Here is a 263384-nt window from a genome sequence, read left to right as displayed (position 1 = left end):
TATGGACAAAAATAAATTATTCACCATTTTTTAATGTTCAAACTATGTCTTACATGAAGTTATTTGGAATTAAGTTTTACTTTGCAGGTTTTTCCACCACTTACAACCGTCAGTTACTCTTAGCCACCAACGATTATGCTAACTTATATAGATAAATTTATTAAACCTAACTCAAAATACATTTGAAAGATATCTTTTCTTCTTTTCATGCTAGCAAAACATTTCTCATCTCGTTCTCATCTCTGTGTGTCTGAGTGATCACATATACGTGTTTGTGTGTACCATTTTCTGAAGCAGACCATTTGTTAAGGGACATATTAAAGCTTTTATAATTTAGATGATGAAGGATAAATTGGTCTTCCTCAGTAAAGAACACTATGCCCATACATTGTTTGGTCCCAGATTTGAAAGTCCCCTGGTTGCCCTAGGCTGTAGGGTTTGTACCTCGTGGTACTTGAACATGTAAGCCCTCCGGATTCTGAGAAGACAAAGATGCTGCACTGGCAAGAATTCTCTCTTGTTTGCATTAGGGGTCTCTGTATGGTCTAATGGGACTGGGACCAATTTACATTTTGCCTGTTGATTAAGGAGATGCATGTGAAAACCTGAGTTAATGGTCATCAAATTTCTGATTAATTACAGTGATTATTGTATTAATAGAATGGTCTCCTTAACCTGAGACAAAAGAATTCTCTGAATCAAAAGCTAAACTGATTTTGCATCAGAAATGTCCTGGCTTCCTTCAAGTACTATTTCAGGTTTTTAAGTTGATACTCTAATATTCTGGTTTCACTCAGAATTGCAACCACAAAAATCAAAGAAAGATGAGGCAGAGTCAATTCTGCCTGATTGGGAGTCAGAATGGAATTCTTATGTAGATTAGACTCCAGTTTTAATTTTGGTTCTACCACTTATTACCCAGGAAATATCATACTTAACTTTTTTTAGCCTCAGTTTTCTCATCTGTAAAATGGCAATAAACATGGTTTAATCTTATTAGGATTAAATAAGATATGTACATATATAAGGTACTCTCTCACCATCCTGCTAGGCACAAAGTAGGCTCTGAAAGAAAAGCTTTTGATAGAGTTATTGCCACCCTTTTGCAGATACCTCCTTAGAGTAGAAGCTATATCAAAACATGAGGGAGATATGAAAGGAGGCTATAGAACAATGCTGTCCAACAGAACTTTCTGCAATGATAAAAATGTTCTCTACTTGTGGTAGCTACCAGTCATATGAGAACCAAGGAATTCATTTCTTAAAATCTAATTTTAATTAGTTTAAGATTTAAAGCCACCGATGTGACTGGGCCACCATACCATATTGAACAGAACAACTCTAGAATTTAAAAAGATATCAACGAAGAATTAGACAAAATATTATGGCTCTGGTAACACAGAAAGAATGAGTCTCTCAGATTAGATAAAATACTAAAATGGGGAAGTCCCTAATAGGAGAAGAGACACACTAACATTTATGACATATAGGTATATACATATTTTTAGTTAAAGACAATTTTAAGAGCAGTTCTATGTTTACAGCAAAATTGAGAGGAAGATACAGAGACACGCCGCGTGTTCCTGCCCCTAATGTGCACGGCCTGCCCATCGTCACAGTCCCCACCACAGTGGCACACTTGTTACAGTCAGTGAATTTACATGGGCACATCATTGTCACCCAGAGGCCATAGTTTACATTAGGGTTCACTCATGGTGTGATACATTCTACTGGTCTGGACAAATGTATAATAACATGTATCCACCATTACAGTTTCATGCAGAGTGGTTTCACTGCCCTAAAAATCCCGTTTTCCTCCTTTATTCATTCTTCCATCCTTCTCTCCCTTCTCTGGCAGTCACTGACCTTCATACTGTCTCCATAGTTTTCCAGCATATGTAGTTGGAATCATTCAGTATGTAGCCTTTTCAGATTGGCCTCCTTCCCTTGGCAAAATGCACTTAAGTTTCCTCCATGTCTTGTCATGGAACAAGCCTATATTGAACAACATATTTTATGTAATGTATTATGCTGCAATGCTGTAGGAAGGTAAATTAGAATTATAACATCCAGGAAAGGTGTTCCAAAGTATAATCACATAATTTATTAATATCACATATATTTCCTTTGAAATATATTCACATATTTTAAAATAATACTGAGTGCAATTTTAGTATTAGTGAAATCTGAGCCTTCTTCTAAAACAGAAATAACTCCAGACGGTGGATTCAGTGGTGACTTCATCTTATGGACCACATTTAATTGAGAATTAACTAATTCAATAATTTCCGGAGCCCTTGGGTGCAGGATATGCTAGGATGAATCATACAGACACAGGGAAGAACAAACCAGGAAGAAGAATCCATCCGGGGGAAGGCCTTGTACTAGGACTGAAAACTGCATGGCTGGAGTAGAAAGAGGGACACAGAAGGGAGTTCAAGGGGAAGAGGGGTGTGTGAGGGCTAAATCTTGCAGAATTGTTTAGGCCAGAAAAAAGGATCTGGACTCTCTTCTTAGAGCAAGTGAAAGCCATTGCAAAGTTTTAAGTTGGGGTTGGAAGGGGATGATCACAAGATCAGACTTTGGACTTTAATGAATCTGATGGTTGGAAATAAAACAAACAAATGGAAACCTGTCTAGGGAGAAGCATGAAAACCCACCTGTAGAATCAGAGGGCAACTAAGTAATATAATATGCAAGGTCTTCCAAGAATAAAGTAGATTTTCATCGTGTTCCATGACACAGTCAGAAGGATATTTTCAAAAGTCAGATCCAGCCAGGCGTGGTGGCTCACGCCTGTAATCCTAGCACTCTGGGAGGCCAAGGCGAGAGGATCACTCAAGGTCAGGAGTTCGAGACCAGCCTGAGCAAGAACGAGACGGTCTCTACTAAAAATATTAATAGAAAAATTAGCCAGGCGTAGTAGCAGATGCCTGTAGTCCTAACTACTTGGGAGGCTGAGGCAGGAGGATCAATCACTTGAGCCCAGGAGTCTGAGGTTGCAGTGAGATATGATGACACCACAGCACTCTACCAGGAGTGACAGGGTGAGACTCTGTCTCAAAAACAAACAAACCTACAACGGCCTCTAAGTGTTCAAGTGAAAGGAAGAGCTGCACATCTCTCATTTTAAATCAAAAGCTAGAAATGATTAAGCTTAGTGAGGAAGGCATGTCAAAATCTGAGATAGGTTGAATGCTAGTCTTTTTGCACCAAATGGTTAGCCAAGTTATGGATACAAAGGAAAAGTTCTTGTAGGAAGTTAAAAGTGCTAATCCAGTAATCACACAAATGATAAGAGGACAAAACAGGCTTGCTGATGATATGAAAACAATTTTAGTGGTCTGGATAGAAGATCATACCAGCTATAATATTCTTTTTAAGCCAAAGCCTAATCCAGAGCAAGGCTGTAACTGTCTTCAATTCTATGAAGACTGAGAGAGGTGAGGAAGCTGCAGAGGAAAAGTTGGAAGCTGGCAGAGGTTGGTTCTTGAGGCTTAAAGAAAGAAACCATCTCCATAACAAAAGGGTACAAGATGAAGCAGCAAGTGCTAATGGAGAAGCTGCAGCAAGTTATCCAATCTAGCTGGGTAATCAATGAAGGTGGCTACACTAAGCAACAGATTTGCAGTGTAGGTGAAACAGCCTTCTATTGGAAGAAGATCTCATCTAGGACTTAGCTAAAGAGAAGTCAATACCTGGCCTCAAATCTTCAAAGGACAGGCTGATTTTCTTCTTAGGAGTTAGTGAAGCTGGGGTTTTTAAGTTGAAGCCAATGCTCATTTACCATTCTGAAAATCCTAGGGCAATTAAGAATTATGCTAAATCCACTCTGCCTGTGCTATCTAAATGAACAACAAAGTTGGGGTGAAAGCACATCTGTTTACAGCATAGCTTATTGAATATTTTAAGCCCACTGTTGAGACCTACTGCTCAAACAAAAGGGTTCCTTTCAAAATATTAGTGCTCCTTAATAATGTACCTGGTCACCCAAGATTTCTGATGGAGATGTACAAGGAGATTAATGTTGTTTTCCTGTCTACTAATGCAACATCTATTCTGCAGCCCATGGACCAAGGAGTAATTTGGATGTTCAAATCTTGCTATTTAAGAAATACGTTTCATAAGGCCATAGCTGCCATAGACAGTGATTGCTCTGATGGATCTGACCAAAGTAAGTTTTATATGCACTCGAAGCCAAAAAATGCATGTGACTTGCTTTATTGCAGTATTTGTTTTATTGTAGTGGTCTGGAACCAAACCCACAATATCTCTGAGGCATGCCTGTATGTTTTTCCTTAATGTTTATCTCTTCCCCTCTGGAATGTAAGCTGCATGAGGGCAGGGACTTTGATGTGTTCTCTGCTGTATCCTCTGCACCTGTATGTGTTCAATAATTATTTATTGAATGAATGAACAGATGAATGAATGAAGAATGGACTTGATGACCTCTCAAATTTCTTCCTCAGCTCACCAACTGTAGTTTGGATACCCAGAACCAGGACCAGCACTTCATGTTCTGCTACTTTGTACAAAAGCTTCCTGGCTCCCTCCCTTGGGGCAAGTTCCAAGTACTGTGGCCAATCTCTCCCATCTTTGATGTCCTTCCCCACTTCAAGTGTCTACAAGGAGCTGTGCCAACCCTTCATCCAGGATCAACTCTTTCTGGTGCCAACTACCTTCTCCCTCACTCTTGTGCTTTACCAGAGGATGAGAAAGCAGGCCAGGACTGCTGGGAGCCATGGGGGCTGCAGCTCAACTGCAGAGCTTTGGAACTGCTCCGTGGATGCACACAGGGCAGCTGCTGCCTGATCATAAAATTGTCCCCCCAGATGCTGCATAGACTTCGTCCCCACCATATGAGCACAGACTGCCAGTCCTGTGGATAAATGCCCCCTACAACCAATAAGGCTGTAGCACAGGGGTGCCGACTGCATTCGACTCACCTCATAAGTTATTTATTGGTTTTTTATGTTGGAGGAAGAAGCAAGAAAATGGAATTTTTAGTCTGTCTCAAAACACCAGTTATCTTTTTGGGGGAGGGAGGGAGCCCAATGTCTAGAAAAGAGCGTGGATCAGGAGTCAGAGGTGAGGGTTTGAACGCCAGTGTGTGAGTCGGTATGTGCCCCAGCCTTGGGCAAGTCACCAGACTTCTCCTGGCTCCAGTTTCCCTCCTGTACATAGGAATTACAACTCTCACTGCTCACTGCTCAGGGATCTTGCAGGGTTCATGGAACAAAACAGGTGCACACTTTGTGAACTATCTAACACTGTTCCTACGCAGAAACTGTTATGAACAGAACTACCATGGTGGCATTTCTCAAATGCCTAATGAAATGAAAGTGCGATCTCTCTTCACCCAGCAATGAAAGTTCAACAGAGGTCAGGAAAGGAGCCTTTCTGCATTTTTGGACTTTGCATTTCTATGGAAACCATCAGCACGCTACCTATTATCTGTAGAGAGAGAGTCACTTACGGATGTGTTTTTATGGCACGAACAAACTGACTACCTTTAGTCACTTAAATTACCTTAATAAACAAAAAACTATGGATTCACACAATTGTGGTAACTAGTTAAAATTATAGCTCTAAAAATAATTTACTTTTAAAAAAGGATTACTTTGTGTGTGTGTGTGTGTGTGTGTGTGTGTGTATACACATATGCTCATTTGGAATAAGTGTGCATCCAGAAATGCTTTAAAACTATACTCTATATAATTTTAACCTAAGCAAACTTCAAGGTTAATTAAGATTGACATGTTAGAATACAATGCTACAAAAGAAAATGTCATTGTCCTTGTTGAAGAGTATCAGCAAAACAGTACCCTCGTGTTCATTTGTCATTTGCAAGCATGACATTACTGTATGTATAGAGAGAAGTGATGAGAATTGTCTACTGTTTCTGGGAAAAAGAGTAAGTAGGCATTGGTAAAATCTCAGATGAAAACCCTACAGCAAGTAGAATTAAATGATCTGTATGTCTCTTCCCCACATTAAAAAGCCTTGAGAGTTATCCAAGAAAAAAATCTAAAATTGCCCTGGGTGGTTGATTCTGAGAATTAGGTAAACATGCCGCGCTGCATGACATTATAATGAAGTCTTCTTACTGCGCCCCAGAGTTCAGTTTCCAAAGGGTTCTCATCCAGTTTGGGACTGAGCCATGGCCTTGGCATCTTTATTCATACACTTCGTGACTCAGTAGTTCCTTCTGCAGGATGGGAATGGGGAGGAGGGTGGAATCCTGCCTACCATGTAGGCCTTGCTTACAGTATGCCTGGGGTAACAGATTTGGTGAAACTAATTCAGTTGAAACTAAATTGCTAAAATAAGGGCCTGAGTTTGTAAATTTCCGATGTCTGTGCCGTCCCTGCCTACGTATCATGGAACTCTAACCCGGCACTCTCTGCTGAAACCCGCTCCGTGTCTGCAGGATTTCTAAGAAAGGAAGGGAGCGATGACTTTCTCCTGTTTTGCTGGCCAAGTTTGCTGTGGTTGGGAGGGGACTTGTGTGTATCTACCTGGCATTTCTGCCTGTGTCGCTTCAGGAGCTGAAAACGCCGCCATGTAAGCCGGCACCTTCGCTCCTGGTTGCTCAGGTGTTTGGAAGCCTGGAGACTCCATTACCTCCCATGCACGGTTTAATCATGCAGTTTGTGAAGCCTGTGAAATGGAATATCCACATTACATAAATTGCAATAATCAGTTCTTGATAGATTTCTGCAAAATGTTTGTTAATAACTTCCTTCAGTGTCCTGAGACATTTTACAAAGAATCAGTGTTTCAGAGTGAAAGAAAAATGAGATAGTTATCTATACTATTTCTCCATTCTAGTATTGCATGTGGTTGGATACCAACCAGATTTCTAACAGGGTTTAAAATGTCAGCCAGAATGTACGGAATATATAGCAGAGGCTCAGATTAAATTTCCTTTGGTTTTTATTTAGATAAGCTGGGTTTGGGGTTAGCTTGTGGGGAGGGAGGGAGGGAGGAGTCACTGGCTCTAATAATATAATTCATTGCCCTTAGTAAATCTTTTCTTCCTTTTCCCTTTGATTTGTTCCTTTCTGTGCCTTTTATGATATCCGCCAGAGAGTTGGGCAATATTCAACTCTATTATAAAAAACATCTTTTTTGAAGTTCTTTTAGGAAAAAATACCGTGAAAAGAAATTAGCCATAGAATCACATACATTTATCCATACCGTGAGAAAATACAAAGGAAGCAACTCGAGCAATTCCTTCGTACTCTCCCTAAATTGCACACACGCGCGGAGTCCCCAGTGAAAATGAATTTGCTTGGCCGCCACCCAAGCAGCATTACTTTGTTTGAAATTCAAATAGACAGGGATGTTTTCTGTTTGGTGAAAACAATTTCTACTCTTAAGTTGCAAACAGAGCTACTCAATTCACATGTCACCCGCAGACACATCTGAGTACACCTAGAAACCCTGCATAGTCAGCCCAGCATGGCCAGAAGCCCGGGATTTGGGGACATGTCTTGGGTCCTTGTTTATGGCCAAAAAAGCTCCTCCGAGCTCTCTACCCCCGTCTCCGCTGACCTTGCGGAAGCAGAGCCGCACTGGTGAGGCTCTGTGACTTTTTTTTAAACAATGGCTGTTGGCAATGTCCAGGTTCCCTCTTCTTCTGCTACAGAGACTTTCTTAGTGTCACCAGCCCAGCTCTGCGCCCTCCGTACGGACTCCAGGATGGAAATCCTGCCAATGGGAAGGAGTTCCTGTTTCCTCAGCTCAGGATAGAGAATCGCCATGATCGTGCTCTTCGAACCCCTTTTATATACATGGCTTAATTACAGGGATGGAATTTTAGATGTGGTTGAGGTGCCGTGACTTCGCTGCCGCACATAAACCATTACAGTTTATTATTTAGTTCATGAGAATAAAGCGACTGTAGACACACAGGGCTGGGCGGGCACTGAAGGGAAGTCTCCCGCCTGAAACGTGCATAGCTGTCTTTCAAAGACAGTGTTTGTCTCTCTCTACCAAACTCATAAAAACTATAAATGAGCAAAAAACTGGACACATTTTTGAAAACGAGAGCTTTTGCTCTGCACTGCCCATCCCTGTGGCCCTCCTTGGAGAAACGAGGAGCCAGGGACCAAATGTTCTCAGCATTCCTTCCTTTGGTGGAAGACTTTACCTAAAGATAATTTGCTCCAATCTCTTTATTCTAAAGATGGGGGAACAGAGGCCCAGAAAGTTTCAAGGAAGTACAGGTGCTTGGGGAAGAAGGGAGACTGGGCAAGGTTTTACACGCACCATTGTAAGCCATTCCATACTCACCTTTGGAGTGTCATCCTCGTGCTACAGTAATATTTGCCTTTTTTCTACTCTGTTGCACAAGGTGCAGGTAGACGGGCTATACCTCCCCAGAGACTGTAGAATATTTCTGCACTTTGACAGAGGCTGTGGCCAGGAGAGAAGTAGTATAGGGCAGTGGTTTTCAAGTACTTTCACAAGCGTCCACAGTAAGAAATATATTTCATATCGTGACGCAGTTCCTAAATGACATGGCTATGGTAGTGTACCAATAAAGTCCATAGAAAAATGCTCACCCTTACTATTGCAGTGAATTCTGCTCTGTTTCATTTCAGAAAACACAATTTGTGACCGACTGAATGGATCCCATGTGCCTTTTATGAATGGGACCGGATTCTGTGGCTTACTTCATGGGCTGTACCTGGCTTGCCTTGTCATGCTCTTCCTGCCCCAGCTACAGCCAAATTGTTTCTTAATGTGGGACCCAGCTACACGCTGTGCAACAGTTCACTGGGAGCATTGTTGGTTGGTATTGTGTGCTAGTGGAGGACTTTCCCATGGGAATGAACGTTAGTATTTTCCAGGACAGCAGGTGCTCCTTGAGGACCGAGCTTGTACGGCCTCTTTCAAGCTGCTGAATTATCTTTTGGGTCCCCTCCCCACTTCCCTACCCAAATAGGATCAATCAATAAATAGTTGCAGACCAACCTGTTCTACTCCATGACCTTGGGCAAGCTGCTTAAACTCTTTGATCCTCAGTCCTCTGATTTATAAAATGAAAAAAAAAATAGTTCTACCTCACAAGGCTGTTGTGAAAAAGAAATGATATGTTAAATGTGAAACGGCCTACTCAACTTTAAAGTATGTTAGGTTATAATTATAATTTTACCTATCACACTACAGACCATGACACAGTAGAATTAAATGTACAAATAACAAAGAGAACTGGAGCTCTGGGCCAGTTCCTGATGATTCAACCTTCTGGTATTTAATAAACTAACAAACACATTAACACATTCTAAAAGTTGATCATTAAGTCTGTTAGCATCTGTATAAAGTTCTATGTTGCTACTTAACCAGCCACTTTAAAACGTATTGCCTTAAATCCAGAGAGACAGAAAGTAGAACAGCGGTTCCGGGGGCTGCGAAAAGGGGGAATGAGGAACTCTCGGTTGACGGGGACAGCGTGTCGGGGTGGGATGATGAGACGTTCTGGAGGTGGACGGTGCTGACGGCTGCACAACACTGTGAATGTGCTTAATGCCACTGAACTGCGCACTTAAAAATGGTTGAAATGGTAAATGCTATGTTGTGTATATTTCACCACGATAGAAAAGAAACAGTGACCTAGAACCATGGCCTTTTTAGAGTCAGAATTTTGACCAGGGCTTATCTCTGCGCCATGCGGTGCTGTCTCCGGGGCAGTTCAACTGGGACTGGAGCGTCCAAGATGGCCTCATTTGCCACACTGGCGCTGGCTCTGGACTGGGGCACCTCTGTTCTGCTCTGCGTGGCCTCTCAGCCTCCAAGGTGTCTCTCTACACGTGGCCTCTCTCTACAGCTGGACAGCCTGGACTTCTTTCCAAGGCTGCTGGGTTCTCAGAGAGAAAGCAGAGCTCCAGACCGCTTACGGCCCGGGCCTGCAGTCCCAGAAAGTGGCCTGCGTCACATCTGGCTGGCGCAGGCAAGTCGTTATGCCGGCACAGACCCGAGGCGGGAGGGGTGTAGTTCCTTTAGGACCACTTTGTGTCAATCTACTGCAGCCCATGGGCCAATTTCTTCGCGTTTCTCCATGTTCTGCCTTGCCTTGAATTCTGTTCTAGTGCTATCAATAGACTAACGTCACAGCATCATAGTTACAAGGATGGACTTTGGTCCCAGGCTTCAAATCTTGGCCCTGCCATTTGTTGACTGTGAGATCTTTGGCAAGTTTTCACCGTCTCTGTTTCAGTTTTCTTACCTGTAAAACGCGGATGGCAAGAGCATTTATGTCATTGTGTTGCTGTGAATATCAAATGAGTGAATATGAACAAAAAACTTAGTAACGGTGCCTGGCACAAAGTAAGAACTACATAAGCATTCACTGTTGTTGTTATTATTGTTATAATAGACAAAAGAAGCGGTCTGGTGGAGAATATTTAGAACTGAATAAGACAGAAAGGCTGGAAACTTGCTTGGGTACAGAGGACCTCCCTGCCTCACAGTTCTCACTTACATCTAAATCCCTGGCTGACATTTAAGCTTCTGTCCTTTTGTTCTGCCCGCAGGAGACACGGAGAACAGCGAATCAACATCTCTCCGTAACAATCTTCTGAACACCTGAAGGCAGCTGTGCGAGCTTAAAGGTCTGCGGAGGCCAATCTGTACATAGGTGGTCGAGTTGATGATGTGTCCAAACGCATGTAAATCTGTGCCTGGGTACAGCTGCTGGGCTAGACAGGCACCTTATGCTTCTCCTCACCCCATTAGGAAGCTGGAGCACCAGCTCTTGTTTTCCCTGGATGCATTTAGGGAGTGAGTCTCCTGTTGTTCAGAGCATAAGACTAGAATAGGTTTCTGAGGAGGAGGACGATGCAAGCAGGGGCTGAGAGATGCCATGTGTGTGGCACGCAGCTCACTCAGGAAACAATGGTGTTGAACAGTTAATTAGCACCTATTGTTTATGACAGTGAGTTTTCTGAACTCATCAGGGGCCCTATTGCCTAATCCAGTGGGCATGTTTCAATCCTCAGCTTCCTGGACAGCCCTGTAGCCTTTGCCATCCTCTCTTATTAACATACTGGAGTGAAGCAAGACCTTGTGGTGCATTCGAGTGTCAGACTCAGAACGCCTGGATCCAAGTCCTGGCTCTGCCCTTACCAGCTACATGGCCTTGAGCAGGTTACTTAACTTCTTAGTTTCTTCATCTTTATCCTCATCTATGAAATGGGATTTATAAGAGTACATTGTTATAGGGGTGTTTGAAATTTTTTAAAAAGCTTTTTTGTTGTTTGTTTTGTAAATATCTTAGCACAGAGGGGAGATGTAGTAAAAATTTAAAAAAAGAATTTTTTTTTTTTTTGAGACAGGCTCTTGCTCTGTCTGTCACCTTGGGTAGAGTGCCATGGTGTCATCATAGCTCACTGCAACCTCAAACTCCTGGGCTCAAGCGATCCTCCTGCCTCAGCCTCCTGAATAGCTGGGACTACAGGCACACACTGCCACATGCAGCTAAATTTTTTCTATTTTTAGCAGAGAAGAGGTCTTGCTCTTTCTCAGGTTGGTCTTGGACTCCTGACCTCAAGCAATCCTCCTGCCTTGGCCTCCCGGTTTGCCACCACACTTAGCCCAAAATATTTTTTAAAGACTTTTCTCCATTGACTTCTGAAACAGTTGGCACTTCTCTTGCCTATTGGAGCACTCCTTCTATTCCTCTTTTGCCAACCTTCTTTCATTCATCCATGAAAAGCTGGTGGTTCCCCCAGGAGTCTATCTTTGATCCTCCACTCTTCTCATTTTCTGTAACTTTCCTATGTGATTTGTGTCCTTGGTTTTAATTATCATCTACACACTTATGCCTTCCAAACCTTTATCGCTAGGCTTTTTTCTTTGTAGATCCATTTATCTGGGTGGTCTAAGGTTCCTTAAATTCAAAAGGACTTCCACTCCAGCTATGATGGCATAGTAATTGGTACCAGACTAGTCATCCCACCATTTAAAAAAAAATCACTAAACTGGACAAAATACATGAGTCAATTATTTCAGGAATTGGCCAAGAGACACTACAAGTCTGTGGTCCCTAAAGGAAGAGACACTCTTCTTTTGTGAGCCCCAGATCACTCTGGCTCTTTGTCTGGGGGCAATTTCCTGACCAAAAAGAAATGAGCTCAAATCCAAGCAGAAAAAGTAGATCTGCTGAGCTAAGGAGGCAGAGCTCAGAGTCTGGGGCAGCTGAGCAGCCAGAATCTGCAGGGTAGGACCCAGGAGAAAGCAGCTTTGCAGAGACCCCCAAAAATCTTCATGGGGGTCTACTATGAGCACTGAGCTAAGAGCTGGGTTGCACATGGATGAGGTGAGATTATCCAAGGATTACCAGATACCAGCTTCAGCGGGATTGAAAGCTGAGCCAGAGACGTTAAAGTTCAAGCAGCAATGGGGAACACTGGTGTCATGGCTTAGCCTGAGTGGAAACATTAACACTTTCCTGATAACATTCCAGTCATCCAGTTGGGACACTAGAAAGATCACATCCTAAAAGTAAGGACCATGTTCTAGAGCAGTATTTCTCGAATTGTTTCCCCAGATCAGCAGTATCAACATCACCTGAAAATTTGTTAGACACACTATTGGAAATGCAAGTTCAAGGGCCCTACTTCAGACGTAATGAATCAGAAACTTTGGGGAAGAAGCCCTGAAATTTGTTTTTTAATAAGCTCTTCAAATGATTCTGGTACAAACTAAAGTTTAACCACTGCTCTGGAGAAAGGCCTACTCTAGACTTGCCCTAAGAAAGCCTAAAGCCAAGTTTTGACAAAATCCACAAGGGAAACAGAGTTTGAAGGTTAAACATACTAAGTTAGAAGGACTTGGAAAAATATCTTGAATTTTCCAAAGATTTACCCTACAAAGTAAAAAAAAAAAAAAAAAAATCTACACAAATTCAAAGTGACGGGCAATAATTGACCGGCCTACTAGAACAAAAATAAAAACTCTTCAAAGGAAGATAACAGAATCCAAAATCCAGAATTTCTGTACTGTATTACCTATAGTGTCTAATATTACAACAAAAAGTTACTAGACAGGCCAAAAAAAAAAAAAAAACCATAGAAAACCAAAAGTAGTCAATAGAAATTGATCCTAAGATTACTCAGATGCTAGACTTAATAGACAAAGATATTAAAGCAACTATTAAAAAGAGAGTCAAAGACTTAAAGGACAATATGTAAATATGTTTACAATAAAGGAAGGTATGATCTTAATGAGTAAATAGATAGTGAACCTCAGCAGAGAAATAGAAATTATAAAAAAGAAGCAAATGCATACTCTAGAATTAAAAAGCAAAACACAATGACAAAGTTCACTGGAGAGGCTTAACAGCAGATAGAAGATGGCAAAAGTATGAGTCAGTGAATCCAGAGATCAACCAATATGATTATCCCATTTGAAGAACAGAGAAAAAAGATTGAAGAAAAATGAATAGAGCCTCAGAGACATGTAGGACAATATCAGACATAGGTGACTGAAGTCCCAAAAGAAAACAGTGAGAATGGGGCAGAAAAATAATGAAGTCATGACCAAAAATTTGCCAAAGTTGGTAAAAATAACTTAAGTTGTTGACAAATCCAAGAAGCTCAGTGAACCCCAAGCAACATAAATACAAAGAAAACCCATACCTTGGCCCATCCTCATTAGATTGCCAAAAAAATTTTTAATTTAATTTTTAAAAAATAAAGAGGAAATTTTGAAAACAGAGAAAAATGATACATTACATACAGGGCAACAACATGGTTTTTAAAGCCAAATTACCTTCTCACTCCCGAATTTGCTCTGCATTCCCTATTCTCCATTTGATTTTTCACTAGCCATTTGATTTTCCAAGTCAGAAAACTGGACATTTTCCTGGATTCCCATTTGTCCTCTATTCTTATATAATCATCCAATAGATCCCTTTAATTCTACTTTGTAAAAGTCACTAAACTAGTCCATGTGTTCATTTCTATTTCCTCTACATTAAGTCAGGCTTTTACTAGCCAGGCTAGGAAAGCTTAGCTTCAAGAATCAGACTGCGTGGGTTTGAATTTTGGCTTTACCACTTACTAGATGCAACTCTGGATGCATTCTGTGACTTCTCTAAGCCTTAGTTTCCCAATCTGAAGAATAAGAATAATAATCATAATAAACTTATCTATGGTTTATTTTGTGGAAATTTTATTTTATTTTATTGGTGTAGAACATTTGTGTATTTCTTTTTCCGTGAAACATTCCAAGTTTAGGTCAGTGGGAAATAATTTTCATCAAAGAATCGTACACTTTCTTCCCATATATTCTGCTTGGTACTAGAAAATGACTTTGTGAGCCATTCCACCCTTACAAGTAAAATATTACAAAATATTTCTAGGAAAATATTAAAAATAACTCAAACACAAAAGGCAAGGTGAAATGACCTGGTTTTTCAGAAATCTCAACTCCAGTGCCCACAGCATGCTAGAAGAGAGTCAAAATAAGTAAGCAACTAAGATGCCCCTCAGTGGCAAAATACTGTGCCCGCTTCATCTTTGGCATAAGCCAATTACTGGCATGAGCCAATTATGTACTTAATGCCTATTTACTGAAAGAATGAATAAATTAATATTATAGAAATTCTGTTTCTAATATGATTCATTAATTAGGACATGCCAATCTGGTCAAAGTTTCCCATTTTTCTCCTTAAACACAACAGAACCTAAAAATAGAAAAGATTTTCAAAATAGAAGCAGTATGCACTAAGGTAATTTGTAGTTCAATATTTTTGATTCTGAAAATTCCAGTACTAACCCCGAAATTCAGTAATACAGTTGTGACATAAGGGTGGCATAACGTACTAAGTAGGCATAATAATTATTACATAAAATGTTTATTTTTTGACATTTTGACTACCTGAGATACTTACACGACAATATTTTTGATGCAACAAAAAGGCAAAACACCATGAATAGGAACATTCCTCAGGAATATATGTCTAATTAGTACCCTTTTTACAATCTGTGGTTTTAATAGCCTTGAACATCTTAAACTATGATCATTTTTCTGGAGGGATTGCTACTCTTTCCATGGCAGATTTGTACTGTTCCTTTAATCTGCAGCTTTCTAGACAGCTCTTCAACTTCTCTTTTGCTAAGAATGATGCCTTTTTCAGCTGAGTTCTCAGAGCCTTTTACCTCCACTTCCATCATCAGATCCATAATCATTATAAAGGGTACCACCTGAGATTTTTTCCAACAAAACCTTCCCTTTGTCAGTCAAAAATTTCATTGCTATGGACCATACTGACTTCTAGAACCTGTAGATTGCCCACTGCTACCAAACTAGCATAATTCTACAAGGCTGAGAGAATCTGATAGCAAAATTTCTAAGTAAGAGAACTCCAAAATCCTAATAAATATATTCACAAAGATTTATAAGGATCAGCTAAGGCAAGGTTTGAGGGTAAGAAGGCATGCAATAATTATTATAATAAGAAAAGAAATCTCGAAATCTGGGTATGAATCAACCCACATATACCATATGTAGTAGATAGAGGCCAGGGGCCCAGGGTGACTAGGAGAATGTACCCACGTAGGAAACTGTGCAGGTTAAGGCTTCAGAAGAAAGAAAATCGGCCGGGTGAGGTGGCTCAGGCCTGTAATCCTAGCACTTTGGGAGGCTGAGGTGGGAGTATCGCTTGGGGCCAGGAGTTCCAGACCAGCCACCAGCCTGAGCAAGAGCAAGACGACTCTACAAAAAAAAAAAAAAAAAAGAAAGAAAACAAAACAAAAAAGAAAAGAAAGAAAGAAAGAAAGGAAAGAAAAGAAGAGGAAAAACACAAAAATTAGCCGGGTGTGGTGGCAAGTGCCTGTAGTCCCAGCTACTCCGAAGGCAGAGGAGGGAAGATCGCTTGAGCCCAGGAATTTGAGGTATGATGACGCCACTGCACTCTAGCCCAGGCGACAGAGCGAGACCCTGTGTCAAAAAGAAAAAAAAAAGTCCGGGCATGGTGGCTCACGCCTGTAATCCTAGCACTCTGGGAGGCCGAGGCAGGTGGATTGCTCGAGGTCAGGAGTTTGAGACCAGCCTGAGCAAGAGCGAGACCCCATCTCTACTGAAAATAGAAAGAAATTATCTGGACAACTAAAAAAATATATAGAAAAAATTAGCCAGGCATGGTAGCGCATGCCTGTAGTCTCAGCTACTCGGGAGGCTGAGGCAGGAGGATCGCTTGAGCCCAGGAGTTTGAGGTTGCTATAAGCTAGACTGACACCAAGGCACTCTAGCCAGGGCAACAGAGCAAGACTCCGTCTCAAAAAAAAAAGAAAAAAAAGAAAATGAAAATGATGGCTAATCAAGAAGTATAGCTCCCAGTAAAGGAAGGGCATGACTCAGCGCTCAAAAACCTCTCAGAAAAAACTGGCACCACCCACGTGGGCTAGTCCTGAGACCTGGGAGTAGCTAGTTGGTAACTGCAGTTAGCAGAGGGGAGGAAAGAGAAAGGCAGAAATTCAGTTCTGGAAGGCAAAGACACCTCCAAAACTGCTTATTTCTTCCTATACAACAAGGAGAGAGGGTTTTTTTTTACCCTCCCAAGACAAAAATGGTTTCAGCAAATAGTGATTTTAAAAAGAAAACTTAGGGCTGGGTGCAGTGGCTCACGCCTGTAATCCTAGCACTCTGGGAGGCCGAGGTAGAAGGATCACTTGAGCTCAGGAGTTTGAGACCAGCCTGAGCAAGGACAAGACCCCGTCTCTACTAAAAATAGAAAACTGGCTGTGGTGGTGCACACGTGTAGTCCCAGCTACTCGGGAGGCTGAGGCAGGAGGATCGCTTGAGTCCAGGAGTTTGAGGTTGCTGTGAGCTAGGCTGACGCCACAGCACTCTAGCCCAGGCAACAGAGTGAGATTCCGTCTCAAAAAAAAATAAAAGAAAAAGAAAACTTAAAATTCCATTTAAGAAAGAGTTAGAGCAACAGCACAGCCATGTTGACATTGGTTGGAAAAACTTATATGATATGGTAATTGCCCCTACATTTTAGGTTTCAATAGCCTGCGGAATTATCCTGAGATTAGTCCGAGGTTTAGCATATTGTGTCTGTGAAAATGCACGCCCCTAGTTGAAAATCGGCTTGGAGCACAGGCTATTTTTTAACCGTGGCAGCTTGGGTCCAAGTAGCCACCTCTTTCAAGTGCCTTTGACTGCCACAAGAGTGGAGAGAATGTGGCAATTTAAAATTTAATGATCATAAAACATTATAAAACAGAGATTTCTGTTTTTCCTTTTATAAAGGAACTAAATGAATAGATAGGAGGGAAAGATAAAAGAAATGCCGTTTCTCAGGTCAGTTCTTAGATTAAATCTGAAACGGTGAACATAGGGATTTTTTATTGTTCACAAGGAAATATACTTTAGATAGAGACCACATCAGATCACGTAACAGACTGAAATCTTATTGGCAAGGTACTCCCGACATTGGTCAATCCAGATTGACACTGTGGTTGTTGGTCTTCTATTTTCTAAACTTGTTTCAGGTAATAGACCAGAGGACCTGATCAGTCTTTGTTATTTTCAGATGAAAACGAATGAACAAGAACAGAAATGATGGGCTCTGTGGAATTATATGTTGGTATTAACTCGGGGTTCAGAGATTGGAATGTCTCTGTTCTCCGCTTTGGGCGCTGCTCCACCTGCTGGCTCTGCGGCAGGTTGAAACGTCGGTCCATCTACCCACCTGAAAACCTAAGTAACTTCTTCCAATTTTAAAAAAGGATGATGAAAGTCCGTCTTTGTTTTAATAATTACCTGAAAACAGCAGTTTCTCCCAAAGGCAAAGTATGCTTCCATTGTTTCAGAGAAAGTCTGGAACACCAAAAGCTAGAACCATTGGATTAGCTTGGGAATCTGGAATTCTCTGTGAGAGAGCTAAGCCTCATTGCATTTTTTCTTTTCTTTTCTTTAATTTTTTAATAAAAAAGACAAGAGGTATAAGAAAATCCATCTTCAAAATATACTTGAAAAACACTGTGCCTTAAGAGCGTGCCAACATAAAGACTCAGCAAATCTGGGAGACTGAATTAACAGCTCTATGGGGTGGTTTCCATGGCTGGTTGGTAATGCTCCTGAACTCAGAGGGTATTTGTTTCTCTGACTCATCTGGGTCGAGCAGAGGGCAATGTATAGGGTAGGGGTGGAGGCATGTAGCTGTTAATGCCATATTCTAAAATTATTATTTTGGTTACATGGACATGCCTAAATAAAAGAGAAAAATTAAAAGATTATTGTTGATTTTATATACTTTTAATCATAATGCACAGTTCATCTTAAAATTTCAAAGAATTTTAAAGCAGGGTGTGAAACTTTTATATTGATTAAACAGATGCATTGGTTAAAATGGATCACAAACTGCATGAGGACCGTTGGAGTCCCTCATTTAAACTACTTTTAACAAAATTAGATTTCAGGTGCACATCAGGAAAGTGGACATATTTGTCTGGTCATTGTTAGTCTAGAATTTCTGGCCAGGCGAGGTGGCTCAAGCCTGTCATCCTAGCACTCTAAGAGGCTGAAGTGGGAGGATCACTTGAGCACTGGAGTCCAAAACCAGCCTGAGCAAAAGTGAGAGCTCTTCTCCACTAAAAATATAAAAATTAAGCAGGTGTGGTGGCGCATGCCTGTAGTCCCAGCTACTCAGGAGGCTGAGGCAAGAGGATCACTTGAACCCAGAAATTTGAGGCTGCAGTGAGCTATGATGATGCACTCTACCCAGGTGAAAGAATGAGACTCTGTCTCAAAAAAAAAGAAAAGAAAAGGAAAGAAAAAATACAATCTCTATACAGGAGGAGCTTACTGGGAACAATTTGATTGAAAGGAAAGGGTTGGAGATTCAGCTTGAACCAACATGTTTCCCCTCAGTATTGTATGTGAGTGAATGCTATGGGTGTTTCACCATAACTCCCAGACTGCAGCTCAGTGGTCCAGACTCCCTCTACGTGCTGGCGCACTCATCCTCCACCTGCTGAGAGTGTACGCTGCTCGTGACCCAAACCTGCTCCCTTCTACTGGAAACTGCCCTCAATTGATCCCAGGAGTCAACTCACTCAGAAGATTACATCTTCCCATGAGGTGAAGGCATGCTCAAAAACTCACTCAAACTCTGTACTTTTTCCATACTAGTTGGCTAGGGCTGCTATAACAATATACCGTACGCAGTCTGGGTGGCTTAAACAATAGAAATTTATTTTCTCACAATTCTGGAGGCTAGAAGTGTAAGATCAAGGTGTCATTGGGTTTGGTTTCTCCTGAGGCCTCTCTCCTTGGCTTGCAGGTGGAGCTTTCTTACTGTGTCCTCACATGGCTTTTTCTCTGTGCCTGTGCATCCCTGGCGTCTCTTCATCTTCTTCCAAGAACACCAGTCAAAGTGGATGAAGGCCCCACCCTATGACCTCATTTAACCTTAATTACCTCTGTGAAGGCCCTGTCTTCAAATACAGTCACATTGATTGGGGGTTGGAGCGCCAACATATGAATTTGTCAGGGGGCACGATTCAGTCCATAACACACACTGTACCTGTTTTTGTCCTCTGTAGGACTTAAAAACTGCCATTAGCCAAAAGTACAAGAATCTCGCCAGGCTGGGTACCTTGTAAAGTAGATAGGGTTATATGATTTGGGTAACTCAGAGCTGCCTCAGCTTGGACACCAAATAAGCACTGATCCCAGAAACTTCACACTTCCCAGGAATAGCTACTGGCAGATTTAAGTATTGCTAGTCAACTAGCTACTCATTTTGAAGTCTAACCAGCAGGGAATTCCATGATTAAGCACGTCAAGGCTGCTGTATGAAATTTTTTACATCTGTGGCATCATCCCTATAGAGTATGTTCAAGATCAAATTAAAACAGTTCATTCACCTGTTTTTTTGTCATCCGCATTAGAACAAAGCAAGCAGATCCTGCATGCATGGCTGGCTTCAAAATAATTCTCCCTCTAAATGACGTGATGTTAGTCCTCATGAGTTAGATGCCATCGTCGCAGGGGAAAAGGGAGAGAGGTAGGAAGAGTTATATGCCATTTAATGAAGACTGGAATCTGAACGAAATCTTTTCTGAAAAAGAAAAGAAAGAAAAAACATTCAGACTTAGGGTTTTATCAAACTTCCAACCAAATTCATTAAAGATTCAAAACAAATACAGTGTATGAACTCTCAGCTCGAAGGCAAATTTTTCAAGAACTGATAAGCCCTTGCCAACAAGGCTGAGGAACAAAAACCTCTAACCTATAGCTATGTATAATTCCAATGTGTCAGATCTATAATTCAAACCTTACTACTTTTTAAAAAGTGCATTTTTATCTGGGCTTGCAGTTGCTGTACTCTCTAATTATGTGCCAAAACAGACAGAATTGTTCCTATTCTGATTTATAAAATCACTTTTACAGCATTGAATGCTGTTAATTATCACATGAATAATAAAGTACAAATAAAATATAAATATTGTGAAGTATAATATTACCAGGAATGAGTAGTAGCAAGCATTAGTCCAGGGAAGGAAACCTCTTTCCCTCACTAAGGGTGCTGGTGCCCCCTGGCTCCCCCCAGCCAAGGCTACATGCTGCTTCTCAGCAAGGGACCGTCAGAGCTAGAGGTGCTGTGTTGTTGAGCGCAGGTAGATGGGTACTCACTGACTCCAGCATTTTCCTGGTTGATTCTGCACTGTTAACTGGCAATGCTCAGGCAATGTGGTGTTTTGGCCGCTCTGGCTTTTGAACCTGTTGTACCTGTTGAGAGCCATCTTTGGAATAAAGGGAACAAAACTCCTTGATCAAAAATAGCAAGCACCATTTCCATGTCCCAGTGCCATGTGAACCTTAGGGGAATTGACATTAAACATCCAGAGCCGAAGGTATATTGTTTGCATGTGGTAGATCTTTCTAGTCTTTGCTAAATCTCATCCTCATGAAGCCTCTGCAGTCTTGCATTGACAGTGAGCCTGTTACCACAGAGAATGGGGCAGAAGCCAGATTTCGTTAGCTTTTGCCTCACAGAATGCTGCTTTCCAGAGGACTATTTGTCTGTACTGTTGTGATTATGAATAAGAACAGCCCTAATATTTCTGCTAGTAGATTTGCTAGTAAATGCATCCCCCCAGAGGGTCAAAGGCAAGCTTAATGTCTATGGCAAAGATAAGAACTTTGGACAACATAGTGAAGGGGTGAGAAAACAGGCACTCATATATTGTTGGAGGGAGTATAAATTGATACAACCTCCATGGAAGGCAATTTGGCAATAAGTGTCAAACCATACATACAATTTGACCCAGCAATTCCACTTCTAGAAATTTATCATGCAGATATACTACAGATCTGCAAAATGACCTGTATATAAGGGCACAAATCACAGTATTTTTTGTGATAAAAAAGCTTGGAAGCTATATGTCCATCAACAGAGGACTGGTTAAATAAAGGCTGTACACCCATACAGTGGAATACTTTACAGCCATTAAAGACAATGAGGCCACTCTCTTTGTGCGAATGAGGAAGAGTCTCCAAGAGACATTGCTAAGTGAAGAAAAGCATGGCGCAGAATAGAATAGAATGTTACCATTTGTGTTAAATATATATGTGTGAAAATGGTCTATACGTTATATTAACATATACATATTCATAGTAGAGTATCTTCCAGACTATCTCTGGAAGATGCGTAAGAGACTAATATTAATGAATGCTTCTGGGAGCCCGGTGTCTGCATGCCTTGGGTGGGAGGAAAACTTATTTTTTATTGTTCATCCTTTTGTATCCTTTTGAATTTTATAGAATGCATGAATTTTGCCAATTCAAAAAGGAAATACATAAAATATAATTTGAAAACCCATACCACTTCTTACAAGAGAGTAGGTTAGGCTAGGGAAGCAGAGAAAAGCCTTAAGTGACTCACTTTTGCTACACCTTAGCAGTGCTAATGAAAGTGGTAATGATTTGCCTAACAAACATTTATATAGCACTTCTATGCACCAGGCGCTGTTGTAAGCACTTTATTATTATTTAATTCAATCCTCACAGCAATTGTATGAAGTAGGTGCTCTACAGATGAGGAAACTGGGACACAGAGAGATTAAGTAACTTGCCCACTGTCACACAGATAGAAAGTGGCAGAGACAGGATTCGAACCCTAGCAGTGCGGCTCCAGAGTTATGCTCCTTATGGATGCTGTGTTGCTCCTCACAAATGGGAAAATTATGGCCTTGATCATCTTTAGTATAGTCAACAAAAATAGTCATATTCTGAAATTAATTCCGACTCCCACTGTACCGCACGTCCTTTTATTTTTTCTGGGCCTTCATACAAGGTGATAGAACTTGAGTAAATTCCCAGAATTCAGTTGGTACCTTAGTCCATTTGGGCTGCTGGAACAAAATGCTTTACAGACAGGGTACTGTGTAAACAGCAGAGACTTAGTGCTCACAGTTGAGCAGTGTGGGAAGTCCCGATCCAGCGCAGCAGGTGGGGTGTCGGGACGGCCAGCTCTCTCCTGCAAAGGCGGCACTGCCTGCCACCTCCTCGCAGGGCAGAAGGGATGAGGCAGTTCCCCTCGATCTCTTTTATAAGGGGGCTAATCCCATTCAGGGGGACAGAGTCCTCATGACTTAACCACTTCCCAAAAAACCCACCTCTTAATATCACCACAATGGGGATTAGATTTCAACATGAATTTTGGAGGGACACAAACATTCAGTCCACAGCAGCACCAGCCCCACAAAAGCCAAGCTCCAAGTCCGGTGTTGATGGACTCTACCAAAGGACATGGGCAGGAAGAGGAAGAAGCAGCCTTGCCAAAATGATTTGATAAGGGAGAGAAAAATCATGTATTCAGAGAAAAAAGGAAGAATTTAATCCTTGTCTTGTTAAATTAGGTCAAATAGAATTTCCAAATGAAGTCGTCAATAAGTGCTCAATAGAAGCAGAGTACTTGTTATGTCTGAAATGCTGTTTTAACATCTGTAAATATAAGAAAGATAATAATCGGTATTTACCAGAGACAGTTGGGAGTCTGGTCTTATAACTGGATTCCCTGACTGCTCAGATACTTACCTGCTCCCCACACCAAAGAAGCCCTTATGTGTAACAGTAGCTGAGTTGATGGTCTACTATTTTACACTTACACACTCTCTCTAATTTTCAAGAAAGTTCTGTAAGAAAGGCATTGCATTTGTGGTAGGCAAAATCTCTGAAGGGGCCCCCAAGGTGTTGCACCTTAGTCTCTGGGATCTGTGCGTATGATGAGGTTTCGCTGCAGGGGTCAGAGCATGTTCTACGGTACAGTTAACACAGTTCACCGTAGGAAAGGGAGCTTATCTGGGTGAACCCGATCTGAATACGTGAGCATTTGAAGGCAGAGAGCGTTCTCTGGCTGAAAGCAGAAGTCAGAGATATTCAGAGTGAGAGAGGGACTCCACGTGCAATTGCTAGTGTGAGGTTACAGGGTCATGGAGAGGACTGTGGGCGGCCTCACAGCGCTGACAGCCAGCAAAGAGCCAGCGACCTCAGCCCTACGACTGTAAGGACCTGGATTCTGCTGATAACAGGAATGACCCTGAGCTCTAGAGGAGAACACAGGCAGCCGATACCTTGATTTCAGCCTTGCAAGACTCTGAGCAGAGAACCCAGTTAGGCCATCTGGAACCTCTGGCCGGCAGGGCTGGGAGGCCAGGCCGAGCGCTGTGACCCTCTGGGTGCGAGCTAATGAGTCACACGGGAAACCAGTGCAGCACGGTGCCCCTTTCTACAGACGGGGAAGCGGGGGCTCAGAGAAGTTCGGTAAATTGGTTAACACCCTCTCAGGAAGGTGGTGAGGGCGGGATTTGTCGGCGGCAGACAGACCTCCCCACGCCGCTGGTCTGTGACAGCAGCCAAACCAGAGCCACAGGCGGGAGGAAGAGGAGAGCGCTCTCTGCCAGGGGAAAGGCTGACTCAGAGTCCACTTGCTTTTAGAAGCCAGCAGGAAGCTACCGGCTGCACAGTGGCTTGAGTCTGCGATGATCCCCGTCTGCGGGAGCGGCCGCGCACCTGCCGGTGGAGACGGTCAGCCCGTCCTCTCTCGGCGACCGGCACCAGCTGTCCGGTTTCCAGCCAGGGGGCTGATGGACCGACACAGAGTGGCGTTGGAACGGCAAGGAGCAGTGGGGGGAGGAGAAACACACAGACCGAAACACACACACAAACGCACTCAGTAAGACCCCTCTCTCTAATGCCTCGCTTGGTAAACGTGAGGCCTCATAAAGACATGGCAGCTTCTAAAGAGTTTCAAAGAACAGTAACTATCAGGATCTGGTTCCAGCTCCCTCTGTGACCTTTCCTTGTCTTTCCAGCTCACTCCACTCCTACCACAGGGCCTCGGGACTCTCCCTTGAATATGCTAAGCCCTGTCCCGCCTTGGGCCATGGTGTCTCTGTTCCCGGGCATCGAACAGTCTTCCCCTAGTTCCTGCACTTAACTCACTCAAATCTCTATTCAAATAGCATCTTACTGAGTGTCTTTCCCTGACTGTCCCATTCACAGCGGTGCTGTTTTCTGCCTGTCACGATCACTTTATGTTGCTTTATTCTTCTTCATGGCACTTTGGCCACCCAATATGCCTTAGATATGAAAGTACAGCTATTTGTTTGTTTGTCATCGACTCCTGAGCAAGAATGTAAGCTCTAGGAGGGCAGAGACGCTTGTTCTGTTTCACTGTTGCTGTGTCCTCAGTGTCCAGAGCAATCTATGGCACATAAATTGTACATGGTAGGGGCTCAAATGTTTATTGAGTGGGTAAATGAATCAGGAGCAAAAGTACTGTATCTGTTTAAATAACTTGTCACTCCTGAGCTATCTCTGCACCTAGTTTTTTTTTTCTTTCTCTTTCTTTTTTGGTAGTATTTGCTAATGGGTCCAATATGGAAAAGATACTTGATTACATGGTTGTACAAAGTCTAGAATAAATTAAAAACTGGAGATAGGCCGGGTGCGGTGGCTCACGCCTGTAATCCTAGCACTCTGGGAGGCCGAGACGGGAGGATCACTCGAGGTCAGGAGTTCGAGACCAGCCTGAGCAAGAGCAAGACCCCGTCTCTACTAAAAATAGAAAGAAATGATATGGACAACTAAAAATATATATAGAAAAAATTAGCTGGGCATGGTGGCACGTGCCTGTGGTCCCAGCTACTCGGGAGGCTGAGGCAGGAGGATCGCTTGAGCCTAGGAGTTGGAGGTTGCTGTGAGCTAGGCTGACGCCACGGCACTCACTCTAGCCCAGGCAACAGAGTGAGACTCTGTCTCAAAAAAAAAAAAAGAAAAAAACTGGAGATAGTGTGGTATAAAAAACAAAAAGGCAAGTCTTTCCTTGTCTTTCAATAAATGTATGACCTTGGAGAAATCGTTTATTTCCCTTGGCTCCAGATCTCTTATCTTTTAAATGGAGATATATACCGATAGGGTCCTGTTTAAAGGGGCTAGAGCAGATGGGGTCTGGAGATTTCTTTCTACACTAAGATCCTTTGAAATTAGAACTCAGTTGGTAAGGAGCAGGGAAATGTTGGGTTTGGCCGTATGTTAAATGTAAACTGAGTGTGTAACTTAGGGCAAGTCATTTGACCTCTCTAGGCCTCCAGACAACTAACCCACAATTTCTTTGACTCCTCTCCAAGGTCGGGTCTCAGTCTACCTGCAGGGATTGGAGGGAGCCACGTTGCCCAGGTGTCCTGGTGTTTTCAAGGCCTTAATCTCTGTCCCTTCAGCCTCACCACATGTTGTTTGGTGAGGCTCGAGGCTAAAAAGTAGGTTCAGTAAGTATTTTCTGACCACTTGTTATGTGCTGTGTGCTGGGGACACCACAGAGAACAGGGTAGACAGGGTCTCTGGACGCTCACACTCTAGGGACAGGAAACGGACAACAAACAGGTACATGGAAAAGAAATCCAGACTAGTGTGATAATGCAATATAATAAACAATATATTATATATTTGGCCTTTGTCCTCAGTTGTGGCCTAGAGCTCCTAAAACCCTTGCGGGCAAGTGCACAGAGGCGAAGGCCGGAGAGGGCGGTCCACCCAGCGAGAGCGCAGGGGCTCCACAGCCCTGTCCGTGCCTTGCCTAGGCAGCTTTTCCGCGAGGCTATTCCCGAGTGTCGCCTTTATAATAGACTGGTAACAGTAAATGACATGCTTTTCTGAGTTCTGCAGGCCATTCTAGCAAATTGTGGAACCCGAGGAGAGGTTGTGAGAACCCCTGATTTATAGCCGGTTGGTCAGAAGTATAGAAAGCCAGATTTGTGACTGGCATCCGAGATAGGAACTGTCTCTTGGAACTAGGCCCTTATCCTACGGGGTCTGTGCTAACTGCAGATGGTTCATGTCACGATTGAGTTAAATTGTGGGACACCCAGCTTTTGTCTGCAGAGAATTGGAGAATTGCTTTGTGTGGAAAAACCACCTGGTTTTCCTGATATTTGGTGTCAGAAGTATTCTGTGAGAGTATAGAAAAAAGGGTGGCCTTTTTCCCCTGCTTTTAACTAGTGACAGGTGCTAGGAAGGAAACAGAAGAATGCTATCGTAGAGACGAGTGGACAGGAACTACTGGCTTTGCTGGGATCAGGGAAGTCCCTTCTGGAGCATTTAAGCTGAGCTTTAAAGGATGGGAAAAATCCAGCCATGGGGGGCATTCCAGGCGAAGGAAAGGCCAGCATGACCGTGAGGGCCGTGAGCGCGGGAAAGGCCAGCGTGCAGCTGGGTGGTGACTGAGTGGACAGTGGCGTGACATGAGGCCATGAGGCAGACAGGAGCCCCTTCATGTGAGCGAGGCTTGAGGGGCCATGGCGAGGGTGAGCAATTGTCCCGGTTTGCCCAGAACAGAGAGATTCTTGGGATGTGGGACTTTAAGTGCTAAAATTGAGAAAGTTCTGGGTGCAACAGGCTGAGTTAGTCACCCTAGCCATGGAAGGACTTGTGCTTTACTCTGTCTGCAGTAGGCAGTCACCCAAAGGTTTTAAGTAGGAAATGATACGAAGTGAATTTGTTTTTAAAAGTCACTCTGGCTGGGTGCAGTTGCTCACACATGTAATCTGGAGGCTGAGGCTAGAGGATTGCTTGAGGGTGGGAGTTCAAGACCAGCCTGGGCAACATAGTGAGACTCTGTTTCTACAAAAAAATAAAAGAATTAGCCCGGCCTGGTATTGCACACCAGTAGTTCCAGCTACTCAGGAGGCTGAGGTGGGTGGGCCCCTTGAGTCCAGGAGTTCGAGGCTGCAGTGAGCTATGATCTCGTCGCTGCACTCTAGCCAGGGAACAGAGCAAGACTCATCTCTAAATAATAATAATTATTATTATAGTAATAATAATAACAAATAAAGGTTATTCTGGCTTTTGTGTGATGAATGCTTAGGAGAGGAGCAAGATGGAAAAGGGGAGGGCCCATTAGCCAATGACTGCACTCTTCTGTGTAAGGCAGGTTGGGGTGAGACCAAAGATGAGAGGATGTGAATGGCTACAAGACATATTTTGGAAGTAGAATGGACAGGACTTGGGAATGTGTGAGAGGAAGGCAAAGGAGTTAAAGATGACATTTGGGCTCTAGTGTTACTGACTAGGTAATTGGTTTTGCCAATAGTGGGAAATCCAAGGAGGACGTGGGGTGGAAGTCCCAGGTAGGCAGGGATGGAGGTATCTAGAGTTCCACTGGGAGGAAAATGTGATACTCAGAGTGAAGACACTCTATTGTTTGTGTTCAAAGTATTTTGTAAGCAGTATCTAATTAGTTCTCATAATGGTTGTTATGAGCTGTTAATTACCTGAATCCCATTTTACAGCTCTGGAGAAGAGCAAGTGTCAGTGATTTGCCTAAGGCTACAGCAAATTATAGAATTAACAGCCACAGCAATTAATTGCTGGTAGTCTTATGCTCTGCCAATCTTTTAAGAGAGTAACTCTTGGTTAGGATGAGTAAATTTGGGGAGAGTAAGGCATAGATTTTGAGTTCAATAGACCTAGGGTCATGTTTTGGCTTTGCTTTTTATTACTTATGCGACATGGGCACATATATAATAAGAATATTCCTGAGTCTCAGTTTCTTGTGTATGAAATAGTAATTCTTATCATAGAGAGTCAAATGCTAAACATGTTCTTACTTTCTGTTGGATCCTCTGCTTAGAAATAATTTTGCCCAGAAAACTATCATTCCATTAGAGACAACTTCTCTGATCAACCTGTAATAAATTAACAGCAGCCACCCCTGCCGAAAGACACTCTCCACTCCACTTTAACCTTGTTTGATTTCTCTATATAGCACTCATTACCATCTAATCTATCATATATCCATTTTCAAAAGATCAGGGATTTGGTTTTATTCCCTGCTGTATTTCCTGCATCCACAGCAATGCCTGGCACATGTGAGTGCACAATAATATTTGTTGATTGAATGAATAAATTAAATGAAATTATGCATATAAAATACTTGGCACAATATCTGCTCATGGTAGGAATTCAATAATTGTTATCAGTTACTATATCAGAATAGGAATTGGACGACATATTTAATTTTACGTAGTCCTTACCTAAGACACTATGTCAACGGTGCCTTAGTGCTGGCTTGGGCAGCACATGTGCCAACACTGGAGCGACACGGAGAAGGGTCGCATGGCCCCTCCGCAAGGATGAGACACAAATTTGTGAAGCGTTCCATATTTTTTTAAAAAAAGGCAATGCTTCTTTACATATTTATATTAAAAATAAATCCTTAGACTATTCTTGAAAGTATATTTACCAGTATTTACCAGGTTTGTACTTCATTTAGTTCATGTACAGAAAGATAGTCTTTGTTATTCCTTGGTAATTCTCGTCACCATTTTGTGGATAACAGTCACGAGGCCATGAGAACAAACCACCTAATGTACAATCTCACGAACAGTGTATGCATGACCACTTAATGAATATATGTGGCATATAGTTAACACATGGGCCTCACTGTTCTTATTTTTTCTTGTCTCATATGTTCATTAGAGTATAAATTTTCCTTTACACGTATTATTTATTTTATGTTTACACTGTTGTTGTTGGCCTACTACTCCATGATAAAATTTCTAGGCCCTGTTCAAATCAACATTGCACAGAAGTAATAAAAATGACTTTTCATCTGAGCTGCTACCCCAGCTGTATTTTAAAGTAGTTCTGTCTCTCTTACAGACTTCAAATAATAAAGTGCACTGAAATGTTGGCTAACGTGTATGAAATGTTTCATAGGGCATCATTACAGAGATATCAAAATAACCTTCCTGAGGTTATTAACAGTGTTTGCAATGGTTATTCTGGAAAGTAGACATATGACCTTGCAGTGGAGAAACCTTAACCAGGCAATCAGGACGAATGTCACCCGGAAATGATGCACCAAGGACACATCACTTGTGCGGTGCTCCTGCCAGAAAGACAAACTTCAGTCTAATCACGAGTAAACATCAGACAAACCCAAATTGTGAGACATTCTATGAAATAATTAGCTGGTACTGAGCAATAGTGTCAAGGTCATGAAAGAAATGCAAAGACTGAGCAACTGTTGCGGATCAGAGGAAACTAAGAAGACACAAAATAAATGCAACGTAGGAGTCTATGTTGGATCCTGGACATTAATGGAAAACTGGTGAAATTCAAATAAGGGTTACTGCTTAGCTAACAGACTTGTATTTATGTTAACTTCCTGGCTTTAATATTTGTACTATAGCTATATAAGATGTTGACATTACGGGAAGGTGGGTGAACGGTAGTCATGAGCTCTCTGTGCTATTTTTACTATACTTTTCTATAAGTCTACAATTATCTAAAAATAGAAAGTCAAACAAACAAAAAGAACTCTGTGTCTGACTTTAAAGCCTTCACTCCTGACCACCAGAATACACTTTGAATGCTGGGTCCGCGCTGCATAGGCATTTGATGACTGGCTTCTGGAACTGCATCGTAAGACACCTGCCTGGTGTCCCAGAGCTAGGTCCTGTGCTTAGGGTACCAGGAAATAAATAAATAGGAAAAAGAATAAGAAATAGTTCAGCTACAATGAACCTATCCAGTTTTTCAATCTGAAAACCATTAGAAAGAACGTTAGCATTCATACAATAGCTAGTATTTATGTGGCATTTACTATGTGCCAGGCACTTCTTTAAGCATCTTACACATTTTAACATATTTTGATTCTGAAACCAGCACTCAGTTAAAGAAAATTAAAAAAAAAAAATTTAACGCATTTAATCCTCACACCAACTCTCTGAGGGTAGGTAGACATCATTATCCCTGCTCTATAGATGAAGAAACCGAGGCACAGATTTGAAGTGATCTGTGTCAGGTCGCAAGATGGGGGAGCCAGGACGCAAACCCAAGCAGACGGGTGCTGCAGGGTCTGCGCACTTGTTCAGGGTGCTACACTGCCCTGCACACAGGCCTCCTGTTCGCTGGAAATGCTGTGCTGGATTACCTACGGGTAGGCGAGCACCAGCATCTGTCAGGGTGCAGGGTCTTTAGGCCCAAAATCACTGTGTCTGATGGTGATCTGGTGAGCGGCTCCGACCCGCCCTGCCAGGGCCCTGCCCCTGTCGAGGGCTGAGACCTTGGCGGGGCTGTTCACCGGCCTACCTTTGCCCCAGAAACCTGGACAGAAAAGATTCCCTTTCCAAGCTCAGGGCTCAGTTCTCTATTTTAGGAGTGGGTTTCTTTTTCTGTAAACAAAACCCAAGCCAACTGTATTCTACATAATCAGTGGATTTTGCAAAGCAGGGATTCCAGCTCCCCTCTGATGTTATCAGAACTAAACATGCAAACCAACAGGCTCCTAAAACTATGGGTAAGTCAATTCAATCAGAAAAACAGAAAATACACTACTGTCATGACAGCCAGAGCCGGTGCAGGAAAGCTAAACTTCTATTCATAAAGTCTCGTTTATTTAGAAAAAGAAAAAGTCGGATGCCATCAGGTTGGGATTTGTGTTCCCTGCACTGAAGAGTACAGAGCCCTCGTCCACTCGGGCGGCTAAGCCGTCATTTCACTCTGAACACAAAGAACTGTTGCTCTGCACACCCCTCCCTCTCATTAGCTCTTGCAAAAAGGGGTGAAGAATTGAACACGAGAGGTCCTTGGCTGTGGGCCAAGTGCTCAGAATTACTTATTTTATTTTGGTGAAGGAAACAGAGGATAAGAGGGCCATGTCTAATAGCCTGTTTCTTCACGGGCCCCTAATTTAGGTGCAAGTCAATAACAATCATGCACTCTGCTTTCTGAGAGCACTACGAGGTGCTTCCAAGAGACCCACATTGCAATTGCTCGTCTGAGCCAGTGACGGGCTAGTGACAGCCAGCCTGGGGGGTGGGGGCAGAGGGGCCCATCTGTAGTGCTGGCCGATTTCCGTAGGGGACCTACTTTCCCGCTGGCTGGCTTCTAAGCTCCTCATCTGACATCACTGAAGGAGGAGTTGGGGAAAGGTGCGAAGTAGCACACCGTTTCTATTATTTCCACCCTTCAAATACAATCAAGGTCAATAACCTTGAAAACATAGATAACAGTAAACTGTAATAAGATAATGAGGAAGTGATTGTTTTGAATATTTATTACTCTATTTTAAATGTAATGTGTTTAATTGTAAGTCCATATAATTTATCGTTAATAATGGCTGTGTTTAACAGCAGTCTCACCAACTTTCTGGAAGGGTAGCCGCAGCGCCTGCACGCCGCCGGCTGAGCCCGGAGCAGCCGCTGTGCGCCCCGGGCCTGTCGCTGCAAAGTGGAGCTCACCTTCCCGCGCTGTGAGAAGAGCTATTTTCGCATTCCATTCCCTATTACAGTCTGTAGGATACCTAATTCAAGTGTCTGATTTTACAAATGAGGAAAGTCAGTCTCAGAAGAGTTCAGTAATAATAATACTGATCGACGTTCGTTAAACTCCTGCTCTTTCAGTTCTGCTGGTGGTATAAAGATTGGGAAAAAATGTCCTTTTGTGGCTGGTTCATTGTTCTCATTCCTGTTTTATCTATGGAAAAATAAAAGTTCTGAAGAGTTGGCCACTTGGTTAAATGAGTCAAGTGATCTGCAATGAACTTGGGCTTCTCATAGGCTTTCCAAGGTGCCATTAAGAAGAGACAAATCTCCAGATCTGGGAAAAAGTGATTGTCACAAAAACTAATGCCTTTTGTTTCCTTTCTTAAATGGAAGAGATGCTCTATACATTAATAATAGGGTGGTTTGTATATATCATAATAACTTAAAAGTGCTTTTAAAAACACATTCACAGAGTATGTCCAAGGATGCTCATTGTGTTGTTTCTAAAAGCAAAAAAGCAACTCTGGGAGGCCAAGGCGGGAGGATTGCTTGAGCTCAGGAGTTCGAGACCAGTCTGAGTGAGAATGAGACTCTGTCTCTACTAAAAATAGAGAAAATTAGCTGCGCATTGTGGCACGCGCCTGTAGTCCCAGCTACTAGGGAGGCCGAGGAAGGATCGCTTGAGCCCAGGAGTCTGAGGTTGCTGTGAGCTAGGCTGATGCCATGGCACTCTAGCCCAGGTAACAGAGTAAGACTCTCTTAAAAATAAATAAATAAATAAATAAATACATATAAAAATAAAACCAAACAAGTAGAAACAATATAAATACCCATCAGGAGGGATACTGGTCAATAAATTTTGGCCATTCCAAAAATGGAATATTAACAGCCTTTATAAAGAATGAGGCAGACTCAAAAGCACATACAGAAACAAGTGACATCTTTAAGTTAAATTGTAACAGAAAAAAGCAGGGCAGAAAAGTGTGATACTGTGTCACCATGTATGCACAAGGAGAAGAGAAAGGGGCAAGGTGCATGTGCATATATGCTGTCTCTCTGCTGCTTATCTCTGCAAGGGTTAACACACAACACACACAGGCACACACCCAACAGTTACCCCTAGGGGCCTGGGGGATTGGAGTGGAAGGGAGACGGCATTTTTACAGCATAGCATTTTATATTGTTTGTCCTTTATCCATGTGCATACGTTACCTGTTCAAATATAACTTTAAAAAATCACTTTCACATACATTATCTTTTTCCATCTTCATTATGACCTCATGCTATAGGTTGGGCAGATTTTATTCTTCCCAGTTAGGGATGAGGAAATGGAAGCCCACAGCAAAGTGACTGGCTCAGTGTTACCAGCAAGTTAAGTGGCCAAGGCCAGGTCGAGACAGCCTGTGTTGTCAGGGGGGTGGGAGTATACTCCAGATTATCTCATTCTTAGTCCTGACCTGTGCTTTTTCCGCCTGAGGGTTAACCATTGACTAATAAACAAGGGAAGTTATCTAAATCAGTCCTGGAGTAGTTACAAGCACAGCCTCTGGAACCAGGTGGCCTGGGCATGAATCTGGGCCTTTCACTTATTGCTGTGTGACTGGGGATTACTTCTTAACCTTTCTGTGGCTCAGATTTCACTGATGTAAAATGGGCTTAATAGTATGAGACTCTAGGTTGTTTTGTGAGGGTTAAATGTGTTTATACTGGTAAAGAGCATTTAAATAGTTCCTGGCACAGAGTTTATTATAGAAATAAGTGTTAAATCAATAAATATACACCAGTGCCCTTTTGGTAGCTTAGGCATCATCGTTTACCCAAAAGCAGCTTCTTTTCTTGACTTTGTGTTTCCAAGCTGCCTCCTGTTCATTCTTTGAGAGCAAAGACTATGGCTTCATCATTTTTATATATTCCACCATACCTGGCACAGAGCCTTGTTGTATACAGTAGGCACACTATAAATAGTATTTAGACTCTAGACCCAAATATGCTGCTTGAATTCTTGGAAAACACTGCCCCAGTGTTCCCTGTCATTGGCAATCAGGGCTTTTAGAACTGTTTTTCTGGTAGTAAAATATAAATTTAAAAATTTACCATTTTAATGTGGTTTTTTGAGACAGGGTCTGACTATGTTGCCCAGGCTGGTCTCAAACTCGGGGCTCAAGCAATTCTCTCACCTCAGCCTCCCTAGTAGCTGGGATTATAGGCATGCACCACCACACCTGGCCCATTTTCATGATTTTTAAATGTACATTTAAGTACATCCTCAATGTTGTGCAGCCATCACCACCATCCATTTTAGAATTATTTTAAAAGGATACTAACAATAGTTGATACTTGTTTGTTTACTGAAGAGGTAACATTTGCAAATGGCAAAAGCATAAACAGTCTGTGAGGGTTTACAGAAAAAGAAACTCTTCCCGTCCCAGACATTTAGCCCTCCCATTTCTCCTCTCCAAAGACAACTGCTAATCATTTCTGTATATCTTTGTGTGGGGTGAGAACACAGACACTAGAGCTATCGAGCCTCGGTTTAAATCCTGGCTCCACCACTGACTAGCTGTGTGGCCTCAGGCAACCCACTCAGTCTCTCTGTGTCTCTGGAAGGTAGGGACAATGACAGTACCAACCTCCTAGGGTTGTTGTAAAGATTCGTAAGTTGATATGTGTAAAGTGCCTTAATTGTGCACATAGAAAGTATTATCTACTTCCTATGAATAATATTCTGGGGTTATTATTCTGCCAAATACCGTGGTGCATACAAATGTGATATGAAAATCTGTACCTGTCGAAGCAAAAAATTAATGTGGGAGCACAGAAGGAGGAAATGGCACGAGGCAGCATCATACGCTAAGAGATCACTGGATGGAAAGTAGGAGATTCATGTTCGGCCTGTGCCTCTAATGAGTTTTCTGCCCTTCACACTTTCTTTGTTGTCTCACCTGTGAAATGGGAACATTAGACCAGATGAGTTCCAAGGTCCCTTTCACATTTACCAGTCTGTGCCTGTCTCTCGCAGGTTTGAAAAGTGCCAAGACTTTTTACGGGAACTTAAGAAATTGGTGTCATTAGCAGAGAGGGAGGAGGGCTCCTCAAACAGCTGCTGATACTTTGGGTGACCGAGACTCCCAGGGTGACTGTGCCACCTGCCTGAGTCGTCTGGTTTCCCACATCCTCCTTTAAAGGCGCTGTGCCCCGTCCCTCCACACTAAGATTCAATTGCAGGTTAACGTGGGCCAGTTCTAAAAACCCAAAGGGATTCTTTTTTTGTCCCTGGTAACTCAAAGGGACAGTTTGCTACCTATTTTATTCTGATCACAATCCAGAATTATTGCACTGATAGATCAGTGAATCTTTTGCCTGATTTGTTGATGAGGTAAAATTTGTAAGCTAGTAATCTGGTTATTTTCTGATAGGCTTGGCCAGATGGCACTTTCAGTGACAAAACTGTTCAGACAGAGAGGTTTCACTATGTTCTATACTTTGCACTGTTTCTCATATATCTACATTTCTGCACGTGCAAACTTTTTTCTGGCCCAGAAACACAGACATTCAATGATGCAAACTGATGAGGGGAGCTCCTAGTGTCAGCCTGGGATCATCATCTAAGTCCTGTTTGATTAGACACTGAAATACCCTTATATATATATATATATCCTGTTTGAGTACTTTCATTATGAGCATTTAAAAATTCACCATTACTTTTATTGTTATTCCTGCATTATTACCATTATTGATTTATTACTAATGAGCATTGGGCCAGGTGTAGTGGCTCATGCCTGTAATCCCAGTGCTTTGGGAGGCCAAGGCAGGAGGATCACTAAAGGCCAGGAGTTTGAGACCAGCCTGGACAACATAGTGAGATTCTGTCTCCACAAAAAATTTAAAAAATTAGCCAGGCATGGTGGCATACACCTGTAGTCCCAGCCACTCACGAGGCTGAAGCAGAAGGATCACTTAAGCCCAGGAGTTCAAGGCTGCAGCGAGCTACAATCTGCACCACTGCACTTTAGCCTGGGCAGCAGAGTGGTACTCTGCCTCTAAAAAAAAAAGAAAGAAAGACAGAAAATAATATTGTACAGAACATTTATACATTGCCATTCACAAAGTGTGTTTTAAAATATTGCCTTATTTGATCTATACTATTATCCTTTTGGGAAGTATGGGAGGGTAGATGAGAGAATAAGCTTCAGAGTTTTACCAAATTGGGTTCGAATCCCAGCTCTGCCCTTTCTAACTGTTCCTCAGACTTGGTGAGCCTCAGTGTCCTCATCTGTAAAACGGGGCCGGTAACATCTAATTCATACGGCTGCGGGTGGCTGCAGAGACAACCCAGAGCCCGGCTCAGTCCTAGCACATAAAGCAGCCCAGAATGGTAGTTATTTCTACTGTTGTTCTCATTGTTCTCCTTTCCTACACGAGGAAACTGGGGCTCAAGAGACGAAGAGATTTATCTGGGGTTGTTTTTGCCATGGTAATAAAGCCATGATTCAAATGTAGGTCTTCTGGATTCCAAACCTGCCTGAGCGCTTTCCACAGTACATCGCTGTCGTCCGAAAGGACTCTCGGTGCACTGAAGATGCCTAGCATTGTTATTTAACTTGTTAACAAGATATTTGCTGTTTTTAAAGAAATTTTATGTGCTATTTTCCTTATTTCTCTTTACTTCTTGATAGTTTTTTTCTTCTTCTTCTTTCTCTTTCATTTAATAGAACTCAAGTGAGGGAGTTTGAAATGCATAGCAATAAAAACAGTTCTTGGATGGCTTTCTCACTCATTGTCTTTTAGCCAAACAGCTTGAAATTGCTTTCAACTGCCCACCTCTTTGACAGCCTCTGCAGAGTCCCTGAGATACCTGGAGCTGAGAGTCCTCTTCATTGTCATCTAGCACAGCTTCTTCACCAAACAGAGGAGAGTACAGAGGGTAAAGTTACCGCAGTAAATTCAAATTAGTGAAGGGAAAACTAAAGAGGGAGCCGGAACTAGAACCCACACGTGCAGGATTGCAGTCTGGATTTCTTCTTCTCTTTGCTCTTCAATGAGAGTTATCCCTCCTCTACACTTTAACTAAAATGAATGTACATTATCTTCCTAATCCCATGCGATGGATTCAAGGATCATCTTAAATATCAGTGAGTTACACAATTGTGACACTTGAGACGTAGCAGTCATGAGACCAGCTAGGCTTCTTTGGCAATCACAGCTTTCACGATGGGAGTCTCCTCCCAATGTTTTTGTTCTGGTCTTGGGGCGGTAGCAAGAGGTTTTCTCGTGACATACCTAAGCCTTCCTGCTTTGGGCTGAACTGAAAGTAGGGCAGGACTTGCCAATCCCACGGTATTTCAGTGTCTCTGTCGGGTCCTCACCAAGACTAGGAAGCACGAACATTTAAATCCCATGCTCGCAGGCACCTTTCCTCCCTCCCTTCTTCCTTCTTTCCTTTCTTCCTTTTTAGGCCAAGAACACTGGCAAACCCAAATTTAGAGATTTTCCAAAAGTGAGGCCTCTGTAAACTTGATCCTCTAAAAGATCCTTTCTTCCTTCTTTCTCCCACAGCCGTCGTGCCTGCCTCACGACGCAGCCGAGGGCAGCGAATCTACACGCAAATGCGCAGAGGAGGAAAACAGCCTCTGTGCACAGAGTGTAATTTATTTATTTTTAAAATCGTTTTTATTTTATTTTCTAGAGATGAGGGTCTCACTATGTTGCCTAGGCTGGCCTCAAACTCCTGGGCTCAGGTGATCCTCCTGCCTCAGCCTCCAGAGTAGCTGGGACCACCAGTGTGTGCCAGCGTGGCTGGGGGCTGTGCACAGGTGTCTGAGTTAGGAGGATGCCTATTCTGAGCACATGACCTAAGTCAAACAGTGATGGTCACCTTGTGTTTTGAACGATGTACAACTTATTTTCAAACTCTTCTTGTCATTTAGACCTGGATTCCATTCCTTACTAGCTGGGAGACCTTGAGCAAGTCATGTAGCCTCCCTGAGCTCCTGCGTTCCCATCTGTACAATAGCTACAGTAGCTCAAAGGGCCGAGACAGAAATAAACAGGTGCGACCTGCCGGCCCTAGGGCGGCGAGTAACAAATGCTAACGCCTCTTGCCTCCTCCCCCTTCTTGTCCTCCTGCTCAAACCCTTCTTGGTTCTTTTCTCATTTCCACTAACAGCATGGCCAAACTCGAGTTCATTTTGCTACGGCAACCCCCCATTTCTCACACTCCAGCCTGTTTAGCTCATTTCCACTTCGACCCAGCAGGGAAGCCCAACTTGCCTTCTCCTGGCTCTGGGATTTATGTTTCTGTTGGTTTGTTTGAAGTCTAACATTGCAGGGGATCGGCCTGCATCTTCCATTCCTGCTAACCTGGGTTCTTCAGATGGGATCAGGTCCTCTTTGGCAGCAAAATTTTAAAATAACACCTCAGGCAAAGCACAGAAAGTCAACTGAAACCAGCTTTCCCAGAAGACCAGCTGCCTGCTCACTCGGCAGTCTGGGATTCCTCCATGGGATTGCATCTTCTTTTGGGCTATTTTTCTTATTTAGCTCTAGGTTTACTACCCAGAGCTGTTTTTTGCTTTCACCTTGTGATAAAAACTACAAAGATAGGGGGACTGATGGCACCCTTGAGATGCCTTAGGCTCATGGGCAGCAGTTTTCACGGGGCCATTTAGCTGGATTTGCACCAGCCCTCAGGCCTCTCACTTTCACACCCTTGGAATTTACTCCTTGGATTCCGGAAGGCCTAGGCAAGTCTGCTTGGAGATTTGCCCTGCATTGAAAGGGAGCCCCTTCTCTGCAGTAAGACCGCAGTCAGAGTCAGCCCTGTGGGAGGAGCGGGGAGAGGTTTCCTAACCACTTCTCAAGGCACAAAAAGAATTCCCCTTGGCCCAGAGCTGCTGGATTGGGAACATGGTTTCCAACTTCATGCTGTGTACCTAAGGATTATTTTATAGCCAGGAAATCACAGCAGAGGGGTCATTAATTCATTCACCACATATTTACTGGGCATCTACTCAGTACAAGGTACTCTGCTAGGGCCTTGGTTTACAAAGATGAGTAAGTCATAGTTCCTAGTGGGCAAAGTCAAATATGCCTACACAGAATTACAGTGTTGTGTGATTTGCATCCTAAGACAGGTCTGTGTTAAGGTCCAGGGATCTCAGAGGAAAGAGACCCTCACACTGCAGATGGTGGAACGTGGGGGACAAAAGATGACATCACAGAGGGGGTGACTGTCTGCAGAGATTTCAAGAAGGAGGAGCTCAGCCATGGGTGACAAGCTGTGTGAGGGCTGCGGGTGGGGAGGAAGAAGAAAGTGTTTGGTGTGTTAACAAGACAGTTGCCACTGCAGGCGATGGGCACTCAGCCCTGCCAGGCAGCGCGGGGAGTCAGTGTAGGGCGAGTCTGGGAGTCGTCCCAACAGAAGAGCAAAGAAGTCGAGTGGGGGAGTTGCCTCCAGGGCTACATCCCGCATGCCCTTCCTCGAGTGTTCCTACAGCCAAAGAAAAGCCACAGAAAGAGAGCTGCAGAGACTCGTGGCAGCTTTGCACGTGCGTGTGCATGTCACTGCAGCTAGATGCGGGCGAGGCCCTCCCAGCATCCGCCGCGTGGACCAAAGGCCATGAGACAGGAGAAGCGCCCTGCAAATGATGGGTCGCTCACTAAGGTGGCAAGAGACAAAAACTGAAAGGCAAGTGGGAACCAAACTGTGTGCCTTGGTGAGGAGCTGAGTCCTTATTGGTTAGGGGATGGGCGACGCTGAGTGCCATGGTCAGACGAGCCAGGTGCCATGTAAACATGCAGGCTGTCACCTGGGAGGGCAGAGTGACACGCAGACACTGGCTTTGCCAGCACACTGGGTGGATGAACTGGCAGCCCTTACGGGGACCTGGGCAAACCATTCCTTCTTCCGTACTCCCAGGCGAAGCAGGGCCCTCATGCCATTGTAATAACTAGCTGTGCACGCCTGTGCTTACCCGACCCGACCACCAGTCTGTGGACTGTGCTTTCACTCACCATCCCGACCCCAACTCCAGCTCAGCATCTGGCGCAGGGCAAGGACTCGGAAAGTATCTGGGTGGTGGATGACTATTTTGGTTTATCCTCATAGCTCCGTGCAGAGCTATTACTGTGCTTGTAACAGGATTATCATTAACCCACAAGGTCACTAGATTGTCTTGTGTATGCATTTTGGAAGTGGTCTAGAAGAGGCGGTGCCGACAGGATGCTCTGAAGCACCTGTAAGCCCAGAGCTGATCACGGAAGCTGCCTCCTTCCCCCGCGCAGCTCCAGCAAGGCCTCAGTGGAACTTTGCCTAACTGTCTCTTCCATGGAAGACATTTTGCTGCAGTCCCGATGTCATCAGAGGAGCCTGGACTTTCCCTCTGGCCTCAGCCAACTAAGTGGCCAAGCGCTCTCTTTCTTCCTGGTTTGAACAACAGTTGCTTCCGGTTGCCAACCAGAAAAAGAGGCCATCACTGTCATTCAACAAGAGAACAGTCTTCTAAAGTGGCTGTGTGACCTTTTCAGAAAATCCCCATGGAAAGGGGAAATATCCTGATGGTAAACAGGAGGAAAATAGAAACAACCCAGTCACCAAAATCGTTTCTGGAATAGGGCTCCGCGCCCCGTGATTCGGACACAGAGCCCACGGCGGGGGACAGCTAACAGGATCCTGCTGCCATGGGTGGAGCCCGCACAGAACCTGCGGGGCCGTTCGACCCAGCCCTCCGGCGCAGGCACGACCAAACTGAGTTCATTAAACAGCTATACTTCAAAAATTTTAGGAAAGGAGTTGTTTTGTCTTTTCCTAGAGGGATAGAAAAATATTTACAGATAAGAAGCCCTTCCTAGGAATAATAGAATTTATTTTCTGGAAACTCATTTTATAGCTGAGGAAACTAAAGCAGAGCCAGTACTAAAATATACTGTCCCCTGACCCCAGTTCAGAAACGTCCTTCACTCATTCATCAAGCATTGCTTGAGTGCCCCCACATGGACCTCCCCGGGAGCCCAGCAAGACTGTCTGCACCACCACATTGCACAGAAATATTTGCATTTAATTAACTATAAGCAACTGCCACGGCTGCTACAATAAAGGCATGTTCGAATGCATCTTGAAATCTCACCAAGGGTCTTTCTGGTTGTAAAACATGGGCGCTAGTATGTTGCAAATGCTCCTTCTCCTTCTACCTCCTGCTTCCCACCCTCATGTCCATTAAGAAATGAATTCACTGGGGACATACTTCATGACAATTGTGTAAATCCCTGAATTTTACTGTAAAAACAGAAAATGCTGAATTGAATCAGGTGCTTAAAAGAAGGAAGCATAAAGAAAAAAGAAAATCTACTTGTCCAGGTTGGTTGTAAAGAACCACAAGGAAACACCTAATATTTTTGGGCGGAGGTGTCATATGAGTCACTGGCACATGGACAGTTGTCATTGCCAAAGTAACCAGGTGAGGTTAGAATGTAATTTTATTTGAGCAATACTGTGTCAACGGCGCCTTGAAAGAAAGATGCCAGTAGACGATACTGGTTCTTACCATTCTAAAAAGAAAAAAATGTTGTGTCTTACCGAAGTTAAGAACGGAGATACTACCACGAAGGTAGCTTTCTGAACAGTAAGACACGAGGGGGAAATGCCCTCTGGGACAGACAGGTAAGTGTGTGAATTGCAGTAACTGCCCCATTGCTGTGTCATGACTCTTTATTCCAGAATTGGGCTTGAAGGCGCGGGGCAAAGATGCATTGCAGTCAAAGTGCCACTGAGAGTCTGGAAACGAATCTCCCGCTCCCTCCTGGTTGGCAGCGACCTGGCCTCAACCGCCTGCTCCCAAGCTGGCTGCTGTAGAGAACCTGTCCCGGCCAGTTCACGGGATGCCCCGCTCTCCTACCCACGAAGTGCCACCCTCTCCATGCACCCCTGCTTTGACTGATGGCCATATGAAGCTCGAAACCTTAGAAGTAGTTGCCTTCTCTCTTTTTCTCACTGCCACCCACCCACTTCTTCCTCACCACATTCCACTGGTCATCAAATTCTTTCAGTTCTCTTTATTCAACATATCAGGCAGAGTTCAATTAGAGTAAACAGAAACCACTGCAGCTGTTTTAAACAGAAAGAGATTTATTTACAAATGCAGTTGGGTGCTTACTCGATTGTTGGAAGAGCAGGCTCTTGGATGGACCTTTGGGTATGCTGTCCATAGTGACACTGCAGAATTGGCCTGCCAGGGAGCTGCAGCATCCGCCCCAGCCAGGAAGGTGGGGAATCGGAAAACCACCACTGGAGCCACTGTGTTCACGGACACGCCACTCTCATTACAACCTAAGATCAGAAAGCCACCACTGCCTCATCTGCAACAGAGCCGTGCTATGTCTGATATCACAGATCCACAACAGCAAAAGATGGGTGTCCTGTGCCCTGTCTCTCCACACCCACAAAGCTAGAGCAACACACTGGGATGTTGCTGCAGGAACATTTTGTATGCTTATGACTGTACTTGTTGGAAGAAACAGACAAAACACCGGAAACCTGGCCTCTCCCTCACTTTGACCTTCCAAATCTTGCAAAATGGGTCCTCTTGTCAGAACTTACATTACATTTGGAATTTTAGCTGCAAGGGAGTCTGGAAAAGGTAGCTTCTAGCTTTCTAGCCTCTTAGTACAGGAAGGCACACTGAAAGGAGAGTGGAATGAGGCCATCTGCTCTGTCTACCACGTTCACCGTCTCCTGAACAGCCTCTTCCCTGTGGACCTTGTCATCTCCCACCTGAACCACTGCAATTTCCTCATAACCAGTCTCTCTGCTTCCAAGTTCTTTCTTCCTTAATCTATTCTCTGTGTTGTGCTTGAGTTTTCTTTCTAAAACACACCCTTGATTATGCCACTCTTCTGCCCAAAATCTTGTCACCTGTAAGAATAAAGACCATTCTCCTTTCAAAGCTCTTAACCATCTGGCCTAACCCACCTTACCAGCTGCAAATCCTGACACTGCACCACACCCCTTACAATGGCCCATAAGCCTCATGAGGCTGTGCACAATCTGGCCCCATTATCTTCCTACCTCATTTCTGACCTCTCTCCTCTCATCCCTCCACCCCAGCTGCACCAGCCTTCTAGCTGTCCGTGAGCGCACCACGCACACCCCTGCTCTGCCTGGAGTGCACTTCCACCGGGCGTCCGCATTAATCCAGCCCTCACTGTCTTCAGCTCCTCCTAATGTCACCTTCTCAAGGATGTGTTCCAAGACCACCTTTAAAATATTGCAACCAGCCTCAGCTTTTATTTTCTTCTCCATTTTGTTTTCTCTTCCCTTCTCTGCTCTACTTTTCTCCTTAGTACTTACCATCATCAAACATGCTTTATATTTTACTAATTAACTTTTAGTCTGTCTGCCCCCACTAGAAGTAAGCTCCACGAGGACAGGATTTGTGTGTTTGTTCACTGTGTTTTCCTGAGGTCTAGAACAGTGACTGGGACGTGGTAGGTGTTCAGTAAACAGTTATGGAATGAATGGTCATCTCTACTCCAAATCTTCTTGAGTCTCCTATCTCAACCCCAATATCTGACTCTTACCCTAATACCATGACTCTTATGTCCAAATATATCTTGAATCATCTCTTCTGCATCTACTTTGCCACTATCCTGGACTCTATCAGATACACCAATCTGACCTCAGCTCTCCCTGTTTAAACCCTTCTGAACTCTCTAGTATGACAGACACTTTTCCTCATGACACTTTTCCCCTTGTTTATTTCTCAATTTTAAGCTTTGTGCAGTGGCAGTATCATAGCCAATGAGGTTTACCTGAGGCGCAATTATTGCTAATTGAAAACTGTTTCTCAATTGTATTTCATACTATTGCCATCCAACCTTTCAACCATAGAAAACTTGCTTCACACCCCTGAATCTGCCATTTCTCTTATTCCTTGGTAATTTTTGTTCACCTGAAATGCACTTCTCCTCCTATTTACCTGGCTAACTCCTAGACAACCTTCAAGCCTCTCAGCTCTGACGTCATCTCTCCTAGACGGGCCCTTTAAGTCTAAGTTAGAATCCATAACTACTCGCACAACATCCTGGGCCTACACACTGGCCATTGGCTGGTTGCTTACCTGTCTTCATGGGATATGAGTTCCTTGAGGGTAGGAACCATGGCTCATTTATTTTTCTGTCTTCAACATGATGCACAGAACCTGGCACATAGTAGATACTTGATAAATGTCTGTGGGATAAAACAATAGGTGAATGGTTAGATGAATAATCATAATAGTAAATACTTGGATGAGGCTTAGAATGGTCTGGTGCTGTTCTCAGCACCCCACTTAAATAGTAACGCATGAAATTTCTTAATACTCTTAATGAAGTGGTTACTGCCCAAGAGTCTAAAAGCCCCAGTGGCCAAGTTAATTGCCCACAGTCACACAGAAAGTGCCAGAGACAAGATTCAGACTCAGGCATCTGGCTCCAGGCTGTGGGGTTTTGGGGGTTTTTGGCCTTTATTGTTTCTAATTGACACATAATAATTGCACATATTTATGGGGTATATATAGTGTGATATTTTGATACATGTATACAATGCATACTAATCAAATTGGGGTAATTTGCTTACCTATCACCTCAAACATTCATCACTTCTTTGTGTTGGGGCAGACTGTCTCCTTAGCTACTATGCTTATACTGGTGATGATTGGATGGTGGATACAAAGGTATTCCAAGTAGACAAAAAATAGAGGCAAAGGTGAAAATGTTCACATTATTTTGTGTGGCTTTTATGGTCAGTAAATTTGGCCACACCTGCAATTAATTCTGTCCTAGAAAATACTCATTCCCTACAGTATATTTCAAATTAAAACCTTAACCATGTTTTTGAAAACATACCTTTTTCTTTTGAAGCAGAGTCTCACTCTGTTGCCCGGGTGAGTGCCGTGGCATCAGCCTCGCTCACAGCAACCTCAAACTCCTGGGCTCAAGCGATCCTCCTGCCTCAGCCTCTCAGGTAGCTGGGACTACATGCATGCACCACCACACTCAGCTAATTTTTTCTATTTTTTAATAGAGACGGGGTCTCACTCTTGCTCAGGCTGATCTTCAACTCCTGAGCTCAAGCAATCCTTCCGCCTTGGCCTCCCAGAGTGCTAGGATTACAGGTGAAAACACACTTTCAAATCATTCTCAAATGTGTCCTTAAACCTCAGATCCTAGATGAGCTAGACCCTGCCTCCTTGACCTCTGAATATTGAGATCCTAACACTTAAATGTATACCCACATTCACTTATTCATTCAACAGACACTCACTGAGTGCCTACAATGTGCCAGGCAGTGTTCTTGACACTAACAGTATTGCTACTACAACACACACACACACACACACACACACACACACACACACACACACACACACATAATCCAATCATAGGTATGTTTTGGTGAGGTCACAGAGTGTCATGGTTAGGATCACAAGCTCAGGAGCCAGACCGCGTGTGTCAAACCCCAGCTCTGCCACTTTCTATTAACAGTTGTGGGACTTCAGCAGGGCCACTCACCTGGTCTCTTCATTAAAAAAATGGGTATAACAACAACAGTCTCTATCTCACGGAGGGGCTGTGAGGATTATACAGCTAATACATAGAAAGTGGGTGTGGCACGGTGTCTGGCAAATACACTTAATAAATGCTAGCAATTTTACATTGGCAATCTTTTCTGATAGGTTATTGCTGAATGGTTGAGCTTCTTATGTGGTTCTCTTTTCCATTGCAAGATAAAAAGAAATCTGGAGATCTTCTCTGGTGGGAAATAAGTCTTAAAGGGATATGGAGGAATTAACAGCATTTGTTGCCATAACGAAACCATTTCTTGCTCTTGAGCTGGTCTTTAGGGGCCCACGGTTTACGCCAGTGCGCCCTGCATGTCAGCAGGGCAGGCTTCGGCAGAGCTATTTGTGCAAGAACGAAGGTCAAGGGCTCCTTGTATTGAAGGCCTTTCTCAAAATGAAGGATTTGGCTTCTGAGATTAATGTTCGCAGTGAACCCCTGCTATACTTAATTCCCTTTTCTGTGAACTCAGTACATTTTTAAAATTCAGTCAGGGGCCCTGCTATGGTGTGGCTTGGAAACTGCAAACCCTGACAGAGTTCTGAGTGGGCCCCCTTGTCTTGTGGGCCAACGGCTGCGTTCTAGGGTGAGCCACTGGGCTAAATCTTTTGGATTAAAAAGTGCCCAGAATAACATATGTCTTACATTTGCACATGTTAGATCCAGTCGGAATTCAATATAAAGATTGAAAATGAAAAGATTTTTTTAAGAAAAGGCTTCTATGGGTGTGGCCACCATCCAGGGAAAAGGCAGGCTGTAGAAACTGTGGGGAGGAGAGGTCTCTCTGGGTCAAGTTGTATGTTCTGGATTAAAATGGGGTTTATTTTCAGAATAATTTCTGTTGGGAAAAATATCATCAGCCTCAACAGAAAGCTCGGCTTCAGTGATGTTATCCCATCCAGCAATAATTTTTCTGTTTCAGGTAAAGTTAGGAGGAAGGAGGGAAACAGGTAGACAGTAAAACCCTTGAGAAGATATTACCCGTATTCCCATTGTAAGATGGTACTTAAAAGGTCAGCTCTCATAAGCAATTAATAACTGATGCCTCCCCCAATAAAAAGTCAGTTGTTTATCATAATGTCACCTCTGTCATCAAACATTCTTTTTTTCTTCTTCTTTTAAGATGGGTCTCACTCTTGCTCAGGTCTCGAACTCCTGAGCTCAGCTATCCTCCCACCTCAGCCTCCCAGAATGCTAGGGTCACAGGTATGAGCCACTGAGCCCGGCCTTCATCAAGCATTCTTATACAGAGAAATAATAATAAGGCATTAATAACAACCAGTTATACAGCAATTACCATGTCCCAGGCATTGTTTTAAGCTCTTCACATTTATTTACTACACATTTATGCCTCATATGTACCATTTTAGTACATGGTCTTTGATCTTTAAGGAAAATAACTAACACACTCACAGCACCTGGAGCACAATGCTTTTATGTGTGTCATCTCATTGAACCTTCACAGTGATTCTACAGTTAGGAGCTGTCATTGGCAGCAAACTGAGGCTTAGAGACTTAGGTGACTTGCCCATGAGCCTACAACTGCCCAGATGCAAACTTTGACCAACCCAGCTTCCAGCCCACACGCTTTATCTTGCTGTTCCCTGTCAAGCTAAAAGCTTATTCCGCAGCGTCTGTGCGATTCACTTCTCACAGGGCACAGACATTTGATGGGGTTCTTTTGGGTCTGCATGTCTCCAAAATGAGAAGTGTGCACACACTTTGGTCGGAATCTCCTGGCCCTTTCCCCATAATTAAGAGTTAAAACAATCTTTTGGAACTCCTTGATTCTGTTCCCTAACTGGGTATTGCAAGAATGGCCATGGTTCCAGTAGTATAGAATAGTGAAAAGCAGAAAACAAACAAACAAACAAACAAACAAACAAACACATCTGGCACTGCAACTTATTAGCTTGAAACAACTGCTGAGAACCTCACTTTCTTAATCTGAGCAATGGGGTGATACAAATGATTTGTGTCTTACCCATATTTACCGCACACAGTTGTGATGATCAAAGGTCATAATTAATATGTCACTGGAAATGCTGTGTACACGCGTTATCACTATGTTGTGGTTCTTTACAAAGGTCGGAGGCTGCCTGTCTTGATGAGGGTGTATTTGATCTAAGACTTAAATATGGGAAAGACAATTCTTTGTGAGCTGTAGAGTAGGTTTTTTTTCAGGTACAAAAGGAAATACCATTTTTTCAATACCTTCTATGTGCCAGGAATCATGCTGAGATTCTAGCTTTCATTTAACTCTTGTAGAAGTAGAGAGTGAGAGGTGTTATTACTTTATAAATGAAGAAACTGAAGCTCAGAGTGGTTGAGCAATTCGTCCAGCATCACATAGGTCAGGGATAAAATTAAGATGCAAACTCAACTCTATGGGAAACTAATTTCCGTGCCCTTTGCATTCATGCCACAATATTATCTCTCAGGCAGAAGGGAAAAAAGGAAGCAGAAAGCAAAAAGCAGAGTCTGGAAAACTAACATGTCCCAGAAGAAGGGAGATTGCCTGACAATTAAAACGATGATAATAATAATAATTTAAAAACAGGCATCAAAGTCAGTCCCAAAAAAGAAATAATGAAAGTTCACATTTCTTTTGCCATAGCCTACCACTTAAAAAAAAAAAAATCTGTTTTATTTTTGCTGTGTTCCTGGGGAGGGCAGTTGGAAATAGTTAAGAATAAGAATATACCTATTTCACAGGTACTGGTGGGCAAAACTGAGGAAGAAGGAGCAGAAGTGCCTGGCAACATTTGGGAGAAGGTAACTGACTTATACCTGCCATGAAGACTGGCTTCCTGGCACCTGGGCCTCCTCAGTAGCAAACCTCCCCGACTCCAGCTCCAGTTCACCTGGAGTCACTGACCTGCACACTTTCAAACTCATTTTATTATTCCTGCTTGTTATTCCCCAAGGCTTTGGTCCAGTGCTTCCTATGGAAAAACCTGTTCTGAGGTAGAAAAATCTGTGTGCCAGGGAATGTCCCCTCTTGAATCCTTTAGATTCTCTGACAGTGAGGCTCATGAGGTCACAATCCAGATACTTCTGGAAAAGAAAAGAAAAATTCAGGCCGGGCACAGTGGCTCATGTCTGTAATCCTAGCACTCTGGGAGGCCGAGGTGGGAGGATCGCTTGAGGTCAGGAGTTCAAGACCAGCCTGAGTGAGACCCTGTCTCTACTAAAAAAAAAAATAGAAAGAAATTAGCTGGACAACTAAAAATATACAGAAAAAATTAGCCAGGCATGGTGGTGCACGCTTGTAGTCCCAGCTACTCGGGAGGCTGAGGCAGGAGGATCACTTGAGCCCAGGAGTTTGAGGTTGCTGTGAGCTAGGCTGACGCCACGGCACTCTAGCTGGGGTAACAGAGCGAGACTCTCTCTGCAAAAAAAAAAAAAGAAAAGAAAAAGAAAAAGAAGAATTCATGCTAATAAGTAGCTGGGTTTTCAAGTTGTCTTAAGACTGTGGAGCACTTGTTCATGCCTGGCAGTGTCAACTCTTAGGTATGGTGAGAGAACCTAAGAGACTTCTCACTGCCTGCTGTTCACAGCACATGCCGACTTGTATCCACATGGAATGAATCTCAAACTCAGAAAATGTTCGATAAGTCTGGGTTAAATTTTGCCTCATAGGAAGATAGAAGCTCAAAAGGATTTAAAATTTTTCATAATTCTTTGCTTATTTTAAGGAATCATCTTTCCTAAAGGTGGCAAATGATGCTTTTAAATTGAACTGCGCATCCGTCCTGGCTTCACTACTCAATGAAACCTTGGACTAATGACGTCACCTCTGTGACCTCAGTGTTTTCCTCTGCAAAATGGGGATAAAATAGCTCACAGATCAGTTTGTAAGGGTCAGATAAGGTGAGGTGGGGAAAAGTGATCCATAAAGTGCAAAGGGCCTCCTTAACGTAAAGGGATTATGGTTTCCTTCTTTAAATGTAAAGTTAAACGGAAGATAAAAGTGGTGGAGGCACTGGTCACATTTTAGCCTTCAATAATCACTTTTTAATATTTATGAGGAATTTAAAAATTACTCCCCCTATTTCATACTGCTTCTCAAATGGCAATGGTCAGTATTTGTCCAGCACAGTCTAGGATGAGGAACGCTGCGGGGTTAGATGTCAGGTCAAGTGCTGAATCCAGTGAGAACTGGGCACACAGTCGACTGCCGGGTAGGAGTTTGCTTGCTGTTAGGAAGCTCCATGGAATGTGCAGGCAAATTCATCTCCATGTCTTTTGTCAATCTTGTAATTGTTTACAGAGACGAAATTCAGTTGGACATCCCTGTATAGGGACTTTATTTTCCACTGTATTCAAGACTGTCCACAATAAATGGAAACTGTTTGCAAAAGTCCCATATTAGAATCTTCCAGAAACTGAGGCTGGGGGGGAATTAAACATCTTGCTTACAGCCTCACAAGTAGTGAGTGGCCCTGCTGGGTCCCGAGCCCACGTCTAACATGACCACCCTCTCTCCTCTTCAGAAAATAGCCATACTATAAATAACAACAAGGGCAGCTAACAACGTGTGCCAGGCACTGTTCCAAGCTCTTTTTGTTAACTTATTTACCAGCAAAAGAACATTTTTGGAACATTCCTTGATTAAAGTTGCCCAATGAAAAACACTTTTCCCCCTCAGTTGAATGACAGTGCAACCCGAAATCACAAGTCCGTTTTAGGTTCCTGGTGGTGCCCGCTTCCTCTTCTAGTTTGTTCGGTCGCAGAGCTCGGTTCCCGCCGGCCGGTTCCGCGCCCACGGCCAGGCTCGGGCCCGCACGCACAGGTAACGCGCAGGGCGGGGACGGGCGGGGGTCACAGCCGAGTCCCCAGCTCAGGCAAGGTGAACAGAGGGCTGGGCTGCGGTTTCCTCATGCAGTGCCTTTTTGTTCCCTTTCTAGAAACCAGCTGCAACTCTGGGTCAGAGCACATTAAAATGAGCCGCTTCTGACCCGGCAGCGCCCGGGCCCTGCTGTGAAGGCCCCGCGAAGGTCAGGGCTCCTTCCCGCGCCGGCCCGGCCCTGCTGTGCCCCGGTAGGGACACTCTGGGGGGGGCCCGGTAGGGACACGCTGGGGGGGCCCCGGGTAGGGACACTCGGGGGGAGGGCCGGGTAGGGACACTCTGGGAGGGCCCCGGGTAGGGACACGCTGGGGGGGCCCGGTAGGGACACTCGGGGGGAGGGCCGGGTAGGGACACTCTGGGAGGGCCCCGGGTAGGGACACTCTGGGAGGGCCCCGGGTAGGGACACGCTGGGGGGGCCCCGGGTAGGGACACGCTGGGAGGGCCCCGGGTAGGGACACACTGGGGGGGCCCGGTAGGGACACGCTGGGAGGGCCCCGGGTAGGGACACGCTGGGAGGGCCCCGGGTAGGGACACGCTGGGGGGGCCCCGGGTAGGGACACGCTGGGGGGGGCCCGGGTAGGGACACACTGGGGGGGCCCGGTAGGGACACGCTGGGAGGGCCCCGGGTAGGGACACGCTGGGAGGGCCCCGGGTAGGGACACGCTGGGAGGGCCCCGGGTAGGGACACACTGGGGGGGCCCGGTAGGGACACGCTGGGAGGGCCCCGGGTAGGGACACGCTGGGAGGGCCCCGGGTAGGGACACGCTGGGAGGGCCCCGGGTAGGGACACGCTGGGGGGGCCCGGTAGGGACACTCTGGCGGGGGCCCCGGGTAGGGACACGCTGGGGGGGGCCCGGGTAGGGACACTCTGGCGGGGGCCCCGGGTAGGGACACGCTGGGGGGGCCCCGGGTAGGGACACGCTGGGGGGGCCCCTTCCGCCGGGCCCGCCGCGGGCCCCCGAGACCCCACCTGGTGCACGGCCCCTTTCCCGGGGGACGCGGGCGGCGGGGGCGGCGCGCTCGGCTCGTGACTCAGCGGCAGGTTCCTCGTTCCTCAAACACGGTTCCGGCTCGGGCTCTCCGGACAGCCCGAGGGGCCGGACGTCTGGCTCGGGCCGATGTCCTCAGGTGGAGCAGGTGCCACTTGTGGATGTCTGGAAGGGGTGTGACTTTTTGAGCGGGGAGAGAAGTCCGGCTGGTGAAGACCCCAAACTTCTCCCGTCAGGGCCGATTTTCCCCTTTTTGTAACCGTCAGCGAAGGTATCTGCGCTCCCAGAACAACAGGAATGTTGCCCTGGCCTCCAGCCAGGGAGGCTCCGCGAGCTGGGTAAGGTTTCAGGGCCGACCTACGGGAAGTTGCCGGGGTTGGGAGCAGAAATCTGGTTTGGTGAGTTTGCGGGGGGAGCAGACCGCGACGACCTGGCCGCTGTGAGCGGGCGGCGCGCGGGGAGGGCGGACCCGACGGTGCGCAGCCGGGCCCCTCCGGCCGCCGGTCCCTCGCGGGGTGGGTCGCGCTGTCCGGTCCCGCCGCGGCCGGCGTGCGGCCGCGGGAGCGGGCGGCCTTCTGGTCACCGCCCACTTCGGAACGCGCAGCCCGGCCCGGGAGACGCCGGGGTCTGCGGGGTCCCGGAGTTTGCTCTGTGCGGGGGCCCAAGGCTGAGAAATGCGGACCGGCCGCGACTCTCGGAACCTGCGACCGAAAACGATCTGTTGCTTTAAGCGGCGCGGCGGGGAGTAGCCGGACGCTCCTCGGCCGGGTGCGCCTTAAATAGAGGCGGCGGCGGGGCGGTCGCAGGTTACTCCCCAGCCGCGTCGGAGCCTGCGGGGCTGTGAGTGGTGGCAGTTTCTGAAGTGGGCGCCTCCAGAGACCTAACAAAGGTAGGGTGGCTTTTGGTAACCCTTCTAACTACCGTCCCTTAATCTTACTTTTGGGTCCCAATTTTGAAAAATATGTATTTTTTTATCTTTCTTCTCTCTTTATCCCTATCTCCCTCATTCTACCACCCTTTTCCTGATTCTAGTATATTTAGTGGGAAATAAGGGGTTTATAAAAAGATTTTAAAAGCGTCAGTTTCTGGAAAAGCAGATAGTCGTATACAGTCAGCTTCATTCACGTGTCCTTGTAGCGATGGATCTTTTTCCATAAAAGAAACAGATTCTTTTTTCACCCTTGAAAACACATGATGGGGCTGCCCGGAGGCGCAGGTGACTCCAGCTCAGATCATTCCGGAGAGATGGAGGAAGCGTCGCGGCGAGGCCGCCTCATTTAAGTGCAAACCGAGGCGGAGGGGGGTCTTCCTGCAGTGATTGACCTCTGAACGTAGCGCTCTGCGGAGGTTTCCTTGTTTCTAGTTAAAAATTCAACCTGTAGAAAAGGATAGGAATGGTGAACTCTGACATCTGACGAATCAGCAGTCACCGGATATTTAAGAAATCAGATAAAATAAATGGAAGTGGAATTTTTAAAATAAATGACTCATTTTTTAATTAGGTAAAAGTTCGACTACTCTTGGGTACTGACTCAAGGCATTTGGGGCTGGGGCTTCTTTCTGGAGGCTTCTCAGCGTGGTGAGATAGACAGATACCATCCTCGAGGTACTTGCTTACAGGCCGTTACTGACTTGAACGAAAAATCAAGCAATTTTTTGTTTCTAGTGGTATTTTCACGACTCACTCAGTTTTCATTAGCAGCAATATGGATTAAAAGTGTATTCTTTAAAAGTTTTAAGGCAGAGTCATACGAATTTTTCAGGGGAGGGAAAGCAAAGTGTTGACAATTCAACATGAAGGGGTTGCTGAAGTTTTGAGCACAAAAGGTTGGCAATTAGACCCAGAGCGTTGGAGAATTGCAGGTGCGGATTCTAAAAGGTGAAAGGTTTGTCAGTGACATGAAACACCACCTCCAGACAAACCAAGGTACTGAGATAGCACTTTGTGGGGGTTTGTGTTGCTATTAAACAATAATCTTTGTAAGACTGATGATCTGAAGTCTGGAGGGGGGAGAACCAAAACCAACTCAGTTTGAAAGGAAAACAGGAGGAAGAAAGGAAAGGAGATAGTTTGGGTTTTTGTATTTTTTCTTGTCTACCTTACCCTTCACCTTGTTCTGATATACACACCGTTGGCCTCTTTGACTGATTCACTACAGGGCACTGGGAGGATGGGGAATCAGAAATTTCACAAGCCCCTACCTTCATCATTAACTTTCAGTATGTGTCAAATGAAGAAATAATTTGATAAAAACAAAGCCTCTAGCTTAACTCTGCTGTCCTTTTCCTGACTAGGCTATATACATAAATCCATCAGGTCAAAAGTCTTTTCTGACTCTTGGTATTCTGAATATCAGTCAAATTTTAGAGATTTATTTTCCTTTTGGTTATTGCATTTTCAGAACTTCGTCATATTGAGAATTCATCATCATCATTTTACACCAATCTCTATAGTTCTAATAGTCAGCATATTGATTTTTGATTCCCCACTGTGCTGCTCTAGACTAAATTTTGAAAGGATTCTGCAAGCAGTTGGTGATACTGAGGATGAAATAAAGACAGAAAACAAGGGAGCTACATGCTTCTGGACACGTGTTCTCTACACTTGCTCTAACTAGTGTTTCAGACTACTCACATTTTTCCCTCACATGATAAAAACATTCCGATTGGACTATTTGGTTTGCCAATCTAACCTGTTCTTGGTAATGATTTCCAAAAAAATTAGGTTAAAGTAGATGTAATTATTTTCTTGCAAAATGATTGGATTTGCTTTCCAATTTCTGCACTGAAGCTCAAGATTAAATCATGTCCCAAATGATTAAACTTTGACTGCTATAGAAAAGTATCTGCCTTTTTTTCCAGACAGGTTTCCACTGCCACATTTTAAGTCCCTAATTTTCCAGGGAAGGCAGGGGAGTGGGTACTGGGATACTGGTGAGAGGAGGGAGGTTTTCTTAAAATTGGACCCAGGCTCAAGTGAAACTGTAATTAAGTTATCCCAGATGATACATAATCTTAGAAAAAACTTACTGTGAAGAGGGCTTAAGTTTGGGATTCATGGGACTTAGAAAAAGGATACATTTTGCATGAATGTTGAATTTGTTTGCCGAACTTTTATGATATTACAGTGAGGACAACCTGAACTGCTGTCACGATGCTTCCAAGTTAAAGGTTACATTGCAACGTTTCAGCTACTGGCCTGATTAGGAGACATATGTTTCCTCTTGAAAGCAGTCTCTGTGTCTTATGAGATGCTGATTTTCTGGCTTAATATCGTAAGAGGTGTGTATTTGTCAAATACACAGACACTTTGCCACCCACTCAGAATTATGACCGCAAAGAACAATTGGGTAGAGATTTTCAATAATGGCAATGCAGAGATGACTTGGGTTCCAAGATTGGAGGCCTTTGGAACCTCCAGAGAACTGTCATTTAAATGATTTAGTTGTTGCTCAGTGCCACCTCAAGGTTGTAGGAGACTTGCTGGAGGGACTCAGGGGAACTGGCACCCTGCCATTTTCTGTGTGTGGCCCTGAATCATCCTGTCAGTAAAACACTCTTGAGATAGTCTGAGCTCGATTTCTAATTGTTTCTGTTTCTCCCAAAGTCGCTTCCCCTTCTGTTCTCTCGGCATCTGCGTGGGTGGTGGGAGAGGAGGTGTGTGCGAGGGAGGGGCATCCTCTCCTGGAGTCAGTGAACACCTCCTTTTAACAATCTCTTATCTTTTGCTCCGAAACAGTTGTGGGAAAGGAAACACTTTCATTTTCCAATGAAAGTAGAAAGGGAGAGGGTATGGAGGAATAAATGGCCAAGCAACCGGTGAATTCTGGAAGTGTTAGTAGTGTGAAATTTACCAAAACTGCTCTCATGGAGGTTACCAGTTGCCCTCAAACGACTACAGATGAAGTGGCATACCGCAGTAGACACTAGTTTGAATGAATTCAAGACATCATCTCTTGGTACAACCAAAAGTAAACTGATTACAAAAGGCACAAGCCCTTCAACCACAGTCCCACTCTCTGCGTTTCCTCTTTCTGCAGGGGTCTAAGGACACCTGAAAAACGAAATCACGGCTCAGTTTACGTAACTTACCTATGTAATGTGAGCATTCATTTTTGTTGTTGTGAATCTTCATTTTTGTCATCACTGGAACTTAGTTTATGTAAAAAACGATTTGTGCATGGCTTTAGATGTATATAGTTTATATGTTTGTAAAATACAAAACACACAAGCAGATAGCATAGAAGTGATTGACTGTAGTAGCTCTTTTGGTACATTCTATCAGAGGTTTTAGCGCTGTGTCATTTTAAGAAATCAAAAGCACAATCTCTACTTTTCTGAAGGCCATTTGAGAGAGATGGCATTAGGAGAAGACAAAGTGCTAGGGTAACCCTGAAAATGCTTTGTGTTTTGGGAAAATGTCAATCCTTTGAGCTCAGCAGATTCCTGGTTCTACAAAATACACACTGTATAGATTACAGTTAGTCACATTAATCAAGAAAACAAAATCCAGTCTTCCAAATCATGCTATTTCTCTGTGGGGGTGCTGTATGTTTGTGGTTCTTATGAATGTGGTGGCCCAGCACCAAGACCACAGTAGGGTCCCGGTGGCTGTGTATTGAATGAAAGGGGAGTTACTGACAGCTTTAGCCTCCTGATTGTGCTTTGCTTCGGCTAAAAGTCAACTTGGCTCATATTCCCTGAGTATCCACCAACTGGGGTGGAAGACAGCCTGTTCCCAAAAGCTATGGACAATCTACACATGGGTGAGCGAGAGTTAACTGCAGGTACCAGTGGGCAGTGGGGGGTGCGCAATGAATGTGGGCCATTGTGCAACCAAAGCAGGAACAGGACGCCTGCACCTGACCAAGGAAATGCCAGCCTATAAAAATTATAATAAAAAGTATCAACCTTTCAGAGCACTGAGACCTGGCTCAAGCATTTTTGTAAAGCATTTCATGTGCCAGAAGAAAAAGAAAAAGTACTAAAGTTCTTAATAAAACAGAAAGGATTTTTTTTCGAGTGTTCCTGCTCTCTTAGATCAGTTTGAGTCCCGTTCTGAAAATCTGTATTTGAGCCTTTCGACATTCGTGTTTCAAAAAGTAGGGTTCCGTGTCGATGAGGATAATGGCACTGTGACTTTTGAAAAAAATGGCTTAAATAATCTTTCTTTTTGTTTGTTGTCATTTAGTTTTTAAAATAATAATATGGTTCTCGGTACACCAAGCCCTTTCCAAGATTAGGCCCATCTTAGTAGCCTTCTCAAGACAAAGTTGCCTTTGTGTGACTACAACTGGGAGGATTGGGTGACACAGACAACTCGACGGGGCACTGCAACTTATTGTGAACAGAAAATTCAATGGCCTGATGTTTTTGTTTGTTTTTGTTTTATATTCTACCAGCTGATACCCATGAAATATTTCTCCATGCAGATCTTACTATTTTAGACTTGCCCCGGGAAGGTGTGGTGGTCGTGGAGGTACCCCTGCGTTTAGTTAGACTGTGAAAGGCGAAAGCTGCAACATGCTGACACAGGGGAAAATCGGCCCCAGGAGCCAGCTTGTTCTCAGGGTAATCAGCAAAGTTTGCTCCCATGTGGAGAGAAAGAAAAGTAGTTTAGTAAGAGTGAAGATGAAGATTTGGGGGAAGAGGATGACTATTCAGACTAAATTTAAACTCCATACAGAGTGGCTAAGGGCATAGACTGCCTTGGTTCCATTCTTGGCTCTGCCACTTATTTCATGTGACTTTAGACAGGTTAATTAATCGCTCTGTGACTCAGTTTCCCCAACTTTAAAATGCCTACCTCACAGAGTTGTTAATAAGGATTAAATACATTAATCTATTGTATGTAAAGAGTTTAGAACATTGCCCGAACATAGTCTCTGATATGGTGTGTAGTCAACATGACATGCATCATACTTGAATGCATTTCAGAGTTTGAATTCTTTTTGTTTTTTTTTTTGAGACAGAGTCTTGCTCTGTTGCCCAAGCTAGAGTGCCGTGGCGTCAGCCTAGCTCACAGCAAACTCAAACTCCTGGGCTCAAGCGATCCTCCTGCCTCAGCCTCCTGAGTAGCTGGGACTACAGGCATGCGCCACCATGGCCGGCTAATTTTTTCTCTATATATTTTTAGTTGGCCTGCTAATTTCTTTCTATTTTTAGTAGAGACGGGGTCTCGCTCTTGCTCAGGCTGGTCTCGAACTCCTGACCTTGAGTGATCCACCCACCTCAGCCTCCCAGAGGGCTAGGATTACAGGCGTGAGCCACCGCGCCCGGCCTAGAGTTTGAATTCTTATCCCACTGCCCTACTCTCTGTACTTTCCCTGGTGGCCTTTTCTGTTGGTTGGGGCACACTGTGGAGATGGCTGATGTAAAGTACAAGTTTTCTGTGTACAAGAAAGTAATACATCAAACGTATATAGTTCCTATTATGACTTTTATTGGTTAGTATTTAACTAGTCATAACCATAATATATAATATGAGATTTTTCTCAATTGAGTGCTCAATAAATAATTTCTTTGCCCAAATATATTACCACCTAAAATAATGGCATTTTTTAATTCCATGGATGTGTATTATACATCATATTTATTTAGATAAGGTTTTAAATTTTTTCCACAAGTATTTTACCAAAATTGTTGGCTAGAGGATGTATGGTGGAGCTATAGTAAACACAGGCAGGAATGAGCAGAACAGAAGCCCCATCCGCAGCCGAGCCTCTGAAGTCTGAAAGCCTGGCAAGGCTGGGGAGGGGGACAGAGGGAAGGGGAGAATTGTCACAGTGCTCAGGTGTGAGTCACCTATTGTTTAGAAGTGTATACCTCTTTTCTGCTCTTTAATGTTCTTTAAAAGGCTCAGACTTGCTAATAGGCAACCATGAGGAGGAAAAAAATGCATTTTCTCATAATTAAAGCTTATTAGATAATTATTAGAAGGAACTTATTAGATAATTACTAGGAGGAAAAGTACATTTTTCTCAAAATGAGGGCGTGTGAAGAGCCTGGTGCAGTGGTGTATGCCAGCTACTTGGGAGGCTAAGGCAGGAGGATCTCTTGAGCCTAAGAGTTTGAGGCTGCAATGTGCTGCGATTGTGCCTGTGAATAGCCACTGCACTGCAGCCTGGGCAACATAGTGAGACCCCATTTCTAAAAAAAAAAAAGTATTAGGGAGCATGAACAAAGAAAACCAAGAGAGGAAGGACAGTATCAGGTAAATACAGGGCAGTGAGCTACAACAGTGTGGTTTTTCTGGCAGGCTGGGGCTGGTGGTGTAGTCTTAGTTAAAGAAAAGAGATAAGAAAGGAACGGTGGCTGAAGTACTGAGAGAATTGCCTCCGGTGAAATACTATTTGCAGAGCAAAGGGAATCAGATAACAATTTAGCCCTTCCCACTTGGTGCAAACAATCTTTTGGCCCAGGGACCTCCTTTGCTTTTTGCCCTGCTTTGTGGGTTCCAGGATCCACCTCAAGGTATAGGTGGATTTGCCAGTGAGTAAACAGAAACTGCCAGCTCAGAAGGTACTAAGGAGCCCAGCTTGGAAGCTAGGAGTCACTTCCCCAGTGGGGACTGGAGGAGGCACACAGCCCCTGGACTTAAATGGCGACACCCCTGTTTTCACACACACACCGGTCACGTGTGAAGGGTCTTGCCCTGTCCCTGTTGGCTAGCGCTAGTCACGAAATAGTGTGGGGGGGGCAGAATCTGCTTATCTGCTCCCCCGCCTGCACCTTGGCCCTGAGCGCCCACCCCATGCACTCTGTTCTTGGCCCAGTATCCAGAGTGACTCTTTTAAAACAGTAGTCACAGCATGTCAGTCCCCTGCCGAAAACTGTCCAGTGCCTCTCCATCTCAAAAGCCAGGGAGGCACTGTATTTCCAGCCCCATGACCTCCTTCTCCTACACATCATCATATCTCACAGCAACCTCAGACTCCTGGGCTCAAGCGATCCTCCTGCCTCAGCCTCCCCAGTAGCTGGGACTACAGGCATGCGCCACCATGCCCAGCTAATTTTTTAATTTTTTGTTTTTGTAGAGGTAGGATCTTGCTATGTTGCCCACACTCATACTTGCTTTCTTGATGTGATGTGCCAGGCACATTCAGGCCACAGGACCTTTGCACTGGCTGCTCCCTCTCACTGAACCATCTTCTCCAAATATCTGCATGGTTCACTCCTTCACCTCCTTCGAGTCTTTTGCCTCCCCCTGTTTAAAACAGCAGTTCCTCCTTCCTGCTGACACTATCTCCCTACCCTGTGCCCCCTCCAGCCCCTGTTTGTCGCTCTTGAGCATGCTATATAATTGTATGATTTGTTTTCTGTCTCTCCTCAATTAGAACATCTGCTTCATCTATTGATGTATCCCAAGCACATTAGAGCAGCATCTGCCACAGAGTAAGTGCTCAATAAATATTTGTTGAATGAATGAATAAAACACACAGGCTAAAAACATTACAAGCATGACTGAAAGTGTACTGTAATGTTTTACTCAAAATACAACCACAAACACACCTTTCTGAATAAGTATGGATTTTCTTCCAGATCTCTCCTAGGAAGCCGCCATGTTTTCTGTGGTTTCATTATTTTCTGTGCCACAGGAGCCCTTGATGGAGGCCGATGACTAAGTAAGTAACGTGCAAGGCAGGGCTGAGTGTGGGGATGTCGCAATCGTTTTGTTTCAGCACTTCCCCATTTCAGAACTTCCCTGTTTCCAAATCAAAGCCTTCTCTTTGGCAATCTTCTTGTGATTTCCATCTAAATCATACAGCCCTCTGTTTTAAACCAGTTTTGTGAATTGCATGCCTTACAGATAATTACACTTGACTAACTTATGGTGATTATATTGCTTATCACTTTTTTATTGTCATTTAATTATAATTAACGTTTGTTCTGAAAATAACTGTAAAGACAAGTTTTCTTAACTATCTCTTTTGACCTTTGAGACTTTGCCAATGGCTAACTGCTGCAGCAGGACTCCTTCTGGATTGCTCTTGCTTGTGGAGCTCGGTTAGGTGCTTTGCCTTGACCTGGCTTGAGACGAGTGCTAGCTAGTGTCACCGTCTGAGTCTCTAGTATTTCCCCAGAAACTTTGTTCAAAACCTTGATCTTGCCTTTTACTGAGTGGCAAAACAATTCTCTGATCTGTCGTGCTTGTGTGCTAGCCCTGGCTGAGTTCTCTCCTTTGGACAATTACCTTGGTTTGCCAAAGTTGCTTTACTTGGCCTCTGTGTGTTCACCTGCCTTATTTATTCGAAACTTTCTGAAAAAGACTTTCTCAATTGCTGGTAGAATGATGTGGCTTTGGGACCCCAGAACCACTCTTGAAGGTAGTATACACTCCAGGAAGGTTTTTTGCAGTCAAAAAAAAAAAAAAAAAAGGCAAGAATATATAAACTCTGCAGAGAGTAGACGAAGAGCCTGGACCTAGTTATTTTTGACTATTGTTGATCATGGCTTATGACCCATTTATTCATTTATTTGGATTTTTGGTCTTTTTTTTGCTTCTAAGTTAATTTGGAAGCCATCATCACAATTGATTGTAACTGAGTAATTTGTTGAGAAGTTAAAAAAACACACACACAAGATATACCTGATAAACAAAGAGCTAATATTCTTAGTTCTTTTTGCAAATCATTTTATTCCTTGCTGTATGTACTGAATGGGACATTAGAAATTAATTGTATATAAATGTCAAATTAGACTTGTTTTTAGTAATAAACTATGTAGAGGGAGCTGGCGGTAATTATTTACCAAAATATAGAACTGGTTAATATGAATTAAACTGGTTTAAACTAGACACATTGAAAGAACTTATTTTTCCTGTGTAGACACAGAATTGCTTGTTATTTTTGGAGCAGCTGCTAGGTGCCAGACACTAAGCACTAGATACGCAGTGGTGGATAAAGCTTCTCTGCCCTCATGGGGCTTTCTCTGGTGAGTGAAGTGCTTTAAATGCTCTGCAGGCACCAGCGGGTGCAGACAATAATAGAGGGGAATCTCTTGGCTGGGGCAGGGAAGGGTCCTCTGGGGCGGGGGTGCTGGACAGGAAGCTGAGTGTCCCTGCTAGCTGGAGCAGCATTTGCAAGGTCCTAGGGCTGGGAGATCTTGGCATGGAGAGGGACTGGGAGGAAGCGGGTATTGCTGCGCTGCAGGGAGGTGGGCAGTACGTAGGCTTGTGGGTGTCGCCGAGACTCAGAGCATGTAGGTCCCATAAGACCCTGGAAAAGAGTTTTTGCATTTTGTTAATCCAAGCCTAAGGGAAAGTTATTATAGAGAACCTGCTTGTTAAAAGATAACTCTGACTGCTGAGTGGAGGCTGGCTTGGAGGGAGGCCGCCGCAGCACACAAAGCAAGACAACAGGAGCTTCCTTTGAGAGTGGCCGTGGAGGTGGAGAGAGCAGTGGACCACCTGTGCTTTCTTCTGTGCACTCAGAAGAACTCGGTGCCTCTGCTACGGCCGAGTTCAGGCCTGGCCAGGGGTCACCAATGGCGGCAGAAGTAGCAAGAGGTGGTGATGGCCTGATGTTGGGGTGGGAGAGAGGACTGGGCTTCCTGCTTGTGTTGCTGGCTGCAGTGGCGGGACCTGGGGGAGAACAAGTCTGGGAGGGGGAGGGGGACCAAGAGCTCAGTCTGGGGTGTGTTTGTTGAGATGCCTGTGAAACATCCCAAGGAGATGTTGGAAGTTTCCCTCTTGTATCCGGCGCCTCCAGCAAGAGCAGGCGGCATGCCAGAGCCCGGCCTTCTCTAGGCAGCTATTCTGTATTTCAGTATTTTCTCCTTCTCACTATGTCCGGATTTGCAAACATAAAGTGTGCGACCTTTACTTATGTCATAAATGACACTAATTGAGCATCTACTATGTATGAGAAACTGTTCATGGGAAAGTGGGTTAAGGGGCAAACAAAAAAAAAAAAGTATAGTTCTAGTCAAGAATCTTCTAATTCAAATTAATCATATGTATTTACTAAAATTTAATACTTATATATTTAATAAGTAATCTATATAGTAACACAAAATATTTTATATATTAAATATTGCATTTTATATATACTTGATAGTGAATATATTTAGTGTATATTTAATATATTCAGTATGTATTATTTTATATATATTCAGTATATGTATATACTTAATTTACAATATTGAATAACATTTATTTATTTATTTGTTATTTTCTGGGTTTCTTTAAGGAATTAACTTTCTATCTTATTTTTAAATTGACATATAATGATTGTACATATTTATGAGGTACATAATGATGTTTCCTTACATACAATGTATCAGATAAGATCAGATCAGGGTAGTTAGTATATCCACCGTCTTGAACATTTATCATTTATTTATGTTGGGAATATTCAATATCCTCCTTCTAGCTAATTGAAACTGTGTGATATATTATTGCTAGTTATAGTCATCCTATAGTGGTACAGAACACTGGAACCTATTCCTCCTAGCTGTTAATAGCTGTAATTTTGTAGCCTTTAACAAATTTTCTCCCTATTCCCTCCTCCCCTCCCCAACATATATATTTAATAATGAAAACTAAGTGTAGGCCGGGCGCGGTGGCTCACGCCTGTAATCCTAGCACTCTGGGAGGCCGAGGCCAGCGGATCGCTTGAGCTCAGGAGTTCGAGACCAGCCTGAGCAAGAGCGAGACCCCATCTCTACTAAAAATAGAAAGAAATGATCTGGACAGCTAAAAATATATAGAAAAAAATTAGCCGGGCATGGTGGCACATGCCTGTAGTCCCAGCTACCCGGGAGGCTGAGGCAGGAGGATCGCTTGAGCCCAGGAGTTTGAGGTTGCTGTGAGCGAGGCTGACGCCACAGCACTCACTCTAGCCCCGGCAAGAGAGTGAGACTGTGTCTCAAAAAAAAAAAAAAAAGGAAAAAAAGAAAACTAAATGTAAATCATTGCATGAACAGAGAGATTCACCCACCATTACAAAAGATGAAAGAAAATATTATAGGATGAAACAATAGAATTCCTCATGAGTTACAACCACTTAGAGGCATGCAAATTTATGCCATAAATATTGACACTATAAAAATAGATATATTTAGAACATGCTAATATATTTCTTTTCTCTTCCTTACCTAACTTTACAAAGGGTCTGCTGCGCTTCTGCATATTATGTGGGTGGAACTTGACAGCTGATACAGACATACTTTAAACCACATTATGAAAGGCTGATTTGTATCTCTAGCAAACTGGGGTTTTGAGCTTCTGGAGCGTAAAGCAAGCACAGGGGATATGATGGTGACCAACGTACTGGCCTTTTAGTACTTACAGTAATGGAAGCTTTATCTGTTTATTTTTAGTACCAAAATTGCAAGTCACCCCTACTTTTTTAGGGATTACTCTAAAAAAAATGATTGAGCATATACTTCCAAATTCATAGGAATAAAATTCTATATGTTGATCTGAAGCAATGGAAAATTTTGGTCCAAAAAAGTCATAAAGCATTAGGGTTGGGTGGAGGCAGAAGAGGCTGTGAGGGACAGTGTTTCGCAGTCATGGCTACAGAAACTGTCAGAGGCTTCAGTGTTTGATTCTGGGGTGTCAACAGCAGTGGAGCCCATGAGGTGTCATCAAATTTATTATTACTTAATTGAGCCACAGATGGTGCAGTTTTGGTGTTGCGTAAGATGGGTCAGTTTCCAAAAGAATATGTGGTGCCTGAAAGGCTTCCCATACATGGAAATTCCATTTGGAATGAGAAATATGCTTCAGTCCGGAGCTGCCGTGAGGTGTACCTGCGGCAACCACAGAGAGAGGAGGCTGTGTGCAATTGTTAAGTAGCTATCTGTAACAAAATGTTTGATTGAATGTTAAAAAGAGAAAATAATAATGACTAACATTTACTGAGCACCTACTGATGCCACACTGAATTTTATTTAATCAGCAAAACCACCCCTGAGAAGCAGGTCCTACTATTAAGCTCATTTGACAGATGTGTCAGTAACTTGTCCAGGGTAAATGGTGGAAGATTAGGGAAGGGGTGGGGGGGTGGCCACCTGGCATTAAGTCACAGGAAGAAAATGCTAGGTTAAACCGCTGTGCCAAATCTTACAAAGTTCTCACCGACTTTATTTTTGACTGCTAAATCCCATCTGAGATAATGAATTTTGCCGGTACATAGGGTGATTCTAGAACAGTGGTTCTTCACTGGGGGGTGGATTTTGTTTCCCAGCAGGCATTTGGCAATGTCTGGAGACATTTTTGATTGTCCCTGTCTGAGCGGTGGTGGGAGGGTGGAGCGCCACTGGTATCTAGCTGTTAGAGGGCAGGGACGCTGCTGAACAGGGTGCAGCACCCCGGAGAGTCACTCACAACAGAGAATTTTCTGGACCAAAATGTCAATAGTGCCAAGGTTGAGAAACCCCATTCTAGACTTTGCTCTCTGCCGCCCTACTGTACGACACACCTTGGACATTGTTCCTTTCTTCAGTTTTTAGCACCGATCTCTCTTCTGATGACGATTCAGGGTCGGAGAAGGAATTTGAGGGAGAAGTTCCCTGCCACAGTTCAATCGAAGTCCGTTCTTAGGATGTGAGTGCTCATCAGCAGTCTGCTAGAAGAGTCCTCCAGTAGCAGTTTCTTTTACTCTTTGCAGTGGCTTCAGTCACTTCTCTGTTTCCTTCTCAGGTTCTAAGAATTTTTCCTTAGGAACTACTGATGTCACTAAAATACTCCCAGAGTTTTTTATACTTTTGGGGGGGGAGCTTCTTGGTGTTTATAAATTTCTGACAGAGGTGGGCTTTGAGAAAGTTTGTTAGTAGAATCTTTTCAGACCTAAAGATGCCCAAAGTTTAAAGTTTTAGGTTGGGCTAAAATGAAGTCGTTTTGTACTTTATCAAGTCTGTATCTTAACTTCATTTAAAATGAAAAATCCTTGTACAGTGCTTTTGACTTTATGGAGCAAGAAGTAAATGAACGCACACTGGTATATAGCTGCATTGCCAGCAACTCTGGGAAAATAACAAACATTCAGTGATGGCTAGAAATGAACTCCATTACTAGGCTGACATTTTCCTTTGAAGAAGTTTTTAGTCAATATTGAATGTCCGGTAGATTTGAGGAAGAAAGATAAATGTGTTTGCAGTTGTTTCTGGCTGAGGGAAGCCTAGTTTACCTAGTTTCCATAAGAAATTAATTACAACCAAAGAAAACAAACAAACAAAAAACCACAGGGGATGGAGATCATAGGTAAATGAGGGTCCCTTTGAAAATCGACATGTGTTCCAGGTTTGACTTCCTTGTAGTGGGAATAAAATGCAGCTGAATGAGCTCTCATTTTTATGTGCACAAAATACTGTTAGATTTGATAAATGGGAAAGCATTTATCAGCTAAGACACTGGGAAATTCTCTAATGAGCGTTTGTGTTATGCCAGGTCATTTAAGGTCACAAAGGCTCTACAAATGCCCTGTCGGGTCAAAGTAAAGAACTGTCCATCCTAGTTTCTGCCTCTCACAGGCTTCAGTGAATATGAACAAAATCATAGCATCACTCACTATGCTTCCTGAATGTCAGTTAGATATGGACCCTAAATACCATTATCTTTCCACACCCACATGTGCGGATCCATGATCAGTAAATTCATTCAAATTCCCCAGGAAGTTCTTGTTAAAGCAGTACTTACTTTTCTTCCCTCCAAAAGCTAACTTTCAGGCTTTGCTTCTTTTTTTTTTTTTTTTTTTTTGAGACAGAGTCTCGCTGTGTTGCCCGGGCTAGAGTGAGTGCCGTGGCGTCAGCCTAGCTCACAGCAACCTCAAACTCCTGGGCTCAAGTGATCCTCCTGCCTCAGCCTCCCCAGTAGCTGGGACTACAGGCATGCGCCACCATGCCCAGCTAATTTTTTCTATATATATATTTTAGTTGCCCAGATAATTTCTTTGTATTTTTAGTAGAGACGGGGTCTCGCTTTTGCTAAGGCTGGTCTTGAACTCCTGACCTCGAGCGATCCTCCTGCCTCAGCCTCCCAGAGTGCTAGGATTACAGGCGTGAGCCACCACATCCCGCCCCAGGCTTTGCTTCTTGAGGTAGCTAATTTACCCTCACTCTGACTCTCTAGACTCTTCATTCTTTTTCTTTTTCTTTTTTTTCTGGAAACAGGGTCTTGCTCTGTTGCCCAGGCTGAAGTGTAGTAACCTGATTATAGCGCACTGTAACTTTGAACTCCTAGGCTCGAGTGACCCCCCCCTCATTCTTCCAAGGAGCTAGGACTACAGATGAGTGCCGCCGTGCTCGGCTTCTTTTCTTTCTGGAGACAGGGTCTTGCTCTGTTGCCCTGGATGAAGTGCAGTGGTGCAGTGGCATGATCATAACTCACTACAACCTCAAACTTCTGGCCTTGAGTGATCTTCCTGCCTCAGCCTCCCCAGTAGCTAGGACTACCGGCACATGCCACCATGCCTGGCTAATTTTTAAAATTTTTTTTGTAGAGACAGGGTCTTGCTATGCCCAGGCTGTTCTCAAACTCCTGGCCTCAAGCCATCCTCTCACCTCTGCCTCCCAAAGCACTGGGATTGCAGGTGTGAGTCACTGGGCCTGGCCACCCTTCATTCTTTTGGCATTTGAAATCTATTCCATCTCAAGTCTTTATCCTTCTTTTCTAAAGAGGCATGAGTTTTGTGTGGAAGGCCAGGCACCCAACGCTTGATTATTTTAGTTGCTCCTCCCATGTATCTTAGTGAAGATCTTTTATTTATATATGTATATATATGTATATATATATATATGCTCACATACATAAATAAAATATAAATATTATCAATAACTTGATAAGATGTGATAGACAAATTGTCCCAATTAATCTAAGATGCTCTGTGGTTTTGTCTAAGTCTTGAATAATATTTTCAAGTTTGCTTCCAAAACTCTTCTTGAAGTTTCTATTTTGGGTTTTTTTTTTGTTTTTTTTTTTTTGCCTTTTGGGTAGTAATAACTCCAGCCATTTTTTCATTGAGTGCATACAGGCTCTGTGTCAGGCACTGGGGATACAAAATGCATAAGAGATATTCTAGGTTGTTACAGAGCTCACATATTAGCTCTCTTTCAAGACTCTTCAACTATCGTCTCTAATTCTGGAGCCAAATCACCCGAGTTCAACTGCTGGCTCTGCCCTCACCAGCTGTGGAACCCTGGGCAAGTGATTCAACCTTTCTGTTAAGGTTAAATAAGCAAAAAAAATATTCTTTTGTGCTTTCTGTTATACAGACATTCATTTATTCATCCATTAATTCACTGAAAACTACTTATTTTGTGCCTACATTTATCTAGAGAGACTAAAGCATTAAAAATGTGTGCCATATCAAATGAGTGCCACAGTTGCAAAGGCATGGCATCAGCCTAAGTGCCATCAGCTGATGAGTGGATAAAGAAAATGTAGTGTGTATGTATGTGTGTGTGTATATATTGTGGTGTGTATATATGTGTGTGTGTGTGTGTGTATACATGGAATGCTACTCAGCCATAAAAAAGAATGAAATGATCCAAAGTGAAGTGTCTCAAGAATGGGAAACCAAATACCCCCTGTACTCACTTATAAATGGAAGCTAAATGATAAGTATACATATAGAGTGGTATAATGGACTTCAGAGACTCAGAAGCGGGGAGGGGAGTGAAGGATCAAAAATTACCTATCGGAGTTGGTCGCAATGGTTCATGCCTGTAATCCCAACACTTTGAGAAGCTGAGGCAGGAGGATCACTTGAAGCCAGGAGTTTCAGACCAGCCTGAGCAACATAGTGAGACCCCATCTCTATAAAAAAGATAAATTAGCCGGCCATCGTGGCATGCACTTAGAGTATTAGCTACTTGGGAGGCTGAAGCAGGAGGATCGCTTGAGCCCAGGAGTTAAAGGCTGCAGTGAGCTATGATCACACCACTGCAATCTAGCCTGGGCAACAAAGTGAGACCCTGTCTCAAAAAAAAAAAAAAAAAAAAAAATGCCTACCCTGAATGTATACTATTCAGGTATTGCGTGCACTAAAAGCCCTGACTTTTACAACCATAGAATTCATCTGTGCATCAAAAAACCACTTGTACCCCTAAATCTATTGAAATAAAAAAATTGTACCTCCAAAAAAAAAAGAATACCACGTGAAATATTCTAGATACCATGATAGGAATGAGTAACATCAGTTTAACCTGAGGAGACACAGCAGGGGCAGAGGAGATGCTTAGGGAATCCTCATAAAGATAAGACTTAACATTTGCATAGCTTGTGGTCTGTGCCTGGTCCTGTTCTAAGCACTTTACAAAGATTAACTCATTTAATCTGCATAAGAACACTATGAAGTACATACAATTATTGTCACCGTTTACAGATGTGAAGACCGAGGAACAGAAAGGTTAAATCACTTGCCTAGGGTTACACAGCTAGTGAGGGCAGAGCCAGCAGTTGCACTCGGGTGATTCGGCTCTAGAACTAGAGATGATACTTGAATAAGTCTTGAAAGAGATTCGGAGAGATGAAAAACAAGTAGTTGCCATTTGGGGGGCAGTGCTGGAGCCCAGAGAGAGAGACAGCTGAAGAGATAAGAAGCCAGATGGCAATGACTTTATCTTGTGGGCAAAGCATGTACTTTATAGAAAGCCAAGAAAAATGGAAGCTAAAAGAGAAGAAGAAATCAACTAGGTTCTTACTTCTTAAAGAACCATATTAGCTTTTGCAATATTTTTTGCGTATTTTGCATATTTTTTCACATAGTTGTCCTCGAACCATATTTCAATTCTGTATACTCCTGTCCCTCACTTTATCTCACTCGATTCCCACACGTCCCTGTGATAGTCACAGTCCCTGTTTTGCGGGGGCAGCCGCTGGGGCTCGGTGAGGAAGCATGCTCAGTTCACGTGAAGCCCAGAATGTAAACGTGTTCTCAGTGGAAATCTTAGTCTCTTCCTGTTTCATACTTGCCTCTGTAGCAAAGGTAGATGTAAAAAGAAGAGGTGTGGAGTTGTAGTCAAACAGCGCAGATAGCTCGCATATTTCATGTCATCTTGGTTTTCCAAATCAGCGAAGACAGCAGGATTAGTGGGCTGACTCCAAGAATGTACACAGGAGACATTTCGTTTCATTCAATGGTGCCATGTTTGTGGGATTTCTGCTACTTATGTTTATTCCACAACCTGTGCTCACCTGCTTTACTAACAACAACTTAGGCAGAACAATATTATCACAGTCAAGACTGTTATTGCTGCAGCAATCTCTAAGTTCAGGGTTTGCATTGTTTGCCCAGCACAAACAAGCCCAGCTGACAGGACAGAAAAAGAGATCCAAGTCTAAGCTTGTTTCAGTCTCAGTGGCAAAGGAAAGGAGTTGGTGGCTGCACCGCGGCAGTGGCAATCGTCCTTAATGCTGCTGGGCTGGAAACTCAGAGCCTGCGTACTTGAGGAGACACGTTACTCTCCAAGCCTGCTCTTCCCGCAGTGGTAATGCTCTTATTGTATCAGCCGGTCACTCTGCTAAGTTCTGGGGAGTTGCAGATGAAAGGACACACTCTTCCTGCCTTCAAGCTGCTCACATCTCAGTGGGGACAACCTACCCGTGGTCCAACTCGCTGTAGCATAAAACGGCTTGTGATGTGAACAGGGAGCCCAGAGGAGGGATAGTCAGGGGAGAGAGACGTGGTCTTTTACCTGGATTTTTATTTTTTTAGGACTAATTCACATACCAGAAAATTCACCATTTTAAAGTGTAAAATTCAGTGGTTTTTAGTATATTTACAAAGTTTTGCAACCATCACCATTATCTAATTCCAGAACATTTTCATTATCCCCAAAAGAAAGTCCTTATGTGATAAGCAATCTCTCCCCATTTCTTTTTCCCCCACCCCCTGGCAACGATTAATACTAATCTACTTTCTGACTGTATGGGTTTGCCTACCTAGACACTTCACATAAACAGAACTATACAAAGTGTGGCTTTTGTGTCTGTCTTATTTCACTTAGAGTATATATTTTCGAGAGTCATTCACGTTGTAGCATGTATCAATACTTTATTCCTTTGGTACCAAAGTTATCAAAGGAAAAAAAATTTCATTCTTTTTTGTGATTAAATAATACTCTATTGTATGGAAAGGCCAGATTTTATCCATTCATCAGTTGATGGAAATTTGAGTTTGGCTGGGTTTTGAATAAATAGAAAGGTTTTTGCAAGGCATAGAAGAGAGTGTGTGATTTAGGGCAGACAAAGCTCATCATTTTAAGTAATACCTATGCTAATGTAGCATAGTACTTACTGAATGGCAGGTACATTTCTAGCCCTTTACAAATATCAACTTTTTGAACCTTCATTAAAACCCTATGAAGTGGCAAATGAGGTACAAAGAAGTAAAGCCATTTGCCCAGGTTACCAGCCAGTAAGTGAAGAGCTGGAGCCCAAATCCACAAAGTCTGGCTCCACGCTCACCTCTCAGCCACCAAGCAGTGCTGCCAGGACAGTGGCGCAGGGCAAGGCCAGCCTGCCTGCGAACTGTCCAGGTAGGCTGTCGGGCAAGGAGGGTGCAGGAGAGACTGACGGGAGGCTGGGGATGGGCAGAGACCGGGCGTCTCAGCAGTTGTCTGTGTAGAAGCCATATCTGACCACGTCGTTCTCCTAGTTAGAAACTGCCCCTAGTTCCCCATTTTTCGACAGTAGTTTCCCAAAACCAATCATTTCCCTACTGCCCTTACGATTCCCCCATAGCTACAGACCACCTGTATCATTGTTGAATCATTTCCCTGCTGCCCTTACGATTCCCCCACAGCTACGGACCACCTGTATCACTGTTGAATCATATTTTTCTTTAGATCATCTCACTTTCATTTTGCTAAAATACCTTCATTTAAAGTGAAACTTTATCTCATTACTTAGAAAACCAGTATTTTTCTCTTTTTCTTCCTTCCTTCCTTCCTTTCCTTCTCTCTCTTTCTCTCTTTCTTTTTCTCTTTCTTTCTTTCAAGGCAGTGTCTTGCCCTGTCACCCAGGCTGAAGTGCAGTAGCATGATCATAGCTCACTGCAGCCTTGAACTCTTAGGCTCAGGCAACCCTCCTGCCTCAGCCTCCTGAGTGACTGGGATTACAGGTGCACGCCACCATGCCTGGCTAATTTTTCTTATTTTTTGTAGAGACAGGATCTTGCTATATTGCCCAGACTGTTCTTGAACTTCTAACTTTTAAGTGATCCTCCTGCCTTGCCCTCCCAAGGTGCTGGGATTACAGGCATGAGTCTTTGCACCCAGCCTGCCAGTATTTTTTTTGAATATATGTTAAAATTATCCAAACCATTGAAATCAAATGACTGCGTTCATTTACTACGTAAAAGCAGCTTGCAACACCAGCAGTGTATGTTCTACATATTGAGAAATCAGGGCTTACAGAATAAAAGGTTCAAACACTGTACTGTACTCTTCAAAACCTGGCTTTAGTCAACACTCCAGCCCCAGAGCTAGCTCCTACACTTCATGCTCTCTGGACACATCATGCTTTTTCATTACAGCATGTTGTTCCTTGGACTGTCGTTCCTCCTTTCCATTCATCCTTTCTTAGGAATAGCTCAAATAATTCCTCTTCTCATAAGGTGTCTCACATCCTCGGGGTTTCTCCAGAACTTGGCTCTGACAGGTCTTAAGTTACATTGCTGTTATTTGTTCAGTGTCCCTGTGAGCCTGTGAGGTGCCCCAAGCCTGAGGATGTTATTTTGTTCAATGAATAAGTGACGGTTAGGGCCAAAGGATAAAGACCGTGAGCGTGGCGGTAGGTGTCATCAACTGCAGCACTCCCGAACCTTAAAATGTCTTGGAACAAGCAGCACGATCAGTGCTGTTTTTAACAAAGCTAAGTGTGGTTGGGTGTGTGGAGACTGAATGGAGGGATAAGACTCCAGAGTCGGGGGACGAACATAAGATAAGCACTGATTAAAATACCTGGTGCCAAAAAGAGGGTCACTAAATCTAAGGACATATGCACATCGTGCCCCAGTGATTCCACTGCCAGCAGTGTACGCAACAGAAATGTGTACATATGTTCACCAAAAGACAAGTTTAACAGAGCTCTTAGCAGCACCATTAAAAATACCCCCAAACTGGAAGCTACTCAGATATCAGTAGTAGAATAAATTTTAAAATTGGAGTATATTCGTTGAATGGGATACTACATATCATGAGAATGAACAACTATTACTGCACGCAAAATGTGCTTAAAGCTCACAAACTTATGTTCAGTGTAAGAAGCCAGACCCAACAGAGTATAGCTTGCAAGATCCCATTTGTATAAAAGTTCAAAAACATTCAAAATGAATCTATGGTGTCGAAGTAGGATAGCAGTCAACCTTGGGTGGGTGAAGACTAGAAAGGGGACATGAGGGACTTCTAGGGTGCTGGTTACAGGAGTACTGTGTTCAGTTTGTTAAAATTCACCAAGGGGTACTCTCTTAACATGTCCATGTTCTATTTATGTGTTATACATCAATGAAATTTTTAAAAATTGGAAGAAAATTAAAAGTGATTAGCAAAAATAAATAAATAAATAAAAAGCCTTGTTCCAGAAAAAAAATAATCAACTTAATGAAACCATAAACAGAGAAACTAACAATGAATTTAAGATCCTGAGCTGCTTCTCTCAGTTGTCCACTTGGCTTAGTTGTGGGATTTCTTATTCTGTCATGTTTTAGCTGTGAAAGTAATAACTACCAACAATTGCACTTTGTTTTATAACATTCAAACCATAAGGAGTCATTCTATTTCGCCTTAGAACATCTCTATGAAGATTCATTAATTATACCCATTCTCTTTCTTTTTTCCTTTTTTCTTTTTTACGTTTTTTTCATTTTCTTTTTCTATAATTTTTTTTTTTTTGAGACAGAGCGAGACTCTGTTGCCTGGGCTAGAGTGCCATGGCGTCAGCCTAACTCACAGCAACCTGAGCTCCTGGCCTCAAGCGATCCTTCTGCCTCAGCCTCCTGAGTGGCTGGGACTACAGGCATGCGCCACCATGCCCGGCTAATTTTTTTCAATATATATTTTTAGCTGTCCAGATCATTTCTTTCTATTTTTGGTAGAGACGAGATCTCGTTCATGCTCAGGCTGGTCTCGAACTCCTGACCTCCAGCGATCCTCCTGCCTCGGGCTTCCCAGAGTGCTAGGATTACAGGCCTAAGTCCTGTTCTTTTCTTTGCCACTGCTCGGGGCCACCTGGGGTTGGCAGCTGTACTTGGACTTATAGTCTGGGAATAGAAAGCAGAGGCAGGAGGCTGGCAGTAAGTGAGGGAAGAGTGACAAACAGTCTACGTGATAACCCCACAATGGAGGCCTTGTAACTAATTATGTCAAGCCAATACACAAGCAAGGGAAGCTTTTTTGGCATGCGCATTAAACCCATTTTTCTTTTGCTTCTTTTCTGCTTAAATAATTAAGGCTCTTAAGTACAAATTAAATAACTTCCAGTTAACAAGTAGAGAATGCCATTGACTTGATTGAGTTGTAACTGAAAATCTTTTTTGCTGCTTTCAGTTAGCTTTCTGCACACACAGACTTCCCATGAGTGGTCATGGAATTATCCAGCATGTTTTCAGTTGGACAGGACTACAGGGGCTTTCTGGTTCAACATTCCATCCGATGCAGAAATGCCTCTTCAACATTAGTGATAGTCACAATCTCACCAATGTGTGCACTGAGAGCTTCCCGGGGGCCAGGCACTCATTACAGCTCTCTGAGATTTCTGTTATTATTATCTCCATTTTACAGTTGAGCAAATAGACTCAGAGAGATTGAGCAATTTGCCCTAAAACACCAGATTCAGGTCCTTCTCATTCAAACTTGGAGGGTCCAGCTGCTGTGCTACCTCACTGCTTTCAGTCTTGAATTCCCATAGTGATGTTAGCATCATCATTTCCATGAGGCACTTCAAGCTGTGATTGGAAAACCCTTCTGGGAAGGTCTTTTTTTAATATTTAGTTGAAATCTTCTTTCTTGTAACTTTCATCTTTGAGGCCAAGTTCTGCCCTTAATAATATCGCTTAAGATCTCTCCTTTAAAAGGCACCCATCCAAAAATTTAAATTGAGGGGTTAACGTTAGTCTATAGTTTCTAGAATGATGTCAAGGACTCTAATTATCTCCTGGTGTATAACAAACCACCCTATATCTTAGTAGGTCAAAGAACCATCAATAAATGCCTATTACCTCATGATTTGGGCAGGATTTGGGCAGGGCTCAGCTGGGAGAGTCTTCTGCTACACGTGCATCATCTGGGGTCAGTTGGTAGTATCAACTTGTGGTTAGTCTGGCTTGAGGATCCAATATGGCTTCACTCACATGCTTGGCACCTTGGCAGGGACAGTCTCAGGACCTCTCCATAAGGTCTCTCCTGAGGGTAGTTGGACTTCTTACATTTCAGCTAAGTGTTCTAAGGGTGAGTATTCCAAGACATAGAATGTCAAAGCTGCCAGTCTTTTCAGGCCTGAGCTTGGAAGTAGGAACAGTGTCACTTCCAGGTCAAAGCAGGCTCAGAGCCTACTCGGGTTCAAATGAAAAGGATATAGACCTCACCTCTTAATGAGAGGAGTATCAAAGAATTTGCAGCCATTTTTAATCTGCCCCACTAAGTATCAGTCTAAATGTGTTTCCATTTTCCTGGGTTGGTGGTAACAAATAGCTATTTGGGTTGGAAGGTTCTCCTGCTGAACTTATTTTCTCTAATTTAGGACATTTGAACTTTAGGAACTTTTTTTTCTAATAATTATTTTATTTATATTGCACAATCTTTACCAGTACTAATTATTTGCTGAAGTTAAGGATGATAAACCTGTTAGTATTATAATCCTATAAAGACAGATCCTTTTTTTTTTTTCTATAAGGACAAACGACTTTCTGAGAATTCATTTGTGGCTTACACACATATGAGCAGAGGACAGATGGACACTTTAGAATATAAAATGTAGAAACCCTAAATCAAAGGGTTTTTTAAGTAGCTTAATTTATACTTTTATCTTATTACATCCTTTTCAGCTTTTCATTTTTGCAAAGCATTTGTGTTGTTTTGATTCTTTAAAGCAGCATTTTAAAGTTCTATGATTTTGGTCAATAATAAACATCTTGTGTGTGCACTTTATTTTCCATTAGCAATCAAAGCAAAATCCAGTGATCATTCCTCTACCTATATTAGCAGAAGGAATTAATTGAAATTGTTTCTAATCTTTTGATCCTTGTCACAGTACTCTGCTATGCAATAATACACTAAAGAATTTTCAAAAAGTAAATGTTGGCGACTTAATGTAGCTCCCTGCCTGAGAATATTCCATTTTGTGAAGTTATGCTAGCAGTTGGTATGCTAAACTGACCAAAAGATGTTTTAGAAAACAGAAAATGCTTTATGCAGAAGTAAAATCAAGATGCCTTAGATAAGAGTTGGGAATTCAATGTTGCCAGGTGCCTTGCTTGAGATCCTTGGGAAAATCTTTCATGGTGATTCAAAAACTGAAATAGCTTTTTCACGGACAAGTGTTGTTTGCTTATTTATTTAATTTTTACTAACATAATCATTTCTGCAAAAATAAAAATGAACTTGGGCACAATTGTGCCTTTTTTTGTTTTATTTTTATATTGAAATACTTCAATAAAATAAAACTTTAAATACTTTGATATTTTAAAATTTATTTTATTGAAGCATTTCAGACCCACTGAAAAAATTCAGGAAATGGAACATCAGACATCCCTGCATCTATGACTCAACATGAGGAGTACAACACTGGAGAGAGAACTGAAGCCCCTCGAGACCTGCACCTTGATTTTCTTTCTGCCTTCACAGGGTGGCCGCTCCCCTGCGTGTGGTGGCCACCGTCCCCATGCATGGCTTTTGGCCTTCACTGCACGTGGTGTGACCCATACGCAACGTGTAGGCCTTTACATGCTTCATGTTAGGGAAAAAAAGATCAAAGGAAGAATAATCTTTTGTGACACTTGAAAATTATATGAAATTCAGATTTCAGTGTCTATGAATAAAAGTTTATTGGAACACAGTGTAGCAGCCTATTGTCTCTGGCTGCTTTTGCACCCCACGGCGGGTTTGAGTAGTTGCTGCTGGAACTGCACAGCTCGGGAAGCCTCAGGTATTGACCGTGTGACTCTTCACGAGACGTGTGCCGGCCCCTTGTCTAGCACATGCACACACATGCCACCAGACAGACAGTCTGGCTGGAGAAAGGGCAGTGTGTGGGCTCGTGTGCCTTGGCCAGGAGGAGGCCAAAGTGGGCAAAAGGACTTTTTTTTTAAACCTAGGAATTCTCCTGTCCTTTTCTCTCTTCTCAGATCAGCCATAATTGACCTTTTCCCTCCCAACCTCCACCCCCCAAATGATTATATCTTATTCCTCTGCTTTAAGCTTCTTTTCCTCTTGCTCTCACTTTTCCCACCTTCACGTCTATGAAACCAGCAAATTCCATTTGTCCTGTGACAGAAAGAGCGGCTCCAAGGATCGTCACCTCCCCCTCCTGAAAGTGCTCAGCTTAGCAGTGTGCTTTGCCTGTGTCTCTGTGCAGGCGCAATGTTCCCTGGCACGTCCCTTGGCTTCTGTCTGCTGGGGGTCCTGCCTGTGCTCACAGGAAGACTGCGTCCACCGTGGCCACAGATAGGCAGGCGAAGGCCAGCAAAGAGTAATGGAATTAAGCAAAGGATCTTTTAAACTGTAAAGGGATCCCGCCTGAGCAACATAGTGAGACCCCGTCTCTACAAAAAATAGAAAAATCACCCAGGCCTGAAAGTACGCACCTGCAGTCCCAGCTGCTCAGGAGGCTGAGGCAGGAGGATCGCTTGAGCCCAGGGGGTTGAGGTTTCTGTGAGCTGTGATGAAGCCACTGCACTCTAGCCCAGACAACAGGGCGAGGCCCTATCTAAAAATAAATAAAGAAAAAAAATAAAGGGTTGATGAAGATATTTCAATTTCTTTTGTAAACAAACAAACAATAAACTTCCTCTTCCTTGTTTCTTTACTGATGGCTCTTCCCCTTTCCCAAGCCAGGATTATGCAGAATTATTTCCTCTTCCAGGAGTAGCTGGAGAATGCACAATGCTGTGGTGAGTTTCAAGGGCTCTGAAGCCAAGTTAGCTCCAAGACCTTGAGGAGAATGGCTATTGCAGGGACTATCTGCGGTATCAGCCAAAAAAGATAGAATATGAAGATTAGTAATACAATAATACTCTTCAACCTCAAAGTGCTTTTAGGTGTGTAACTGAAATAAAATAATAAACCATAGAAAATGATGAATACTACAGAATCAAGACAGAGAGTGGTAATGTTTACAAAGAGATACAGAGAAGATGCTGGATTGGAAAGGAGGGAGGCCATCTGCAGGGCTTCTTGAAGGAGACGGCGGGAAAACCAAGGATTAGGATTAGTGGAATGTAGAGCAAGAACATTGCAGGCCGCGAGGACAGCATGAGCAAAGGCACTGAGGCAGATCTGTCAGCTTGCCTAGAGGGAACAGGGACCAGAGAAGAGTTCAGTATGAACCGTGTACGAAGGAAACTGGGGGGGAGGAGAGGACAGAGGGGATTGAGGCCTGGTTAAGCAAGGAATTTGGCAGCTGTGACAGTTTATATGCGCCTACCAGTAAGGTGTATGGCATGCAAAGACAGCCTCTGCGCTGAGCCCCGCCCTCAGTTCTGGAAGGCTGCCAGGCCACAGGCCCCGACGTCTCCTGTCTTGGTCCAGGGTCATCCGTGCAGATTTGCTGTCTCAGTGCAGAAGATGTGAAAGACGCTGATCGTGCTGTGTCACAGAACAGCTCAGAGAGAGCCCGTCCGAGAGCACTGTGCGGTGGCTGTCGTCACTGTGCGGTGGCCATTGTCACTCCGCCGCTACTCAGGTCAGGAGAACATTCCTGACTGTGGTGGAACATGCTCTCTTCTGTCTTCCTTGTTCCCACGCAGCTCTGGTGCAGGAAAGAGGCCGAAGTGGAAATGTTCACATTTGAAGTGGGTGGAGGGGGAGGGAGAGAAAAAATGACTTTCTAAGCTGTTCCCTTGGCCTGGTGGGGGTGTCCGTGTACGAGTGTTTCAGAAACTTCCACGCCGGCCTCCTCTGGGCCTCCTTACTTCACGCAGGTATTATAAAGTGCTTTCATTGACAAAGTTGGTTCATGGAATGAAGAATTATTTAATGTTTTTATGATAACGTATGCCCCAGATGGTTCTCATCAGTACTAAGCTGTTGAGGAGGCCAGTAAGCCCGGCAAGGGGTCAGAACGCCCCCTCAGTGTCGACACGAAGGAGCGGGGACTCTCCAAGGGTGTGAAGCCCCAGTTCCTGCTTTGGAATCACTCTGGGCTTCTCCCTAAATGCTCAGATGCCCCATCCCAGACTTGCAGAGCACGAAGCTCTGGGTACAAAGCCTGAGAATTTGCATTTTGACATACACCTGGAGTGAAAGGTGATTCTTCTTTTTTAAAAACTATCTATTGTGGTAAAATATATGTAACATCAGATTTGCCATTTTAACCATGTTTGCATGGACACTTCAGTGGTATTGAGCACCTTCACGCTGTTGTGCCCCCCCCCGCCCACCCGTGGACTGCTCCCATCTTCCCAAACGGCCGCTGCGGAAACACGACCTTCGCCCCGCTGCCCTGGCGACCCCTCTGTTTGTGCCTCGAAGGACTTGGCCACTCTGGGTGCCTCGTCAGGGTCAGACAGGACTGTATCCGTCTTTTGGTGACTGGCTTATTTCACTTAGGACAATGTTTTCAAGCGTCATATCTCAGAATTTCCTTCCTTTTTAAGGCTGAATAATATTTCATTATGTGTATGTGTATAGCACACTTTGTTGATCCGTTCCGCCATCGGTGGACACTTGCGTTGTTTCCACCCTTTTGCTGTCATGAGCAATGCTGCAATGAATGTTTGTGTACGAATATCTCTTCTAAGAGTCTGCTTTCAATTTTTTTTTTTTTTAAGAGATAGGGTCTCGCTCTGTCACCCAGGTGAGAGTGCAGTGGTGTCATCATAGCTCACTGCAACCTCGAATTCCTAGGCTCAGGCGATCCTCCTGCTTCATCATCCCAAGTAGCTGGGACGACAGGCATGCGCCACTGCACCTGGCCTAATTCTTTTGATAGTCACAGAATTGCGGGATCATATTTTACGTTCAATTTTTTGAGGAACCACCTTACTGTTTGCCATAGCGGTGGCCATGAGCAGTGCACAAGGCTCCGATTTCTCTACATCCTCACCAACGCTTGTTATTTTCTGTTAATTTAAAGAAGAATAATAGCTGTCCTAATAGTATGAAGTGGTATCTCATTGTGGTTTTAATTGAGGTGATTCCTTTCTATGCCAACTTTGGTAAGAGGGTGTTAATTCACACAAGTTATAAAAATTACTTCACAAATGCCAGTGAACGGTCAGAAAAACACCTAGAAGTGACACAATCCCGCTGTGCCTTACCAAGTAGTTACTTAAAAGTAAGTGTGATACAGGGCGGTGGAAGTAAGAGGAAAATAAGTAACCATGGTGAAAGGATGCCTCCCCTGTGCTTCACAGCCATGCTGGGGTTTGCAGAGTCCCTAGAACTGAAGTCTACTCAACCAGGGTAGAGCCAAGAAAAAGGAAAAAAAAAAAAAAAACCATAAAATATTTGGGGGAAAATGACCTTTTAAGCAAAGGTCAAAGATTCTGCATTTGAAATCTGGATTGGAAATGGGAGACCCCTATTATTAATACAAACGAGCGTAGCATCGTTTTGTTTACGAACAGACACTTTTCCTGAATTGAAAAATGCTATTTTGGGAAGTGACTCATTCTGCAATTACCAAACTGAATCTCTCCTAGGTATCCAAAATATACATTAACTGGGAGAGATCAGTTTCCACATAGATTTAGCTTGCACCAAGTTCTTGCCAGTTCCTGAACATGGCATGCTCTTTCCCCCGAATGCCTTCACACGAGGCGTGTCCTCCCCGCTCGCTAGAGGACTCCACTCTGGCGTCTGTGCTCTGGGGACCCCTTCTCTGGCACCCCAGGGGGGACCCATTCCTCACCAAGATTCCTGTGGCATTGTCTCCATATGTCTGCCACCCCTTGATTTTCTTACCACAGATGCTGTTGCTTTTTTTAAGTCAAAATTTGTGTAACATGAAATTAACTATTTTAAAGTGTACAATTGAGTGGCATTTAGTACATTCACAATATTGCATAACCATCACCTCTATCTAGTTCCAACACACTTTCGCCACCCCCAAGGAAACCCCTGTACCCGTTTAAGAAGTCACTCCTCATCCTACCTTCCTCCAGCCCTTGGCAACCTCGGTGCTGCTTTCTGTCTTGAGGGATTTACCTAGTCTGCATGTTTCGCATAGATGGAATCATGCAGTCTGTGGCCTTCTGCATCTGGCTTCTTTCATGTAGCATGGCATGCTCAAGATCCATCCATATTATGGTGTGTCCTGGTACTTCATAACTTTTTAAAGACTGAATAATATTCTATTTTATGGACAATATCACATTTTGTATATTCCTTCATCTGTTAATGGACATTTGGCTTGTTCCACTCTTTGGGATGTTGGCTTTTTATGATAACCACAACTTGGGCTCTCTAGTGTGTGTGCCTATAGTCCCAGCTGCCTGAGAAGCTGAGGCAGGAAGATCACTTGAGACTGAGAGTTGAAGGCCAGCCTGGGCAACACAGCAAGACCCCATCTCTCTAAAAAAGAAAAAAAAAAAATAAGCACAACTAAGCTAAGTGCTGATCTCTTATTTATAATGTCATTTACCAGGTGAGGCAATGTGTCTACAGTTGCCCAGGGAAGAGAGACCCTAGAGTAGGTTCCCTGATTGACAGAGTGCAATTGGGGAGTTCATGGGTAATATGAGGCTCCAAGATGTGTTTTGTTTTCTCTTCTGTGCACTGTTGTCTTGCCCAGTCTTTAAAAATTGAATCAGTTTCCCACATTTAAAATTTAAGATATTACACACACACAAATCTAGATTTCTGTCTTGTTGCAAAAAAATCAAAGCTTTGTCCGTACCTGGCCTATACCCACCTGGCAACTCTCAGCTGGAGTTGAGTGTGGACTGGCCCCCTCAGCCCCTCATGTTTGGGGACAGCTCTCTCCAGTCCAGCATAGCCCCCACACCTTCTTAGTGAGGCCAAAGGTCAGGAAACATCTGAGCTGCTGTTTTTCTGATAGTGGAGTTAAGAGGAAAGTGAGAGATTTCTTGGGCTCAGGACTCTATCAGCAGTAGAAGGAAAGAAAGCGACTGCCTCCCTCACTGCCTTCCTCACCCCTGCAGGCACTTAACAATCAGCGTTCTCCATCAGCAGCTTATATGCTCTTCATGTTCCTAAATACCAGAATTAAAAAAAACACCTTTATTAAAATATTATCCACATAGTGTACAACTTACCTATTTAAAGTGTACAATTTGATGGATGCTCGTGTATTCACAGGTCTGTGCAATCTTCATCACAGTCCGTTTTGGAAGATTTAAATAGTCATTTTACACAGCTAATTTAGAAAAATTTTCATCACCTTAAAAAAAAACAAAAACCAGTTAGCTGTTACCCCTTTCTCTATCCCTTGGACCTAAGCAATTTCTAATCAAATCCTAGGATTTTTGATGGCACACCAGAAGGGATGAAAAGAGAATACGACACTAAACATGTCAGCCAAAATTCCAGTGCCACTGCCGTGGAAGTGTGCTGATGTCCCCCGTTGCCTGGGACAGCACAGCGCTCCTCCGCCACTGCTCCCTGCTCTCTCTGGCACACTCATGATGCAGTCCCCTCCTTGGTCCAATACATACAAGATCTTTCTTTGGAGCAAAATAATTTGTGGTTGTAAGCAGCTCTTCACTACATCCCAAGGCTCACCAGACAGCTGCCTCTGATGGGCATCCAAGAGAATGAAGATAGTTGTAGCTAAAATAAATCTGTCTGCTTGATCAAAGCTCTAGCTACCGCCGTACCTTGGGAGCCTCTAGGCTCTCGTCCCAGCCAGTGACCTCCTCTGTGAATTTCGGAAATCAAATCCTTTATGCCCTCCATGGTGTAGTATTTTGCGGGGAGTGTCTTAGCTTCCTCCCCTGTCCTAACACTTCTTCCTACCATTGGTTCTCCTTTGAAGAAAAGGTTCAGTTTGAATTAGACATAGTAAGGACCTTCCAATTTTTGTCAATGTTCTCTGGGTATTCATTTGTGACACTATGACTCCTGAAAGTGAAATTGCCCCCGAAATAATTACCTTGCTTTAGAATCACTGAATTTTATTTTTTAATTTTTTATAAATGGTGCCTTAGCTACATTGAACATTAAGGTGCATTTGGAGTAGAAATAAACCACACCCCCAAAGAATCATTGAATTTTAAATGAGGAAGCCTTGGGGAAGCTGGAATGTTCTCCCACAAAACCTGCCGGACTCACCCTGTAGGCAGCCTTGAGTTTCCTGTTGGTTTAAGGCTGCTATATTTAGCAAATGAAAATCACTGGTTGTTTATCTGAAATGCAGGTTTAACTGGGTAGCCTGTATTTTATCTGGCAACCCTCTTTGTCTGTACCCCAGGACACCCTGTGGCTTTGTGTTTGCTGGTCCTCTGAGTTGGAAGGCCTCAGATGCAGGTCGAGGAGAGCTTTCCATGTCCCCCAGTGGGGCAGGCACGGGGTTGGGGTCCCCTTTGCAAAAGATGTAGCTGCACCCAATAAACTGGCCAGGCAAAAGAGAGATTGTCTTGTTGCTGAGAAATAGAAAAAGCAGAGACTGCAATGCTACACACCGTGCTGTCTGGCAGAGACCGGCCCGAGGCCTAATTTAAGTCCTGGTTTAGTCACCCTTGACCCTGGCCACTCACTATAATTCCTTGGAAGTGCAATTTTGTTCCCCTTTTTTTGTGTGTATATGTGTGTGACAGGGTGTTTCTCTTTTGCCCAGGCTGGAGTGCAGTGGCATCCTCACAGCTCACTGCAACCTCAAACTCCTGGGCTCAAATGAAATTTTGTCCTAAATTTTGTCCTTTTTACTTCCCTGACAGGAAAGCAATGAAAATTCCAGTAACCAGCATTTGTTTAGGGCATTTGCTTGTCTAATTGAACTAACAATCCTAACTAAGGGGGCATCACTCCCACTCTACTGCCATCTCATGCAGTTCTCACCTGCAATGGGCATTATTATGCCCTTTATATAGACAAGGAACCAAGGCTCTGAAGGGTTAAAGAAAGTGCCAGAAGGTCTTTCAGCTGTAAGAAAAAGTGCTGAGAATGCCCCACCCCACCCCTCCAATATGTTATTTGGTGAAATCAACTTAAAATAAACTCCCAAGCATGCCTGGATGGGAAAAGAGGTCATCGAAGTGAAGGGAGAAGACTGTTCCATTCTTTTGTCCAAATACCTACAGTGTCTTCTATTTCTCCCTCTCTCTGGGTCCCCTGACGCCCACCTGGCCCCACTGCAGCACCTAGTGCTGACTCGGTGCCTGATGGCGTGCATTGGTGGGTAAGTGCTTGGAGCCACAAGGGAGGGGAGGGGCTCAGGGCCTCTGTGTCTCCCTTAGTGTCACCTCCCCCAGTTCCTCCTGCAGCGCTGCCCGTGGCCCCTTAGGGCCCTCCCCACTCAGCAGTGAGGGCCCCCCAACGCACCCGAGTGTCCCCAGAGCCTAGCCTCTGAGTCTGTTCTAACCTGCTGGACCCTAGGCCCAAACCCTCCTTCTCAGCCCGTGTCCAAGTCCTGCCCCTCACAAGGCCCTTTCCAAGCCCTCCTCCCTCAAATTAGTCTGGGCCGCACATTTGAGTGTGTCGGTTGGTGGCTGATGTCAGAGCAGGAAGTTCCCTTTGGTAACGGCCAGTCCAACCCCCTCAGTTTATAGATGAAGACACGAAGGCCCAAGGAAGTCATGCGATGGGTCCAGGGTCACTCCGTGTCTCAAGTAGGTGCCCGCTGCCTGCACACACCGTCCGCCCCGTCCTACTGCCCTCCTGGATTTGCCCACTGCTCGTGTGTGCACAATGTCTTTTCTACGGAAACCCAGAAAACGCCCGTCATAAGAGTTGGCAGTGGGGAGAGGGTCGCCAGTGGGGTGCTGGGTCTGCCTCGGGGTGACTCTTGTTTCCAAGGGCCACCTTCACCCTGGACAGCCCTGGCCGGCTGCCGTCACTCGCCTGCCTGCTCTGAGCAGTGCTGCTCCGACCTTGACCCGCGGCACCAACCCGAATGCAGCACGCCTGAGGGCTGGAATAAACGCGGCAGGAGGCGTGCGGGGGTGGGGGCAAGGCCTTGTCGTCGCTGCTTGTAACTGGGCCCCTGCTCCCTCCCCGCCGTGAGCCCCTGTCACCCAGGAGCACCTCCAGGGCCTGCTGTCCTGAAGTCTGACGCCGCACCTGGGAGAAAGCCCCAGATCACAGAGGTTCTGTTCCTGGTGGTCAAGGGCTCACCTTCCAGATTCTTTCTGACTTGAGGAGCCCTTCTTTTCAGGGTGTTTAGCATTCAGAATTATCATATTCTTTAGAGAAGACACCGGCCACCGCCACCGCTCAGTAGGGTTCTTTATCGCAGACCTGAGCAGGGCGAGCCTGTCGGACACACGCAGTTGCCCCGCGGCCGACACACCGAAGCGGGGGCCGGCCTGTGCCTTCTCTGTCACCCGAGAGAAGTGTGCCCTCTCTCCTCTTTCTGTTTTTTTGTTTTTGTTTTTTGCTTTTTTTTTTTGAGACCAGGTCTTACTCTGTCACCCTGGGCACAGTGCAGTGGTGTCATCATAGCTCACTGCAGCCGCAGCCCCCCGCGCTCAAACGATCCTCCCGTTTCAACCTCCTGAGTAGCAGGGACTACAGGTGCACGCCACCACACCTGGCTGATTCTTCCATGTTTTGTAGAGACGGGGTCTCCCTCTATTTTTTGTAGAGACGTGGTCACTCTTGTTCAGGCTGGTCTCAAACTCCTGGCCTCAAAGCGTCCTCCTGTCTTGGCTTCCCAAAGTGCTGCGATTACAGGCGTGAGCCACCGTGCCAGGACCCCTCTCTTTTTTCTTATGTATTTCTGCTCCATGGCACTTAGCACAGCGAAGGGCATTTAGTGAACACTTGTGCTGAGTGGCTCTGGCACATCAAGCGTATTTGGGGGAAGGAGCTTGGTGGGGGGGGAAGAGTCTTTTTGGCTGGTGTGAGAAGACATAAAGAACGCCATCCTGCTCTTGGCCTTCCAGACTACCAAGGAACACCTGCTCTGCTCTGTTCCCCGGTACCTATTCAGTCATTCCCTCATTCAGCAAGTATTTCTGGAGTGCCTGTTTGCCAGGCGTTATGTTAGGTGCTGGGCATCAGCAGTGAGTAACCGACTGTGCCTGCCCTGTAGATCCGTGCTGTGTGCTTTGTGACGGACCACCTGTCATGGCTGCGTTACTGACAGCAGGCCATGGGTAATAAGCCATGCTGAAACACCTGTCTTGTGGAGCTGTCTGGATGTGCTCTGATTTTGTTGTGAAGTGTGGATGCTCAGACAGGCTTTGCCCGGAGAAGCCCTACTGCTGTGGTTACTCTGGTTCACCAAGGCTGCCAGTGGGAGGCAAGCCAATAATAGGCAGTTATAATGTATGTACTTTTTCTTTACACAAGACCTTTAAAAGTCAGTTTATTAGAGCCTAATGAAGCAATTAGGAATATTTATGGGGTGATTTCATTGCTTTCTTACCTCTGCAATAAAAGTCTTAGTTCTTGATGATCACAAACATGTTCTGGCGCTTGGAAATAAACAGAACACACAAGCATTAGGCTCAAAGGAACTTGATCTTATTTTCCCCCCTTTTTTCCCCATTGGCACACGAATTCCATTCCATATCAGTTTTTTCCCCCTGTGCACAGCAAAGTTTTAAAACAAACAGCAGCAACTCTGTTTTCCTGCTTTAACTAACATGGAAACACTTAATCCTCTTAGTTTTCTTGAATTTGCAAACAAGGATTTGTTGGGATAAAATCTTTAAGTAGTTCAGTCACATGAACTAGGTATTCATTTAATGATCCCAAGTAAAACCTGCTAGAAAACCAAAGCAATGAATTAATAATGTCCCCCAGTCATTTTTTCTGCCTTAGTTTTCAACCACAGGTTGTGCAGCTTTGGTGGAAACATGGATGAGGTCAGTCGCCTCCATAAGCAGGACAGTCAGTCCATGTTGTAAGCTAATGTTCTGTTCAGTTTTCTCATCTTTCCATTTCAGCATGTGAAAAAAAACCATGGTCTACAGCTCGCCATCCAATACAAGAGCCACTTGTCACTTGTGGCCACTAAAATGTGGCCAGTGTGACTGAATTGAATTTTTGATTTTAATTAATTTAAATTTAAAAAGTGGGCCAGGCGTGGTGGCTCATGCCTGTAATCCTAGCACTCTGGGAGGCCGAGGTGGGAGGATTGCTCGAGGTCAGGAGTTTGAGACCAGCCTGAGTAAGAGCGAGACCCCGTCTCTACTAAAAATAGAAAGAAATTATATGGACAACTAAAAATATATAGGAAAAAAAACTAGCCAGCATGGTGGTATGTGCCTGTAGTCCCAGCTACTCGGAAGGCTGAGGCAGGAGGATCTCTTGAGCCCAGGAGTTTGACGTTGCTGTGAGCTAGGCTGATGCCACAGCACTCTAGCTCGGGCAACAGAGTGAGACGCTGTCTCAAAAAAAAAAAAAAAAAAAAATTTAAAAAGTGGAACAATGTAAATTTTTTTTTTTGTAAACACAACCTTATTGGGAAACTTGTAAGTACATTTGGAGCAGTGTGTGTGTGTGTATTGTATGTGTGAAATCTACTTTTTCAACAGTAAATTTTATGTGATACACAACAACTATTTAGCATCCAAACTGAGATGTGCTAATAAGTATAAGATACACACCAGATTGTGAAGACTTAGTCAAAAAAGAAGAATGTGAAATATCTCATTAATAATTGAATAATTTTTCATATTGATCACATTGTTGAAATGATAATGTTTTGGATATGTTGGGTTAAATAAAATATATTGTTAAAATTGTCACCTTTTAAAAATACTTTTAAAATGTGGCTTCTAGAAAATTTAAAATCATACAAGTGTCTCCCATTGCATTTCTAATGGACAGCACTAGTCTTTTGGATTGGAATGGAAGGTTCTGTGTCATGGCTCACAAGTTTTCACCAGTTTACCTTGTGAGAACATCATGATGAGCTCAGTTTAAAACATAAACAGAAATGGAAGCGTTGATGGTAGATTTGCATTTTAAACAAATTCTATATCATAACAAATAAAAAATGTATTTAATAATTTTGATTGATTTTATTAAGTCTTTGATACTTTAAAATTTTTTTTTTTTTTTTTTGAGACAAGAGTCTCGCTGTGTTGCCCGGGCTAGAGTGCCGTGGCATCAGCCTAGCTCACAGCAACCTCACACTCCTGGGCTCAAGCAATCCTACTGCCTCAGCCTCCCGAGTAGCTGGGACTACAGGCATGTGCCACCGTGCCTGGCTAATTTTTTCTATATATTTTTAGTTGTCCAGCTAATTCTTTCTATTTTTAGTAGAGACGGGGTCTCGCTCTTGCTCAGGCTGGTCTCAGACTCCTGAGCCCAAACAATCCACTCGCCTTGGCCTCCCAGAGTGCTAGGATTACGGGCGTGAGCCACTGCACCCAGCCCTTTGATACTTTTTTAATTCAAAATTACATCATATATTTAATTCTCCTCATCAGAGGGAAATCTTGCAATCTAAACTTTGAATTTTAAATACTTCAGCTGATTAAGAGAGTCATTCACAGTATGACTTAATGAATCAAATTATAAATAAATTTATAAAGTGTTTAAATAATATTTTATACTATAAGCACCATGGTAATTGTGGTTAAAAGCTCAGATTTTGGAGTCAGGCACATGGGGCTTGAATTCCAAATCTGCCATTTTCTAGTTGTGTCATCTTAGACAAATATTTTAAATTTGCTAAGCCTTGGTTTCCTCATCTATGAAATGGGACAATGATAGTCCTTACCTTATGTCATTGGTGTGAGGATTAAAAGATATAACCCATGTAAAATGCCTGGCACATGGAAAGCACTTTGTTGTTGATAATTGTCGATTATGTAGTTTTATTGTTGGTATTATTATTATTGGCATTATAAAGTGTCTAGTATTGTCCTCAAAGACCCTCTCTGCCATCTCCTCTTGTCTCTGGAAGGGTTGTCAGAGCTGTCATTCATTTGCAAATTGTATTTACTATTAAAATTACTTGCTCTCCTTGCTGCTAATCCTGATGATGTGACTTGACCTTGGTTTTCTTTTGTTTTTTTGTTTTGTTTTGTTTTGTTTTGTTTTGTTTTTGAGACAGGTTCTTGCTCTGTTGCCTGGGCTAGAGTGCAGTCGAATTATCATAGCTCACTCCAACCTCAAACCCCTGGGCTCAAGCAATCCTCCTGCCTTGGCCTCCCAAGTAGCTGGGACTACAGGCATGCATGGCTACATCCAGCTAATTTTTTATTTTTTGTAGAGATGGGGTCTCGCTATTGCCCAGGCTGGTCTCAAACCGGCCTCAAGCAATCCTCCGACCTCAGCCTCCCAAAGTGCTAGGATTACAGGCGTGAGCCACCTCACCTGCCTTGACCTTGCTTTTTGTCTCCTTTTCTTCTTTCTTATTCTTTGCCCCATTCTGCAAATAGCCTTTTAACCGTGAAGTTTCTCTTCTCTTACTTTGTCTTTTCTGTACTTCGCACAGTCCATATACTCTGCTAGTTGTGTTTGTGTGTATTGAGCACTTGCTACAGGCTCCTGAGAGGTGCTAGGAATACAAAGATGAGTCCAAAGTGCCGGCCTTCGAGGTGCTTATTTACTAGCACAGGGAGAGTTTTAAGGGCAGTTAAATGGCACAGGTGCGCTGGTAGAAGTTGGAAGAGAGCGCAGCGTGGGCAGGGGCAGTAATGAGGCTTGGACTCTACCAGGGTGGTGAGTGGAAGATTTCATGGAGGAAGCGACAGTTGATTGTTGTAATGAATGAGTAGTCATGCTTTGCTGAGTCGTTGGTAGGGACACAATCAGACCCCAGTTTGGGAAGATCGCACTGGCAGCAAGGACTGGATTTCGGAGTGGAAGCTGCTGGGCAGCTGCTGTGAGAGCTGAGGGAAAAGCCTGCGCTGAGGTGTGTCCGTGGGGCTGGAGCGGGTGGCACGACCTGGGTGTTCGGGGTAGGTTCCGGCAGTGGACTCCCCAAGTCCCGGGGACTGCCAGGCCGAAGGGGGCGAGGGAGCAGGAGGCAGAGATGCCAGCCAGGATGCCGGGTGGTGGCGTGGGGTGAGGAGCCCCTGCTGGGCTGTGCACAGAGGAGGAGAGGCAGACTTGGGGGGAGAAACGAGGCCGGAGCTGGATGTGGTGAGCCCGAGGCACTGCCCGGGCGAGGAGCGCCGCCAGCTGCCCTGCGGGGCTGGCATCAGGAGAACGCAGGGCCCGCCAGCTCAGCGACCTTGCAGCTGCCACCTCTTCTTTCTGCTTCTCCCTCGTGCGGGACGGACGCCACACACACCGGCTGCAGGCTCCCTTCGCTCCCACACACTCCGATCTCTCCGGGTTATCTAAAAGGCCCCTTCTGTCCGTGGATTATGAGCTGTCTTCTGAAGAAGAGATAATTTGTTCTTACCTCCTCCCCCACATTCCCATCCTCTCTCCTCTCGCAAGCAGATTGTGCTGGAAGAAGTCTTCCTCCAAGCAGCCAAGCAAACCATCTCTCCAGGATGCTTTCTCATCCTTCATCTTCCCAGGTGTCCCCCTGCAAAGCTTAGCACTCTCCAACGGCCTCTCCTTGTATTTCGAATAAAACCCACACTCCTCACCATGGTTCGTGAGGCCCGGTATCACTCCTGGTGACCCCCGGCCACCCCCAGCCTCAGTGCCCCCACCTCTGCCTCCAGCACCAGATTCCAGCCACCATCTCCTGTTTCTGGAATTAGAATCAAAACAAAATGAACAAACAGAATCGTTCCTGGCACAGGGCATTCTCACCTGTTTGTACCTGGACTGCCCCCCACGCTTCCATCTCTGCGAGGCTCCCTGTCTCTCCCTTCAGTTCGCAGTGCACGTGCTCAGAGCAGCCGCCTCTGGCTCCTCCTTGTGAGTCTGCATCCTGTTCCCCGCCTTATTAACCTCACGGCACTTGCCACTGTCTGAAATTGTCCTGTTTATCTGTTTGCTTCCGCGTTGCCCGTCTTTCCCCATCAGCGTGTCAGCCGTGGTGCGGGTCGTTCCTCAGTGTGTGAGGCTGAGCCTCAGGGAATGATATGTGAACCGTGCTAAGCAAACACGTTCTGCACTCGGAGTATTTTGGGAAAATCTTGGGAATGACAAACATGAAGAACAATCTAGCCCTCTGTGACAGCATTTCCATAGTGCCCCAGTGCCCAACACGCAAGAACAGTTGACGGCCAGCTTTGTGTGTTGGTTTGCTTGTTTTAGTGCATCATTTGTGGCCACAATCATAAAACTCCATTTTCTTCCCAAGTCAGACACAAATTTCTTCTTCTCTGCAGGGAAGTGGACAACTGATGAATCTCCCAGGGCACATTCGCCTTCTCAGAGCTTACTCTACTCTGAGGATGATTATTACAAAAGGGTTAGTGATGCATTACTGTCAAGTAATATATTTTAAGAGGGAAAACAAGTGATTTAATTTGATGTGAAAAAGGCAAAATTAAGTTATAACATAATCTATTTTTTATATTTGTTAGGAGCTCAGGATGTAGAACATGAGTCCCAAAATATAACAAAAATTAGTAGCTACCTCTTTTGAGCTCCTACTGGTTTGCCTGATGTCCAACAGCCTCATGTGGTTGGCATTATCATCCCAATTTTATAGGTGAGGTGGATTCAGAGTCCCTAAAGTCACCAGCAAGAAAGAAAGGGATTCAGCATTCAAACTCACATCCGTCTGAAGCCAAGGGCCAGACGCTTGCTGCCTGCATAGACGCCCTGGGCCGAGGATAGCTGGAGTCCACACTGGAAGCCTGTGGTGGATGGGACCAGAGAGCTGGCCACCCACGAGGGCAGGCCCAAGGACTGCCAGGGTGCCACTGTGGGGAAGCATGAGTGGGGTGGAAGGGGACAAGTTGGGGCAGCTGGCACTGCTCGTGCACACCGGGGCACGCAGCCCACAGGCCATGGACTAGGTGGGGACCAAAGTTTCCAGGCCCTTCTCCCTGAAGGCTCTAGACGTACCGTCCCTATGTTTATGGTCATTGGCCTCTCCTGTGGCATCCCTCCCAGCTGTCTCACCTTCTATCGCGCCTGCAACCTGCTCTCATCTCATATCAGGATTCTGAGGGATTCTTGGAACCAGAAAAGGAGAGTTCAGATTCTAAATGAGGAAACTAAACTGATTTGTTGTTGGGTTTTATTATCTTTTACAACAAAGAGAAGGTACTAGAAACTTGTAGGAGGAAAATGAGAAAGTGGAAAGGATTTAAGCACACAGGTAAGTCATGTGGATTCTAAGATTTATTTCATTTTTATTTATTTATTTATTTTTTGAGACAGAGTCTCACTGTGTTGCCCGGGCTAGAGTGAGTGCCGTGGTGTCAGCCTAGCTCACAGCAACCTCAGACTCCTGGGTTCAAGAGATCCTCCTGCCTCAGCCTCCCGAGTAGCTGGGACTACAGGCATGCGCCACCATGCCCGGCTAATTTTTTCTATATATATTTTTAGTTGTCCGGCTAATTTCTTTCTATTTTTAGTAGAGATGGGGTTTCGCTTTTGCTCAGGCTTGTCTCAAACTCCTGACCTCGAGCGATCCTCCCACCTCGGCCTCCCAGAGTGCTAGGATTACAGGCATGAACCACTTCACCCAGCCTGGATTCTAAGTTAAAAAAGAAGTATAAGGAAACAAATGTAGAAAATATCTATGAAGTGAAATCATTTGACTTTGCTAGCTAAACCAGGTTTGGTCAGAGATTTCCTGTTGGTGAGAGGCCTGGGATATTTGGCATGTTGGAGTTTAGACTGAATTAGGATTTTCCAATATTCTAAAATCATTTCTGGGTTCAAAAACAATGTATCAGATTTTGCATAAGATTTTCTGTATAGTACTGGTCAGTTTGGGGAAAATGCTTTGCATTCCTGTTGGTTGGTAATTACCCTAAGGCTCACTTTCCCAACTTAGTAGCTGCACATGGCAGGGACACTGTGGCCGAGAGAGACCCTCAGGGAGAAATGCTTTGGTGGCTTTCCCTGGAGCTTCTTGGGAATGGGGACTGACCCACCTCTATAAACCGGGTGAATTTTCTTCAGGGCATCTCCCTAAATTAGATAAGTCAGATTTTTTTTTTTTTTTTTTTTTTTTTTTTGAGACAGAGTCTTGTTCTGTTGCCCGGGCTAGAGTGAGTGCCGTGGCGTCAGCCTAGCTCACAGCAACCTCAGACTCCTGGGCTCAAGCAATCCTCCTGCCTCAGCCTCCCAGGTAGCTGGGGCTACAGGCATGTGCCACCATGCCCGGCTAATTTTTTGTATATATATTTTTAGTTTTCCAGATAATTTTTATTTCTATTTTTAGTAGAGACGGGGTCTCACTCAGGCTGGTCTCGAACTCCTGACCTCGAGCGATCCACCCGCCTCGGCCTCCCAGAGGGCTAGGATTACAGGCGTGAGCCACCGCGCCCGGCCGATAAGTCAGATCTTATTTTTTTGTAATTTTAATAATTTTAGAATAATTACTTTAAATTATAAGTTACCTGGAAAATCTGAACTAGTAGGTCCCATCTAATGTAGATTTTTCTGTTCGTTGGTTTTTGCTACTGTATTTTGAGCAGCTGCTGCTCACTGTGCCAGGCACTTTGTGCCCTTGGCCCTCACGGCGAATCCTCTACACAGCATGGTTTATAGGTGCAGGAACTGAGGCATAGAGAAGTCACATCTCTTGTCTTCTTGAGATGCAACTTTCTAGTAACTCTAGAAATTCAGGTGAAAGAGAAAATGATAGAAAATGTCTGAAAAGATAAGTTTTCAGTTGTAAGAGCAGTGATATTTAAGCAGGCTCTGTCTGACACCAGGTGAAGATGTGGAAATGGACCAAAGTAGAAAACAGGCAGAGGAAAGCCATCTATTCTACAAACATCTATTAAGTGTCACAGGGAAAAAACTACATACATGTTTTTCAAAAGACTAAATTGCAACAAATATAGTTTAAAGATCTCAATTGGCTTTATTTGCAATTCTAGAATTGGACAACACTTTATTCCAGTAAATACAATAAGTGTGCCAGTGAGCTGAGCTGGCCTCACACACAGAGGAGGGCTGAAGAAAGCAGAAGCAAAGCACAAAGAGTACTAGTTGTTTCATAGACACTTTTCTTGTAAAGTGGGACAGGGAGCCAGACCAACACCCAAAAACTGTTTAGTTAACATCAGCTTACTTCAGGCCACCTTATTTGTGTAAGAATTAAAGCAGAGAGAACTTCATATTCGCTCTGATTAAAGATTTTAAACTAGCCTGTTTGGGAAACTGGCTGTTTTTGAAGGTCAGACAACCACTTAGTTTGGGTTTGGGACTTTAGCATGAGTGACTCCATTTTGATTTTCAGTCTGGTATTTTGGGGCCTAGTATAAGAGTTTAGTTCAAAACAATGGCCTCCTATAATTTCTTTTTTTTTAAGAGATAGCATCTCACTATGTTGCCCAGGCTGGCCTCAAACTCCTGGGCTCGCATGATCCTGCCACCTCAGCCTCCTGAGTAGCTGGGACTACAGGTGCCTGCCAGCATACCTAGCTTCCTAAAATTTTTATTTGACAGTTTGTTGGATTTTTTTTTTTTTTTTTCTGAGACAGTGTCTTGCTCTGTTGCCTAGGCTGGAGTGCTGTGGCGTCAGCAACCTCCTACCCCTGGGCTCAGGCAATCTTCCTGCCTCAGCCTCCTGAGTAGCTGGGACTACAGGCATATGCCACCACACCTGGCTAATTTTTTCTATTTTTAGTTGCCTGGCCAATTTATTTTTTAGTAGAGCTGGGGTCTCGCTCTTGCTCAGGCTGGTCTCGAACTCCTGAGCTCAATCCACCCGCCTCGGCCTCCCAGAGTGCTAGGATTACAGGCGTGAGCCCCTGCACCCAGCCTGTTGGATTCTTTACCAGGCAATAATGCAATGGTACTGCATCTACCCAATCATGAGATTTGTCCTTAAGTAGAAAAAACCTCCAGAATTTGAAACTGTCTGTGATAGGAAGAGATTTAGGGCTTTTGGTTTCTTGTTTGGCTGCATTCCAGTTTCTTTGTGACCATAAACTTATTGTAGACATTTTTTTTTTAAGTATGAAACACGGTAAGGGAAGATCAGCTAAGGGAAGGCAGGATTTTTTTAAAAACTGGGATATGAAAGGAGAGAATAAATAGCAGAAGGGAGTATCTTTATCTTTTCACAGAATCTACCCAGGTACCCAGCAGGCAGTCTACACAGACAGCAGGACTGTCACTTGAGCCGTTTTCCAGAGCTGTCTTCGTGTAACTAGTAGCTCCCTGATCTTTCTGAGGCTGCCTGTGAGGCGTTCAGTCTGTAAACAAGCTGTTGTTGAGGACCCTTGACAACACGAGCAGGCATTTCCCCGTTTGAGGAAGTCCCAGTGGCCTGAGTCAGACTGGGTCACCAGCATGCGGACAGCTGGGAGCTGGGCACAGGCACTGGTCTAGCCTCTTTCCCAGAACTGAAACGGTCCGGTTCATCCCAGGCTCAGCACTCCAGGAAGGCTGTTTCAGGAAGCAAACCTACAAGGAACTAAGAGCGGAGTCATGTGTTCAGGAGTGACTCACTCAGGGTTTCCTCTTCAGCACGTGACCCTCAGGCCACCAAAGGCTTGGGGTGGGCTGAAAGTTAATGATTCATTGCCGCCAGGGGCACTTCAGTTGAGCACCTCCCCTTCTTCTCCTGGCTGGAGTCACAGGTAGCATTCAGGGTGGACTTTGGAGCCAGCCTGTCTGAACCTAATCTCCCAGCTTCACCCCCGCTCTGTGTCCCTGCGGAAGTTATTTAATGTCACCAGTTTCTTCATCTACAAAATGGGCATTATCATAATAACACTTCATAAGATTTTTGTGAGTATTACATGAGATAACACACGCAAAGCTTTTGTCACAGTGCCTGCCACAAGGTAATCTCAGTGTTGAGAGAAAGAAACAACCGTCAATTGCTAAGTTCAAAGACAGAACTGATTTCTCATTGTGACATGCTGTGTTACATTTGGTCGTTTGTGAAATGCTTTCATATATATTATCCGAGTTGACCAGAGGCTGTGCAGTAGTCAGAAAGTTTCCCCTTTATAAGAAATGGGCTGACGAGAGTGTGAGTGTCGTCTGAGAAGGGTGAGGTGGGCACGGGGCCACTCTCAAGCGACGTTCGGCGGCCTGGGGAGCGCCCCAGGAGGGTGAGGACACATGCCCTGTGGGCTGTGGGGGCTGGGCACGCAGAGGCCTCTGAGACCAAGTCCGCCCCTCCTGCAGCCAGGCCTGGGGGCTTGGGCTGTGTGTGAGAAAAAGTACAGAGGAAACGTGAAGGAACCAGATGTTTCTCTTCAAGGGGAAAAAATTCCAAATGACCAAGTGTCACTGTGCTCTTGGCGAACAGAGTGGCTTCATTTGTCTTTTCCATGCTAAAACCAGGACAGGCCTGGGCAAACTGGCACTGGTTGGTCACCCTGGCACACAGTAGCCCTTATCCAAGTGGTCTGAGGGTGATTAAAGACAAAGCCATTGAAGATTCAAACTTTAAGGCTGGATGACTTGGTGAGACTCCTTCACAGGGAGCCTCCCAGTAGTGTCTCCCCGCAGGTGGCTGTGTTAGTGGCATTCCGTCTGGGCACGCTGGCGTCTGTGCGGTGTTTCTGCGGGGCCAGGATCCCTCCCTCCAGCTCAGGGCTTTGAACCTCAGCACAGGTGCTGTTCTGGATTGCTGTGGGGGGTGTCCCGGCCACTAGTGAATGTTTAGCGGCACTTCTGGCCTCTACTTGCCACATGCTAGTAGCACCCACCGCCAAAAACGTCTCCAGGCATTGCCAGCTAACTTCTTGGGGTCCCAGATGGCTCCCAGTTGAAAACCATTCCTCTGAGGCCCGTAGCAGCTTCCATGTTTTAGGAAAATGACCAAGTAATGATCTTTGCAACCTATCTGACTTTCTCTTAATTTTGTGTTCTTTTCCTCCAGTTTTGCCACTTGCAATATTTTAATAGCTGTTTTGCCTTTTAGTCCTCCCATTCTATCATCTTTGATCTTGTGATTACTTATGAAATTCTAAAATGTACCTACAGAACACAAGTTTGTCTGGAAAAAGTAATTCCATTGAGTTATTTTTAGAATCTGGAAATTCTTTCTTCCCTTAACTTCTCAGTTTGTCTCAGTGGGGTGTCCCCTGAGGTTCCCTGGAATCAAGCAAATAAGTCTTCATTTCTTAGAAAAAACATAATTAAACTTTTTTTTTTTTTTTGAGACAGAGTCTCACTCTGTTGCCCGGACTAGAATGAGTGCTGTGGTGTCAGCCTCGCTCACAGCAACCTCAAACTCCTGGGCTCAAGCGATCCTCCTGCCTCAGCCTCCCGAGTAGCTGGGACTACAGGCATGCGCCACCATGTCCAGCTAATTTTTTCTATATATTTTTAGTTGTCTGGTTAATTTCTTTCTATTTTTAGTAGAGACGGGGTCTCGCTCTTGCTCAGGCTGATCTCGAACTCCTGACCTCGAGTGGTCCTCCCGCCTCGGCCTCCCAGAGTAAACTTGATCTTCTTACTAGAAAGCATATTTCCTCTCATGGTGCTGGCTTTCCCAGGCTATTTCAGAAATAATGAAATGATATTCTGTGTAAAATCTTTAGGAGATGTTTCTTATACTCTTGGAGAATATTTTAAATCTGAAGTCTAATAACCCACAACACCTGCAGAGAGGCTGCAGAACTGAAGAATCTAGATTTTCCTACCTTGTGCAGTCAGCTGCATTCTTTCTCATTGTTTAAATGAAAAATATTCTAAACACTGCTTTTCAGTTGCTATGCTGGCTTTGTGGCAAAAGGTCATCTGATCTACCTTTTAGCCTTTGTCAAATGAAAATTTAAATAAAAAATGACTAATACAATTGTATAAAGTTTTGCAGAAATGGAAATTCCAATCTTTCTTAGTAAACTGTTCCAATTTTTAATGACCCTCAAAGTCAAAATTTCTCCCTTTTCTTAACGACTGAAGACAATTTCTCTTTATAATATTTACTTTACTAGAACAAATTTTAATCTAATTATAAAAATAACATAGGCCATTGGAGAAACACAGAAGAACACAAAGGAGAAAATACAAATCACCTGCATTCCCACTACCCAGAGAGAACTGTTGTGGGAACTGTATGTCTCTTAAAAGTGCATGTAATAGATGCTTAACAGATTCTCTCATCAGATTTCTCTTGTTCAGTTCTCACTAGGCGTAGAAAACACTCTCACAATTTTATACTGAATTTTAATATATTGTACTTTTACATGAATAAACAAAGAGTCTCACAGGAAAATTAAAGAATGCATAATGATGAAGGCATAACACTTTTTCATGGTTTAGTTGTTTTATTCAAACATGCTAGGTATGGGTACCAACTGTTCTTAGTTTCTAATCTGTCTTTCGGGATTTCTTTACGCCAGGCAAGCAAATACACACATAGCTTCCACTCCTTCCTTTTCCACAAAAGGTACAATGTTAGTTGAAATTGTTTCACAACCTGTTTTTCTACACTTAACAATATATTAATATCTTGGAGATCTCTCAATAACAGGACATTGAGAGCTTCCACATCACCTTTTTCTTTTTATAATATGGTGACATAGTTTTCATTGTATGGATGTACCATAATTTATTTTACTGTTGATGGACATTTGGTTATTTGGTCTGTTTCCAGTCTTTTGCTATTACAAAAAAATACTGTAATAAATTACCCTGTACACATGTCATGTTGTAAGCATAAAATACATCTGTAGGATAAATTCCCCAAAATAGACTTGCTAGGCTAAAGAGTCTATGTGTTAGCAATTATAATAAATATACTAAATATTGCCAAAGTGCACTCCCAAGGGGTGGTACCAATGTAGTGTATACTCATACCAGAAACGTATGTGAGTACCACTTTGCCCACAGCCTTGTCAGCACAGTCTGTTATCAAACTTTGGGATTTTTGGCAATCTGAAAGGTAAGAAATGATATTTCAGTATAGTTTCAATTTGCATGTTTCCCTAAAGTAAGTAATTTGTGCTTCCTTTGTCAACTGTCAGATCATGTCTTCTGCCCGTTTTTCTATTGATTTATTGATCATTTTCTCATTGATTTGTACAAGCTTTTTTTTGTTGTTCTAGACAGGGTCTCTCTATTGTTCCATTGCTCAGGCTAGAGTACAGTGGCATCATCATAGCTCACTGCAACCTCAAACTCCTGGGCTCAAGTGATCCTCCTGCCTCAGCCTCCCAAGTAGCTGGAAGTACAGACGTGTGCCACCAAGCCCCACTAATTTTTTCTGTTTTTAGTAGAGACAGGGTCTTGCTCTTGCTCAAGCTGGTCTCGAACTCCTGAGCTCAAGCAATCCTCCCACCTCGACCTCTCAGAGGGCTAGGATTTGTCTTTTGATTTTGTTTGTGGTTTTAAAAAATGTTGTGTGTAGCTGAACTTAACCTTTTACTACAGTTTTTGGATTCCGAGTCATAATAGAAAGATCACATTTCAAGATTATAAAAAAATTCTCCCATGTTTTCTTCTAAAACTTTTTGTGGTTTTATTTTTCACGTCTAAATATTTGATACTTTAGAACTTACCCTGGTATGAGGTATGGGATATAGAGCCAACTTGTTTTTTGTAGATAAATATCTAGATGTCCCAACACCATTTATTCACCAGTGCCTCCCTGTACTGGTGTGACGTGCCTCTTTCCTCATTTACTGAATGTCTGTATGTTCCTAGCTCACTGCAACCTGAGTTGCAGATCTTAGATATGTTCGTAGATATATTTCTGGATTTTCTATCCCATTCCATTGCTCGGACTACTCATGTGCCAGTATTTTATCTTTGTATGTGCGTGTCTGTGTTTTACCATTCCATTTTTTCTTCTATTATTTTAGAAGTCTGTTTTTTAAAAAAATATGTTTAGTATTTACCCTGTAAGTTACTTCTTTACTTATTAAAATCCTATCAGTATTGTTACTTTTACCCTCCTGCTGGACAATTCAAAGACCTTAGGCTGTGGTTAAGTGCACTTACCCACTTTTTGACTTATGTGCCACTCTTGTCATACCTTGTATTTTAATTTTATCTGTATACATATTTAAAATTTTTTAGATATTTGTTTGTTTATATTAAAACCCCATAAAACATCATGACTGTTTTACACAATGTTTATTTAAATTTATCATTTTTATTGCTCTTTATTCTATCCTGCATTCTCTGACTTTCCATTGTGGACCATTTGCCTTCTGCTTAAAGAGGACCCTTTGCAGTATCCTTTAGTGGCAGTCTACTTGGGACATACTCTCCCTCTCTTTAGTTTATTTTCATTTTTAAAAAATATTTTCAATGAGAATAGAATTCTAGGTTCATAGTTGTGATTTGTTTCCTAGCACGTTAATGCCATCATTCTGCTGTTCTGGCTGCCATTGTTGGTGCTAGGAAGGCAGTTGTCAGCCTATTAGACCCTTGCAGACAATTCCATTTAGTATAATAAGCATAGTTGTTCATAGTCTGTCTCATAGTTTCACTGTGTGGCACCCCTGTGAGCTTAATTTTGTTTCCTGTATTTCTTCTGGTTCTCATTCACGTTGTCTTCATGAACCAGGTTACCTTGTATTTGAAAATGTTTTCGTAGAAATAATTTGAGGTCTATGATTAAGGTACGCTCCCCTGGGCCACGCGCCAGTGCTCGGTCCTGCTGTCCCTGCGTTTGTCAGTTCCGGCGCCCTCTGAAAATCCTTTAGGATCAACTTACCTAGTCCAAATGCCTTATGTGATTTCTCCCTTCCTTAAAATACACCCCTTTTGTGGTGGTGCTTGTTGTTTTTAGAGGGGAGCGTGTTAAATTTATACTTTAATTTAGGAAAAAATGATATCTTATAGGTCTTGAGTCTTCCTAGCCAGGACTATAATAGAGATAATACTTCTTTAAAAAAGAATACTTTTGGGATTCTTAGGCATGAATTTCATTCAGTTTGGGACTTTAGAACATTCTCTAGATCGTAGTGGAGGTCAGTGTCAAGGTGTCTACAATATAAATATTCATTTTAGGTGGTCTCTATAGGGATATAAAGCATAACTTTACCAATGATATTGTGAGATTAGATTTGTAACCTCCTGAAAATAGAAGCATTGGTCTTTATCTTGTACCTCGCTGGTTCTGCCCCATCCTGAGTCACACTGGAAATAAAATGCCCTGGCCTTTGTCTTGATTCTGTTGGGCTAGCCCTCCATTTCTTTGGTTTTTAGGGACACTAGATTGCAATCCTTTCTTCAAATGCATTTGTGCTACAATCCACTATATGAGATCCCCATGCTTCCAATGCCTGTGCAGAATCGTGAGGTCAGGGACAGTAGAGCACACTGCTTAAGAGAGCAGAATCTGGTGTCTTACTGAGCTGGCTTGAGGTCTTGCTGGGCTTTGTGACATGGGGCTAGAGACTCAACTTTTTAAAGACATAGTTTTGCCCTCTGGAAAATGGGTATAATCATGGAGTCTTGATCCAAGTATCATTGTGAGCATTAAACGAAAGGACTTACAGTATGTGCAGTAACAGGCACGTAGTAAGTGCTCAGTAAATGCTACCTATAATGAAGTACTCTTATTTTACAGATAACTTACGAAGTTCAGTCACTTAAGTAACTTCCCTAAAATCTCTAACTTGTTAGGAAGTGGCAGTGCTTTTTGTCTGAGTCCAGTGCTTTTTTTCTCGGTGCCACCAATGAACAGTAAGAATAAAGAGTAGCTAAAAGGTCTGGTCCTGATGAAGCAGGTGCTGCTCTCAGCACTTTATCCACGTTAGCGCAATTTATCCTCATGAACCGGAAGGTAGCACTGTACTGTGACTGTCCCCATTGCACAAAGGAAGAAGCTGGGACACAGAGTGGTTAAATGATTTACATATACTATTAAGTGACAGAGCTAGGATTTATAGCAAGACAGTCTGTGGCTTAATGATGTTGGCTTCAGAGATGACACCGTAGTTCGTTTTCCAACATGATTCGGAGCTTCTGGCAGGTCGCTTATTGTGAGAATGAGCACCCGGCTAGCCTGCAGGTGTAGCTGCAGTGGGACCTGCCACCCTGGGGCGCTGACCCGTCGCGAAGCAGCTCTCTCCGCAGGGCGCCGCAGCCACTCCACGTTGCTCTTTGCTTTTTTCCTTTCTCTTGTCTCTCCCTCATTCCTCCTGTTATTTTAATTCTGTGTCCTTATTGTTTATCACCATTTTTTTTAAACCCTAGCCCCTGTGCTTTGGGCTTGCTCTGAAGATGGTGTGAGCTGGGGAGGGGGTGAAAGAGACCAGCATTTACTAAGAAATTAAAGCTCAAAGAATGTAAGTAATAAATTGCCCACCGTCCTTCTGTTGGATTGTAACAGAATTAGGATTAGAACCCAGGTCTGTTTCCAAGGCTGGGACTTTTCGCCAGGGCTGCTAATCCTATGCACTGGTACAGCCCTGCCGGCTGTTACAATGTCCAGCCAGGCTGGGTGTGGTGGCTCACACATGCAATCCCATCGCTTGAGCCCAGAAGTTCAAGACCAGCTTGGGCTACATAGCAAGACACCGACTCTACAAAAAATAAAGATAAGTAGCTGGGTGTGGTGGTTTGAGTCTGTACTCCTAGCTACACAGGAGGCTGAGGCAGGAGGATCATTCCAGCTGGGGAGCTCAAGGCTGAGCAACAGAGCAAAACCCTGTCTCTTAAACAAACAAACAAAAAGTTCAAAGTTCAAGTCTCTCTGTCCCCTCTTGGTGGAGAGCCGCTCCCTGAAGCCTCCTGTCTATGTGTCCGCCACCCGAGCCTGGCCTCCCTAGCGCCTTCCCCAGGACGCCTAATGCTGCCCATGAGCCACGTCGCTGCCCAGCCCCGCCCCCCGACCACACTGCCCGGTGGCCTCGGTGCCACGCTGCGCTCTGCTTAACGTCACCGGGGAGTTCAGGATGGACGAGAAAATAACTTCACAGCTCATTAATGACAATGCCATTTGGGATCAAATCAAAAGCACTGTGGCAGCTCAGTTGAATTCAGTGCCTCCCTTGGTAAAGCACAGCGTGAAGACTGTGGCCTCCGTGGACACGGAGACTTTGAGCTGGAGGGAGCGTTTCCTCGGCCCCTGCCCTCTCCCCGCCACTGCGCGGGCCACCCGGCAGGGCCCTGCCCCGTCGCCAGCCCCCCCCGCCCCCCCCTCCCGTCGCCAGGCCCCCCTCGCCCCCCACTGTCGCCAGCCTCCCCCCCCAGGTCGCCAGGCCCCTCCCCCTGTCACCAGGCCCCTCCCCCGGTGCCAGCCCCCCCTGGTCGCCAGCCCCCCCCCCCGTCGTCAGGCCCCTCCCCCGGTCACCAGGCCCCCCCCGTCCCCCCTCCCGTCGCCAGGCCCCTCCCCCTGTCGCCAGGCCCCTCCCCCTGTCACCAGCCCCCCCCCTGTCGCCAGGCCCCTCCCCCTGTCCCCAGGCCCCTGCTTGGACAGGCTCCACGCCGCCCCCGCTCCCCGCTGAGGGTCCCCGGCCTCAGGAGACCGAAAGGCCGGTGCTGCTCTTACACTTGGGCCAAAAAGGTTGTTCAGTAGCGCCCGGGCTCCTGAAAACCATTGCCAACACTGTCTGCTTGAGAAAAGCCTTCTACATTTCACAAAGTAACTGGTAAATAAGGAGCTTTTCCAAAAGTTAAATAGGAATTTCTTGCATTCTAGAAGGAAACTAAACTAGTATGTTTTACTCTTCCCCAGACTCTGTTGATTTCGTCCTGTTGCTTTCTGTGTGATGACAGGCCAGCAGATGTTTTGCCCGCGTTACTTATTTCTGTTACTTTATTTATTTCTGTATCAGATGTCAGCGCGGGCGCACTGCGGGCGGCTCCCGGGACGCGTTGCTTTTACTTTAAAGCCACACTTCTCCTCCTCGCCAGAGATGCCCCGTGTGTTCATCAGGATAGGCTGGGTGGCAGCAACATAAAGACCCCAAAATATCGGTGGTCTACCCAACAGAAATGTATCTCTTGCCTAAGAAGCATTCCGGGGCGGTGCTGGTTGGGGGCGGCTCATCCCCTATGGGCAAACTCACGGGAGCCTTGCCTCTTCCAGCACGTGGCTCCAAGGTTGCCTGGCATCACCTCCCGGTCAGAGGACGAGGGGGCCCAGAGGAGGGTGCGTGGCACGTCTTTCTGGGCCAGGTGCGCGCACGGCTCGGTGCCGCCTCCCGCGGTGTGCGCCCGGTGTCGCGCTGTGGACGGGACCGGGCGCCGCCGCACCTCGGATTCCTCGTAACCCCTGCGTACGTCGGGCGGCTGCTGTTGTCGGCGTGCTCTGAAGGCTGTGCTCGGAGGACAGGCCGCAGCAGTCCTGTTGCTCTTCTGTTTTGATTTCAAAAAGCAGCCTTGGTAACAAGGTCGCACTGGGAGGGACGTTTCTGACATCTGTGCACGAGGCAAGTCCAAAGAGGGGAGCAGGTGGAGGCTTAGCACGTGGGGGAGCCCCCCGGCTCTGCTTGGTGGACGCTACCTCTCTGGGCACCACCGGGCGTGTGGGGCAAAAGCCTTGGTTTGGGGCCCCCAGCTGACCACTGGCCTGTTGTGTGACCTTGGGAAAGTCACCTGACCCTCTGAATCTGTTTTCTTATCTAGATCAACAAGCTGATATCTACGGTATTTTGCTGTTTTAAGAGGGCACGATGCTAAGAATTTGGCCCATAGGTCATCCTGCAGGATAATCACAGCACAAGCACAGAGTTTGGAGAGCATTTTACATCTTTTACAGCCATTTAATCATTTTTTTTAAAGAGAAAAAAAGAAAAGAAAAGACAGCATCACAGATCATTAAAGTGTTCGTGGTTTAAATACTGTGTGAGAAGCAAAACGGATTTATGTGGGCCGGCCTCATGGAATGGTGAGCAGCTCAGCGGTCACCAACCACGCTGAAGTGTACTTTTGATTTTAGCAAGGTCTAAAAAAATGCCAGTCTGATATAACACGTGGACCCACTCATTTTGGATAATTTAATATATTTTTTAAAATTTAATTTAAGTTTTTTAGAGATGGGGTCTCACTTTGTTGCCCAGGCTGGTCTCAAATGGGCTCAAGTGATTCTCCAGTTCCAGTCTCCTGAGTAGCTGAGATTACAGGTGTGAGCCACCATGCCCGACTCTCATTTTGGATTATTTTAAGTAGCCTGTTTACCCTACCTTATCATTGGACTTGACATTTTTTGCAGTATGGCATTTGGTGCATCACACTCACCAAATGTGACTCGCAACCCTTAGAGTGAATTCTTCCTTGCTGTTGTCTTTTCCAAGAATAATATGGCTTGAGCAGCCCTATAGTTATATTGTCAGTGAAACAAGCTCTAGCTTCTAGGGAGTAGTAGTCACAAATAAGAAAGAAACACTTCAAGGGCAAGTTATGTCTATGTCATCCACTGTAAGAAGCAATGTATTGTGCACATAAAAATGTCTGCAGGCTTTGGCCTAGGAAGAGCCAGTCCAGGGCTGTTGGAAAAAGTACTGAGTGCCTATTTGCACAAGGTGTTGGGCTACGGATTGTGTTAGCATTTTTAAATATCAGCATTAGCTAGGCCAACCTAGCATTGGCCGATCTTCCGAGTATTCTGTCATGTGGGGTTTCAGTGGGGCAGGATTTAAGTTTCTGAGACTTCACCTGGTAGGATTTGGGGCAAAGGAGCAAGGAGAAAGCATCCTTGGTTTGACAGTATGAGCCGTTGTAGTATTGTCTCTCAAAGCAGTTTTTTAAACCCTGAATCTTACCGCCTCTCACTGGGCCCACGTCCACGATGGGCGGTATGAATTGCCAGAGAACCGTAGTAGGCAAACCTGCCTGGGGATTAGAATTGCCTGGGCAGCGTCTAAAAGGAGAGATTCTAGACCCTTCTTTGGAGGTGCTGACACAGAAGACACAGAGCAAGGCCCAGGAATCTGAGGTTGAGCTGCTGCTGCGGAGCGGTCGGCCCCAGCCTGTCAGGAGAAGGGTGCTCCGAGGGGCAGTGTGGGAATGGGATGTGCCCCCGCTCTGAGGACCAGGCGGCAAAAAGTCAGCGTGACTGTCCAGCACAGCAACGGCCTAGAGCAGGCCCTGCGTGGATATCGGTTACCTGTTGAAGATAAGGTTCCTCTGGGGAAGGAGCTCATTCTCTCCCTCCATGCAGCCCTGGGTGTGTGAGTCGGGCAGCGGAGTCAAGTCGTATTCGGAAGACGACCCGGTGAGCTTGGGATTGCAGCTGGGGAGCAGAAGGGTCTGAAGTTTAAAGGCGCCTGCCTGCTTAGACGGATGTGACTGCAATTTCACAGTAGAGTGATCTTGGCTTTGGGACCGGAACCCTTCTGCAGCCCCTCTCCTGGTCTGCGCTCCGGCAGGCACTGTCAACTGTCACCTGTCCTCCGTTCTCCAGGCTGCTGAAGGAGGACCAGTCCTCCTTCTGATAGCCGCGTTTTCTTTGATCATGTTAATCCTACAGCCGGTTCCCCGCCCCTCCTGCGGTCTTGGAGCCCAGCAGACCAGGTGGTCCTTTCTATTGACTTTGCTTATCTTTAAATCTAGTGGATCCTGCAAATTATCTCTCAAGAGGTTTATTCCCTGGGTTGTGATCTTACTGCACTGATTGTAAAACTTGCGGTTGATTTAATGATAGATTTTAAAGTGAGTAAATATACACGTGGCTTATTTGAGAAATATTAAAATGGAAAATGTGGTGTATTGTAGAGTGGAAGAGACAGATTTCAAGTCATTGAGGGAACCACAAATTGTAGACCTCTAATGAGTGTTAACTGATTGGCTGAATGAATAAATAAATGAAGGGCATAGATTTCTGATCTCCTTGTGGAAGGAATGGAATAATGGAATAATTAAGACAATGAAATAATGCCATAAAGACCAAGGTTTAAGTCCCAGTCTGCCTCTTACAAGCCTTTTAACAAGACAATCTCTCTGGGCCTCAGTTTCCTTCACTGAAAATGGATTTAACAGTTCCTACCTTCCTTGGTTGTTGGGAAGAATAAAACTAGACACATGATCTTGGTCAATGCAGTGCCTGGCATATAGCCAGTGCTAACAATATGGCAAATAATGGAAGAAAAGGGAACAGCAACAACTTTTGATTTGTTACGGTGGTCACCAAAGAGGACTAGGGAAATAGCACACAGAGAATATATGAAGACATCAGATTCACGAGTAGGCAGGGGAGAGCCGGGGGAGGTCACCTTCTGGCTGCCTGGGCTTGCAAGTGACCAGAGGCCAGCATTCGGAGAAGGGGGAGAGCCCGGGTATTGTCATTCAATCTGATGAACTGGTTGTATTGTGAGCTGATTTTTTTGTTTAATTGAAACTGGCAAGTATGCTTTGAATTCTGTTGGTCATCTGAGAGTGGCAAGAAAGTTCTGGGCCATGCACATTCTCATTCCTCCAAAACACCTGCACCTTGGGAAAGTAGAGCCAACCGCAATTGAGAATCTCCAGGCTCTTGTACTTTACAGTGTGACCTTACTAAGTGCTGAAAGCATTTTAGGGGTTTTCTGCACTTTTCATGGAGTGGGTTCAGATTTTGCAGGTGATGCTGGGGAAACCTTTAACTGCCAGCGAGGCTGTGTTTTGACAACAGTGTTTCGGCTGACTGGTCTGGTGTTGAACATTGTACCTCTTGGAGGATTGGGACGGAACAATGAGAAGAGGTTTTGCAGATTTTGCAGGTGATGCTGGGGAAACCTTTAACTGCCAGCGAGGCTGTGTTTTGACAACAGTGTTTCGGCTGACTGGTCTGGTGTTGAACATTGTACCTCTTGGAGGATTGGGACGGAACAATGAGAAGAGGGTAGTGCGTGGTTCTGGGAGGATGATTCGCAGACCTACCTGCTAAGCTGTCTAATGGCTATCCAGTAATTTGACCAAAAATTTTTAAAAAAAGGTAAACACTAGAAACTGCTTGAAACTTACAGATTTGAAGGAATTTGAAGGAATACTGAGTTATCTCTTTCCTTTGTGGTTTGTCGTGCTTGAGAGTCAAGGCTGGGACCTATTTGTGCTGCCTGCAGGAATCAAAAATTGAGAGATCAGGAACAAATGTTCTTTCTACTCTGTCATAAAGGGCCTGACTTAGCAAAAACAGCAATAATCCTACTGGGGCACCACCAAAAGTCTTCCTGATTTGGGTGGAGCCTTAAAGGACAGTGGGGGGCTATTTCATGAAACTCAAAAGAACTTTGCTGAGTCAAGATTTTCTCTACCCTGGTGTTGGTCACTCATAGGAGCAAAGATAGAATCTGTATTTTATATGTAAACACCACAGCTTTTCTTCCTTGGCAATCTTATTTTTTAAAAAATTTAGATAAAGTCTCCATGTTTGCTTCAGACTTTCTCATTTGACATTATCCTGCACGTCGGTGCTTTAGGGAGAAAACACAGCTTCTCTGTGGAGCGTCTGAAGCGATGCGTTGCCACCGCGTGACCGGAGTTGTTACTGTAGAAGCAACACTCGCATTAGGGGCCACCCGGATCATACTCTGTATTTGCCACCTGTAATGGTTTTAGGAGACACAGTCTGATTTCATGTTAGACTCACCTGAAAAATATTTATTAGGCTTTTTTCTTCTTTGCGCCAGATATAGAGGCAAAGGTCCTACTTTCCCAGAACTTATATTCTAGTTTGGTTAGGTAGCCTCTAAAGAAACAAGCATTGCCGAGAGAAAAATGGTATCTCTGTAACGGCAGTATTTGATACCCTGTCACACAGGCAAAGTAAGGGCTGGGTCTGTGCTGCTCACCCCAGGGACCAGCACCATGAGTGGCACATAGTAGAGGCTTCATAAATATTTCTTAGAACAAATGATTGAATAAATGGAATGTCTACATATTAAAAATCATAGAATCCAATATAGCATAAGATAAAACAGATGAAAGACTCAAAGTTCACAAGGAGGAAAAATGATTTCTAAACCTACGTTGAGACCCCTCTATCAGAAGGGAAGAGCAGAAGCTTGTCTGAATTCAAACCCCCACTTGTATGAACTGTGAGTCACTTAATTTCTCTGAGCCTCAGTTTCTCCATCTGTAAAAAAACAAGAATAATAATACCAGTTTTGAGCACTAAATGAAGCAATAGTATAAAAAGGGTAGCTGTAAAAAAAACACCACCATGGGAGTGCTCAGAAATTCAAGACAGTTTATTAATAATTTATATTCAGTGTATTTATAATCTGGTCGGGAAGACAAGATCTAACCAGGGTAAAAGTTAAATAAGAATAATAAAGTTGGGCAACAACCCCAAACTACAGAGGCAACAGGTCACCGGGCAGCGCGTGGTGAATTGCCACATAGGGTTACCCAGGCAACCGCAGTTGCACAATTCAGAGGAGGGAGAGGCCTTGTGCATGTCTGCTGCGGAAGTGCTGGCCGACCCGTTTTTAATTGTGAAATTCTAGACTCCTTCCTTCATTCAACAAATATTTATTGAGCTACTAGGATGCATCAGGTGCTGGGCTCCATGCTGGGGACACCGAGGTGAGCAAATGGACAAGTCCTGTCTTCATGGAGATGACAGTCTGCTGGGGACAGCCAGAGACAGTGAACCAGTGAAGCCACACGTGTTTAATCACAACCCATGATTCATGCTGTAAGGGAGAGCCTACAGCAAGAGTGGGTGAGAATAAAAGGAGGGAGACAATCTAATTTGGGGTGGGGGAAGGCTTCTCTGAGGAGGAGACATTTGCACTGAGATCAGAAAAAGGGAGGTAATCCCACGCACTTGGCGGGGTAAGAACACTGCTGACCCAAATGAAGCAACATCTTTTATTTCTACAAATAATTTAGGGAATAAAAATAAGAGCTGAAATACAGCTTATAGTTAGTTGTTCTGCATTCTGGGCGTCAGGGAGAACTCACTCTGCGAGGAGCACACGCCGCGTGTGCAGCCCCTGCGTGCTCACGCCCACCCTGCCCTCGGTTTTCCCACCCACCGTGGAGTGTGATGTTTGTAAAACTGTGGAAAGATCGTTTCAGATCCCTAGCAGATCTGCCCTGGTGCTTCCCGGCGGCTCCTGTGCAGAGTCAGGGAGGTGACAGTTTCGATCCCCAAAGCCTTGGATGCTCCCGTCCCAGGTGTGGGCCGTGAGGCCCAGTGTGGGAGCTGCCACAGCAGAGCACCGACTCAGCTGGGGCCACTGCTAGTCCGAATCGCCCTTCATAGGTGACAACACAGGCTGCTCCGGCTGCTCGCCTTGCTGAATCCTGTTTCCTGCAGCCGCGTCAGAAGAACAGCTGAGGCAGTCGGTGATTTCACATCACACCCTGCCGGCCACCAGAGAGGCAGTGCGCTGCGGTGGCCACGGGCGCGGCTGCAGTTAGACTCCCCGGAGCACAGCCCTGGCTTTGCCGCTTATTAGGTGTGTGAGGTGGACAGGTTACTTCTCTACATTGATGTACATCGGAGACATCCTCGTCTGAAGCCCTTTATATCAGATGTGTTTTAGAATCCCAGAATATTTCAGATTTTACAAAGATAGTGGGTTGCACATGCCCTATATTGCTTACTGCGACTAGCCTTGGGCGGCCTTCCACAGTCAGACGTGTCGCTGTTTCTTCGGCAAAGCGTATGAATGCTCAGACTTGCTGGAAGAAATAAAATCTGTAGAGAGTCTCATTAGAAACTAGAGAATCAGATTTTGCTGCTAAATTGTTTCTAAAAAATACTTGGGTTTTCAGAGTTGTAGTATCTCTCTTACAGGCGACGTGTACGTCTTGGGAGAATTCGATGAGATAATATACATAAAATTTTGAGGGCAGAAGGAACCCTGCAAGTGTGAGCTCTTATAAAGTAAACTTGTGTGTCGCGGTGAAGCCAGTGTTGACTGGTGTACGCTGGATCCGCAGCGTCCTCCTTCTGCGCTGCTCCCTCCCTACTGACAGGTCTGGACTGTGTGCCAGGCACAGTGCTGGGCGCTCCCGAGTACAAACCTGAGCCAGACCGGGCATCTGCCTGCCAGTGGCCAGTCTGCCTGCTTTTGTCTTTGTTTTTTTTAAGTGCATATCCCACTTTTTTCTCAGGTATTTTCCATGCTGGGCTATTTGAATTATGTTAGAATCAGACCAGACCTGAGATACACTGGAGTGCCTGGCGTCTTGTCAGACTGCACTGTAGCACATTGGCTGCCTCACCAGAAAAGAGAATATTTTGGGGGGCAGCCACATTGTTCTATTACGAAAATAGAATAAAAACTTCAAAAACAAAATGATCCTTTCTAATTTAATGAAAAATTTGTTATTTTTTATTGTTTTCTGTGCGTGAGTTATACGCAACTGGAAAAAGAGTTCTCGGGGCTCCCAAGGTGAGGAGACGTGTGAGTTACACACGTTTCACGAGGCCCCGGCTCAAAACTAGCGTGAGTTAAATACAACTCACACGGCCGTTAGTGTGTTAAAAGGAGAGAAGACAGGAAGTAATGCCACATGACTCGAGTGACTGGAATGGTTCTCGGATAGGAAGTTATGTTTGGGACGGTAACGAGAGGAAGTACAGTTCAGTGGAATGAGCACTCAGAGTGGGACTGAGGGCACCGGTGCCTCGGTGCAATTCTGCTGAGCTCATTCTTGGTGCCAGGCACCGTGCTGAGTCCTGGCGTCCTGCAGATGACTAAGGCACTGGGCACTTTTAAGTTGTCCCAGGTCTGCTGATGTTCGCCATTTCTGAGTGAGCTTGGAGAACCCAGGGACCCTCGGCACCTGTGCAGCTTCAGAACAAAAGGCCGGGAGTGGGTTACAACTGCGGCCGTTGTCTACCTCCGAAAGTCTGTGATCTCAAAGAATTACTTAACTAAGGGTGCTGGCCAGCCACTGTCCATCACTCTGGGATTCAAGTAAAGGCCATCGGCTTTTACTGCAGCAAGAGGGACTTGAGGTAGACCTGAGGAAGGACTTGTTGATAGTGATAGTGTTGGAACGAGTTTGATTAAGGGCTTATTATCTCTCCAAGCAGTGGTACTTTATTTCTTAAATATTGTCAAGTGCTAGGCTCTGCTTTATGAGCTGGGGGTTCCTTGGTGAAGAACAGAAAGTTCCTTCTCATGGAGTTCATGTTTCAGTGGGGCAGATAGATACTAAAAAATGATAAAAAGGAATATGTAATGCAATTCCTGTTACTAATAAGGGCAAAGAAGAAAAATAAAGCTAGGGAAGAGGAGAAAAAATACAAGGCTGGTGATTGAAGGATTCTTTTAAAAGAATGGTCAGGGAAGACTTCTTGGAGGAGGTGACATTTTGAGCAAGACCTGAATCCAGTCAGGGAGACAGCTGAGGGCAGAGAGGTGAACAGGGCAGGATGAGGCTGGGAATGGAAATTCCAGGTGGGGGCAGCAGTGGGTGCTAAGGCGGGGAGGAGGGAATGAGCTGGCATTTTGAAGAAACTGCCAGAAGGCAGTGGTGTAGCTGTGAGGCTGTTGGAGGGAGGCAGGAACAAAGCAGAGCCGGCCCTGTGGCGCAGGCTCCTAGAGGGAACCCCAGGGAGGACTTCGGATTTTATTCCAAGCGTGAGGAGAAGCCATTGGAGGGTTTGGGAAGGAAAGTGAGGCGACTGGATTTAAAAAGAGATGGATCTGCTAGAATATGGATGCAGCAGCCATTTGTCAAGAACGAGTCTGGCCAGGTGCATGTTAATTTAGTCCAGCCTGATGCTATAGGATCTGGACTAGATGAATTTCTAACATCTCAGCAGTTGAAATACAGCATCTATTTCCATCTATATTCTTATCTTTTAAAAGCTCTGTATTTCTCATTTAAAAGTGATCTTATAGGAAGATGACTGCTTTCTAAAGGGAAAATTTTGCCATTTTTTGAGTCAGTGCTTGTGTCCCTATGTTCTTTCTGTAGTGCAACGTTTGAAAAAATATGCTATTTGATCCTCCCTCCCTTATTTCTTTCCTTCTTGTCTACTTCCTTCTTTCCCGCCTCCGTCCCTTTATTTTTTAAACGAATCCTTAATGTTTTATTAGACAGCTGGATTCCGCATGCTAATGCTAATAAAAAACAATGTTGGGTACTATTTGATTGATTTTGTTGTTTTCTTTCTTCGTACAAAGATATCCTGGGAATATGGAATATATTCACAGGTGGTAGAATTGGAACTTGGGCTCTGCTTTCTTTGCGCTGAGCTAGTTTGAGACATGCTTGCTTCTGGTAGTGCTGATTTCGCATTGCGAAAGTGAAAGTGTGTACTAAAGTACGTTAAAATTAAGCAGCAGTGTAAATTGAGATTAAATCGTCTCTGGAATATGTCAGCCTCAAACCTTATATATTTTCTGCCAACCCCATTTTCTTACTTATTTAAAACTGTGACCTAAACCCACCCTCTCGCATGGAAGCGAGTCGGCTCACTCACTCTCGGTCACTGTGACGAGTGCTTGTGGGCAGGCTGGGCTTGGACCTGCAACAGCTTGATGCCTGCCCGCTTTGTGCTCCAGAAATATAGCAAAAGCACAAGAGGGCAGCTTGTCCAGCGAACCTAAGGGTAGAAAGTGCTGTTCTTTAGCCAGAGGATAATGGGGGGAAAGACATTTGACTTTTTCAAAATGTTGCTCGCATAAGGAAGCTTTTTTACATTCCTAGCTAGGTTCATCCATTCACAGAAAGGATAATTTTGGAAATTAAAATTTTAAGTTAAGTTCTTTCACACAAATCTATTTTTCCCTTATCTTTGGAATATAAATACCCATTTCCCCTTGAATCTCCTATTCCTCCATCTTCCTTCCCTTCAATCTTTACTGAGTATAATTTATGTATAAGTGATGACTTTTAACAAATGTATACAACAGTGGAACCACTGCCCCGAACAAGAGAGAGAAACTTTCATCTCTCTGGAAAGTTCTCTCAGGCCCCTCTGCAGTCAGTCTCACTGTGTCCCCTTGAATCTTGAATACTTGAACACATTTTACCTGAGACAAGGCGTTTTATAGATTTAAAGTAATGGTCATGCATAAATAATGTGGCCCTTTATAGGAGGCCATGTGAGAATTCTGGAGAGATCTGAGGAAATCAAACCCAGCTCCCTTGCAAAACAATTATGTAGGTTTAACCTTCGTGGCTGTGGTGGTGGTTTTAATCTGGCTCCTACTCAGAAAGAGAGAGAACTGTCATTAACTGCACAATCGTTAATTGCCCATTTGTTCTTTAATGTTTATTTCTGCTTTAATTAACATTTATCACTCTTAAGTGCTTGTATTATTTAACTCAGGAGTCCTCCCGGTGAGGGAAGTTGTCCATATTTACAGAATGAGGAAAATATCAGGAAACTGAGGTACTGTCACGTGTGGCTTTGATTGATAAAAGGAATGAGTGAGTCTAGTTTCCTGATGGGAAATGAAGACAAGTGAAATTAAAAGTTTCTTAAGAAATACGTTTTCTCATTGATCAAAGTAGCACCCAGGTTAGAAAGCTGGTGTTTTCGTACGTGATACCCTTGGGCCGTGTCCGGACAGCATGGCGGCTCCAGTCCTGCACTCCCGGCGTCTGTTTCCCTGGCTCCTGCCTTCGTCTCCTCCCGGCAGGTGGCCCTGCCTTCGGGCCTGCTCCGCGTCCTGGTCGGAGTGATCTCTCTAACACGCAGTCTGGTGGTGTCACCTTTCAGATTAAAATTCTTAATGGCTCCCCATGCAGCGTGAGCTCCTGGTTCCTTGCCTTGTCAGCGTCCTGTCCTGCTGCTCACCACTGCCCACCCTCAGACTGGCTGTGCCAAGTTCATTGTCATTCTCCAAAGATACTGTGCGTGCTTGTGTCCCCGGACCCAGGAAGTGACTGTTCTGTCTGGAAAATGCTGTCTCATGCTTCATCCCTGTCTGCAGGGTGAGCTGTCACTCATCCTTCAGGACCGGCCTCACGCCGTCCCAGGTTAGCCCAGGCAGACAAGGGATCCTCCTTTCCCCAGCCTCCAGTGCCCCCGGCGTGTCATAGCCAGGGTCACATTGTTTTATAATGGTCTCATTCCAGCCCTGCCCCCAGTAATCTGCACCCTCCTGGCAGTGACTTTGTTTTCTCACCTTGGTATTTCCAGTCTAGCTCAGTTCCCGGACTCACTGCCTGGACTGTGTGTACCATGAAGGCAGAGGATACATCCGCACATTCCATTCACCAGGGCTATTGCCAGCACCTGCCATAGGGCCTGGCTTGTAGTAGGTGTTCAGTCCATATTTCCTGAAAACATGAATAGTGGATGTTTTTAAACATCGAGCTGTAATGGTTTAGCCTGGGGATTGCAAACTGAAGGGCTACCAGCATAATCAAGCTTTGGCCACCTCTTGTGAATTTGACACCTGCAGATACAGTAGTATGCCAGTAGGGTAGCAGTCTCCCGTTCAGCGCTGTCCACAACACTCCTATGATCATGCACTTAGCCTACATGACATCACTCATTTGTCACCCACCTGGTCGTGGGACATAAGGTTGTGGGCTATGGGGAGAGAGGCAATGTACACATTTGCTCTGGCTGCCGTAACAAAATGCCACAGACTGAATGGCTTCAGTAACAGAACTTCCTCACAGTGTGGCGGCTGGAAGTCCAGATCACGGTGTCAGCAGGTCTGGTTTCTCTGGAAGCCTTTCTGTTTGGCTTGCAGATAGCCACCTTCTTGCTGTGACCTCACACGATCATCCCTAAGTCTGTATTGTCTGTGAACTAACCTCTTCTCATAAGGACACTAGTCATATCAGATTAAGGCCCACCCCAGTGACCTCATTTGACCATAATTACCGCTTTAAAGGACCTGTCTCAAATACAGTCACATTCTGAGGTACTGGGGGTTAGGACTTCAATTTATTAATTTGGGGGAGGACACTATCTATCCTGCAACAGGAAGGGACATGAACTCTCAAGTGTGGAGAGCCCTTCCCTGCGTCTGATTCCTGCTTCGTAACATGTCAGTAACAGGGAACCCAGGACTGTCAGAGAGCAGAGTGCTCAGCGAGGCCGAATCTGGGTGGCCATGTGTGCACCTGCTAAAACACCTGATCGCCGCGGTGCTTGCTTTGATCTTGAGGCCGTATTCATGTTTCTTAAACATCTGACATGTAGTCAAAATGCCAGGTAGAACTTAGGTGCTTTCAGTTTGGAAATATATACCCTTTCATTCTATTTGCTCCAAAAACTGATGCGTGGGCTGCAAACCTTCCTTGCAGAAGGGTTCGGTGGACAGCAAAGGGTAAAAGCTGTGTAATGACATGGCACCACCTCCATTGGCTATAAGCAAACAGCCAGGTCCTTTATTACCCTTGAAACGGGCACTTGTGACACAGGTTGGACTTGAAGAAGCAAGTCAAATGCCAAGTTTCCGTGGGTCAAAGTTCCTTCCAGCCCTGTGTGTTAATCAGAAGCTCAGCCTTAGTTAATTTGGCTGTAGCGCTGGGCAGAACTTTGGAACACATACTTACTGAGCTGGACTGCAGGAGTTAGCGTAACTCAGTATTTTCTTACTCAAGAGATAGGTGGCAGTCTTTCTTAGAGGGAGTGGCGGGAGTGAAACACTTGTCACAGCTTTATTTATTGTTAGTGGAGTAATAGTATGATAACATCTGCTGTACAGAACCGAGCTTATCAAAAACCATTTATTTAAATATACAGCTGAATAGTTAGGGAATATTACTTATGTATAGGCAGAAAGGCCAGCTGTAAAGGGCTCTTTAAGGTAAAGAAACGTTTACAACACCAACAATTCACAATGCTTTAAATGATTTTGAGTGTTTGGCGATTTACCCTAAAAGATCACTATTTAAGGTACTTCTGCAGAAAGAATTTTAAATGAATATGGTAATCATAGCTGCCTTTCATTGAGCATTTTCTCTGTGCCAGGCCCTAGGAACTTTATATTAATATCTGTTGCTGGCCAGGCATGGTGGCTCACGCCTATAATCCTAGCACTCTGGGAGGCCGAGGCGGGAGGATTGCTCGAGGTCAGGAGTTTGAGACTGGCATGAGCAAGAGCGAGACCCCATCTCTACTAAAAATAGAAAGAAATTATCTGGCCAACTAAAAATATATATCGAAAAAATTAGCTGGGCATGATGGCACATGCCTGTAGTCCCAGCTACTTGGGAGGCTGAGGCAGGAGGATCGCTTGAGCCCAGGAGTTTGAGGTTGCTGTGAGCTAGGCTGATGCCATGGCACTCTAGCCCGGGCAACAGAGCGAGACTTTGTCTCAAAAAAAAAAAAAAAAAAAAATGTGTTGTCACAATATCTCTGACAGTTGGGTAACATCAGGCCCATATGAGATGGGAAAACTCAGAGGCTCAGAAAGACCGAGTAAGATGCCCAGGGCCCCCCAGCTGGCAAGCAGTAGAGCCGACTTCAAGCAACCTGGTCAAACTTGTGAGTTTCCTCTTCCTGCTACTCTGCCTCTTTATGCATTTTCCTCTTCTCTGCTTGGCAGAGTAAGGTGTTTTTTTCTTTGAATGTCCTTTAACTAATGTGAAACTGAACAGTCTTGCAGAGCTGGCAGAAGGATGTGACCTATTGCCTCCACCTATATGTGGGCCAGAGAAAATTGCCTATGCTGCCCGGTCATCCGGCTTCCCTTGGAATCCCACGCGCACACGAAGGTGTGTGATGACGGCAACACACCCCACTTCTTCATCTTTCCCTTCCACCCCCAGTGCACGTCGTGGCCACTCACTGCGGACCCCTCGTTATCCGTCTTTGGGTCAGTAGTGCCATAGTCTCCGTTCCACAGTCCCGCGCAGAGGCGGCAGAAGAGCACCTTGCGCCAGGGCCCCCGCAGGTGGCAGCTCCGCGGCTCACCCAGGAGGTTTGGCAGGTCAGCTCATCCTCGCCACAGCTCAAACGCAACCCAGGGGTGGAAAACAGTAGGCGCATATGGCATCGTGACATCCAAGGCTGATGCCCCCCTTTTCTTTTTACAAACATACATTGTTTTCGTGTTTGCTTAATGTACTAGGCCAGAGCGCCCTGTGTGTTTGTAAGCGTGAATGTCCCCAGAGGACTCCCACGGTCAGAAAGAATTACAGAGCTGTATTTGAACGATTTTGCTTAAATTTTTTTAGCACTCATTTTCGTGGCAAGGGTTGGAGGGAGTTCTTCCTGTGGTGTCGCCGGTGTGCCCCGTGGCACCAGCTCCCGCGTGCCCTCCCTTCCCGGCTCACACACCCCACTCAGCATGTCTGAAAGTGAGATGCACCTTGTGGAGACTTAGATTTCACTGATAACCCCCAAATGACCAGCATTCAATCGTTCCCTACCTCTGATTTTTCACAGAATACAAGTGTTTCTTTTTCTTTTTCTTTTTTTAAGGGGTTAAATTTTTAAGGGTAGGGAATGAATAGTCCCCTGATAAATAGCAATTTAATAAGAACTGTTATTACCAAAGACAGAATTTAGATTTCTAATACTGAAAGAAAAACTACATTTTTTGTTGCCTTCAGAGTGGTGATTTTGAGCTGAGGAGCCCGAGGACATCATAGGCAGTGGGTGCTGGTGCCCAGGCCGGCCTCTCGGGCAAGGGCTCCCGGACTCAGACGCTCTCACCCAAGGCTGCCCGCCAGCACTTGGCTCGTAGGAGTTTGCAGCTGAAATACCCCATGCAGCGTCCCGGAGTGGTTCGTCCGATTTTCTGTGCATGGGCCCAGATCCACATCCACGTTAAATGTGTGGGAAAGTAGCATCTCCAGAGTTACTGCCACAGAATGGGCAGGGTCCCCCAAGCCACATGGGCCTGATTTATACAGACTTTAGGATTTGCAAAACCTCCACATTATGGGGCCCCACAGGTGACAGTACACTAATCCTGCAATCCATAGAGACACAGGTAAATCAGTTAACAAGCATTTTGTGAGCACCTGCTATGTGCTAGGCCCTGTGCCAGGCTCTGTGCTAGGTGCTAGATAATTAAGAAGTAATTAAGACAGAAAGGACTTCCGTCCCCACAGGGCCACTCTAGTAGTCAAGGCAGACATTAAATAATTAAGAGTAATGAGTGGGCTGATGAAGAACTGTGAGGAATTAAGGGAGTTTAAAACAAGAGGACCCAGCATAATCTGGGGTCAGGGAATGACCACCAGGGAAGTGTGAGCGGTGCTTTCACTGAGAACTGAAGGACAGGGAATGGTCTGCCAGGCAGAGGAGGTTGGGGACGGGTGGTAGTGACAGTACCAAACAGCCTGTGTGAGGGTCCCAACGTGGAGAGGGAATGACGGGTTCAAGGAATGGCGTGAACCTAGTGGGGAGAGATGAGGAGGGAGAGTGACTTCAGATGAACAGCTGTCCCTTATAAAATAAGGACTTAGTCAACTTTCTGGAAGAGTCTTATAAAAACCATAAAGAGATTGATTTCAGACTGATGATCAGATGTTTTTGTTTTTGTGGTTCAGACAGAAATCCTACCTTGTTTATCAGCATTATTTCCTAGGGCAGGATCCCAAGTCCTGCTAATCCTCTGAATTCTCCCCAAATCTATGTTCTTAATTTCCCTCACCTACCTCCCCCAGGAAGGTCATCAGCTTCTAGTGAGAGGTTGTTTGCACAAGCAAATGTGTCCACTTTCTTTTTCTGTACTTCCTTGACAGCAGCAGGGAAAGGTGATCATTGGCATAGTCAGTACATGTGTGTGATTCCCCAGCCGAAAGGTGAGATGAAACAAAAAACAGATGCTTTAAACAGGATGAAGAAAGACCAGCTACTGGACGCTGCTTCTGCTCTTGGACCAGTCTGAGATTCTCAGATTTCGAACCTTAGTGATCTGTGTTGACCTTTTCTATTGAGAATCCTGCTGATCTGGGGCACTTTTGCCGGTATCTGAACGGGCTGAGAAATTCACACATGTACGGTGTGCACGCACATGGAACCCGGATCCACTGAATTGACCATCTCAAGCTAGCTGGCTTCTTAGTCATGAGTAAATTTGATGCGATCATTTTCTGAGAAGTCTGTTGAGTGTAGGTGCCTGACCAGACTTAGACTCCTATTTTTAATGGACATATAACCTTTTTTGTTTTTGTTTTCAGAGACACAGACACAGTTTCGATCTGTCGCCTCAGGTAGAGTCCAGTGGTGTCATCATAGCTCACTGCAACCTCAAACTCCTGGGCTCAGGTGATCCTCCTGCCTCAGCCTCCCGAGTAGCTGGAACTATAGGCATGCACCACCAACCCTGGCTAATTTTTCTATGTTTTGGTAGAGACGGGGTCTTGCTCTTGCTCAGGCTGGTCTTGAACGCTGAGCTCAAGTGATCCTCCCGCCTCAGCCTCCCAGAGTGTAAGGATTACAGGCATGAGCCACCGCACCTGGCCTTTTTTTCTTTTTTTTTCTTTTTTGGAAATTTTTAACTCAGTCTGAGATGAGACTGGTCCATTTTCACCATACAGAAGGAAAGAGAATCACTGACCATGATTGACATGAAGAAATTGGAACCTTTAATATGAACTTTTGGTGAACTGTTTGGCCATTCCTCTTAAAAAGTTAACGTCCAGGTCATCACCTGATTTTTCTCAGGTCCTAGGAAGTATGTGTCCCTCTGTCAACATGGGACATCAGAAGCCAGAAGGGGGGGATGGCTGGGAAAGGCTAGGGAAGATGTCACAGAGTTCCTGGCAGGAACTTTGGATAAAACAGTAAACATTTCAAGTCTTGACCCTTTCCTACTAATCATAGCCTAGATTTTCATTCCAAGTAAGTTAATAAATTAGTAAGTGGATATTGTTTGACCTACAAGTTGAAAATGCAAGTTGCATTTGAAAAGGTGGGCTGTATAAGACATTGTTTCTTTCATAAATGGCTCTTCACGTTTCTGAATTGTAGCTCATTTAGTGAAATCATAGATCTCTTAGAAATAAATTTCCCTAAAAACTCTAAAAATCAGTAGAAGATACACCTTTTGGAAAATGACCTTCCCATCGCTTTGTTTCAAGAAGGCAGACTCTACCCAGACCAGGCTTCAGGGGAGCGCTGTAGAGTTGAACAACTCATGTGGTCCTTAGGAAGGAAACTTGGAAAAGAACAAATACACCCAAAAGTCAACCGAGTTGAAACAGACTTCGTTTTGTTTAGTCAGCTGCTAATAGGGACCTGTCACAAAGTGACCCCAGGCTGCTCAAGGCAATCCCAAAAGGCAGATTCCAAAAATGACCTTTCTCCTTCTTCACTTGAAAGCGGGAGATATGTTTCCCCATCACACATCACTTGTTACTGTTTATTTTGTAGAACATAACTTCCTACTCGAAGAGGGAATGAAAGGGCTCACAGTTTAATTTGACTCAAATTAACAAACCTACCTAGGACTTCCATATGAAAGCCACTGGGGCAAGTTCACGAGGGATGCAAAGATAACTCAGACATCATCCTGCCCCCAACAGAGTTTAAGAATAAGAGTTTAATTAATAATTGGTTATGAGAAATACTAACAATAAAACAAGAGTGAATTAGAACAAGGAATATCGTAACTCAAAATATGTAATGGTATTTCTGAAAAATGTAGAAGTTAATGGATCCTTTTTCTCATATGTATCCAGATTTACCAGAGAGTAAATTCATTACCCTTTTGTCTCAACCTCTCTCTTTCCTTTTCTTTGATCTGATCTCTGATCCAATTCAGTATCAGTGTTAATTTAGGTATGGGGCCTCCTGGTGTTGCGAGCTTATGCAAAAGTAACCCTGTAGTCCTTTGCAGTTTATAAATATAAATGTGTAATTACCATCATGATATAAATGGAAGAACTTTCCAAGATTTGATGTCAGAGTAATTGGGCCTGACTCATACTTAGCCCACTGCAGACACAGTGACATCCTTACAAGGCCTTCCTGTGATAACTAAGCTGGTGCTGAGGTCTGTTTTCTGTGCCCAAACAACTGTTTGGAAAAGCTGGCTTTTGTAAGGTATAAGAGCAGAGGGTTTCAGGCTAATTCTAAACTTGATGATTTACCCTTTTAAAAAATTATTTCATTCATGTGGGCAAAAGTTTCATAGATCCAGTGGTTCCTTTGGCCACCCAGTAAAGAGGTGGGTATGAGCCATCACTCAGCCAGTAACCAGGCAGACAAGCGATGTTGCTACAAAAGGAGGTCTGTCTTCCGAAAAGGAAGAAGTTTGCTCCTACCACGGAGAAGGAAAAAGAAAGCTACGGGCATCAACAAGATGAATGTGTCTTTTGGCAGATTAACAGGTCGATGATGGCTTCATGCTTTGTAGGAGGCTATTTAATGCTCTGGAAGGCAAGGAGAGTACTCCAAGGTTATGAGGCAGAAATCTGTGGTTAATGTCAACATTGAACCTTTAGGCAAATTTCATGGGTGACACTCAAATGTCAGCCCTGAAGTTTCCAAGAACAAGGTCTTCCAACCCATCATTTGACATGCATCAAAGTTATGATGAGTTGGGGCCTTATCCGAGGCTGCATGTTGGCTAAACGGGTTGCCCCAGGTGTGCCAGCAGCTGCTGCACCAGGGACAGACAGCAACAGAATGTCTGTGTTCACTCCAGCCGGGCCCGCTGGTGTCTGTGCTGGGATTGGCTGCTAAGAAATAACAGTAACAGAACAAACATATTGCTTTTGTCAAGAATAGCAAAAATTCTATGTCTGCAAAATAAATGAGGTCCTTTTGAACCCAAGAACAAGATCAGCAAAATATAAGGAACACCTCAAGGAAAGAATGAAGTGGTTATTGAAATATCAGACTAGGCCAGAGTGAAAGGGTGTGGAACACAAACAAGGCCTTTCAACCTGGGCGTGTCAGGACCCCCGATTTTTGTTTACCTCTACCTGTGTAATCTGAGTGACTCTTAGAATCATAAAATATTGGAGTTAGAAGGAACTCTAGAGATGATGATGAAAATAATTATGATAATTAACATGTATTGAGAATTTGCCATGTGCCAGGCATAAGAGAAATCTCTCCCTCTCTCTTTTTGTTTTTTCCTAAATTTTTTTTTTCCTTTTTTTTTTTTTTTTTTTTTTTTTGAGACAGAGTCTCGCTCTGTTGCCCGGGCTAGAGTGAGTGCCGTGGTGTCAGCCTAGCTCACAGCAACCTCAAACTCCTGGGCTCAAGCAATCCTCTTGCCTCAGCCTCCCGAGTAGCTGGGACTATAGGCATGCGCCACCATGCCTGGCTAATTTTTTCTATATATTTTTAGTTGTCCAGCTAATTTCTTTCTATCTTTAGTAGAGACGGGGTCTCACACTTGCTCAGGCTGGTCTCGTACTCCTGAGCTCAAACAATCCTCTAGCCTCAGCCTCCCAGAGTGCTGGGATTACAAGCGTGAGCCACTGCACCGGGCCCAGCTGAGAGAAAGTCTTAAACTAGCCCCACCCTTCTGTCTACTTCTCTCCCACCCCACCTAGCACAGTCTTCCCTTCCTGTGCCAGCGTTCTCCCTGTCCCAGGATCAGCAAGTGCCATACAGGTCCTTTGCTCCTACTCTTCGTTACTTGGAGAACCCCATTCTTTTTGTCCTTTCCTCTGTACCTGTCTGAATGTTATCTTTCAAAGCTCAGCTCAAGTACTTCCTCCTCCAGTTCACCTTTGTCACCTTTTAGCTGTATCAGGAATGACGAAAAGGTCTCATTTTATACACCAAGTCATGGCAATTGGAAACGGTTACATGGAGAATCCTGAGTCAGCCCACGTTCAGGGGGAGAGAGTTCTGTGATCAACAGTATTTTCTGGCATAGGCACAAGAAGGAAAAATGACAGAATGCATGTGACATTTTCCATCCAGGTCTATAACCATTCTTGTAGACCTGTGATATCCAAGATGGTAGCCAATAGCCACATGTGGCTACTTAAATTTAGATTAGTTAAAATTAAATATGGTGTGACTTAACAATTTTTTGACATGATGATGGATTTATCAGGTTATTAAATGCATTTTTGACTTAAGATAGTTTTGACTTACAGTGAGTTTGTCAGGATATAGCCCTGTGGTAAATCGAGGAGCATGTGTACAATTACAGTGTTCAGTTTCCTAGACACATGACCCACATTTCATGTCCCAGTGGCCACATGTGACCACTGGCTACCATATTGAACAGCAAAGATATAGAACCGTTCCATCATTGCAGAAAGTTATATTAGTCCTGTTTTAGACATATAGTTACATAACAATATAAGACGGAATGTGTTTTTTTCATGTGCATGTACCTTATTTTCCCAGTGTTTATGGACAGTAATGCTTGCTTACATTTATTTCATAGCCCTAAGGTACACACACAGTGCTGGGTATGTAAGAAATGCTTTATAAGTGTTTGCTGAATTGAAAGTTTTTAGCACTAAACTGACAGTGTGCTGTAAAGAAAGAATGCATTTGGAAATAGGAAACTGAGTGTTGGGTCTCAGCTCTTCTACCAATTAACATGTGACTTAGAATATCTCATTTAACTGAAGTAGGTCAAAGTTTCCTCAAGTATAAACAGCTGTAGACTGGGCTATCTCAGAGGATTTTTCCAGGCTTAGAAATTTGTGATACATAGGGAGTATTCACTTTTAACTAAAAATGTACACACACACACACACACACTCAGAATGCCAACTAGCAGGTTAAATAATATGCCAGCTTATTTTGAGCATCATTCATCTAATTTTCCAAATATATAAGACTAACATTTCAGGGTTTAGTTCTCTGGCAGAGCTACAGCTGAATTCTTCTTTGAGGCGATCAAAGCGAAGGTAAGACGGCCCCACAGTAGACAATGTCAGATTGGAGGCAAGTCAGACGGAGAGTTAGGTGGCTTTTGTCAGTGAGAAGCAACGCAGCACAACCTCGTGTGTGACACTGTCTTCCCTCACACTGTGGACAGAGGCCACGTTGTGCACCTTTCGCTGTTGTTCTAAGGGAGGGATCAGCAAACTGTGGGAGGCTACCTGTTTTTGTGTGGCCCCTTAGCAATGGTTTTTACATTTTTAAAGGGTTGCAACAATGAAAAAGATAAGAAAGAAAGAAGGAAAAAAAGAGTGAATGAAAAAGGAAAATATGTAACAGAAACTGATGACCTGCAAAGCATGTAATATTTACCATGTGGCTCTTGGCAGAAAGTTTGCCTTCCCCTGTACTAAGGGACGTTCACGTGCAGACCCAACCAGTTTTTAAGGCAAATCGTTTTTTTAAGTGCTATAATGGCCCGTGACTCACACAGTGGAGTAAAACGCCATGTGCTCTGTGCTTTAGAGAACCTGTAGATGGAGGGAGACAGCCGGGCTGGTGGGGAGGAGATGGGGACATTTGGCTCTGTCACCTTTGCACCGAATACCATGAAGCAGGCAGGGCCCTGTGTTCGGAAGGTGGAAAGCGAGTCCATGGATTCAGAGTCTGTGTGTTCTGGTCTTGGCTTCAGGAATTTGATGAGTCACAGCCAGAGGTCCCGGCTGTGTCCTCTCTGCCATTCAGCACTCACAGGAGTAAATTCCAAAGGCCCCACGAAGGGGCCAGCCGCGAGAGCTCCTGGAGGCTGAGGGTGAAGGCCCACGACTGCATTTCAGTTTGTCCTTCTTTTCCTTTTTGTTCTTGCTGCCTCTCCTTGCAGCACTGGAGGGATCAAGATTGGGTGGGCAGATAAAGCCACCAACCAGGGGCAGCAGGATCCAACAACCTTCAGGGCCCAGGGCAGGGCTGGGCCAGTATGTACAGATAACAGCACTGCCAGGTGGGCCCCAGGCAAACTGCAAAGTTGACAGTTTCTCTTCAGGACTCTTACCCGCTGGCCAGGGATTCAGGGCCCTTGGGCTTCCCCAAACCTTCTTTCTACCTTTCTCTAGGTTTTCACCAAATCTTGGCTTCTAAAATGCACCTCTTCTTAATTATCTAATCCTCCAGTTTTGGCAACATTTTCCCCCTAATCTATTCTTTTTTTCTTCTTTCCTAGTCCCATTCTTTCCTCTAGGCTAATTTTCAAAGTTCTGTTGGTTTTGGCTTCTATATACACAACTGCCCTTAGCATAATCCAGTGTGCCTCACCTCTAATAAAAATCCAAATTTACAAAACAAAAAATATCTGAAAGGTAAATCTTCCCTTTGTTAAAAAAAAATTTTCCCCGCACTCTCTCCCTCTCCTTCTGCCACACTACCTCTCTCCTTCTCCCCTCCCCTCTTAAAAAAGTCTTTACCGTATAAAAGACTAGTATCCCTCCCTTATGTTTATTACTTTCTACATTCCATCATGGCAGTTGGCAATGGGGGAGGCCCCCTAGTTGGCTGAAAGCAGATAAGATACATTTTTGTATTTGCAGATCATATTGCACAGTGGAGTATATGGCCTTGCCCCATGCTGGGTCATCAAAAAATTCACTTTCCCTAATATTGAGCCTGAGCTCATTAAACATATCCAGTCACCGAGGTCATGGTCATTCAAGAAATAGGACCTTGGCTTACTTAGCTGCATTTGCTTGTGTTAGTGCAGATTCATTTGGAGAAATGCCCAGCTTACTCTCAAGGATGATTCTAGTGCAGCATGAGGCTCCAGTGTCTTTCAATTAATATTAATAGTAATGAGCAGGGTGTGTGCACTCTTGCTCCATTCTAGAATTCCCAGCCTGGCACAATACTGTTTGTTATGCCCAGGAAAGCATCGTTAGGAAAGTCTGCCCCGAGTCCTACCGCGGATGGCGGTTCTGCACGGAGGTCCCTGGCGCACACCACACTCATAGCCTTGGCTCTCACTGCGGCTCTAATGGCAGAATACACAGCTGCGAGACAGAAAGAGAGAGAAGATGAGCAACAGAAATTGATGTACTAAAATCTGAGGTGCAAAGATGCAGAGAAGCCTTCTGACTTTAGGAATCTCACTTATTCAGAATTCAGTGTAAGCCTAATATTAATAGTTATAAGCTGAGTGGTGGGTTCCAGTCTTGCCTTCCACCAATGATTAGCTTCATTGGACTCTTTTGGGTTCCTGTTTCCTCATTTGTGTGAGGAGACGGGGATCATGATAGTACTTGGCACACAGGACTTTGGAGAAGATTGTGTGTGTCTTCAGTCTAGCACTGTGTTTAGTACACAGCAGGTACTAAGTGAATGTCCGTCTTAGTGTTTCGGCACATGTGGGAGGGATGTGATCCAGGGCAGTGTTTCTCAAATTTTTTGAACTGTAGACATTTTAACAAGCTGATAAAATACATGACATTCAATTAAATATGAACTTCAGATAAGCAGCAAGTAATTTTTTAGTATAAGAATATCCCAAATATTGCATGGAATATATTATACTAAAATGTCATTCATTGTTTACCTGAAATTCAAGTTTAACTGGACATCCTGCATTTTTATTGCTAAATCTGGCAGCCCTGTCTTATATAATATTCTTAAAAAATTATTCAGGAACCCAAAGTGTTTTTGTTTACAAGGATTCTATCTATTGATATTTACTGCATTAGAAATTAAAATTAAATTAACATAGGCCGGGCGCGGTGGCTCATGCCTGTAATCCTAGCACTCTGGGAGGCCGAGGCGGGTAGGTCGCTCAAGGTCAGGAGTTCAAGACCAGCCTGAGCAAGAGCAAGACCCCGTCTCTACTAAAAATAGAAAGAAATTATCTGGACAACTAAAATATATATAGAAAAAATTAGCTAGGCATGGTGGCGCATGCCTGTAGTCCCAGCTACTCGGGAGGCTGAGGCAGTAGGATCGCTTAAGCCCAGGAGTCTGAGGTTGCTGTGAGCTAGGCTGATGCCACCACACTCACTCTAGCCCAGGCAACAGAGCGAGACTCTGTCTCAAAAAAAAAAAAAGAAAGAAAGAAAGAAATTAACATAAATAATAATTTTATGAAAAATAATTATATGTCCCAAAAAAGTACATAATGAGAAGAGCATACTGTTTATATTTTTGCACATCTCTTTAATGACTGGCTTGACAGATGTCAGGTATATTCGCATATTTGCTTCTGGTTCAGTCTATTGAGATATGTTGTTTTAATTGGAGAACTATACTGAGAAAATTCAGCTTCATAATGATATATAGTTGGAAAAGGGAGGAATATTTTAGTAGCTTTTTCAGGTAACTATGAACATTCTTCTTTGACACTAAACCCAAACTCTACTAGAGGTAGTTTGTTAAAGGTTAGTTGCAGTGTGGAATCTGAGACTACATCAATAAACTTTTCATGCTCTGTTACATTATAATCTGTTGGCCTGCCTTGAACTTTGAATGGATCTCTTACCAGTGCATGATTGTGTAGTATCTTGCATCGATCCTTTGGAAAATATTGGTTCACTCAGTTGTGATCATCTTCCAAATACTGACACTTTTCAGTATGTAATATTAAAAAATCACATTTGTTAGTATCACAACTGATCTCAGTAGAAAAGCCTTTAAATATTGACAAGCTGTCAAGCTCATGGCAGTAAACACAAGTTCCCCAGAATTTTAAATTTTGCTTGAAAGTTTCAATTTTGTCATTGAAAACAAATATCATCAGTTGTGTTCTTTGAAGTGACAGACTCCTTCATTCATTTTCTAGAAAACATCTGCCACATATCCAAGTCTGAATAACCATAGTTTGTTCTTTCAAGTACAAATGTTTCAAGACAAAAGCAGCTAGGTTAGGCTGTGACTCAGTCACACAAGTGATTTTCCTTGAGACAATGATCCTAATTTGTTATGCAGTGGAAGTGCTTTATCACACTTCCCATTTTCATACAGAATATTAAAAAATACTTGAGTTGATTTAATAAAATTAATATTTTACTACTTTGTCAAATCCATTCTTAAGGAAAACTGTCTCTGTAAAAAAGAAAGAAAAGCTCTGAGCTCCTGGTGGTGAAAAATGCCATAATTACTAGTACGCTTTGGCGGCACTGCCTTTTATAGTGCCAGCAATTTTACCCAGCATTGCCTTTTCATCAGTGGTGCAAATGTCAAAGCAGTGAAAACGGGAAATATGTTAGTATTGCTTAGAGTCTTGGAGTCTCCCAGGGTTCTGGGGACCTCACTTTGAGAACTGCTGGTCTAGGAGATGTCCCAGGGAAAGACAGTGCTGGACAGTGTAGATTCATCACGTGCTTCTCTCGCCTGTTCCAGCCTCTCCTTCCTTGGCAATTTTGGAAAAACCAAGGGCGGCTGGGATCTTCCTGAGAGCCGGGACGTGGCTGGGCTGGGTGATGAGTACTTTCTGAGGCCGCACTCTCAGCACGCTTTGAAGCCCTCTCCGGACAACCGAAGGGGCCTGAGTGATTCGTGGGAGTTCAAAGGCCTTTTGGAGAATGTGGGAGACTAAGAAGCTCTAGATTAAATCTCCACCTCTCCTAGTCCCTAATGTCCCAGGGAGCTCAGAACCTCTTTCAGAATCTGAAACCATTCTGCAGGCCAAATACATACTAGCTTCAAAGATACCTGGGCTAGAAGTAGGCCCCTAATGCTGACAGACGCTTTGGAGTAGGTCTGGGGTGACAGCGGCACTGGCAGAGATGAATTGTTCTGCTCTGTCAGAACCCTGCAGCGGAATATCCTGTGGGCATGGCCACCTGTGTGCTGGCATGCCAAAGACAGCAGAGCAAAAATTAGGCTTAGCACTGTATGGCGGGAGGTGGGGAACGCTATGAGAAAGCATTGCTGTTGTACAGAGGCACAGTCCTTTCTCAGGGACACAGAATTTAGTCTCTGAGCACCATGAGGTAGAATATTTGAATACAGTCACATGACAGGTACTGTATAGAACACAGGGAATTCTTTTGGTGTTTTTTTGTTGTTGTTGTTTTGAGACAGAGTCTCACTCTGTTGCCTGGGCTAGAGTGAGTGCCGTGGTGTCAGCCTAGCTCACAGCAACCTCAGACTCCTGGGCTCAAGCGATCCTCCTGCCTCAGCCTCCCGAGTAGCTGGGACTACAGGCACGCAACACCATGCCCGGGTAATTTTTTCTATTTTTAGTAGAGATGGGGTCTTGCTCTTGCTCAGGCTGGTCTCAAACTCCAGACCTCAAGCGATTCTTCCACCTTGGGCCTCCCAGAGTGCTAGGATTACGGGAGTGAGCCACCGTGCCCTGCCTAAACACAGGGAATTCTAACGCAACCTACAGCATTTAAAGTCAAATATCAAATTTGTGACCACAGAAAAAAATAAATATAAAAGGCTGGCCAGGCACAGTGGCTCACACCTGTAAGCACTCTGGGAGGCCGAGGTGGGAGGATTGCTCGAGGTCAGGAGTTTGAGACCAGCCTGAGTAACAGCGAGACCCTGTCTCTACTAAAAATAGAAAGAAATTAGCTGGACAACTGAAAAAATATATACATATAGAAAAAATTAGCCAGGCATGGTGGCGAATGCCTATAGTCCCAGCTACTCGGGAGGATGAGGCAGGAGGATCACTTGAGCCCAGGAGTTTGAGGTTGCTGTGAGCTAGGCTGACGCCACGGCACTCACTCCAGCCCTGGCAACAGAGTGAGACTCTGTCTCAAAATAAAATAAAATAAAATAAAATAAAATAAAAGACTTACCCGAGGTAGGGGAAGCCATACTCTTTGGTTGGGCTTTATGGTCAAATGGGGGCCCCGATAACAGATGGAATTGATCAGTGGATTTCAGAGTGGCAGTGGACATTGACTTAGGGATGAGGAGCACAGGTGGAGGAAGAGGGTGGGAGGTGAGCAGGCCAAGGCAGAGAAGTGCAGCAGAGCAGGGCTGAGCAGGCTCTGGGCACAGAGTGGAGGAAAATCCACGCAAGTGGATCTTGATTTAGGCACTAGACGTGCTCCTGGAGTGAGTAGGCCCCAGTGTGCACGTGGCACAATAGTGTGACTCGGGCAAAGAGCAAGGACTCCAACTGGGAGGTGCCTTGATTCTCAGTTCTGCACTTATCAGCTGTGTGCCCTTGGGCAAGGTTTCTGGATCTATTTTCTCATCTGTCTTATTACATTAAACGACATCTCATGTATCCAGTACCTGGTAAATTGCAGACACTTAAGAGAGGATGCTTGTTGTATGGTGGGATTTGATAGCTAGCTTATTTGCTGTCTTGTCTTTATAACCCACATTTCTCATCCTCATTTAAATACCAAAAAAAAAAAAGCAAAGCAACAACATCAAACCCTCCAAACCCTGGCTTTTGCTTGTACCTGGAATTTACTCCATTGAGGTACTGCTCTGGATTCATATATTTTGCCTTAAAATTTTTTACATTGAAATTGAAGTCTATTTCTGGCTGAGCGCCGTGGCTCACACCTGTGATCCTGAAACTCTGGGAGGCCGAGGCAGAAGGATCACTTGAGCTCAGACTGAGTAAGAGCGAGACCCTATCTCTACAAAAAATAGAAAAATTAGCCGGGCGTGGTGGTGGCGCCTGTAGTCCCAGCTGCTCGGGAGGCTGAGGCAGGAGGATCGCTTGAGCCCAGGTGTTTGAGGTTGCTGTGAGCTAGGCTGATGCCACTGCACTCTAGCAAGACTCTGTCTCAAAACAAACTAACAAACCAAAATTCAAGTATATTTCTGAAGAGTAAGTGCTAGACTCCATGCCAGAGGGTGCGGAGGTGAGTGCTCTGGTGGGAAGGCAGCGGAGGACATGCAGGTGCCCTGGTGCAGAGTGGGACAAGGCACGTGACCCAGGAGAGGCGCTCATAGGAAAGACTCCTGTGAAGGGAACAATTACATTCCCAACGTTCAGGTTTGTCACTTTGAAGATTCATTCCTGTTGTGTTTACCTGAAGAAGGGCACACAAGGGACAGGAGCGCCCAGGCTTGGGTTACAGAGAGGTGCAGCGAGACAGACCCTACAAACTAGAATAAGGCTGACCAGTCTGGAGGGAGGAAGGGTGGAGCTGAGCAGATCGATGGAAAGTACGTCACAGCTGGCAGGGAGAGGGGATTAGACCAGGGGGGACTTACGGGCCTGAGAAGAGGCACGTCTGGGAAGAGGAGTTGATCGATCAGTGGCTTGAGTGGCAGCAGGGAAATAAATCCTGGGCTGTCAGGACAGCAGTGGCTCCGGGACCTGGAGCCTGCTGTTGAATCTTTCTTCATTCTCAGTTCCCTCACCTGTGGCCGCTGGATAGCAGTGACATCCAGCCTCGCACCGGGCTGTTTGGCAGGTCACTGCTAAGGCAGCAGCAGAACGGAATGAGATGGCCACCCCACCCCCGTCTGGTCTCTCTCGGGGAAGCAAGGCAGGAAAGGAAGAGGGAAGAGGAAAGGGAGCAGGAAGGGCAGAGAGAGGCCAGGTTGAGACCTCCCAAGGCCGGTAGGAATTGTGGTAGAGGGCAAGCCGAGGAGCAATGTTGTGAAAGCAAAGGAGTGACAGGTGGGGCTGGGGGGCGGGAGGCCATGGCGCCACGCCCCAGCAGGCAGATAAACCCACCCTCGAAGATTAGTCATTCGGACCCTGGAGACAAGTCAGTTGCCCTTTGCCACGGAACTAACCTGAAGCTTCTGTAACAGGAGGAAATTGGAAATAAGATGGGACCCAGCCACTTAAGGTAGGGGGCGGACAAAAAAATTACAAGGACCTAAGGGTTTTGATGTTTTGAAAATTTGAAGAACTGCTCTGTGCCATTTTCTAGGAGCTTGGAGTTCTTTGAGGTAATTTTTGTGGTTGTAGACATTTTTATTTTATAGATAAGGAAACGGGGTCAGAGAGGTTAAGATAGTTGCTCAAGGTCACACAGCTGGAGCGTACAAAACGCATGTACTCAGTTTTAAGTTCAGTTTTCTTTTCACCTCACCAGACATCTTGAAGGAATGAAATGCAGAATTGTGAGTACTCTTGAGGACTGGGGTAGGGGGTGGGGACAAGAGAGTGGGTTATCTCATTTGCCTACCCTGTCTGTGTGTGTGATTCCCAAGCCAAAGCCAACTCTCGCCTTTGCTCTAAATGGACTTGGTCTCCTTTTAGCGTGCAGGCTTGGCGGTAGCTAAATAATTCCACTATCTCAGTTCCCATTTCTTGGACTGTCCCCCTCAGAACTCCAAGTACAGGTGGCTGTGCTTTGCCCGCATGGGCTCACGTCTCTAGCAGTCTCCACGGGGAGTTCCGTAGAGCCAGGCAGACCCCTGGCGCCCTCTCTTTATCTCATTAACCCTGGCGGCGCCAAGCAGCACCTGACATTCTGGGTGTGCTGATAGTTCGGTGCCAGCAAGTTTCTGTTTCCCTGCAGTTGTAATTGTTAACTTGAATGGAATGCAAAACTCCTGGTTTTCAACTGCGCATAACTTGCGGAATATAGAAAACAGGGAGTATCCCCTGTTATTGTGGCAGACAGTTTATGAAAACTTTTCAGAGTAGCATCTTCTCTGATAAATAGAAATATGTGGTGAATGTATAGATGCTACTGTGTCTACAGATTCCCTGGTGAACTCTACCCTTCATTAACTCTTGCCTTGGATACTTTCTCAGTTCAGCAAGCCAAGACTTGTTTGGGGATTAGAACCATGAGCTTATCGTAACGCCACCTTAAAAAAAAAAAAAAAAAGCTCAACACTTCCAGCATCAAGGTTTATTTCTACAAGCCCTTCCTGCTAGTCCACTCGCACCATCTGCCAGCTTCGATTTTCCCCCTCCCTTAAGGGGAAGTGTGGAAATAGAGCCTGCTTGTTCATTTTCATTACTGTACATTACACGGTATCTTTTCGACCATTATATCGTGTTCTCTCAATGGTGTTTGCTCTGAGGGTGGGACACAGGCTGTTTAGTGTCTCGTAAAACATTTACCCGGAGCACTGAGCCGTGGTTCTGAAGGGCATTCCGCTGCCAGAGCGTGGGAGGAGAGAGGGAGCAGGGCAAGCAGAGAGCCAGGTGTTCGGCAGGTACGTGCTTCCTACCTTAGTGTTTATTAATGTTTAAAATTTCGGGTTACGTGCGATTCGGGTTCCCTTCTGCCAAAGGGGCGGCAATGGTGAGGGAGGCCGGGGGCGACAGGGAGATTTCTTTGCCGGCTGTTTCTCGGTGGCTCAGAGTCCCTGGATAATTGTAATCTTCGGTTTCCATCAAGCGTTGTTTTCAGTTTTGCTAGAGGGACGTGCGTGTGACAGAGTGAGGTAAAATCTACCTGTGCTTGAGGTTTTCTGGTGGCCGGAATCAGATGTTAGCATTCGCCTGGGCCGCGGGCTCAGAACCAGGCTCCGGTTTCTGGGAGGGGTGGTAACCTGCGCTTTGCACTTCCGTGTGCCGGTGACTCACTCCATTTAAAGGTTTTGCTAAATGGTGGCTCTGGTTTCATGAAAATACTTTTCAACTTTCTGCCCCGGCCCCTGCCCTTGATTCTGTTAAATTTAGACAAGATAACAACAAATTAAAGGTCAGCTTGAATGACAGCCTCTTATCCTCAAATCTGTTTCTTTAGAACATAGCAGTGTAAGAGTGACTTTTTACATCCTGGTCATAGTTTTGGAGAAACTAATGAATAAATACTTCTTGAGAATACTAAATCTTTATATTCTAACTTTTTGTGTGTAGAAAATACGAGCATATATGGTAAAGGTAGAGCCGTAATCAAATGTTTACATGTGATCAATTGTAATACGATGCGCCAGACAGAGACACCTACACCTGTGTTATTAGTGGCTAAAACCCGAATGGCAAATGGGTTTTAGGAAAGAGTAGCTCCCACAGAGCTCTACCACTGCCGGTTCTTGGGGAAAGGTGTTGCAGTGTATAACATGCAGTGTAACAACCGTGTGGGATCTTTGGCCTGTTTACTGTGTCTTACAGCAGGAGGCATAAGTATAAGGTCAAAGAGCTCATCGATTATGAAAGAACACGATTTGGGTACATTTTTGTGCCCAGCGTCAGCTGGCAGTAACAAATCAAGGACCTTTCTTATGACAAGTTTCTAGTCATTGTAAAATGGCTGGAATAAATCATTGTTTCAGAATTGGGAGAATTTCCTCCATGAGAAAAACTGCGCTGTGGCTTTGTATATTTAGTCAAATGGGATTAAATCTAACAACTGTGGAGTCAAAAGAATTCGCTGGAGGGATGGCAGATACCTTCGATATCTTTTATATGCAGATCAGAAAATGGAGTTTAGCAGCAAATCATCTCACTGCTCTCACCGCTGACAGTTTGTGTAACTTCTGACAAGTGGATTAACCTTTTCCTACCTCTCTTTTAAGATTTTGATACTTGCTATCTATTTGCCTGTCACAGAGACCTACTTAGATTGCTTAAGAATCTGTCAATCTTTTGACTTTCTGTGAGATGACATAAATCCAAAATATAGACCCTGACAGGTGAAAGAACTCATGCATTAATGCCACATTCTCTGAAGGAGATTGATGCCCTAAGTCTGAAATTTTATCAGAGGAACAGAAAGACTCTGGGGAAAAGTCTAAAAACAAATCATTTCTCTCGATACTTGTCACTCCTTGTTTCCCTTTATTTCATCGGAAAAGTCTATATTTTATGCAAGCCCTTTGTTTGGTTTTTTCACATTTCAAGTTCTAAAGATCTCTGTGGAACAGTAAAGAAACTGAGATCACTAACGGCTGTATTTACACCTCTTGTTAGGGGTTACAGCTTCCTGATAGTTTGTTGATGGATCAAGTCATGCATCAAATTAAACCCTGAATAACCTCGCCCACATCTCTGGCATTTTAAACTCTGCTGCTATTAAATGTGATATGATAATAAAGCTTTTATGTCAGGTTGACTTTTTATAAGGCATAGAATTGAGTAACATCTCTCGACAGGGTTGTTGTTAGTATGTTTCTTCCGTTCTTTAGACTGTAAATTCTTCTTGATGTGTCATGAAGGTGAAATCTCTGGGGACAATAATAGGCCCCAAATTAAATGACATTTTGCAACATGCAATTATGCCCAAGGAGGCCTGCTTTGGCCTTCCTGGACAGAGCTGTTGTGGCTTTGTTAAGCTTGGGTGCGCAACAACCTTTCAAGGTGATTCTGGTGACGGTGCCAGAAAAGTCACACGCATGGTGGCTCAGGGTCAGAACCACACAGGCATCCTGGAGGGACTTTCATGGGGACTTGGGCCATCTGTGGCTGGTTTTGTTTTTGCAAGAGGAAATAAAAACTGAATATGTATAGGTTAGCTGAGTGGTAACTAAAGATCCTTCACTTGTCCAGCAACTCAAGGTCTTAGGTTAGAGGAAAAACAGTCTTTGTGGGCAGCCCAAATTAATGCTGTAAATTCTGCCAGGGCCTCAGTCAGTGCCTATCAACTCCTAGGTTAGACATCTTTCAATAAAACTTCTGGTTTCTCAGTGCATAATAAATTCAGAACTCTTCCTTCTCCTCTTTGCTCTGCTAATGACCATGCATGGATTCATTCAGAAAATACCAAGGGCTCGCTTTTGGCTAGGTTCTTATCTCTCAGTTCTTAAATGTCACTTCTTCAAGGTGATCTTCCCCTAAATAGACCCCTAAATAAGATCCTATACTTTTTCCTGCAAGACACACACCACACTTGTTTTATACTTGGCTCTTCTGCTAAAATATAAGCTTCCTTAGGGCATGGACCATGAGTATTTTGTTCATCACTATATCCAGTGCTTGGCACATGCCAGGTGTTCCAAAGATATGTACCGAATATATGAATAAATGAATGAAAGATATGAGAAGGACAGAGATGGTTAGAGACAAGCATGCAACAGTGAGAAATAGCAGAAATAACAAAAAATGGGCAAAAACAACTATCGTCCAGTGTAGAAGCAACGGCCCCTTAAACCATCGCTTTATCTCAGCCGAGCTCCACCATATGAGTTTCTGCAGACAACCTTGGTTCACCAAGAAGAATGTGCTTCATAGCCTCTGCTTAAAATGATAGTGAGGAGTACAACTCATTGTAGAAATATTTTCACCCAAGGATGTAATAGTTTTCTTGCTTACATGGATAAATTCAATTATTTGGAAAATTTTATTTACAAATAATTCCTACTATCATGAGGCACCAATGAAAAGTTTATCATTCATGTAAATGTGAAAGAGACTGGAAGAAAGCATCAGAGAAAAAGTTAAAATTAAGCCAAATAAGTGCTTTGAAAAAAAAATGATTTTGAAACATGTATTGAAATATAACATAAAGGTAGTGAAGTGCACAGTTCAAGTATGTAGTTCGATGAATTGTCACATGCGTGTGCATGCACCGGTGTACCCACCGCCCGGGTCGAGGCCCACAGCATCTCCAGCACCCCAGAAGGCCCCCTTGTGCCTCTCCTGTCGCCTGCCCGTGCCCCTCCCCCCGCAGAAAACTACTATTCTGACTTTCCCCCCCTTTCTTTCACTGAACTTTTATTACTTTCTATCCACCATTCCAACTTCTATTGCCATAGATTAGCTTTGGCTGTTCTTGTGCTTTGTAAAAATAGGATGACATGGTATGCGCCCTTTTACATGTGGCTTCTCTCACTTGCCGTGCATGTCTGTGATGTTCATCCTCGTAGCTTCATGTTACAATTTATTCTCTGGTTGCTGCATAGTATTTCTTTGTAAGAACAGACCACATGTAAGACATTTTAGGGAATTAAAAATAGCATTATATGAGCTGAAAACCATTCCCTGTAGGTGCCGGCTCTTTAAAGCTAAGTGATCTCCCAAAAGGTGGGTGGGAGGAGAGGAGTCCGTTCCGGGTGGTTTGCGGGGCTCTGCGGGGCTGTTTATGTAACCGCAGTATCAGCCCGGGGGGGCGGCTGTCCCGTTCTCTGCATGAGGAGAGTGAGCGTGAGAGAAGTTGCACGGCCTTACAGTTGGGCTGAACTGAAAACGAAAATCGTTGGTGGCGCCGGGGAGCAGTGCCATCCTGGCGACAGGCCAGCGCCAGGACGCGAGGCTGGCCCGTCCGCCCGCGGGCCCCGCGTCGCCTCTGCCGGGGAGCGGGCGCTGACCGGGCTTTTTCCTCAGGTCATTTTCGCTTTCCCTTCAAATTTGCTTTGCTTTAAAAATAAGGCTCTTTCTGTATTTTTACATTTTTGCTTACGAATAAATTATATTTTCAGGTGCACGTGGTATATTCTAAAATCTGCGTTGGGCAATTTTTGTTTTCTTGAGATCAGTTTTTAGTATGCATGCGTAAAGAAATATTTAATCACTATAAGAAAGTTAGAAATTTCAAGTCAGAATTGCTGAGAAGTTTCCTGGGAGTCAAAGGTCATGCGTTTTAAAGTGGAGTTTAAGAAAGTGCTTAAAATTCTAACTGAAGACTGCCTGCTGACTGGATCGGTGTAAAAGTCTCTCAACCAAACATCTTGAAAACGAACAGAGTTTAGGGTAGGGGCGAGGGCCTACAGTTTCTCAATTTTCTTTTCATTACTACCTTCTTCAATTTTCCATCCTACAAAGATACAGATTCACAAATGCATAACACAAAAAGTTACCAGACACTTGCTCAGAATGTCCTTACTTAGACTAACAAAAGGGGCTATGTACCGTTTCGACTTTTTCTAACTGTGAATTAAAGAGGTTATGTTTTTAACTTTGCACTAATGTTATAAAGCACGTGCAGTCACGGCATTGTTTCAACTAGGCCAGATAGATGACAGACTGGTTACCCCCCTTTTGCCCGATGAAGCACATGGAAACACCTGGATAGTGTCTCAGTCAAACATTTTAAGTCACTGCTAGAAAGAGAGCACGAGATGCCCACATCCTCTGCTACAGAGACTTATTATTTTCATAGTTGACAGAAAGCCTCTTCTATATGGGACTGCTTGAAAGCAATCATCAAAGCTTGTCTTGAATTGATTCTTTTTAACTTTATGAACAACCCCAGGAACAATATCTTGTATTTGTGTACTTTTAAGAAAATACTTCCTCAAATAATTTTCATGTTTACCTTTTTTTTTTTAATGCTGAGATGTTAAACATGCCCATTTTGTATATGAGAAAGTTGAAAAAGAGACACTAAGGTCACAGCTGGTTGGTAAGAGCTGACATCCAGATTTTCTACCTCCAGCCCTTCCCGCTGGCTCACACTGCCACCTGCAGTGTTTGGGGACTGCCCGCCATGAAAAATGCTTCCTTTTACAGCACGTTTGGGCGATGATGGTTTCTCAAATCATACTGTTTTATTGTGCACTCAGTATATCAGGGTCAAGTACTGCACCAAGTACCCCATGTATATTATTCCCAATTCTCACAACAATTCTGCTAACTAGGAGTCATTAACCCCTTCTTACAAATGGGGAAACCAAGGCACCGAATGGTCAAGTGCCTTGCTCAAAGCCACATTGTTTAGTATGCCAGAGAATACCTTCACACTCAGATGACTTTGACCTCCAAAGTGCATTCTGTTGCCCCGTGCTATCCTGTCACCCATCAGAAAATAACATCTTCTAATTACCTTCTCAATTATAATTGAGGCAAATAACAGAGCCCTGGAACAAATTGTTGACAAGTCTTGACTTAACCTCAACACACCCTCCTGGCAAATGGGTGTTTTTTTTAGAACTAGACAAAGACATGTCCTGGGTTGGATTCAGTTTTTAAACCAGAGCTGTAGGAAAACCAGATTTGGTTGCCATGGGGTCAAATTGTGTCTGCAGAGGGGCGTCTTCCTCAGCAAGACTGGGTGACCCTTTCTTGGGGATGCTGGAGAAAGGCAGCTCCTTGGGTGGGAGGTTGGTCAGGTGATCCCCAAGATCTCTTTAACTCTCAAATTTTTGTGAAGAAAAATTGGAGAGAAGCATGAAGGCCACTGCTTATTTGGTCCCATCTGAATCGTTCTCTTGCTCCACCAAAGAGCAAAGTCTTTAGGCAGCAGAAGCAGCAGAATCGAGTGGTGTCCAGCACCTAAGATAGCAATAAATGCTGGCTGGCAGTCAGGATGGTCTCAGAGACATCGAGTCAGCCAGAAAGGTGTCTTGGAAGCCACTTGGAAACCAAAAACATTGCCATAGGTTGCCGCCATGCTGGTCTTTTCCTGAACAATATGATGAGAGCCAGTCAGCAGAGGAGCCCTCTGCCCTTCCCAGTGCGGTAGCTTCTCTGTACAGCACTTTGATTCCTTCCGCAGATACATACCAACCTTTGGTGGTTATTGTTCGGACTAACTGGGATAATGTGCAGTATAGGGAAGTTTCTGGCACAGCATGGGCATTCGAGAAATCTTAGTTTGCCTTTCCTTCAAACAGGATTCCCTGGAAGGCATTTTGCACACATGAACAGAACTGGACTCTTTCTTTCCTTTCTTTCCTTCTTTCTTCTTTTTTTTGTTGAGACAGAGTCTCCCTCTGTTGCCCGGGCTAGAGTGAGTGCCGTGGCATCAGCCTAGCTCACAGCAACCTCCAACTCCTGGGCTTAAGCGATCTTCCTGCCTCAGCCTCCCGAGTAGCTGGGACTACAGGCATGTGCCACCATGCCCGGCTAATTTTTTCTATATATATTTTTAGTTGGCCAGCTAATTTGTTTCTATTTTTAGTAGAGACCAGGTCTCACTCTTGCTCAGGCTGGTCTCAAACTCCTGACCTCCAGCGATCCTCCTGCCTCGGCCTCCCAGAGTGCTAGGATTACAGGCATGAGCCACCACGCCCTCCCTCCTTCCTTCCTTCCTTCCTTCCTTCCTTCCTTCCTTCCTTCCTTCCTTCCTTCCTTCCTTCCTTCCTTCCTTCCTTCCTTCCTTTCTTCCTTCCTTCCTTCCTTCCTTCCTCTCTCTCTCTTTCTTTTCTTTCTTTTTCTTTTCTTTCGAGTTAGAGTGTCTCTCTGTGGCCCTGGCTAGAGTGCCGTGGCATCACTGTAGCTCACTGCAACCTCCAACTCCTGGGCTCAAGTGATTTTCCTGCCTCAGTTTCCTGAGTAGCTGGGACTACAGGCACACACTACTGTGCCCAGCTAATTCCTTTTATTAATTTGCTGTAGATACAGAGTCTTGCTATGTTGCTCAGGCTGGTCTCAAACTCCTGGGCTCAAGCAATCCTCCCACCTCAGCCTCACAAAGTGCTGGGATTACAGGCGTGAGCCACTGTCCCTGGCCAAAAATATATTTTTTTAATTCTAGGAGATAACATTATTTGAATATTGTACTGTTATTACAGAAAAATTAAATATCAGGGAAGGCTGGCTTATACATTTTAGTCTAGCATCTTTAAAAGATAAAATTCTTATCTTTGCATAAAGGAAAATTAAGGAATCTTGTTCTTATTCCAAAAAACAGAAAACAAACAACATCTAAACAACATCTAAAAAAAACTTTTTCATTTTCACAATTTGCCTTCAAAGGTTGGCAGTCCTTGGTCTTCCCTAAGTACTTATTTGGTAAAGAAGCTACTATTGCCAGATATCTCACAAATGGCATATTTCTTGGGCCACATAAAAATTGTGACCAAAATAATGTGAGTGGGATGTGAACAAATTAAATTAATGGTGATAATTGTTTGCTGGGGAGGGATATACAACACAAATAAATAATCCAATATTTTATTAATTCAATTTCTATTAACAAGGCCTTGTCATAGAATCTGAAGTTGGAGGGAAGTAGAAAGAAACAGTCTAATTTACAAAAGAAAAATACTGGTTTACAACATAAGCAAGAAAGTCAATATTACATATAACCTGCAAATTAAAACAATAGGGAAGTACCATTTCCCTGCCATGAAAAAGCCCAGCTTACTCATTTGGCCACACAAATTGGTGTGCCCCATTCGAAAACCCACGTGGCAATGTATAATTAAAAATGCTTAGCCCAGTATGCCCACTAATGGAATTCTGCTCCAGAGAAAGAATCCAAAATAGAAGAACATCTCTGAAGAATCAGAACATCCTATTTCCCACTCGTAATGAGTTTACAATTTCATTTCTAATTATCCATATTTCCCATGTCATCTTCTCTTTTGCTTTCCTTTCTTTAATGAGAAACCTCTGGCTATACCCTCAAGTGTGTCTGTGTGTGTATAAAAAATGTATACATATATTCTTTCTCTCCCCCCACTTTAGGCTTTTCCATGTTTTCCATGGTGAACATGGGTTTGTTGTATAACCAGAAGAAGCATTTAATATATGTTATTTCTAAAAATAACTGAAATAATTAAATGCCTCTTACTGGCAAATCTATAAGATAATGACAATAAACGCTGTCCAAGGTGGAGGGCAGCAGTGAGCAGTGACCATGGGAAGTTTTTTAACCTTCCCCTTTATACTGGTAGTGGCACATTTCTTTTTTCTTCTTCTGGGTTTTTTTTGTTGTTGTTGTTGTTGTTGTTTTCTTTTTGTTTTTGAGACAGGGTCTTGCTCTGTCGCCCAGCCTAGAGTGCCGTGGTGTCATCGTAGCTCATTGCAACCTCAAATTCCTGGGCTCAAGCGATCCTCCCACCTTGGCCTCCCGAAGTGCTGGGATTATAGGCCTGAGCCGCCGCAACTGTGAGCTCATTATACTTCTGTTACATTTGTTCTTCCCTCTCAGCTTTAGGTTCTGATTTCAATTCTTTGTAGTGCTTGTTTCAAAGACAGGAAGTAAAGGAAGAAGGAAGATATAAATGTCAGATTTTAGTCACTGGTTCTGAGTCTATGGACACAACACCATCTTATGTCTGTCCAAGCTTACCAAATTCAACTGTTTTAAAGTTCTGTGTCATTGAAGCCTTACTGATTCACAAGCAGTCATTGGCCTCTCCTCCCTTCCCCCCACCTCCACTGGAGAGATGGGAAAAACACTGTCTCAGCTGGGGGAACATTTCTCAACAGCTCAGGGAGTTCGGTCCACTTCCTCCTTCATGCATGACTTCCCCTCAATTCAGAGCAGGCTGGATTCATCAAATGAAGTTCTGGTCTCCTTTTTCTGAACAGAGTAGCAAGGACACATCAGACGAATTTGCTGTGGGAAATGTGTCAACATGACAACAATATAACAGGTGATTTATCCAACATGGCATATCCACCCTTGTAACCCAAAAAGAAAGGCAGTCAAACCTGCTTCAAACTTACATCAGAAATAGTTTTAAAATGCTCAAACTTGACCTTTGTGTACATTCATTCTGATGAGCTGATTGGCCAGCACCAAGGTTTTAGACCATGTTAGTGTTCAAGACTACGTGGATGGAAACTTCTTGGGGAAGCAGGCAATGGGTAGGAGAATATGTGTATGCCAGGCCCTCGCGGCCATGGGCCTGTGGCGGTAGAGTAGTTGGTGGAAGTGACTGTGTGTGCAATTAATGTCAGTGCCAGGAAGGGAAGCTTTATCTGATTCTCACCTGTATATCTACCGAATCTTGAGGGAAGTTGACCAAACTTTTTTTTTTTTAAGAGACAGGGCCTTGCTCTGTCACCCAGGCTGGAGTGCAGTGATGTGATCATAGCTCACTGCAACCTTGAATTCCTGAGCTCAAGTGATCCTCCCACCTCAGCCTCCCAAAATGCTGGATTACAGGTGTGAGCCACTGCGCCCAGCCTGACAAAACATTTGCATAGTGTATTAACTGGTCCTGGTGCTTTCTCATCACTGGAATGGGAAAGGCATTAATTAGATTAGCTCCTTGACCAAAGTAGATACAACATTTCTAAGACTGACTGATCTAACTCTGTCCCAAATCTCTTGTTCTTCTGTCCAGGAACTACCCTATGAACCTATACCTGTGTTGTCCAATATGGTAGCCAGTAGCAACATGCAGTGCAGCTATGTATGTTTAATTAGTTAAAATTAAGTGAAATAAATAATACAAGTCCTTCTTTGCACTAAGCACATGTCAAGTGTTCAATGGCACTTGTTTAGTGGCTATCGTACTGGACAATGCAGATGCAGAATATTTTTGTCATCACAGAGAGTTCTGTTAGCTAGCACTGGTCTAGGAGCTTGTTTTCAGGATCTGACTGTATGAAGGATGGTCTGTGTATCCCTCCACCCTCTGAGGCTAAACCTGTAAGTGGCAGAACCTAGATAGGTTTTACACCCTAACCTTCTTTCTTCTTTCCACATCTTCTTTGCCATCCTACCTTCACTGTAACTTTTATGTTCGTGTTTCTACATGAAGGTGTGGCTCCAAATTGCGAAGATCAAGTTCAAATTTAGATTATGCTCAAATTAAAACGAGGACTGTTTCTCTGTGTTTGTCTTCATAATAAATGAAGCCACCAGCTAATCTTCTATGCAGCATTTGGATTCTGAGTTACGACTTCAGGCCCCTGGATCTCTCGTTTTACATCTCTGTTAGTTTTTGACATTGTGGAACTAAGTGAAGGACGTAATTGTTGCCAGAGGCCAGTTTAAATATTGACTTGCAGACATTTTTTTTAAAAACTTAGAACTTGAAATTCAGAAACAGGTGAAACCTGAATAAGAGATACGATATAAAACCAACCAAAGAATGTCACGGATCACAGTCAGTGTTTTCTGTGATAGATTTGTTACCGAAAAATTGTGTGAAAGGGAAATCTGGTGAAACAAGCAAGTTTTAAATGTATTGAAGAAGCAGGAGAGAATGTTGTTGTATATCATTTTGTTACGTAAAGAATTGTTTTGTTAGATGACTTTAAACCACCTCCTAATTCATTTGTTTGATAAATTCACAAGTTCACGTGCTATGTGCTTATCCTAGTAAGGCTATACTTACCTAATCAGTCCATTTGGACCTCAGATCAGTTCATTAAACACAAAAGTAAGCCAAATTGTTCAGGGTTAAGTAGATGAATTTTTTTTGGTTATATTACTATGGAGTTTGCAAAAGAGAGGCATTAAGTACACATTTATTGAGTGAATGAATAAATACTCTCTCTAATTGAATATGACTAACACAATAGTTCCAAGAACAGCAGTTAAGACCTGGGTGTTTCTAATTCATTCCAAGTCATAGAATTTAATTTTTAAAATTCTAATAGCAAATTGAAATCATATTTACTTTACTTTTAAAAAGAAAATCTACATCCTAACAATACTTTAAATGAAAGAGGAGTACAATTACATCAATCATAGATTGTTATAATTGCAAAAATTTAGGAGAATTTTGACTAGTCCTCTGATTTTTGCAGTCTTACTATAAGTGTGTGCTGATTTATTTCATTTTTTAAAAATTGCAAACATACATTGAAGTTTAGAGGGAATAAAATACAAATTTCAGCATACCTATCATACAGATTTTATAGCTGTGAATGTTGCTACACTATCCTTCCCCTTCCATTTGGCCGAGTCTTTTAAAGCAAAGCTCAGACATTGTGTTCTTTTCACTTGTAGCATTTTAATATGCGTCTTGAGAAATACAACAATGTTGTGATCCTACTCAAGAAAATAAACAGTAGTGCCTTGGTATTGTCTAATAATGCCCAGTTCATATATACATTTCCCCAGTTGTCTTAAAATTTCTTTTTATGCTTGGTTTCTTCATTAAGGCACCAAACAACGTCCACAGAGTGTGCTTGTTTTAAGTCTTTTTTTCACCATTTTATGATTATTTTATTATTTCAAATATGCAGCAAATCTGAATTTTACAACGAACACCCACATACCCAAAACATGGAATCTGCCATTAATATTTTGCTATACTTGCTTTATCATGTATCCACCTATCAATCCATTCCTCTGTCTATCCATGAATTCATGGTATTTTTGATGCCCTTCAAAATAAATTGCTGAAGATTGCAATACTGTCCCTGAAGCACTGTACTACTAAAGTTCAATATTTGTTTGTGGTTATTTTCAGAGAAAGTTTGCGTACAATGACATGCACAGATTGTAATTGTACATTTACTGAGCTTTCACAAAGGCATACTCTTGCATAACCCGGATCCCTAGGAAGATGGAGAACATTAACATCATCCCAGAAAGTTTCCTTATGCCCCTTCCACGTCAATCCCTGCCCCACCCTCTATCCCCAGAGTCAGCCACTGATGAGATTTCCCCCCACCATATATTTGTTTTGCCTGTTTTCAAATTTCATGTAAATGGAATTCACTCAGTATCTGCTTATCTGTGTAAGACTTCTTTAAAGTTTGTAACTAGAATATTAACTTATAATATAATTACTCATCTTCATTATTTAAAGACTTCACCTAACTTGAAGAACTCACATTGCTCATTTATGAAGAACATTCCAAGAAAATGCAATGTTTAGCCAACAAATGGGAGACTTGGCTCTAAAGACATTAGTGGGCTTTTGAGCTAAAAGAAAACTATCACAGAGCCCACTTGAGTTGTGAATTGATTTAGAGTCAATCATAAATGAATTTTACGTGAACTTTGGATTGGGAGAAAGGAAATCTGACCTTTAGTCCCAGCCCTACCACTGGATGATAGCTTTGTCACCATGAGAAATAGCTAGGTAGGTCACTGCCAGGAGAGGAGGGGTGGCTAAGCCAGATGATCTCTCAGGTACAACTTAATTCGTCACACCTTTACCAAAATAGGAGTTCTCTGAGGCTGACTGGAACATCTTGTCCGGTTTGTAAAGGTACCACATTACAGTCACATTTATTATACATTGTGTTAGAAATGAAAACTTGTATTTTCAGATGCCATGTATAAATGCTTTATGTTTTCTAGCAGTTAGCAGCTATTACACCAACTGTCATACTTAACAATTTATAATAGAATATTGTATTATAGTTTTCTTTCCAAGGATGCCCAAGGGACATTCCCAGATTTACCAGTAATATGGGGATTTCAGGAAAGTGAATATACAGAGGTATCAATTTTAGCTAACCAATGTCTTGGAATATGCATTACTAGAAAGTTCACCTCTAGTAATTATACGGTCCAAACCAATTGTATATTCACTAAACTAAGCAAAACAAGCTTGCTCAATGAAGTACGTTCATATTACAAGTGGACATTGGCGATCTGAAGGTGGTCTAGTAACAGGTCTTGACATTTGTCTCTGCTTTCTAGAATTGGAGAAATTAAAAGAAATAATAAGCACTCACATTTTATATGCAAAATAAGGGACTTATTTTGAATTTATCAGTATTACTCTTCAATTTTTGCTAGTTTTTAAATAGCCATATATTTGCACACATGGTGGGGAATTAGAAGGATATGAACTGAAATCACTTTGGATTATGTCAAAAGCAAAAGAAAAAAGTAAAACTAGGAGTAAGGACACACGGAGGCAATCTTTATCGTGGAGAGAGGGCGAGCTTTGGGGTTAAGGTCATCTTGGGTCTGGATCCTGCTGTGCCACTTAATTTCTGTGCTGTCTCTCGGGCGAATTCCTTAACCTCTGTTTCTCCTTTCTTGTGTGGAAAATGGGAATGTTGCTACTTTCCGGGGTGGTTGCAAAGATTAGGGATAACGAACGTGAAGTGCTCTACTGGTAGATATAATCACCTCCTGGTAGAGAGGCATTGCTGGTGGCCATTTTGGTGACAGCCAAACTTGGCCGAATAATTGCAATGACTGAAAAAAGAGTTTATTTGGATGTGTATACCGACAGGTGAATTTCTACCTTGGCTACATAACAGAATCACCTGGCTGAGGTGGGAGGGTGCTTTTAAAAACTGCAAAGTCCCTGGATCCTACAAAGATTCTAGGTTTTTTTAAGTTCTCCAGCCAAAGTTGATATGTAATAGTTTGAACCAACGACAGTTGGGAAGCTGCCACTCCTGCTGGTGACCATGCCTTGATTTGTGAGTGAGCCGCTGCTTGGTCCACACAGGCGCTGATCTGGCTCAACCCTGGTCAAAAAGTCTGAGAGATTTTCCATAGTTTCTGGCAGAGTTGCTTCCCAGTAGGTTTTGTTCCTTACTCTGCTCTCTCTGCCTTTGTTCTCAGAGGGAAGCAGAAGGCAGATAAAATAAAAGGAAATAGGAAGATGGGAGCGATCATTGCCTCCCCGTCCTCTGAGCAACCCCAGCCAGCCCCCCAGGACGCCAGACACAGACGAGGCGTGTGTAGGGCGGCTCTCAAGCGGCAGTCAGCTATAATCGCTGAAAAAAGTCCTCTCCATAAACGTGAGGATTCTGCGTTAGTTTCTGCTACAGACGAGAGAGGGACGGAGAGATCTGACCACTTTTCAGAAGTGTAAAGATGAGGAACTTCTAGGAGGAGCCTCCTCCCACTGCAGTGCTCGGTCAGTGCCCCGTCTGACGCCAGCCTCCTCTTTTCAAAGAAATGGTAGATTAGCACCACTCTTCTGTTACACCAGAACTCTCTAGAAATGATTAAATGTCCTTTTCAACAAGGGCAAAGAGTCATAGAGTAAAATTTTAGGAAACGAATTGAAGAGGGAAAGTGACAACTTTTCCAGAGACCTGGAAAAATGAGTAGGAAGGGTGGATCATGTGAGCTTTCCAGGTGGCCTTGGCTACCCCATTCCCATAATATATACCAAGGAAGAAAGCCACAGTGAATCCCTTTAATTAGGACTTCATTGGTTGCAAGTAACAGAAACCCAGTCCAAAATAGCTTAAGGAATCAGTCCACAAACAAATACATCAAATTACGTACATACGTATTTATCTGAGTGGAAATTCCGAGGGGTAGAGCATGACAGTATTCAAAAGCGGCCATTAGCACTGTTATTCTCTATATATCTCAGTCAGTTGTCCTGTGTGTTGGTTTTGTTTTCTAGTATCCCTAAGGAAAGTGCTATAGCCTTCTCATCTGCAGGATCCATAACTATCCCCCCAAAAGGACTCTGATTCATCCTCATGGTGCCACCCCTGGACCTGTTCCTGACCTCTGGGGCTCGGGGAGCAGTCTGTTCTGGGACACTCGAGAGGCCAGTGGGCAGGAGAAAGCAGGCCCAGCTGCACACCTGAGCTCCCTCTCCTCAAGGCAGGTGCTTTGTTGGTCTCCGGTCTAGGACCCTCCACCGCTTACGCCGCAGACACTGTTGCCCGCAGAGGTGAATTAGACTTTGTTTGTTGCACTACCATGGATTTACTGACTCTCAGAATTGGTTCTGTGTAAATGGTAGAGGTGCCATCATTTCACCAAAATTTTGTTCTGAGGACACTGAGGAGTTGAATCATCTCTACTGAAAAACTTTGCCATTTCCTTTTTTCACCAAGGGAAACCCCATTCAAAAACAGTCTTGAGCAATTACCGTGGGGGGATGAATGGAACATGCTATTCTGCCACGTATCAATATTATAATTATTGAGGACTTGTTTTCTTTTTCCTAGTTGTGTGTAAGCTTGCTGTAAGTGCAGTTTTGTGTCTCTGTTACCTGGTATCACACACACGGAGTCAACAAATATGTGTCAACTGAAGGAAGATTCAAGGATCTTTTGGCCATTTTTCCAGAATGTCTTTATATGGCAAAGTTAGAATTATTGGTTGAAGTTAACAATATTAACCCCAGGACATCAACATTTATTTGTTCTACTATAAATTTATCATAACTAATATCTTTCTAGTTATCATGTCTATGGGCAGGAAGACATACAGAAGCTGAGCCCAGCTGTCTTTGGCTGAATTAACCCTTGGTGATCCTCTGGCTGGAGCAGTTGCCTTTCCAGTTTCTACCGCTCGCACTTCCCCCCCCCCCCAAATTCCTAGGGCTCTTTGTAGAGAAAGAACTTCACACTCTGAGCACCTACTGTGTGCCAAGTGTTCTGTGGACACATTGTCTTGTTGAAGTCTCACATGTACCCCAGATTAAGAGGATTAATCATTCTCTCTTCTTTGACACCATCTCTCATGGCATTTATCACACTGCAGTGTAGTGATTTGTTTGCATTTCTACATCTACAAACTCCTACTACGTAGTGCGTTTCTCACCTACAGAGTCTGTATCTTACTCAGATTGTAACCTCAGCACCCAGCTCGTGGTGGGAACTCTATAAATATTAATAGGTCTTAACAATGGGTATTGTGTGATCTTTATTTGACAGATTTGACATCTTAGGCTTGCCCAGGGTTGCTGAGTAGAAAGTGACAGGGTTGGTTTTTGCGTTCCTGTCTACCAGACTCCAAAGCCCGTTTTCCTTCTGCTGTTTGGCTGTACATTTGCTTTGTTTAGGTTGGTCTTTTGGGAATATTGGAAAGCAACACTGGTGGGGGGTGATGAGGTGTTGGGGAGGGTGGAAGAGGAAGAAGGGAAGCTCTTGCTTGCTGAGGCTGGGCAGGGAGGCTAATTGTACATGGCTCAGTTCAGCAATGTGAGGACGCCCCGACTCCCTTCCCAGAGACCAGAGAAAGCATTTCATTAGAAGCTACTCCCTGTGAGAGTGAAAGAGCTGGGACACTAAGCTGTCCATCCACTGGGACAGAAAAATGGCATCATACAGAACCTTCTCTATAAGGTTATTGTGCATAGTGAGGTTTTACCTACAAGGTTCTAGTCTGAAATGAAATTGGGGGGGAACACGGAGCGTGGACATCACAGCACCCACAGCCACATGCCTGACTTTTATTCCTTGGAAATAACGATTGGAACAGGAGAGATTTTGCGGGGGGCTTTTGGAATGTGTTCTTCTGAACTGGGCAGGGAGAGAGCCGCACTCCCCTCCCAGCCTCACCCCCATCCTATGCGTGGCTTTTTCTCTTTTTTAAGTTAACAGCTTTATTGAGATACTGTAACTCACATGCCGTAAAGTTCTCCTATTTCAAGTGTACAGCTCAGCGGGTTTAGTATATTCACAGATTTGTGCAGCCACCATTACAATCGCTCTTAGAACATGTTCATGGCCCTGCAGAAATCCCCTGCTCATTACGCGCTGCCCCAACCCCTAATCTTTCTGTTCTCTGTAGATTTGCCTGTTCTGGACAGTTCACAGAAATGGAGTCACACCAAGGGTGGTATTCTGTGTCTGGCTTCTTTCACTTGACATAGTATTTTCTGAGTTCATCCGTGTTGCAGTATGTGTCAATATTTCATTTCTTTTTATTGCTGACTACTATTCTATTGTTCAAATGTACCACATTTTAGTTACCTATTTATTTATTCATCGGTTGATGGACATTTGGGTTGTTTCCACTTTTTGGCTATTATGATGCTGCTGTGACCAAGTTTTTGTGAGATCATAGGTATTCATTTCTCTTGGGTATACACTTCAGAACAGAATTTCTGTGTCACATAGGAACTCTGTGTCCAACCTTTTGAGGAACTGCCAGACAGTTTTCAAAGTGGTTGCACCATTGCTCATTTCCAGCAGCAGTGTATGAAGCTTCTAATTTCTTCACATCCTTGCCAACATTTGTTATTACCTATCTTTCTGATTGCAGCCATCCTAGTGGGTATGAAGTGGGATCTCACTGGGGTTTTAATTTGCATTTCCCTGATGGCTAAATGATGTCAAACAGGTGCTTATGCAGCTTTTTCTGTGCTTATTGGCCATTTGTGTATCTTCTTTGGAGAGAGATCTCTTCAGACCCTTTACCTGTTTTTAAATTGGGTTATTTGTCTTTTTATCATTGAGTTATAGGACTTCTTTATATATTATAGATACAAGGCCACTATCAGAGGAATAATTTGCAATATTTTCTCCCATTTTGTGTGTTGTCTTTTTATTTAATGATGTCCTTTGAAGAACAAAAGCTTGTAATTTTGATGAAGTCTAATTTGTTTTTTCTTTTGTTGGTTGTGCTTTTGGTGTCATATCTAAAAGGCCACTGCCTGCCTGATTTATCTTTTCTTCTAAGAGTTTTACAGTTTTAGCTCTTATATTTAGGTGCTTGATTGATTGTGATTTGATTTTTGTGTGTGGTATGAATTAGGGATCCAGCTTCATTCTCTTGCATTGTGGATATACAGTTTTTCCAGCATCATTTCTTGAAAAGATTATTCTTTTCCCATTGAGTGGTCTTGGCACCCTTGTCAAAAATCAGTTGACCATAGACATATGCTTTTGGGTTCCCCCTGTACTTTTCATTTCCATTCAATTGTTCTCTGTCTATCCTTATTGCTAGTACCACACTATCTTGTTTACTCTGGCTTTGTAGTACATTTTGAATCCAGAAAATGTGAGTCTGGAGCTTCATTCTTTTTATTCAAGTTTGTTTTGGCTATTCTGGGTCCCTTGAATTTCCATATGAATTTTAGGATCAGCTTATCAATTACTTCACAGAAGCTAGCTGAAGTTTTGATGGGGACTGTGTTGACTCTGTAGATCAATTTGAGGAGTATTGTCATTTTAACAATATTAAGTCTTCAGTTCACGAAAACGAAATGTCTTTCCACTTGTTTAGATCTTCTTTACTTTCTTTCAACAAAGTTTTATAGTTTTCACAGTATTTTATTATTTTTTGGTGCTATTATAAATGAAATTGCTTTGTTAATTTCATGTTTTAGATTGTTCATTGCTATTATATAGAAATAACAAGTGATTTTTCTATGTTGGTCTTGTGTCCTTCAACCTTGTTGAGCTTGTCTATTAGTTCTAATAATTTTTTAGTGGATTCCTTAAACTTTCTACATATATTGATCATGTCATCTATGAATAGATATAGTTTTCCTTCTCCCTTTCTTACATGGATACCCTTTATTTCTTTTCTTTGCCTAATTTCCCAGGCTAGAATCGCCAGTACAATGTTGAATAGAAGTGACTAGAGTGCACATCCTTGTCTTGTTGCTGATTTTAGGGGAAGAGCATTCGGTCTTTAAGTGTGTTAGTTGTGGGTTTTTTGTCAACGTTCTTTATCAGAGTGAAAGAGTTCCCTCCTGCTCATAGTATGTTGAGTGTTTTAGTCATGAAAAGTCGTTGCATTGTATCAAATGCTTTTTTTAGTGTCTGCTGAGGATAGGTTTTTGTCCTTTATTAATCTGGTGTATTGCACTAATTGACTTTCATCTGTTAAGCCGACCTTGCATTCCTGGGAAAAATTGCACTTGGTCATGGTAAGCCTTTTTACATGTTGCTGAATTTGGTTTGCTAGTATTTAGCTGTAAATCTTCACATCTTTATGCATAAGAGATAGTGACTTGTAGTTCTCTTGTGATATTTTTGTCTGGATTTTATGTTGGAGCAATGCTGGCCTCATTGGGAAAGTGTTCCATCCTATTCTATTTTTTGAAGGAGTTTGTGATGGGTTGGTGTTAATTATACTTTAAACATTTGCAAATTTCACTAGGGAAGCCATCTGTTCCTGGGCTTTTCTTGGTGGGGAATTTTTTTGTGTTACTAATTCTGTATCTTTACTTATAAATCTATTCAGATTTTCTGTTTGTTTTTAAATCTGTTTTGGCAGTTTTTATCTTTCTGGGAGTTTGTCCATTTTGCTTAGGTTATGTAATTTCTGGCATACAATTATTGATAGTATTCTTTTACAATCCTTTTTATTTTTATGCGGTCAGTAGTGATGTCCTCTCTTTTATTGCTGTGTTTAGTATTAGTAAGTTGAGTCTTTTTTCTTATTTTCTTGGTCATTCTAGCTAGAAGTCTGTCAGTGTTGTTGACCTTTTCAAAGAACCAACTTTTGGTTTTGTTAATTTTCTGTGTTGTTTTTCTAGTCTATTTCCACTTAAGTCTTTATTATTTCCTTCCTTATGCTGTTTCAGATTTAGTTTGCTCTTCTTTTTCTGGTTTCTTAAAGTGGAAGCTTAAGAGTGTTTGCTGAAGGTAACTGTTGTCTCCATCCCCCAGGCTCTACTTCACCGACAGCCGTGAGTGTGGCCGACAACTGCTGAACATGAGTCAGGGCTCCTGTCTCCTTTGCAGACAGTTGTGGGTTAACCGAATGCATGAGGGGAGCGTGCAGTGTGGTGGCATTCACGTGGCATTGCGGTTCTGGGGTCCGGCTGCCTGGGTATGAATTCTGCCTCTGCCATCTAATAGCTGCAGCTTGTTTAAACTTTCTGCCTCAATTTCCACATCTGTAAAATAAGCAGAAAGATAGTTACTACCTCATAGGACTGTTGCGAGCATGAAGTGGAATAGCATACGTGAAGCGCTTAGCCCAGAGCTGGTGCGGGGCAGACACCCAGCCAGGGGCCGCCGTTCCTGTCCCGCCGCTGCCAGGTCAGACGGGCACGCGCTGCCTCGGCCCCGCGGGGCGCAGCTGCCCAGCTCGGAGCCTCCGTGCAGGCCGTGCGACCTCACCCCTGCGACCTCGCCCCTGTGACCTGGCCCCTGCCACCTCGCCCCTGCGACCTGGCCCCTGCCACCTCGCCCCTACGACCTCGCCCCTGCCACCTCGCCCCTGCGACCTGGCCCCTGCCACCTCGCCCCTACGACCTCGCCCCTGCCACCTCGCCCCTGCGACCTGGCCCCTGCCACCTCGCCCCTGCCACCTCGCCCCTGCGACCTCGCCCCTGCCACCTGGCCCCTGCCACCTGGCCCCTGCGACCCCAGGTGCTGAGACGCATTTCTGGGGTGCAGCCCTGGGTGTGACTTTCCAGCGCGATCTCTTCTCAGACAGGTTGCAGACCTTACTTATTTGATCATCCAACCACATTACAACGATGCTATGAGATCAAATAATGATATAAGAACAAAGGCAGTGTTTTCTTAAACAAATTTGAAACAAGCTCAAGGTGGAAGTACCATAAATTATGAAAATGCTACTCACTAAAAGATTCTCATGTAGATTTTGTAGTACCTTTGTAGTACCTTAAGAGAGGGATGGATGTACCCTTTTCTGAACTCATCAGTTATTAAAAGTCCTCTTACCTGAGGCTATATGTGTATAGCCTGTTCTCTTGTTGCACCTTCAGGGAACTTGGCTGCTATTTCTATAGCTAACTGACATTTCTCAGGGATTTAAAAAACAAAACAAAACATACATTATTATTTTCATCTTTTAGTCAAAAAATGGCCATTACTTTTGCAAGAAGGAAAAAAGTGTAGATTATTCCTCATTAGGAAACTTTCGGTAGCCTCCTTTAAAGTGAAAAGATTTGAATAATGTTAATATTAAAATGAAAATATTTATGAATGGTATTAGCTAAGATAATCCTAAAACCTTCAGGCAAAGTAATATTTTAGTAGTAGAGATATTTTAACTATAGCTAGATAATAGTTTGATGTCATTGCCATTTGAAATGATATTAACATTTCATGTGGAAATAAGAGGCAGGCGTTATTTTAGTAATAATGAGTTCTGGCTAATGATGTTGCTTCTCTTCCTGAAAACTCTGAACATTTCTACTCTTACTGTATATTTTTCCCCTCACAACATCTCTGGGATTGTTATAGGGAAATTATTATTCCCATTTTACCATTTTACCTAAGGAAGAAGAAGTACAATATTCTAAAAAGAGTTTTCTCAAGATCTTCTAATTAATAGAATAAGTACAAACCAGTACTCAAACCAACCAACCAACTTTCCTTCCTTCCTTTCTCTTTCTCTCTGTCTCTCTCTCGCTCTATTATTCCTTTTTATCAAAAGTATTATTAAGTAGCATTAAAAATGTGTATTCTCATTTTCTCCTCTGGCCCTGTAGGTGTGAGAAATTAGAAAATACTAGGTTATACTTAGGAAAAAGTGAAGAAAATTCATTAGTATACAAATTGGTAATTAGCTTTCTCTGGCATATACATCAAGGTGAATATATACACCAAGGATGGGCTAAAAGTAGATTTATTTTTGGAAGACTAAATCTTTTCATACTTGAGCATGAAGAGCTATACCAGGCTGTGAAAGGTGGGGCTCAGGGGTGCCCCGTCGACCTGCTGGCTGTGGGTTCTGAACTAGAGTGGCCTGGGGTCAGCAGCACAGACAGATGCCTTTCAGGCTTGGGCTCCTTAAACATTTAACTGTCCCACAGAAGTGTGTGTGATCTGCTGAGGATATATTGATGAGAGCCGTTACACTGAAAACATTTTGTAGCTCTGTTATCAGTGAGTGAATTTTATTGGCCATCTATTATTTGCGAAAACTTTTAGGCTTGCCAGAAGAGACCACGAACACCTTAGTCTTAAGTGATCGTTTCCGAGAGGGCCAAGACGTGTTCATCACATTCACCACATGTACTGAGACGGGTATAAAGGGGGGTATGTATAATTATATATCATGTCTAGACACCAGTTTTTGATAGAAAAGAAACGGAAGATTAAGAGTTGAAATCACTAACATCATCAGATGGTGGAGAACATGAGGGACATCTCAGTTCCTGAGACCCTGACTCATTCTTACGTCGTTTTTGCCTCATTTAATTCTATCTGCCAATCCCCAGTGAAGGTTCTACTGTTGTCTAAAAGAGCTTATCGATGACCTCTGAACATCGTAAGGCTGCTCATGGACTCTCCGCCTTCTGGGGCAACATAGAGAATAATTTTTGGTGGCTACTGAAATCTTAGGACCCATCTGCCCTTTAAATAATCACTGGCATTGACTTCAGGAATCCAAAATAAACCTGGATCTCTGTGAGTGGACCAAAAGTGTCTAGAGGCTAAGGATTGGCTAAAAATGTATGTGGATTATCAAGATCAACCAACATGTAAATTACCTAGAGACATGCAATAAATGTTGCATAAATGTTTGTGCTCTGATTTCCTCTGAGGATCCTAAACTGGGGAGATTATTTTTACAACTTCCATTTAAATCTGTGACCATTACAGGTCCTAATATTGTTGAAAAGTACTCCCTACATGCAGTCCCTTTCTAAATGTAGATAAATATTTTAATTATCCCATAATCTGAGATAAGGTATGGACAAGAGTGAGCTTTGTAAATTATACAACACTATACAAACATTAGTAATTATCTTTACTACTGAAAATATAAACAGATTTTCTCTTTTTCTGATAGAACTGAAGCTAGATTGTTCTCTCATGCAAATGAAAAATTAATACATTTTTATTTAACAAATTTTTATTGAGCATCTACTATGTACAAGTAAGCCAGTTGGCTAGGCAGCTCAGAATACGGACATGAAAAATTTTACTCTGTGTCTTCAGGCATGTAACAACTCTTCATACCAGTTTATCTTTCCACTGTAATATGTGTGAGTGCCTGTTTCACAAACTCTCACCAACACCAGGTATTGTCAAAGTTTAAAATCTTCACTGATCTGATAGGACCCATTGTTTAGATTTCCATCTATTTTAATTGAACAAAGTTCAATTTGAATAAAATTGAACATATTTTCATGTTTATTAGCCACACAATTTTCTTCCTTCCCTTCCTTCCTTCCTTCCTTCCTTCCCTTCCTTCCTTCCTTCCTTCCTTCCCTCCCTCCCTTCCTTCCTTCCTTCCTTCCTTTTTCTTTCACAGGTTCTTGTTCTGTTGCCTAGGCTGGAGTGCAGTGGTCTGCTTACAGCTCCCTACAACCTCTAACTCCTGGGCTCAAGGGATCCTCCCACCTCAGCCTCCTGAGTAGCTGGGACGACAGGTGTGTGCCACCCTGCCTGGTTAGTTTTTTATAAATTTTTAAAATTTATTTTTATTTTTTGTAGCGATGGGGTCTCGTTATGTTGCCCACGCTGGTCTCAAACTCCTGGGCTCAAGCAGTCTTCTCACCCCAGCCTCCCAAAGTGCTGGGATTACAGGCACAAGCCATGGCACCCAACCTAAAATGTTCTTTTTCTACAAACTGCCTATTCATATCTTTGCTCTTATTTGTTGGATTGTATTTTTTTTCACTGATATGTAAGAATTCTGGCATATTAAGGAAATTGACTCTTTAACAATCCACCCGTATTTGTAGTTTGTCTTTGTTTCATTTTAATAAATCTTTTAAAATTCCATTTAATGCTCTTAGAAAATGGAAAAGTGTGATTGGGACCAATTTCTGTATTCAATTTGAAATTTTGATAAATTCTCAATTTCTACCTTAGTTACTGTGTTTAGTTGTTTAATTCTACAAGCTAAGTACAGTTATTAACTAATGCATCTTCTGGCACCCATGTATGTGCATATAAGGAGTCTACAATGGAGATTTCTTTTCTTTTTCTTTTTTTTTTTTTTGATACAGAGTCTCTCTCTGTTGCCTAGGCTAGAGTGCCGTGGCGTCAGCCTAGCTCACAGCAACCTCAAACTCCTGGGCTCAAGTGATCCTTCTGCCTCAGCCTCCCGAGTACTTGGAACTACAGGCATGCGCCACCACGCCCGGCTAATTTTTTTTATATATTTTTAGTTGTCCAGATAATTTCTTTATATTTTTAGCAGAGACGGGGTCTTGCTCTTGCTCAGGCTGGTCTCAAACTCCTGACCTTGAGCGATCCTTCCACCTCAGCCTCCCAGAGTGCTAGGATTACGGGCATGAGCCACCACGCCGGGCCAGTATTTGTGTTTTTACTGCTTATGACCGAAAGCCATGTCATAACAAAAACTAAGTTCTGCCCCATATTCCTGACATGGCTTTATGGCAGCAGCCTTCTCCCAGTCGCTCAGGCTGCAAACCTTAGAGTCATCCTGGATACTGCCATCCTACAAGCCATCCATTAGCCATTTCTGTAAATTCAGTCCTCAAAATACAGCTCAAAGCCAATCTCTTCTTCTCACCATCCCAACACGACCGTGCTAGTGTTAGCCACCATTCTTCCATCCCTGGGTGGCCAATCCCCTGCTTCCTCTTCTGCACGTCTGTGATCTCTATTCCACACCAGAGTGATTTTTTTTTTTTTTTTTTGAGACAGAGTCTTGCTCTGTTGCCCGGGCTAGAGTGAGTGCCGTGGCGTCAGCCTAGCTCACAGCAACCTCCAACTCCTGGGCTCAAGCAATCCTCCTGCCTCAGCCTCCCGAGTAGCTGGGACTACAGGCATGCACCACCACGCCCGGCTAATTTTTTCTATATATTTTTTAGTTGTCCAGCTAATTTCTTTCTATTTTAGTAGAGAAGGGGTCTCACTCTTGCTCAGGCTGGTCTCGAACTGCTGACCTCGAACGATCCTCCTGCCTCGGCCTCCCAGAGTGCTAGGATTACAGGCGTGAGCCACCGTGCCCAGCCTGCAGCTAAAGATTTAATGTTAGATTTTTTTTGCATGATTTCTATTACTTCCATATTCTTTTCAAATTTTATCATATGTACTTTTATTTCTCAAAAAACTGAGAGCCCCTTTTTGAAGTGGTAAAAGAGTATGTTGAACAGGAAATCAAGCTTAAATAAGAACTGAACCCAAAGGTCTTCAGAATAAAATTTTCTCAGTTTTTTAGAGTAGACGTAGCTTATTTAGTTACTTGCCAGCTTATCAAGACCCTGATAATGACAACATATGTATAGAATATATTATGTGTAAGGTTTATTCCAATTTTGCTTATACTCAATTTTTGGAATAGGAAGATTCTTCAGGAAAGAGGTGTTTTTTTAAAAATAGCGAAGTAAAGAAATACAGAGAAGTGCGTATTTCGAAGTTGTAGGGTTTGTGACTGTCTGTGTCTGTAGTGTCAGGCCACTGTAAGTAAGAATGCAGGCTAGCCACGCCTCTCCCGGGAGGCTTCCCGCGGACTCCAGTGTAACGTGGCCGCGCCCCGCCGTGGTGGCCCTTTGCGGGGCTGGGCTCGGTGAGTGCCAGCGTCAGGGTGGGCCTGGAGACGGGTTCACAGGGGCAGGGTGGCGGCGCGAGGCAGCGACGGCGACTGGGGATCCCTCGGCACGCAGCCTGGCCGGCTGAAACCCTCTGAAGTTCCTGCTAACCTGAGAAAATCACAGGAAATTAGTTTTGACTTCAAAACAATCATCCAAAACCATTGTGTTCTCTCCCGGATTTTCCCCGTAACGCCCCGCGCGCGGCTCCATTCCTGCGTTAAGCTGTCCGCCGCCTCTGCGCGTGCCCGCGCCCCGCCGCCGCCGCCCCTGCGCGTGCCCGCGCCCCATGGCCGCCGCCGCCCCTGCGCGTGCTCGCGCCCCATGGCCGCCGCCGCCCCTGCGCGTGCTCGCGCCCCATGGCCGCCGCCTCCCCTGCGCGTGCCCGCGCCCCATGGCCGCCGCCGCCCCTGCGCGTGCTCGCGCCCCATGGCCGCCGCCGCCCCGCGCGTGCCCGCGCCCCATGGCCGCCGCCGCCGCCGCGTGAACAGGACGTACTTACGGCTAAATAAATGAGCTTGCATATATGCTCAGATCGATAGCATACCCCATGAGAAAGCTAATGGATTCACACGCTTAGTGTTCAGAACTAATAAGGAATAAATATACTTTCCCTTATAAATCAGAGGCCATGCCGACACAGCTGCCCCTCCCTACGCGCATGCGTTTCTCTTCTCTTTCCCTGCTGTTTTTTCTCCTTAGCTCTCTCACCCTCCAACATGCTACGTATTGTACTGGCTTATTCATTCAACGTCCGTCTCCCCCGTGAGACCACAGTGTTCACTAGGAGGGGTTTTCATCTGTTTTGCTCATGGCTGCAGCCCCAATACCTAGAACCAGGCCAGCACTCAGAATGGATGAAATAGACAAATGCTAGTTACTATTATAACTTGACTCTGTAAAACTGTTGTACGGATTGAGAGGACAGCATTTTAAATTTTAAAATGAAAGCCCTCAGAGCCTTCCTAACGTCCCTGTCAGATAAGCCTTTGGTTCCAGATATGGCAATGTCCATTGTTTAATTATTCCTTCTCTGCGCCTGTTGATAAAATAACAGGATATTTGACAAATTAACCAAAAGAAACTACTATGGTACTTTAATCCTACAGGTTTGCGGACTCTCTCTATACCTCCTCCTTTTTCCAGTGCTGGTTCATTGGCTTCATGGCCAGCTGCTACAGCTGACGCCACCGACACAGTAACGTGACTTCGTTGCCCATGTTTGACACCGTGTCAGCTGGAGGCCAGAACCTCAGTGTGTGTGGATATGTGCGCACACGCGTGCACGTACATTCATTCACACAGTGAACAAGCATGTCAGCAAACGTTTTGAAATTCGAAATAATGTCAAATCTACTTCAGGGAAATGACATACAAATGCAAATACACACTCACATGATCTTTACATTGGCTATGTCTTAGCCTTTAGATAAATTAAAATAAAAATAATGCTCTCTTAGTAGAATGGCAAGGCAGCCTTAATAGATACTACCTGTATTTAAAATATCCTACATAATTATACATTCTATTTTAGCTGTGCTCCATTGACTCCTCTCCCACATGTCTGAGTCATGTCTCTTGTTCATTTTTCCAAATCTACCTTAGAGCTTATCTTGTCCCGAGCTTCTATTTTGCCTCTGTATTTCTTTTTTTCAGTCTCAGACCTCAGATTTGCCTGCTGTCTCTCAACTCTAAAACAAAGGTGCTTTGTGAAGGCAGAGATCATTTTTCCAGGGGTGACTTAAGCCTGTTGCAGGACAGGTCTATCAGAAGCTAACGTGGCCCTTGCAGGGCAACATGTCTACTATGATGCTGTCTATGTAAATCTTGTACATTTGCCTACACAGAGGGCTATGTGGAAGGAGCCATTGTCAATGTCAGCAGAGGGGTGACTTTTACTTTTTCTGTGTATTTTTCTATATTGTTTGAATATGTAAAAACTAGTGTGCAAATGTGCATGTATTTTTTAAAGTAACCTTGTTCAAAGCCAAGGCAAGAAGAATTTGCTTATTTTTTGTTTTGGGCTGGCTATAATTGTGATTCTAATTATTGTGTTCAGGTATTTAGTGAAAAACTGCCTTGTCCTTACCTCTTTACTCTTACAAGTTATTGTCTTGAGATGGTTTGTTTTCTGAGTTTTTGTGTTTTGGGGGAAATGTTTGGAATAAGAATGCATATACACACACTCACACCAAACTTCCACACCCCAAATACTCCCTTTCTAATGCTTAAAACATGCCATCATCCAGAAGTTTTTCTTATATAATATACTTAATTACTCTTATATAAAAACAGATTTTCTGGTGGGATGTGGTGGCTCACGCCTGTAATCCTAGCACTATGGGAGGCTGAGGCGGGAGGATCATTTGAGCTCAGGAGTTTGAGACCAGCTATTTGATAGGCTGAGGCAGGAGGATCGCTTAAGCCCAGGAGTTTGAGGTTGCTGTGAGCTAGGCTGACGCCACGGCACTCTAGCCCTGGTGAAACAGTGAGAAACACACACACACACACACACACACACACACACACACACACACACACACACACACCCCCTAACAGATTATCTGAATCCCATTCGTAGTCAAGAGAAATTTAAATTTATCTGAAATCAGTAGTTTTTGAAAACACTGCCTTAGAAACCAAGGATTGCTTCAGTTTTCCTTCAGTCAGAACCTAGCAATTTAGTTTATATAATATTTAACATGATGTGATCTTAGTCTTGTTTTGGATTTTGACCCTTTATTAACTTGCTGATGTTTTATAGTCACTATTGATAGTTTTAGATTATTTTATCTAGGAGTAATAAAACTGTCTTTCTTTAAAAACATGGGAGGGTGAATGGATTGGGAATGCTCTTGTCACGCTGCCCGTTTTACTTCCAACCGTAGTTGCTTCAAATTGCTACGGTTTAATTGAATAAGGTTAACAATGCCATGATAACCACTAAGGGAAAACTTAGGACCACAAATGTGAAATTTTTGCTTTAGGGAGAGTTACAGATCTTCATTTCTCTCCTGTATGCTGTGGAGCTTGCTGTCATCCTAGTTCAGAGCACCCAGATGTCACTTTGCTTTCAGGACCCCCTCAGGTGCCTTCCCTGATCCCCCCATCGCCTGAACCAGCAAACTCACCCTCCAGAGACACTTTCCATGAGGTTCCACCTCTTAACCGCTGGAAAGGGAGTGTCTTTACTCGCCCTAGGTGCTTCGCCACCCCCCTCCCCTGTTGTTATGTACAGATGGTTTTATTATCACAAATCATGTTTTATCATCCCTCCTCTTTTGTACTATGCTTCTTTTGCTTTTCTCTACCTCTTACCAGTAAATCCATTTCCAGCTCCAAACTGATAAAGTAAAATAAAATGAGGGTTTAATAATTTTTCTCTGTATATATTTTTTCCGCCGGATTTACCATAAACATGATTGTTAATGGTCATTGGGAGAAAAGACAAGGGGTACCTTATCCAAATCACCTACCTCAAATAGAACGAGAAGAAAAAAAGCAATATTTGTTAAAAATAGAACATTTCTGAGAAATCATAGGAACATCTTTTGAGCGCTTGCTGTATGTCACGAGCTTTCCCAAATACTTTATGTGTATTTTCATTTATTTAATCCCCAGAACAACCTGGATGAGGCAGGAATTACTGTCTTTATCTGCGTCGAGCAGTACAAGGTTATGGGCATTCGTCTGGTGTTAGGGTGCTGGGTTTTAAAAAAATGTTTCTTTTTAGTCATTATGGGAGTTTGAATAAAATATTTCAGTTAAATTTCCTTCCGTATGAAATGCCAAAGCCCCAGACCCATCCGCTGCGGTGGGTTCCCCGTGACGGTTCCGGTTGCTCCGCAGCATTTTCTATGTAGCAGTTTTGCCGCCTCCTTTCTCTCCGCACCACCCACGCAAGCTCGTTCCAGGTGCCCCTAGCAAGTGACTCCCGGGGTATTTAAGTGGCCCAAGCCCATTCCATTGACCAATGAGGAGACCTGTGCCGTGTCCACCGGAATGACGCAGTTCCTGGGATCAGGGCCGAAGGTTGCTTTAAGCAAAGCTTTTGTTACGATTAGCCTGTTGCAGCCAGATTTCGAGACTGGAAAGGTAGGGGAAGCCTTATTTGTTTTAATCAAAGAGAGGAGACAACGGTGGTGTTTGGTTAAAGCGATTTAAATCACGCCGGATAAACAAATGCTCTGTTTTGTTTGTTTTTTAATTGAAGGCAAAAAGAAAATTTGGAAGCTTATAGAAATTTCCACTGCTGCACAATTTGCCTTACCAGCAGTAACACCGAAATTTTTAAGTTATAACATTAAAAAAAAAACAGTTCATCTAGCAGCTTTTCACTTAACATACTTGAGAAATATGGATCTTTACAAAATAGTCTTTTTTTCGTAATTTGCTGCTACTTAGGATGAAGCAGGAATTTATCGATAATTTCCACATTTGTTTTCCAAAGTCATTTCTGAGTCTTTTAGAGAAGAAAACTGTAATTTTAAGATGTGATGATTAAAAATAAGAAAATTTAATGTAATTAGCTTTATGATAATTAATACATAAAGGTTAACGATGCCGTTTACTTTCGGAGAAAAGTTCTGGTATAAAAAGAGACTCTTGTCAATCATTTTTTCAAACTAATATTTAAGTTTATGAAATGGAATTATTTAAGTGTAGGTTATATGCTTTAAAGCATTGAAATTAGTTTCACTTTCGTTTAGTTATATCTTATATGCTGTTCAACATTTGTTTTTATATTAACTCAAATGACCAGAGAAATAGAATTTTTATTATATCTTCATTCTCTCTACTTGGAAATGGAGTCATTTGGATAGCACTTGAAATAGAAGCTATTCTTCAAAAGAAAGATACTCTTTCCTCTTAAGGAACCCTTTTCCCCTCATAATAAAATCCCTCTTCATTATGATGAATCAATGTTTCGACAAAATGTATACATGAGAAATGCATATAATTATACTTATTTATTAGCTACATCTAATATTTAGTATTGAAAGATAAGTTTGGATTAAAGGAAAAGTGCAATTGGTTTTCCATGATGGCTTTTTCCCCAAAGGTGGCTTAATCTGGGTTTGTATTTTTATAACAGAGATTAAGTGAGACATGGCACCATTTGGTTAAAAATTATTTTAAATATTTAGTTTTTAACTCTATTTGTGTCTAATTTGTAAAGAGAATTTTTTAGGGCCCATATCCCTAAGTATTAAATGTCTAATCATTTCAATTATCTCAGATTTCCTTTTCTAATTTTGGCACATTCATTTAAAAAGATTTGCACCCTGAAATTTTCTACTTTTATTAGATTTGTTCCTAATGCCATCTTGTGAGTCGTCTACTACTCTTAAGATCCCTGCTGTGTATGGCCTCACTCTGGCTGACTCTCAGGGGAGGCAGGTTTGGGGGCGATTCACAGGCACAGTGTTAACTGTGGACAGTGCAGAACTCTTCCCAGCCATCTTCCCCAGTGTAGGTCAATGCTGCTTCTCAATTCTAAGCTAAGGTTCAAAGGTTTAGACTAACTTCACAGATCAGAGGTCAGGCACCAATTGCTGCAATTTGTAGTTCAATTCTGTGGATATGACAGAATTTCACAGCTATGATGATTGCTTTTTTCTGCTTCTATACACAGGCCAGGCTCTGCAGTTAACAGCATAATTTGTACAAGTCAGCCCTTGGCACCCAAGTTTAATGAGTAACTAACTGGGGCCTTAGGTTTCACTGGTACAAGGTGCATATTATAAAAAGGGTCAAATGTCAATGCACAAAGATGGAAGGGGGAGGGGAGTGATACTCTCATAACTACCACCTATGAATCATGTGGAAAGATTCAGTAATTTGTGTTTCTTTTTTAAATTATATTTCCATGATGTGAATGTTAGTATGTTCATTTTCTCTACTACTGAAAGAGGTAGGTAATTTTGTTAAATGTTAGTAAGAAAGAACTGTCTGATTAAAGATTATTGACTAACCAGTAGAAAATGAAATTGCAGGCTCATTTATTCATTTCGTAGAGTCTCTGATTTCTAAAACTTTCTAAAATGTGACAATTTTTTAAGAATCTACAGAACAGGCAAGGCGTAGTGGCTCACACCTGTATTCCTAGCACTCTGGGAGGCCAAGGTGGGAGGATTGCTTGAGCTCAGGAGTTCGAGAACAGCCTGAGCAAGAGCAAGACTCGGTCTCTACTAAAAATAGAAAAATAAGCCAGGCATGGTGGCGCATGCCTGTAGTCGTAGCTACTCGGGAGGCTGAGGCAGGAGAATCGCTTGAGCCCAGGAGTTGGAGGTTGCTGTGAGCTGTGAGCTGATGCCATGACACTCTAGCCCAGGGCAACAGAGTGAGACTGTCTGAAAAACAAAAAAGAATCTAGGGAACAAATTGGAATACCAAGTATTTCTGAGCCTGTGATATTTATGCACATCTGACATTCTCTACTCTTCTTCATCCATAAAGTTGAACTCCTATCTTTATTTCCAACCCAGGTTGAGAATATCTTTTACTGTTTACAGTTGAATACTGGGGCTCTTGAAAAAATTCTTAGATGGTGGGCGTTGACAATTCATGGATTTGCTATTCAGTTTTGATGCCTCATGGTAACTCTGAAACTGCAGTGTATACACATAGAGTATCATTTGTCACTTTTGTGATAGCACAAATTTGAAATTTCCACTCTTCCAAACTGGGGAGCAGAAGCACTTGGATTCTTCCATAGAAGGCCTGGCTTTGAATCCGGGCTTTATCACTTATAGCTAAGGGACCTTACCAAATGGGCACCCTCATTTTGCCTCAGTTTCGTTATAGAACTTGCTTCATGAAGTTGTAGCAAGGATTAAATAAGATTATATATGTGGGATGCTTAGCCCAGTGCCTTGTGCATAATAAACATGAACGTTAACTGTTAACTGCCGTTGTTAATATTATTAAGTTGCTTGGGTTGTGAATTAGCTTAGCCTACTCCGTCTACCATCCCAACTTGGTTTAGGCTTGGTCTTTGTTCCTTTCATGAGGGGCACAGCTATGGCATAGCTGGACACGGTGAGTTGGAAATGTTTCAGGATGCATCCCTTTTGAATGTCATGGGGAAGTGTATTGTAACATTGCTCAGTTTCAAGTCTAGCACACTTTTAGATGCTGTCTTTTTTCCTTAGCTGATTTGCTGTCACATGGCAAAGCTGTAAAAGGAGATAAATCCAAATTATCTGGTTTCCTTTCAGAGTTCTTTTGATTCTGCCAAGCAGTGAGAAACATTTCAGCTTTTAATAAAATTCATAAATGATACCTTACCAGTGAGTTAAATTCTATCCTTGATGATATATATTATATATGTCACACTTACTAGAATTCATGCTTTCCAGAAATAACAGAAATGAAAGTGATTGAAGTGATTTTTTTAATTCCATTTAAAAAATTTTCATTCTTATGGAATGTAAAAATAGTATTTGAATAAAAGCAAGATTTTAACTACTAATGACAATATAATAATTATGTGTTTAGCATTAAAAAGGTAGTAACAACACCCCACATTATTAAACAGTTAAGCATCTACTGTGGGCCAGGATTGGGTGTGGGGCACTAGGATTATAGCTGTGAGTCAGATAGATTCTGCCCTGGTAGAGTGTAAAATGGACTCAAGGTGACCACTATTATAGCAATTACTGTAAGATTAAAGCATATAAAATTGTCAACATCCTACCATTTTTGCCCTACAGAATGGTACTCTCACATGGCTCGACCTAGTGCTATGAAGGATAACATGGTGTTGGGGGAACACACCTCGGGGGGCTCTAGAGATGGCTTTCTGGAAGCAGTGAAGTTTGGGATGGGTACAAGCTGGCTAAGCAGGGGCGAGGCAGGTGAGGGTTTGAAGTATTGGGAACAGCCTGTTTATACTGGGGGGAGTAACCCAAGATGAGGCTGCAGGAGGACCTGGATTCTTCCTCATGGGCCTTTACAAAGGACACTCACTGACTCTAAGGGCAATGGGAAGAGAGTGTAGGGGTTTAAGCAGGAGGGTGGTATGACCAAATTGTATGTATGTATACATACATTTTTAATTTTTTTTTTTTTGACACAGTCTCGCTCTGTCGCCCAGCTGGAGTATAGTGGCATCAGCATAGCTCACTACAACCTCAAACTCCTGGGCTCAAGTGATCCTCCTGCCTCAGCCTCCCAAGTAGCCGGGACGACAGGTGTGTGCCACCATGCCCAGCTGATTTTTTTCTGTTTTTGGTAGAGACAGGGTCTCGCTCTTGCTCAGGTTGGTCTTGAATGCCTGGCCTGAAGCGATCCTCCGTCCTGGTCCTCCCAGAGTGCTAGGATTATACGTGTGAGCCACCACGCCTGGCCTCAAGTGTATATTTTTATTTTTTATTTACTTTATTTATTTATTTTTTTGGAGACAGTCTCACTCTGTTGCCCGGGCTAGAGTGCCATGGCGTCAGCCTAGCTCACAGCAACCTCAAACCCTGGGCTCAAGCGATCCTCCTGCCTCAGCCTCCCGAGTAGAGTAGCTGGGACTATAGGCATGCGCCACCATGCCTGGCTAATTTTTTGTATATATATTTTTAGTTGGCCAGATAATTTCTTTCTATTTTTAGTAGAGACAGGGTCTCGCTCTTGCTCAGGCTGGTCTCCAACTCCTGAGCTCAAACGATCCACCTGCCTCGGCCTCCCAGAGTGCTAGGATTACAACTGTATATTTTTTTAAAAGGTTACTTTACCTGCATAGACACCTAGATTGATTGTAGTGGGCCCAAGTGGATAGGATGAAGCCAACTGGGAATCTACTGCAGGTGTCCAAGGAGGAGCTGATGGTTGGCAGTTTACAAGATGCTTTCAAATGCTGTATCTTATTTACTCCTTGCTGGGACCTGCCGTGAGATATTAACATCAGCTTCATACGTAGGTGAGGAAGTTGAGACCCAGAAGGTTACGTGGCATGCCCCTGGTCGCACCATGCAGATGGCAGGATGAGAATTAGAACTCTGGTATCTGGCCCTCATCCTGTTGGTCTCACGGCAGCTTTAGGCCCATGTGTTAGCATCCCTGGGTGTGAGCGATTGATTTATCTTAAGAAAGGATCTGGGTTGTTTGTTGTTATTGTTGTTCTGGTTTTTAGAAACAGGGTCTCATTCTCTTGCCTAGTACAGTGTGAGATCTGAGCTCACTGCAGCCTCAAACTCCTGTTCTCAGGTGATCCTCCTGCCTCAGCCTCCTAAGTAGCTAGGACTACAGGTGTGCACTACTACACCCAGCTAATTTCCTTGTTTTATTTTTTTGTAGAGGCAGGGTCTCACTATATTGCCCAGGCAGGTCTTAAACTCCCAGCCTCAAGTGATCCTCCTGCCTGGGCCTCCCTCCCAGAATCCTGAGATTACAGGCATGAGCCACTGTGCCCAGCCAGGATCTGTTTTTAAGAAATGGAATTCTCATTCCTTGGTGGAGGGTAGGTGTGAGAAAGTTATTTTTAGCCTAGGTTTATGATGAAAGAAGTAAAATAGGACATGACTTGATATTAGACTGGAGCATCTTTTTGGAAAAAATAAATTTCTTAATGTCGTGTATTTATGTATGCCCTGCCTCATTCCCAAAATGGATTTGAAACAGCTTTCAGAACTACATACGGTATGACAAGATGCAGAAAGAAGACGGGGCAAAAACCTCAGGGCAGGCAAATTAAGGTATTGCCAGGGGCATCCAACAGACATTTGCCCTCCAGTCTCACCGTCTGTTGAAAAGGGAGTCATGAGCAGTGAGAGTCACATGTTGAAAATGTTGTGTTCAGTGTGGCTTTTCCTTCCACTGGGATCTGCAGCGCTCTCCCCATTTGGTCTCCGTGTGACTGTGACACAGTGTCACAGTGCACAGAGTGAATGGAATGGTGGAATGAGTTTATGGACACGGTTAATGTCTGGAAACCAATCATTTCTCTAGGAACTGCCCCACAAATCTTATCAGTATATTTCCTACCTACTGTGTGACCTTTGGTGAGACAGTTTCCTCTGTAGTGAAATCAAGGGTTTCCATTAGAACACAGCTTCTCAAACTGAGTGCCCTGGGGTACCCAATGTCGTGTCAGGAGGAATGTGAAGCCACAGGACAAACATGGCAGGTGGGTTTTGTCTGAAGGTTTTGGTGACAAAACAATGGAAAAAAAAGTGATCCTTCTTTCCCTTTTTATGATATAGCACAAAACTACATGAATCCTGTGTTTCATTTACGTATTAATAATTTGCTTTCAACTCATGGAGCTTATATGTGTATTACCTTGATATTACATTTTAAAGGGGGAAATTTTACCATTGTAGAAAGAGTGAAAACTCACAATTCTGCACAAATAATATGTGCCAGGAATGGTGCTTTACGGATATTTTCTCTGTTCTCCACAATAGTTCTGCCAAGAATTATCTCCATTTTATGGACATGAAAACTGTGGCTCAGAAAAGTGGAATAAGCTTGTCCAGATTCACTTAGCTAGTAAATGAGTGATGTAGAAGTCTAAATTTTATTCTACTCTCTTGACAGTATATAATTAATTTCATGACATACCTTCTTGTAATTTGCACATTCATTTTCATAATTTTTATCAAACACTGTGATGTTGATCATTAGGTATCATTCAGGATGCAGCATTTAGGGAATTATCTTTTCACAGAGTTGGGTGACTATACACTTTAAGTAATACATAGTTTAGCAGCTATTGCTGTATATATATTTTTTCTTTTTTCTTTTTAATTATTGTGAGTACATAATAGTTGCATATCTTTAGAGGGTGCATGTGTTGTTTCAGCACAGGCACACAGTGTGAATTAATCACATCAGGGTAATTGGGGTGTCCATCACCTCAGGCATTTATCATTTCTTTGTGTTAGAAACATTCCAGTTCCACTCTTTTAGTTATTTTAAAGTGTACCTTAACTTATCATTGATTATAGTCACTTTGTTGTGCTATAAAATATTGTTCATTCTCTCTAACTAACTACTAACATTTTTGCACCATTAACCATCCCCACTTTATCCCCCACTCCCTGCTACCCTTCCCAGCCTCTGGTAACCATCATTCTACTCTCTGTCTCCTTGAGATCAATTGTTTTTAATATTTAGCTCCCACATAAAGTGAGAACATGCAAGATTGGTCTTTCTGAGCTTGGCTTATTTTATTAATACTTAACATAATGTTTTCCAGTTCCATCCATGTTGTAAATGGCAGAGTTTCATTCTTTTTGTGGCTATATGATATTCCTTGTGTATATGTACCACAATTTCTTTATCCATTCATCTGTTGATGGACATTTAAGTTGATTCCAATTCTTGGCTATTGTGAATAATGCTGCAATAAACATGGGAGTATTGCTCTGTAATTTATATGAGGGTGTGGCTTTTTTTTCCTTTTAGGGGATCATTGATGTTACTAATAAGGATTAAAACTATGTCATGGCTTTAAGAATTGTTTATATTCTCATAAGGTTACAAATGCCGCTGAGCTCCAGTCATTCCAGTATGAAGATAGTTATGGCAGGAAAATTTTGAGCTTTAACTGACTTTAGAGGCCATCTAATTCAGAAGGTTCCAGTTGTGCTCTGTGGAATCCTAAAGGTCCTATAGTGTCCCCACTGGGCCACAGTGAATGATGGAGCTAGAGGTACCTCCCCACTTCATCCCCTACCTGCACTCAACCAGCTCCTGTTTTATTGGTTTTATTTGTTTCTTCATCTAGTTAGATTTTTAGTAGAAGAAAAAGTGTTACCACTAAAAAACAAAGAAAAAAAAAGTTTGAAAACTACTGATAGTCCAACTCCTGTATTTTTTTGAAAGGGAGCAAACTTTGGCTCAGAATGGTGAAAAGATTTGCCTAAAATCACAGAACAGGACATGGCAGGGCTAGAATCAAAACTAGCCTTTCTAGCTCCCAGTCTGGTTTTGCAACCACTGTGCCATATTGAATCTTACACATTTGGACATTTATAAGTTATTTGGATGGTAGATGAGGACTTCCAGTAGTTGAGAAAATCAAACAGATTATATTTCCACATGTAAAATAAAAATAATTTTGTGCTTAGGATATATTTTAATGCCTCATCTGAAATATCTTTGTCTTAAACTTTAAATCCTTTTCTTTTTAATATTTTCTATATCATGACTTTTAAGATTATCCTGGAACCCCAAATCATATTTTGCATAGGCCTCTCCAGGCCAAGAACATCTTCAAAAGAGTCTAAACTGTACATTTTAGGGCAGATTAATAAATCTCTTTCATACCAACTCTGATTGGTAGTGGATAGCTGGAATTCTTGTTTCAGTGGTTTTGGGGACCCTCTCTGGAATCTGTGGGCTGAGTGTGACGGACTGTTAGTGATGTGTAGCATAAGCCCCAGATGGGCTGGGAGGCCCGTGAGCTAAATATTATCATCTCCATAAAAGGCACTACCTCTTCTTTTTGTGGGTTCATAAGCATAAAATACAGTCTACAACTGTATTCCTTCCTGAACATTATGCCCATCTTGAAGTCATGCGTGCTCTAAAAAAGGAGGAGGGAAAAACAACAAATGGAAGAAATTGGCCGTTTTCTTATTACTGTTCCCTGTTTCTTCTAGAATAGGATGACAGCTTTCATTTCTTGGTTTGTAGAGAACATGGTAATTAGAGTAATGGCATTTCATTTTCTGGAAAAAATGGCCCTCTAATTTCTAATGCACATATGAAAATTATATTGAAATAGAAAACATTTCTATTATTTTTTTTTTTTTTTTACCCCTTAGGATTTGCCACAAAGGGCATTCTAAAAACTGAACAGAGAAATCCAAAGCAAGCTGCCTGAATTTGCCTATATACTCTTGTTCTACGTCTTACAAAGGACCAGACAAATCAAATTGGTAGTTTTTGGTGAGTACGCCTCCTGGGCTCTTTTCTTTTCCACTTAAGGAAGAACATAAATTTTTATTCCTGTCAACTAAGACAGCTGCTGCTTAGACAATGTGTACCTGGTGTGCATATAGGGCATTAGCAGTGTATACAACATGTCCAGTCATTTGGAACCCACAACATAAATCTTTACTTTTTTGTATACTTTACATCTTTGTAGCCTAAAAATAACTGTCATGTCAGACTCTCCAGTTCACCACAGTCCAATGGATTGCATTCATCCATCAATGGACATGGTGGTTTTTGCATTTTTTAGTTATTATGAACAATATTGCTATGAACATTGGTGTACAAATGTCTGTTTGAGTTTTGCTTTCAGTTCTTTTGGATATATACCCAGTAGTAGAATTGCTGGCTCATGTGGTATTTCTGTTTTTTAATTATATATTTTTTAAGTGCCACCATATTGTTTTCCCTCACGCCTGTGCCATTTTACATTCTGACCAATAGTGCCCAAGGGTTTCAATTTCTCCACATTCTCATTAACACTTGTTTTATTTTTTTGATAATTGCCTAAATTATAATGCATGTGAAGTGGTTTATCTTTGTGGCTTTGATTTGCATTTCCTTAATGATTAATGATGTTGAGCATCTTTTCATGTTCTTATTGGGTATCTATATATCTTCTTTGGGGAAATGTCTAAGTTGGTTGCCCATTTTTAATTGAGTTGTTTGCTTTTTTTGTTGTCATTATAAGAGTTCTTTATATAGACTGGATATTAATCCCTTGTTTGATATATGATTTGCAAATATTTTCTCCTACACTATGGGTTGTCTTTTTACTCTCTTGACAGTGTCCTTTTATAAACAAAAGTTTTTAATTTTGATGAAGTGTAATTTATTTATTTTTTCTTTTGTTGCCTGTAGCTTTTGGTGTCATCCAGGAAATCACTGCCAAATCTAATATTGTGAAACTTTCCCTTTAGATTTTCTTCTAAGAGTTTTATAGTTTAAGCTCTTATATTTAGGTCTTTGATCGCTTTTGAGATCATTTTTGTACTTAGTGTAAGGTAAAGCCAGGATTCCTTTAAAGAGGTACTTTTCGTTCCCACCAAGTCTCAGTAAAGGCCTGTGTCAGCTGGGTAAGCAAGCAACACAAATATTTGCACCCAAAATTTGTTCTGAATTATTTTTCTTCCTGGAGGAGGCGTAGGTGGTTTCCCAACAGACAGGTGAAATGAAGCTGGAGCGTTTGGGGAACTGAGGGCTGCCGTGGCCGGGTTGCAGCAGGCAGGCGCTCCCCGGGGTCAGCAGGAGCTCGGACCAAAGGTGCTGGAAGAAATCCCGGCGAGACCCCACAGAGGCAGGCAGTGTTTTAGGCCAGAGGACAGGTGTGCGCGTGTGCTTGCAGCGGTGTGCTGTGCAGGTGCGTATATTTGGCAGCAGAGGGAAGGAGAGAGGACACACTAAATGTGGTTGTGAACTGTGGGCTAGGGTAGACAAAAACATCGTTTGTACAGAAATAAATCTCTCTTCATGCTGCTTCAAGAAACAAAACTAGGTTAGCCGCAATTATGTGCTAACCGTGTTTCCGAAACAGTTGTCCTAGTTCTGTTTTATTGTGCACAGAACCTGGCTGTACTTAAAATATAAAACATGGAGGTCTGTCTGGACTTCCTTGCAGAAGCTCGAGAAGGGAGAGGAAACCCCCTTTGTGTGAGCCGCCCCCCAGCACCCAGCACCGGCCCCCAGCACCCAGCACCCGGCTGCGAGCGCACAGCCCGCCCCGCGCTGTCCCTGCCGGCGGCCGCGCCCCCGCGTGGCCGGAGTCTCAGTGACACTCTCAGCATCGCAGTGCTCGCTACTGGCAGTTAGGTGTGCAGATTCCGAATAAATTGATGTTAAATACATTAAAATCTGACTTCAGGACCTATGAAACAACTGTGACCCTGCCCGTCCCTCTCTTGGTTCTCACGGGGACTGGTTTAGGTCCTCAGCCGTGCTGGCTGCTGTAGGTCCTCGTTTTCTCTTTGTCATAAAAGGGGATTTGGAGAAAGGAAATAATTGAGCCAATTAAAATTTCTGATGCAGAATGGAATAAGATAGGCCATGCTTTCTGAAAACAATTTGCAAGACTGGTATACTATGTTTCTCTTGAAGCATTAAAGTCATTTCACACTTTGTTAACTCAAAGAATATCCAGTATTTCTCTGTGAGACTGGGAATAAATGATTAGCTCAAATCAGGGGCGTTTTTACTGGTATGTTAGTTTTTCAATTGAAATATTAACTCCAAGTGCACACAATGAAAGTACAGAGTACATGAGACATGAACAGCAATTAAATTATAGCAATAGTCACAGGAGTTTGATATGCCTAGAAAATCCTAAGTTTCCTAACACTTGAGCTTGAGCATTCATTTTAAACACACTAGGTTCAGTAAAACTCTGGATATGTGTTTTCTGTTTTCCATTCTTAATTTAAGTGCATATTTCGTGAGTTTCTTAATTAATATAGTTCTGCTTTCTAAGTAACTTTTAATGATTTCCAACTAACTTTAACTGCCTAGTTTAATTATAGAGACTGGGAAAACTGGTTCTCCTCTCCTCGCTCTCTTCCTTCTCCTTTTTGTAAGTATCTTTCCTTAGAAGTAAATAGAGCAACTTTGTTTTTTCCAAATGATCTGCAAAGTCTACCTCGAAAATTATTTATATAAAAGTTTAGCATTTAAGTAGTTTTTAATTGACACACTCTCTTCCTTTCCTAGTTTTAAACCATATATTGCTGCATTTTGTTCAAATGGGGAATACTCATTAAAAAATGTTTTGGGTTTCTTTTCTTTTTTCTTTCTCTTTTTTGAATAAAAACAAGGATTAAAGCAAACAGCTCATCAAACAGGATCGCTGCTCCATTCCTACATGTTATTCTGGGGTACTTATTAACCAGGGTGATTACATTGGAAAACTAGGGATATTACATGAGAATTTGAGGTGAGAGGGGAAAAAAAAATTAACAAGAAAAAGAAAAGGTTTTTCTTTTGGAAAGAGAGAGAGAGAGAAGGAGGGAGGGAGAGAGAGACAGGGCAGAGGAAAGGGGAGTACAGAGGAAAGGTGGCAGTGTGTGTAGGCGGATGGTTTCCCACTGGGTCCAGACTGTCTTGTGCGGCGTCCCCAGTTTTCCCCGTCCCTGTCCCCGGCTTTCCCCGTCCGCACACGCGATGCCTCTCCCGAGCGCGGTGCGTGCTCATGCGACGTGGAAGGAGAGGTGTGCGGGTGGCATCAGCGGACTGAGAACCTTAGACTTCGTCCTTCTGTGTTTGTGTAGCTGTATTATGGGCAGGATCAGACTGACCTGTGACCTACTTCCAGCTCATCAAGACCCACTGCTGCCCAGGGGCAGAGACACTCCAGGGAGAAGGGGACCCTGTCCCCTTGGCAGTACCTTCCTCAGTCTTTGCACAGGTCGCCAGCCACACAAGGCAAATGCACCCACGTTCAGTAGTCGATTTTTCTATGCTTAAATCAGAGAATCTTCATCTCTCATTTAAAATTAAGCACATAGAGAATCCATCTTTAAATTAGTAGATTAAAGTTAATGATCAGTTATCCCAGTAACTAGTATGAGTGTTTACTAAGTGCCCCTGTTTAAGATGCTATGTTTATAATAATACATTTTATATTGTCTGATGCCGTATCTGTAACAACCCTAAATATGGTTATTTTTACTATTCCCATTTTCCAGTTGAGTGAACTGAGGCTTGGGAGGTTAAGTCACCCTTTGAAAGTCACACAGCTGCTAAGTAGTATTGAACTCAAGTAGTCCAGCTCCAGTATGCATGAACTCAAACACTCTAATTCTCAGTCTCTCAAACTACCTTAAAATAAAAGAGCAATTAAAAACTGCCTTCATGTTCAGGCCTAATTTGTGGGCCTATTTCCTCATGGCAAAAAAAAAAAATCTCTATCCAATTCCTGAGATAACTATAACAGAAGCTAAGCATACCAGCTGAAAGAACAAAAAAGTTATGGAAATTTTATAGGCACCTGACCAGTGCCTGCTTTACCAAGAAGGCTCTCGGGGTATTAACATTGGCGTTCGGTATAGTCCAGCAGGGGCTGGTGTGGCTTTCCCAGTTGACATTATCTATGCTTCTGTATTAGCAATGCCAGCTTCCTTCTGTACCCAAGCTGGCCTGTCCTTTAGCCGATGGGCTCCTTTTGCAGACATGCCACCAGGCAATACTTGGTATGACTATCGTCCACAGTTCTGGATGCAGGCAAACCACAAAATTTACTATATGAATGGATCAATGAAAAACATGTCCGGAGCAGTTTAGTGGTAGTTATGTTTGATAATAAAATTCTTTTTTGTAGCTTTGTCCTGTCGGGTTTCTTGTAAAAGACAATTGTACTCATTCATTGATTCTTCCATTCATTCATTCCTTTTTCCAAACATTCTTTTATTCAGTGCTTGACATTGAATAGCAAATAAAATAAGATTCCCTGGATAGAATAAGGTTTCTTCTGCCTTTGAAAAGCTTCATTTATGGCTAATGAAATAAGGGTATAAGCCATGTTGTTTTAATTTTTTTAAGACATTTCAAACAGTGTAGAAGGAAATGGAAATAGCCTAAGATATCTGAAATCACTTCAGAATAGAAAATGAATTTTACTTTTTCTGTTGTTAAAGGACCTCTCTCAGATGGTCCCATTTCTAATAAAGTCCTTTAAAAAGACTTAAAAACAAATGAAGCTGATCAAACAGCCGCAACGTTCACAAACACCTGCCCCAGGACCCCCCGGCACCTCCTCACACCAGTAGATTCATGTTTCCTTCTTTCTTTTCCAAGATTTTACAGTAAAGAATTCAGCTATTGGGTATTAGGGTTTAACCTTAGCTGTACTTTTGCTAGAAGAACCTATTCATTAAGGTATCACTTTTTCTTCCTCACAATATACCAAAAAAATAGGAAAGTCCAAATATCACCAGAGGAAAAAATGAAGCTAGAAAGCTAGAGAAAGGAGGAACAACATTTAGCCATTTAGTCAATGAAAAGGGAGATATTTTCTGGCTTACTTTAATGCATGTCATCTTTAAGTTATCTCCCACTAGAAAGTTCATTTCCTTTTTAAATATTTTCTCACAAAAAGCGTACTATAGTTACATTTTCATAAAATATTGTTATAGTATTTGAAAATATTTTTAACTTCAGAAATACCGCATTCAACTTAAGCATTTATGGAAGAGAATAGCCCCTGGCTTATTCAATGTCGAGCATGTTGCTGAGCAAATGCCATTTCACTGCACCTGCTACCTTGAGATGCTGGTCAGTGAACTGCAAGGCCATCAGGATATCAAACAGGGTCTGGGTTTTTTCTTTGGTAGCAGATACTGTTTCGTAGCTGCAACTGAAATGACTAATGTTAACCAAATAAAATCAGGTCATACCTAAAACTGAAGCTAATGTTTGACTGTGTCACTCTATTTCAGAGCCTTTGTTTCAGGACAGGCAATTTCCCATTTTCTTACAAAGAGACGTATGATATTCTTATACACTATTATTTGACATACCACCAGAAGGCAATAATGGAACATACCATGTAGAACATGTACTCATGTACAATAACATAGTAGTAATAGCCTATACTGTTACTATATGACTACTACTTGCAGTATCGTTTAAAATTAGGAGGAAAAGAACAACATTTACAAACCATCGTAAAGACTGCATAAGCTTATATTTGGAAAAATTCACTTTCTAAATCTGTTTTGGCATACATTCAAGAAATTTAACATGAGCTGGGCGTGGTGGCTGGCGCCTGCAGTCTCAGCTACCTGGGGAGCTGAGGTAGGAGGATCACTCAAGGCCAGGAGTTTGAGACCAACATGGACAACACAGGAAGACTCCATTTCTAAAAAAAAAAAATAATTATTAAAAAAAGAAATTTAACAAATGAAAAATACCCTTTACGCACAAATTTTTGAATTTTTAAAAAGTCATATAGCTGAACACTATATTTGGACTGTCTGTGTTTGGTTTGGTTTTGAATATAAAATGACACTACTGTCAAAAGAAGTTAAATTGTAGAATATCACTCCAAAGATAAGGCATCTTTACTAAATTAGAATCCCCAATTTACCATTATCTAACTGTGATTTTGAGCTAAGCCCGTAATCATCCTTCTTGGTTTCTCCATCAAGAAAATGGGACTGATACTTTTACATGGTATTGTAGGTATATATAGTGATATAGCAATGGTATGTACAGGAAAGATAAATATATACACACATATATAACAATTTTTAATAACTTGAATCATGTTCTAAATGACACAGAGAATTTCCCCTCTAAAGAAACTCTATTGTGAATCCCTTTGCAATTAAAGATTATTTTTGTAATAAAAAAAAAAAATCAGACATCAAACTACCAGTTCATATATTCAAATGCTGGCACAGAAAGTTTTTCTGAGACTATTATGCCTAGGTTTCTTTCTTAAGCTTGCATCCATCATTTTAATATAGTTAATAGGTAATATTTAGGACCTATCACATTCAGTGGGTAGACAAAAAGCTCTCACGTGAGAATACTAAGTAGTGATGAAAAGAACATAATACTTACACAATTGGAAAAATACAAAAGAGAATATAGTGTTAGCTTTTTGCATAATCATTCGTTTTAAAAACATCATTATAATCACACATTTCACGTGTACAATTTCTTAAAGCACCTTCCCACATACATATAGAAGGTAATACTTACATAAATTCCCTTTCAGTTTCTTTGTAAAAATTTGGGAGTAAATTCCCCCAGGTTCTATACATTTTACTTTTTAAAATTATATTGTCAGGCACATAATTTGTGACTATATAGTTGTCTACAGAAAGAAGATCCTTGAAAAATATCTGCTGTTTGGACCAACCAAAATATCAGTAATAATGATAAAGGGTGCTGAGCGCCTGCTGCAGCCAGGGCTGTTCTAAGTCCCACATACGCATTGTCTTACTTCATCCTCCCAGCATCGTCACTGATAACGTTATGGGCATTTTATAGATGGTGAGACTGGGGCTCAGGGAGAGACAGTGACTCGTGCGGTGGCATTTGCTTCTCCAGTGCTGGAGCCAGGTGGGAAGCGGGCGTCTGGGCCAGACGGTGCAGCCGCTGCGCTCCGACGTCTGGATTATGCCCATTCTAGTCCTTCAACATTTGTGCTTAAGAATTTAATTCGGGCCAGGCGCGGTGGCTCACGCCTGTAATCCTAGCACTCTGGGAGGCCGAGGCGGGTGGATCGCTCGAGGTCAGGAGTTCAAGACCAGCCTGAGCGAGACCCCGTCTCTACTAAAAACAGAAATAAATTATCTGGCCAACTAAAAATATATATAGAAAAAAATTAGCCGGGCATGGTGGCGCATGCCTGTAGTCCCAGCTACTCGGGGGGCTGAGGCAGTAGGATCACTTGAGCCCAGGAGTTTGAGGTTGCTGTGAGCTAGGCTGACGCCATGGCACTCACTCTAGCCTGGGCAACAAAGTGAGACTCTGTCTCAAAAAAAAAAAAAAAAAAAAAAAAAAGAATTTAATTCGGTAGGTTTTTAAGTCTAAAAATATCCTCTGAATATGTTAACCACCTTACAAAGTACCAAAAATAGGCCAGGGGACAGTTGGCAGAACTCTCTGAAAGCCGAGAGGAGCGGGCTCGCACCTGCCCGCGGGTCGCGCTCGCGTCCACTTCCCGCGGACGGCGGCCGTGCCCAGACCCCGTGTCCAGACCCGCTGTGCCCAGACCCGCTGTGCCGCCCAGACCCCGTGTCGAGACCCGCTGTGCCGCCCAGACCCCGTGTCGAGACCTGCTGTGCCGCCCAGACCCCGTGCCCACACCCGCTGTGCCCAGACCCCGTGCCTAGACCCGCTGTGCCCAGACCCGCTGTGCCCAGACCCTGCGCTGTGCCACCCAGACCCCGTGCCCAGACCCGCTGTGCCCAGACCCGCTGTGCTGCCCAGACCCCGTGTCCAGACCCGCTGTGCCGCCCAGACCCCGTGCCCACACCCGCTGTGCCCAGACCCCGTGCCTAGACCCGCTGTGCCCAGACCCGCTGTGCCCAGACCCTGCACTGTGCCACCCAGACCCCGTGCCCAGACCCGCTGTGCCCAGACCCCGTGTCCAGACCCCGTGTCCAGACCCGCTGTGCCGCCCAGACCCCGTGTCCAGACCCCGTGCCCAGACCCGCTGTGCCCAGACCCCGTGTCCAGACCCGCTGTGCCACCCACACCCGCTGTGCCCAGACCCCGTGTCCAGACCCCGTGCCCAGACCCCATGTCCAGACCCGCTGTGCCCAGACCCCGTGTCCAGACCCCGTGCCCAGACCCCATGCCCACACCCGCTGTGCCCAGACCCCGTGTCCAGACCCCGTGCCCAGACCCGCTGTGCCCAGACCCCGTGTCCAGACCCCGTGCCCACACCCGCTGTGCCCAGAGCCGCTGTAGGCCAGAGAGGAGCACAGAAGAAGGAACGTGGTGGACAGGTTGGGGCTCTGTGGTCAGACCGACCTGCACTTCAGTTCTCTGACCTTGGTCAAGTTGTCTGCCTCTCTGAGCCTCACTCTCCTGCTCTTTCAAAAGGGTCAATAGAAGCTCTCCTTTATCAGACCCTTGCTGTATACTTGGTTTTGTTCTAAGCACTTGGCACAGACTATCTCGCTTATTCCTCACAGGGACACTTTGAGATAGTGATTATAATTACCACTATTCTCATTTTACAAATAAGGATAATGAGAAACTGAGATTTTAAATAACTTACCAACATCATTCAGCTACACAGTTGAAGAGCTGGGGGCTGCAACCTAGGAGATGTGACTCTGGAGCAGAGGTGGGCAAACATTTGCTAGGGAAGGTCCCAGCAGTCCGTGCCCAGGCTTTGCGGGCCACGCGGTCTCTGCTGCAACTCCTCAACTCTGCGCTGCCGCGGAAAAGCCGTCGGAGCCAATATGTGAACATATGGCATGGCTTTGTGCCAGTAAAACTTTATGAAAACAGCCAGAGGGTCAGATTTGGCCCACTGGCTATACTTCACTGACCCCTTGCTCTAGAGCCCACATTTTTAACTACTACTCATAGAATGTCATGAAAAATCAAATAACGTCCATAAGGTGTCTTGTACACATAAGCCTTCAAAAAAATGGTAGCCGTCCTTAACTCAGGAGTTTTTAAACCATACATTAAGGAAACTCTTTGAGAGATTATTTCTAGTCCGTCTCCGTCCCTCTAGGGAGGATTGCGTTTAAGTCATCTGCTCTCTTTTAGCACTGCTCTGCTCTTAGCAGGTGAGTGAGAGGCACTCTGCAGCCACTTCTGTAGAAATACTAGACGTGCAGGGGGAACAGGGTCCTCTGAAATTCTCTCACGGTGCTAAATGATGGCAATCAGCAGAACGCCTCACTCATAAAGATGCTCAATAAACTGGAGTTTGATCTTCATCATTTTAATTCATTGTACGACATCATGGGGTATTACATTTGCAGTAATGTGGTATATGATAACATAGTTCTAAGTGTAAGAGGCTAAGTAGAGCTTCTACTCCTGCATAATTTCCATTTATCTCTGAATATAATTAAACTAGAAATGTGCAGACTTTCAGCCTACGTGTTATAGCTGGATCATTCATTCCTTGCAGTCTGTTTTGACCCATGTCTGCTGTTGCCTGCACACTTTACTAAGCTAGTGTCCTAGTTTGGGCATTCAGTACAGGTTTGTTGAAAGAATGTGTGTGACCTCTCAGGGTTGAACAGTCTTATGTGGCTTTGTATGTTCCCATCCCCAGCCCGCTGCCCTTGTTTCTAGCACAGTGCTTTGCACAAAAATAAGTGATCTCTAAATATTTATTGCTGTTGGTTAGGTTACTAAGAAGGAAATCAAAATCCATTTATTTATTTCATAAATATGTATTGTCTTTTAAGTGCCAAGCTTTGAGGACCCTGTGGTGACCAAGAAGAGACATGGACTCTGCTTTCTTGCAGTTTACATTCTACTTGTAGAAGAAAGACTTAGAAAACATAATGGCAGTAGCAATATGTGTTATGAAAGGAGAACATTTACAAGAAACAGTGGATTTGACCTAGCAGACTCTAAGCTTGGCTAGGAACAGAACCTTCACGTTTATTTTGTGCCTTTAATTCTTGGGGTTCGGGTCTCCCATCCCCTTGCAAGCACTACTCACACCTCCTGCTTGCTTAACAGAACAGTTCATGAACACATTAGTGAAACTGTTTATATTCCTCTGAATAACCCCCTAGTGCAAGAGCTATTCATTCTTTCACTGAGGACGCAACCTATTCTTTCTAGACACAGCTATGGCTTCATGGCTCTCCATTGTCTACCACAGAAAGAGTGAGATTTAGACCCTTCACAATCTGGCTCCATCTTTTTTTTTTTTTTTTTTTTTTTTTTTTTGAGCCTCCTCTTCTGCCCCATACCCACCTCCTACATGTCAGCCATTCAGGACTATTCCAGCATTTTTGCAAATACTCATCTTTGCTCATGGTGTTCCTCTGCTATCTCTCCTCTCCCTCCTTGTTTGTCCACCCTTGTTGGACTGTGAACTCCAAGGTCTGTGCAGTAGTCACCAACTGTATCCCCAGAGACCTGCCACAGCCTGGCATGCAGCAAGTGCTCAATTAGTGTTTGAATGAGTGAGTGAATGAATGAATGTATATGTAGATAGAAGTACTGAGGCTGACTTCAGTACCAGTGAATTGACTGTGTTCCAAGAGCACATTTTCAGTGATTGCTCACAATGTGTCGTTAAAAAAGAAAAAGGCCAGGCGAGGTGGCGGTGGCTCACGCCTGTAATCCTAACACTCTGGGAGGCTGAGGCGGGAAGATCACTGGAGATCAGGAGTTCGAGACAAGCCTGAGCAAGAGTAAGACCCCGTCTCTACTAACAATAGAAAGAAATTAGCTGGCCAACTAAAATATATATAGAAAAAATTAGCTGGGCATGGTGGCGCATGCCTGTAGTCCCAGCTACTCGGGAGGCTGAGGCAGGAGGATCGCTTGAGCCTAGGAGTTTGAGGTTGCTGTGAGCTAGGCTGACGCCACGGCACTCTAGGCCAGGTAACAGAGTGAGACTCTGGCTCAAAAAAAAGAAAAAGAAAAAGAAAAAAAAAAGTATGACCCTTAAGTGAGGGTTATTACATTATTGAAGAAACCAGTAATGCCATTTGAGAACGGTCCAAGTTTTAAAAACCAAATTGTCATCCGTTCTCATGTGTCCATGAAGTAGTGGGTTCTGAATTTAAATGAGACACTTTGATACTTTGGTAGGTCCTTAGACTGGTTTCACAAGTGTTGTTTGTGTGACCCAGCCTGTCAGTTTGCCTGTGATGACAAATCAATTAGACAACAGACTCAATCTGACAGAGCTGTATAGTGGTAGTAGTTTAGGGTTTCAACCAAATTAAGTAAGTATAATGTGGTATATCCTAGAGACATTTACCTGGACCCTTGAAAATGTTACACATTTTTCAATCTTGATAGCCTTGACAGTAAGAGGCCGATCAAGACCCCAAGCCCATGTTGAAGGCAGACAGTATAAAATACCAACTTTCTGGCTCGGTGCAGTGGCTCATGCCTATAATCCCAATACTTTGGGAGGCTAAGGTGGGAGGATCGCTTGAGCCCAAGAGTTCGAGACCAGCCTGGGCAACATAATGAGACCCTATCTCTAAAAAACATATATAAAAATTAGTCAGGCGTAGTGGCACACACCTATAGTCACATACTCAGGAAGCTGGGGCAGGCAGATTGCTTGAGCCCAGGAGTCCGAGGCTGTAGTGAGCTGTGATTGTGCCAGCCTGGGTGACAGAGCGAGACTGTGTCTCCACAAAAGAAAAAAAAGTTAAAAACTTGTACTATTTAATGAATACCTCCCACGTGCGAGTATATAATCCCAGTTCATAGCTCCAAGATAGACTCAATATGTAATTCTCAACAGAGAGCAATTTTGTGCACACACCCTACCCTCAACATTTGCAGCGTCTGGAGACATTTCTGGTTGTCACAACCTCGTCGAGGTTAGAGGTGCTTCTGCATCCAGTGGGTAGAGGGCGAGGCTGTCATGAAACATCCTACAAGGCACCGGACGGCCCCCACTTGTCCATAGGACTCAGGTTCAGAAACCCCGGATTAAAAAACACCTAAATTCCCTTTGCAGCTCAAATTCTGGGATTTTATGAAACTAGATAATGCACGTGAGAGAATTTTATGAGTTGCAAAACACCGCATCAATTCGAGCCGCTCTCACGTGACGGGAGCCACCGCGGCTCCTCCATCTTCCCTCGCCTTTCTGGTGCCTCCTGGCCAGGGGCCTTTCTGTCCCTGCCAGATGCCTCAAAGGCCTGGGTCAGAGGACCCAAGATAAGGAGTGAAACCAGAGGTGCCTCCTGCTGCTTGCTCACCGTTTGGGGAAACGTTGGCCCAGGAGGCATATGTGTGCTGAATTTTCGAGTTTCGTTTTTCTTCTGGTCGTTATTTCCCCATCAACCTGTTGAGAAAAAGTGAGTAATGCTTATTAAAGGGAACAAGATACCAGATTCCTACCAGGTATTTGTGTGCCGCCAAACACCCGCAGAAGATCCCCCTACTTCACCCTTGCAGGCAGGCGGCCTCAACCCCTCCCGTGGTGCCCGCGGTGTCCCTGAGAGCAGCCCGGTGCCGCAGCCTCAGGAACGTGCTGACAGAAACGCCGGAGAAAATCGAGCCTCTGGGCTTTGCCTCTGGTTCTCCAACACAGTCATTCACTGGGCGGTGTGCTTTGCCGTCGCACATCTGTGCAGCCTCAGCACAGTGGAGGCCCATTATGGAGGAATCTTCCTCAGGTTAGCCAGCGGTGGGCGGAAGGAATGCCCAGAATGTCATCATCCCACTGTCTCTTCACCCCCTCAGGACTTTGCCTAAAGAAAGGAGAGTCATGGAAAGATTTATGTGTCCCAGGGGCCATGCCTTTAAATAGCACAGGTGACAGGCCAAGATAGAAAACAAGAGTCCGTGTTTCAGAGTCTTCAGCTTGTGGTTCAGGGTGCCCGCCTGCATTTTGCCCGGAACTCCTTTTACGCTTTCAAACTCTGAGGTCATAGAAACAGCCCAGTGCCAGAGGCTGGGAGTGTTCTCTCTAATGTTTACTCTAGTGGGTGGCGCTAACTTGGACCAGGGCAGTAAGATAAAATGCTCAGGGTAAGGCCAAATCCTGGAAACATTTTGCAGAAGCTAGTCTTGTTTTTCCCCCTGATTTTTTTTTTTTTCTTACCTCCTGATTTGGGACAACTTCTTCCTTAACAAAATAATTTTTCTGTAAACCACAAAGTTAGTCTCAACTTTTGTGACAGATACCTCTAAAACTTGAATTATGGCCTTTAGGTGACATTCTTTAAAGTAATAGTCATAATGATGGCTGACCTTTTTTATCACATTGTGTGCCAGACATTGGCAGGTACATTTCACACTGGAACCGATCCTCAGAAAGAGATGCCGTTGCTAGAACCAGCCTAGAGGCGTGGAAGTGGAGCTGAGGTGATTGGCCTCAGGCAGGAGACTCAGCTAGTAAGTGGCGCAGTCATGATTGGAATTCATATTTCTTTGACTCCAGGGTCTTTGTTCATAATAACTGTGGTATGTATTTTATTGTATCTGTACATTTTATGTTTTAGGTCATGCTTTAGAAGTAATTATTAGAAAAGACAAAATTTTATGGTATGAATGAGGAACATCACAATACAAATCTAACCACAAACAGAGATAGAATTACCTCTTGGATAAAGACATTCTAAAGCCTGTTGCAGAATTACATTCCAGCTAGTGGTTGGAAGACACTGTACCCCCCAAGTGTATTTGTAAATTGCTATTTTTCACTTGGTCTGCAAATAAAACTCTCCAAGAATTCCAAATTGCATATTCATCTCAAACACACACACACGTACCCGCTCCGAGAGCTGTGAACCAAAGTTAACTTGTAGTCTGAATAATTCTGGAGTAAACTCGTGCCTGTTTCTGTTCCTAGGTCAAGATGGGTTTATACACATAGGAAATATTTCCCAGTAGTACAGTGGTATCCCTTGCCCTCTAGAACTTCCCAGTTCAAGGTTAAAATCCTAATGAAAGGTACTCTGAACCAACACTAAAAAGGTCATTCTAATCCTTGATGATTTCTACTCTACATGTGAGTTTGCCCTGAAATTTTATTTTAACCCAAGTTCAAACTTGACCTAAAGCAAAGCAAACAAAAAATTCTAGCTAATAGTTCAGAATAATAATAGCTTGACTTTCAAGTATATTTTTCTATGTTTGTTTTGTAGGCCAAACTGTGAGTAAATGATTTGTCTCAAATCTAGTGCCATGTTTATGTAATGCCAACAGGCTTTGGAGAAGACTGATGCATTTTTAGTGTGTGCAAGGGTAGCTAGCTATGTGCTGGGTGGGTCCTCCCGCAGGGGTTTGGCATTTACCTGGACAGCTGGACCTTTGCATCCAGTGAGGCAAGCCTCTTCAGGTTCTTTCTGGAAGCGCCTCTGCAAAGTGCTGTAGCCAAGGGTTAGGGGAGAGACAGGCTCCCACCGGTGCCTGAGGCACCACACCAGGGAGGATCGCCTGCCGGACAGCCTCCCTCCGGGAGTGGAATCTGGGAGCCTCCACTGCACCCTCCCCACCAGTCTCCACCAGAACTCATGCTTCTCATACCGGCTGGTTTAAAGTTGGCTGGGGTGACCACCTGCCTGTTTTCTCGTAAACACAGACTCCTACACAGGGGCAAGATTCTTCTCTCAAGTTCAATGTCCTTTTTAAGTTCAAATTTCTTAGTGCTAGGTTCTGCATTAAGAACTTTAAACAAATCATCTCATTTAATCCTCGTCACAGCCCTGCGATGCGATCGTCCGGGGCGGCTGGGCATGAGCGCTGACCGACTGCCGGGGCCACACGGCAGCCGTGACGCTCGTCCACTGAGGACTGATTCCTCTCCCTGCGCGTCAGTGTCCTCGTCTGTACGGTGGAGGTCCTGGCAGCGTCCCACGCAGACACTGAGGACTGGAGTGAGTTAATACACATAAAGGTCACAGCACTCTGCCTGGCACATAATAGGTATTCAGTAAATATTAGCTATGATTGTCACCATTTTAAAGATGAGAATACTGAGGCTTAACAAGGTTAAATGCCTTTCCACAAGGTTCACAACCAGTTAAGTGAAGGAACCAAGTTTCAGACCTAGGGCTCTCTGACTCCAGAGACTGTGCATTTGCCCAACATGCCGTGAAGCTTAAATCAGACAGCCCAATCCATCTGAAAATTGTCACATGTCGAATGGATGAAATTGGGGGATTCTGTGCTACTTATCTAGATATTGATTTACTCATAGACAGCTGCCACTTTTGAAGTCTGCTTATCATTCATTGTGTCCACACTTCTACCCCAAGCAAGAATCTCATCATTCAACATATACTTATTCACACTGTTCCTCAGACACCCTCAGGCTTCTAAGCTAATTTTTAAAAGCAAAATTCTGGTGGTGGCTGAGCCTTTAACTTGGGAAACTCTGGCCTTATTAGAAACAAATGATTAGCAATATTGAGGTACAGCCCTTTTGAAGCAGTCTCTGGTCAGTGAGTGTGAGTATAAAATGCCTTAATTCTCAATTATTTGGTCTGTGAAGCATAATTCAGTTAACTCAGAGGTCAGGTGCACGAGGACAAGGCCCGCCGTTAGCTAGCACAGCACCCGGCACATGGTAGATGCCAGTAGACGTCTGCTGAATGAATGGGTGAAAACAAACTCCTTTGTGTCTCTTGGAATCTCAGAAAATTACCTTTCACGTGTGTCAGGAGCTGAGCCAACAACCTTCACTAGATATTTCTTCCTCCAGGTCCCATAAATTTGACCATCGGGGTTAAATGAAATACAGCTTAGAATGAGGAGAAACAGGCAGCTCAAGAAGACTGTTCTTTAAATGTTAGAATTTAAAAATTGGTCCTGAAATGAAGTTATGGCTCAGCATGGGCAAAGGAGGGAAAAGTGACTATTATACTTAGCAAGCAGAATCTAGGTTACTGTGCCCCACGGATGTGCTCCACACATTTCCTAGTCCAGGGTGGACAGCCAGATAGCAAATATCTGAGGCTTTGTGGGCCATGCTGTCTGTGTCTTAACGATTTAACTCTGCCATGGTAGTACAATAGTGGCCATAAGTAATACATTTGTTTTAAAGGATATGGTTGTGTTTCAATAAAACTTTATTTATAAAAACAGATGGCAGGCCATATTTGGCCCATGGCCATAGTTTGCCAACCCTGGTCAGTCTAAAGCATGTATAATTATAATAAGCATTCCATTATGTCTCTAAGAGAAGGGCACTATTATTAGCTGTATCGTTGCCCTTTTCAGGGTGTTAAATTAATCAATAAGTCATTTCCTTCATTTTTTTTCCCCTGAAGACAGAAGCTCACTGTGTTCCCTGGCTAGAGTGTAGTGGCATCATCCTAGCTCACGACAACCTCAAACTCCTGAGCTCAAGCCATGCTCCTGCCTCAGCCTCCCAAGTAGCTGGTACTCCAGGCATGTGCCACCACACCTGGCTTATTTTTCTATTTTTTGTAGAGATGGGGTCTTGCTATGTTGCTGAAGCTGGTCTCTAACTCCTGGCCTCAAGTGATCCTCCTGCCTTGGCCTCCCAAAGTGCTAGGATTACAGGCTTGAGCCATCTCGCCTGGCCATCATTTATCTTTTAATATATCTAAGCCTTTGGCCTCAAGAATTCACCGAGCAGCACACCATATAGTTTATTTAACAATGGTATATTAGACATGATGGTAGAGAGAACAGAATTTGTAGACTGGAAGATTTTCTTGAATGTATTTGCCTGGCTCGTTGTACCATTTAATGGACTCTAATGAAATCCTAACTTTATTGACTCTTATTTTGTCATTTTTGCATCTCTGAACCTTCTCACTTTTTTTATAGAATTTTTCTTTTACTGTGGTGAAGTATATACAACAAAACTTACCAGTTTCACCATTTTTAAGTATGTAGTTCAGTGGCATTAAGTGCATTCACATTGTTGTGCAACCGTCACTACCATCCACCTCCAGAACTGCTTTGTCACCCTGACTGAAACTCCATACCCATCAAATGCTAACTCCCCCGGCCCATGGCTGCCACTGCTGTGCTTTCTGCCTAACAATTTACCCCAGGTACCTCACAGAAGTGGAATCATACAGTATTTGTCCTTTAGTGCCTGGCTTATTTCACTTAGCATAATGTCTTCAAAGTTCTTCTATATTGTGGCATGTATCAGAATTTTATTGAAGGCTGAATAATATTCTGTTGTACATATGTAACATATTTTGTTTATCATAATCTGTTGATGGGCATTTGGGTTGTTTCCATCTTTTGGCTATTGCTGTGAACATTGGTGTACAAATACCCATTTGAGTCTTTTGGGTATATACTCAGAGGTGGAATTGCAGGATCATGTGGTAAATCTATGTTAATTTTTTTTTTTTTTATGGAACCATTACACTGTTTTCCACAGTTGCTGCACCATTTTACATTCTCACCAGCATTGCATGAGGGTTACAACTTCTCCACATCCTTGACAATGCTTATTTTCTATTTTTTGCTGTTATTGTTTTTATAGTAGCCATCCTAATGAGTGTGAAGTAGTATCTCATTGTAGTTCTCACTTGTTTTTTAAACAATATTTGTAGTTAGTACAAAAGACCCAGTACATTTGGAAATTGGCTATTACAGTAATCAATATCTGGTGCAAATTAGGTATATATATATATGCATGCATGTATTAATTTATTCCTCTACTAGCCCTAAAATTATGTGAGATGGCTTCTAAGAACATGTAAACAATAAGATGAATAATATTATATAAATAGCTCATTCATGGCACTGGGAATATAGAAGAAAACTAAAAAAAAAAAAAAGGAATCTATAGCCCAAAATATATGAATATGAAAGTGTATTGTAATGTCCCCTACAATTACTAAAATTGGGATGAAATAGTCAATTCTGAACTTCCTAGTGGCCAAAGAAAAAAGGGAAATAGGGTCACTAACATGGTTTGTTTATTTGAGATGATGAAAGCACAGGACAGTAGGCTTTTCCTGGCTCACTGATGTAAGAAATAAATTATAATTATTTTGAAGGTTTTTTTTTGTTTTGAGGAGAAGGAAAGTTTATTAATTTGCCAGCCAATGAGGATATTGGCAGACTCCCACCTCAAAGTAGCAACATCCTCCCTCGTAGCAGAATTACAGAGCTTTTAAAGGTTCTGATTAATCCCATAATCCATCTTTAGCTAAAACAATCTTGTGACCTCTACCGGGGCAATTCCCTTAAGCCATCTCCTGTGGCACAAAGAACAAAGGACACTGTCCTCCTCCCAACCACTGGCCTGAGGCAGGGAGGCAGGTTTTAGTTCTCAGAAAGGGTGAGGGGGTTTTGAAGTGACAGAAAACATTTTTACCCTTTTTCAGGCCATTTTTTCTGTTATGTATTCCCACTGTCAATTTTACCCTTCCACATCTATGGGAGGAGGGTTGATGTAGTCATCGAGCTACTTCCTGCTGAATTGGGGCAATGTTTTAGATGGGAGGTACAGATTATCAGGTGAAAAAGGGCATACACAATAACTACAACCATGAGGATTGATGACAAGGTGAAATGGACTGTCAGCTTGTACACAATGTCCAATACACAGCTGGCTTAGAAAAGAAACATGGGACCTCTGAACGCAGAGCTATAAATTGTACCCTGTAGGTGATATGAGAGACCAGCTTCTGCAAATTCAGAAATCACGTACAGAAATACTTGCACCAAACAAGGTTTAGAATAACACACCCGGCAGCAAGACGGATCAGTAGAAGAGGCGATAGCTCAGGGAAATCCTCACTGACAAGTTGTCCCTCTATCTTTGGTATGGTGGACCCAAGGTTTCACTTCTGACAATTTTAACAAGGTGTGAGTTGTTAGAGGCACTTCGTAGTCTTATTTTGAAGTTTTTAAAGAGACAACTATGTTACTGACATCAGCAGATTTCAGACTGAAAGCAAACAGAATTTTTCATTAAATTATTGGGGTCGGAAACGACTCCACAGACTGACCATTAAACTGTTTTTGTGTAAAACAGTAGCTTCAAAGTACAATTAGGAAAATAAAAAGTCAACTCCATGTGTCTCAGCAGAGCCGTAAGTTATACGCCTTTGGACTTTAGTCAGCTAATGTTTTATGTAGTACAACAGGTAAAATCTTAAGTTGCCTCATTTTACATATGTACCTGACATTTCCTTCCCAGGTTACAGATTATAAATGTATGTGTGTTTTGTACAAATAGTCTTCTTAAAAATATATCCTTATCTTCCATTTGTAAGGAGGGAAAGATCTTCATGTTCAAATCTGATATTGAAATTTCTTTATGAACTTGAAATTACAAGAACTAACGTCTCATTTTAAATTTATACTAGAAAAAAACTTTATGATAATTGGAGATGCTGTCAGACTGGTTTCCAAGCACTTGAATAGCAAAGAAAACCAAAAATAAGAATAGAAGCCACATCCAACAGATATTTTTAAAGAACCGAGAAAATTGGTCTTACGGAAAGAACTGGTCTGAAGTTTTACTCAAAGGTTTGGTTGAAAGATATTAACTGACATTTCTTGAGCATTTACAATGTTATAGGCACAGTTCAAAGTGCTTTGTGTGTTAACACTCTTATTCCTCTAAATTCAATGAGATTAATACTATGGTTATCATTCCCATTTTACAGGTGGGGAAACTGAGGCATGGAGCAACTGAGTATCTTTGCCACAGATCATATAACGAGGAAGTGTTAGAGCTGGGATTCATACACAACTATGTGGTCTGGCTCCAAAGGCCACGTGCTTACCCCAAACTGTACTGCCTCGAGATGTTATAGCAAAAGAAACAGAGGACTATTTTGGCCATCTGGCAAATAAATATCTTAGATTTGTTTTATGTCATTATAGTTTCCCCCCCCCCCTTTAGATGATCAAACTCACTAATTCTCCTTGAAAATTCCCTTAATAGTCTTGTATTCAATTCCTGGTACTAAATTATTTAATATGCGTAATGTTCCAGGTTCTAATTAACTGATGAAACCTTATGCAGCCATTAAAAATGATGATTTTACAAAGAGTTTTAAGAATATAGAAGAATACTTAGAAAATAAAGTAGCAGGAGGTAAATTTGTAAAAAGCCAAGCTCTATTCCCTCCCCCTCCAAAAAAAAAAAAAAATAGCTTTCATTAGCTAGGAGAATTAAGAATGATTTCTTGTTTATTTTTCTTAATTTTCTATATAATTTAATACTTTTGTAGTCCAAAAAATGAAGTAGACTTCATTTTTAAGAGGCCAATCAGAGCCTTTCATTACAAAAGCCTAGCTTGCAGCACTTGGTGATGATCTTAGTGTATCATTTAGAATCATTTCCATGGAGCCTGTGCTATATATAAGTGAGATGGCAGAGTTCAGACCTGCACTGCTATATGTGGCTATTTAATTTTAAGCTTATTAAAATAAAATAAAATTTAAAATTCAGTTCCTCAGTCACATTAGCCTCATTTCAAGTGCTCCGTAGCCACCTGTGGCTAGGTGACAACTTTTCCAGCATCACAGAAAATTCTACCGTGCAGCACTGGTTTAGAAGAAAGAACACAGAATCTGGAACCAGAAGACTTGGAATAAGGTCCTCTTACAAGATGACACTTGCTGTGTGACATGGGGCAATTTTCTCAAGCTCTCTAAGCCTATTTCCCCACAGGCAAATTGGGACCAATGATAATACCACTTACCACACATGTAAATTAAGAAGGTTAAATACGAGAATGCAGGTGACAGTTCTCTGAAAACTGCAGTGTAGTTTACCAGATGGATAGACGTAGCTTCCCAAGTCCCCCAGTGTGAAGTTAATCTAGCTCTTCGTAGACTGATTCCAAACCCATGAATGCTTCATACCAAGAATTTAGCCTGAATGGCACCGTAAAAATCAGATTTACTATAGTTCCCAGACCAAGTCCGTGGCAGTGTGGACATTCCATTTCTTCCTTGTAAAAAGCTTCAGTACACAGCTCTGTATTTATCTTATAAATATAACACCTCCTTTAATAATTTAAAGTCTTCACTGCAAACACATTGCTCTAGTTCCATTTCTGCAATGAAAAGGAATGCCTTAAAATAAACAGAACAGAAATAAAAATAAATAGAATAGAAAAAGGCTGTGTTCAAAGAAATCAATGAGGTTTGTCAAATGCTATATAATAACGAAGGGAAATCAATCTAAGCTGACAGTGCGGGCATTAAGCAAAAGATCTTGCCATTTGCTGCAAGAGCATGAGGTTTTCACCAACGATGACAGCAGTTTCTCTTAAACTTCAGTGCTGTTGGGGTACCAATGAAGCGGAAATACTTGCTCATTCTGGTATTTTCTTTTCCCCAGAGTCACTTCTGGTTTTTGCTGCAAGACAACGTGACTCTCTTAGATTAGTTTAGGTCTGCCGCATTTCCAAAACGCCTCCATCCTATTTCTCATTTGACCACCCGATGGCCTGTTAAAGAGTGCGCCGTGCAAGGTGCAAGGAAACAGGCGTCACCTCCCGCTGCCGGCGCCGTGGGTCCCCCACTCACGCTCCCTCCTGCCTCCCCAGGTCCGGCCGTGGGCGCCTTCGCCGTGATGACTGCAGAGGACTCCAGCGCGGCCCCGAGCAGCGACGCGGCGGCCAGCTCGCAGGCGCCCAGCTCGCAGGCGCCCGAGGGCGTGGCGGGCGCGCCCAACGAGGCGGCGCTGCGGGCGCTGATGGCGCGCACGGGCTACAGCCTGGCGCAGGAGAACGGGCAGCGCAAGTTCGGCGGGCCGCCGCCCGGCTGGGAGGGCCCGCGCCCGCAGCGCGGCTGCGAGGTCTTCGTGGGCAAGATCCCGCGCGACGTGTACGAGGACGAGCTGGTGCCCGTGTTCGAGGCGGTGGGCCGCATCTACGAGCTGCGCCTCATGATGGACTTCGACGGCAAGAACCGCGGCTACGCCTTCGTCACCTACTGCCACAAGCTGGAGGCCAAGCGCGCCGTGCGCGAGCTCAACAACCACGAGATCCGCCCGGGCCGCCTGCTCGGCGTGTGCGGCAGCGTGGACAACTGCCGCCTCTTCATCGGCGGCATCCCCAAGATGAAAAAGCGCGAGGAGATCCTGGAGGAGATCGCCAAGGTCACCGAGGGCGTGCTCGACGTGATCGTCTATGCCAGCGCGGCCGACAAGATGAAGAACCGCGGCTTCGCCTTCGTGGAGTACGAGAGCCACCGCGCCGCCGCCATGGCGCGCCGCAAGCTCATGCCCGGCCGCATCCAGCTCTGGGGCCACCAGATCGCCGTGGACTGGGCCGAGCCCGAGATCGACGTGGACGAGGACGTGATGGAGACCGTGAAGATCCTCTACGTGCGCAACCTCATGATCGAGACCAGCGAGGACACCATCCGCAAGAGCTTCGGCCAGTTCAACCCGGGCTGCGTGGAGCGCGTCAAGAAGATCCGCGACTACGCCTTCGTGCACTTCGCCAGCCGCGAGGACGCCGTGCGCGCCATGCGCAGCCTCAACGGCACCGAGCTGGAGGGCTCGTGCCTGGAGGTGACGCTGGCCAAGCCGGTGGACAAGGAGCAGTACTCGCGCTACCAGAAGGCGGCCAAGGGCGGCGGCGCGGCCGAGGCGGCGGCGCAGCAGCCCGGCTACGTGTACCCCTGCGACCCCTACGCGCTGGCCTACTACGGCTACCCCTACAACGCGCTCGTCGGGCCCAACAGGGACTACTTCGTGAAAGGTTAGTGGGGCTCTTCTCCGGCGGGACCCTCGGGAGCCGCTCCCGGGCGTGCGCGGGGCCTGGGCGGAAGCGTGCGGAGCTGGCGGACGCTGAGCTGCTCCCTGGGTTTCTGGCCTGGGCTTCGTTGTTGGCTAGCACCTCAGGCAGCCGCTTCTGTAGCACTGACGGAAGTGCAGGCCATTCCGGGGTGAGCGGTGGAACCGTGGGGTATGCAAGCGCTTGCATTCTGCCTTGCCGGGGTTACCAGATTTGGGGCTAGTCGGCCAGTCTCGTGGCACTTAGCCTAAAACCTGGTTGTGATATTAAATCTTAAGGCGGAGTCAATGTTTTTTCTTTTTGTGTTTTTATAAACATTGATTAGGATATAATGAGACCAGGCATTATGCTGGAAAATAAGACACCTAGGTTCTGGGTCCTGCTCTCTGGCTAACTGGGTTTGTGGCTTTAGTCGGTCACTTTATCATCCCCTGGCCTGTTTTCTCAAGCACAAAACGTGAAAGGTGGACTAGCAGATCCCTTTCCAGAGCTGACTTTGTTACAGTCTATTACTGTTTGCCTTTGCTGAAATTGCAAATACAGTCTGGAGAGTTTGCCCTAAGGAACTCCTGGATTATGCACATATACTTAGGGTGCAAATCTAGGCTGAAATAGGATGTATTTACCAGCCCATTAAAAGTGTAGCCACCTGCAACTTAGACTCAGGACAAACAACCACATGCCACGAGCCGTGAGCCAAGGTCTGCCTCCTGTGCTGTCGCTGTTGGGTGCTCACCATTGTTTGTGTTGTTATTACAAGCAGGCAGCACAAGAGGCCGAGGGCGAGGTGCAGCCGGCAACAGAGCCCCGGGGCCCAGGGGTTCCTACCTTGGGGGATATTCTGCTGGCCGCGGGATATATAGCCGGTATCATGAAGGAAAAGGAAAGCAGCAAGAAAAAGGATATGAACTTGTGCCGAATTTGGAAATCTCTACTGTCAATCCAGTTGCCATTAAACCTGGCACAGGTCAGTATAACACAGATGGAGAATGCATCCCTTCAGCCTAAACTCCGGCCCTCTTTTTGAAGTGAGTCCAAGCCTTTCTCGGGCTCTTACATCTGCACATGGCCTTCTCTTCTCATAGGCAGCCAGAGACTGGGCAAAAACAAAGCTGGAACTTAAGGGGACAGTCTAGCTCTCACCGTATTTGCATCAGAGTTTCTGGCAGTAAGTTTTTCAAATGGATATCACCAGTTAGGCTTTTTCTGCATCTACAGCTGAGTAGGCAGAGTTGTAGCAGGGGTTGGGGTCAGGGGGAAGAACGGAAGAATATGAGGCTTTCTGTACCTTTTAGCTAAAACCTGTCTTTTCCTTACTCAGGCCTATTTCTACCTCAACCTTCAGAAGCCAGAGGGTGCAGCTATTTATTGCCCATTCTGAGAGCTGCTGGGAAGGGTAGAAAATTCCCCTTCAGGAGCAAACAGCCCCATTTGTCCATGGTCTAAGCAAACAAGAATGCCCGGGCACAAGGCAGTGGTGCAAGATTTTGCAGCTGCTAATTCCCTGGATTCTGATTTCCAGCACTCATTTCCTCTTCCCCGGGGAGGTGGGGGGGGGGGAAGATTGGGAGTAGGGATGCTCAAGTATTTCAGGCTAGGGACCTTGAACTTCGCTTTCACCCCAGGCGCCACAAACCAGTTTGCCAATGTTGTTAGTGCCCATGGTCCCCTAATGTGAGGCAGGTCTTCAGATTCAAACCTGCAAAGAACATGAACTCCATTGTGTGAGTCTAGCACAAACTCGATAATAACACACACCACACAACCGTCCGAACATATGGAAAGTTCAGTCTGTGGGTAATTGGAATGATCCTCCTCTAGACCTCTTCCTGGCTTCATGGAGGGTAGACTGAAGAACTGTTTAAAACTCAGCTACTCTGGTTTTCTCATGGTTGAGACTGTGCACGTCTTCCCCTGGCCAGAGTCAAGGAGCCTGTGCATTTGGGACACAGGTTCACATTGGCCTCCGAGGGCTGAAGAGCATTTTCCTAGGGGAGCTCTCTTCTGAAGAATCCAGTGAAGATTTTCTTGCCTCTGTAAAATTATGCAGTCTTTACAGTTAAGTGAATCCTTAGACTGTATTTTCGTATAAATGCCATTGGCAGCTGGGCATGCTGGCTCATGTCTATAGTCCCAGTACTTTAGGAGGCCAAGGCAGGAGGATCGCTTGAGGCCAGGAATCTGAGACATAATTTTAAAAAATAGAGAATTCCCTAATTTCTTAATGGGCAACATAGTGAGACCCCATCTCTATAAAAAATTTTTTTAAAAATTATCTGGGCGTGGTGGCCCACACCTGTAGTCCTAGTAGTTACTTAGGAGGCTGAGGCGGGAGGATCACTTGAGCTCAGGAGATCAAGGCTGCAGTGAGCTGTGACCGTGCCACTGTACTCCAGCCTGGGCAACACAGCAAGACCTTGTCTCTAAAAAGATAAATAAATAAATGCCTTTGAGACTGTGAGCAGTGTAGAATCGATCCTATAGCTCTGTAGCTCCATAAAACAGAACCTGGATACAGGAACTGTTGCTTCTACTTGTTGGGAAAGGGATCCCTGTTGGCAAGTTGCAATAGCCTAAGTTTAACAAGAGAAAAGAACTGTTGAATAATCTTTAGCCATTTAAAAATGCATTCTGGGGCCTGAGGACCAGTAGCCAGAACAGCTCAGAGTTAGTACAGCCCCTTGGAGCTCAAACTCACAGCCCTCTCTGGGCCCCATCCCTTTGATTCTGGTTCTGATCATCCAGGAAATTAGAATTTTGTATTTTAAGAGAGACACCAGAGTAGTAGTGCAATATCTAGGCACAAGACCAATAGAAGATATGACTGGAAAGCCAGATAAAAGATTTGGTTAAGATTTTAGATATATTTTATTGAATGGCTGTACCATCGTTAAGCTTAAAGCCATTTATCTCCTTAGGTTTGATCAAGTCAGTGTTTAATAGAATAAATGTACCTACAGTTGTAGAAAAGCCATCCTTTCAGCACGTACAAGCACATACACAAACCCCCTAAATCAGGGCCAGTCTCCTTGTGCTCTCGTTATCAGACATTGACATTTAATAACTGCTATGTTTTTGAATCTGTGGTTGCAATGAGCCTGTTGGACTTAAGTCACAGAAATTCTTTGAATTGGCAGGTCCCACAAAAAAAATAGTCATTCCACTGCTTTACTTCTATGAGAGGACATTAAGAAATTAGGGAATTCTCTATTTTTTTAAATTATGTATTTTTCCTTGAATCGGTAATGATGAAATCTGAAATACAGGATGAGAAGGGTAAACACAGGTCTCTGAGTTCCCAGAATGCAACCCTCAGCAGCCCCTGCTTCTTGAAAAGTGGTGAAAGTGGACAAGGCAGTCAGTCTGGTAATGCAGGAGGCGCAGAAGGACCAGGTAGACCCAGCCTCGCACATGTGGGGCCTCAAGCCTCTGATTTCACTTATTCTGAGCCCATTTTCTCAGAGTTCAAGACTCTTTCTTGCTCAGCAGGACATCAAGAATAAGTTTCAAAATGAGCCTTTTCTATAGAAGTAGTAGAAAATGCTGGTGCAGAAGCCTAACTCCAGGCTTCCCCTCCGTGCTAATCGGCTGGGAGCCTCCATACCCTGTCGTTCCTGAGAGACAAGCGGGGAGCTGCCTGCCACCTCCCGTCTCTTCCTTTTGGGGAGCAAGTACCTGGTTACATGGCTTGTACTAAAAGACCATGAATTAGCACGGAGAGGCCCATGACTGCTAAACTTGGTTTCTAAGCATGCATAGAGTGCTTGATGGACTGTTCTTGCTGAAAAGTGATTGACTTGTTTTTCCCTCTTTGCTTCTCTTGCAGTAGCCATCCCCGCCATTGGGGCCCAGTATTCCATGTTTCCGGCAGCCCCAGCCCCTAAAATGATTGAAGATGGCAAAATCCACACAATGGAGCACATGCTAAGCCCGATTGCTGTGCAGCCGGACCCAGCCAGTGCTGCCGCCGCCGCCGCCATCATTCCCGCTGTGTCCACGCCGCCGCCCTTCCAGGTCGAGTTCTTGCTGCGGTCGTTGTAACGTGTGTGTGAGCCCCTTTAGCGTGGGTGCATTTAGTGTTCAGCACTGAGAATTCACCGTGGGCCGAGCTCTCTGTTAGAGCCACGGGGTTGGGTGACACAGAGCATTTTTAATGTGAATCATGACAGAAAAGAAAAACTTTTAATAATAATTGGACTGCCCTAATATTATCATTGTATTAAGAATGGGAATCAGTATGAGAAAATGACATGTGTGATTTTTCTTAGTGTCGTAATATTGCACAGACCTTTTTTTTTTTAAGTGGCACTGGATAACTTTTAGCTCATGTTGTTAAAGAGCTGACATTCGAAGTCCAGGGAGCTCTTTCACATTTTCACATTCCAAATTGCAGCTCCAGGAAGATTTTTAAAAAATGTTTACCCACATATATATAAGTGAGTGTGTGTGTTTATATATTTATGGGGGCGGGGGGAGAGAGAATATATATTCATAGATTAAATGAAATTTTACAAAGTCTGCCTGTAATCCTGTCCTCCAACCATATCTCCCACTATTCCCCTATCTCTTCCCAAACTAATCTCACCATTTTGGACTCCTCCCCCACCTTTGTTCAGTGTTCTCTTTTTTTTTTTTTTGAGACAGAGTCTCACTCTGTTGCCTGGGCTAGAGTGAGTGCCGTGGCGTCAGCCTAGCTCACAGCAACCTCAAACTCCTGGGCTTAAGCGATCCTCCTGCCTCAGCCTCCCCAGGAGCTGGGACTACAGGCACGTGCCACCATGCCTGGCTAATTTTTTCTATTTTTAGTAGAGACAGGGTCTCGCTCTTGCTGAAGCTGGTTTCAAACTCCTGACCTCAAGCAATCCTCCTGCCTCGGCCTCCCAGAGTGCTAGGATTACAGGTGTGAGCCACCATAGCCGGGCCCACAGTGTTCTCTTAACTACGGTTTCTTCAGTCTCACCTCTTCACAGAATCTTTCCCTACCCGCCAGGCCTAGAGAATCTTCTGTCCTGTCCTTCTCATTACTAGGTTATTACTTAGCTTTTGGCTGCCAGTGTTTTCTCTCTCCCCAGTTAAAATGAAGCTCCTCCAGCCCAAAGGCTATCTCTTAGGTTTCTTTGTATCTTTAGTGCATAGCACATAGGGAGCACGTCTGTTTAACAGAAAAAAACTATCTTGTTTTAAAGCTATTCTCTGTGAGGCAGAGAATCACGAACACCAATCACAGATATAATCAGGCCCGTGGGCTCTCATCCAGTTGAGTGAGAATTATCCAGGGCGTGTGTTTAAAAAGCAGAGATTCTTAGACTCAAACCCCTGAAGGTTTCAGTTCAGTTGACCTGGGCTGGGGTTCTAGAACCGATACTTTGTGCACGTTCCTCAATGATTTGGAAACAGAGCCAGGCCGTGACCCTCCTCAGCAGGATGCCGTTTACTTGCCTTTGCCAACTGTGAACGTTCGTCTTGACTGCTTCGTCCACAGAGGGTCAGGCTGCTTGAAGTTTATCCGCCCATCAGTATGTCCTCAAGTGTTCTTTAACTTGGACCTCCCAAAGACAAAATAAGGGCTGGGTTGTAGATGGCTCACTGCCGAGTGACAGCTCTGCGCAGTTACTACTTGTGGCCTGGCGGTGCATATCTGTGGTAACTTGCAAGCAGTACTTAACGGTATCCGACAATAATTTCTAATTCTTCTTTACTAAGGAACTCATGAACACTCGTCTTTGGTAAGTGGTGTCAGTTCTGGTCAGGTGCAAATTCCAGGCCCCATGCTCATGTTCTGGGCCCCACACCGTTCCTGTCTCGTATCAGTCTGCACTGGAAGTTGCCGTGGGGTCCTTATTCACCATCTTTGCTTAGGAATTTGCTCAAAGTACAATCCATTGATTCCCATGGAGATTTTTTCCTCCTCTAGCAAATTCTGCAGAATGCCTAGCGCTCTTGCCTGTTAACCTGAGAATGGCTTCTTTGGGCGTGTGGGGCCGTGGCGCTCTCTCTGGAATCTCAGAACTCTGTGTCCTCATCTGAGGTCTTTACCCCGGGTTCTCTGACGGATTCTGCCTTCCACTTCTTTTGAATTCTCTTCCAAATTGCAGCAGAGGAGGAGGATCTTAAGCACTACTGGCTGACAAAAAGAACGCCTTTCTGAGCGGGAGTCACTGGACACTGATCTCCCAGCGTGGCTTTCAGAACCTACCGTGGGGTCGCTTTGGCCATCTTCCCCTGCCTTGCAGGTGCTCAGGGGTATTCCTCTTTATATCAAAAATTTCACGTAGCCTTTGCAAGCAATAAAAAAATATTTGCTGGCACAGACTTAATTACATCTTCAAACTAATTTCTCATACTTTTCTCAATGTTCACCACAAATCTGTGGGGTAGGTAGAGCAAGGATAACCGTTCCTCTCTGACAGCGGGGAAAACCTCAGGGAACCATGACCTGAATTGGAAGTTAAAGATGTCAAGTGCATGCTTTCTACACTACCACTGTGGCATTTTTCTTTAGTCCTTGTCTTTGATGAAGCTATATTAATGCGCTTGTACATTGGTACGTATCCACGGGGGATACATTCCAAGGCCACATAAAAACAATAAAAGTAACGATACAACAATAAAAAATAACAAGTAAAAATACCCTATAATTTTTATGTATATAGCGTTTACATTGCATTAGGTGTTATAAGTAACCTAGAGATGATTCCGAGTATACATGGGTGTGTGCAGACGCTGTCTCTTCTCCTGAGCGGTTGCGCGTCGGGGGCCACAGGGGTCGGGAGCCCGGCTCTCGCCCAGGCCCCTGGCGTGCGGGCCTCTCACGCTCACCCAGCTCGCGTGCACTGGATCTGGGGATGCGGCCCCAGCCCACCTCTTTCACGTCTCTTAGTCCTCAGCTGGTTGTCAGTTGTGTACACGTCTGCCTTCCTGTCCTGAGAATGGCAGCCTTTGCTTTGGCGTCTTTGCCCTCCCATGCCCTGGGCGCTGCTGGGTGCGCGGCAGGTCCCTGCACGCGTTCAGGAAGGATTCTCTCTGTCTTCCCTCCTCAGGGCCGCCCAATAACTCCAGTCTACACAGTGGCTCCCAACGTGCAGAGAATTCCCGCCGCCGGGATCTACGGGGCCAGTTACGTTCCGTTTGCTGCTCCGGCCACAGCCGCGATCGCCACACTACAGAAGAACGCGGCCGCCGCCGTGTACGGGGGCTACGCCGGCTACATACCTCAGGCCTTCCCCGCTGCTGCTATTCAGGTCCCCATCCCCGACGTCTACCAGACATACTGAGCGTGGTGGCGAGGGCGAAGACGAACCGCAGAAACACCACTGAAGGAACGCTTTCCTATTTATGAAGAAAGAACATGCTAGATTAGCACATCCATGCAACCTGAAAGTGAAGGATGCTATGAAATCTCATACTGGAATATTTTGTATACATGAAGTTTTCACTAGTTTTTTAAGACTATTTTCAATATAGCAGGCCTGTGTTCATACATTTCTAATGAGACTTTCAATGGTTCGTGCCTTGTTACCATCTTTTAAAAATTTGTATGCCATACTACATTTGTATAGAGGTTTTTGTTTTGTTTTTTTTTTAAGGATATATTTTCAGTATGAAGGTTATTTTCTTAACTTCTGCACTCCAGAGATTTCTATTTTGTAGTACCTTCAATAATATATCAACTATATATTAAAAAAGCACACTTGAGCAGCTAGGGAACTATTTTGAAAAATATAGTCAATATTTAAAGATACAAACAATAGTGCTTTAAAATACTACATAAAACATTATTTTAAAGGTTATACTGAAAAGTGCAATTTTAAAATGAGTAAAACCTCTCTATTTCCACTGGCATTAAGGCTTGACGGTGTTACTATGTGTTAGCCATGACGGTTCTGATTTTTAAAAGAAATTAAACACTCAGTCTCTCCTTAAGCCAACATTGAAAAGCCTTTTTATACTGCTTAAGTCCAAACACTGGAAAGTGCTCACCTGCCACCGTTGCCCTGGGCTTATTCTCCGTGTGCCTTTACCCTTAAAAATGCCCCCCACTTCCATCTCTCACCATCTCCCTTCCTCCCCAAGTCCCCAAACTGACTCCAGTGCTTGGCAAGTTTAGGGCAAACGAATAACTGTGGTAGAGAGAACAGCTGATGGGTTTTATACTACTACTCTTTGGGTTTTTGCTGGGTTTTTTTTGTTTTCTTGTGGGTTTTTTTGTTTGTTTTGGTGGGGAGGTTTTATCTTCGATGTGTGCCATTTTGAATAGCAGAGTAAGCACAAAGTTTTAATAGGTTTGAGTAAGACATCTTTGCATAGCCTAGTCAATTGCCCAATATAAAACTTTAATTCCTATTCTAATGCTTTTAGTCATTTTTGAAGTATGAGTTTGCAGGGGCAAAGAATGCATGTTATTGCAGATAACACCCCCAAGGGCTCTCGTCAGCAAAGACTTCTGCTTCTAGTTGCCTTATCATGTTTCATGCAAAACGTCTGTCCTCAAGGGTATTGGAAGCATTACATTCATAGAATGGGGCTTTCCTCTGTTGCTGTGCACGTGGCGGGTAAACTGAATTGGGGTGTGCACCTCCAGGAGGAGGAGAGACCTATAAGGGTTAAAAGATAGTTTGTAAATATCTCCTAATGCTTATTTTTAGTCCTTTTGTGTTGTAGAACTTCATGGTATGTAGTTTAATGCAAAATGATACCATTTTATTTCAATGTTATTAAAGAGGTTTGTTTTATTAGGAAATAAATGTATTGTTGCAGTGTTTTGTGCCTGGTTAAAGGCTTCTGTTTAGCAGAGTGAATGTAAAATACAGTAAAATGTTAAGATTGTCATCTCCTTTATGAATATATCAACTTGGAATTTTTTTTAAAGGCTCAATCAAGGAAGTGAGGTGTGCAATAAGGTAGCAGATATGGAATTGTGTTTTTATGTCATGTTAGAGAGCCATAAAACCTTTCCACCCACTGGTTTGTTGGGGTTTTTTTTTTTTTGATGGTGGAATTCTTACCTGTAGATTAATAATAGGATCATGGCCTTAGCCAATACTTTTGTTTGTTTTAAATTAAGAGATCCCCAAATGCCTTTCCCCCCCCTCATCTTGGGATGAGAGATTAGTTTTTATATATAAGCAATATTTATTTAACTATTCTATAAAATTATTGAGTGCCTGCTAAGGCCTTTAAACATTCCTAACATTCCCTTCCATCATTCTTAAATGACATAAAGTAATTTTGCAATGTTCCTGATCATGTGCCCAGCAAGCTGCACCCAAACCCGCATCTGCTGGACTGAGTAATTCAACAAAATGCATTTTGGATCCGATCCTCATCCCTGGCTGTGTGAAAGAAGGATTGTCACAGAGGTTCACCGGATGAAACTCTGACCCGGTTTTCTACTGTATTTTACATGTGCCTGTAAATTGTTTGCAAGAAAGAAAATGGTATTTTAACATGGCAACTACCAAACTACCTTATAAACAAATGTTGGTGATACAGCCAGTGAAGTATCAGTGAGCCTCGTGTCTGGGACTGGTCTGTCCCTGCTGTTTCAGAACCATTTCATGTACACTACTGAGGTAAGTTTATAACTTGAAATGTGAACTTTTTTTTTTTTTAGGGTTAAGAACAAACTATATAATGTACAAAAAAAGTTTTAGAGTTCTGTTTTCAGACATGCTAGTAGTTTAGTTATCTTTAGCTGCTTTGTATTTGAAAAACTTTTATGTAGCCGTGCTGCATTTACAGTACATTCATAGGATGTGTGTAGAAAATAAAGCTGTCTTCAAAGCAATTTCAAGACCTTATTTTAAATTGTGTTTTCCTTATACTGATTTATTTTTTTTTCTAGCGAAATTAACAAAACCCTTACAGCACAGAAGGGATCAAGTAATTCAGTATTTTCAGTTGGGGAAATTGGCAAGTTATAGTCATGTGTTTGGCTTGGAATTACCCTTGAAGTCGAGTTGCATAGTTGAATGATCAGTATCCTCAAACTCCAGCTCCTTGAAACAGGACTCGGCATCTGGATTGGAACAGGACGTGGCAAAGCCCGTCACTGCTCTCCGGGCTGAAGTTCGTTTACGATTCCCAAAGCTTTACACTCAGAGCTCTAAATGGAGGCAGCTGATGTGACAGTGAGTTTTGTGGTGGTCTCATGAATGTGCTCGGGTGACCTTGATGTTGGTCACTGCGTTTGAAACCAAAGCTGCCTTGTTTCTCCTTTTCACAGTGCACAGCAAGGTCACTAGAACACTTCCCTTTTCTCCAGAGATCATCACTAACTTCAGACAGTATCTATCAGCAAAGTCAATCAAATGATAGGAGGGAAGGTGGTAGGTTGTCAATGGAGTTACTTCTAAAAATTGTTCCAGTTAGGCTTGCCCACAAGTAAGAATTTTACCTTCCTAACTTTGAACCTGGGTTATGACTTCTCAACGTCCATTTCTCAAAATTCTAACTTCCTGTTTCCTCTTAAAATGGATGAAGACCTTTCTAGAGCCAGAATAGGCTGGGAAACCTCCCCGAATGACAGATCATTAGGCAGTGTTTCTAAGGGCAACAAGATCTGCTGATTCCTTCTTATTCTAAGAGGAAAGTACAGATGCCCTTCAAGTTGCTGAATCACATTCAGAGTTAGATTCATCTCATTAGAAAAAGAATTAACAGTCAGACCAGTCACGTATTGTGTCTGTCCTAGGTGTCAGGCTTTGCTCCAGGTGCCGCAGCAACAGAATGAACAGAATTTTGCACGTACGGCTTGCATTACAGTGGGAGGACAGACAGAATGAGGAGGTCAGTAGTATGTCAAGTGAGGCTAAATGCCGTCATCCTGAGATGGACGAGGCTCCTTGGCTTCCGCCGTCTCACGTGGGCCTCACGGGGACTCAGCCGTGTTGTAGGCACAGCAGATGGGTGACTGGCCAAGGTCACATGGTTGGTGAGAAGCAGGACTGAAGTCTGCAGTCAGACTCCAAGTCCCAGAGCCTTCCTAGCAGCACACGGCCCCTGGAAATGGGTAAATAGAGCAGAATAAGAAAATCAAATAAGAAAAGAAAAGCTTTTCAAAGAGTGTAGTCTCTTTTCTGTTGGCTTTTTGTGTGTTTTTATATGTCACTTAGGGAGTGGAAAGAATGGCTGAAAATGCCTCCTCTCAGCCTGGAAGACAGCAGCTATAAAGTAGGGCTGGTAAAAATGTGCACGCTGCTAGATGTAGGAATTCTAACTACAAGGCTGTCCCCAGGGCTATGAAGGAGGCTGACAAACTGGCATCAGAATCCTTCTGATTCTTCAATAGAGTAGATGCCCGATTTTTTTATTCCAAAAATATGTTATGACAACATAGCAAAGCACTCATTTAGTTGAAAGTTAGAACAATTAGAAAACCTAATGTTTCTTAAACATTGCCTCAATTTTTACGTGATATTTTCTTTATTATAAAATATTCTGGGCACTTAGTTTTTATATCGGTTTTTGGGTTTTGTTGTTTTTTTTAATCATATGAAGTTTGACATTTTGGCCTGGCCGTTTTGGCAAAATGACATTTTGACACCATGATCCTAAGAAAAATACATCTTCAACTTTTTTTTTTTTTTTTAGTTTTTCCTTTCATTTTTACATGGAGAGAATCTTCAACTTTTTTAAAAAGTTACTAAGTTGACACATATGTACTTACCTTATCCTACCTCTTCCTTGACACATTCCTCATTTTTGAACCCCCAAGGTCAAAAACATAGTATTAGGTTTAAATAATGTTTTGCGTAAAAAAAAAAAGTTTTGCAAAATGTTTTGCTTCAATTCCGAGGTCTAAGCTACCAGACTGGTTATAGCCTTTTCTTTCTCCTCCTTTTGTTTATTAGTCTTCCCTTTCTGGATGCCCAGTATTCCTGTTTTCTAAGCCCTCATGCTAATAAACCTGGGGGGGAAATGTGATTACCCAAATACTTGCCTCTATGAGCAAGCCCCATGGCCTAGTAACAGTCAGAACGCCTGGGGAGAAACCTTGGCTTTGCTACTTACCAGTCATTTGACCTTGGAAAAGACTCCTTGCCTCTTTGTGCACCAGTTTCTAAACTGGGAAAATAGTGGTAATAATTCTGACCTCATAAGGTCATTGTGAAAATCTGATGAGTTAATGAATCTTTAAAAGCCTGGTATGTTGCAGGCACTCTTCTAGAAAGTTATTTCCTTTCCCTTCCACTTCCAAAACTATAGTGAGAATGCTTTCCTCCATATCAATTCCACGAAGCACTTTCCATCTTAAGCCTTTGTATTCTTTTATTCACCCATTCAGTAAACATTGATGAGGGCCGACTATGTGCTGGTGTAACAGGGGCACGGGAGAAACAACAGTCAACAGAAGTGACCCTCTCTGCCTCCTGGAAACTCCCAGGCATGATAAGACGGTGTTTCACGGGACGGGCACCCCCCGGGCTTGGGCAGGGAGTTCATGAAGCTTCGGGGATGACGGGGCTTCTGCGCAGAGATCTGCAGAACGAGTAGGAGTTAGGGCGGATGAGCCGGGGAAATAAGAGGAAAGGCCCAAGCCCAGAGGAAAACATAGTCATGGCCCTGAGAGCAGGTCAAGGTGCCTCACAGAAGGAGAAAGGGTGTGAAGCAGCTCAGCCTTTGCTCCATTCAGCGTCAAAGGTGGTTCGTGGCCCTGCATTAACTGCGGAAGGAAGAGGTTTAGTCCCTACGGCAAGGAAGATGGGCGCCAGTACTCAAGTGGGAAGAACCCTCAGTCATTCATTCTTCCTTAGGACTTTCAAAAACTGATGGGGCCCTCCATTGATTCACACCGCTGGAGATGCCGGTCTTTAGCACAGCGCGTCTGGGGCTCCCCTAGCGGAAAGCTTCCTCCCGTTGGCCTCCCTGGCCCCAGGGGTGCCTGTCAACACTGACCTTGCCCGGGAGAGTCTGTAGTGTTGCCCACCCCGTCCCTCCTCAGGTCCAGGTTCCAGCCTCTGGAACCTTCTACCCTTTCCTCTCTGGGGTTAGCAGCTGCATGTGCCTGCCAGCGTGTCCCCACTGTCCCTAGGTAAACCCCCCTTGGGACAGGCATGCAGCCTTCTCAGCAAAGGTGATGGGGGCCTACAGTTCTCCAGATGACTGTGAGGGTGGAGGAGGGTCCCAAGTAAAATCTTCAGAGATGCACTGGCTTCCCCAGTAGGGCCATATTTCCATGCCACTCCGTTCTGCACGCTGTACCCGCAGACAACAGCAATGCCAAACCCTGCATGTGCAAGGAATATGATCTTTGCTGAGCTAATTTTTAGCCACCCTTATTTCTTGGCTTGCTCTACTTTGTTTGTCAAAAAATCTTCATTAATGATTAACCAACCATGAGGTTCAAATGGGCCTTAGTCATTCGGAAGCAGGCAAAGTCACCAAAGCCCAGTTGTTTCTGAGGTGACCTTGCTGGGGTGCTGGGTCAAGACACTTGAGCTTATGATATTATGATAACGTCGGGCCAGGCCGGTGCCATTTTGCTGGGATCTTTCCTCTCCTTTTTCAAGACCTTTCTTCCAAACTGTGGTAGCACCGTGGGATGGTATCATTTCCAACAGCCTCACCGTCCTTACCACCCCAACTCAAATATGGCCATTTAACACCTTCTCAATCTTCCATAAAGTGCTAGGTGGACTCAGCTAATCTCTCCTTTTCAAATAAGATGCTTCCCCTAAGAAGTGAAATTCTGGAAATGCAACTGACTCTAAATATGCTCTAGCATTTGTAGAGGGAACCTTTCGAGTATAAGAAAACAACAGCAAAAATAATCCAGTTAGCAGAATTTCCCAATCCTTAAGTGCAAATATCCAAACCATTGAGCACTCAGTGAAGGCTGCCTTCAGTGAGCATTTCTTTTTCTTGTTCTTCATTTTCCTCATGTTTGAGAATGATGTTAAAGTCTTAGATGGTGATTGTGCAGCAGAAAGGAAGAGTAATGGCTGACTTACTATATGCCAGTCGAATACTCACTGTACATCAAGTAGTTTACATTGGATGTTTTTAAAACTTCTTATTAAAAGATAACATAGATACAGAATAGTGCACATATCATACACAGCGTGCTGCACGTTTACAAACTGAGCACAGCCGTGTACCCAGCATCCAGATGAGGAACGAGACCAGTATTCCAGAAGCTTCTCTGTGGTTCTTTCCAGTGACCACGTCATCAAGATGAACTGCCATCATGACTTCCAACAGCACTGGTAGAAGTTTGGGGGTCCTTTTTTCATACATGAGATAACTGTTACTAGTGCCACATTTCACAGATGGAAAGTGAGGAGGCAGAAGGAGGTTGAATGACTTGCCCCGGATGACACAGCTGGTCAGTGAGGGAGGAGCCTGGTTCTGAACTGGGATTAGCTCATCGCAGAGCTGGGACTGACACCGAGGGAGATTATAATTCACCCATTTTGTAAGGACTTCGAGTCATTTGTTTGTTCTAGAAGTTACACTGATCTCCCAGCAGAGTCACTGCATCATGGAGGTCACTGGAGCAAGTGGAAAGGAATGACAAAAGGTCACACACGCGGCAGAGCACGGAATCCACACCTTTCGGGGGTCTCCAGGTCCGCAGGATTGCCTTTCTGCATGTGTTTTTTCCTGGTGCCTCCACCTCTCCTGCACTGCAGCGTGCCTTTATCAAACTCTGCCCTCAGGAAGGGCAGGAGGAAACTAATTTCGCACTGAGGCGAGTTATGCGTTTTTCACTAAGGACAAATGCCTTGTCCAACAGACTGAGGAATAAAGCCCCAATTTTAAAATGTAAGGCCACAGCCAGTCCAATGAAGAGGATAACTTCAGGGGCCAGGAGGTCCCTCACCGGCCCCCGCCACTGTACCACGAAGGCAGCGGGATCTCGGGCGGCCAGCCTGAGAGTCCCGAGTCTCCAGGGGGCCGAATAATCAGACCCTCCGGAGAGCTCGCTGAGCAGTGTTGACAGCAAGTGTCTCACATGTGAGACCTGTTGTGCAAAATGCCGGAAAGACATGCCAGTCAAGGATCGTCAGCTCATCTTCAAGTAGCATGTCACTGCCCACAGAACCGTCACTGGCTGTCTCGCTGGAGCCTCGTGACAGTCCCGTGACACAGTTGCAGAAGACATTCTTCTCTTCCTCCCCATTCGCTCGTTCCAGAAGTGTTTCTCAAGAGTCTCAGACGCGCCAGGCTTTGTGGTGGGGACTAAAGACAGGATGGTGAGCATGGTCTCCGCTTTATCAAAATAGAAACTGAGGCCTAAAGAGGATAGATAACTTGCCCAAGATCACAGTGATGCTCTAAATAATACTGTGTGACTGTTTACCATGCGCCAGGCTCTGTGCCAAGGACTCTAAATGCAATATCTCATCAAATCCTCACAATGACTATGAAGTGGTTATTATTATTTTACCCCCTAATTTCACATATAGGGAAACTGAGATTCAGAGAGAGAATAAATGACTACCCAGAGTCTCACAGCTGTGTGAGTGGAAGAGCCAACATTTGTACACTGCTTGGTCTGACTCCAGAAATGAGGGTTTCAGTATTAACTTACAGACTCAACAATCGATGACATCACCAAACCCTCTGGAACCTGCATGAGCTCATGTGAGGCTCAGCTCTGGTGCAAGCAGCGTAAGAGCCATATGGTGCTGCAAGATGACTTGGCTGGCTCAGCATGAGCCCGACTTCTTGGGTTAAACAGACATTTCAGTGCATCTCTTACAGAACAGCTCTTTCACCCAAATGTTAAATATATCCATCCAAATGGAACTGGCAAGAAAGCCCTTGGAATTTGAAGTTTCAAAAACATGCAATGATAGTTTGAGGCTTTAATTTAAACATTCTGTCCTGAATAAAGCAGGGATGCCCCAGAGATGCAAGGGAGATTGGCCCCAGAGGTCTCACTTTCACTTTTCAGAATGCTCCTCTTCTTCCCTCAAGGTTGGTCCTACCGTGGCGTCACACAGGGGAGAATCTGGCTCCTGTGTCTCACAGGTCCGGCGAGCGGGCACAGCGCCGCCTTTTCCCTGGGGAGCACCAGCAGCACCCAGCACCGTGTTGTGACGTCCAACATGGCCGCCTCCTCCTGGGTCTCCGGCCTCCGTTCTTGCTTCCTTCCCACTCGTCCTCCACACTGGAGCCACAGTGATCTTCCTAAAATCAAATCTGAGTGTCACTCACATCAAAAGTCTTCAGGGACATCCCACTGAAAGTTCAGACCCAAGGCCCTTATAAACTGGCCTCTGCACATCTCTCTTGGATTCTATCCTCCAGTTGCATATAGACAGAACTGGCATTCAGCCGGAGTGAGTCAGTGTGGCCTTTCCGGTCGCTTGCTGCTGGTGTCCCTCTGGCTGACCAGTGCCTCTGCTGGTTACTGAAGGTTGGACTTTGTTCCTTTCACCTGGTTACCATTATCTCCGATTATGCCAAGTTATTTGCAGTTCCTTTAGAAAGCTCCCTTCCCTCTAGTAGTGTTCACCTTGTTATACCTCATTCATCAAGCATTTATTGAGCACCTACTATATAATAAGCCTTGTGCTAGGCATTCAAGACAGAGAGCTAAAAGTCCTGCCCTCAAGAAGGTGCCTGTCTAGTGAGAACACAGACAACTTAAGAGATAGTTATAAAAACTAAAGTCAGAAAAAAAAAAGAGATAGTTATAAAATAGGGGTACAATTGTCAGGACAAAATAAATCCTGGGTGCCTAGAGAGCTCAAAGAAGGGGCACACAACCCAGGCTCAGGGTTCAGGGAGCTGTTCCTGGAGGGGGCAGATCTAAGCTGGCTTCCGAAGGCTGAGGAGGGGTAGGAGGAATCTAGAAAAAGGGAATGATGGGTCCGTAAAGAACACAAAATAAGTAAAGCCTAGAGTGGAGGAGAGCCAGAGACAGGAAGCTGGAGAGATATGCGGGGTGTGTGGGGCGGTGCCGAGTCACCCACTCCCACTCGAGACTCCATCCTGACCACAGAGGGACTCAGTGACTGATTTTCAACGGGAAAGCGGCTTGATCAGAACTGCACGTTACAGAGAACGTTCTGGCCAGGGCATGGAGAGCAGACTGGAGGGGAAGGGTGCCGAAGGGGGAACCAGTTGGGAGGCTGTTGCAGAAAGCAGGTGAGAGGTGACAGTGGGCTGGACTAAAGCCATATGGCAAAGGGACAGGGAATGGACTCAAGAGGTGTTAAGTTGGAGTCAATAAACGCGGGTGGCTAGTATGTGACAGCACACCGGGAAGGGAAGGATGACTCCCGAGTGTCTGGCCTGCGGCATCAGGCGGCCCGCGGTGCCGGTTCGGGCGCTGACCTTCCCCGGCCGCTCTGTGCTGGGCGCCTGGCGTGAACCGGCCCATTTACCCCTCGTAGCCACTCCGTGAGATAGCATGATTCTTATGTCCATTTTATAGGCTAGGAACCTGAGGCACAGAGAGTTTAAGTAGGTTGCACACGGTTACACAGCTGGTAAGTGACAGAATCAGGATTTAGACCCAGGCGGTCTGACGACAGAATCCGTGCTCTCGCCTGGCACCACTGGACTGCAGTGCACTGAAGTGGCGAGCACAGGAGAGTGGCGAATTGGGTTGAGCATATGACAAGTCCAGTCACAGTGGGACACACTGAGACACATGGAGCTTGAGATGCCTGTGGGATCCAAGCAAAGTCCAGAAGATGGCTGGGCACATGCAGGCAGGGTAACACGACGGGTCTGAGCTGTGCGACCTGTTATAACCTAATGCAGTGTATTGCTTTCGGAAAGTTTAAATGGACGTGTTTTTATTTGCCTTAAGTCATGGTGCTCTGGGGCTCCCCACACGTGGTGTCAATGGGACTGAAGGCTCCAGGGAAGGGGATGCCGGCCAGGGGTCCCCGTCATCCCCCAGTCAGTTTCTTTTCAGTGCAGACCGGGACAACAGTTCTGAGAGTCAGGTCTTAGCAAAGAGAAAAGGAATTCCTGTTTTGCGACAGCTCTCTTTTCAAGGGCCGGTCTTAAAAGCTCAGACCGCTGAACGTCCTCATGACTGCTCAGCAGGGAGCACACGGGCGTCAGCGCGACTGGCTGGCGTCGGCTCTGACGGGGTTCCGTGTCACTCATGCGCGCGCGCGCACACACACGCACGCACGCACACACACGTGCACGCACGCACACACACGCACGCACACACACACGCACACACACGCATGCACACGCACGCACGCATACACGTGCACGCGTGCACACACACGCACGCACACACACGTGCACGCACGCACACACACACGCACGCATGCACACACGCGCACGGGCACACACACACGCGCACACGCACACGCGCACGCACACACACATGCACACACACGCACACACATGCGCACACACGCACACGCACGCACACACACGCATGCACACACACGCATGCACGCACGCACACACACACGCGCGCGCGCACACACACACACGCGCGCGCGCGTGCGTATAAAACCCAAGACAGACTGAAGAAGCATGTCCACTCCACAGAAAGGGAGGAGGAGAAGGCAACATGTAAGAGAAAGGGCAGGAAGTCACTGACAAAAGTTCTGGTCCAGAGTCAAAAAAGTTGGCAAGTGGGTGAGCGTAGATTTTTGAAATATTTTGGTGCAGAGGAACAAGGTAAGATAATCCAAAATCCTTTGTTCAAGGAGAGTCAAAGAACACTGTAGCCAGTGTTCCTGTCCCCTCCACACGGCACATCAAGGCAGATTGCTGTGTCGAAGGCAGGTGACTGGAGACATGTGCCCGAGACAGCGCTGCTGCTTCTTGTCATGTTTCCACAGCTGCCGCCCCACTCCCCATCCTCCCGCCCCAGCGGGGAAGGCGAGGAACTAGGGTGACCCAAAGCAAACGTTGCCATGGCCACTCCAGGCAGGGCCTGGCCGAGGGTGTGACAGACTCCAAGGTGCTGTGGCACCAACACTGTCAAATACCCTGGTGATCTAGATGGAAGATGCAGCCGAACTCCCCATGCCTGGCCAAGACAACCACGCACAGATTCACCAGCCACGGACCCCACTGCCCAGCACCAGGACCAAAAACAGCCAGGTGTCAGATGAAATCAGCTCACTGCATCAGAAACCAGCAAGCACCCATCGGCCAACCTGAAGATGCAGAACTTCTTACCTTAGTTAAATTTATTCCTATTTTATTCTTTTTGATGCTATTATAAATGGAATTATTAATTTAATTTTTGGATTGTTCATTGCTAGTGTATAGAAATATATCTGGGTTTTATATGTTTTTAGTATCCATTTTAACTCATTTCATTTTTCAGTTTATTCAGAATATGGAAGGGGAAAAGAGGTGCTACTGATTAGGACTCTTTCAGAAACCAACACTTGATATACATACATTTGCAGCTAAAGACACAGGATGAAGAAGATCGGATAGAAGAGTGTACACGCCACAGAGGAGATGGATCGTGAATAGAACTTTGGAGAACACCAGTGATTCGGAGGCAGTTAGAAGAAGAGATGCCCATGCGTGTGTGGGGGAAGCCACAGTCAGAGACGCAGGAGGAAAACTATGTGTTTCAGTTATTTATTGCTACATAAAAATCTACTATAAATAAAGCTTAAAGCCTTAAAACACCAGCTAGGCCAAGTCTGCTTTTGCCTGTTTCATGCACCAGGCTGCTGCCTGACATTGGACAAAATAGTGTTCCCCAGTATAAAACACGTCTGGAGCCCACCAAATTAGATTTCTTCTCTGGTCCTTTAGCCCCAAGATGTAAAGGTTCTGAACTAGAGCAGTGGTTTACCAGCAGCACTCCAGAAAGAAAAAAACCTGATTGTAGCATTTACCAATTTCTGTTGTACAAACACTACCCTCATGGCTGATTTCAAACTACCAAAGTGCCAACGCTGAATGCAAAGTCGGGAAGAGATGTGGATAGTCCGGCGTTCGACAGCATTTCCCCCACGCAGGTACGACAGGCACAAGTGACCCCAAGAGCATAGATAACGGTGGTGAGTTCTAAGTATTTATTACCTGTGTTTTTAACAGAATTTATTTCATTTTAAGTTTATATAATTTGATTTTAATAATAGCTGTGTTTAACAATCGGCATGCCAAATTCCTGAATATTAAACAATCAGCTCTCACGAGCCAGCACAAGCCAGCTGCAGCCTGGGCTCCTGGAGACTTTAGCTAAGGGACACTTTAAGCTAAGGGACACCAGTCCTTGGATAAGGGGAGGAACAGACAAACCTTCCTCAGACTGACTTCTTATGAAAATCTGAGCCAGTCACTGAATCTGCTTCTTCATCAATAAAGTGATATCATAATATTAATCTCTCAAGGTTGTGATAAAGATGAGAGATGAACACGGAGCGTCTGATCCACAGCGTTCAAAATGCCGGTTTAATATTATCCTGCATGCTTTTAGCATGCTTCAGTTTTCTTTGTGCACGGAAAGACAACTAGGAGTGACCCAGGGTAGAATCGGCCCCCATGAGGCCTGGCACTTGTGTGGGAAGCAGGTAAGTGCCACCCATTGCACACCTGTGCAGGCAGGACACGGAACACCTGCCCCGGGAGCCTGGCGGGAGGGGAAGCAGAGAGACAGACTCTCGGCTACCCTGGCAGTTGTTGAGTCAGCCCGTGAGTGTGTCCCCTCCAAGGCCCTCCTGGCTCCCCTAACGTATCCCTGACAGGCTGCTCAGAAACCTGACAACTCTGCTACCCTCTCAATTTCAACTGTTACCCAAAGGGCGCAAGTTTCCCGGAGCACATCACATGGATCAGCTTATCGGTCGGCCCGGAGGGCAGAGAGCAGGCCCCGGAGAAATGGCACCTGGGACAGGTCTTTATGGGGCAGAGGGAGGGAGCACTGGGGCAAAGGTTCTGGCGTGAAGCAAGGCCTGCTGGGGATGGTGGGGACGGGAAGGCAGGAAGAGCTACCAGGCCACTGCGAGAGGGAAGGGGCAAGAAGAGACACAGCCGGCTGGGCCCCACCTGCCAGAGCTGTGGGAGCCTCTGATTCCACCTCATCCCGTGAGAAAGCTAACATCCTCTTGGCTTCTCTGTGTCCCCAAAAAGTGCCAGGGCTACAGCTAATCAGGAAGTAAATGCACAGGGCTGGCACCTGACCCGACTTCAACTCGTTTGTCAGCATTTCACAGCCTTTTTGGAGAGGCCTGTGGACACACGATCTGAGAGGTATAATCCTCTCGCCTGGGAGGCCAGGTGGTTTTTTCCCCCTATTGTACTGGTGACTAACGAATCAGCAGTTGCAACCTGCCAATCATGTTTTAGATATGAAAATCCAGCATTCTGACAACCCCACAGAAACAGGGTCTAACTGTAGAGAGTGGTGGCCAAGAGTGTGTTGGAAACCTGGCTCTGTGCTCAGCTGGGGGCTCCCTGGGCAAGAACCTGGCTTCCCCAGGCTTCCATTTCCTTCCTGCAAATGGAAGATTCTAGTACCCATCCTGCAAGATTGTTGTGGGAAGGCACATGCAGGTAACCTCTTTGCCCAATAGTAACGTAGTAGGTGCTTAGTAAGTTGGAATGACTAGGGTTACTACTCCTGCCTGCATGACCTTGGGCAAGTTATTTTATCTTTCTGGGGCTTAGTTTCCTCATTTGTGCACTGTGGGTCAGATGATCTCCAGGCGTCTTCTGGATCTAGCATTCTATTATTCCATGACAAACAAGATTCTTTGCTGCAGCTGTGGCCCTACCTAGCTAAGGAAGAGATTAGGCCATTTGCTTTTGCTGTTGCAATGCTCTGATAGCAAAGACCTTTGACAGCCGAGAAGGCTTGTTCACTCCCCCTTAAACCGAGTTCCAAGGCTGTGGGACAAGGAGCAAACTGGGCTGTTTCTATAAACACAGGATTAGAAATGCGGACAGGGTGCTGAGCAGCAGGACCTGGGTGTATTGAAACCTGCCCAGAAAGGGGCATTGCTAGGATTTGGGCGTTAGTCATGACAGACGTGCCAACATCTGCTAGGGGGCCCAGCACCGTCTCCTAGGACTCTACCCCCTAAACAGGCTGGGGGTGGGCAGTGGGGGAGACGGGACAGATCTCCACTTTTGGAAGAAAATTTTCCTCTGGACTCTGGTTGAATGAGGCAAAAGCTCTTCCTTCCAAATGAGTCCCTGTGAATGATTATCAGACGGGGAGGGGGAGGGCCGGGCGATGAGGTCAATGCTGGGGTCTCCTGGTGGGAGGGTGGAGGCTGAAGGCAGGTGGAACCCCATTAATGCCCTTAGTCCTGCCTAGTATTTCGGGTTGTCCTAATGTCCTTAACTGGGGCACATGATGGGGTGTGGGTGGAACACCTTGAACACAAAGCAGAGGGAAATTCTCCTTTCCCGAAGACCTGGTCCCTGGGGCAGGAAGCTAAGAAATCCAGGCTGGCTCATTCCCGGAATATCTAGCATCAGCCCCATCTACATCACAAATATTTTTAAAATAGGAAGTCCTAGGCTTATGTGTAGGGCACATTTTCTATAACCCATGTTTTCCCAGAGTCTGATTTGTTTTGGGGCCTCCTCTAATTTCCATTAGCAATTTTCAGATGTCAGTTAAGGAGCTGGTTTCCAGCTGGTAGCAAGCGTTCCTCGTTAAGAATATTCACAAGGCTTTGGATGACAAGTCACAGGGTTTCTCTCACCCTCCCAGCTGGAAGGTCTCTGCTAAATGACAAACTTTCGGAAGTTTTTTTCTCCATAGCTTGTACTGGGATAAACTTTCAAGATCGTTTCAGTTTTTGTGCTGTCTTTCATTTTGTGGTACAAATTCTCTGCCTCCCCTTCAGTGTAAAAGAAGCATCCGTCACCTCCCAGCTCCAACCACTCGCTCCAACCACTCGCTCCAACCACAGGAGCGACCTGTCTGCTCCTCTGTCGCTCTGTCTGCAGCGGGGCTCAGGGGCGAGAGCGCTGCCCAGGCCTGCAGGGATCATGTGTCCCCACCTAATACCGGCTCGCTCACTGGTCCCTCCCGCCACAGCCACACTCTCTCGTGCTAAACGATGACAACACATCAGCACAGGAGCACGGCCTTGTAGAATGATGCCCCATTTCTATACAAAGTGTGCCCACGAGGCCTCCAAATGCGGCTCTCACTAACCGGAGGGACACTCATTTGCACAATTCGGTTATCTGGGTAAAAACAAAAGAAGGCGAGTGGATTGGTTTTCCAGGGTTGCCATAACAACATACCAGAGACTGGGTGGCTCAGACAATGGGAGGCTGTGGAGGCTAGAAGTCCAGGGCCAAGGCGTGGGCAGCTTTGGTTTCTTCTGAGGCCTGTTTCCTCGGCTTGCGGACGGCCCCGCTCGGCGAGGACGGGCCCCTGCTCGGCGAGGACGGGCCCCTGCTCGGTGAGGACGGCCCCGCTCGGTGAGGACGGGCCCCTGCTCGGCGAGGACGTCCCCCGCTCGGCGAGGACGGGCCCCTGCTCGGCGAGGACGGGCCCCGCTCGGCGAGGACGGCCCCGCTCGGCGAGGACGGGCCCCGCTCGGCGAGGACGGGCCCCTGCTCGGCGAGGACGGGCCCCGCTCGGCGAGGACGGGCCCCTGCTCGGCGAGGACGGCCCCTGCTCGGCGAGGACGGCCCCTGCTCGGTGAGGACGGGCCCCGCTCGGCGAGGACGGCCCTGCTCGGCGAGGATGTCCCCTGCTCGGCGAGGACGGGCCCCGCTCGGCGAGGACGGCCCTGCTCGGCGAGGATGTCCCCTGCTCGGCGAGGACGTCCGCGTGCTCTTTTCTCTGTGCACACGCAGCCTGCTGTCGTGTCTTCTGATGAGGACGCCAGTCAGACTGGATTGGAGCCCGACCTCGTGCCTCGTGTCAGCTTAGCCACCTCTTTAAAGGCCCCCTCTCTACATCCAGTCGCATTCTGAGGGACTGGGGGCGAGGGCTTCGACACAAGAATTTAGGGAGTGTCACACTTCAGCCCGATCACCGTGAGGCTTTCCTGTTTCTTGCTGTAGCTGACGTTAAGGAGGAAGCAGAGGACATAGACTAGAATTTCAAAGGGTTATAAAATTTCAGAGGGCTATAAAAATACGAGAACTACGGTAAGAATGCAAAATAAGAAGAAAAGTTAAAAGAACTGCAACCACTGGGCCTGAAACAGAGGGGCCGATTTTCTCTTCTCGCGGTCTACAGCTGGGTGTGCGGGCAGATGTTTCTGGGTGTGCTGCCGTCGCATCTGCTGCTGTTCGCTGGGTAAAGAGAGAAATAGAACTCCAGGCCCAATCCAGCTTAAACGTTAGTCCAAATCGTAGTTCCACTGGTCCCTTTTGGGTCCTGCTCAGGATTACTTCCTTCTGTCGCTTCTCCTCTCCCTCCCAGGAGGTGTCTGAGCCCACGGCCAACAGCTCCGTCAGGGGAAGAAGGTACCTTGGCTTTGAGCAGGTCCTTGGGAGGGTGTTTGACCCTGGGGGTCAGTGACGTCCACACCTGGCAGAGCTCCCGGCCCGGGGCTTCCTCTTTCCTGCCCCCGACCTCTCACCCTACCGCAGCTCCCTCTGGAGCGAAGGACCCATCGGAGTTCTGCCCACCCTCCCTCTGCCTTCCTGAGGCAGGGGACATCAGGGCTGTCTCCCTGGACCTCAGAGGGGACCACGGAGTCACTGCCCGGCAGCCGCCCCCCTTTGTCCAGCCTCTTCCTGCCACAGGTGGCAGAGGAGAGCCTGCCTCAGACTGCGCCTCCCACCCAGGGAGCGCAGCCCTGTCCCCTGCGGGCCTCTCGGCTCCCCGACCGGAGCGCACATCTCCCGCTTCCCTCCTGCTCGGCTTCGTTCCTGGCCTCCTCTTCCCACAGCCCCCAGGACAAGAAGGGGCAGCAAATTATTCACTTCCTCTGCTTGACGATTTCCTTATTCCTGATGTCAGAGCCCAGGCTAAACCTAAATGTAAGCAGAGTTACCTTCTCTGTGGTGCAGGAGAAACTCTATGATCTGAACCAACCGGGAGCTCAAATGATTCAGAAAATCCTTTCCCTCACTCCAGACCCAGCGCCCAAGTCATTGTCTTGCTGTGAAATCCTATTTTGAACGTCAGAAACTGAACACTGACTCTCTTTCTCTTTGAATTCCTTCAGGAGCCATTCTGATCACTTCCTCCCCTTCGCCAGAGAAAAGGATTCCTCCAAGCCAGCAGTGAAAAATCGAAAAAGGAAGGCACGTTAACCCCCAGTCATCAGGCCCCTTGCCATGGTTTGTGTGCTTCTTGGTGGGCAGGAACAATTCCCCCAAAGGTCTTGCTTCATATTTTTTTAGAGAGGGGAAAAGGAAGGAAGGAAATTAATATTTCAAAGATCATAAGTAACTGGTGATTTGCTAGGGTCGAACAAGGAAAACTTGGTTTAAACAGAAATGGAATCAAGTTGACTGAAGAGGAACTAAAAAGAAAAAAGAAAAAGAAAATGTAAAAAATCGAAATGGAAAATGTTTTGAGTAGTATGAGGGAGGCTGCACAGGTAACCGTACTTGGGATTTGGAATAAGGAAGGATAAATCATGGCGAAGATGAAGGGATGAAGTCAGAGACTTCGCAAATCCCTCCTAAATCACACTCTTGTTCTCCTCACCCCGAGAAAGCCCAGAACCTCTGCCAGATCCGTGCTTCCTGGACCCAGTGTTTGCCTGCGGTCAGAGGGGCTCGTGAGCCTGAGCTCCCAGGCCATCCTCAGCATCGCGGCTCCTGTGAGAGCCAGAATATTATGGGGCTGAGAAGTCCTCGGCTCTACACGGCGTCTGCAAAATCCTTCCCAGCAAGGCCACTGCTGCTCGGCAAACTGCGGGAGGCAAGAAGCTTCTGGGAAGAAGAAAATCCAAAAGGCAGCAGAGCTTCCTCTACCCCTGGAGATGAGGAAGCTGCAGGAGCTGAAGGGACTTTGGGGCCTGCTTGCTGACTCCATGGAGCCTGCTAGACAGGCCTCCTGGGGAAAAGGTGCCTTGTGTAACAGAGCCGGCACCTAGCATAGGGCCCGGCACGTGGCAAGTCGTGAGTCAATGGTGGCTGTTTTCATGACTGCCATTATTTTTAATGAAAACCCAAAAGAAACAATACAGGAAAGGCAGAGTGGAAAAACCTGCAAGAGGATCATCTGGTGTATAAGATAAGCAAAAAATCACTGTATATGGCTTTTTTCCTCCTTCTGGGTAAAACCAAGGAGCAAGGGAACGATTCTGAAGTTGCAGTCCATGTTGTCAAAAAGCAGCATCATGGGACTAGGATCATCTGGGTTTTTACTGAGAAAATGATGGGATATTTGACTCCCACACTGTAGGGTAAGGATCAGATGCTGAAGGCCCAGCCCCCTGCTGTGCTCTGGTGACCCCAGAAAAGTCAGATCCCTCGGGCCGAGTGATTCAGAGCAAGGTATGCACAGTGCTGAGTGGGACAACTCTGGGGGAAGCACAGAATGGAAAATTTCCATGTTTATTGCAGCTTCCCAACTAGTCCGCTAAAATGAACAAAAGGGACAGAAACAAAGCAGACCTGGAGCAGCAGCAGGAGAGTCAGAGAAGTCAGGGACCCGAGAAGTAGAGTTGAGAAAAAAAGACGCTTGCGTTAAAATCACGATCACTGTGATTCAGCAGCTCAAGAAATCTTTGCAGTCACCACCTCCCTGTCTCCAGATAAGGAAACCGAGGCTCATAAGATCAGATTCCTTGCACAAGCCCACAGTTAACAAATCTGAATCTCTCGGCTTCAGTTCAGCACCCTTTTCATATCCAGGGATTGGAGAGAAGACCCTTAGAGGAAGAACCAAGTAGGGGAGGAAAAAAAAGGTCATTTCTATCCAAGTCCCAAGATCCATGACTGGCTTAGCTGGCAACTTGCAGCTTTGTGAAAGGAAACTCGACTCCAAGAACTGCAGCCAGGAGAAGTCCTGCAGATGGAGGCCAAATGTTAGAACAACAAGAGGCTGGAGGTGAGCAATGGATGGCAGGAGTCCAGGCACCGGAAGGGGCAGGTGCACCTGCCCAGGTGCTGGAGTGTGACGAGCTGGCACGGGCCCGAGCCCCACAGGGGAGATGCCGGGAGAGGGCAGAGCAGAGGGCTTGGATTGTAAACTCTGTCCAAGCTCCTGGCATGTCAGTGGACATTCTTTTTTTATTCCTTGCTGCCCAGGATCTAAATCCCCTTCCTAATTTTGAGGAATCTCCCAATGTGAGTCAGAGCATTCTTCTGGCACCAGCATCTCAAGAGTTAACCAGCGGCAAGGGAGCCCAGTGTAATTATGCTGAATCTTCTGCTTGTTAGCCGACACATGCATGGTACAGAAGCTAAAAGGCTAAAACTCTTGCCCTCTTGTCCCTGGCTGCCAAAGAGACCACATAGGTTCAAGGGCACCACCATCCAGGACTCTGAACCACGCAAAATCATAGGAACAGTGATATTTGGATCCGTGGTGGTGGCTGAAGTGGGTTAACATTAAGATCAGTGTCCAAGGAGGGTAACCTTGGTTGGCAATTGTGGCGACATCCTGGCCACATTGTCTGCTGACTTCTAAGCCTGCTTCTCATGCCTTCTTACTGATTCTGTGCACAACCTTCCAATAAATTCCTTTTATTATTACCTGGTTGATACAGATGCCATTTCTCACCTGCAACAGGAAAAGCCAAGGAGTTTTAGGAAGCCAGCACTCACCTAGATTGTGAATGTTACAAACACAGAGGATGTAATAGCACATACGATAGAAGATTTTAAAAAGTTCTCAACAGAACAGATGCTGGGGAAAACCGCCTGTCAAGCTTGCCTTCCGTGACGCGGGGACAGAGCTCTGGCTGCGCTGCTGCTCAGCGCGGGGTGATGCTGCTCTCTGTGCGGAGCAGACCTGTGTTCCAGTAGAAGGATTAGACACTCGCCCAGCGTCACGCAGGTAGCCAAGGGACAGAATGCTTGGAAGCGATGGGGTTCACTTGGGCCTTGAAATGCCAGGAAGAAAAAGGGCTTTGGTGCCTTTTAAAAAGAGGCATTAGATGTTAAAGGTCTGGTCTGGGTTATAAAACCTGCACCAGGGACTTCCTCAGTTCGATAAACAATGAAGCATTGATTGAGGGAGGGGGGAGTTTGAGAGCTGTTTCCTGATTGGAACCAGGAAGGCCACCCTGGGATTTGCAAGCCACGCTAAGGAAGTTACAGAGATACACTCTCCCTGCTTTGCCCTGATCATGAGAGAGGAAGAGGGAAACGTGCATGGTGGATTTGGAGAAACACCCTCTGATCTTCTGTTAGGCCACTTGGTAGGGCCCAGCCTCGGGCTCCTCTTTCCTTCTTTGCGACAAAGCCCAGGAACTCACCCTGTTTCCATTCCTTCTCTAACGCTGCCTTCACCCACCCTACGCCCTGGAGTTCTCACTGCTCCTCCATTCCACCCCAAAATGGTTGCAGAGTAAGCTCTCATTGTAGCTGTCCCCAAGAACAAATACACATCTTTATTCTTTTAAGGGCTCTCTTTTTAAGAATTCCAGAAAAACAAACAAGGGGACTAGAAAAATGCAAAGGGGTTAGTTGCAAAGCTTAAGAATCTTATACGATTCACAGTCATGGTTTTGCATGCTGAGCCAATACTAACTACAGGTATCACTTACCAGACATTTATTATTTGCCAGGCACTGGGCTAAGAGTTTCAGCAGGTGTTATCTCATTTTATATTCCCAACACCCCTGTGCATTTTATTAATGGATCTGAGACCAAGAGAGATTAAGGAATTTTCCAAGGTCACCTGGCAGTTAGCTGCAGAATTGGAATTTGAACCCACATCTATCTGACTCTATATCTGATGCTCTTCTTTTTAATTTAATTTAATTTACATAATGCTCACTTCCATCCTTGTCTGCTCTCCTCATCCCTTCTCCCCAGTATAGGTAATAATTTCTATTAATTTATGATTTATCTTTCCAGTGTTTCTTTTTGAGAATACGCCTACACACACAAAGATTAAAGCTAGTGTTCTTTATGCCATGCAATGTCCAGTTCAATACTTACTCTTTTTTTTTGAAATCAATTTAGTCAGAAGGAAAGAGTTCTCCAGAGCCATATAAGGGCATTTGTAGGAAGTGAATGCTTCTTCAGGTGGTTGAAAACAGATACACACAGAATTTTCAACATTATTTAGTCATATTAGTGCTTGGACATCAGAAAACAAAAGTGTGGGCAAATGAAAAGTTTCCCTAACATAAAAGACTAACCAGTAAAAACCTGGTTCAGCCCAGGTGCTTGTGTGGCTGAACCTCTGCAGAAGCACAGATGAAGAAGCGTATTCCTGCGACCCAAAGCAATAAACACTGAGTTTCAATCTTTACTCATATCTCACAAAGAACATCAACAGAAACACAGTTCATAAGCCCCATCAAATTTCTCAAATCCAGACCCCCTCCCACACTCAGCCTGCAATGTTTTCCTTCCTCCCACGTCTTCTTTCTCACTCTCCCCGGCTCTTTATTATGCAGACCAATGTAGCTTCTCTTGCTAAGTCTTCTCCCCTTTCATTGCACTTCTCTGATCCTGCCTATTTCTACATATTGGCCTTATTCTTTCTAAAACTGAGCTGGCGATGATTCTTCCCTAGTGGGTAAGAGAGCAGGTTACTTTAATACAGTAATGCATCTTTGATAACAATTGCAGTTTAGTAGAGAAACATCATATACATCTCCAGCAAGGAGAAAGAAACCACACCAATATTTGAGTAGGGAAACTTTAACATAAAGAATTGTTCACCAGGAGAAACTGATTAACCATTGAAAGGCGTAAGAGAGGCCTCCCAGGGGTTCAGAAGTAGCTGGTGCAGTAAAAAGAAGCTTTTCCCTCTGGCCTAAAGAGAACAGACCAAGAAGGAATTAAGGGCTTAGGAGACGCCTTCTTGGCTACAAGAACACACACCTGCCAGTGGTATGAACTGGCCAGAGAGCACAGGCTAGAGCTGGTCTCTAGACGCAGCCTCTATTGTCAGAGGGTGTGGGCAGATCAGACCTGCTTGGAAGTCACAGGCGGGAGAGCAAGGTGTTCGGGTGCAGCAGAAGCTTGTCCACAAGGGTTGTTGGGCTCCCGTGCCGAATAATGTTAATGGAGGGCCAGACCCTAGAAGGGAACTATCTTTCGGCAGCTCTGTCCTTTCAGTGTCACTCCAGTGCCTTATTGATGAAACCTGACATTCTGCCAGCTGGAAAAGGAGGAATGTTTACAGGGTCTGGCTCTGTTATCAAACAGCTATGTAACTGGAGCTGAGAGACAACACACTGACAACTGTCACAGGCCCTGCCTCAAAGTGGATGCAGCTATAAACAACCTACAGCCTTCCTGGGTGTGTTTTAGTTGAATATCACCCTTGAGTTGTACAAAGATGTTGCATTTCTCTAAATTTCGTCTCAGCTTTCTGCTATATCCCTAGAGTTCTGATGATGGAAAATCCAGGCGTAGTCTGTATTCAAAATCAAAAAGACCCAATAGGGACATAGCAGGTGATCGGGCAGGGTGGGGACAAGGGATCCAAAGAACAATTTTTATTGTAGCCATTTATGAATTACCAGTTGTGAACCAAACATTGTACTGGAAAACTTTCGTCTATTATCTCATTTAAAGCTTGTAGCAATCTTAGGAGGCTGACGTTATCATTCCTGTTATTCACATTGAGAATACTAGGCTTTACCAAGCCTAGGCAACTTAATGAAGTCACATGGCCAGTAACTGGTGGAAAAGGGGATATGAGTTCAGGTCAGCTTGATCTTCACCAAAGCCTGCTTGATCTAGTTGTTTCTTAGGGGGACATTTAAATGCCTATCAATCTGTAAGTTGTTGCTTAACGTGTTTCAAGGCTATCTTATTAGGTGCATATTTGTTCATGATCTACAGTACTTTTAACCAACATTTCATGTGTTCCTCATCCCTTATGATTATTTTTCATCATAAATTCTATTTTATTTATTATTAAAATTGCTACCCTAGCTTTCTATATTGCCCAGGCTGGTCTCGAACTCCTGGCCTCAAGTGATCCTCCCATCTCAGCCTCCCAAAGTGCTGAGGTTACAGGCGTGAGCCACCATGCCTGGCCAGGGACCTATTCTTAGAAGGGTGAAATGCAAGATGGGAGTCAGATAATGGGGGCACAGGCAAGATCAGAGTTACTAGAGCCAGAGACAAAGTCAAATGAAGTAAATTTGAAAAAACATGGTGTCTACAAATGTTAAAATATTTATGATTATATATTCTAATGTCACATGGGCTTCTTTAGCAGGTGTGCTAAATGTTTTTCTCAACAAGGCATTCCAAAACAATAGCTTCCTTCTTCCAGTGCTGTGTTTTTTCCAACCTGTCTTCATGACGTTTGTATTTGATTCCTTTAAATCAGATTCCTTTAAAATGATTGAACAAAACAGTTTCCAACACAAGTTAAATCTAGTAACCACTCTTCTACTGGATGATTGAATTACTTAACCATCTTTCTCCTCTCAGCCCTTGTGCCTACTCCCTGACATCAGAGCCACTCCTCTTATCTGCAAAAGGGAATCATGTCATTAAACACTATACTTCTAGAGTTATTCATCACAGAAAGAGAACCGGAAAGACTGGCAACAGGAGGGTCTCAAAGAGTCATCCGTTCAGCTGCTTTATTATTGTCCTTTGGTAGCCTCTCAGCTTACGCAACATCCCAGACACTGAAGTTTGGAGCTCTGTTGACTCTTGCTTTGGTTCACTAACTAAGAAAATGTTACTTTGCATCCTTTTCCAGTGGTTACAGTCCCTCACAAAGAGAGAGCATTCTCCAGCCTATGAAACAGTTTTACATATATTACGCCATTTAGGGTCTTCCATTGCATGCCAGACTGGCACTTTACAGTTGGGGACATGGAGGCTTAGAATGGTAGAGTACATTTTTGAGATTACACAGCTATTCAGTGACTGAACAGGGACTCAAACCCAGGATTTCTGACTCTGAGTTCAGTACTCTTTTCACTTTTCACTGTTGCCTCCTCTGCTTCAGTGATTTTGTCCTCTGTACCCCCTCAGCCCCTGCCACGGTCACGCTGTAGACCTTGTCTTTATTAACAATCTATTTACAGTCTTAGTGTTACACTCCCATCCCCTTTTATCTTTTCAGTCCTTCTTCTTCCTCTTCTTCTTCTTCTTCTTCTTCTTTTCTTCTTCTTCTTCTTCTTTCTTCTTCTTTCTTCTTCTTTATTCTTCTTCTTCTTCTTCCTCTTCTTCCTCTTCCTCCTCCTCCTCCTCCTCCTTTCTTCTTCCTCCTCCTCCTCCTCCTCCTCCTTCTTCTTTTTTTTTTTTTTTCCGTATGACACAGGGTCTCATTCTGTTGCCCAGGCTGGAGGGCAGTGGCATGATCACAGCTCACTGCAATCTCTAACTCCCAGGCTCAAGAGATCCTCCTGCCTCCACCTCCCAAGAGCTAGGACTATAGATGAGCACCACCACACCTGGCTAATATTTGTTATTTTTGGTAGAGTTGGGGTCTCACTGTGTTGCCCAGGCTAGCCTCGAACATCTGGCCTCAAGCGATCCTCCCACTTTGGCCTTCTAAAGTGCTGGGATCACAGGCATGAGCCACCACACCCAGCCTCCAGCTCTCTCTCTCTCTCTCTCTCTTTCTCCCCTCTGAGTCCAGCAATTCTTTTTATCCTTCAGTCTTTATTGGGGTATAACTGGCAAACAGAAATTGTATACAATTAAGGTGTTCAACTTGATATTTTGACAAACAATTCTTTAACCCCACCATGACCTATGATCCATCAGTCATACCACCTCCTCTTCACCAGATAGTCTCACCTTCCCTCAGATTCCAGGGTACATTCTTGGCATCATTCCCTTATGTACATCTTGCCTCTGTCTTCTCCCTGGTGGAATATAATAATATAATTCACCACCAATGTGGCAACTGCCCCTGGGTAGCTGAGTGTGGCCAGATGTGTGTGCACACACACTGGTTCATTATGGGTCCCTAAGGATTTTCTCCCATAAATAGCATCCTTCTTTCCCGTCCAGGTTCTCAACAAGTTGAGAAAGAGCACAAAGTAAACAGGGAGGCCAAAACTCACCTTTCTTGCTGATAGAGACCAGCTGAGAAGACAGGCTTTAGGTCTGTTGGTCGGCACCCCCCCCGGCCCCGGCAGCAGTAGCAGTACTAGATCAGGGCTCTGCCTTAAATTATTTCCATAATCCAACCTTTCCTCACCATCTCCATCACTACTGCTGGGAGCACGCCAGCCTCCTCCCTGCCCTGGCCTAAATGTCCCCACACCTCCAGCCTTGGCCCCACTCCTCTCTTCTCGTAACAGTCAGAGGGAGCCCTTTCATCCATGGTTCTTGACCTTGGCTTCACATTAAAATCAAGTTTTAATTTTTTTTTTTTTTTTTTTTGAGACAGAGTCTCACTCTGTTGCCCAGGCTAGAGTGCTGTGGCATCAGCCTAGCTCACAGCAACCTCAAACTCCTGGGCTAAAGTGATCCTACTGCCTCAGTGTCCTGAATAGCTGGGACTACAGGCATGCGCCACCATGCCCAGCTAATTTTTCTGTTTTCAGTAGAGACAGGGTCTCACTCTTACTCAGGCTGGTCTTGAATTCCTGAACTCAAGTGATCCTCCCACCTTGGCTTCCCAGAAGTTTTAAAATTTTGGTGTCCAGGACTCACCAATGAACTTGGAATCTCTGAGGGTGGACTCAGGCATCATGATTTTTTTAGAAGCTTCTCAGGAGACCCACTGTGCAGCCAAGGTTGAGAACCACTTCTGGCAGATATGTCATGTCTCTGTTCAAACCCCTCTGTGACTTCCCATCTCACTCAGAGCGAGAAGCAAAGCCCTTTAAAAGGCCTGCAGAGTTGCACATGGTCCCGCCCTCCCAAAACTCTCCAACCTCATCCCTGGCCACACTGGCCTCCTCTTTCCTCCTCAGTCACACGCAGCATCCTCATCCTTGGGGTCTTCACACTTGCTGTTCTCTCTGCCTAGAAAGCCCTCAAGACACTCACTCTCCACTTCCTTCAGGTCTCTGTTCACGTATCTCTTTGTTAAGAGGCCTTTCCCAAGCGTTCTGTCTAACGGAATACACACACACACACACACACACACACACACACACACTGCATCCCAGCATTCTGTCTCCATTACCCTGCTTCATTTTTCTTCACTGCACTATTAACCATTGACTCTCACCCCCAGTACATAACCTCCATCAAAGCAGAAAGTTTTCCTGATTTGTTCAGATAGATTCCCAGGGCCTAAAACAGTGCGTGACACAGAGAAGGAGCTACCTTCATTCTCTTGCAAAAATGTCAAGCTCAAACACATTGTTTTCTTCTTGGTCTGAGACTAAACATGTTCTCATCGACCAAGATAAATCCAACTGAGAATACCAGGTATGACTTTTAATTTGCTAAGAAAATATATTACTGGATAAGAAAGCTATTACCCTCCCTCCTCCCTCTTTTTCCCACTTCCTGGGGCCTATTCTGAGATCTCTGAAACAAGATGAACTTTAAGCAAAGAATGCCGAATTAAGCCTGGAGAGTCCCCATGGGTGAAGTGACCTGTCCAGTTTGGCTTTGTCCCCAAAAATGTAACTGTTGAGAGGCATGTCCTGCAGGGTTCCGTCACACTGGAGGAAGCCACATGACCCCAGTCCAGAGTCCATAGCAAAATCAAAAAAGGGAGAGAGGAGGACCAAGGACAAAGTCTACAATGGGCCATCATGTGCCTGTCATTACCAGAATAACCAGGCTCTTGATTTGCAAAGTGAGAGAGGCAGAGGAGGAATGGAAAAAAGGAAATGAATTTTTATTTAATGTATGTTAAAAGACTTTATTTTTATTTTTAAAGAGCACTTTTATGTTCACAGCAAAATTGAGAAGGAACGGAGGTCTCCCATATACCCCCACTCTCTCCCCTACTATCAACGTCCTGCACCAGAGAGGCACATCTGTCACAGTGAACGCGCCTACAGCCTCCACTGACACGTCATTGTCGCCCAGCGTCAGCAGTTTACATCAGGCTCCCTCTCGTGTTGCACATTCCATGGGTTTGGACAAAGCTACAATGGCCTGTGTCTGCCATCACGGTATCCAGGGGAGTATTTCACTGCCCTAAACATCCATTTATTTTTAAACATATTTTTCTTATAAGTAACATATTGGAGAAATTTAGGAAAGTCTTAAAAGTAAAATGAGGTAAGTAGTTTTTCATAATTCCACTCCCCAGATATAACAACTGATCAAAATTTTATGAGTTTCTCTACAGCCTCCTTCTTATGTGCTACCTGTTACTCACGTGCGCAACACCGAGGCCTCCCTTTCAGCGGCCATTTCTGATGCTTTCCACAGGAGGCTGCTGCGAAGTTTGCGCCCAGATGGATGGCCAACTGTAAGGCATTTTGAGATACACTGCCAAGTTGCTTTGCAAAGAAGTTTGTACTGACATTTCCTCCAACAGGGCCTGAGAGTACGTGCCTTGCCGCGCCCGGCCCCGCCCCGCCTCTCCCGGCCTCGCCTCGCCCCTCCCCCTCCCCGCCGCGCCCGGTCCGGCCTCGGCCCGCCCCGCCTCGCCTCTGCTGACCAAAGGCACCTAGAGAACATTTTAATCAAGATAGTGTGTAGGCTGGGCGCGGTGGCTCACGCCTGTAATCCTAGTCCTCTGGGAGGCCGAGGCGGGAGGATCGCTCAAGGTCAGGAGTTCGAGACCAGCCTGAGCAAGAGTGAGACCCGTCTCTACTAAAAATAGAAAGAAATTATCTGGACAACTAAAAATATATAGAAAAAATTAGCTGGGCATGGTGGCACATGCCTGTAGTCCCAGCTACTCGGGAGGCTGAGGCAGGAGGATCGCTTCAGCCCAGGAGTTTGAGGTTGCTGTGAGCTAGGCTGATGCCACGGCACTCACTCTAGCCCGGGCAACACAGCGAGACTCTGTCTTAAAAAAAAAAAAAAAAAGATAGTGTGTAAAAGGACAAAATCAATGGGCTCTACCCTCTGACCACCTTCAACTTCCCAGAGAGGCAGTGAAAAAGCAAAGCATAACATCTGCCAGATTGAGATGCCCTTAGTCTAAAAAACATGCTTGCTGTCACCTGCCTAGGTGTTTTAGAACCCCTATTCACCTGCTCCCCAGCTCTCTTACCACTGCGGTCCCCCCCCGCCAGGCAGTGGCCTGTCAGGCACTGGGCCACAGAGCTCCACCAGACCCCACCGCCTCCGCGACACTTAGGAGCCAGGCCTTGCGGCGGGAGCGGAGCGTCGTCTGTGCTCGCAGCCGTTCCCGCCACTCGCGTCACCGCCTGAGCCCCGCCTCCTCCCACACCACCACCAACCAGGTCTGTGGAAAAACTGTCTTCCATGAAACCAGTCCCTGGTGCCAAAAAGGTTGGGGGCCGCTGTCAGACTTCTCAGATCTGTGGGCAATCAAACCCGTGCCCCAAGGGCTCCTCTTCTTCCCTAAAGCCAAATTAACTCTGCGTCTTCTCTGCGACGTCCCTGTCCGCTCCTGGGTGATCTCCCGAGCTCACAGCCCCTTCCCCGCGCAGCCGCCGCGTTCTCACAGCGGCGCATTCGGCCTCTCCCGCTGGTGACGATGGCAGTGACGGTGTCACCGCTCTGGGCAGCAGCGCCCGACATTGGACATTGGCTGAGCTTCCCGTTGACGACACTCGGCGTTATTCCTGTAACCCTCACGGCTACCCTGGGGAGTGCACACTGCTATTGTACCCATTGTACAGATTGAGATTTAGGAAGGAAGGTTCACTTAGGTCACTTAACTAAGAGGTGTCAGAGCCACACGTGGAGCTCTGACTCCGAAAATGTGTTCTTAAACTTTCCCCTGGCTTTTCAACGTGTCTGTTCAAGTGTTCCCAACATTTTCACCCTTCCAGGGTCACCATCCCTTTAACAACATAGTAATAACGATAATATCTTGAAACCACATCCTATGTACTTGCATAAAATCCATTCCCTTCCCACACATTTCTCAGGATCTTGGGGACGCCGAACCGTCACCCCTTGCCGAGACAGCGCTCCCCGCCGCTCTGCGGATCGGGTCTGCCCGCTCGCACCTCGCTCCGGGAGGCGGTTCCCCGCACACACCCCAACGCCACTTCTCCCCCGGGGACGCACAGCCTCACTCTCCCCTCGTCCTTCGCGACAGACGGCTCTGTGGACGTCGGGGCGGGAGCGGGAGGTGCCGCGCAGCACGCGAGGGCAGCGACGGGCCGGACTCCCCGCTGCGAGGGCCGCGGCGGGGTGGCGGGGCGCGGCGGGACGGCGGGACGGCGGGGCGCGGCGCGAGCGAAGGCGCGGAGCGAAGGCGCGGAGCCCGGCCCCACCTACCACAGAAGAGCCCGTTCTCAGTGGGGGGCCATAATGGTTAGTCACAGCTGGCCTCTCTTCTGATTGGTCAGAGTTCATACTTGTGTCTGCTCTGATTGGTCAGTTTTTGGCGTCTATCATGCAAGTCATTAAATGTTTTGAATGTCACTCTCTGTGTAAATTTTAGCACATTGCTTAAACATTGTTGTGTCTCAGTTTCCTCATCTTTTTGCCAGAGGCCACGAAGTCCTTTGGGTTTGGAGTAGGGGAGGCTACTAATTTGGGGATTGGTGTCTGAGGATGGATGAGACAGCTTAGAAAACCAGAGAGCCCTGTACTTGCTGCTGGAATAGTCCATCCGCCACACAAGCCACGGCCAGTCTCGTGGGACTGGGCTCTGGATGTCACCATAAACCCGCACGACTGTTTGTGGACAATTACAACTTAATGAGGGCAAAACCCATGTGAGATTACTGCTGTAAAAACTCACCGACACTCCTTACAGGAAAATAGCTTACTGTCACCTGCCCAAAGTGAGTGAGTTTCAGATAAGTGAGCATCAGAGGGGTCTATGGAAATAAGAAAAGGGAAGTTTTTCTGGGAAATTGACAGAATTATAAAAAGCTGCTGCTTTAAGACCAAGCTCACCTAAGAGGAAGAACTCACAGTAGACTTAACTACATAAAAATATAAATTATTTTATTTAAAAAGATCACTAAAAGGTGGCCGAGCGTGGTGGCTCATGCCTGTAATTCTAGCCCTCTGGGAGGCCGAGGTGGGAGGATCACTTGAGGTCAGGAGTTCGAGACCAGCCTGAGGGAGACCCCCGTCTCTACTAAAAATAGAAAGAAATTATATGGACAACTAAAAATATATATATAGAAAAAATTAGCCGGGCATGGTGGCGCATGCCTGTAGTCCCAGCTACTCGGGAGGCTGAGGCAGTAGGATCGCTTGAGCCCAGGAGTTTGAGGTTGCTGTGAGCTAGGCTGACGCCACGGCACTCACTCTAGCCCCGGCAACAAAGTGACACTCTGTCTCAAAAAAAAGATCACTAAAAAGTGAACCTTAAGCTACAAATATATATGTTATACAATGTGGCAACAGAGGGTTTAGTACATCTCTTTAGTATGTAACTCATACTAGTTAGTAATGTTTGGAGGAGAAGCAGTAGCATTTGGAATATCACTTATCACTCACTCATTCCTGGCCGCCTTATCTAGGAGTATCCCCACCCCTAACACCCTCCCCTCTCTGACTTTCTTGTTCTTTTCAGCACCTATCACTCATCAAACAAATTATATATTTTATTGTCTAGTGTCTATGTCCAACACTGGAATGACATTTTTAGTATTAATACTTCATTTTTCATTTTTTATTGTGGTAAAATATACATAGCATAAAACTTACCATTTTTACCCTTTTTTTTTTTTTTTTTGAGAGAGGGTCTCACTCTGTTGCCCAGGCTAGAGTGCAGTGATGTCACCATAACTCACAGCAACCTCAAACTCCTGGGCTCAAACAGTCCTCCTGCCTCACCCTCCTGAGTAGCTGGGACTACAGGCATGAGCCATGATGCCCAGCTAATTTTTCTATTTTTTGCAGACACGGCTCTCACCATGTTGCTGAGGCTGGTCTTGAACTCCTGGCCTTAAGTGATCCTCCCGCCTTGGCCTCCCAAAGTGCTAGGATTACAGGTGTGAGCCACCAAACCCAGCCCATTTTTACCATTTTTAAGTGTACAGTTCAGTAGCATTAAGTACATTGACATTGTTGTGCAGCTGTCACCACCATCCATCTCCAGAATATTTTTCATCATCTCAAACTGGAACTCTGTACCAATTAAACAATAACTCCTCATTCTCCTGTCCTCCCAGCCCTGGCAGCAACCATTTTGTTTTCTGTCTCTATGAAGTTTACCCACTCTGGGTAACACATGTAAGTGGAATAATATAATATTTGTCCTTTTTATGAATTACTTCTTAAATTTAAGAAAAACTATTAGTATTTGAAAAATAAGGCTGAACTCATCAGAACAAGTTCAACCTTGTTAAAAGCCATGATACATGGCAATAAACAGTTCAAACATAATTTAAGGAGCTCACTGAATGTCTCAACATGACAAGACTTAGCAATTTCTTGGCAAAGACCTGTTTTTTGTATATTCCTACTGTTCCCAAGTTTCCCCAAACCAGTTTGGGTGGGAGTGGAGCAGAAGCCACAGAACAGGAGGAAGGTTTAAGGATGCCAAGTCATCCTCCCAGCGTGCCTGTCTCCTTATCCTGCTAACCCTTGCCTGGGAAATGTTCAGAGCAGAACAAGAACTGCAATGGGACTATTAATGATTAATAACAGCAGCTGTCACCTATTAAACACTTAGTATGGGTAGGTCCCATTTTAAGCACTTTATAGGTATTAACTCAATGCATCCTCACAATAGCCCTATGAGATAGGTATAACTATTATCCTCATTGTGTAGATGAGGAAATCGAGGCACAGGAAGTTGAATCACTTGCTCAAGATAGTAGGAAGTCAAGTTGGTCCTGCACCTGGGCAGTCTGGCTTCTTGCCAGTGCTCCTCCCCAGTGGCCCAGTGGTTCTCAAATCTGAATAAGCCTCAGAGTCCCAGGAAGGCCTTTTAAAACACTGGTTGCCATCAGTCCACCCCAGAGTTTCTGATTCAGCAGTTTGGGGTAGCCCCAGAGTGTGCATGTCTAGCAGATTCCTGGCTACGCCGACGCTGCTGGTTCAGGGACCACATGTTAAAAACCATTGCTCTTACTAAACTTAAAAGTAACAACCATGTCTCAAGGATCACTACAAATCAAGAACAAAAACACTGCAAGAGAGGTTATTCCCATTTTACAAATGAGTATTTGAGAATCAACAAGATTAAGGACCTGTTCAAGGTCACAGAGGTGAAATACGGCAGGCTGTGTTTCAGGCCGGCTTTCTGCACCCCACAGCCCCATGGAAGGAGCTAGACCAGGTGCTCTAGGCAAAGTAGTAACTGTGCACCTCTTCAAAGCTACGTTCAGTAAATATTTGTTGTTTATCTGAGTTGAGACAGGAGGAATGGGTTTTCCATTAATAAAATTATATACATCACACACATATTTTTATGTTCAAAAATAGAATTAATCCCTGGTACTCAACGGAGCCTAGCTTTTTGACTTCTGTGGCAGTGTCTTTCATTTTACATTATTTTTGTTACTCATAACTGGGTAGTTATTTGATCATTCAGTCATTAAGGATGACATAAAGGATATAGTTTCAAAGTCTTGCTCAACAGTTATTAAGTTGGCTTTGTTCTTTTCTGATTTTCATGTTGGCATAGTATCTCCTTGATTTCTAGTTATTTTTCTCCCTTACATGTGCTTTTACAATTTATTAAACCAGACAAATTCTGAGAAAAATTAGTAAAGTTTAAAGTAAACTTTAAATCTGTATTAGTGAAGATTTAAGTTTCAGATGTTCAGCTGGCTCTAGGAGCCAACCTTATGCTACTGTTGGCTGATTGATCTCAGAGTTGGTGGTGGGATCTATAATGGACTACTTGCAACATACATGGACATAGAGAAGAATTTTTCCTCCCCATTCAAGGATGATGTCTACTTTGGCGAGACAGGAACAAAATTACATTTTCCCTGTTACATAAAGAGTGGTGTGTAGATACCCGAATTAATCGGTGCCCTATTTTCCATTTTTTCCCCAGTGTTGTTGTCATCCATACTGTTGACTACCCAACCAAAATCTTCCTTGCCGACAGAGCCCTGATTGCTCAGGTATTGGGAGAGAAGCAGTGTGGTAGGGGAGAGTAGCTCCTTCCTCAGCCCCAGAGAATAAATCTGATTATTCTAAAATGACCCACAGTACTCCACACCTTTGTTGGTGATGGATCCAGGGGTTCACATGTGACCAAATTCTAGCCCATGAGCTATAGAAGGAATACTAGTGGAGCCTCTGGGAAAGATTTCCTCCCTGATAAAAGTAGGAAAAGTTATTCTACTTCTTAATTCTTTCTCATTGCAAATCTTTCTTATAGTACTTGCTCCATTTGCAAAACATTTTCCAGAATGGTATAAATTGCTGCCTAATTCTCTTAGGAAGGGTTGAATCAAATGTTAGAACTAGTCCCTATGGAAAGATAGAACTGCTGGAATTCAGTAGCTTTGACCCTACAGCAGTTGCCCAAGACTCGGCAGGAATTAGAGTGCTCAGAGTCCACTCTGGGGACAAAGAATATCTGGATGTCGGCCATCTCTCTGCCTACTAGCTGGTCTCTGGACCTTGGCCCAGTTATCTGATGTAAGAATCTCAATTGCTATATGTTCTACAGCTATATTACCTTTGAAGGCTCAGATAGTCTTATGGCTTAAATTACTTCCCACAAAACCAGCCATTAAGAATTCAATGTACCTGGCACAGAAGGTAGGTTTTGTGGATTACAGGGACACCTGTGGGCTATGACGGAGCCCTTGCAACTGTTCAATTACTACTGTAGTCATGTACCATTTATTAATTGAATTAACCAGGAAAACAAGGACGATAGCATCAACTTTGGCCTGGAATTTGTTTCATCCTAGCCCAAGACTCTCAGGTGTTGGGGAAGAGACCCCTATTTTGAATCTCCAAGATCTTAGAACAAGGCAATTCACTTTCTTTGGGTTTATGTATCAACCTTCTAACCTTGGGACCTGCAAGTGGAGTTACTAGTCTGTAAATGACTGAACCCAGAAAGTTCTAACCACAGGCCAGAAACAGAGTGAAGAAAACTCTTCCTTCGTTTATAGCCAGAAAGGAGACCTCTCTCTCAGTCAGAATTTGTGAAAATGCTGTTCCCCTAGACTAGAAGAAGAATCAGACTTTCATTGTCACCATGAAAACAGTGAATCGTTTTACAGTTCACGTCTCTGAATCATACCACCATCTCTACTTGCCTAGTGTTTCTCAATTTTTTTTTAAACTCAGGCCCCCTTCAAAGCTTCCTCACCCTGAGTTCTGTGTGCTCCTTCGAGCCAAGATTTACTCAGCTTTGTTTCCTGTAGTTTGGTTAATGAACACAACAGCTATGTGGAATATTCTTTCTTTAACCACAGGCACATCTCTCTCTGCAGGGTCCCCAGAAGTAGTGCCCTTTCCCTGATTTAAGAATGTGTGTTCTAGTCTGAATAACCCTAATCCTTGCACCTTCAGTCTGTAGTGAGCCGTTTATCTCTAAATGCAATTAAGGCATAAACTATGTAAAGTAGAAATTTTATTACATTTGGGTTTCATGACTCGTATAAGGAAACAGGTAAAAAGGAAAGAGATCTTCTATTACATCTCTCCTAATCCCTATCCCCATCCTTATGTTCCCCATATTTACTTATTTTATTATTATTACTTCACTCCCCCCAATTGACACGAATGGCTACAATCAGTGTATATTTTGCTTGCATTACGCTTTCCCTTAGATTACTACAATTTTATTGCTTGGTAAAAATTCTATGAAGATTTTATGACTTCAATTAAATTAAAAATTATTTTATCAAGTATGCATGCCTGTTATGGGTTGAATTGTGTCCCCAAAAAGATATGTTGAAGTCCTAAGCCTTGATACCTGTGAACATGATCTTATTTTAGAAATGGGGTCTTTGCAGATGTGTTCCAGTTAAAATGAGGTCATGCTGGATTAGGGTGGGCCCTACTCCGGTGCCTGGCATCTGTGTGAGAAAAGAGCAATTTGGACATAGAGACAAAGACACACGAGGAGAAAACCATGTCAAGACAGAGAGAGGGATGAGAGCACTGGAGCTATAGACCAAGGAACACCAGGGATTGTGGGCAACCACCAGAAGCCAGAAAAAACAAGGAAGGATTCTCCCCTAGAATCTTCCAGAACATGTCTCTGCCAACAAATTCCTTTTGGACTTCTAGCCTCTGGAATCGTGAGACAATAACTTTCAGCTGTTTTATGCCGCCCAGCTTATGGTACTTGGTTACAGTGGCCCTTGGACAACAGCCAGCGTGATGATGGAACATGACAACAAATGAGATGCAGTTCCTGTCATTGTGGTGGTCACAATCTAGAAGGCAAAGCTGTGGACATATTTAAATTACAAATTTTTAGTGTGTCATAGGAAAAATTTGTAGCTAAATGTACCTTTATTTACAAAATATTCATTGCAAAACTTTACAAAATTTTTCCTTTGGTTTTTATGTAGTCAAATATGTCCATTTTTTCTTTTATAGCTTCTAGTTTCTGGTTTTTGTAAGGAGATTCCTTCTGTCTCTTACCTGTAGTCTCCTAAGAATTATATTTTTTATTTTTTTGCATTTCAGTCTTTAATTCATCTTGAATTAAGTTTTGTATCTCATATAAAGCAAGAGGCTGATTTTATTTTATCTTCCTAATGGATAGCTTTTTCCCATTGATTCAAGCTACTCTTGTTGTCATATATTAAATTCTCACATGCACCAAGATCCATTTCTCGATTCTCTATTCATTTCCACTGACTTTTTCTTTTTTCTATTCTTCCTTTTTTTAAATTTAATTTAATTTTTTTTTTTTTTTGGATCTACTCCTAGTCCAATCTCAATTTGATTTACTTACCATGACCTCCAACTTCCTCTCAGGTAAGAACCCTCTTTGATGTCCACTTTTCATATAAACTCAAGGTGTCATGTCTAACTCAGCCAGAGTGGCACACCCAGGTAGGAAGTCAGCTTTGCTTCTTCCTCAACTGTCAAACCCCAAAGGTCTTATTCCTATGCCCCTTCCATGATGAAGACCCTGACTGCTCCCAGGGGTCTCAGACCCTCAAAGAGCCGAAGAAGTCTGACTAATTCCTTTGAAAGAGGTTGGAGGGTGGCTATTTTCTGTGCCAAGAAGATAATTCCCACATCTGGGGAGAACGAGGCGACATCTCATCCTAGAGCATCAGAAAAGAAACCACACACACACACACACACACACACACATGCACACATACACACACATGCACGCACTTTTAATCTCTGCTATGTCATATTAAGGAAGTTGGATTTTATCCTGTAGCTATTTAGTTGGCCATTTAAAAGTTTTAGGTGGAAAAGTCACAAGATCAGTTTGGCAGCAGCGAGGAAGATGGAGTCAACGGGGAAGAGCGGGAGGCTTAGTTAGGGTGCGACTGTGAGGGTCCAGGCAAAGACGATAGAGACCTGAATGAAATCAGGCCATTGTCAGGGGCTTAGCGAGAAGTGGATAGACTTGAAAAGCACTTCGCAGGTAGGGTTGCCAGGGTCAGTGATGGGTTTGGTACCGGGTTAGATGAGAATCCAGAATGACTGCCCGAGTCTGGCCCGTGTGATGGAGCTGACGGGCTGACGGTCGTACAAACAACTGCCACAGGGAACACAGGAGGAGTAGGCTTGGGCGGCAACAGACAATGCTCTTAGTTAGGGGCACGTTGAGTGCGAAGGCCTGTGAGACAGTCACGTGGAGATGACCAGCGGACATGAAGATTGTACTGGGTTTGGGGCTAAGGGGAGATTAAGATCAGACAAATGGTTTTGAGAATCATCAGGATGTACTTGGTAGTAAAAACCACAGGGGAGGAGAGCTGAGGTTGGAACCCTGAGGGACATGGGCTTTTACCAGAAGAGGAGGCCTCAGAGCCAGCCAGAGCTTCCGAGAACTAGCCATTTAAGAAGTAGAAAGCCGCTACAAGGAAGATAAGAGAGAAGTTTCCGGAAGGAGGAAGCACTCAGCAGAGAGGCCTCAGAGGCAGCCAGTGGGTTTGGCGATCGCCACGTCCAGCGTGGACTTGGCGAGAGCAGCTTGAGTGGAGTGTGGCGAAAAGTCAACTTTTAAATGCAGAGTGAAAGCAACGAGGGAGGAAATGTGCCAGATGTCACCCCCTTGTCCCTCCAGATTCACGCTCAGCCCTTCCCCATGCTGCGCTCTGTCTCGGGCACACAGGCAACAGCCACAGGTGCCCATGACAGCTGGCCACAGGGGATCCGGGAAGGCGGTGAGGGAGGGAGACATGTCCCCCCAGCTCCCTCCTGAAGGGGCTGCTGCTCTCGCTCCACCAGCAGCCACTCCCACTCCTTCTCGCCCCAGGTCATCTCCCACCTCTTCTCAGGCCTCGGAGTGGAAATAGCTCTTCTAAGCCAGGCCTGGGATTCTCAGCTACCTGCCCATGCCTTTGACGATAGCATTTGACCAAGCCTTCCTCAAATGATTCTGATCTGAACACACCATCTGCGTCCTGCTGGAGTCCTGGATGATGCGGGAAGGAGCCTTGGCTGGGAGGAGGAGAGAGAGAGAAATACACAAAGGCGAGGGGGCTCCTCGTGGGGTTTTACCTTTCACGGGCTGGAGAGGCTTGGATATAGTGACAAGCTCATGGAGTTTGAATAGCCAGGTCCCATTTCAAAGGTGTAACCTGAGAGGGAGGAAGACATAGGCAGAGTGCTCTTTGCTAGCCTCTGCAGCTGGTGACTTGACAAGTGGCCTCACCACAACAGCTTCAGATGTTCTAGAACTTGCAATTCCAGTTTGCCCAAGACACTCCGTTTGCCAGGTGCCCCTGGCTGGGCTGGCAAGTGTTGGTGTGAGCCCTGCACCCATGGAAAAGTAGACACAGAGGCTAAAGAAGGAGAAAGAACAAAGGTCAGGGCCTCGACAAACCCAGACACACCTCAGTGCACCCGGCAGTCAGACAATAAACAAAGTGGTGAGTGTTTTTTGAACTTTGCAAGGCCCTGCATGGCCTGGCCCTGCTCACCCTGCCGGTCTCAGCTCATGCCTGTCTTGTGGGTCGCTGGTTTGACCGCACTGTTCCGCCTCAGGACCTCTTTTCTCTTTCTCAAATGTAGTAAGCCCTGTTCTGCCCTTGAGCCTGAGCTCTGAGCTGCAATCTGGCACTTTCCTCAGCTCTTCCCCTGGGCGACTCCTCATCCTCAGTTCTCACCTTGGACGCCACTTTCTCAGCAGGCTGGCCACCCAGCAAGCCAGTCTCTCCTTCAGGAACCCTGGGCTCCTCTTTCGTAGCAGCTATCACATTTTAAAATGTATTAAAGTGGAGCATTTTATGCAGAAAGTCTCCTAAATTGTCTCACAAGCCTTTTCTTTTCTTTTTCTTGAGGCAGGATCTCTCTCTGTTGCCCCAGCTAGAGTGCAGTGGCTTCATCATAGCTCACTGCAACCTCAAACTCCTGGGCTCAAGTGATCCTCCTGCCTCAGCCTCCCGAGTAGCTGGGACTATAGGCACAGGCCACCACACCTGGCTAACGCTTCTATTTTTAGTAGAAACAGGGTCTCACTCTTGCTCAGGCTGGTCTCCAACTCCTGAGCTCAAGCAATCCTCCTGCCTCAGCCTCCCAGAGTGCTAGGATTACAGGTGTGAGCCACTGTGCCTGGCCATGGCTATAAGTCTTTTTGTTTGTTTGTTTTTGTTTTTACATCTAAGTCTTTAATCCATCTGAAATCCATTTTTATATACAGTAGGCTGGTTGTCCCAATAGTTGCCTAACATTTACCCTCCCACTTTGCTACCGTATTTTGTATTTCATGTTTGTGTTGGTTTGCATTGTCTGCCCAGGGAATGCAATAACTAAGCGAGGCTAAGAGCAGTCTAGTGAAGTGTTTCTTCAATTTTTCTCCTTTCCTGTCTTCTTTTGTGTTGAAAAAAGTTTCCATTTCCTTTTTTAACTTGGGAGACACAAATAATATTTCTATGCTCTTAATGCTGATCTTTACATTTTTTGGCATCTGTTCAAATATTACTTATTTTATTTTACCAATATTAAAAGTCATTTGATCTCAGGGAAATGCAAATCAAAACCACAATGAGATATCTTTTAACTCCAGTGAGAATGGCCTTTATCAAAAAGTCCCAAAACAACAAATGTTGACATGGATGCAGAGAGACAGGAGCACTCACACACTGCTGTTGGGACTGAAAACTAGTGCAACCTCTGTGGAAAATATTATGGAGATAGTTCAAAGAAAGAAAAGTAGAATTACCATTTGATCCAAAGGAAAAAAAGACATTCTATAAAACAGACATCTGCACTCGAATGGTTATAGCAGCACAATTCACAATTGCAAAGATGTGGAAACAACCCAAGTGCCCATCAATACATGAGTGGATTAATAAAATGTGATATATGTATACCATGGAGTACTACTCAGCCAAAAAAAACAATGGTGATCTAGCACCTCTTGTATTATCCCGGGTGGAGCTGAAGCCCATTCTTCTAAGTGAAGTATCACAAAAATGGAAAAATAAACACCACATGTACTCACCATTAAACTGGTACTAATCAATCAACACTTATGTGCACATATGGAAATAACATTAATTGGAGGCTGGGCGCGGTGGCTCACGCCTGTAATCCTAGCCCTCTGGGAGGCGGAAGCGGGTGGCTCGCTCAAAGTCAGGAGTTCGAGACCAGCCTGAGGGAGACCCCGTCTCTACTAAGAATAGAAATAAATTATCTGGACAACTAAAAGTATATATAGAAAAAATTAGCTGGGCATGGTGGCGCATGCCTGTAGTCCCAGCTACTCGGGAGGCTGAGGCAGTAGGATCGCTTAAGCCCAGGAGTTTGAGGTTGCTGTGAGCTAGGCTGATGCCACGGCACTCTAGCCCGGGGAACAGAGTGAGACTCTGTCTTAAAAAAAAAGTGATCAGCTTGTGTACAAGATTTGCTATGGCGCCCAATGCAAATGTGAATCATGTAGCTTTATTATATGTAGGAGAAACTTAATAAATGTTTGGTGACCAGTTAATGAATGAATGAATGAATGAGTCTGGCTTGCTAATCAACTTATCTTAATCAAAGACTAAAGGCATGACAATCTCATCTATGTTATTTTTTTAAATTTCAAAATATTAAGGGGGTACAAATGTTCTTGGTTACATGGGTCGCTTTTGTAATGCTTGAGTCAGGCCATCTATCTTATTTTAATCAAAGACTAAAAACAGGAATGACCTCATCTTTCAGGTTTGTATTAATGTAACCAACATATATGACATCAGCATTATGAAGAAAGCTCTCTTTCCCATTAAATTGCTGACCCTTAGACTTTCTTTATGTGGGACAAAACCTTTTATTCCACCATTTCCGATTTGGCTTGAAATGCACCACACCTGAAAAAGGCATCATGACTAATCTCCTTTTTTAAAAGCATGTTCTAATAGGAACTAAGGGGGAAATGAGTTTGTTTTGTTTTGCCATTTTTGTTTTAAATTTTGAGCAATAAAGTGGTATACTTTGTTATCTACACTGCTAAAGAGGTGAGTACTTATTGATATATAAACTAGAGGCCGGTCATTCAACACTCTGGTAAGCTGTAAAAGGGGTCCTTCCCTACTTTCTCTATCTTCCTACCCTTGATATTTTGCATCTCCTGCTTAATTTAACCTGCCAGGTAGCCACAACATTGCTTTGAAGTTAAAAATAAAAAGCACAGACAATATAACCCCTCCATTATATAAGAACAAAATCTGGCTTGGAAGAACATTGGAGTAGATCACAGGGAATTGTACTAATTTCTCCCCAGATACCAAATGCCTACTAATCTGCTCTTGCTATAATCAAAATAGTCATCACGAACACCATGATGAAAAAAATCCACATGAAGAATCGGTCTATGACTTTTGCAACCTTCTTCCATTCGCTCCCCTTGGAATGGGTGGCCTTGTGGTCCTTGAGGCACTTGGCGATGTACTCGATGTTCCTCGTCAGCACTTTGTACCGTGCGCAGTAGCTGTCGGCATCCTGTGCCTTCTCACCCTGGCACCCCAGGTCATTCTTTAAGAGATCATGCAGTTTCTGCTTTCTGGAAAGGTCTTTGTTCCTGGCTGTTTTCAGGTCAGGCTCTGGGAGTTGGCTATAAACCTTCGTGAGGTGGTCCCGCTCCCTACTGTGGCGGAGGCAGCTCTCGCCCACATCGTGGACAAATAAGATCCTGGCCATGTATTTCAGGATGACCACTCTGGCCCAGTGTGGCACTGGCCGGGCCTCGGCCCCACAGAAGTGGATGTTCATCACCATAATGGTCAAGGCAGTGGAGGCTGTGATCAAGGCCATGGTGGCTATGTAATATTTACCTGGAATTAAAACAACAATGACGTTAGCTTTAAAACTGTCCTCACACAGCCACGCATCCGTTAACGATGGGGATATGTTCTGAGAAATGCATTGTTAGGAGATCTTGTCCTTGTGTGAACATGACAGAGTGCACGTACACAAACCTAGATGGTCTAGCCTACTACACACCTAGGCTACATGGTACAACCTATTGCTCCCAGGCTCCACACCTGTACAGCATGTTACTGTACTGAATACTGTAGGCAATTACAACACAATGGTATTTGTGTATCTAAACATAGAGAAAGTACAGTAAAAATACGGTGTTGTAATCTCATGGGACCACCATAGTGCATATAATCCGTCATTGACTGAAACTTTGTCATGCGGCACATGACTGTATTTGGCTTAAAAGAAAGAAGCAAACACCATCTCTAAGTAAGTGGTATACCCTAGTGGTTACAAGTACAGACTTTTGAATCAGACTTCTTTAGTTCAAATCCCAGCTTTATCACCCACTAGACTTGTGACCTGGAGCAAGGTATATAATCTTGTTAAGCCTCGGCTTCTTGCTCTATAAAGTAGGTGTAATAATAGCATCTAAATTATAGGCATATATCAAGGCTTAATTGAGATGATACTTGTAAAGTTCTCAGCAACATCCCTGGCTCAAAGTTGAAAAGTTTATAAATGTTTGCTGAGATCATGATGCAAAAAACTTTTCCACTCTCAACAAACAATTAATGAACTTGACCAATTCTCAGAATTGTCTTCAGACCTCATTAATCTTACTATTGGCTATAGAGACACTATGTCACCATTAGTCTTTCAAATGTGACTGTGTAAAGCAAATGTTCGTGAAACAAGGAAATGAGAGCAGGAAACAATAAAGATAAGGGCACAAATGTATGAAATACAGAACAAAAAACCAAGAAGATAAACAAAACCAAAAGCAAACTTTTGAAAAAGGGTAATATAATTAATAAGCCTTTGATAAAGCTACTCACAGAATAGAAATAGAGAAAGGGAGAGTGAGAGAGAAAGCAAAAGATTTAGAAAACAATAAAATACTATAAATAGTTGTATAGTAATGTATTTGATAATCTAGATGAAATTTTCAGAAAAATATGTCAAAATTAGTGAAAGAAGAACAGACACTTTAATAGAAATAGAAATCAAAAAAGGCTCTAACCCAAAAGAGTTTATAGGTGAGTTTTACCAAACTTTTAAAGAACAGATAATTCATATCTTATGCAAGTTGTTCCACAAAAAGAAGAAGTGGAGAAGTTATCTAGGTCATTTTATGAAGTCAATTTGATCTTGCTTTTAAAAGTGCCAAAAAAAAAAAATTAAGACTATTTCATTTATAGACATGTTTAAGAAAGCCCTATAAAAACATTAGCTAATTGAATCCAATAGCATCTTGAAATGATAATATACCATGAGAAAGGAGAGTTTGGTTCAGTAATACAAAGAAGTTCAACTCAGAAAATTTTAATGCAATTCACTGCACATTTATGGGTAAAAGAGAAAACTCATCTGATTATCTTAAAAGATGAAAACAAAGCATTTGATAATATTTATCATCCATTTATTATTTGTTAGAAAATCTTAGTTAACTAAAAATATATGAGACATTTCTTAATATGGTAAAGGCCACAGGCCATAAACCTGCATCAAATGCTACACTTAATGCAGAAAGTTCAAACATGTTTCTATAAGATTGCAAGCACACTTCATAGGTACCACAAATAACAAATTGTGATTGTTAGTAAATATTCTCAAGATCTGCATGAACCCTCACTAAAAAGATAACTTCGTATTATCATAGAAACAGACCAAGTAATACTTGCAAAATTCCCGTGAGATATCTCTCTTCAGAAATTGTACCCACTTACTGTTGGATGTCACTGCTAAAGAAGAGGGAGGGACCCGTCAATGATCCTTCCTCAAACAGGGCTATGATTGGATGTCATCACTGCCAATCATGTCTGCCGCAGAAGAGGTAATAAAAATGTCAATGCATCTCTTCCTCTTTATTGGGGGAAAGGGGACCTCCTGCTTCTAATTCTCAAAAAGGTGTGTGTGTGTGTGTGTGTGTGTGTGTGTGTGTGTGTGTACCTGTTTTGCTAGGAAGACATACAATAAAAAGGAAGAAATCTCCAGAGAAACCAAAGTAGTATCATCTGAATAATGAGCGATTGGATTCAATAGAAAAGAAAAGGACAGGGCAACATCCCTTTGGTATTGGTCTCTAAGTCCCTTGGTGTTTTGAAATTTCTCTTCATTGCTTACTTTAAATAACTAAAACTTGGGTCTAGCTTCTGATTCTGGGAAGTGTCTATTACAATAGCAAGTCTTTGAGATGGAGGTATTGGATCTCAGGGGTATCCTTGACGGCAGGGAGTCGGTGTTAAAGTTGACAGGAGAGATCTCAGAGCAAGGCAGGCTAGGAACAGGGAGGCAGGGATGGTCACCTGTCTACACTCCAGTCCTTGAAGCGACGTTTATTATTGCAGATTTTTGAAAACATGGTCTGCTTTAGAATCACCCTGGATTCTCACATCGTGGTCAAGACGACCAAATCAAACTCTCTGGGTATAGGAATCTGCATTTCAATAAGCTCTCCCAATGCTATTATACCCTCTTAGACATATATTGTATGTCAGGCTTAAAAATCCACTTCATCTTTCTATCGCATTTCCATCCTTCCCAAGGAGAAAGCCCTTGCACCCTTGTAAAGTGAGAAGATAATAATAGTCACTGTTTACTCGGTCTTTACCACATGCCAGGTTCTGTGCTAGGCAATGACACAGAAGGTAGCAGTTACACAAATTTTGCAGATGATAAAGCAGAGACCAAGAAGCCAAGCAACTTGCCTAAGGTTGATTAAGGAGTGAGTGGTGAAGTCAGCACTAAAATGCAGGTTTCCTCGACTTCAAAATCAGAGCCTTATCCTCTAGGTCAGCAGTTTTCAGACTTGAACAGGAAGAGTGTCAGAATCACCTGGAAGATTTGTTAAAAGAGATTGCCAGGCCTCCCTTCTGCAGTTTCTAGTTCAGTAGGTCCAAGGTGGGCCCTGAGAATTTGCATTTCTAAAAGTTCCCAGGTGATGCTGGTGCTGTGGGTCCTGGGAACCCCACTTTGAGAACCCCTGCTCTAAATCATAACACCACTCATTGCTCTTTCGGGTAAACCCAGAGACCATGAGACCAGCTTTGATTCCAGCAGCCATCTATATTCAAAGATGCCAACTGCGGACACCAAAGGAATTATGAGGTAGCCTGTATTGAATCTGAAGTTGGCCAAGTCGTTACAAGTTTAAAGGCACACACACCCCTTTAAAGGCATGACCCAGTTGCTACAAAGCTAGGTTCAAAGTGTAAGACACTTGAACTCACCTATCAGAGGGACATTTTCTGAGGCTGGCATGATCTCTGCCACCATCAGCTGAAATACAGTCATGGCCAACAGGATGGTCACTCCCAGGGAGACCTTTTCCCCAGAGGCTGCTGGGAGATAAAAACTCAAAGGAGCCAGAAAAGATATGAGGACGCATGGGATGAGGAGGTTGACAATATAGAAGGAGGACCTCCTCTTCAGAAGGAGAGTGAATGTCACATCGGGGTAAGGCTCAGAGCAGCAGCCATAGGAGATCACGTTCTTCACAGCAGGCATGCCATGGACCTCCCATTCCACGTCCTCTATGAAGTCAGAGAGATCACCGCTGTCCAGGGCGTTGAATATGTCCACCTGATTGCCATTGTAGGTCCAGGAGCCAAAGGTCAGGTTGCACTGCTGGTTATCAAAGGGGAAGTAGGTGACATCCACCACACAGGAGCTTTTGGTGATGGCTGGTGCATCCCAGGTGATCAGCCCATCATACCGTAGGACCACATTGGTATTCACGGGCTCTGAAGATTCATCGTCAGCCCTGGAGGTCAGATGAGGAAAATGAAAGTCGCTTGCTAGGAGACCTCGCCAACTTCCTTACCCCACGCAGCTCACTGCCCTGCGCCCATCACATCGGTGTCTTTGGCCGTGGATTGCCACTTCCCTGTCACTCTGGCTTGGGACTCTGGAGTCAACTCTAATTCGCCCTTCTCCTTCATCTCCTGCAACTAGTCAGGGCCAAGTTCTCTTGGAGTCTTCCTTTAAAGCAGTGGTCTCCAACATTTTTGGCACCAGGGACTGGTTTCGTCGAAGACATTTTTCCACAGACCGGGTGGGGCGTGGTTCGATTGTGCAGTCAGACCTCTCTGCTAACGATAATGTGTGTTTGCAGCCGCTCCCCAGTGCTACCGTCACCACCTCAGCTCCACCTCCGGTCATCAGGCAGTAGATTCTCACAAGGAGCCACAACCCAGACCCCTCGCAGGTGCAGTGTACAGTAGGGCTCCCACTCCTGTGAGGATCTAATGCCGCCGCCAATCCGACAGCAGACGGAGCTTATGTGGTGATGCGTGTGATGGGAGCAGCTGCAAATGCAGAGGAAGCTTCGCTCACTCCTGCTGTGCAGCCCGGTCCTAACAGGCCACAGACCAGTGCCAGTCTGCGGCCCAGGGGTTGGGGACCACAGCTTTAAAGCATCTCTGCTCTGTGTCCCTTCCCGTCCATTCTCAATGCCACTCTCTTGGTCCAGGTATGATGATTTAACCATCCATTCAAAAACTAAGCCTGCCAAGGCCAAAATCTGCTTACCTGACTTTGTTAACTTCAGGAGCCAGAATATTAAAAATAGTTTCTCATTCCTGTTCTAAGAGGTACACATGCTTATTTGGGACATTTGGAAAACATGGAGAAAAAAGGTCATTCACGCATCATCTTAGAGATAATCACTTATTCTGGATATATCTTTTTTTGATCTATCAACATTTATGCTTAGCATTTTTGGGTGCAAAATTTCTATTTTCATTTAGGGAATTACTCTTTCTCCACTGCTATTCAAGGCAGAGGGACTGTTGATCAAGATGTCCTGGCCCCCCCTGGTCAGGGGCTGGCGTAGGTGACCCAGGCTAGGCCCAACAAATTTATACTCCCTGGAGTTTAGATCTTAAGCAGAGTGACTCAGAGACCAAAACCAGTTGCCCTGGTGGTGGCTCCTTGTTAAATACAACAGCTCCGTAGTCCCTGCTGGCTCAAACACTAGCGCAGTCTTGGTTTTGTCCCTTCAAAGCCCTGGTCATTTTCTTTTTCCTTTAATTCAGTGAGACATACCAGATCTTTCTAACAAATTCATGTGTTCACAAGGTACTCAATGTCAGTTTCTAATGGCTATAACCAAAGAACCTTAATTGATACATTTCTGTTAACATTTTGATGCATATTTTTCCAGTTTTCCTTATAATTTTTTCCCTATAAAGTATATTTTGGCTAAATGTAATGTTGGTATCCTCAATTGGACCCTGGAACAGAAAAAGCACATTAGTACAAAAACTGGTGAAATCTGAATAAGTTGTGTAGTTTAGCTAATAATATTGTATCAATTTTGATAAATGTACTATGATTATGTGAGATGTAACATGAGGGGGAACTGGGTGAAGAGTATAAGAGAACTCTGCACTGTCTTTGCAACTTTTCTGTAAATCTAAAATTATCCCAAAATTAAAAAGTCAATTTACAAAAAAAGGAAAAAGAAAAAAGGATCAGGCAAAATTAAAAAATATATGTGGTTATCTGTTTATACTCTTCTACAACATTCTTTTCATGGCTAAAGAGAATTCCACTATATCCCACTATGCAGATACACCGTAGTTATTTAGCCAGTCTGCTGATGTTGGACACACTACGGTTGCTCCAGTTTTTGTGTTTATAAGCAGTGCTGCAGCGAACGTCTCTGTAGTCGAATCTGTGCCACATACACTGACGCTTTCCTTAGGTTAAATAGCTAGAAAAGTCTGTGTTGGATCAGAACAAGCATGTTTTTAAGGTTTTTTCTTTTTTCTGTTCATTAAAAATTAGGCACCACAGTGTTAGCTGTAATGGTCTGACTGGGTCCCTTCCATACCCAGAGGAGTCTTTAATGTGAGTCTTTGTGAAGATAACAAAAAGAATTTTTTCAAAATGCCTGAACCTACCCCATGAACGATGAGAAATCCGTGTCGTTTGGTGAGAAGTGGGAACGGCACTTGCCCATCCCGCTGCTTTGGTGTGAGAGGAGAGAACTAGGGATCAAAGAGAATCTGTCTGGAGGTAGAACAATCGTATTGGTTGGAGCCTCTGCAGCAAACAGGTGGCCTAATCAAATAAGATAATTTGAGGAGAGTTAATGAAGAGACTATTTGGAAAGGGCTGATGAGATGCAGGGACACCACACTGGGCCCGGAACAGCAGAGCTGTCCCCATTCCCCGGCCTGAAGAGAGGAAGAGAAGGTGCAGTTACCAGAATCTGGAAGAGAAGAGTTGCATGAAAAGGTCACTATGATAGGAGTTAGGACTTTCTGCCAAGGGACACACCCAGCCAAAGATAACTCCACAGGAAGGAACCAGGGGAAAACACACCCTAACCTCTCTTTTCTCCCTGAAATATCCCACTCGTGCTTCCCATTGGCCAAACCCAACCCCAAGCCAGACAGCAGGGGAACCCCAGCTACTCAGGAGTTGTTTAAAGACATTACATTTGATCACTTCATGACTAATATATTATTGTTTTATCTCCCTGGTTTTTCTGATCGTCTCATTTTACAGCTCAAAACTTGCAGTGGCTTCCGATGGCCCACCGGATGCTTCCGCAGCTCCTCAGTCTAGCGAGATGTTCCGTGGTTTACTCCCACCCACTTTCTAGCCTTAGTCTCCCACAGCTCTCCTTCACTCCCACTCCACTAGTCAAGGCTGAAATCCCAACACACTCCGTGAGCTCCTCTCCGGTTCAAAATCTTTCTTCTCTCTGTCATGGCCGCCCTTTCTGCACGTACCGATCTAACATACCCCTCAGGACTCAGCTCAAACGCCACCTTCTCCATGCTGCCTGCCCCGCCCCTCTGGCAGGTATCTTTCCATCTCTGAAGGGCCATGGCACTGTACATCTGTGTTGCAAGGGACCTACGTTTTTACTTATATTATAGTTTTACATACATTTCTTACTAGATTGTTCCTTGAGGTCAGAGACAGACTCTTAATGCAGCAAGTTTAAACTTAAGAGTCTCAAGATTCTCATTTACTCCTCATAAAAATATCACAGAGAGGTTTGGGTTCAAAACCTGATTCAGGGTTTGTAACCGTAAGCATGTTACATCTCTGTCACTCACTGTGAAAGTGGGGATTGTACCTTAAGATTTCTTTTAAATTCCATTTTCAGACAATAACAGTGTATATTAATTTCCCATTGCTGCCGTAACAAATTACCACAAACCTAGTGTCTTAAAACAACACAAATTCAGCATCTTAACAATTCTACTAATAGAGGTCAGAAATCCTAAAATCAACGTGTAGCAGGGCTGCATTCCTTCTGGAGGCTCTCGGGGAGAATCCTGCCTTGCCTTTCCAGCTTCTAGAAGCCACCCGCGTCCCTGGGCTCAGGCCCCTCCGCACTGCTGGCCTCTGCTTCCTCTGCGGCCCTGCCTGCTCTGCCCCTCCCGGCCCGTGTCTACATCAGGCCCCCCAGGAAAACCCAAGACAACCCCCGCCTCTAGTCTTTAATTCAGTCACATCTGCAAATTCTCCTCTGCCACGTAACGTAACTTAACGTAACATATCCACAGGTTGGGGCACTGGCATGTGGACACCCTAGGGAGGGGGCAGTATCTCGTCTACACGTTTTGTAAAGCCCCAACCCATGCTGACACGGTAAGTGTCCAATACATGCGAATTTCTTCTCTTCCCGTAACCTCTGTTTCTAACTGGCTTTCATGTTCTCGACTAGATGCATCGTTCCCCTCTTCCCACCCCTTTCCTCAGCTGCTTCATGGCCTTCAGGCAGCCCCTCCTCCCCCTCTGTTTAGCTGCTTTGCCCCAGAGCCAGTGCTGTAGGGAGCCCCTCCCGGAAACCACGGGGAGCGGGCTGGTGGGGGGAACAGGAGTGCCGCCGCCGTCGGGGTTTCCGTCACCAGGGAGTGCCTGGAACCTCCGCACGGACTTGTCTGCTTACTCAGCCCCGGGGTCCCTTCCTCTTTCTCTCTCCAAGTGCCCCGTCTCTCCAGTGCTCACCTCCCTTGCTCTGCCCTGACCCCGCTCCTCCCACATCTCAGGGCTTTGCCTCCCTTGGTCCCTTATTCTCTCTGCCCCTCCAGTCCCCTCCCAGCTCGGTCCCCAAGCCCCTCCTCCAGGGAACTTCCCACCTCTCCTTCCACACAGCTGCTCTCAAGAGTAATTGATAAATGCTGTTGTCTCATCCACCTTGTTTCTATTTCTCAACTCCTCCTGCATTTTTGGCTTTTTTCCCACAAGTGCAAATAGGCAAATCTCAAGACCTCTTCTAAGTCTTCTTGCTCCATTCTGCCCAAGCGTCTACACTGTGGGTTGTTCTGAGACACCATTTCTTCCCTTGGTTTCTAGGACACAGCTTTCTCTGTCCTCCTTCTGCCTTTTTAACCTTTAATTCTAAGTAATGCAGAGGCTTCCCCATTTTCCTCAGCCATTTTCGTTCCCTCCATGAGTAGTTCTACAGGGCTTTAAAGGGTTTGGCTTCTCTCTCCTCAGCCTTCTCTCCAGCTTTCAGATTTGCCTTTGCAATGTCGTGATTGCACATCTCCATGTGCATGTTCCTTTTGTCCCTCAAACTTAACAGCAAATTCATTTTCTTTTTCTCCAAACCTATTCCATCTTCCCCTCCTTTATTTACAATCTCATCTAGAAGTCTTGCCATCTGCTAAATCATCTCATATAGCTAAGGTTAGCTGACCTTAACATTAATTTCTAGACAAATTCTTCTAAATATAATAGGGCACCGAATTCCTCACTAAAATGGTCTAAAATCCAACCATTAAAGCTGCTCATTGAAATCCAACCATTTTGGCCGGGGATGGTGGCTCACGCCTGTAATCCTAGCACTCTGGGAGGCCAAGATGGAAGGATTACTCTAGGTCAGCAGTTTGAGACCAGCCTCAGCCAGAGTGAGACTCTATCTCTACTAAAAATAGAAAAATCAGCCAGGCGTGGAGGCTCTCGGGCCTGTAGTTCCAGCTACTCTGGAGGCTGAAGTAGAAAGATCACTTGAGCCCAGGAGTTTGAGGTTGCTGTGAGCTATGATCATACCCGTGCACTCCAGCCTAGGTGACAAAGCAAGATCTTTTCTCAAAAAAAAAAAAAAAAAAAATCCAACCATTAAACTAACCGATGAGCACACATGTGTAGAGAGGGAAGTAAAACCCAGTGGAACTCAAGCAAGGGGGAAGGGGGAAGAGGAGATGGGTGAAAACCTACCTGCACAATGAACACTATCTGGGTGACAAGCACACTTATGACCCCGACTCAAGCATAACAATAACAATCCATGTAACCAAAAACATTTGTACCCCCATAATATTTTGAAATAATAAAATAAGAAAAAGAATTTATCTACTGTAGTTTACATAGTCATTCCTCTAATGTTGGGTGTCGGTTTCCATTGTTTACTATAAATACTGCAAAAGGGAAACCCTTCATAAAGCAAAAGCAATAAACAAGAGAAAAGCATATCAACATTTTACAGACTTTTTATACATATTACTTGATATATTTGCTTTCCTTTAATTATTTGAAAAGGTGAACATTTTTCCATGTCTGTTTTTTTCCTTTTAGAGATTCATCTTTTTAAGAAATATATTTTTATTTTTCTATAAAATTCATCAAATTGAAAAAGAATTGTACTTTCTATGTAACAGACAGTAAAACATCTAAAATTCTTTGTTTTTTATTAATGTACAAAAACACCACACAACACAAAGAAATATAAAATGTGTCATGAAGATGCTGACATTTGTCTGAAGGTGGCTGACAGCAATGGCTACATTAGCCATGTGGTTACTTTAGCTCCAAAGTTTTGTTTACCACATCAGAAACAGATCTATCATGTCTTTGTATATCTTCAGTTATCCTTTTTAATATATAATGTTTTGTAAAAAGATTGAATAAAGGGTAAACTTAGTTGAAATATTGTCCAAAAAAAAAATCCAACCATTAAAACCCTGCCATGATACATGCAGATTTTACATTTCTGTAGTCCACTCTTTTTCTTTCTTTCTTTCTTTCTTTTTTTTTTTTGAGCCAGAGTCTCACCCTGTTGCCCAGTCTGGAGTGCCATGGCGTCAGCCTCGCTCACAGCAACCTCAAACTCCTGGGCTCAAGCGATCTTTCTGCATCAGCCTCCCGAGTAGCTGGGACTACAGGCATGTACCACCATGCCCAGCTAGTTTTTTCTATTTTTAGCTGTTTGGCTAATTTCTTTGTATTTATAGTAGAGACAGGGCTGGTCTCAAACTCCTGAGCTCAAGTGATCCTCCCACCTCAGCCTCCCAGAGTGCTAGGATTACAGGTGTGAGCCACCACACCCGGCCTGTAGTCCACTCTTTACCCAATTTAAACATGTCAGAATCCTCGCAGCCTCTTATACTAACCACTACACTAACCATACACTCATACTAAACATTTTCACCAGAACTTTGAGCCCCAATTCATTTATTTCTTTACTAATTTACTAACAGAGCCAGTATCTACTTGAACTATTATTTTGCTGAAAAGCTCACTACCTCCTGGGAAAATTCATTGCTGAAGTTATGGGGGAAATTTTCTTTTTTTGAGGAGATCTTATCTTCCCTTTAGCTTGTACTCATTTTGGGGGTTTTGTCCTCTAGAGCAATGCTCTCCCTTCTCTCTACCTTATTTTCTCATGATCGCCTAAGGCAGCCATCAAGTCTTCCCAAGGTCTTCTCTCTTCCTCACTAAGCATGAACAAATTTAACTATTCCTCATGTGAAGTGGCTTCCAGGCCCATTACCTTCCTGCTCACTCCCCAGCAAGTCTAGCCCCGTGGATTCAGTGCCAGGGATGACTCTAGATGCTAAGCTCCCTCCTGCCCAAAGCATCTTACCACCCGCACTGTACCACCTACCCCATGCCCCTCGTTTCCCTTCCCCCACCACGCAGGAAGCCCGTTCTGTGCTCTGCAACGTTCTGTCCCAGCTTCAGAGAAGTGGTGACACTGTGTCTGGAATCATGAGACTCTACAGGAGCGGGGATTCAGCTAGATGGATGAGGCGCAAGGAAACAGCCATGACTAGGGTCCTTCCTTTGCCTGATCCTGTAACTCTCTCCTATTTTCCTTTCAGCCAGCTAAGGAATGCAAATGTCATCCAACCATAGCTACATTTAAAGATTCCTCCAAATGACAAAACTCTGGGAGGTTTTTCTGAGAGGGCGGCAAGGGAGAATAGAGGATCAAAAACAGAATTGTCCACAACAAGAGGGCAGAGAAGCTAAAGGGTCAACCAGAGGAAGAGAAAAGAGTTGATCAATCGGTGTGGTGAAAGGCTCTGCGTGAGAAAGGGAACGTATCAAGGCCAACAAGGGGTGGGCGGAGAGAGGGCGAATGAGGACAGAACTCGCCAAAGCCACGGTGGGTCCGTGTGGGCATGTGAGCAGAGAACTGGCATCTCTGACGAGGGGCCCTGGGCAGGCTTCACGCAGGTTGCCACGCCGGCTTGCAAAGCAGCATTGGTGTCAGAGCTGGTCACTGCCTCAGCCAGTCAACGCAGGAGGGAGAGGAGAACCAGCTTTCTGTTTATTTTCCAGGGAGAGCTGTTAAAACTTACAGAATGCTGTAAAAGACCATCTGTGTCAACTGTGTTTTCAGATGTCACTCTCCAGCACTCTGTGGATGGGACAGCGGTGATGGACAATGTGGCTCATTTTCTTTTTCTTTTTTTTTTGAGACAGGATCTTGCTTTCTTGCCCAGGCTGGAGTGCAGTGGTGGGATCATAGCCCACTGCGGTCTTCACCTGGTGTCCTCCCTGGGTGTTTCCTCTTATATAAAACACCAGTCATGTAGGATTAGGTGTCCACCCTACTCCAGCTCGAGCTCCTGGGCTCAAGCGATCCTCCCACCTCAGCCTCCGGAGTAGCTGGGACTACAGGCATGCACCACCAAGGCTGGCTAATTGTTTTATGTTTTGTAGAGACAGGGTCTCACTATCTTGCCCAGGCTGGTCTGGAACTCCTGCACACAAGTGATCCTCCCACCTGGGCCTCCCAAGGTGCTAGAAGCCACCACACCTGGCCAGACAATGTGACTCATTTTCATGCTGTATGTGTGTGTTTGTGTAAGACACACAGAGAGAAAGAGACAGAGAGAGACAGAGTCAGAGAGAGTGAGCACATGAGGAGGGAGGTGAACCGGAATAATAAACCACCGCTACTTAAAAGTTCTCTTTCTTGGGCAGGGATATGGAAGATTCCTCTGGCCACTGGGGGTGGGGAATGAACAGGAGGATCGGGGCCACCATTCAAGAGGTCAAGACCCTCGATGAGCTCTCTGAGTAAGGAGTGAGACTGAAATCCAGGCTGCAGCCCCCTGAACGACCCCCCATTCACATTGTTCTGAGCTGCAGAGGAACCTTCCCCAATCCACAGAAACTTGGGTTCCAGATAAAAAGAAAGAGAAGCTCCCTCAACAACAGGTGGAGAGACTGAGTTTGAATTGTGGCAGAGAGCGCTGAGTGTGTGGCCCAGTGCCAGCGTCATCTGCCGCTGGTAGAAATGCAGAACCGCAGGCCCTGCCCCAGGCCTCCTAACTCAGAATCTGTATTTTAACAAGATCCTGGGGGATTTGTGTGCCCTTTACAGCTGGAGCAACCCAGACGCCACCAGCCCATTTACACAGGGCCCTTTGCTCTGAGACCAGGAAAAGGCCGACGCGTGCCCTACGGTCCGGTTCATCCTCCACCCCACACAAAGTCCTCAATCCAGCTTCTAGATAGCCCATTCCAATTTAATATTACTAGCATCATTGTCACTGACATGTGACCTTGGACAGTGAGTGCCATTGCTATGGGTTGAACTGTGTCCCTGAAAAATTTGTACATTGAAGTCTTAGCCCCCAACACTCAGAATGTGACTTTATTTGAGAATGGGTCATTGCAGATGTAGATAAGATAAAGTCACGCTGGAGTAGGGTGGACACCTACTCCAATGTGACTGGTGTTTTTATATAAGAGGAACTTTGGACCCAGGAAACACCCACGGAGGACGCCAGGTAAAGACGAAGACACAGATCAGAGTGATGCTTCTGCAATTCAAGGAACACCGAGGATTGCCAGCAAACCCCCTAAAGCTAAGGAGAGGCCTGGAACAGATTCTTCCTCACAGTGCTCAGGGGAACCAACCCTGCCAACACCTGGATCTCAGAACCGGGAGATCACAGATTTCTGTTGTCACCTCATTTGTGGTACTTTTATTCTATCTGGCAGCCCTAAAAAACTAATGCAGCCTCCAATTTGTCACCTGAAAAGGGGGAATCTAGATTGAATTTGATGGTTTCCTGCCAGCTATAAGCTTTTATCACCTATTATTTTATTATCTAAGATTTTATGACCATTATTTCAGGGCCTAGGAGCATGGATTAATCCTTAGCTTTATGCACGTTTTAAAACATTCCCTTTTTCATTATGTTTAAATTCTGTTAAATCAGCAAGTGCATTCCTGAAAAGGCTTAATCCTGACTTGCACTCACTTGTTATACAGGACAATGTCCGGCCTCCACACCAGGTCGCTGGGAATCCTGATAGAGTCGAGCCCGTCGTACTGGTCTCGGTCCCACGTGAGACAGGCGTCGTGCCAGATTTGGCGGATCCATAGGTAGGCGGTCAGAATTTGGTTTCTTTCATCCTACACAGTGAATCCAGATGTGACTTTACCCAGGAGACACCTCAACCAAGTGTCTTCCATCTGGAGGACACTTGTTCTTCACAACAGGCATTTCAAGAACATTAATCTATTTTCAATAAATGAGAGCTTTTGTCTGTTCTATCCCTTGATTGACTACCAAAGCCACATTATTTTCTTCCTTCTGGATTTACTGTTCAGAACGTGAAGTGGACACATTTTTAAGTCTTTAGATTTTTGCATAGGTCTACTGCTCAAATTTCTCTGAAAATTGATCAACTAATGATGTACTTGAATGAGAAAGTCAGGAAATATCTACAATGTACAGAAGAAAAATCCTTCAAATTTCATAACATTGTGTAATTAAATGTCTATAAGCACTAACTTAAGTGATATTATCTTAAAACACCACCTTCCTTTTTTTCCAAATTGAAATTAAATTCACATAACATAAAACTCACCATTTTAACCATTTTAGAAGTGTACAATTCAGTGGTTTCCAATACATTCACAGTGTTGTGTAACCATCACCACTATCTAATTCAATGATTTTAGTAACCCCTAAAAAGAAACGCCATTAACAATTACGCAGTCACTGGCCTGTCCCCTCCCTCTCCCCAGCCCCTGGCGACCTCTATTCTGCTTTCTGTCCCTATGGATTTCCCTATTTTGGACGTTTCACAGAAATGGAAGCATACAATATACAACACCACCTTTCTTTAGATTATCCAAGACTGTTCCAGTTAATAACCAGGATTAGATAACATTTAGTGAAATTAATTAGTGTTGTGAAAAGCTTCCCTCTCCTGGCGTTCTCTTCTCCTGGCAGCTCGCACCCGGGGCTGTCTGCTCTCATTCCTTCTCGCGTTCCCAGCGAGACATTCCCTTTGGAAAGATGGTTGTTTTCATGCTAGAACCATTTCAAAGAGTCACCACGGTGTATTTATTACTCACCATATCCTTAATCTGAGACAATGTGATCTGCAGCGTGACATTCAGGACTTTATCTGTATCTTCCACTGGACGAAGAGCACTGGAATAATCTTCAAAAAGGTCATGAAACAACTTCCGGGCATATTTTCCATCGGCTGTTTCTACAGCTGCTCAAAAAGAGGGACCCAGGTCAACATTCAGAGTGTCGTGTGTGTTTCAAGACAAGACCCCCGGTCTGAGGCTGGGAAGTGGGGCGGTGCGGCAGCAGCTGGGGACGAGCTTTGTGTCTGTGGACGGGCTGCTCTGGCATCCGCCTCCCGGACCAGCGTGCAGCAGAAAGCACCACAGGCCCTTCCGTGCGGGTGGATCATCTGTTCTGTCTTGCCTGTCCCATCCCACCTCCCACCAAAGAAATGGCCCCAGAGAAGCCAAGATGGGCAGATGTCACCAGCCTCTCACCTCTCAGTCTGGAAACAGCAAAGTAAATCCAGTAGAAGGAGACGCAGGAATGGGACCAGTTCATCTTTTTCCTGAGCCTCTGTAAAGTCCCGCCAGGCGGTGTGGACTTCCACCTCCCTCTGTGAATACCGAGGCCTGGCACAGAGAGCCCACACGGCCACAGTCTCCCCGTGGCGGACGGAGCACTCGGGCTTGCATTGCACATAGGACTGAGGTCTTGAGATCCAGACCTGCCCTCCCTCCCCTCCTGTAATCCGAGACTGGCAGCTCCAGTAGCTGAGATGCCAGGAACCCAGGGTGGGTTCGGTCTGGCAGTGCTGCTCCAGGGGGCAGGGTGGGGGGCCTCTCAGTTGAAGGTCCTTAGCCACCCTCAGCAGCAACAGCCAAAGAACAGAAGGCAGGAGCAGGAGTCAGGGGTACGCCTGACACCCCACAGGCTGTACCTAAGCAGAATGAGAGCTTTCTAAACCTGCAGCAAGCAGATTTAGCCTGAGTCCAGGGACTAAGGGAAGCTAAACAGATCCAGCTTTATCTGCTTTTAGCGCATTTGAAGAGAGAACGAGAAACGGTCCCATGATCTCCAGAACATGTTGGCATCTGGGTTTATTCTCTGCCTCTGCTTCTGATCACATCTTCAGCTACCGCCCGGGGCACGGGCTCGCATGGCACATGTGTGTGAGCACATGTGCAAGGGCTGCGCTGGGTGGGAGGAGAGGACTCACTCCCTAAAGAAGCAGCGACACTGAATTGGATTGAGAACTGAACACCTGGGTTTAACTGCCAGCTCAAACCCCTACTAGCTCTATAATTCTGGATCAGTTATCTAACCTCTCTGAGCCTTCCTGAACTACAGACCAGGGAAAATAATATTCCCTCCCTTCCAGAGCTACAGGGATATTATCATCTGTGAGAGCACTTTGTAAATGTTAGCAATTTTCATCTCTGATCAGCTTTGCAGATCCAGAATTTCTGCATTTAACCAAGTCACCCAGGGTTTACCAGCTCTAAAAAAATGTTGTAAAGGTTTCAAAGGCTATCAGAATCAGCATGAGAATGATTCATAACCAACGATGATATTACTGAGGATGGTACCCTTTGCATTTGAATGCTACTTTATATAAAATTTCACAGTCATTTCTCACATGTAATTTAATTTTGCTCCCACAAAAGAGTGTCACTTTCTGGTTGCCATGTCTGGGAACTCCTGTCTGTCCTTCCTCTTGCCTGGGGAAACTGCCTTGGAAACCAAATTAAGACAATTTGGTTGCCTGGAATCCGAGCAAGGAAATTGGATAGCTCTATTTCATCAGGTTACAGGCCCCGATGAGTCACCCCAGCCCTCTCCAAGAATATCTCCTCCCAGTGGAACAGACACTCAAGCCATCAGCAAAGCGTGTGTCTTAATTGCCTCGCCCCTGTGTTGATTGTGAAGATAATTATTCTCCTGTCACCCCTAGCCTGACTCACCCGTCAAATGACGTAACTCCTGGTACCCACGCTCAGGCCTCCTTCAACAAACCGTGCACTCTGGAATCTCAGAGGCTGAAGGTACTTTTGAAAGTGAGCTTAGTACCTCATTTCCACATGAGGAAACTGAGGCCCAGAGAGAGAGGCACAGTGGCTGCCTCCAGCAGCGCTGGCCAGAGACAAGATCCAGACCATTGCTGCCCTGTCCATTGCTCACTGTGACACTAACACTGTGTCTCCTTGCTGTCCTCATCAACACAGCATTTGATGCCAGATGGGCAGTGACTTTCTTGTGGGGAGACCGTCCATATTTCTTTAAGTCCTCGCAACATGCATGGGGTTGACTTGTAGTTCACACAGGGTCTGCCTTGAATGGTCTCCCTTTCTTGCCAACCCCTCTCCCCTCCCCCAGGGTCCCTGACCCCCTCAGGGACCCCTTTTTGGTTGAAGCTGCTGAGAACCTTTGCCCATTGGGTCAAATCTCCTGGGGACATCCTGGCTCCATTCCGGGGGTGACGGTGCTCCCCTTCCTTGGAGCTGACCTCCTGTCTGACAAGAAATGCTAGTGAATTCTTTTGCTAAAGGATCCTCTCCTCAGCAGCAAAGGGAGGACAGGAAGAAAAATAGCTTCATTCAGCTACATGTATTTTTTAAGCAAAAACTGCAAAAAGTCAAACACAAAGTTTTATAGAGGGTTTTATTCCTCCACAGATTAATACAACATGAATATTTTCTCCATTTCATTAAATACAGAATCAGAACATTTCTAACCTATGAAGAGCTTTTAGAGACCATCTAGCTGAGTTCATTGATTTTACGGATGAAAAAATTGAGGCCCAGAGAGGTAAGGAGCCTTCAAGAGGCGTGGTTATCCAGGGATGGAACCCGCGGCCCCAACAATAACTACAGCACTCCTGTTGCAACAGCAGAGCAGCCAGGGAGGAAGCTCAGAGGAAATCAAAGCCCAGTGTACATTTAGGGGGCTTGGGAATGCTCTTCCATTCAGCCAAGGGGAGATGGGACCACGCTCTGCCCTACCAGAGGGTGGGTAGACGGAAGAGGATGCTGATTCTCCATCAGGCTTCCTGGGAGCCTGAAGCACTTGGCAGAGGAGTGTCATCGTGGGTGCCACCTGCTAGCCAAAGCTCCACAACTCACCAAAATTGCAGGCGATACCTCAGTGGGACTCTGTGCCTGAGGACCTATTTCACTGCTACTTTCTAAAGTTGCTGGGTTCATCCTGCGTTTGTGTAAAATAAAAGAACTCAAAGTTCCTTTAAAGGCAATGTCCTCATGCTTTCACCAGGCACCAGAGGTTGGGATAAGGGTTGGTAGCTAGGATGCAAAGAAGCTACCCATGGCCCCACTCTCTGGACACTGTGCATTTTGTTTCTGTCTTTGTCTTCTTAATCAAGAAAAGCAGTATAACGTAGAGTTTAAGAACATAGACTCTGGAGTCAAGTCTAGCTCCATTTAGTAGCTGTGGAACTTTGGGCAGATTCCTCACTCTCTCTGTGCCTCAGTTTCTCCATCTATAAAATGGGGACAATTATAAGAGTGCCTACCTCTTAGGGTTGTTTTGAGGACTGAAAGAGTTAATGCATGTGAAATCTTAAAAATAGTGCTTGATCATAAAAATTGCTAAATAAATAATAATTAAAGGGGAAAACCGTACCCCAGCAGCTAAAAAAATATTAAGCATGTAATCTGCAGCAGCAATTCCATAATCAATCTTTCTTTCTCTTTTTCCCTTTCTTTCTTTCTCTCTCTCTCTCTTTCTTTCTTCTCTTTCTCTCTTTCTTTCTTTCCTTCCTTTCTTTCTTTCTCTCTCCTTCTTCCTCTTCCCCTTCCCACCCCCTATCTCTCTCTCTCCCCAGCTTCTTGACAGGGCTGGTTAGAGGATATTGTATAACTGCTTTATCTTGCAAGTATCTTGTACTGTGGGTGGGAGAAAAATTTGTTCTGCCATTTTCTTCTCGTCCTTTTTTATTGCAACGTTAATATTATTGTCAATCCACAAAGGATTGATTTATTTACTTACTTATTTTTGTAGTAGTCTTTTTAATGCTCCTATTCACTTTGTGAGCATTCCCCCACCTAAATCTCTCAGATTGGCAAACTCTTTCTGTATAGAGCTAGACAGCAAATATTTGCAGTGTCCTAGGCCATATGGTCTCCATAGCAACTACTCTTCTCTGCCGTAGTACTGTGAAAGCAGCCACGGGCAAAATGAATGTGTGGCTGTGTTCCAATAAAACTTTATTTACGAAAATAGGGGCCGGCCATGCATAGTTTGTTGACCCCTGATATAGGCCATCAGATCCATAAATCTCCTTACCCAGGCTCATGCAAATGGCAGTGGGGTTCAGCGTCCCAGATGAAGAGGGGGCAAAGCCTGCAGGGAGGAGAGGGCGGAGATGCAGGGGCCTGACGTGGCCGGCGCGGGTGCAGCGCAGCCAGCTGGACTCCCCCGTGCTCCGGGCGGGCTCTGGGTGGGAAGGAGGCTTTCTGACGAAGGAGGCTGGAGAGCATGCGGCAGCCCTGTCGGATGTCTGGCAGCGGGAGACCATTAGAGTGTCCTGGGCAGGGAATTAGAGTCCACAAATATAGGTGACACATCCAGCGGTGACAGGAACTGTGGCTCCCGCCTGGCCAGGGGCTAGCAGGGCAAAAAGCAGAGAAACGTTTCCGAGGTCCCCGTGAGTGAGGACGGGCCTGGAGGGCGGGGCTCCGGCGATCTGAGAGGTACAGAGTCCTGGAGCCCTGCTGTCTTTCTAGGATTGTGACCTCCATCCCTCAATTGTTCCCAAACCCACCTGGCTTGGGGAGATGCAGGTTAGATCAGAACAGAAGCGGGGCGGGAAGGAAGGAGGCCCCCGGGCAAGCAGCAGGGGCCGTGCCGGCGATGGGGCGAGGGCCGGAAAACGCTTCCTGGGAGACCGGCAGGACAGTCTCTCTCGGTGCTTCTGAGCACTGTGGAGGAAAGGTCCACTCTAACTTTTCCACCCGTGACTTAAAACACAGCTAACCCGTGGGCATCACCCTCGCTGCTTCTCCCTCACAGCCCGGTGTTGGTCTGCTCGGACTGCCACGACTAAATGCCATAGACTGGGTGACTTAAGCAACAGAAATGTACT

At 44.4% G+C, this 263384-nt stretch overlaps 2 protein-coding genes, 1 long non-coding RNA gene, 1 other non-coding gene and 1 pseudogene across 6 annotated transcripts; 3 read left to right on the top strand and 2 right to left on the bottom strand.

The window, feature by feature from the left end:
• The first annotated feature begins 28586 nt into the window (after positions 1-28586).
• Positions 28587-28693, top strand: LOC123637593. The gene has a single exon (XR_006734957.1). It is a non-coding gene; the product is annotated as a U6 spliceosomal RNA (small nuclear RNA).
• A 14868-nt stretch (positions 28694-43561) lies between these two features.
• On the top strand, positions 43562-43746 carry LOC123637535 (annotated as a pseudogene).
• Positions 43747-51278: 7532 nt separating this feature from the next.
• RBM47 (RNA binding motif protein 47) lies at positions 51279-204064 on the top strand. 2 transcript variants are annotated; one of them, XM_045550575.1, is made up of 6 exons: positions 51279-51568; positions 171261-171382; positions 193067-194228; positions 195028-195231; positions 198091-198278; positions 201305-204064. In XM_045550575.1, the coding sequence occupies exons 3-6, from the start codon at positions 193094-193096 to the stop codon at positions 201536-201538; spliced, it is 1761 nt and encodes a 586-aa protein (XP_045406531.1). In that variant the 5' UTR covers positions 51279-51568; positions 171261-171382; positions 193067-193093; the 3' UTR covers positions 201539-204064. The 2 variants fall into 2 exon arrangements, with proteins under 2 accessions (XP_045406531.1, XP_045406530.1); XM_045550574.1 differs by having other exon boundaries at positions 195025-195231.
• A 22693-nt stretch (positions 204065-226757) lies between these two features.
• LOC123637385 lies at positions 226758-231427 on the bottom strand. The gene is made up of 3 exons (XR_006734829.1): positions 231336-231427; positions 229501-229591; positions 226758-227071 (listed from the first exon to the last, which is right to left on the bottom strand). It is a non-coding gene; the product is annotated as an uncharacterized LOC123637385 (long non-coding RNA).
• A 10686-nt stretch (positions 231428-242113) lies between these two features.
• On the bottom strand, positions 242114-263147 carry CHRNA9 (cholinergic receptor nicotinic alpha 9 subunit). Of its 2 annotated transcripts, XM_045550565.1 has the most exons (6): positions 263064-263147; positions 262586-262906; positions 258343-258488; positions 257237-257391; positions 246995-247527; positions 242114-243613 (listed from the first exon to the last, which is right to left on the bottom strand). In XM_045550565.1, the coding sequence occupies exons 2-6, from the start codon at positions 262815-262817 to the stop codon at positions 243078-243080; spliced, it is 1602 nt and encodes a 533-aa protein (XP_045406521.1). In that variant the 5' UTR covers positions 262818-262906; positions 263064-263147; the 3' UTR covers positions 242114-243077. The 2 variants fall into 2 exon arrangements, with proteins under 2 accessions (XP_045406521.1, XP_045406522.1); XM_045550566.1 differs by lacking the exons at positions 262586-262906; positions 263064-263147 and adding an exon at positions 258781-259268.
• Between the last annotated feature and the right edge of the window lie 237 nt (positions 263148-263384).

Source organism: Lemur catta, chromosome 4, assembly GCF_020740605.2.
Source record: "Lemur catta isolate mLemCat1 chromosome 4, mLemCat1.pri, whole genome shotgun sequence".
Taxonomy (NCBI): Eukaryota; Metazoa; Chordata; class Mammalia; order Primates; family Lemuridae; genus Lemur; species Lemur catta.
The sequence above is the reverse complement of the archived record's forward strand: the minus strand, read 5'-3'. Positions and strand labels throughout refer to the sequence as shown.

Coding starts and splice junctions, on each gene's coding strand:
- RBM47 (XM_045550574.1), top strand. CDS start 193,094: ATGACTGCAGAGGACTCCAGCGCGGCCCCGAGCAGCGACGCGGCGGCC. Junction 195,232..198,090: donor TGCCATTAAACCTGGCACAG/GTCAGTATAACA, acceptor CTTCTCTTGCAG/TAGCCATCCCCGCCATTGGG. Junction 198,279..201,304: donor CCACGCCGCCGCCCTTCCAG/GTCGAGTTCTTG, acceptor TTCCCTCCTCAG/GGCCGCCCAATAACTCCAGT.
- CHRNA9 (XM_045550565.1), bottom strand. CDS start 262,817: ATGGTCTCCCGCTGCCAGACATCCGACAGGGCTGCCGCATGCTCTCCA. Junction 258,489..262,585: donor TGCCATTTGCATGAGCCTGG/GTAAGGAGATTT, acceptor CTTTTTGAGCAG/CTGTAGAAACAGCCGATGGA. Junction 247,528..257,236: donor GACATTGTCCTGTATAACAA/GTGAGTGCAAGT, acceptor TCTGACCTCCAG/GGCTGACGATGAATCTTCAG.